This window comes from Sus scrofa, chromosome 1 (genome assembly GCF_054392235.1).
Source record: "Sus scrofa isolate SSC_HxYL_T2T_F1_AM1 chromosome 1, Sscrofa_HxYL_maternal_Yorkshire_Landrace_v2.0, whole genome shotgun sequence".
NCBI lineage: Eukaryota > Metazoa > Chordata > Mammalia > Artiodactyla > Suidae > Sus > Sus scrofa.
This window is the reverse complement of record NC_139383.1, coordinates 123,749,970-123,963,196: the sequence shown is the minus strand read 5'-3', so window position 1 is coordinate 123,963,196 and position 213,227 is coordinate 123,749,970. Positions and strand designations below refer to the sequence as shown.

The 213,227-nt window shown below is 44.5% G+C and overlaps 2 protein-coding genes and 1 long non-coding RNA gene across 15 annotated transcripts; all 3 read left to right on the top strand.

The window, feature by feature from the left end:
* The first annotated feature begins 8,332 nt into the window (after window positions 1-8,332).
* On the top strand, window positions 8,333-212,779 carry CGNL1 (cingulin like 1). Of its 12 annotated transcripts, none has more exons than XM_084969071.1 (19): window positions 8,333-8,540; window positions 102,545-104,137; window positions 104,910-105,004; window positions 106,520-106,622; window positions 111,609-111,710; window positions 112,238-112,386; window positions 114,108-114,243; window positions 126,299-126,511; window positions 179,002-179,208; window positions 180,117-180,221; window positions 186,025-186,177; window positions 187,057-187,227; window positions 192,067-192,228; window positions 195,374-195,463; window positions 205,876-205,959; window positions 206,650-206,774; window positions 207,738-207,846; window positions 208,165-208,328; window positions 209,738-212,779. In XM_084969071.1, exons 2-19 carry the CDS (start codon window positions 102,560-102,562, stop codon window positions 209,871-209,873), a joined length of 3,882 nt encoding a protein of 1,293 aa, XP_084825197.1. In that variant the 5' UTR covers window positions 8,333-8,540; window positions 102,545-102,559; the 3' UTR covers window positions 209,874-212,779. The 12 variants fall into 12 exon arrangements, with proteins under 12 accessions (XP_084825197.1, XP_020950326.2, XP_020950335.2 ...); XM_021094667.2 differs by having other exon boundaries at window positions 106,517-106,622; XM_021094676.2 differs by lacking the exon at window positions 8,333-8,540 and adding an exon at window positions 37,873-37,926.
* Window positions 37,519-44,256, top strand: LOC146406341 (uncharacterized). Of its 2 annotated transcripts, none has more exons than XM_084969108.1 (2): window positions 37,519-38,821; window positions 41,857-44,256. In XM_084969108.1, the coding sequence occupies exon 1, from the start codon at window positions 37,566-37,568 to the stop codon at window positions 37,932-37,934; it is 369 nt and encodes a 122-aa protein (XP_084825234.1). In that variant the 5' UTR covers window positions 37,519-37,565; the 3' UTR covers window positions 37,935-38,821; window positions 41,857-44,256. The 2 variants fall into 2 exon arrangements, with proteins under 2 accessions (XP_084825234.1, XP_084825238.1); XM_084969112.1 differs by having other exon boundaries at window positions 37,519-39,457; window positions 41,699-44,256.
* On the top strand, window positions 158,075-161,918 carry LOC146406340 (uncharacterized). Its single transcript, XR_014810793.1, has 2 exons — window positions 158,075-160,904; window positions 161,303-161,918. It is a non-coding gene; the product is annotated as an uncharacterized LOC146406340 (long non-coding RNA).
* Window positions 212,780-213,227: the final 448 nt, after the last annotated feature.

Genomic DNA, 213,227 nt, shown 5'->3' with positions numbered 1-213,227 from the left:
CCTTCCCCTTACTGGAGCCCACTTGGGGGTGGGGGAGGGGCTCTGTTCCTGCCAATAGAAGAGCTAGTTTACATCTCCTGAGCTGGCCCTTGAGAGCTGCCAGGGCAGATATTATGTCGCATTCAGCTTTCGTTCCCTGCAGCGCACCCTGCAGGAGCTGGGCAGGGAATGAGCCAGCGCAACCAGCCTGCCTTGAAAATCCGGTATGTTTGAGCTTTAAAGCCTGGGTAGGGAGTGACTCAAAACCCATGGGAACTTCACACCCACTGGGAGGGCTTTTATCTAAAAGGTGACAGTAACAAGTGTTGTCAAGGATGGGGAGAAATAGCAGCTGGTAGGAATGTAAAAGGGAGCAGCTGCTGAGGGAAACAGTCTGGCAGTTCCTCAAGACATTAAACATGGAGTCACCATGTGACCCAGCAAGTCCAATCCTAGGTCTGTACCCAGGAAAAATGAGAACATATGGCCACATAAAAACTTGTACATGGATGTGCATAGTCAAAAAATGGAAAAAACCCAAATATCCATCAGCTGATGAATATACACACACAGTGTGGTCTGTACAGTGGCTTAGTATGTGCGAATAAAAGGGAATGAAATATTGATACACACCACAATACAATGAACCTTGAAAGTGCTGTGCTAAGTGAATAAGTCAGTCACAAAACACCACAAATAATTCCGCTTATATGAAATGTCCAGAGTAGCAAAATCTATAGCAGTACAAAGTAGAGGAGGGGTTGCCAGGACCTGGGGGGAGGGGAGAATGAAGAGTGACTGCTAATGGGAATGGGTTTCTTTCAGGGGTGATGAAGATGTTCTGGAATTAGATCGTGATGATGGTTGTGCAACCTTGTGAATGTACTAGAAACCCACTGAATTGTACACTTTAAAATGGTGAGTTTCATAGTATGTGAATTATGTATCAATTTTAAAAAACCCATGGGCATCCCTAATGATGAAATATTGAAGCCCTAAGCAGCAGTGATGGCTAATATGTTAAAAAAAAAAAAAAAAAAAGAGGGACAAACAGACACATGAGCCTCCTTTGGAAGAAGGAGGCTCCATTACCTCTGAAGGAGATTTGCCCAAAAAAAGTGAACCTGAGTCCAGTCAAGCCTGTAGCTCCAACACAGACTTACAGGAAACAGAGAGGCAGAGAAATGTGTTAGATGACACCATGGGGAAGTAGTCCAGACTGCAGGAAACTGTATTGGACAAACAACTCAGTTACTTCAACAAATTCCAAAGGAAAAAAGAAAAAGAGACCATAGGGGAACTTACAGATTAAAAGAGACAAAGCAACCGATTTGTTGTATGTGGAACTTACTTGAGCCTGAGTCAAATAACCTGTTTTTTCTTGATTTTTTGTTTTTGTATTTGTTTGTTTTTTTAAGTAGGGCATTTGTTACTTTGGAAATTTGAACACTGACCAGATATTGGATAACATGGAGGCATTATTGTTCATCATTTTTAGATTTTCCCCCCAGCTTTATTGAGATATAACTGGCATACAGCCTTGTGTAAGTTTAAGGTGTACACAGCATTGATTTGATACACTTACATATTGTAGTCCGATTACCACCCTAGTGTTAGCTAACACCTCCATCAGGATGTATGGCTACTGTTTCTTTTTGTTTTGAGAACATTGGAGATCTACTCTCTTAGCAACTTTCAAGGATATAGTACAGTGTTGTTATATGTAGTCAAAATGCTGTGCATTAGTTCCCAGAATTTAGTCATCTTCTAACTGGAAGCTCAGACTCTTGGACCAACATCTCCCCATCTCCCCTGTCCCCAGCCCCTGGCAACCACCTTCTAACTCTGTTTCTACAAGTTTGGCCTTTTTAGATTCTACATATAGGTGAGATCATACAATATTTCTCTCTCTGACTTATTTCACTAAGCATAATGCCCTAATGCCCTCAGGATCCATCTCTATGTCCCAAATAGCAAGATTTCCTTATTTTTTATGGCTGAGTAATATTCCACTTTATAAATACGCATCTTCTTTATTCATTCATCAATAGACACTTAGGCTGTTGCCACGTCTTGGCTATTCTTTTTTTTTGTCTTTTTAGGGCTGCACCCAAGGCATATGGAGGTTCCTAGGCTAGGGGTCGAATTGGAGCTATAGATGGTGGCCTATGCCACAGCCACAGCAACATGAGATCTGAGCCTTGTCCTGATATGAGCAGCCCCCAGGCCAGCAGCTTACAGCAATGCCAGATCCTTAACCCACTGAACCAGGCCAGGGATCAAACCTGCATCCTCATGGATGCTAGTCAGATTCATCTCCACTGAGCCACTATGGGAACTCCTTGGCTATTCTGAGTAGTACTGTAATGAACATAGTATCTATGAGATCCTAACTTAATTCCCTTTTGATATATAGCCAGAAGTAGTAGTTCTATGTTTGTCTACTTTTTAATGGCTGCATCTGTGGCATATGGAAGTTCCCAGGCCAGGGATTGAATCCAACCCATGGCTGTGGCAATGCTGGATCCTTTAACCCACTACACTGGGCCAGGATCAAACCTGTATTGCTGCAGTGACCCAAGCCACTGCAGTCAGATTCTAGCCAACTGCGCCGCAGCAGGAACTCCAGCTGTTCAATTTTTAATCTTTTGAGGAACATATTGTTTTTCATAGTGGCTCATCAATTTACCTTCTCACCAACCGTGCACCACATCCTTGCTAACACTTACCTCCAGTTTTTTTGATAAAGGCCAACCTGACAGGTGTGAGGTGATATTTCATTGTGATTTTGATTTGCATTTCCCTAATGATTCATGACACTGAGCATCTTTTCATGTACCCGTTGACAATTGCATGTCTTCTTTGGAAAAATGTCTATTCAGTCCTCTGCCCTTTTTTTTTTTTTTTTCTTTTTAGGGCTGTACCTGCAGTATATGGAAGTTTCCAGGCTAGGGGTTAATCAGAGCTGCAGCTACTGGCCTACACCACAGCCACAGCAATGCGGGATCTGAGCCAGTCTGCGACCTGTACCACAGCTCATGGCAAAGACAGATCCTTAATCCAGTGAGTGAGACCAGGGATTAAACCCACATCTTCATGGATACTAGTCAGGTTTGTTATGCTGAGCCACAGTGGGAACTCCCCTCTGCCCATTTTAAAATCCTATTCTTTTGCTATTGAGTTGTATGAGTTCTTTGTATTTTTGGTTATTCACTTCTTACCCAATAAATGGTTTATAACTATTTTCTCCTATTCCATAGGTTGGCTTTCATTTTGTTGGTAGTTTCTGTTGCTAAAGCTTCCATTGCTGGTTAGAAGCTTTTTAGTTTGATGGAATCCCACTTATCTATGTTTGTTTTTGTTGTTTGTGCTTTTGGTGTATATCCTAAAAATCATTGCTAAGACACATGTCAAGGAGGTTTCTTCCCCTATGTTTTCTCCTAGGAGTGTCACAGTTTTAGGATTTACATTTAAGAATCTCTTCCATTTTGAGTTAATTTTTTTATGAGTGGTGTAAGATAGGGGTTCAACTGTATTTTCCGTGTGTGGTTATTTGGTTGTCCTAACACTGTTTATTGAAGAGACTGTCATTTCCTCATTGAGTATTCTTGGCTCTCTTGTCAAATATTAGTTGACTATATGTGCATGAGTTTATTTCTTGTCTCCTGATTCTTTTCTATCCATGTGTCTATTTTTGTGCTACTACCACATTGCTTTGATTACTATAGCTTTGTAATATATTCTGAAATCAGGAGGTGTGGTACCTCTAGCTTTGTTCTTGCTCAAGATTGTTTTGGCTATTCTGGGGTTTTTTTGGTCATTGAATGCAAATTTTAGGATTTTCTTTATTTCTGTGAAAAATGCCAAGCAGAATTTTGACAGAGATTGGAGTTCCCGCCATGGCGCAGTGGTTAACGAATCTGACTAGGAACCATGAGGTTGTGGGTTCGGTCCCTGGCCTTGCTCAGTGGGTTAAGGATCCGGCGTTGCCGTGAGCTGTGGTGTAGGTTGCAGACGTGGCTCGGATCCCGCGTTGCTGTGGCTCTGGTGTAGGCCGGTGGCTACAGCTCCAATTCGACCCCTAGCCTGGAAACCTCCATATGCCGCGGGAGCGGCCCAAAGAAATAGCAAAAAGACAAAAAAAAAAAAAAGAATTTTGACAGGGATTACACTAAATCTTTTCACATTTGATAATAGTATTTTTTTTTTTTTTTGTCTTTTGAAAAGGAGTCCATATCTTTTAGAATTACTGAGGTATTTACAGAAAAAAACAATGATATTATACCTGGGATTCATGTCCAAATGATTAGGAGGGAGGGGAATAGGTGGATGTATAGAGGAAATGAGATTGGCCATAAGTAGGCAATTATTGAAGCTGGGCGTTCATTATATGTTCCTAATTTTATAGGTTTGAAATTTTCCACATTTCCATGTTTACTTGTTATTTAAAAATAAGTGAGGAAATAATAATTGAAAGAGGAAAATCATGGCAAAGTAGTCGTTGAGGTGGGGTGTCAGGCCTGACATCTGTCAACCGTTGACCGCCAGGCCTACTTTGGCTGGTCTGCTGCCTGTCCCCCTAGTGTCTCCACCTCACTGCCCCCACGGGCCCTTCCCAGGAGGGAGCGCTCTCAGTGGCTGCACCCATCTGGTCCTGGCCACACAACTGTTTCCAGAGGAAAAAGTTGGCTCCTGTGGACCCAAGTGGGAAAAGCAGGTGATCTCATGTGGCCACCACAGCTGTGGAACAATGACTCTACACTCTGGCCCTCCCATAATCAGAGCACTTTGGCAAGCAAAGAGCTGAAGTGTGTGAGAGGGAGGAAAGAGAGGAAGCCTTCTTGACAGAACTTGCTGTAGTTTAGGGAAAGAAGTGATTGCTGGTTCAGGGGTTGGGGAGACTTCTGGTCAAAGAGGTGAATTGAACTAGAGTAACAGATAAATCATAGAAAATGTCTTTGAGGAGTTCCTCTAGTGGCTCAGTGGGTTAAGGATTCAGTGTTGTCACTGCAGGGATTTGGGTCTCTGCTGCGGCGTGGGTTTGATCCCTGGCCCTGGAAATTCCACATGCCGTGGGCATGGCAAAAAACAATTTTTTTAATTAAAAAAATGTTTTTGAAACCCCTTCTTAATGGAAATTTAAAAGCCCTGCAGGCAGATGTACTTCTCCTTTGCTTGAAGATGCGAAGGAAAAACGGCTGATGCCTCAGTTGCAGGCTGGCTGTTCCAGAACAGAACACACTTCCTACAGAAGCAATGTCCTATGTGGTGTTGGCTCCCCAGTTCTTCCTTCATCTTTAAAATTTTATATAATCTTTAAAAACTGTGAATCACTATATTGTACACTTGAAGCTTACATAATATTTGTAAATCAACTCTACCTCAATTCTTTTAAAAAAGGAGCCAAGAAATCTGAAAGACTAGACACTTATCAGTACAAAAGTTGATCTGTGTTCATTCCTCACTGCATGTTGAACCGGAGTTTGTAAGGAAAAGCAATTCAACTATTTAACAAAAAGAAATTACAACTATTTGATTACATGTGACTGGAATTTGTGAAACTTCAAAGAAATTGCTTATTTTACCAACTTCAGGAAAATGTAAAACTTCAATGGAAAAATAAAGTTTACTCAGCCTGTTTAAATGCTGCGCATTTGCACCTGAAGTAGCCTAGATTATTTTCAAGGTTGGGCAAGTCAGCAAATGCTTGTGTGACATGTGCATTTGTGTGCCTGGCGGCCCTCAGGTACTGTTGGTGGGATTCAGAGGAAGGAGAGAGTCCTTCCCATTAGGAGGCAGTGAGATGTGAGCTGGGCTTTGAATGGTGGATACATTTCAGGGGCAGAGCAATTCCTCTATCCTCCTTCCTCATTTTTGTTAAGAAAAATTCTGATGTGTGCTTTGGGGGAATTCCCAAATTAACTTTGACTCAGGCCCAGTGAGTTATGAGGGGATGTTAGGAGAAAGGCCAAATCCATTGCAGGCAGACGCAGATGTGCTCAGGATGTGCTGAATTGATCCACCCGTCCAGCCTTCAGGATGCCTCTAGCGGACTCCTGCCTCCCCACACTCCGCCAGACTCCAGGCCCGTGACTCCCCCCCTGCTCTCTCACTTCCACCTCTGTCCCATCGGCAGGGTCAGAATGGCTCTTATCTTTGTTTTTGTTATGATGTTCCAAACACAGCCTTCCTCAAGGATGTGATGAAGGTGCAGCCCTAAAAAGGAAAAAAAAAAAAGATGGATTTTTTGTCTCCCTCCTTTCCACTCCCACAACAGCCAAGAACTCAAGATTGCTTGTCAGCTATCAGGTGTCCTGTATTATCTTTTGTCATAAAAATGCTGTGTAACAAAACCTCCCAATTTTAGTAACAACAGCCATTATTGCTCATGTGTCTGTAGGTGGAGTGGGTGGTTCTGGTGATTTGAGCCAGGCTTGGCTGAACTCAGTTGGGCGTACTCTGGGGTCAGTTGGTGATGGAGCTGGGGGCTGGTGGGTGGAGCATAGCCTCAGGTACAATGAATCAGTTCTACTCTGCAGACTATTCCATGCTTGTTCTCTCTTCCTCCAGCAGGCATGCCCTCATGGCCAAGGCAGGAGTCCTAAAAGAAGAACAGAAGCATTCAAGACCCCTGGAGGCCTGGACTTGAAATGGCCCATCACCACCTCTGCTACATTCTGCTGCCCAAAGCCAGTCGCCAGGCCAGCTCTGATTCCAGGGCTGAGACATTACATTCTGCCTCTTTCTTTTTTCTTTTTTTTTTTTTTTTTGTCTTTTTGCCATTTCTTGGGTCACTCCCGCGGCATATGGAGGTTCCCAGGCTAGGGGTCAAATAGGAGCTGTAGCCACCAGCCTACACCAGAGCCACAGCAACTCGGGATCCGAGCCACGTCTGCAACCTACACCACAGCTCACGGCAACACCGGATTGTTAACCCACTGAGCAAGGGCAGGGACCGATCCCGCAACCTCATGGTTCCTAGTCAGATTCATTAACCACTGCACCATGACGGACACTCCACATTCTGCCTCTTAATGGGAGGAGTCGTGATGTCATGGAGGCAGCACAAGTGGCTATAGGGGCACCATTTACTGTGGCCATGACTGCCAGCAATCTATCAGAACTGCCAACATGATTTTTCTTTTAATTGCGGACTTAGTCTCATTTCATACATTAATGAAACCCATTCAGATTCTACTTCCAAATTCCTAATTCCTAGGGAACCGGGAGAGCAGAACACGCCAACCTTCTATAATCCCTCCTCATGTGACAAACATTTCCAGAGCACCCACCGTGCCTGGTCCCTTGCTCAGTAGGTCCTGGGGAAATATAAGAAAATGATACCCCTACCCTCCTCCTCAGCCCAGCAGGAAATAGCCGTGAAAGATGAGGGGAGGCATCAGTCAGCTCCTGTGGGAATCCCTGGGGGAGTGATAATTGGTCTTGAGTTTTCCAGAAAGAGAGGGAGTTGATTGATTCTAGAGGCCTTGAGGCTGCTAAGATGGTCGTGTTTTCAGGAAAGAGAGCTGCTTGCAGGCAGACCCAGGTTGGGTAGAGCCTACCCAGCCTTTCCTTATGGAGAAGGATGCATGCAGCACCTGCAGGGTTGAGCTCCACTCCAGGGCCTGGGTTTGCCTTGGGAAAGATCTTTGGGGCAGCAGGGAGGTGGAAGGAGAGCCAAAGTCAGGAGACCAGGCAGGAGCCTATTTCCATTCCAAATAGTCCTTTCAAGTTAAAGTTTGTATGAGGCCCACCTGCTGACATGGGGAGCGGCTCAGAATTACCCAGCCAGTGTGTAGTGGGGGCAGGGCTGCTTTGACCTTCTTTGCTCTTGGCTGACTTCTTAACAGGTTAGCTTTTAAACTTCTGGCTCATTCCAGATACTATGCCTCTGGCCCTGGGAGAGAACTTGGCTCCCCTGACTCTGCATAACGTTTCCGCTTTCTGGGAAACACACCAGTGCGTGATGAAGTGAGGGAGGCCCACAAAAATCTTTTGTCTCAAACCTCCCTTCTCTGTGTTTATTGCACAGAGGTTCCATCCCGGGAGAACCATAGGTGCTGTTTTCTTCTGCTGACACCTAGTTCAGCTCCTGAGCTTTCAGATGCCTAGCCCGTCTCCCCCCCGCCACAGCTGGGTTGTCACAAAACTCATGGGGAGTGTGGCAGGCAGAAGGTGGCTCCCCAGAGATGTCCATTTCTGATCCCCGGAACCTGTGATTGTGTTGTTACAGGCGAAGGGGAATTAAGGTTACTAATCAGCTGATTTTAAGATTGAGAATTTATCCTGGTTCATCCAGATGGACTCAATGTGGTCATTAGGGTCCTTAAAAGGAGAAGAGGGAGGGCAGGGTGAAGTCGGATGAGATCTTTGTCTGACTTTGCTGCCTTTCAAGAGGGAGGAAGAGGGCCGTGAGCTGGGGATGCAGTGGCCTCTAGAAGCTGGAAAGGGCGAGGAAAAGAATTCTTCCCTGGAGCTTCCAGAAAGGAGCCCAGCCCTGCCAACACCATGATCTTAGCTAGTGAGACCCATATCGGCCTTCTGAACCATGGAACTGTCAGGTAATAAATGTGTGTTGTTTGAGGTGGTGGTTATAGCAGCAATGGAAACCAGTACAGGACATGCGAGTTGGCAGTGACCTCCTTGACGACAGGGGTTTCTGGAGCATCCCTCAGACCTAGGACCTGATGTCAGAGGCCCAGTGCTCAGAAGGTGTTTTCAGACTGGGCAGGACAGACTGAGAGAGTGGTCATCTGGGCTCTCCAGGCCCTCAACTGGCTATGTGACCAGGCTGAGTCCCCTCACCTTCTAGTGACTCATTTCCCATGTCTCTTAAGTAAAGAAGTCAGGCCTCGTGACCTGCAACTTTTTGATGACTTTTGACTTGACTTACAGATACGTCCCTTTTTCTCTCCCACAGCCATCCCTGCTTGGTTTTCTCACCCCTACTGGTCTCATCTGCAGAGTTGAACACTCACTCTCAGATGCAGGGTCATTAAATGGTCAGCCCACTGGGGCTTTCCTCCGCTCTGATCACCACCCTCTCTGGGGTTCCCTGTGCTTCCTTGTCTCTCATGGGAGCCTTGCCTAAAGGCTTGATTTTGAGGTGATGGTAATCATTACTGCCCCATCTCCCCTTGTCTTCCAGACCCTGAGAAAGCGCCCTGCCCCTTCTCAGCCATGGGGTGTGGCAGGGACGCCTGCTTCACAGTCCTGCTTAAGGTCAGTGCCTGAGACGTTCCCCAACCTGTGATGCTTTGCGTTTGAACCCTGCATTTCCTCATAGTGGTTTGTGACTTTGGAGTCCATTTTCCATATTCAGTGATAGGGGACAATCACTGAACCAATGGGAAAAAAAAGAAAATTCTTTGTTCTTATTTACTGTGAGAGCCAAGTCACAAGTGTGGGACAATGCTCAGGGTGACATCTGTTTTTCTGACCCTCTTACCCCTGTTTACAGAGAGTGAAGATATGTCTGAGAGCAGATTCAACCTAGAGGAATTTTTTTCCCTCTAAGTTAGTTTAATAACTGAACAGAAGTTCCCATTGTGGCCCAGTGGGAACGAATCCAACTAGTGTCCATGAGGATGCAGGTTCGATCCCTGGCCTTGTTCAGCAGGGTAAATGTCCTGTGTTGCCGAAAACTGCAATGTACGTCACAGACATGGCTCAAATCCATTGTTGCTGTGCCTGTGGCATAGGCTTCAGCTGCAGCTCTGATTTGACCCCTAGCCTGGGAACTTCCAAATACCACAAGTGTGGCCAGAAAAGAAAGAACTGAACCAAGTTACGGCACACCACTACCTCCCGGTGACGGTCAGTTTGCGTTTTGTTGTTTGTTTGGGATTAGAGATGTTCTTAGGACAGGAGTGTTCTTCTCTGACCACCAGTTAGAATCCTTTAGGGAGTGTCTCAAAATCCAAGCCCAGCTACACCCTAGAGCCACTGAATCATTGGATTAAGTTCATTTGGTTTATAAATGACTCCACTTATCCACATGTTTCTGATGAGTAGTCATGGAGGAGAACCATTGCCTTAGATGACAGTGTTTACTCCTGCTCTTTGCTTAATGATGACTCTAAAGAGCCATGGCATCCAGAGCAAGGGAGGCTGAGACCTGCAGGAGTGGCTGCAAGGCTCACTGCACCCAGCCTTGGTGTCTTAGGGTTAGCAGGCCAGGCCTAGGGCTTATGGAAACCTGATGGTTGCAGGCCTCACCTGGACGAGCATTGCCATATAGGCTTCTGGGTCGCACCTGGAACATGGGAATTTGCTGGGTTCAGATTAGCTAATAAAGGCAACTCATCCAAAGTGACTGTTGATGGCTAAGAAGGCACCTGGGGATAAGCAGTGGGATTGCAGCCCAGGATGTAAAGGGGAAGGGTCAGAAATCTGTCCTGTGGTGCTGGCGCCAACAGAAACCATAGTACACACAGTGGTTCCTGCTAGCTAAAGCTCCTTCTTGCCCCCACGACAGTCATGTACCTTGCAGGCTCCACCTGGCTTCCCTGCCTCAGAGATGTTAGCCTTTGCCAGTGAAGGGCGGACTCAGCTGCTGCGTCCTCCTGATAGAGCAGGTCTGAGCCAGTTCCCGCCTGCGCCCCACCCTCCCCACCACCCCGACTCCTTCAGTGAGCAGGAATCCAGCCAGTGGCTTGTCTTATGTGAGTAAAATCCCCACTGGCTAATTGTTCACAGGCTGAAGAGAGAAATGTTCCACTTTCATAGGAAAGGGAAACATCCTTTCTTCCAAATAGCTGCTAACAGCCGGCTGCTAACTAGGTATCACTTGAAATTCACAGACACGGGTTCCCATAGCAACCCCAGGGAACTATGACAGCCTGCCCTTGATAAAGCTGGCTTTAGCAAGGAGTTTTGAAAGAATTGTATATGCTATTTATTTTTTGGCCCCATCTGTGGCATATGGATATTCTGGGGCCAGGGCTCGATCCTGTACCACAGCTGCAGCAATGCTGGATCCTTAACCTGCTGTACCACATTGGACTTTCCAAGCATAATGTATTTTATTTATTTTTATTTTTTATTTTTTAATGATTTTTATTTTTACCTTTATAGTGGGATTACAGTGTTCCGTCCTTTTTTTTTTTTTTTTTTTTTTGTCTTTTCAGGGCCACACCTGCTGCATGTGGAGGTTCCCAGGCTAGGGGTCTAATTGGAGCTGTAGCTGCCAGCTTACGCCACAGCCATGCCAGATCCGAGCCACATCTTCAACCTACACCACAGCTCTCGGCAACGCCAGATACTTAACCCGCTGAGCAAGGCCAGGGATCGAACCTGCAACCTCATGGTTCCTATCAGATTGATTAACCACTGAGCCACGATGGGAATTCCTGTCCATTTTCTATTGTACAGCAAAGTGGCCCAGTCACACACACATACACACATACATACATACATTCTTTTTCTTACAGCGTCATATGTTTTATTTTATTTATTTATTTATTTTTTTGTCTTTTTTTAGCTATTTCTTGGGCCGCTCCTGCGGCATATGGAGGTTCCTAGGCTAGGGGTCGAATAGGAGCTGTAGCCACCAGCCTATGCCAGAGCCACAGCAACGCGGGATCCGAGCTGCGTCTGCAAACTACACCACAGCTCACGGCAACGCCAGATCATTAACCCACTGAGCAAGGGCAGGGACCGAACCCACAACCTCATGGTTCCTAGTCGGATTCGTTAATCACTACGCCACGACGAGAACTCCTTCATATGTTTTAGATGTTAAGTTTTAAACACTGTCTTTAGGTAGACATGAAGGGGTTCCTCACCTGAGGTAATTTGAGGAGAAAACCACTGGTCATTTCAGTCAGTGAAAATACCTACTGTGATGTGATGATCAGTGGCTGGGAGCAGGAGGGCAGTTGGTATAAAGACAGTGAGACTGCATCTCAACATGAACGGGACATCCTAGGCTTAGTACCATATTTGAAAACCTTGAAGCGCCTTCCGTGTCCAGGACTGTCTGGAAATGTTGCCAGAGAAGCTGTAGCGACACAGTGTTGTCAGCATTGGTGTGAGCCCTGCATTACAGCCTGCATTACACAGTTAACCCACCTCTGCCCTTAGCCCCTTAATTCTACCGCCTCTGTGCCTTTTGATGCGAACAGCCCTTGCCTCTGTCTCTCCTGGGCACTGCAGGGGATAAACAAGAGACTTCTCTGAGGGCAGATTGTACCCTGGAGTGGATTCTTCAAGGTCCATAGGGCTTCCTGAAGAAATGGGATGGGATTCCAGGACTGAAAAAGAACAAAATAAGCCAGGACCAGCTGCGGTGCCAGAGAGTAGGGAAGTGCCAGAAACACGATGAGGATGTGTCCAAAGATTGCATGAGCCAGCTTGAAAGAGCTCTCAACAGCCATAACTGGGGAATCTGAGCAACAAAATGAATAAGGATAACATCGGGTCATGACCCCTAGAGTAAAATGAATGTATTTTGCTAAGTGAAAGAAGCCAAATCCTCAAAGCTACATATTGCATGAATCTGCTACATATTGCATGAATCCACTATGTGACATCCTAGAAAAGGCAAAATCAGAGATGGAAAAACATCTGAAATAGGGGTTGATCACAAAGGGGGCAGCCTGAGAGAATGCTGAAGGGGGATTAGACGGTGGCGGTGGATATATGGATCTATACCTCTGTCAAAACCCATAGATCTGCAAACCTCTGAGTGAATTTTACTGTATGTAAATTTTTAAAAAATTAATCAGGATGATGTATGTGAATAGGAGATAAACTGTTGCAAATGAAGCTAACCACAATACAGATGCATAACGTGACCACATTGAAAGGAGTGGGGAAGAAAAGAACTAATCTAAGTACCCTTCAGAAAACAGGATTTCTGACTTGACACTGTCAGGTATCTAGGGATAAAAATGATGTACACAGATACTGGACTCCTAGTACATTTGTTTCTCACAGGAGTATGGGGTAGCAATTCTGAACCCACTTTAGGTGTAGACTAGGGGTGGACAAATAAGTAAATAGATTGTAGATGTGGAGAATTGGATTTCTCACTGTCAGAGGAGGAAGTTACAAATAAAAGGAGGTGGCTAGAATGAGGCCTGGGGTGTTGGATTGGAATCTGAAATATCAGTATGAATATATGTTTACATATACATGTGTCATACACATCATATGTACAGAGACAGGTACGTAGATACAGAAATATGGATGTGTATGCCTGTGTGGGTTAATATATAATAAGTTACGTGTATGTGTTCTGGTCTCCGAGAGGACCTACATGCAATGACTCCAGTGACAACAAGCTCACCTAGGGCCCAGGTATTCATTTCCTTTTTTTTTTTTAAGTTTTTAGGGCCACACCTGTGGCATATGGAGGTTCCCAGGCTAGGGGTCTAATCAGAGCTATAGCTGCCAGCCTATGCCACAGCAATGCAGGATCTGAGCCACGTCTGCGACCTACACCGCAGCTCATGGCAATGCCAGATCCTTAAGCCAAGGAGCGAGGCCAGATATTGAACCCACAACCTCATGCTTCCTAGTTGGATTTGTTTCCACTGCGCCATGATGGGAACTCCATTTCTAAATAAAAGGAGCCAAGTGTTTTGTACAAGTGGTTGATTCCTAGTCTTGGGCATGAAAATACAAGAAGAGTCTAGAGTATGTTGAGGAGACAGAAAGCAAGGAAATGCTTAAAAAAGGATGAGAACATGTTAAAAGGAAGCAGAAACCAACCTGAAGGAGCCTCCCAATGGCCAAGGCTAGAAGAATTTGAGCAAAAAAATAAATAATGATAGCATTAGAGAATAACCCCTAGAATAAAATAAGTATATGACAGACTCTTAGAAGCAAACAAGTGAATGGATGAGAAAGGACAGCTCTTCCGTAGAGTTTGTTACTCATAATAATTAATAATGAGGGAATTTTACAATAGTAATCATAAAATTAATGAGGGAAATATAAAATCACCATCAGGAGTTCACGTTGTGGTGCAGTGGAAATGAATCTGACTAGTAACCATGAGGTTTCAGGTTCAATCCCTGGCCTTGCTCAGTGGGTTAAGGATTGAGCATTGCCATGACCTGCGGTGTAGATTGCAGATGCAGCTTGGATCCTGTGTTGCTGCAGCTGTGGCATAGGCTGGCAGCTGTAGCTCTGATTAGACCCCTAGCCTAGGAACCTCCATATGCTGTGGGTGCAGCCCTAAAAAGCAAAAATAAATAAATAAAATCACCGTCAGACATGAGAGCAAAAGTTATTGCAGGTGTGAGCCACTATTGAAAGTTAAAATTATTGGGTAAAATTTGAAGTGAGGAGTTCCCGTAGTGACTCAGTGGTTTAAGAACCCTACACTGCCACCGTGAGAATATGGGTTAGATCCCTGGCTTCACTTAGTGGGTTAAGGATCTGCCATCACCGCAAACTGCAGTGTAGGTTGCAGATGCAGCTTGGATCCAGTGTTGCCGTGGCTGTGGTGTTGCTGCAACTGCAGCTCTAATTTTACCCCTAGCCCAGGAATTTGCATATGGCACAAGCGTGGCTTTAAAAGAAAAAATTGAAGTGAAACAGGATATGTGTATAGCCTCAAAGTAGCTCCCTCAAGATATTTATTAACTACAAAAGGAAAAACAGTATCTTAACAGTGGAGAAACCCAGCAGACACCACCTTAACAAAATGATTAAGGCTAATGTTATCAGGAATAAGACATAGTGACAACATATGAGGCTCCTTCCTCCTTTGACATGGTGCACTGAGGGCTCATTTCCTTGGTGCTATTCTTGCTAAAAATAGATAATTTCAATCTGATCATGAGAAAACATCAGATAAACCCCAAATGGAGGGCATTCAACACAATAACTAGTACTCTTCAAAAGTGTCAAGATTGTGGAGTTGCCATTGTGGCTCAGCAGAAATGAATCCGGCTACGAACCAAGAGGTTGTGGGTTCAATCCCTGGCTTCGCTCAGTGGGTTAAGGATCCAACATTGCCATGAGCTGTGGTGTAAGTCACAGATGCGGCTTGGATCCTTGCTGTAGTGTAGGCTGGCAGCAACAGCTCTGATTGGACCCCTAGCCCGGGAACCTCCGTATGCCACGAGTGCAGCCCTAAAAAGCAAAAAAGAAAAAAAAAGTGTCACGACTGTGAGACAAGTAAAGACTAGGGAACCATTACAGATTGGAAGAGACCAAGGAGACACAGTAACTAACTGCAGTTTAGCATCTGGAAGGATCCTGGAGAGGAAAGGGACAGAAGAGGTAATTAGAGAGGCAATTAGAATTTAATAAGATCTGTAGATTATGGTAGTATTGTATCCATGGTAATTTTCTTACTTTCATAAGGTTCCATGGGTGAAGTAAGATGTTAACATTCAAGGGATTGAGGTGAAGGATTATGGGATTTCTTCCTTTCCCCCCAACCCCCACTCTAGCTTTATCAAGATTTAGTTGACTTACAACATTATGTAAGTTTAAGGTGTACACAGTTGAATTGATACACTTACTTATTACAAAATGATTACCACAATAGGGTTAGTTAACCCCTTTATCACCTCACATAATTTTTTGTTGTTGAGACATATACAATCTAATCGCATAGCAACTTTCAAGTGCGTACACAGTATTGCAGTGTTGATAACTATAGTCACTATGCTGTGCATTACTACTTCAGAACTTACTCATCTTTTAACTGGAAACTTGTAGCCTTCCACCAACATCTCCCCACTTCCCCCAACAGTCAGTCCCACAATGCTATCTTCTGTTTCTATGAGTTTGGCTTTTTTAGATTCTGATATAAGTGAGATCATATAGTATTTCTCTTTCTCTGTGTGACTGATTTTACTTAGCATAATGCTCTCACGGTCCATTCACGTTACCACAAATGGCAGGATTTCCTCCTTGCTCATGGCTGAACAAGATTTCATTGTGTGTGTACCACATCTTCTTTATTCATTCATCCATCAATACGCAGTTCAGTTGTTTCCATATCTTGGCTACTGGGAACAATACTACAATGAACGTGAGAGTGTAGATATCTCTTTGAGATCCTGACTTCATTTCCTTTGGATATATACTTAGAAGCAGGATTGCTGGATCATATAGTAGTTCTATTTTCAATTTTTTGAAGTTATATTTACATTCTCACCAACAGTGCACAGAGATTCTCTTTTCTCCACATCCTCTCCAACTCTTGTTATTTCTTATCTTTTTTATTATAGCCATTCTAATAGGCGTGAGGTGATTATCTCATAGTTTTTGACATGCATTTTTCTGATAATTAGTAATATTAAGCACTTTTTTGTCTACTTGGCCATTTTTATGTGTACTTTGGGAGAATGTCTATTCCATTCCTCTGCCCATTTTTTAATCAAATTGTTTGGTTTTTGTTACTGAGTTGTATGAGCTTGTTAAAAATATATTTTGGATATTAACTCTTGATTTATGATTTACAAATATTTGCTCTCATTCTGTAGGTCACCTTTTATTTTGTTGATAGTTTCTTTCTGGTTTGAAGTTTTTTAGTTTGATGTAGTCCCACTTACTGATTTTTGCCTTGTTACTGTGTCATATCCAAGAAGTTGTTGCTAAGACCCATGTCAATGAGCTTTTCCCCTGTTTTCTTCTACAAGTTTGACAGATTTAGGTCTTATATTTAAGTCTTTAATCCATTTTGAGTTAATTATTGTGAGTGGTGAAAGAGGTTCACTTTGATTATTAGGCATGTGATTATCCAGTTTTCATAACACCATTTATTATAGAGACTCTCCTTTCCCTATTGAGTATTCTTAGCTCCCTTGCCAAATATTAGTCGCTGTATATTTGAGAATTTTCAGGGCTCACATTTCTATTCTGTTGTTCTATGTGTTTTTTTTTTTTATTTTTTTAATGTCACTGTTTTGACTACTAAGCTTTGTAATATAGTATGAAATCAGGAAGTATGGTGCCTCTGGCTCTGTTCTTTCTCAGAATTTATTCAGGGTCTTTTGTGGTTCTACTAATTGTAGGATTGATTTTTCTGGTTTTTTTTTTTTTGGTTTTTGTTTTTTTGTTTTTTTTTTTTTTGTAAAAAATGCCATTGGTACAAATGACCCTTTCCACGGAAAAGAAAAGCATGGACTTGGAGAATAGACTTGTGGTTGCCGAGGGGGAGGGAATGGGATGGACTGGGAATCTGGGATTAACAGATACAAAGTATTGCATTTGGAGTGGATAAGCAATGAGATCCTGCTGTATAGCACAGGGAGCTATATCTAGTCAGCTGTGATGGAATATGATGGAGGATAATGTGAGAAAAAGGATGTATGTATATGTGTGTGATGGGGTCACTTTGCTCTACAGTAGAAAATTGACAGAAAACTAAACCAGCTATAATGGCAAAAATCATTTAAAAAATGCCACTGGGATTTCAATAGCGATTACATCGAATCTATAGATGGCTTGGGAAGTATGGACATTTTAACAATATTAATTCTTCTGATTCATGAACATGGGATATCTTTCTGTTTATGTGTTCTTAATTTCTTCCATAGTCTCACTGTTTTTAGTAAAAACATCTTTTACTTCCTTGGTTAAAATTATTCCCAAGCATTTTGTTCTTTTTGTTGCTATTGTAAATGGATTTTCTTTATTTCTTTTTCAGTTATTTTATTGTAAATGTATAGAAATACAACTGATTTCTGTATACTAGTTTTTTAAAAAGAAGTAAAATTATCTTTATTTGCATATGACATGATCCTATATAGAAGAAAATTCCAAGGAATCAACCAAAAAAGCTATTAGGACTTGTAAAGAAGTTTAGCAAGTTGACGAGATACAGGGTCAATTTACCAAAAAAAAAAAATATTTCTTACATATTGGCAAAAAAAAAAAAAAACCCAAAACCTGCAAACATTTATAGAATGAAATGTGAAAATTATGTATATTATAGAATCAAAAACATAGAATATGTAGGAGTGCATTTAATAATATATTTCAAGACCTACACATTGAAATTGTTAAATATTGCTGAGAACAGTTGTTAAAAGATCTAAATAAGTGAAGAGATACCATGTTCATGCATAGGGATAACTAATACTAAGACGTCAGTTCTTGCCACATTCATCTATAGGTTTATTACAACTTATATCAAATCCATAACAGTTTGAAAAGCTAAAATTGACAGATTCTAAATTGTACTCTATGTTGGTTTTTTTTTTAATCTTGAAACTTTACTGAATTCAATGATTAGTTCTAACAGTTTTTTGGTGGAGTCTTTAGGATTTTCTATATATACTTTCATAGTATCTGCGAACAGTTTTATTTTTTCCTTTCCAGTATGGTTACCTTTTATTTCTTTTTCTTGCCTGATTGTTCTCTAGGTCTTTCTATTCTGTTGAATAGGAGTAGTGAGAGTGGACACCTTTGTCTTCTTCCTAATCTTGGGGGAAAACTTTCAACCTTTTACCATTGAATATGATGTTAGCTATGGGCTTTTCACACATGAACTTATTATACTGAAGTGTGTTCCTTTTATATCCAGTTTGTTGAGAGTTTTTATCATGAAACAATGTGTTTTCATCAAAATGTTTTTCTGCATCTATTGAGATGATCATATGATTTTTATCTTTCATTCTATTAAGGTGGTATATCAATTTAGTGATATGCCATGTCAGATGATCTTTGCATCCTAGGGATAAATCCCACTTTGTCATGGTGTAATGATACTTTTAATGTGTTGAATATGGTTGAATATAATTTGAAAATTTTGAATCTATATTCATGAGAGAGATTGGTCTGTGTTTACTTTTCTGTAGTGTCCTTATCTGTCTTTGGTATCAGGATATAATATTGGCCTTGTAAAATGAGTTTGGGAATGTTCATTCCTTTTCAATTTTTGGGAAGAGTTTGAGAAGGATTGGTATTAATTCTTCTTTAAATGGTTGGTAAAATTCATCAATGAAACCATTTGGTCCTGGCTTTTCTTTGTTCAGAAGGTTTTAATTACTGATTCATTCTCATTACTCTTTATGGGTCTCTTCATATTTTCTGTGTCTTCATGATTTAGTCCTTGTAATTTGTATGGTCCTAGGAATTTATTTCTTCTAGGTTGTCCAATTTGATGGCATAATTATTAATTATTCATAATTATTCATTATTCATAGTAGTCTGATATGATCTTTTATGATTCTGTAGTATCAATTGTATTATCTCTTCTTTTGGTTCTGATTTTTAAAATTTTAGTCTACTCTTTTTTTTTCCTCTGTTAGTAGTCCAGCTAACATTTTGTCAATTTTCTTTTAAAAAAAAAAAATTAGCCCTTAGTTTTGTAGATCTGTTTTTGTTGTTTCTCTGATTTTCTTTTATTTTTTTTTTTTTTGCCACACCTGTGGCATGTAGAAGTTCCTAGGCTAGGGACTGCACCTGCTCCAAAGCAGTGACCTGAGCTGCTGCAATGACAACGCTGGATCCTTAACCTTCTGAAACACATGGGAACTCCCTGATTGCTTTTTTATTTTTGCCCTAGTCTTTGTTATTTCTTTCCTTGTGCTAACTTTGAGCTTCATTTGTTGTTCTTTTCTTATTCCTTAAGGTACAAAGTTAGGTAGTTTATTTGAGACCTCTTTTTCCTTAAGGTAGGCATTTTTTTGCTATAAGCTTTGCTCTTTAAACTACTTTTGTTATATTCCATAAGTTTTGGTATGTTGAACTTCCATTTTTGTTTGTTTCAAAATATTTTTAAAAATTTTCCTTTTGAGTTCTTCTTTGACCCATTGGTTATTCAGGAGTGTTGTTTAATTTCCACATAATTGTAAAGTTTGCCGTTTTCCTCCTGTTAGTGATTTCTAGTTTTATATCACTGTAGATAGAAAAGAAATTTAGTATGATTTCAGTCTCCTTAAGTTTTTTAAGTCTTGTTGTGTGACCTAATATATGGTCTCTCCCTGAGAATGTTCTCAGTGTGCTTGAGAAGAATGTGTATTGTGTTACTGTTAGATGGAATGATCTGTTATATTATACTCTGTTAGGGTAATTTGGTCTAAAGTATAGTTCATATCCAAAATATCCTAATTGGCTTTCTGTCTGGATAATCTATCCATTTTTGGAAATGGGATATTAAATTTCTCTACTATTTTTGTATTTTTGCCTATTTCTCCTTTCAGATCTGTTAGTATTTGCTTAATATATTTAGATGGTCTGATGTTGACTGATCACTTTATCATTATATGATGATCTTTACCTATTCATCCCTCCCCTTCCCCAAAGCTCCTGGAAAACCACTGATTTTTTAACTATCACCACAGTTTTGTCTTTTGCACGTACTACATTATTGGAATCATTAGAATGGAGTGATTTCAGAGTGGCTTCTTTAACTGAGTAATAAGCATCTAAGGTTCCTCTGTGTCTTTTCATGTATTGATAGCTTATTTATTTTTAACATAATATCTCATTTTATAGAGATAGCACAGTTTTTTTTTAAATTGACTTCACATATTGAAGGACATCTTGGTTGCTTTCTGTTTTTGATAATTATGAATAAATCTGCAATGTACATTTCCTTGCAAATTTTTGCTTAGATGTAAGTTTCCAATTCAGTTGAATGATTGCATGATTGCTGAATCATATAGTAAGACCATGTTCAGTTGTGTAAGAAACTGCCAACCTGTCTTCCAGAGTGACTGTACCCTTTTACATTCTACTAGCCATGACTGAGTATTTCTCTCTTTTTTAAATTATTTATTTAGTTTTATTTTATTTTCCCACTGTACAGCAAGGGGATCAAGTTATCCTTACATGTATACATTTTTTCCCCCACCCTTTATTCTGTTGCGACATGAGTATCTAGACATAGTTCTCAATGCTACTCGGCAGGATCTCTTTGTAAATCTATTCTAAGTTGTGTCTGATATGAATGAGTATTTCTAAGGCTCTTCATCCTTGTTAGTATTTGCTATTGTCAGTTTTCTGCATCTTAGCCATTCTAATAGGTATGTGGTTGTGTCTCATTGTTTTAATTTGAAACTTTCTAATAATAAAAGATACAGAGCATCTTTACATGTGCTTGTTTGCCATCTTGATGTTTTCTTTGTTGAGGTTTTTGTTCAGATCTCTAACTATTTTTTAATTGAGTTGTTTGCTTTCTTGTTAACTTTTAAGAGTTCTTGGATACAAGTACTTTAACAGTGTATTTTATGAATATTCTCTTAGTATATGGCTTATCTTTCCATTCTCTTAACAGTGTCTTTCACAGAACAAGTTTTTATTAGTTTTTTTTTTTTTTTTTTTTTTTTTTTAAACAACTGCACTTGTGGCTTATGGAAGTTCCCAGGCTAGGGGTCAAAACAGAGCTGTAGCCTCTGGCCTACACCACAGCCACACCAATGTGGGATCAGAGCCATGTCTGTGACCTACACCACAGCTCATGGCAACGCCAGATCCTTAACCCATGTCCTCATGGATTCTAGTCAGGTTTGTTAACTGCCAAGCCACAGGAACGCCACTGTGTAGATTGAGTTTGCTGCATATGGATGTCCAAGTTTTTGGCACCATTTGTTGAAAAGACTATCCTTTGTCCATGGAATTGCCCTTGCTCCTTTTTCAAGGATTAGTTGACTATATTTGAGTAGGTCTACTTCTGAGTTTTCAATTTTACTCTATTGATCAGTATGTCTATTCAATACCATACTATCTTGATCACTGTAGCTTTACAGTAAGTTTTTATTTGTTTTGTTTTTGCCTTTTGGGGCTGCACCTGTGGCATATATTCCCAGCCTTGGGGTCAAATCGGAGCTACAGCTACTGGCCTATGCCACAGCCACAGCAATGAAAGTTCTAAGCCATGTCTGCAGCCTGTATCACAGCTCATGGCAAAGCTGTATCCTTAACCCACTGAACGAGGCCAGGGATCAAACCCACACCCACATGGATACTAATCAGATTTGTTTCTGTTGTGCCACAGTGGGAACTCCTATAGTAAGTCTTGAAGTTGGGGAATGTAAGTCCTCCAAATGTGCTTTTCTTCTTCGGTATTGCGTTGGCTATTCTGAGGCATTCACTTTTCCATATAAACTTTGGGTTGTCAGTTTGTCAGTATCCACGAAGTAGCTTGCCAGCATTTTGATTGGAATTGCACTAAATCTATAAGTTGAGAAGAACTGACAGAAGAAAAATATCGAGTCTTCTGATTCTTAAATACAGAATATCTCTCCAGGAGTTCCCACTGTGGCTCAGTGGATTAAGAATCTGACAAGTATCCATGAAGATGTGGGCTCGATTCTGGCTTCTCTTAGTGGGTTAAAGGATCTGGCATTGATGTGAGCTGTGGTGTAGGTCACAGATGAGGTTTGGATCCATTGTTTCTGTGGCTGTAGTGCAGGAAGGTGGCTCCAATTTGACCCCTAGCCTGGGAACCTCCACATGCTGTGGGTGCAGCCCTAAAAAGAGAAATAAATAAATAAATAAATAAAGACTATCTCTCCATTTATTTAGACCTTTTTTGGGTTTTTTTGAAAATCAGTTTTTAGTTTTTTGCGCATAAATCCTGAAGATATTTTGTTAGATTTATATGTAAATATTTTCTTTTTAGGGTGAGGGGTGCTAATATAAGTGGCACTATGCTTTTAATTTCACATTCCAATTACTCACCAATGGCTTATGAGGAAAAACCTAACTTTTATAACATTAACCTTGTATCCAGTGACTTTGCTATAATTGCTTATATCTGAGAGTTTTGTTTGTAACTTCTTGGAAATCTCTACATAGACACCTTGTCCTCTGTGAACGAGGTCAATTTTTTTCCCTTCCCAATCTGTATGTCTTTTATTTCCTTTTCTTATGTTATTGTCTTAGTGAAACAATAGTACAATGTTGTATAAAATTAATTAGTTGACATTGTAGCCTTGTTCCTGATCTTAGGGAGAAAACCTTTGGTATTGAGACCATATACCTCAGATTGGGACTGGAACTTACTGGGTTTTTTTTAAATTAAAATCACACACCTGGTCTGAGGATTTAATGAAGTTCAGATTCTTTATGTCTCAGTGCAGAAGGAACTCAGCAAGAGGCAAAGTCATAGGCGAGAAGTAGATTTATTGAAAGATACACAAAATGTACCCATCTCAAAAGGCAAGAGAGCAGCCCTGGAAGAATCACACTTCACAGATTGTGGGCCATTTCAGAAGCTGAGAGGAAGAGACCCTAAGATATGGGGAGTGAGTTTTTAAAGGCTGGGCAATTGCATAGGCTAATGAGTAGGAGGATTATTCCAACTATATCTAGGAAGGCGTGGGGGTTTTCAGGAATTGGGCCACCATTCACTTTTTGACCTTTTATAGTCTCTCTTGGAACTGTCATGGCACTTGTGGGCATGTCATTCTGCATGGTAATGTGTTGCAATGAATGTATAATGAAACTCAAGGTACCCTGGAAGTCAAATCCTCTACCATCTTGGACCTAGTTGGTTCTAACCAGTTTTTATCATATCCGCAAGGACTATGTCATTCATTTAAGAGTTGTGCCCTGCCCGCTTCTCTCCTGTTTCAGTTTCTCACCATTAAGTATGGTGATGTTAGCTGCAGATTTTTGTGGCTGTTCTTTATCAAATTGAGGAAATTTCATTCTATTTCTAGTTTGCTGAGAGTTTTTTGTTTTGTTTTGTTTTGTTTTTGTCTTTTTGTTGTTGTTGTTGTTGTTGTTGCTATTTCTTGGGCCGCTCCCGCGGCATATGGAGGTTCCCAGGCTAGGGGTTGAATCGGAGCTGTAGCCACTGGCCTATGCCAGAGCCACAGCAACGCGGGATCCGAGCCGCGTCTGCAACCTACACCACAGCTCACGGCAACGCCGCATCGTTAACCCACTGAGCAAGGGCAGGGACCGAACCCGCAACCTCATGGTTCCTAGTCGGATTCGTTAACCACTGCGCCACGACGGGAACTCCTGCTGAGAGTTTTTAATTATGAATGGAAGTTGAATTTTATCAAATGCTTTTGTTCTGAATCAAATGGCATGGTTATATGATTTTTCTTTAGCTTGTTGATGTGATAGGTTAGATTAATTGATTTTTGAATGTTGAAAAAGTTTTGCATACCTGGAATAACTCTCACTTAGTCATGATGTATAATTTTCTTAATGAAGTGCTGACTTTGATTTGCTAATATTTCATTGAGGATTTTTGCACCTATATTCATGAAAGTTATTAGTGTATCATTTTCCTTTCTTGTAATATCACTATCAGGTTTGGGTATTAAAGTATGCTAGTCTCATGGAATGAGTTAGGTAGTAGAGCTGAGCCTGTACTTGACCCTTAAACATCATGGGGGTTGAGTTGCTGATTCTGTGCAGTGGAAAATCCACATATAATTTTTCACTTAGCTCTCTGTATCTGTGGTTCTGCATCCATGGATTCAATCAGCTAATTGTGTAGTACTGCAGTACGTATTTAGTGAAATAAATCCCATGTATAAATGGATCTTCACAAGTTAAACCTGTGTTGTTCAAGGGTAAATTGTATTCTGTCTGCTTCTGTTTTCTGGATCCCAGTTTCAAAAACTGTCATCAATGGTAGAGTCAACATTTATTTACTTTTTTTTTTTAAGGGCCACACCCATGGCTTATGGTGGTTCCCAGGTTAGGGAACCTACACCACAGCCACAGCAACGCCAGATCTGAGCCACATCTGTGACCTACACTACAGCCACAGCAACACCAGATCCTTAACTCACTGAGTGAGGTCATGGATCAAACCTGCAACCTCATGGTTCCTAGTTGGATTCATTTCCCCTGTGCCACAACAAGAACTCCAAGTCAACATTGATTAGATTTATAGCGTTTTTACCAGTTTCTTTGTTTTCTGTTTCATCTGGCATTCCATTTTTTCATTATATTTACATATTTCTCTTAAATACTAGAGAAAATATAATCTCCTAGTCCTCATAAGTCTGAAAATGTCTTCATGTCACCTTTGCTCTTGAGTAATAGCCTATTTGGGTATAGAATTCTCATTTACAAAATTTGCCATATTTTTCCCTCAGCCCATTTATGATTATTATTCCATTATCCTTTGGTATCTATTATTGCTGAGGAAAATCTGTTGTCAGTCTGAGCAGTCTTCTTTCTGATACCTTTTAATATTTTCTATTTGGGAGTTTCCATTGTGGCTCAGTGGGTTAAGAACCCAACTAGTATCCATGAGGTTGTGAGTTCCATCCCTGGCCTCACTCAGTGGGTTAAGGATCTGGCATTGCCACAATCTGCAGCATAGGTTACAGATGTGGCTCAGATCTGACATTGCTGTGGCTGTGGTGTAGGATGGCAGTTGCAGCTCCAACTCAACACCTAGCCCAGGAATTTCCATATGCCACAGATGAGGCCCTAAACAGAAAAAAATTTGGAATTCCTGTCGTGGCTCAGTGGTTAACGAATCTAACCAGGAACCATAAGGTTGTAGGTCTGATCCCTGGCCCTGCTCAGCAGGTTAAGTATCCAGTGTTGCCATGAGCTGTGGTGTAAGTCACAGATGAGGCTTGGATCCTGCATTGCTGTGGCTCTGGAGTATGCTGGTGGCTACAGCTCCAATTAGACCACTAGCCTGGGAACCTCCATATGCCTCGGGTGTGGCCCTAGAAAAGGCAAAAAGACAAAAAAGAAAAAGTTTTTTGTCTCTTTATCCTTAATATTCTCAATTATGGACTTATTTCAACCTGAGGACTCATGTCTTTCTTCAGTTCTGGGATAATCTCATAGGCATTTAAATCTTACATCGCCCTTATTTTCTTTGTTCTCCATTTCTGGAACTCTTACTCTTCCTGCCCCCACCTCCCCACTTTCAGCTGCACCCATGGCTTGCAGAAGTTCCTGGGCCAGGGACTGAACCTGGGCTTCAGCCATGAAAACACCAAATCCTAACCACTAGGCCACCAGGGAACTCCTAGAACTCTTATTCTTTACAATTGGAAGTCTCAATTTTCCATTTCTGTTTCTTTAGACTCAGTCTTGGATAATTACTTTAGTTATATTTTATAATTTATTAACTGTAAGTTTATCTATGTCCAAACTACTAAGTGTCTCTTCTATTCAATTAATTTTTCAGTATTTCCAGTTCTTTTTGATATCTGCTTAGTTTACCTTTTTTTTTTTTTTTTTTTTTTTGGTCATGGGGGGATGTGCCCATGGCACATGGAAGTTCCTGGTCCAGGGACTGAACCTGCACCACAGCCATGACCCAAGCCACTGCAGTGACAACCCCAGATCCTTAACTGCTAGGCTACCAGGGAACTCCCAATAACATATATTTTTATGTGTGTATTTTAATTCTTTGAAGGTGTTATCTGAATTTTTGCTAGCATAAATTATTGCATTTGTTCACTGTTTTTCATGGCACTAGATAGACTCATGCATTTTTGTCATTTGTCTGAGAGCTCTTTGTGCAGTTTTCTTCTTCACTGTTAGATGATTTCCTGGTTGCAGATTCTGTCTTTAAATTTGATTTTAGTTTAGTAGTCTGCTGTCCCTGCTCTGGGCAGAAACTATATTCTGGATATTGAGTGTGAGTCAGCTTCTAGTTATGTAAATACCCCTCTATCCATGTCCTGCTGTAGGCAAGAGACATATTTCTGGTTATAAATCTAAACAAGCTGTTTTAGTCTGTATCCTTTTTTTTTTTTTTTTTTTTTTTTTGAATGGCCACTCCCACAGCATGTTGGAGTTTCCCGGGCCAGGGATTGAATCTAAGCCACAGCTGTGAGCTATGCCAGATCTTTTAACCCACTGTGCCGAGATGGAGATTGAACCTGTGCCTCCACAGTGACTCAAGCTGCCATAGTTGGATTCTTAACCCATTGAGCCACAGTGGGAACTCCTTTTAGTCAGGATTCTTGAGCAGAGAGCATGGTGTCCAGCCCTGACTTCACACCCCTGTCTGACCTCAGCTCCTCATGAGTTCCCAGTAGCAGGCCCTGTAGCTAGAGGTTTACAGTCCACCCGGGGGCTTTCTCTATAATTCATTTGTATGTTTGTAGTAGAAGGGAATGTTTCAATATGTGCTCACTCAGTCATCTAGACCTGGAAGGTCTGAATTACTTTTATAATGGAAAAGAAATGCTTTCTAAAATATATATTATGTATGAGAGAGCTGGTTCCATAGACATGTGGTGTATCATAGTGAGTAAGCTCACAGGCTCTGGAGTCAGTTAGACCTGGTTTGGAATCTGAGCCTTTGCCACTTGCTAGCTGTGCTTTCTAAGACAAATTGTATAGTCCGTGGCCTCCACTGCTCCTTGCACAATGAGTATAACAATATTGTCTGGGTTATTGCTCAGGGCTAAATGAAATAATGCACATAAAGCCCCATGACAGTGCCTGGCACATGGACACTCCTTCCCCTTCCACTTTGCAGCTCTTCACCTGTTGAAACAGACATCAGAATCAGGCAGAGGAGATAAAAACTGGCATTTATGTTTTATTCCTGGTGTAGTTTTTGGAGGACAATAGGAATATTAAGGAATGAATATCTCCAAAAAATGGCACCTCGTGCCATACTTAATCCCATTTTAACAAATTGTGTTATAATATCCATGGAGTTTCCCTCATGGCTCAGCAGAAACAAATCTGACTAGTATCCATGAGGTTGCAGGCTCCATCCCTGGCCTCACTCAGTGGGTTAAGGATCTGGCGTTGCTGTGAGCTGTAGCGTAGGTCTCATAGTTGTCTCGGATCTCATGATGCTGTGGCGTGGGCCAGCGGCTATAGCTCTGATTTGACTCCTAGCCTGGGAACCTCCATATATGCCACAGGTGTGGCCCCAAAAAGCAAAAAACAAATTGTGTTAAAATATCCAGGTGTACGTAAAGAGTTTATTATGTATCTTACTGCTTTCTTGATGCCCCTCCAGTAGTTCAATTCAATAGCAAAAATTTTCAAAATGTTGATACCTTTTGGAAATTTTCTAAGTTTGTGTAGATTTTTTTCTCTTGGCTCTGGATGCTTAGAATGGCAGTGAGCAGGTAAGAGACTGGGTGGGGCTTGAACAAGATGCTAAATATCACAAGTGATTCTATGAATTCTTTATCTTAGCATAAGCTAATTAGCTTGTAATATTTTATAAAGGAAGATGCAGACTCAGATTTGCTCCATTTTTCAGGTGTTTTACTAACCCGCAATGTGCATTGATGCTCACATTTTACATTTCCATCAGCCAGACACAACCAGAACATTTTGGATTTTTTAGTAAATATAATCTCTTCTCTTCCTTTTTTCATACATGTGTACACACACACAATCAAAACCACAAAAATAATGTTTTTGTATTCCCCCTCATCCCCGCATTCTGGAGCCATAGGCTCTTTATTATTATTCTTTTTAAATTTAAATTGTGGTTAAATCTGCAAAACATAAAATTTATACCATGTACCCTACGTTAAAGTGTACAGACCGGTGGCATTATGTACATTCACATTGTTGTGTGACCATTACCACCATCCATCTGCAAAAAATTTTCTCCAAAAAACAAAGTTTTGAGAACTATCAATTTTATTAAGTATCCCTCCTTCAAATAGTAACAGCTGAAGAAAGAAATGTAGACTCAGCAGCATCAGCATGCTGGCTGCTGTATTTCAGGGGCAATAAAGTGTCCTTTCTTGAAAAATGTCTTCCCATTTTATGGTTCCTTGCAAATCCATAGTATTTGCAACGTAGCTTTATGAAAACAAAATTTAAAACAGAAAACAAACACTTTGTCCCTTGCTGGTATGTAACAACCAGAGTTTATAACAAGGTGACTATTTTATAGCCCTCCAAGCTAGTTAAAACTACATCCTTCCTGTGGTGTTCTATCTTTTGGACAGGGATGTAATTAAGATAGATGGTGTGTGATCCTAAGAGCTCCCTGACTGCAGAATGTTCTGGCCGCATTCAGTTTATTACATTATACTGTTTTTATATGTCCCTCAGTGTCATACTTAGCAAGCAGTCTACAAAACATCAAATGTGAATTACTTTCCTTCCTAAAATGTTTTCAACTTGTGTTATATCCTTTAAGGAAGTTATAATTCTGAGATGTCTGGAATGTAGAGCTGATGGACAGATTTCTTTCTGGTATTAAGTGTGAATATTAAGGCAATGAAACATTAACTGGGAGTTCCTGTCGTGGCGCAGTGGAAACAAATCCGACTAGGAACCATGAGGTTGCGGGTTCAATCCCTGGCCTCACTCAGTGGGTTGGGGATCTGGCTTTGCCGCGAGCTGTGGTGTAGGTCATGGATGTGGCTCGGATCCCGAGTTGCTATGGCTGTGGTGTAGGCCAGCAGCTGTAGCTCCAATTCGACCCCTAGCCTAGGAATCTCCATATGCTGTGGGTGCAGCCCTAAAAAGATTAAAAAAAAAATTAACTGAAGTATGTTTGTGGGTGTCATCTTTTACTGCTATATTTTCTAAGAGTTTTGTAATCCTGTGGAAATATCTGGGCCATCTTATTAGCATGTGGTATCCTGAGTTCCATCCTCTTTCTTGGGGCTTAAGAACTTTCTAGATTGTGGTAAACTGGGAATGGAGCACCCAGTATCTAGAGTAGGGGAGTGTGTCAAGTCGCTGGCACAAGTGGGCATCTTTCTCCTGGGTGGCCGCCAGGCAGAAGGCTGACTGCGGAGGCAGGGGAGCCTCACCCTCACTGGGGGATCAGCCAGTGAGTCTGGGGGCCAAGGCGGCTCCCACAGTGCTCGTCAAGTCCCTTGTGGTGGCCCTTATGTCCATTTTTTTTTCCTGTTTGGTTTCTTCGTCCTCCTACCTTTTAGGTTTTTATTTGTTTGTTTGTTTTTTAGGGCTGCACCTGTAGTATATGGAGGTTCCCAAGCTAAGGGTTGAATCAGAGCTGTAGCCACCAGCCTACACCACAGCCACAGCAACACCAGATCCGAGCCACGTCTGCAACCTACACCACAGCTCATGGCAATGCCGAATCCTTAACCCACTGATTGAGGCCAGGGATCGAACCCGCATCCTCATGGGTACTAGTCGGATTCATTACTGCTGAGCCACAATGGGAACTCCCCTTCCTACCTTGTAATTTCCTCTTCCTTCTACTCTAGATTAATATGTTCTAGTTCCCAGAGCAAATCCCATACATAAGCCTCACATTTCCCCAATTTTTAGTCTAGAGCAGGAGAGCTCTCAGGCCAAAGGCTTTTGAAAACTCCCACTCAGAGATTCCTTTTTCTGCCTTCCACCCTGTCCCCTCCCATCCTGAAGGTGACAGGCAAATGGGGTCTTGGAAAGGAGAGGTAGAGGGGAAGAGGGTGAGGAGTGGTTCGTATTTCAAAAACATTGTCTCACTGTGATGTAAAGTAGACTTTCATTGATGGAAATAAATTACAGATAAAATACAGTTAGGGTCTCTTGCCTGGAAAATTGATCTATAAAACAGTGGTCCATCTCCAGCCTCAAAAGGTAGTCTCTCTTAAAAAAAAAAAAAAAAGGTAATGAGAGAATTTGCTCTTGAGAAAGTCCTATGAGCAAAGTATTATCAGAGCCAGGATCATCATCCTGTCTGCATATTAGAATCACCTGGGAGAAGTTCCTGTTGTGACACGGCAGTTGGTGAACCTGACTAGCATCCATGAGGACTCAGGTTTGATCCCTGGCCTTGCTCAGTGGGTCGAGGATCCGGCATTGCCGTGAGCTGTGGTGTAGGTCGAAGATGTGGCTCGGATCCCGAGTTGCTGTGGCTGTGGCGTGGGCTGGTGGCTGCAGCTCCGATTCAACCCCTAGCCTGGGAACCTCCACAGGCCATGGTTGTAGCCCTAAAAAGACAAAAAGACAAAAAAAAAAAAAAAAAAAAAGGACAAAAAAAAATCACCTGGGAGAACTTTTTTTAAAAGATTTTTTTCCTGTTATAGTTGGTTTATAGTGTTCTATCAATTTCTATTATACAGCCAAGTGACCCAGTCACACATGCATATATACATTCTTTTTCCTCACATTATCCTCCCTCAGTCTATGGACCTGAACCTATTCTTGAGTAGACCAGTTCATAAACCCTAAGGTAATTCCTCACACTTACATTCTAGGGAAATAAATTGGGTCTACTTCTGCAAGATAAACTAAATTCTAGCCTTCTATTTCAAGGCTTAGCCATCAGATAGTCCCAGCTTGCTAATTTTGCTTTAGTCATGTCCAAGAAAAATGTGTTCTGGAAGGAGAAATCCACTATTACAAGGTGTTGGCCATTGTAAACGAACAAAAATGCAGCATTGGAAAACGTTTGATGTGGTATTTCAGATGTCATCCATTGGCCAGTTGGTCTGAGACTGTGGCCCTCAAGATGGCTTGGGTCATTTAGTACCAAGTAACTCAATCCCCCAAATGGTTGATTAATTTGCTACAGAGAAAACAGTCCACAGATTCAAAATTTAAAAAAAAATTTTTTTTAAAGGTTTTTATTTTTAATCTTGGAATGTAACCTGTCCTGACGTTGGCCAAAGCACAATAGAAAATGGAAAATGTTTTTATGCTGGAGTTGTTTTTAACAGAGCCAGGGATGCTTTGGGGATGATATTTAACAAATGCATCTTCATGGAATTAGTATCGGTTGGTAGTGTGGGGAAGACTAAGGAGATGGCGATTGTAAACATCTCCTATTTCTCGGGAAGTCCTCCCTCTGGGCTTTGACATTCCGACCCTGGTTCTTGCACCTCTAGGCAGACAGGCGAAGCTTCCAAAAGTCCAGACCTGCTTGGGTCCAACTGATTGACAAAATGTGTACAAATCGCTTTGCACTTACTTAATCCCTCTGAAGTTGATGTTCTCTCTCCCCCCCACCCCCCACCCCGCTTTTTAGGGCTGCAGCCTCAATATATGGAGGTTCCCAGGAGGCTGGGGTCAAAACTGAGCTGCAACTGCCAGCCTACACCACAGCCATAGCAACGCTGGATCCTTAACCCACTGAGTGAGGCCAGGGATCGAACCTGCATCCTCATGGATTCTAGTTGGGTTCGTTAACCACTGAGCCATGAAGGAAATTCCCCCACTTGATCTTTAAACAATTTATTGTGCAAGTTGAAACACCTGTGGGAAAAATCTGTGGGACCCTTAGAGTAATTAGGGTAAGAGCAGCATGGAGTCAAACTCAAGCCTTGCTTGATTTCCTTTCTTTCTTTTTTTCTCTTTCTTTTCCTACTATGAAACTTCTTTCAGCATTTTCACTTAAACGATAGGAATGTCCTACTCCAGAGAGCATAAAAAATAAAGGAATAATTTCTTGATCTGTCTCCCCCAGATGAAGAAAGTGTTAATGGCACCCTTATTACAGTCCTCCATACGATACATATATTTGTTTTTCCACAGTTACACTTGGGACCTTTAAGTAGTAATCAGACTCTACCTCTTCCCTGTTGGGTACGTGAATATCACCTCCCTTTACAAACTTGGGATCCAAGGTTTTGGTATTTTACAGGGTTACTAATCCAAGGCCAATGGCAAGTCTTCATTGGAATTCAGATTAGCTGGGCAATTCCCTGGTCTGGCCACAAGGTGTGAGCTCAAAACTTGTTTTCAGTGGCGTTTCTTCCTTTCTTCCTTTCCAGTGGCACATGAAGTTCTGAGCCGGGGATCCCAGCCACAGCTTTGACCTATGCTGGATCCTTGACCTGATAGCTCTTCCTGTGTGCACTGACCAGCATGTGTTCATTCATTCATCCAACATTTACTGAACAGCTGCTATGTGCTGGTGGACACATCCCCCAAGTTCTGACCCTCTCCCTAGGGTTCAGGTGCTCACGTGTATGGGAGGGTTGAATCACAAATAAATGGGTGCTATGATAAATCCCTCTATAAGGCAAAAGGGAGGGACGGAGGAGGAAGCACTTGAGCTACACCTTTAGGGGTTAGAGCAAGAGGGAAGAAACTTCTCAATGAAAGGGACCTTGAGAGCAGGCCCAGAGTGTGGGGGTTGAGTGGGCAGGGCGTGGCCCTCAACTTGAATTTCCTGTCAGTCTGGGCCAGAGCATCTTTCCACATCTTGCCAAGGAGTTAGTTTTTTTTCTGTAAACAGAAGGAAGACCTACCAAGTTTGCTTGCCCAAGGGACTCAAGAAGGTCAAACAGAAATTTAATGTAACTGGTATATTAAGTCTCTTCCCCAGCACCTATATAAATGAACTCTTTGAATTGTTTATTTATTCATTTATTTTACTTTTTAGGGCCACACATGTGGCATATGGAAGTTCCCAGGATAGAGTCTGAATCGGAGCTGTAGCTGCCGGCCTACACCACAGCCACAGCAACATTGGATCCTCGACCTACTGAGTGAGGCTAGGGATAGAACCCACATCCTCATGGATACTAGTTGGATTCGTTTCCGCTAGGCCACAATGGAAACCCTGAAAGTGACTCGTTTAAGACAGCGATTCTTAACTTTTGGTGGGAAGCATGAATGGTCTAAAAGTGAGATTGGGCACCCAAGGATCCACCTCCCCTGCACCTGGGCCCAGGGTGGGGCATCCTTGGAAAGGATAGCTGGGTTTCACTGGGTGGCAGAGAAGATGTGGTGCTAGGCCCAGAGGACCTTGCTAGAAGTCTGACCTCTGGGGTTCTGAGGAAAGCTGTTCAAGGGGAGGAAGTGTCTTGCTGGAGTCACACTGCTGTGAGACAGAGTGGGATGGATGGAGCAGAGGGATAGCTCTGGAGAAGCTGCCAGCTGCCATACACTATAGGAGGAGCGTGTGAGAGCTGGGCAGTGGACAACCTGAAGCTACCGGGACAGCTCCATGCAAACTTGGTGTCAACTTAGTCTGACTGCTTCCCACTTTAGGGAGCCCTCTCAGGATGGGAGCTGGGATGGTGAATGTAGCGCCCAGGGGCAGTCCTGGTTGGAGACATGGAAAAACATCTCCACACCCCTGACCTCCAGATTGTTAGTTCTGGGAGCCCTGCAGCCATTGTGCTTCTCAAGGGGCGCATTGCACACAGCACTGGTACATCTGCCTCAGATCCTATCTCAGATTCTATTTTTAGGCCAACCCAAACCAAGGCAGCCTCTTAAAGCCTCCATCCAAAGGACCTCTTTCCAGGAGTTTCCATCGTGGCTTAGCTGGTTAAGGACCTGACGTTGTCTCTGTGAGGATGTGGGTTCAATTCCCCACTCAGTGGGTTAAGGATCTGGTGCTGCTGCAAGCTGTGATGTGGGTCACAGAGGCGGCTTGGATCTGGTGTTGCCTCGACTGTGGTGTAGGCTTGCAGCTGCAGCTCTGATTTGACTCCTAATCCAGGAACTTCCACATGCTGGCAGGTGTGGCAGTAAAAAGAAAAAAGAAGAAAAAACAAAAAACAAAACGACCTTTCCAGGATCCCTTCCCAACCCCATCTTTCTTCCTGGCATAGCTTCTCCGTGTCAACCAAACAAACCACTTTACTATTTTCTTCTTTGTGCACTTCTTCCTGCTTCCTGTGTGTCTGATTGCATCTTCTGCGAATGCTCTTCCACTCTGTTACCCACATTCACTGCATCCTCACAGTTCGACCCTTAGGAAGCGCTTCATGGTGTTGCTTCCCTTCTGTGGCCCTTCCTGTGTTCTGTTTCTCTGCTTCTATGTTATTTACACTACAGCATTTCTCTGAGTATTTCTGCATCATGTTTCCCATGTACACAAAGTTGGTGGAGAAAAGAGGTGATTTTTCTCTATTCTTCCTCCTGAATATTTCTCTTCAGCAAGTTGCTGCAATTGACCAAAAATCAAAAAACATGTTTCTCTCCAGGCTTTATAACAACATCCACAGAAGCAATAGAAGTAAAGGAAGGAGGCATTTCACTTTTTCAGAAGTTTGCTCTGAGGGGAAAGGTTTATTTTCACTTGAAGGGGCTTGAGGTGCATCTTGACAGTAGCAGCATCCAAAGCACTTTCTCTAGTAATCTGATCTCTATCCTGCTTCTCTCCTTGCCTGGAATGGCTCCTTTTATTTTCACTATCAGCAAAATATCTGCCTGGGATGGGGGGTGTCACTTGCTGATTAAATGCTTTCTAGAGAGCTAACAAGTAAGTACTGAGTGCATGCTTTGTCCAGCTCCTTGTGTAAGGGTGTACAGGAGAAGTAGAATAGTGATGTTTGGCACCAGCCTCTCCTTCATGAACTGCCATACTTTGGTTCATCAACGACGTCCCTGGTTCTTCGTTATAGCTCTCAGGGACCTTCCCCCTTCCTTGGCTGGTGACCTGTGCTTGCTTAGCTCTAAGTAAGGGCCCTTCACTCTCTTCTCCTGGCACCTGGTCCAGCCGTGGCACCTCTTCTTTGCCCTCTACTTCCCAACCCCACCTCCTGCCTCTGTGGGGCATTTCCGCTGAAAAGTGCTACTGTTACCTCAAGTTCATGGAAACTTCAGTATATCTCATAACAAAATCAGCCCTGTTTAAGGTGCTCCAAGTCACAAGCCTTGAAACGTCAACTTTGTCTCAGCTTTGTTTTTGCCCTTCCCGCTCTGCCACTGTACACATCTGCTTCCCAAGTCCTAGGTGGTATCTTTGGAATTTTTTTCTTCCCTGTCCCTCCTTGCTGCAATCCTCTCTCATCGCTGTGGTGGTTCTTGGGCTGCAGGTTTCTGCTGTCCTAGGCCTCCAGTGTCATTTCAGTGCCCTCTGTTCTGTAGGATGCAAGTTCTACTCTAAGCTTTCGAGGTGTCCAAGTTGTTTTTTTAATTTAAGCGCACTTACTTTGGTATCAGATGCCTTTTCCACCATCTGACCCCATCTTCCTTTCTAGTGTGCATCCTGCGACACATAGGCAGCCTTCATTCTGGAAAGCTGGACCACCTCTGAATACTGTCCATATGCCCTGTCCACCTTGATTGTCTTCCTGGATGCACCTGCACCTGGATCCAGTATTTATAGAATAGCTCAACCCTACTTCCTCCAAAAAGACTCCTTTGACACTTGCTGTCCCCTTTGGATTCTTAAGTAGAATCCAGATCTTCCCACCACCCCCATCACTATTGCTTTAGAAATAAACTTATTTATTGAGGTATAATTAGTATGATGATATTAGTTTCAGGTATACAACATAATTTGATATTTGTATATATTGCAAAATGATCAACACAATAAGTCTAGTTAATAGCCAGTTACAAAGATATTTTTTCCTTATGATGAGAACTTTTAAGATCTACTGTCTTAGCAGCTTTCAAATATGTAAATCAGTATTAACTATGGTTACCATGCTGTACATTACAAATCCATGACTTATTTTATTACTAAAGTTTTTACCTCCTTGACCCATTTCAACCATTCCTTATCAGTAACCTCTCAGTAACCACCAATCTATTCTCTCTATATCTGAGCTTGTTTTTTTGTTTTGGTTTGGTTTTTTGTAGATTTCACATTTAAGTGAAATCATATGGTATTTGTCTTTCTCTTTTCCATAGTGGCTGCACCAATTTACATTCTCACATCTGCACTAACACTTATCTTTTTGATGATAGCCATTCTGACAGGTGTGAGGCAATAGCTCATTGTGTTTTGATTTGCATTTCCCTGATGATAGGTGATGTTGAGCACCTGTTGATGTCTCCATCTTTGGAAAAATGTTCAGATCCTTTGCCCATTTTAGAAAAAGATTATTTGTATTTTTGCTATTGAGTTAATGAGTTCTTTATTGTGGATACTAATCCCTCATCAGGTGCATGATTTGCAAATATTTTCTTGAATTCTCTTATTTTTAAAGTCTTTTTTTGGGGGGGGCCCTCATTCGCAGCATATTGAAGTTCCATGCTAGGGGTCCAATCAGAGCTGCAGTTGCTGGCCTACACCACAGCCACAGCAATGAGGGTTCCAAGCTGTGTTTGTGACCTATGCCACAGCTTGCAGCAATGCTAGATCTTAATCCAACGAGCGAGGCCAGGGATTGAACCCGCATCCTTCTAGATACTGGTTGGGTTCTTAACCTGCTGGGCCACAACCTGAACTCCTTAAATCTTTTTATATTCTTAAAAAATTATTGAATTTTAAGGTGTCTATTTGATTCATTTTGTCAGCAAACATTTACTAAGTACAGGTTGTGTGACATTTCCATATCTGTTTTCTTAGGCAGTCTTCGCAATCTGTTGGGGTGGGTATCCTCCTCATTTCCCAGATGAGGGAACGTTCTTTGCTCAAATTCCCACAGCTGGTCAGTGGCATTCTGCAGTTTCCCCCGGAATCTCAACTAGATACCTAAACTAAATAGCAAAATCTGACTTCTAATCCCCACAGCTCTTACTACAATCAGCAGTGTGAACTTGGGAACTCGCTTCCCTGTCTCCTTAAGACATTACTGTTTGATTTTAGGTGGCAACCGTAAGCTTAAACCTCCCCACCCGTATTTCTAGACTTAGTAGGTGCTCAATAAATACTCAGATTTGCTGTAGGAGAAAAGTTATGCCTTACAGTTTTTGACCAGGTGGGAAGGAAAAGGCTGCCTGGAAAGTAGGGAGAAAACTGGGCAAAGGGGCCGTAGGGAAGGGATAGAAGTCGAATGGGGGTGTATGAACCAGGCTCGGCTTCCAGCAGACCGGGCATTTGGAACAACCGCGGCTCTGGCTTAGAGGTGGAGGTGGAGGTGGAGAGGCGGTTGGGATACTTCTTGGGGAAGCAGGAGGACAAAGCGTTGCTGGAGGGGAGTATGAGGCCGGGTGGGGTGAAAGTGCTGGCGCGGGGCGGGCGCGGTCCCGGCCGTGCAGTTTACGGGCGGTGTCTGGGTGCGAGGAGACGCGTCCAGAGGGCCGGGCGGCGCCAGAGGACGCGGGAGTGCGGCGAGGGCCCGCGGCGCGGGTGGAGCGGGATGGGCGAGCGGGCCCGGGAGGGGGTGGGGGCGCCGAGTTCCCCGGCCCGGGCGGTGTTCGCTCGGCCCCGGCCCCTCCTCCTCGAGAGCGGGCGGGGCGGGGCCCCGGCTCGCCCGGCCTCCTGGCGGCGCCTTGGCCCCTGCACTCGGGCTGGACTCCGCTGGCTGCGGCGGGAGCTGGACCCGACAGGCGGCGGTGACGGTAAGTGAGCCGGGGGCGGCCGCGGAGATCCTGAGCCGGGGGACGCGGGCCGAAGTGTCTGCTTAGGCAGCGGGACCCAGAGGACTCGGACTCCACCAGGTGCGCGGCGTTCGCCGTCGGAGCCTGGTGCTGCGCAGCGCTCGCCGCCCAGCGCGCGGCTCCTGGGGCTGGAAGGTACCCTCCTAACTCCCGCCCGCGCGCTGCGGGAAGAAAGGCATATCTGGTGGTCGGGTGCCCCGGGGCCCGCGTCCAGGCCAGGGGCGAGGAAAGGGCTCCAGGAACGCCTTGTACTGAAGAGGAATTGGCAGCCTTTGCACCCCTGTCTCGACCCTCGGGCTCGAGTGACAGCTGAGAATGAGCCAGGGTTCCTCCTGGACCCAAAAGAGCACTTCAATTCCTGTCCGACCCTGTTTTACTTAATTTCTGGGCATGCTGGTCCCGACCACCCTTTGAAAAGAAAAGGCGGGTGGGCGTCCCTCTCTCCCTCTCCAGGCAGGTCGTCCTGAAAGCCCCTGCCTCACGTACAGCACATATCCTAGCTCTCCAAGGGACTTTTCCAAGTTGCATCACTGCTTGGCCTCTATGCAGGTGCTTGGCTGTCATGTAGGAGTTACATAGGGTTTTTTTGTTTTTTTAAACTTTGTGTATTTACTCGGTGTATACCCTTTCATCCTAAAGCAGCAGTGTTTTTCTAGCTTTGCTCACAACACCTTGGTAATTAATCATTGGGGTATTGGTTCTCAAACTTGGCTGCACATCTGGAGAGTTTTAACGATTATTGATGCCTGGGCCCCACATCTAGAGATCCTGATTCAGCTGGTCGGGGGCACAGCCTGGACAATGGACTTTTCAAAAGCCAGGTGATTCTAATGTGTGGTGATTTTTGCTTCCCACAGCCATTTTCTGAACTACTAGAGATTTGCCCTCTGTAATTCACCTCTTTACCTGAAGAACCTGTGGGTTGGTGCTTTCCAACTTTAAGCTGCAGATGGTGCCTTTTTCGGGAGTTTCCTTGGCTTCTGTTTTTCGGTTTACACAAAATATTGCTAGTGCACTTTCTGCCAAGGGTGTGGGAGTGTAGGAATTAGAATCAAGAAGTCACTGCAAGGTTCAAGGTTATAATACAGGGTTGCCCTGTTTAGGGAAAATTAAGCGACATTTTGTTTGTCCTCTTTGGAAAGGATTTCAGATTAAAAGGAGGAAAACTGGTTTAGGAATCCATCACTTTTTGGAGATCCTCTGGCACAAATAATTATTCTGCATAAATGTGTATTATTTTATTTTAAGAACTCAAGCTGGCAAGATCCTTAAGGTTTTGTGGTTGATGTGGTGTCACTATGTGTGTTAAGTTTCATTGTGTAGATTGGGCTTATTCCTGATGTGTGATTAAGCCCAGCAGATGTAACACAGTGTTTATTTCTTATTAAATAATAATAGAATAACATCTGGGGAATTGGTGCCTATAGCATGACACATCTGAGGTGAGACCTTTACCATTTACCAGATAATCTTAAAAAAGATAGGGAGGGGAGTTCCCGTCGTGGTTCAGTGGTTAACGAATCCGAATAGGAACCACGAGGTTTCAGGTTCGACCCCTGGCCTTGCTCAGTGGGTTAAGGATCCAGTGTTGCTGTGAGCTGTGGTGTAAGTTGCAGACACAGCTCGGATCCCTCATTGCTGTGGCTCTGGTGTAGGCTGGCGGCTGCAGCTCCAATTCGACCCCCGGCCTGGGAACCACCATATGCGTGGGAGCGGCCTAGAGAAGTCAAAAAGACAAAAAAAAAAAAAAAAAAAAGATAGGGAGGAGTTCTTGCTGTGGTGTGGTGTAGTGGATTAAGTATCTGACTGTACTGACTCAGGTCACTATACAGGTATGGGTTTGAACCCCTGCTGGTGCAGTGGATTAAAGAATCTAGCATTGGAGTTCCCATTGTGGCTTAGCGGAAATGAATTTGATTAGCTTCCATAAGGACTCAGGTTCCATCCCTGGCCTCACTCAGTGGATTAAGGATCCAGCATTGCCATGAGCTGTGGTGTAGGTTGCATACGTGGCTCTGATCTGATGTTGCTGTGGCATAGGCTGGTAGCTACAGCTCTGATTCAATCCCTAGCTTGGGAACTTTCATGTGCTGTGGGTGTGTCCCTAGAAAGCAAAAAAAAAAAAAAAAAAAAAAAAAGGGCAGTGTTGGGACAGCTGTGGCATAGGTTGCAGCTGTGGCTGGGATTTGATCCCTAACCTGGGAACTTCCATAAGCCGCAGGTGCAGCCATTTAAAAAAAAAAAAAAGGGAAATAGTACTAAGGAAAAATTGAACATATATGTACATTGACTGAATTTGATCACATGTCTTCTTAAAGTGCATTTTCAATGTGTCCTTGCTATTGTGACAATCTCCTGGGGTCTTGGTTAATTGACCATGGTACCTAAGAATGATGTTTGTATTAGATTCCCACCTGTATGCTGTCTGGCCACAAACTAGTAGATTTTGTTTTTTTCTTAGGTGTTGGTCCTCTGTATTGCATTTTTATTAGTAGTGGGGTGACATACTTTCAAGAGTGCCCTCCAGAGGTGGAGGAATGTTTGTGTTCATTTCTAGTTTCTAATGCGAATCAAAAGAACACTCATTTTGAAAAATATAAAATTGTAGAGTTTTTCCCCCGTTTGTTTTTCTTTTTTTGCCCTGCCCCTCTCACTGTATTCCGTTGCTGGAAGTGAGGCCACCAGGGCAGCAGTCTCAATTGCCTGGGCTGGAGAGTGGAGGTTATGTGGAGTGCATGGTCTCACAGGGTGGGCCCTGACCCCAATCCTCAACCTTTGGGGGGAAAAGACCATATGGAAAGTGTTTTCCTACGTTGAGTTTTTTTGGACCAGGCCAACAAAATGAAGCCATGCTGTTGACTGGTTTGTGAACTTGCTAATCTTGTCACCATTTGGGGGGAAAATGTTAATTTGAGGATGCTGTTGAACTTTTAGTGCCTGAAAAGTTGCACCTGAACAGCAGTAGTTAAACTGTCAACATAATGGTACATTCTGGGGGAAAAAAAGCCTATGTAAATATGGACTAAAATCGATTTATTTAAACATTTCTCTTCAGAGTAGCCGCTTTGATATTCTAAAGTGATTAGAAGAAAGTAAGTGAAGGAGGAGTTAGAGAGGGGCTTCTTCCTGTAGAGAAATGGTTCAGCGTTCAGAGGAGAGATCTTGGGTTTGTGTTTAGACTGCCCTGCTGGCTTCTCTTTCTTTTCCCCTTCGAGTGGGGACAGTTAATTTGCTTGTACTGATGGGGTGTGGGAGGAGTTAAAGAGTTTAATGGCCTCCTTAACGCCCTTTCCCTACCTGCAACATATTTATCCAAGAGATGCCATTGACCTTTTTAAAAACAACACGGCTGATTTTGTGCTTTTCCTTTCTTTCCCTCCTGTGATCCTGGCACTGAAGGGCAGTGAAATGGCTGAGAGGCATTAGAGGAGAAGAACAAAGTTCAAGGGGAATTGTAAAATTGGATAATTTTCCCTGAGTGACCGAGTGCTTACTTTATTCTATCACATGACATTGCTTTTATCAAGAAACAAGCTATGGCATGAAAGCCCTGAAAGTGGAAAAGAAAAAAAAAAAAGGGGTGGGTTGATGGGAATAGTTACCGGGGTTGACAGACTTTCCTGTAGGGGAAGCTTAGTGGAGCTTTCAGTCAAACACCCCAGTCCAACCCCACTTGCCCTTTCTTTTTTGGGCACTGTCCCTTGTCCCCCAAACCAGGATCCCTGGGAGGGAGAGTGCATCATCTTAAATTCATCCCAAAGTTTTGTTGTTTCATTTCTTTCTCTCTTTCTTTTTTTTTTTGCTTTTTAGAGCCACACCCGTGACATATGGAGGTTCCCAGGCTAGGGATCGAATCAGAACTACAGCTGTGGGCCTACACCAGAGCCACAGCAATGCCAGATCTGAGCCGCGTCTGCGACCTTCACCACAGCTCACGGTAATGCCAGATCCTTAACCCACTGAGCGAGGCTGGGGATCAAACCCACAACCTCATGGTTCCTAGTTGGATTTGTTAACCACTGTGTCCACGACGACGAGAACTCCTGGTGTTTCATTTCTTTATTCACTCATTTAACACATTCAGTTCTTGTAAAGACCCCACTCCTGGCAGAGCTCTGGATGGCTCACTGAGTTCTTGGTAAACAGGGTGCAGTCTCTGAGTTATGGAGCTTGAGATGTAAACTGGTGTTCTAGTAAGCTGGGAGCTCTTACACTCACAGTGAGCATGAAGAACTGGGGGTGGGGGGTCCCAGGTTGCACCTGGCACTTGTCACCTGGTTAGGTGGATAACTTGTCAATTCATGGGGCACTGCAGGCCCGGGGAAAGCATTACTCAGGTTTAAAATCTTTTATTGAATCCCTATGTCAAGTTTTGAATAACTGATTTCAGTTACTTTGCTGATGGAGGAGAGGAAAGAGTTTGCACACAGATCATATCTGGGGAAGGCGGAGAGTGAGGAAAGAAGAGACAGGATTCTGGCAAGAGTGATTTGCTTCAGGGGTACTTAAGCTAGCAGTGCAGGGAAATGACCTGCGGCCAGGCAGCTGGCAGAGAATGTGCCTGGATCTGTTTTTGGCATGTTGGCAACTGGCAGCAGAAGCTTCGTGAGTGGTGGCTACCTCTCCTGTGCAGCAGAGCTGGAAGGGGAGTACGGCCACTGTAGCACTTTTGAGAGCAAGTGGTTTGGTTTTGTCTGTGGCTCCAGTCAGTGTGTGGACTTCATTATTTATCATCCTATTGTCCCTTTAGCTCAGCTTTCCTTGAACGTACAGAAAACTGGACTTGACGCTGCTTTGGGAAGGCAGTTTCCAAATAGCTGGCCTGCAGAAGTAGTCACTGCAGTTCTGTTTGTTGATTGTCCACCTTGCATGTGTTGGGTGGCAAGCGGAGCCTTGTCCCCCATTGCTCAAAAACTCAAACATTCCTGAGAGGCAGGTGGCAGCGGCCTCATTTTACAGATTAGGAAACTGAAACCCAAAGAGGTGCTGGATCTTGGGCAGGTGATGGGAAGGAATGGCAGCCTGATGTTGCGAGTGCTTGGGAGGCCTGAATTCAAAGGTAAGGCCTTTCCACTGGTCCGTGCACCTCTGAAGCAGAGCTGATTGAGAAATTGTGTTTCCTGTGCCTTGTTTTTCTGACATCACAGTTCCCGTCGGTCTGGATTGATTTACTGTTTGCTTCTACTAGATGATGTGTAATATTAGACTGAAGATCACTGCAGGCTTGTCATCCCCAGGGAGATTTTATGAAATCCTATTTTTTCTGGCTTTTTTCATGGAGAGGATAGATTTGGCTGTTGAGGAAGGCTCCGAATGGATCCCAAATCCTAGGATAGAGAGAAGTTATCTCCACATTTCTTCAAGCCCTGCAAACCTCTGAATTTTTGGAGATAATTGGTTGTTGGGTAAGAGATGAAAAGCAAAATGCAGTGTTAAACATTCTGGAGCAAAACGAAGCCGTGCACGTTCAACTCCTATTTACGTGGTGCTCCTGACAAAAACAAAAGGTCGCTGCATTGTAATTACCACAAGCTCTTAAAATTGCACATAAGAAGGGTTTAGAGGGTTTAGAGTCGTGCGGACCTGTAATTAGTAAAGGTGAGTTGAAAACAGGGTTACTCCATGTGTGTCCATTAGTACAATGGGCTCTGGCTCTGCGTTTCACCCTAAGAAGGGTCAGCCCCGGGGAACGTTTCCAGGGGACTCGGTGGAGGGTCGTCATGGAGTTAGTGTTTGGGATTAGCACACAGGGCATTCGTCATGGGCGATTTCAGCAGCCTGCCTGGCAGCGTCTTGTTTCATAGGGTGGGTTTGGTCCCCTGCTGCCCAATCCCAAGGCTTTCTGCTTCCCTTAGGTAGGGGATGTGGAGGCCCACTACTTTAGTTTTCTTGTATCTAAAGCCCTTTTATTATTAATAATCTTTCCCTCTTGTTTATCTCTTTGCTATAGGATTGAGGCAAGATGATCTAGATTTTCTAGTCTTAGCTTCAATAATTCAAATTTTACCTCTCTCTCCCCCTGGCTCTCCAGCCCTGCATTTTATTGCATGTGAAACTGGCACTGTTTTCCCTTGCAAATTGGAGTCCAATCTGGGCAGGACACCCTGCGACTAAGACACCTCCCAGGGGTCCTGTGACGTCAGTGGTCAGTGCTGTTGGTCCCATTTGCCAGTTGAGGAACCTGGTGAGGTCTTGAAGTTGGTACTGAGTGGGAGTTTGGGGATTCCAGCCCAGAGTTTGAGCCGCTGTAACAGCTGCCCTCTTGTGATTTTGTCACAAAGGAAAAAGAAATGGCCGGTTTTCGAAGTCATGAAAAGGGCCTTATGTATATCCTAGGAACTAATCCATATCCTTGAGCTGTATTGTAGCTGTGTTACAGGTAGCTTAAAAAACAAACAAAAAAAAAGATTTGCTTCTCTACCATTTTTTTTTTCCTCTGAGATTTTTATCCTCCTTATTAAAAACAGTGACTTACTCAGAATTACACAGCAGCAGCTGAAAAGTTGATTAGCCTCTCTCCTTGCCCTAATCAAATATCAAAAACCTGGAAAGTTTACTGAGAGTGGTGATTACAGTGAAAGCTTTAGGAGTTGGAGAGGTACTGATAGAGAAAGAATGGAGGGAGAGATAAGAGAGAGGAGTTTGCTAAGGGACTGCTGGCTGAAGTTTACCAAATTTAAGATTTTTTTTTTCACTTGTGAGGTTCAGGTTTGGGGCTTGAGCACCTTTGTTCCACATGCAGTCAGCCCAGCTCAGCCCTAACTGTCTGCTCTGCCCCGAGTCACCTTTTTGAGGGGTGAGGTGGGGTGTAAGGTTAGAGGAACTAGGGAAGTGGGGGGCGGGGGATTAGAACCACTAGTAGCCTGGTGCCTCAGGTCTGGTCTGCTCAGGGCATGACCACCTCTCCCTATGGTTTGGGTACCTGCAGTGAGTCCAACTTCCTGGATGGGGTACAGAAGAGGCAGAGGGTCACCATATTTCCCAAGAGTCTTCCCCAAATCAGTGATTCTCGTCAAAATAGCAAATGTTCCTAGAGCACTTCGCTCCAGTCCTGTCTGAGAGAGTTTAGCATAGCAGCTCTGTGGAGTGGGTACTGTCTTAAACCCATTTTACAGGTGCAGGAAAGAAGGCTTTAAGAAAATATGTCACTTGTCACAGCTCTGTGGCTCCCAAGTGATCAGATCCAGGGTTCAAACTCATCTGGCCCTGAGCTGTGCCTCTCTGGGCCCTGAACCCTGGTTACTGCACGGGCTCTTCATTCATGCCTTTGATGCACCCACTCATTCATTTCTTCACAAATCATTGACTGCTTACATATGCCTTTATCTCAGCAATTAGATCCCCATCAGTGCCCTTTGCTAATGACAGAAGAACCCCCTGAAAACCAGTAAAGAGGAGGAATATTTTGACTAATCTCACGTCCTTGAGTCTAGCAGAAAATAGATACTCAGTAAAGTTTTCTGGGAGGAAGGGCAGAAGTCGGTCAGCCCTTTGAAAGGTGACATCTTTTTTTAAAAATCTTTTTAGGGCTGCAACTGAGACATATGGAAGTTCCCAGGCTAGGGGTTGGCTTGGAGCTGTCGCTGCCAGCCTGTGTCATAACAATAGCAACGCCAGATCTGAGCTGCATCTGTGACCTATACCACAGCTCACTGCTCATGGCAATGTCAGATCCTTAATCCACTGAGCAAGACTAGGGATCAAACCCATGTCCTCATGGATACTAGTAGGATTTGTTACTACTGAGCCACGACAGGAATTACAAAATGTGACCTCCTGAATTTCATGTCTGTCTTACTAGCAGCCACAGTGGTTTCTAAACAGAAAAGCATATGAACACTCAAAAGGGTGAGAGTGTAGGGGGAATCTCTCATCATCATAATCAGGAGGATTTTTTTTTTTTTTTTTTTTTTTTGTCGTTTTGGGGCTGCACCTGCAGCATATGGAAGTTCCCAGGCTAGAGGTCCAATCTTACCTGCATCTGCCAGCCTACACCACAGCCACAGCAAAACCGTATTCTTAACCCACCGAGAGGGGTCAAGGATCAAACCCTTGTCCTCATGCATACCAGTTGGGTGTGTTACTGCTGAGTCACAATGGGAATTCCAGTCAGGAGGAATTCTTGAAAAAAGCATGTTTGAAAACATGTATCTCAGACTTTCATGGTCAGTGATATGTGTTTGTGCTTCGAGCATTTATTATTCAAGGAGCATGCCTGCCCCCCGCTCACAGGTTATTTTGTAAGTCAAGGAGGCCCTTCAGATTTCCAGGCATTGTTGGGACTGTTCTTGCCAGCAGAGCACTGTTTTCCTTGGAGTTGAGGATCAAACCCCAGCAGGGTTCTAGCCCATTGGCCATCTGCCCTGGGCAGGCCCAGTTTAACATTTAAGTAAGTGAGCTGGTGGAAGGTAAATCAGTCTCTTGTTTTCTCATTCCATCTTGACGTTGTAGGGTGAGAGCATGGGGATCTCGCCTGTTTGAGTTAGAGGCCACATTTGCTCATCACAAGGAGTGTGGTGGTCTGGGCTGGTTCCTCATCCATTTGGGGATTGTTTCCTCATCGGGGAAATGGGCATGTCACTCTTACCTCATAGAGCTGTTAGGGCTACATCTCTTTGACATTATGGGGGCCTCCCTGCTTGCCAGTGTCTGAAGACCTCTTGGTTGTCACAACCAGGGGTGCTGGTGGTAGCTAGTGGGTAGAGCCCAAGGATGCTGCTAAACACCCTGCAAGACACAGGGCAGCCCCCCAAAGACAGTAATCTGAGGCTGAGAGCCCTGGCAAGGTGGCACCTCTAACAGTGGTTGTGGTTGTGTTTTTTAACAGGTCTCATGAAAGGGAGTTATTGGCCAGTGACAAAGAGCTCAGCTTTCTTAAGTGGGGTGGAGAGAATGGAATTTAACCTTTTATTGGTGCTTCTGGGTTACCCCACAGTGCCCCTGAAGTGTGGGAAGAGCTTCCTCTCCATTAAGTGCTCCTTCGTTTGTAATTGTGTGCACCTATTTACATATAAATAATACATATAGATTTACATATAAATAACATAAGATTTAAAAAAAAAAAAATCCCTTAACATCTCAGGGTTGTTAAACCTGGCTCTTCAAGAAAACAGCAGTGTGGGACCTTGGAGGAGAAGCCAGGCTCCTGCAGCCACCGTGTGGCCTGATGTCAGCTATCGACCTCAGGAGGCTTGCTTTTCCTCTCTGTGAAAGGGGAGATAGTGGTCACTCAGGAAATGCCACTAAAAAGGGATTAGGGCTCAACAAGCAAGGAATATCCACGTTGCAGGCAAAGTGGTAAAGTAGGCCCAGAAAACATTCCTGCAGCAGAGCATGATTCTGAGTGCCTGTGGCTGAGAGCCGCCTGGTCACCTCTGGGTTCATCCTTTGGTTCTTCTCCTGTTTGCTAAGTGACCCTGGGCAGGTTTCTTGACCTTCTTGTACTGTGGTTTCCTCACCAGTAAGCTGAGGCTAATGATAACAGCACCCACCTGAGGACAGGTGCAGGGAGAAGTGATCTGTCTTTAAGATGTACATAGTGCCCATGGGAAGCTTAGCGCCATAGATGAGGTGTTACTAGTAAGATGTGGTAAGACTGTGGTAAGATACACACCAGGTAAAATCGACCATTTTAGTCAATTTAAAGTGTAATTAAGTGCAGTGGCATTAAGTACATTCCCAGCATTGTGCAGACATCACCACCATCTAATTCCAGGACTTTTTCATCATCCCAGAGGAAACGCTTCATCCAGTAAGCTGTCATTTCACGTTCCTCCCTCCCCTCCAGGCCTGGACCACCTGTCTCCTTTCTGGCTCCCTGGATTTCCCTATCTGGTTCTTTTATATAAATGGCATCATACAACAGGTGGCCCCCCTTTTTTTTTTTTTTTTGGCTTTTTAGGGTTGCACCCTCAGCATGTGGAAATTCCCAGGCTAGGAGTTGAATTGAAGCTAATAGCTGCTGGCTGTAGCCACAGCCAATAGCTATAGCAATGCGGCATCCGAGCCGCATCTGGGACCTACACTGCAGCTCACAGTCACGCCGGAGCGATGCCAGGAATCGAACCCACATCCTCGTGGATACTAGTCGGATTCATTTCTGCTGTCTCACTTACAGGAACTCCCTCGTGGCCTTTTGGTCTGGCGTCTTTCACTTAGCATCATGTTTTCAAGGTCCATCCATGCATCGTGACACCCATCAGCCCTTCGTTCTTTTTACCTGGTGTCTTTGTAGTTTTGCCAGGTCTGTTCTCCCACGTCATGTCCTGTTTGCAAGTTCGAGAATGTCCTTTTTCATTTGTTTGGGTCCTTTTTGGCCAGCCTTAGTTTTTTCTACTTTTCTCATCTGTGACCCTTGCCAGGAGTGTTGGAATGAGGCTGTCACAATGGGTTCTTGGTGCCAGCAGGCGGTGGGGGGTAGTGGGTGGTGGGGGTTAGGTCTCATTAGATATTTCTGCTGAAGAGTTAGCAGAAGGAGCACACACACCGGCTTCATTTCCTCAGGACAGCATGGCAGGTTTAAAAAACAAGTGTCTGGAAAACACCCACCAGGCCCTTTTATTCCTCTGTTTGAAAGCTTTCCACAGGAGAAGTGGCCCTCAATTAAGTCGTTTAATAAAAACCTCCCTCTGTTTTAAAGCTTTCTTGGGAAGTGTTTACATTTAACGCCGCTGCGGGCTTCTAAATGAGGAGCTGTGGAGTGAGGGCTCCTTAACTTGTGCCTTTAATCATATCCTTTGCTTTAGATTTCCAGGTGGAAGCCTGGGCCAGATTTGTAGCTTGTCATTGACTCAGACAATCTGGACTCTATTCTCACCCAGCCGCCTCCCGCCCTTTGGCCACCCCTGGGGAGAAGATTCAGAGAAGCCTGAAGCTTCATAGAGATGTAAAGCTAGCTCCTGGAGAGAGACTAGACTGAAAGGAGACGGTGTGTCACCCCCACCCCCCACCCCTCAATTCTGAGCTTAGTAACAAAGTGGGGACTTCAGTAAGAAGAGACTTAAGAATTTAGGAGAGCAGCTCAGGGCCCTGAGATGCTCAGTCTTTCAGGAAAAGACAGAGCTCTCAGCAAGGATTCTGAGATTTCTTGGGTTAAGAGCCATGGGCCCTTAGAGCTGAGGAGGCTCTGCTTTTTGGTCCAGATCTAGAGGTGAGTAGGCCCTGCCAAGAGGAAGCAGGATATTGGCAGCTTTAGGGAGCTTACAAGGTTCTTTCATGGGAAATGCTAGGGTTTATCACAAGGAGTGTCCAGGGAAAAGCAGTGTCCTGAAATAAAGGCCACTTTAGCATGGCCCTCCCCTTGTGCAGCTTTCCTGGGGATCCTCATCAAGCTGGCCCAGGACAGGAAGGTGGGGAAGCCCAGAGTGTGGCACAGGCTGGGATTTGCAGAGAGCCTGTAGGGCCTGGTGGTGATGAGCCTGGACACTGGCCCTGGACTGCCTGGGTCCAAATCCTGCCTCTGGGTTTAAATGAATTAATCTATATGGCGTGCTTAGAATGGTGTCTGTGTGGGGAGGTGTATACATGTATGGTCTTATTATTCTGACGCTTCGCTTCTGTGAGCCCCCTGTTAGAATGGAGGAATGCTTCCTATTTTCAGAGCTAATTCAGTTCCCTGCCTGGCAGGTCTGTGCTGTCCATGGGAGAGGGTGAGATCACTGGACCCTTAAAGAAAACTTGTAGATGGGGAAATCATGCTTGATGAATCTATTAAGATCTCTGAGGGAGAAAATAAATGTGGGAAGAAAGGCAAGCCAGTGGATGTAATTTATTTAGATTTCCCAAAGACCTTTGAAAAGACTTCATGCCACAGGTCATTAAATGTCTAAGTCTGCCACAACTCTCTGTGTGTGGATGTGAGTGTAAGAAGGACCGTGCTTCAGGAGTTCCCGTTGTGGCTCAGTGGAAACGAATCTCACTAGCATCTCTGAGGATGCAGTTTCGATCCCTGGCCTTGCTCACTGGGTTAAGGATCTGGTGTTGCTGTGAGCTGAGGTGTAGGGCACAGACGTGGCTCGGATCTAGTGTGGTTGTGGCCAGTGGCCACAGGTCCGATTCGACCCCTAGCCTGGAAACCTCCATATACTGCAGGTGTGCCCCTAAAAAGACAAAAAAAAACAAAAAACAAAAACAAAAAAAAACATGCTTCAAACCATCTTCTCTCTTGTCCTTGATGAAAGGAGAGGGATGTGTAATTGTCACCTTTGCAAGTGAAATGTAAGTCTTTATAAAGTAAAATTAGAAGACGACATTGGAGTTTTTCCCAATATTCCTTGTGGCTATTGACTATATTTTTAAATAATTAATTTGTGGTCATTGGTGCACCTGCACAGCCAGGGTTTGGGACTAGGAGTTGTATGAGCTGTTTTCTAGCTCAGATCCCCATCAAAAGCCTAGAGTATCACAGGTGCTCAGTAAATGTATGTGAAGTGAATAAATGAAGATTAATAGGTCAAAGGGATTCATTAAAAAGAATTCAAATTCTTGGAGTTCCCGTCTTGGCGCAGTGGTTAACGAATCCGACTAGGAACCATGAGTTTGCAGGTTTGATCCCTGGCCTCGCTTGGTGGGTTAAGGATCTGGCATTGCTGTGAGCTGTGGTGTAGGTCGTAGATGCGGCTTGAATCCTGCGTTGCTGTGGTGTAGGCTGGCAGCTGTAGCTCCGATTGGACCCCTAGCCTGGGAACTGCCATATGCCACGGGTGTGGCCCTGAAAGCACAGGGCACAGATGCTGAATTTCATCCCTGCTGTGATTAAACCCAGGACAATAAATGAATGAATGAAGTGAATAGAAGCTTTGTCAACAGTGACCCCTCTCCCCCAGTAGAATTTAGGAAGCTTGGGGGTTTTGCTAGACCAAAAAGATACTTAGAGGAATTAGTATTTTTGTATTCATTGTGCTCTGGTTCCTATGGGCCTAATGTGTATCGGAGTTTATATGTATGAATGATGGATGAATTAAAATCTCCTTAAAATAAGCACAGATATTTTATTACTGCATGTCTACTATGTGCCAGGCAAACTTACCATTATATTGACCATTTATTTGTTGTATTAGGTTTTGCTACATAATGTTGCTGCATAACAAACAATCCCTTGATCTCAGTGTCTTACCACTGCAAAAATTACTATAAGCATTTATTTTTCTACCAGGTCATCTATTGGTTGAGTATTGATTGGTTGACCTAAGCTGGCCTTGGCTGGGCCGGGCTAGATTCCAGGTTTCTGTTTGGCTTCAGGTCCCCTCCACGTGTGCTTATTCTGGTCTGTAGGCTGAACGGGCAATGGTTACCTAGGACATCTCATCTGTGGCAGATTTCAGTAGCCTAACAGGGCATAACCATTGGTAACACAAATCCCGTGGCCAAGCCCAACATCCTTGTGGTGGGGAAGTATACTGTGGCCATTCTCGTTGGAGGTATTATTGCAAAGCCACATGGCAAAGAAGGGGACGGGACACAGAACCCCATCACAGGGGAGTAGAATGCAGGAAATGGTGATTGAATCCACCGTGGTGGTCCAGAATGAATGAGAGGGATGAGAAAAGTATAGGCCAAACCAGTCTTTTGGGGGCTCGCTAACTAGGCCAGCTGGATATCTTTTTTGTCCAGATACCAGCCCAGGCCTCGGTCTTTGCTGTAAATTCGCCTGGTACGTGCTGACTCCACTGAATATCACTTGATATTCATTTGCTGTGACAGTGCTCCTGGGAGGTCTGCTTTCTTGTGGTAGGAGCAGAAGTGATGCTCCTGGTCAGCAGTCCGACCTGAAAGGCTGCCCACTGTGGTGGCAAGAGTGACATGTAGAGCAGAGGGCCAGAGTATCCACGGAGGCCAGGTCTCAGCTTACCCTTGGCCTGGCCACCTCTCAGCATAGGTCTGCGGGAGTCAGCCAAACTCCCACCTCTAATAGTCTGACAGTTTATCCAAGGGCCTTCATGCATCCTGTCCTCATCTTTATAAGGATCCTGGACTTGTGTTTCAGGAGGCCTTCTTTGACATTAAAAGAAATAGGCTTCAGGAGTTCCTGTCGTGGTGCAGTGGTTAACGAATCTGACCAGGAACCATGAGGTTGCGGGATCAGTCCCTGCCCTTGCTCAGTGGGTTGACGATCCGGCGTTGCCGTGAGCTGTGGTGTAGGTTGCAGATGCGCCTCGGATCCTGCGTTGCTGTGGCTCTGGCGTAGGCCGGTGGCTACAACTCCGATTAGACCCCTAGCCTGGGAACCTCCATATGCCGCAGGAGCGGCCCAAGAAATAGCAAAAAGACAAAAAAAAAAAAAAAAAAAAAGAAAAAGGCTTCAGAAGGTTGGGTGACTTCACCAGCCAGCTCATAAGTTGCAGATTCGAACTAGGTTGTCCAGTTTCCAGTCTGGGCTGTCCTTCCACAACCTGGTGACTGTTGCAGCCCAGCAGAGAGTTGTGTCCGGCTCTAAGGCATTTTGGATAATGTCCTGGCCTTGCAGTGACAGTGTCTACTTTCCTAAGTAGCCAGGTGAACTTTGCACTGCCTCAGAGGGAGCAGAATGAAATATTGGTCTCCCTTTGTGTTACCTTTTTGCAGTGTGTCCTTTTTTGGGGGAAAGAGCTGCTAGGCTATCCAAGGAAGAAAAGACTCTGGCTATTAACAGAAGATGCACTAAAAATAGATGAGGACTAGAACCCTGTGAAGCCAAGGCTCTGAGGGGACACTCTCCTATTGGTCTTGGAGGTGGGGGGATTATAAATCCAGTAGACTTCTTTTTGGAGAACGGTTTGGCAGTAGGAATACTTTCACCAGCACCTAAGTAGACAAAACCCAAATAAAAGTGATTTAGATGGTAAGGACATTTACTATCTCACGTAAACAAGAAAGTTCAAAGTTAGGGCAGTTTGGGGTTAATTAATGGAAGACCCAGATATGTTCCCTCTTTGCCAGCATCAGTGTCTGACATTTGTTCTCAAGTTTGGCCCCTTATGGTCCCACTGTGGCTATAGCTGCTTCAACTACCACATCCTCATACACGGTGCTGTGGGCTGTCCAGAGGCAGGAAACGAGGAAAGCAGAGAAAACCTTTGCTGAAAGCCCCTTGCAGAACTTGTGTGCTACATTGGCAAAACTGGGTCAGATGCCCACCTCTCAGCCAATGACTGGCATGGAGAGATGGGGCTCCCATAGCTTGCTTAGACCAATCTTGGGCTCCATGTGGGCACTGGAGGAGAGGGGACAAAACTGGAGCTTTGCTGGCCCCAGGGAGAGGGGCAGTTGCTGTGAGTAGGAAGCCACTGGTACCAGACACAGCATTATCTTTCAAAACTTAAACTGTCCGTATTGTGACTCAGCCCTGTCACAGTTAGGAATTTATCTCATAAACATACCTGCGAAAGTGGGCTGGCAAACAACAAGAAAATTTATTGCAGCATTATAATAGCATAACACTAGAAATAGCCTAAATACTTTTCAAGGGGACTGGTTAAATAAACTAAGATATAAGTATTATGGCATTAGTCAAATTTGTAAGTACTGATAAAAACTCATAAAATAGACTTTTGCACCTTGCTTAAAATAAAAGTATACTAAGATCTCATTACTGTTTTTAAAAAGTCTTTTTTTTTTTTTTTTTTTTTTTTTGTCTTTTTAGGGCTGTACCCATGGCATATGAAGGTTTCCGGGCTAGGGGTCAAATTAGAGCTGTAGCTGCTGGCCTACACCACAGCCACAGCCACGCAACATCTGAGCCACGCCTGTGACCTACACTACAGCCATGCCTATGACCTATACCATGCCTGTGACCTACCCTACACTATGGCAACGCTGGATCCTTAACCCACTGACCAAGGCCAGGGATCAAACTTGTGTCCTCATGGATACTAGTCAGATTCATTTCCACTGAGCCACGATGGGAACTCCTTAAAAAAGTCTTAATTCTTGATTGGAAATGTGTATTTCTGGAAAAAGCCTCCTGAAACCTGCTTATTTCTGGGCTGTGGGATTCGTAGTGTGGTTGGGAGGGAAATTTTCTTTTTCATTTCAAGCCCTCCTTGATTGAATTTTATAAAAACCACTATGTATATTACCTTTATAATAATAAAATGATAGCTGTATTCTTGGTATGCACAGGGGCTTACTGAGAGGAAATAAGGCCCTAACAAAGGCATTATCAGAAATGTGATTGTGAGGTGAGTGCCATTTGTGTGTAATCCGTGTGAAGGGAACTTGTGGAAAGAAAAAAGTCCAGGAGTGAAAAAAGATCATTTTTTATCTCCCTTGGCACCTGAGGCAGTGTCTTACACATAGTAGAGTCAAATACACATTTGCAGAATGAATAAATGTTTCAATCAAGACCCAAAGCAATTTTATGAAGGACCAAGATTCAACCAAGCAGCTCAAATCAGCAAGAAAGTAGATTCTGCTGGAAATTTTATTCTGCAAATGAAATATGTCTGCTATTATCTACTTTTTCCTTGCACTTCCAGAATCTAATTCATTGCTAAGAACCTGAGTATGCAACTTTCTACTCATCATCCATCTCATACTGAAGACTGCTGTGCCAAGTTGTGGATAATAAAGCTGAATAAGGTGTTTACACCAAAGGATTGAGCAGACAGGAACTCCTGTCATATTTTGGCTGTGTTTATAGGTGTGGCTTCAGTGGAGAGGTATCTGGGTGTCTTAAAGTCTGTGAAGTACAGAATGAGCAGTTAACTTTTTACACAAAATAAGGTTTTTGATACCCTGGACTAATAAATCGGAAAATTGCTGTCTTAATTATGTCACTCTGATAATAGGGAAAAAACACAGATAGTAGTAGTGAGATAGGGATTTTGGATCTGACTGGCCAGTTGGTAGAAAAGTGTGAATGTGCCTCTTGGTGAAATGGAAGAATTATATGTAGTAATCATTTCGAGCACAGTTCTCTTCCACATAGAAAAGCAGAGGCTTATGGGTTTTGAAAAGCCTTTTTATTGGAGGGGGAGTGGAGTGCTACCATTCTGTTGTGCTGATATTCTCATTCCCTTGCTTGAGGGTTCTTTCTCGCTGAGTTTGATTCTTGTAAAACAAAGAGAAAATGTTATAACTGACATTTCCACTGAGTTGCTTTTAACTTTTATACCCTTGGGTTTTAGCTTTTAGCCCTTCTGTAATGGCCACCGGATGCCCACTCTATTCAGACAATGATGATATCGTTGAGCTATGGTAAGATCATTTCCTTTGGAACAAAATGAAAAGCTTTTTGTGCTCACAATTGAAGGAAAATGTAAAATTTTAGTGAGGCTGCAGGTTGAAAGGAGTCCATGTTTGAACACCATTCACTGTGCTGCTCAAATGTGCCATGGAAAGTTTCCAGCATGCTTTTGAAATACAGAAAGCAAATGTGCCTTTTCAGTGTGTACTTTTTATTTTATTTTATTTTATTTTATTTTATTTTTTTTTGTCTTTTGTCTTTTTTTTTTTGTTGTTGTTGTTATTTCTTGGGCCGCTCCCGCGGCATATGGAGGTTCCCAGGCTAGGGGTTGAATCGGAGCTGTAGCCACCGGCCTACGCCAGAGCCACAGCAACGCGGGATCCGAGCCGCGTCTGCGACCTACACCACAGCTCACGGCAACGCCGGATCGTTAACCCACTGAGCAAGGGCAGGGACCGAACCCGCAACCTCATGGTTCCTAGTCGGATTCGTTAACCACTGCGCCACGACGGGAACTCCCCGTACTTTTTATTTTAAATGTTTACTTATTTATTTATTTTTGGCTGTGCCAGGGATCGAACCCACACCACAGCAGCGACATGAGCCACTATAGGACAATGCCAGACCCTTAACCCGCTGCACCACAAGGGAACTCCCAATGCGTGTTTTTTAAATGGCTCCTTAGAAATATTTGGAAGAAGCATAATATTTGACACCTTGGTTGGGATTATGTTCCAGAGTGATTGACATTACTTATGAGAGAGGGGAGGGAAGAAGGGAGGGTTGGTTTGTGTGTGTGTGTGTGTATACATACAAACCACAAATATTCATGTTTACTTGACATAATCTTAGTACACAGCTTCCTCTGGTTTTTAGACCATCTATCATATATCTGCAAAATCTGATTACCTTTTATCATTTTAGGTGAATTCTGTATCTGTATCCGAAAATATAAAAATTAGTGATAGTCACCCTTTCATAGCACTCAATAGTGCTTGGTACTCCTTCATGCACTTAATGTTTAATTAACTCATTTAGGCCTTATAATAACCTTATTATATTATCCCATTTTGCAGTCGAGGAAACTGAGGCACAGAGAGATTAAATAACTTGTCCAAGGTGATACAGCTAGTAAGTGGTGGGACTGGGTTCAGACCCAGGCAGTCTGTCTTTCCTTAGTTGAAAGCAAATTGGAAATTAATTAAAGTAAAAAATTTGTGAGATATGAGTCATTCCTAATCTTGCTTCATCTTCTAAATTGGAGAGTATTCTCAGTGTTTATAGTGTTTCATTTAACTAAGACAGTCTGCTATAATCTGAGTCTCTTGCTTCATGACCCTCGTTTTAAGTTACTTTACACAGCAGGCATATACTTTAAAAATTGTTTTAGTTGTAAATCTGAAATATATTAAAGGACAGTAAATTTAGCCAGTCAACATGAAAATCTTCTAACAGAGTTACTTGTCTCCTCTCTTTCTTTAGGGAAGAAAGATGAGCTCTTTCAGTTCCCAAATGACTCTTCAATTTAAAATGAATTATTCCATTGGAATAAAATAGTCTTTCTCCTCTTGCAGAAAGCAGCTACAGCTTTCAGAAGCTAAAGCCATTTTTCTCTCCAATAGTCTGTGATCAATCCTGACTACTGCCAGTTTCCTTTCTTTGGAACTTCAGCAGCAGCATAACTAGTGATTCCTCCTTCTCTCTGGAATAAATGCTGTGATTGGTGTTTTACACAGACAACTTCTGAATGCCTAGGTCACAGCCTGTACATCTGGCCTTGAGTAGTAGATAAGAACAGGAACTGGGAGAGATGTCAGAGTGATTATGAATGTAGGGTTTAGAGCAATGCCTGGGAATAGTAGTAAAACCTCGGAGATGTTTGTCCTACCACTGTTGTTAGGTATTGTGCTAAAGCTTTGTGCTGGGCACTGTGTTTAACACACTGTATGCATCACCTAATTTAATTCTCATTTCTTCAGATGTAGAAACTGAAGCTTAGAGAGGTTAAGGAATTTGCCCAAGGCCACACAGCTAGTCAATAGAGCTATGGTGCGAACCCAGTTTTTGTTGTGGTTGATGTTAAAGTAGAAAAGCACAGAAATAAAAAATGTACACTATCTTCCAGAAGTTTTTTCACGCTTCCTCCCAGTCGTTGTTCTTCAACAAAGAACACTACTCTCTAATTTCTCTCACCAGTGGTAAATTTGGACTGTTCTTGAACTTCATTAAAATGGAATCATATATATTTTTATATATTATATATATATATATATATTTTTTTTTTTTTTTTGCTTTTCAGGGACGCACTCGAGGCATATGGAAGTTCCCAGGCTACAGCTGCCAGCCTACACCACAGCCACAGCAACATGGGATCCGAGCCTCGTCTGCAACCTACACCATAGCTCATGGCAATGCTGGATTCCCAACCCACTCAGTGAGGCCAGGGATCAAACCCACATCCCCACGGATACTAGTCGGGTTCATTTCTGCTGAGCCACAGCAAGAACTCCCTGGAATTGGATTCTTAAAGTGTGTACTCTTTAGTGTCAGTTTTTTATTCAACAGTATGTCTGAAATTCATTGATGGATTTGCATGTAGTAGGAATTTATTTTTTTCTCATTGCTAAATACATTGCTAAGTTTTCATTATCTGACTATGCTTCAATAATTGGTTTATCAGATATTGATGGCTTTTGAGTTGTTTGTAACTCTTGGCTGTTATTGCTAGTGTTACATTCCTGTATATGTATGTAGGTTCTTTGGGGGTATATCTAGGAGTGGAATTGCTGGGTCTTCATATATCAGTACTGTGAAACAACGTTAAAGTGGTTGTACCAGGTAACACTCCCATCTAGCAGAGAGTGAATGTCAGTGGCTCCAGTGTCAACATTTGGAATTCTGTGTCATCTTCATTTTAGTTATTCTGGTGAGTGTACCAGAATGATCAGTGGAACTTTGTTGTATCAAACTCAGTTTTTTGTTTGTTTGTTTGTTTTTTTGCTTTCTAGGGCTGTATGTGTGGCATATGGAAGTTCCCAGGCTAGGGGTCCAGTCATAGCTACAGCTGCCAGCCTACACCACAGCTACAGCAACGCTGGATCCTTAATCCACTGTATGAGGCCAGGGATCGAACCTGCATCCTCACGGATACTAGTTGGGGTCATTACTGCTGAGGCACAGCAAGAACTCCCAAACTCAGTTTTGACCAAGCAGATGCTTACTGTAAAACATGTGGAAAATATAGCAAAGTATATTGAAAATTCAAAACTATTTTCAGTTCTACCATCAAGATAGACAGCTGTAATAGGTGTATTTCCTGTTTGTTCCACTGCATATATGCATGTATGCTGAACACAAAATTGGAGTTGCAAGTAAGATCCTATTAAAGGGGGTGTTTGGGGTACCTATATAGTAAAATAGGAAAGCAATGAGTGGAAGGCCCAGGAATAGTCTTAGTGGTTTTGTAAGTGGGCATCATCATACTGCCATTTTTCTATTCTACTTGGAGGAAGAAGGAAAGGGGAAAGGAAGGCAGCATTTATTGTGCACTTGCCATGCCTGGAGCACTGTGGCGCTGGCAAGTGGGAAGTGCTCTTGGCTTCCAGATAGACTGAGCCCTGTGAGAAAGTGCAGCCCACCTGCCGGCCATGTATTGTACAGTGTGTTGGGAAATAAGTCTTATTTCACACCTGGTAACTGAGCACGCTGTAATACTGGGCTCGTGTTGTGGTGTAAATTGAAATTAATTAAACTGGCAGGTTGTTTGCCCAGTTTTGAAGGTACACAAACCTCTGTTGTTTCAACTCACTTGAACATTAGCCCACAGAGAACAACGCTTGGAATGGAGAATACTTATTTGGTGCATAGTCTTCATGTTTTTACCAATTTATCTGTTTTCTTCAAATGTACCAAATCCAACTGTTTGTTGCTGTTGAACATGGAATCTAATCTCAGAATCCTAATTATAGTCTATATTTCAATAATTTGCATGACTGGCTGAAATGCTGGTTGGATAGTTTTTTGAAAAGTAGAACCTCATTGGAGGTCCCGTCGTGGCTGAGCGGAAATGAGTCTGACTAGTGTCCATGAGGACAGAGGTTCAATCCCTAGCCTCACTCAGTGGGTTAAGGATCTGGCGTTGCTGTGAGCTGTGGTGTAGGTCGTGGATGTGGCTCGTATTCTGAATTGCTGTGGCTGTCATGTAGGCTGGCAACTATAGCTCCGATTCGACCCCTGGCCTGGCAACTTCCATATGCTGCAGGTGCAGCCCTAAAAAGACAAAATAAAACAAAACAAAACAAAAATTAAAAAGAAAAGTAGAACCTTGTTCCTTGAAGCTATGCTTAATCTCCTAAAGACCCAGGGCTGATTTTTGTTGCCAGTAAAAAATCCTTAAGTGGGAAAATAGAAAAAAATGACACAAGAAATTCCCAGTGCTACAATCCTGCATTTACTCTGTATGTTCAAGACAATCAATAGAGATCTCTTGGCTTTCTCTTAAGGGCAGAGAGTATCTTTGTATAGAGGATTGCTGCCCAAGGGTAAAGTTCTCTTAAGTTAGTTTTGGGTGTGTGTAGAACTTAGTTTTAAAAAATATTTTATTGGAGTATAGTTGACTTACAACATTGTATTAGTTTCATGTGTACAGAAGAGTTACTCAATTATACATATATATGTACAGCTTTTATTCCCATATAGGTTATTACAAACTATTGAGTAGATTTCCCTGAGCTATGTAATAGGTTCTTGTTAATCATCTATAAGATGATTATGCTGTCGTGTGTATATGTTATTCCCATTCTCCCAATTCCCTCCCTGACCCCCTATGGTTTCCCCTGTGGTAACCATCAGATTGCTTTTGAAATCTGTGAGTTTCTGTTTTATAAATAAATCCTTTTGTATCATTTTTATTAGATTCTACATGTAAATGATAGCATTTGGTATTTGTCTGACTTACGTCACTTAGTATGAGAATCTCTAGATCAATCCATGTTGCTGCAAATGGTAGTATTTAGTTTTTTTATGGCTAATATTCCATTGCACATGTGAACTACATATTTTTTATTCATTTCCTCTGTTGATGGACATTTAAGTTGCTTCCTCATCTATGGTAAATAATGCTGCAGTGAACACTGGGGTGAATATGTATCTTTTTGAATTATGGTTTTCCTGGATATATGCCTAGGTGTGGGATTGCTGGATCGTATGGAGTTCTATATTTAGTTGTTAAAGAAACCTTCATACTATTCTCCGTAGTGGTTACACCAACTTACATTCCTACCAACAGTGTAGGAGGGTTCCCTTTTTTCCATATCCTCTTCAGCATTTATTATTTATAGACTTTTTGATTATGGCCATTATAACTGGTGTGAGGTGATACCTCATTATAGTTTTTTTTTTTTTTTTTTTTTTTTTTTGTCTTTTTTGTCTTTTTGTCTGTTGTTGTTGTTGTTGCTGTTGTTGCTATTTCTTGGGCCGCTCCCGCGGCATATGGAGGCTCCCAGGCTAGGGGTTGAATCGGAGCTGTAGCCACCGGCCTACGCCAGAGCCACAGCAACGCGGGATCCGAGCCACGTCTGCGACCTACACCACAGCTCACGGCAACGCCGGATCGTCAACCCACTGAGCAAGGGCAGGGACCGAACCCGCAACCTCATGGTTCCTAGTCGGATTCGTTAACCACTGCGCCACGACGGGAACTCCCTCATTATAGTTTTTATTTGCATTTCTCTAATAGTGATGTTGAGCATCTTTTCATGTGTTTTTTGGCCATCTGTCTGTCTTCTTTGGAGAAATGTCTATTTCGATCTTCTGCCCATTTTTTTGCTTGGGTTGTTTGTTTTTTTGATATTAAGCTGCATGATATGTTTGTATATTTTGGTAATTAATCCCTTGTCGGTTGCTTCATTTGCAAAGATTTTTCTCCCATTCTGTAGGTTGTCTTCAGTTTTTTTAATGGTTTCCCATTTGTGTTATAAATACTTTGTATGCATAAATTTATACACTTAGAAGTATGTCTGTGTAATTGTTCTGTTTAGGGTTAATGACTAGAAGTGGAATTGCTAGATCAGATGGTGTATGCATTAAAATTTGCTCTTGTCCGCCATAAGTGTACCAGTGTGTACTTTTGTTTCTTCCCACCCTTAGGAAGGCTGTTTCTGCAAAGCACAGATTGGGAAGGTGCCGGATGAGAGATTTTTGAGTTTCAGATACATATTTTTTTTTCTCTTTTTAAGGCCGCGCCCACGGCATGTGGAAGTTCCTAGGCTAGGGGTCCAATTGGAGCTGTAGCTGCTGGCTACAGCCACAGCCACACCAGATCAGGCCCATGTCTATGACCTATACCACAGCTCCCAGGAACACTGGATCCTTAACCCACTGAGCAAGGCCAGGGATCGAGCCCACATCCTCATGGATACTAGTTGGGTTTGTTACTGCTGAGCCACAACGGGAACTCCTAAGTTTCAGTTTTTAGTCGAAAGAAAGACCTTTATTTCTGGGGTGTAAGAGGCAAGAAAGAGGAGAAGCAGATTCAGTTCTGTCAAGAGGCAAGGCAAACAAGGTCAGGAGGAGGAGAGGATTGAATGGGAGAGAGAGAAGGCACTGAGGGAAATGCTAGTCTTCACCAGAGGCAGAGAAGGGAGGCGAAGATCAAACCTGCCACAGGTTCGATCCTGGCCCAAGGGTCTTCTTTCAATATTCATATCCCTTCTCATGTCTCAGGTTATTCACTTATCCTGACATGGATGACTTCTGGAGAATGGAACCCTCCCTATTTGCATGAGGCCATCCATCATGGGTCTTAATTTTTAGCAGTAGAAACTAACCCTGGTAGATCCAAGCAGAGAGACTGTACTATGAGGATGTTGTAAGGCTCACAGAATTGCTGGGATCGGCATGGGAATGGGCAGGGACCAAGGGAAGCCAGGGAGGTAGGACCACAACCTGGTCCTGCCACAGGCACTCAGAACTCAGGCCCCTGCCCCCTTGCTGGTGGGGGGATAGGGGTGGAAGAGATGAGAGTTTGGCCGTCTCAATCCTACCAGTTGGTGGTGGACCCTGCTTCTCTACCTCAGCTTCTCCTGCTTATGGTCAGGAGATCTCAACACAGGAAGCACTAGCGTTCATATGCTGACCCAATTGTGGCTCGTTTCCAGCCTCTGTCCTTCATTCCCGGCTAATGCTGCTTGCCCCCCTCCCCAGTGTCCTTGAGATCTCAGAAAAGGGGGCTGTCAATGTAGATGTATAGGTGCAGGGAGTTCCCATCGTGGCTTAGTGGTAACAAACCCAACTAGTATCCTTGAGGACTCGGGTTCGATCCCTGGCCCTGCTCAGTGGGTTAAGGATCCATTGTGGCTAAGAGCAGTGTAGGTCACAGACACAGCTCAGACCTGGTGTGGCTGTGGCTGTGGTATAGGCTGGTAGCTGCAGCTCCAATTTGACCCTTAGTCTGGGAACTTCCCTATGCCATGGGTGCAGCCCTGAAAAAAAAAAAAAAAAAAAAGATGTGTAGGTACAGATTCATGCATGCATGTTGTACATAGGTATTCATTTTAAACCACTCCTTGATTTCTGCCCCCCCCACCCCCCTCGAGGAGGCATTGCAGCATCCAGAAGCATACTTTTTTGCTGGTGCTGGGTCTGATGCAGGGGTAAAGATCTGGCAGATGGTGGGACCATGTTCGCTGGTGGGTAGTTAACTATAATTCAGGTGGAGATTGGATCTAGCCTGAAAACGAAGACCTCTGTAGGATGATTGGACAGTCTCATTGTGTTCTGGAGTTCTGGAGGCCCAGATTCAAATTCCTCAGAGGAGTGATTGCAGGAAAAAGAGGACTGGATAAAGAGTGGAGAGACCTAGATTCTCGCCCTAGTTCTGCTAACAACTCATAGGGACCCTGGATAAGTCACATAACTGTTTTAAATTGTACCCTCATATTTTAAATGAGGGTTTGGAGGAAATCACTGTTTTTCAACCAGACTACCCGTCAGAGGAATTACCTGAACTGCTTGTGTGTGTATATGTATGTGTGTGTACAGAATTTTAGGCCTCAACTCTCAACCATCTATCAGAATTTCCAAAAGCAGATCTCAGGAATTTGTGTTTGAAAAAGGTTCCCAAGTGATTCTGATGGAGCCCCAGTTCTAGAATGTCTAAGACATTTCCTTACCAGCTGCAGAGTTTCATGAAATATGTTCAAATCAGAGGTGGATTGTTTTAGAAACTTGTTTTCTTTTCTTTCTTTTTTTTTCCACTTGTTCAAAACACCTTCAACTTAATAAAAGTTATTAGGTTCCTGGAAGTGTAATGTCACTTGAGTCTACATCCCTCAATGCCTTTTCTTTTTTTCTACTGTCTACTCTTGAAAACTTAGTAGAATTCCACATTGGCTCATTTTCAAATTCTCTTTTTATGCATTCTGCTAATTTTAAACCCAGTATATAGTCTACCCTTCTTCCTCAGTAACCAAAAGCCTGACTTCTTTTTAGGGTATAGTAATGTGCCAAGCTGAAAGACTCTATTTCCCAGCTCTTTTTCACCTCGATATGGGCTAGTGACTTAAGCTTTAGTCAGTGAAAGGTAAACTGTTACGTGTGGGGCTTATGGGAAGGTTCCAGGGACAATTTGTGCAGACAATGCATCCCTTTTGCTTTTTCTCTGTCTTACCTATTACTTGGAACATGGACACAATGGCTGAAATCCAGCAGCTACCTTGGATCATGAGGTAACTGTGATAATGGCAGCCATGCTCCAGGTAGGTGAAGCAAGAAGAAAGGAGGAGCCTGGATCCCTGATGACCATGGAGCCATGATACTAGCCATGGACAGCTTACCTCCATATTTCTTTCTTACTGTTTAAGCCAAAGTTACTTTGGATTTCCCATTTTAAGCAGCCAAACCCAAAGTACTGCTACCCTGTTGTTTGAAGGCCTCACAGTATGTCCTCCACACAATCTTGAAGGTGAATTGCACATAGTGGGTGCTCTGTTAAGTGTCTGACAAAGTTAAATGCCCAATGGCATTGAGGTGGAGCGTTTAAAGGCTCCAGCTCCTCTGACCTCTGCCCTTCCTGCCTAGATTAAATTACTCATAGAGGTCTTGGTTTTCCTATCCCAGCCACCAGGAAGGTATTTCGCAGTGTAGGGCTTTAGGGCTATAGGCTCAAATGTTTTGATAAGGGAGTGGGTCTTTGAGATTCTAACTGCATGCATCCATTATTTCAAATGAAAATTGAAGGGCTGGGCACTTTTCTGAATCTACTCAAGAAACTGGAAGTGGTGGTTTGAGTGATGTCAGAAAAGACCACCATGGAGTCTTGTGCTATCATTTGGAGGCAGTACTTTCCACAGTGCCTGCCAGGAATTTGATGTCAGGAGAGTCTTTTGAAAGCAAATGTTAGGGAGCCTTGATTGCCAGCTATTGACAAGGGGGTCTGCCTTCTCAGTGGCAGCCTCAGAGGTGGTCTTGGCCAGACCAACCTGCCCCTGACTCATGCTGAGCTCTGTCGGCCAGGCCGACACACCCCTCTTTGGGGCCCAGTACAACATGTTGGTTTCCTGGAAGAATTTAGGCCAAAACTTTGCTGCTAAGAAAATGATACATATATTTTTTTGCAAGTATGGCCTAATGAGAGTGTGTTTAAAAAAACTCTCTCTCCCTCAAAAGTGAAGTTCCTTTCAAAGAAATAGGTTAAAAAAAAAAAAAAAAAAAAAAAACAACAACCATAAAACAAAAAGCAGAACTTGGGAAGTGAATTAACTCTTAACTGAGGCCAAGGAGTTTTATTTCAAGACAGCTTTCATTGACCAAGGGGGACTTGGATGGCCCACCCCATTGTGCGCCCAGTGAGAGCAGGGCCAGAGGCAGACCCACACCCCTTTGTGGGAGATTGAATTCCATGGCAAACCCCAGTGGCTCAAGAGTGTTTGCTTCTCCTGGAAATAATTACAGAAATAGGCAATCCTTGAAAGGCACATCTGGCTGGATAGAGGCAAGCTGGCAAATACTCAGTCTAAATAGATGGGGGTGATGTTGTGCAGGAGAGAAGCAGCCTGAGAAACTGGCCAGGGAGTGGCAGTGCCCCTGTCCAGAGAGCTGCCCCAACCAGTCCCTGGGTTGACTTTATTTTCTGGAGCTGCGGGTTGCCACTGCCTTTCTAGGAGGCAGATGCATACAAGGCCCAGAACCCTGGTACCTGTCACCTCCCCTCCTGAGGCCCCCGTGGAGACAAGGGGGCCTCCCACAGCTTGACTGGAACCCGAGCCCAGATGTGTTTGCTGCCCAGGGAGCACCCGGGAGACCAGTACTCTGCAGTCAGCCTTGACTTTTCCGCAACTTCCAGGGCAATGTGAGGTGCTGATTTAGAAGACTAGAAAAGTCTCTTCCCCCTTCTGCTTTCTCCAGGCGGCCCATGTGCATCTTCTTATGAACAGTGTCCATGACCTGTTGGCTCTGTAGTGTTTCCAGGCAACGGGCTTAAATCTGTATTCCCTTCTCCCTGCCGAATTAGGAGGGCTCAGCTTTGGACCTCTCAAAACTCCAGGACAAATCTTCCTTTTTCACTCCCTCTTTCATTTTGCTTCTACCAGCTAGTGACAAAAGCAGAACAGCATCTTCTTGAATTTATGAATGTTGAGGGTTCTTTCTTTTTTTGCTTTCTTTCCTTTCTAGCTTGCTTGCTTTTTAGGGCCACACCCACAGCATATGGAGGTTCCTAGGCCAGGGGTCCAATTGGAGCTACAGCTGCTGGCCTACGCCACAGCCACAGCAACGCTGGATCCTTAACCCACTAAGCAAGGCCAGAAATTGAACCCACAACCTCATGGTTCCTAGTCAGATTCGTTTCCACTGTGCCATGATGGGAACTCTGAGGGTTTTTTCTTTTGTAATTGCATGTGGATCTTTTCAAGTAAAGAAAGAATGAAATTTTAATAAACTCAGTAGAGTTCCCATTGTGGCTCAGCAGCAACAAACCTGACTAGGATCCTTAAGGATGAGGGTTCGATCCCTGGCCTTGCTCAGTAGGTTAAGGATCCAGTATTGCCATGAGCTGCAGTGTAGGTCACAGACTGGCATTGCTGTGGCTGTGGTGTAGGCCGGCAGCTACTACTCCAATTCAACCCCTAGCCTGGGAACCTCTATGTGCCGTGGGTGCAGCCCTAAAAAGACAAATAAATAAATAAATTCAATGAGCCTGCCGAGGATTTTCTGAAACCAGGTTTCCATGAAAACTGTGCTGGTGACATTTTGAAGGAAGTTACTGAAAAATATGGGCCCCTTATAGCAAGTTTTTGCAGAGGGTGCATTTTTATGTAAAAATGCTTTCAGTAGCAGTTTTTGTTCTGTATTCTGCAGCCTCTCTCTGTGCTTTATAGAGCCCTGAGGCAACATTTAAAATAAAAGTTTCATTGACATATAGTTGATTTACAAGGTTGTGATAATTTCTGTTGTACAACAAAGTGATTCAGTAATACATGTACACACATCCATTCTCTTTCAGATTCTTTACCCAGGTAGATTATCACAGAATCCTGGGTAGAGTTCTTTGTGCTACACAGCAGGTCCCTTTTTGAGGACCATTTTTTAAAGGCCTGTGTTTGTCTTCTCCTGGCTTTTTACCTTTTAACCACTTTAGGAAGGCTTAGAGAGGACCAGGTCAAGAGGCTGTGGATTAAATCCCTGGAGGGATACAGGAGGGGTGTCCTGCTCTTGAATAAAATAGTTATTAGTATAACGTGGATAATGTCCTGTTCATCACTTGTGGAGGGGCCTTAAGAATCAAGTTCCTTTGGAATTGAGTTGTTAAAAGAGCTGAGCGTCCTTAGAGCCAAGGGACCCCAGGGAAGTTCCCTCTCCTGCCTGATGGCTGTGCCATCTTGAACTAGAAACCACTTGGCTTTTCTGAGCTCCAGTTTCCTTATCTTTAAAATTGTACTGCCAACCTCCCTGTCTTTTACATGAATCAAGAACGTCATGTTGTGTGGATGCTTTTTAAAGTGCCAAGTGCTATAGGAGTGTTGCTTTCCAGGATGATGGCTCCTTGACTTCCCCCTTCCCAGGGTTTCCATCGTCAGTGCTCCCGCAGGCTCTGGGCTGGGCCATGTCTCTCACAGTCAAACGCTGTATCTTGTTTCTCCTGTGCTACTGCCCATCTCAGTGCTGCTTCAGATTTGGAAGCTGTGACCTTTGCTTTTCCTGTCCTCAGGTGAGACTTTTCTCTTTCTGGATTCTGACTCTGTCTAGGTTCCCTGCTTGCTGCAACATTCTTTGCTGTGTCATTTGCTCTCAATTTTCAGCTCTTCCCTCTCTTTCACGGGTGTGTGGTGAGCTCAGTGCCTAGGGATGGGAGAGGGGCTGACTCCGCTCTCCTGCTCAAGAGTCTTCTCACCCTGAGAAGGTGGCCCGTTAATCTGATGTTTCCACAATGGTCCCCTCCCCCAGCTCAAACTCGGCATCTTTCCCCAGGGTTTTTCAAAGGCAGGAAAGCTCTTGGAAGGGGTGGGCCTTTTTTCAACCCTGTAGGAATGCACCTTACATTTAATACCAATGTTGTTTTTTCATTTGTTTAATACAAGTATTTACCAAGAGCCCACTGTGTGCCAGGCCTTGCATTGACCTTAATGATAGGATGGCATCCTCAGCAAAGGCTAGCAGAGCAAAGATCCCACTCCTGGCAGCTTGAATCCTAGCTATAGAGACCTCCCAGGGGGAGATACCAATAAACACAAACAAACAAAGGCATATCAGTGGTTGATAAGAGCCAGAAGAAAAAACCACCCAGATAAGGAGGTCTGTGAGGATGTGGGAGATGGTGGAGATGTTTTCTCTGAGATGGGTCTTTTCTATGAATGGATTAACCAGAAGTTGAGACCTGAAGGAAAGTCTGGAGCCTGGCTGCGTGGGGGGCAGGGCACTGGGAGAGGGGACAGGGACATTAATGACCGTCAGGCAGAAGGCACAAGGGCAGGAGGGTGTTTGGTATATTGCGGGGCCAGCAGGGAGGCCAGTGTAGCTGGAGGAGAGTGAGTGAGGAGGAGGGGGTGGGGCTAGAGGGGGATAGTGCTGGATTTTGCATGTCATTTTAAGGTTTTATTGTGATGGGAGCCAGAAGCCACTTAAGGGGTTTGAGAAGGAAGGAGACAGGCAGACAAGTTGGGAGCCTAGTACTGTAGTCCAGGACTTGCTGTGGAATTTGTTCTGCAGTCGAGGCAAGGTGGCCATGGTAGGGTGAAGGGAAGGGCGGGGTCAGTGATAGGGCAGGGCCCAGGGGCTGGAGCCAGTGAGTACTTGAGGAAATCAGATGCCTGCCTGGCCCAGAGGGTCCTCTTTGAAAAATAGTGTTTTAAGATGTCAGTTAGGCACATGAGAGCATAGTAATCAGACTCACATGAAAGTGTTTTGTAGATTCAAGTTTTGTAGATTCGAGTTTTCAAGATTCAAGTATGAAAGTGTTTTGTAGATTCAAGTTTTCAAGATTCAAGTATGTGTATTGAATTTATTGCTGGAGTTATCAGTAGTGTTGGGCTCTAAATACCTTCTGAAACAATTTTTTTTTTTTTTTTTTTTTTTTAGGGTTGCACTTGTGGCATATGGAGGGAGGTTCCCAGGCTTGGGGTCAAATCAGAGCTGTAGCTGCCAGCCTATGCCAGAGCCACAGCAATGCTAGATCTGAGCTGCGTCTGTGACCTACACCACAGCTCATGGCAACGCCAGATCCTTAACCCACTGAGTGAGGCCAGGGATCAAACCTGCACCCTCATGGTTCCTAGTCAGATTTGTTTCTGCTGTGCCACGACGGGAATTCATGAAACAATTTTTTTAATTGCATGCATTTATTTATCAAAATATTAAGTACTTGGCACATAGTAGTAACCTTGTGCTTATTGTACCAATTGAGTTGTCTTATTCCTGGTTGAGCACAGGCACTTGGAAGGTGGGCCATCTGTCTGTTTGACATGAAATTTCTAGTTATCCAGTGGGGGTAGAATTGGCTCATTTGATTATTGCCAGCAGAGTTCAGGCATTTGCCTCTGCCCTCAGGAGGTGGGCTTCCTGGGTGACTCTCTCTGTACAGTAGGAGTTTCAAGATACTCTGTTATGGCTGTAAGAGCATCTCATGTGACCTGAAATTGTCAGGGGGCTGGCCTTGTATGCTGGGTTAAGGAGCTTGTACTTTTATCTTGAGCTCAAGGGAAGAAACTGAATACTTTTTAAGCTGAAGTGCAGACAAGTGGACACATTTGAAAAGATCACACTGGTGTGTGGACAATGGGTTGGAGGAAAACAAGAGAGGAGGCCGTGGGACAGTCGAGGAGGCCATTGGTGACGCTGGGTGAGACACACATAACGGCCCAATTAGGATACCAGCACGGGGGACGTGCTGACATCCTAAGAGGGGGCAGGGTTGACCAGAAGTGCCACTCATGGGGTAGTGCATGAGGCAGAGGGAGAATCTAGGATGCTTCAGGTAGTTGGGGGTCCAGGATGGGGGTGCTGACCCTGATGCCATGGCTGTGGGAAGCCAGGAGTTTAGAGAGAAAGGATCAAATTGTCCTGGGACCATTAGTGCTATTAGATGATTGGAAGCAATAAGAGTAAGTGTGGTTCTGTATTGAGTCTACCCAGAAAGTTGTTTTTCTTATAAGAAAAATGTAGAGAAACAAGTCCAGCAAAACCTTGTTTGGTTCAGAAAACCAAAGTATGAGAGGAGAACTGGGGATGGAGAGTTCTCCACGGAGCATTGTTCCTGACGGGCTGCCTGGTGAGGGCCCCTTCTGAGCTTGATAGGTGGTGGCTGGTGACTGCATCTGTTTTGGAAGATTGAAGGCAGGAACCTTTGACCTAAGAGGCATTTTATTTAGCCAAGATGGTTTGGGGTCCTGAGCAGGGAGGGGTCACCACTTCATGGGGGTAAAATTGTGTCCTGGTTGGAGAGTTCCCTGTCGGCAGCATGAGAACAGCATACTTAAGAGGTAGCAGGGTCTGTAAAGTGGGCAAACGAGGACTTGGACTGGGATACAGGCACCCTCAGAATCCCAGCACTGTCACCTTGTAGCTTATAACCGTCTGAATTACTGAAACGTGTCCTTCTTCTGTTTTCCTGTTTTACAAGTCTGGTGGGGAGATTAAAGGTGAACCTAGGCAGGGTGCCCCAAACAGTGCCTGACCTCCTCCTTAGCTGATGTGGGAGATGCTTATGTTGCTAGCGAGCAGGAGCTCTGGCTTTCTGCTTATGACCAAAGTGATGCTTAGACCCGTGGGCAGAAAGCCAGCTCCTTTCTCTTCTGCTCTATGCAGCTGGTTTAGTCAGTAGAGGCAGGGTGCCTTTGGGAGCCTTCCCATCACTTCTTCTCTTTCTAGGCTGGCGTTTCTGACTGTACATCCATGGTGCCAATTTGTGTGTGTGTGTGTGTGTGTGTGTGTGTTTTGGGGTAGGTAGGGAAGTGAATATGAGGAGGCTCAGTAATAACGATGGAAAGAGCGGAAAAAATACCTCTAACCTAAATATATCTGTTGCTATATTATTTGCTAAAAACCTGTAAAAGTCTTGTTAATTATCAGAGAAACAAAATAGAAGCTAGCACCACTGCCTTCTCAAAATATTAAACCTCTGCTTCCTAAATTTATCATGGTGTGTGGGGATGCTCTTCAATTCTTGAATTAAACATGATGTACTTGGGTGGCTGTAGTTTCTTCTTGCTAAAAAGATAAACTGCAGTCCTTTGTTAGTAAGAGAGTGCTTGTGTCTTCTCAGATTCAGGGGAGAAAGTCAGATGTACTTAAAAAATAACATATTGGTGGATTTTGTATTTTAATACAGGAGTCTGAAAATAAGCCATAGCAGCTTAGAGAACACAAAGACCATGGTTAAAAATACCAACTTTTTTTTTTTTTTTTTTTTTGAGGACTACATCCATGGCATATGGATATTCCCAGGCTAGGGGTTGAAGTGGAATTGTAGCCACTGGCCTACGCCACAGCTACAGCCACAGCAATGCCAGATCCGAGCTGCATCTGCAACTTACACCACAGCTCATGGCAACACTGGACCCCAAATCCACTGAGTGAGGCCAGGGATTGAACCTGCGTCCTCATGGAAACTAGTTAGGTTCTTAACCCACTGAGCCGCAATGGGAATGCCCCCCAAAACCCAACTTTGGAAATTTACTAGAATTCATCAAATTTACACTCTGTTGGATGGTGCCAGTGTTTTTCTCTATATGAAAATATTGCAGAAGAGTGTCATGAGCAAGGATTCCATCCATAGATAGATTTTCTTACAAGAGCCAGTTTCTGAGTCTTGTTGAGAGTTTGAGCCTTTTCCCGAACCAAGAGTCAAGTGGGGCTGTCTGGAGGCTGTCTTCATCCTCTCAGGGGCTTGCTCACCTCTGGCTCAGCATTCATTCATGCATTCTCTGTTTCACCCACTGTGTTCCCACTGGGCAGCCCAAACCAGATGTGCTCATCCTTGCCCTCAGGGAGCTTCTGGCATGGCTATGCTGACATTTCTGTCATCTGCTGTTCAGCTCTCATTGGTTTTCTTCACTCTTCTTTGATATGGATAATCGCACTGGGCTTGGGCTCAGCTTCTATGTGGGGTTTCTTAATAGAGTACAGTACCTCCCTGAGAGCTTTCAGCTGCCTTTACACCTCTTTCCTAGTACTGAAAGGATAGACACTGTAAACTATGAGTTTCAAGTACTTGCAAAATTCCAAGGCTCACATTTTCTGTGTTCTCTGTCCACTGTCCAGAAGTGTTCATAGCCTTTTAATGTGACAACCCCAGGTTTCCTTGGGGGCAGGCTTGAGTTGACTTCCTTCCTCTGCCAGGAGGGCAACTAGCCAATACTGGTTTTGAGTTTGTGTTGGGATGAGCCTGATGTCAGGGCTGTGCCTGGAGTCACTCTCATTCACTGCTGGTCCAGGCCGAGTCCCTCAGGCAGTGGATGGCAGCGGGTGGGCCAGAACACCTCGCCCTGACTGTAGGCAGAGGGTGGCTTCACCCCGTCTACAGACTGTTTTTCTCAAGTCCTGCACCCAGGAAAACACAGGATAAGGAGAAAACTTTATTCTTGGGTTGTTCTGTTATCCTCTTGTCTCTTCCAGGCTGTGCCTGGCACACTCTATTCACCTCTGCACCTCTTGTCTCTGGGGTAGGTGTCTTGATGTTTTCTCTGATTATGTAAATGCATGATTGTTACTGAATAAAATGAGATGGAATCATTGACTCAGATTTGGAAGAACCTGCCCTTCTGGAGGGGCTAACACCAGAGTCCCCGCTCAAACCTGCCTGTGCACAGGCGGCCCTGCCCTGTTTACCCGCTTCCACTGAATTTCTCCATCTCCCGAAACAGCCCTGTTTACCTTCAGGCATCTCTGTTAGAAAACTTTGCCCTTCAATTGAATTGGAATCTGTATCCTTGGCACATCTGCTTCTTGTTCCTCGTTCTAACCTTTGGAGCCACATAGAGCAAGTTTAAGCCCCTCTTCACATGACAACTCTTCTGGTATTTACATCTGATGACAGTTTGTCCTTTTTAGCCCTCTTCCCCTCCTTCTGGACCTGGTGCCTTCTCTTAGCTGCTCAGTCCTAAAGTCATCCTGGCCACTCTTCTTTTAAACTAGGCTCTTGCTGATCAGCCCCAAGCAGAGGGAGCTCCTTAAACCATGGGGATGGGAGTGGGAAATCTGATGGCACTTGATGAGCTTGGGTCCATTTGGCTAAGGTGATGGCTGGGCTGGTGGCCCGTTTGTCCTCATCTTGCCTGTTCCCCTGGGCTATGCACTTGGATGAAGAGACACTTCTGGAAGAGCTGGGGGATGTTGTTCTTGATTTCAGCAGTCTCCAGTATGGTTAGCCGCCCTGCTCTCTTGAACCTGGATATATAATTTTCAGAGCTCATGGTGGTCTTTGACAGTCATATCACAGCGAATGTGTTCTCAACTATGATCCCCAAGTCTTTTTTTTTCTTCTAGCCAACAAGATTTGCTTCTGTGCCTCACCCAGCCTGTAGTTGGTTTCGTCACAGCCTTCAGTTCTCCCTATTAGATTATTAAGCTTGACCCAGGGGTCCAGTCTGCTCCTTAACTCTCCTGGACTCCTTAACTTTCCCGCAGTTCATTGTCTGTGGTTCAGCGCACAGACTTTAGGGTGAGATACCTCGGCCTAAATTGCATGTGTACCACCTTACTGGTTGCATAGCTTGGGGCAAAAGCATAATGAGGAATCTTCTGGGGCAGTTGACAGAGCAGATGAGCGGTGTCTCAAGGAATTTAAGGCAGAACGCAGCAGGTCAGGAAAGCAGAACTGGGGAAGCTGGGGGAAAAAAAATGTCCTCTCATCCCTGCTTTTCCCCTGAACATTATTATTTTCATTTCTGGGGCCTGACTTTCCTTGTCCATTTATGTGCTAAGTGAAACAATGCCCCTCCACTCTTCCCCAGCAGAAGGTGTCCACATCGTAATTCTGGAACTGTGAGCATGTCACCTGACATGGCCAAAATGTGATTAAATTAACGACCTTGAGACAGAGTTTCCTGGATTATCCAGGTGAGCCCAGTGACATCACAGGGTCCTTATTTATTTATTTAATTTTTAGAACCGCACCCGCGGCATATGGAAGTTCCCATGCTAGGGGTTGAATCAGGGCCGCTGCTGCTGGCCTACGTTGCAGCCACAGCAACACCAGATCCGAGACTCATTTGCAACCTACACCACAGCTCACGGCAATGCCGGATCCTTAACCCACTAAGTGAGACCAGGTCCTCATAGATACTGTCTGGTTCATTTCCACTGAGCCACGCTGGGATGATCTCAGGGTCCTTATAAGGGAAAGAGGGAAGCAGGAGGATGGGAATCAGAGAAGGGAGCAATGTTGGAAGATGCTACATTACTGGCTTGGAAGGTGCAGGCACTGGCTCAGAGAGCTAAGAAATTCAGGCAGCTTCCAGCTGGAAAAGGCAAGGGGATGGATTGTCCCTTAAAGCCTCAGAAGGAATGCAGCTTGTTGGTACCTTGATTTTAGCCTGGTGAGACTTAGCTCCATTATAATAAAAATGTGTTGTTTTAAGTGCCACTGCCTCTTGGACCTCTTCCCCAGACCACCTGTCCTCTTGCCTCCTGCTACCCCTTGAGCTCCACTGTGGAGACAGTGCAGGTTGTTCCTGCTTCCCATTCCCCTCATTGCTTGTGGGCCTCAGGGCATAGCACGGCCCCAGGCCCTCCGTGGAGTAGGATTTCAGGAATGTCTGTGGAACTGAAGACCCCAAGAGAAGCCTAATGGCACCTTTCAGAAATCCAGCTGTGTGACTGTGGTTCTTTGGCATCCCAGCTCAGCAACCCTGCCAGGGAAGGAATAAGGCCAGTCCTCCCTGTTTTTCTCCCAGTGGACCCTGGGCAACCTCAGAGGTGGTTTCCTCTGTCCTAAGCCTTCTTTTGCCGTTCTTGGAGTCTGCGCTAGAGCCTCTGTGTGGTGAACCACATGCTTTCAGAGACTGAACTATTGCTGTGTTTTTGTACTCTTCAGATTTTCAGAGGCTGGATTAAAAGGGAGCCCTACATGGAGTTCCTGTCATGGTGCAGCAGAAGTGAATCCAACTAGGAACCATGAGGTTGTGGGTTTGATCCCTGGCCTCACCCAGTGGGTTGAGGATCTCATGTTGCTATGAGCTGTGGTGTAGGCCGGCAGTTGTAGCTCCAGTTAGACCTTGTAGCCTCCATATGCCACAGGTTCAGCCCTAAAAACAAAAAAACCCAAAAAAAGCAAACAAAAGCAAACAAAAACAACCCCACAGGGATAAGGTTTTGGTGTCTTCTACTTCTTTAATGTACTACAGTTGAAAAAGTGTTTCTGTGTTCACAGTCTCAGTTAAGCTCCATGGTGGCCCCATGAAGTGGGCAACTTCTTTTAAGCTTTGTGTGAGGATGGGAGTGACGACATCCCAACTCTTGACATGTTGAGCTGGGAACCCACCATCCCTTCCTATGGGTCAGAGTTTAGGGCAGTGATATGCCTCATTTCCGTGTACGTGGGCAGATGCTACTTCTGGTTTCTTTTTCAAGGGCTGTTGGAACCACAGCTCACCACCTCTTCAGAGATGTCAAGAACATTGTCATTTTCCCCATAGAAGTCTGCTCTCTCTTCTCACTAAGCCAGCATCCTCACCTGACTTCCTGGATCCCTGCTCTTTACATGGCCTCCTTGCCACCTGGGCCTAGAGCTGTGGGCCAGCCATCTTGCTTCCATGTAGAATTGGGGATCAGTGCCTGTTCCTGGAGGCACCTGCTATGGGGTGTCAGGGACCGTGCCTCATGTCTGCTGTCGGCGCCCAGGGAAATGCTCCATCCTTGCCTGCTGGGTGCTATGCTGGCAGCCACTTCCTCGGACTTCTCTTCTCACAGTCCTCTGCAGGTGGTCTCCAACCTGTAAACTGTATAATTTGCAGAAGTTTATTTTGCAGTTAGTTGATTGTTTGAAGCTAGAATGTATCTTCCTGGGGATTCAGTGACATAAATGGTGGCTAGGTTCCAGGCTGCCACTAGCATCTGTTGCTCCTCTTATGTAGCAAAAGCCTGGAGTCAGGAAGAGAAGTGTCTTTGGAATTAGGCCTGAATGACTTCTGGCTCTGTCACAGCTTCTTGCGTAACCTTGGGCAGGTGACTTAACCCCTCTGAGCCTCAGTTGCCTCACCTGCAAAAGAGTGGTAAATAATACATACTTGGCAGAGTTGCTGAATACTGTAATGAGAAGGGTTTAGTGTAATACTTGGCACTTGGTAAATGCTCAGTGAATGGTTGGTATTATTTATTGTTGCACTGTTAATTATGTATCTGGTTTGTTTGGTAACACCAGATGCCTAATCATTATTTATACCGCCATTTCTATGGGTTAAACTCATTCCAAGATCAAACTCTGTACTGGTCACTTGGGATTGCAGTGACCTTTTTTCCTTCTGGAGATCAGATTGCTGGGGTGGGGAGAGCAGGGGAGGGAGGAGTCTATGTCCATTCATTCATTCATTATTTAATTGATAAACAATTGCACTATGTCAGGCATGCTCGGAGGCTCTAGGAGCAAAATGGTGAGAAAACTGATACAGTCTCTGTTCTTGTGGATCTCAGTCTGATGGGGGAGACAGACATGAAAAAGTTACAGAAATGTAGAAACATAGCTGCTGTGAATGAGTGGTGCGTGGGAGGGTCTGGGGGGGGGGTTGTTTCCCAGGTACTCGGTGGGTCTCTGGGTTGGATTTATGTCCTTGGGTGTTGCACTGTCTTTGGCTGGGTGGCTTGGGGCCTTGGCAGCACTGGATTCAGATCGAGGCAGGGTGGTGGTAGCCTGGGCTCCAACAACCTACAGTGCAAGGTGTCTGTGACATCAGGGTCACCAGCATCTGTAAGAAAGAAACAGCTGGGAAGAGTGTGGCTGGGGTGCAAAGGAGATGTCTGGCTTTCCGTTCAGGGAGTTGAGTTCTTAGGGGGTACATGTTAAGGAGTGTTTGCAGTGGAGCTTTCATTTCGTCTCTCCTTATGTTCAACCCAAGGAACACCCAGTCCACGCTTCCTGTCACTGTGGCTTCCCATGGCCAAGCAAGTTTAATTAACATCTTTCTCCCTCTAATTGCCTCCATCCCATCGTGCATTTTTCACCACTCCTCTCTTGCTCTCAAACCTTTTCTGTTTCTCTTTTTCTCTCTTGTTTTACTTCTCTGGTTCTGCTCTGTGACAAAATTAGCTCTTCTGTTTTTCATCCAATTCACATTTCTCTCTTGGAGAATGACGCTCTGAGAGGGAGGAGGAACAGGGGCAGAATTCGGGGTTACATCGGCAGCTTTGGGGTACACATTTTGTTTAATGCTCCTGTTTAAACTCTGCTCAGATATTACCTTCTCTGGGGAAGGTATATCTTCTATGCCCATCTTGCTAGTTCCTTCTCTCTCCTACGACAGGCAGTTTGCAAGTTTGTTAGTCATTTAGCTCTGCTCTTTGGCTTGTGGGAAACTGCCCACAGCTCATAAATTTTCACCACGAAGATCACATTCACACCCCACCTTGTGCGGGACTGTGAGCCCAGGCACTTGCTGGTGCCTCTTCGGGTATCTGGGACGGGATGCTCTGTGTTTAGCGGGTCCTGGAAGGTGCTCTGCCCTGTGCTTCCTGGCAGAAGGTGATCCAGAAGCAGTGCTTTGAGACCTAACCAGGATGGTGTGCCTGGTGACCTGTTGAAGAACATGGGTATCTTTTTACTGGCCACTCAACGTGCCAGAGCTGGTGGGCGAGTCAGGAATGGCAAGTGTTGGCTCTCAAGGGACCACTCTGACCACAGCCGCCTTGAGTTTGATTGCCTGGTGGTTTTATTTTAAAAGTTACTTTGAAAGAAACTTTTCCCCCTTTTTTCTTTTCTTTTTTTTGGCCCACCTGTGGCATATGGAGTTCCAGGGCCAGGGATCACATCCAAGCCATGGATGCAACCTATGCCGCAGGCAGTGCTGGATCCTTAACCCTTGATGCTGGGCTGGGGACCAAACCTGTGTCCCAGTGCTCTAGAGACATCACCGATCCTGTTGTGCCAAGCAGGAACTCTGAAAAAAACATTTTATTTTAGAGTAGTTTCAGATTTATGAGAAAATTGTGAAGATAGTACAGAGCGTTTCCATATATTCCCCCCCAGTTTTCTCTGTTAACATCATACTTTTGGTTTGTCGCAGTTAAGGACCCAGATGCTGATAAATGATTATTAGCTAAAGTTCATCCTTTATTCAGATTTGCTTAGTTTTTGTCTGATGTCCTTTTCTTGTCAGGATCGCATCCAAGATACCATGTTACTGACAGTTGTCCTATCTCCTTAGGCTGCGATAATTTTGAGACTTTCTTTGTTTTTGATGATTTTGGCAGTTTTGAGGAGTACTTGTCAGGTATTTTCTGAAAAAATACCTGGAATTTGTCGTCTGTTTTTCCTTACCATTACCCTGGGGTGAGTGGCTTTAAGAGGAAAACCACAGAGGTAAAGAGCTGTTTTAATCACAGTACATGTGATCAACATGACTTAGCACTGTTGATGTTGATCTTGATGATGTAGGGACCTGGCTGAGGTCATGCTAATGAGGTTTCTCCACTGTAAATTTAATCTTTTACCTCCTCTCCATGCTATTTTTCTGTGGAAGGAAGTTACTATGTGTAGGCTACACAGAGAGAGTGAGGAGCTCTGCTCCCCTTCATATACAGTAGAGTATTTAAATCATTTGGAATTCTGAATGGGAGATGTGTTACTTCTTCTCCATTTACCTATGTATTCCAGTCATTTTTTTATATCACTCTGCCCTCAAGGATATTAATTTTTATACTTTAATCCAGTACTCCTTTATTTTGTGGCTCAAGGCATTGCAGCTTTGTTCATTGGGAGCTCCATATCTCTTTGACATATCTCCATTATTGTGTTTATATATATATATATATATATATATATATATATTTTTTTTTTTTTTTTTTTTTTTTTTTTTTTTGGCTACATTTGGAGCATGTGAAAGTTCCCAGGCCGGGGACTGAATCAGAGTTGTAGCTACCAGCCTATGCCACAGACACAGCAATGTGGGATCCGAGCTATGTCTGCGACCTACACCACAGCTCATGCCGGATCCTTAACACACTGAGCGAGGCCAGGGATTGAACCTACATCCTCATGGATACTAGTTGGATTCAGTTCTATTGTGCCACAATGGGAACTCCTATCACTTCATTAATTTTTGACACCACAAAATATTCTAGCCTCATCTTAACGTATTTCTTGCCTCAGTCCTAGAATAAGCCATTTCTCTAAGGAGCTCTAGTTCATTTTGGGGGGGAGAATTTATTGGTATTAGAAACCAAGATTTGAGCCCTAGGTATGCTTATTGCTACTGGGATGTTACTGCTTCTAAGCCCTCTTGGCTGATAGAGTAAGAAATAACATGTGTATATTATATATCATCTTTCTCTTTATTGAGCTAAACGTGCGTTTATACTGATGTCACAGGTTCTGGTCTCTTAGCACATGGATCATTCTAGCCTTCTCCCCTTGCATATCTATAACCCCCGACTCCAAAAGCTGGCAACAAAGTTCTTGCCATTTGCCATCCATTTACTTGTTTAATTCCAATATTCGTGTTTAGTGGTTTCAGAATTCTTAACCCATCCCTCTCTGGGAAGCAACTTGGTCAACAACAGTAAAATACTAATGTACAGTTGCTTTTGCTTTTGGTCTTATAGATTCCATTCATTTCTAGAGTGTTTTCTCCTTACACTTTTTTATGAGGTGGTTTCATATATTTGTAATACAGTTAGATTTTTTGAATCTAATGGCTCTTTAAAAGAGAGAAATGGGAAGATGAAGACTCAGCCATTAGGGATTTGAGTTCACAAGAAAAAGCTTGTGAATAATTCATTTTCTTTCTTTTCTTTTCTTTTCTTTTTAGGGCCGCACCTGTGGCATATGGAGGTTCCCAGGCTGGGTGTCTAATTGAAGCTCAGCTGCCGGCCTACACCACAGCCACAGCAACACAGGATCCAAACTGCCTCTGTGACCTACACCACAGCTCACGGCAATGCCAGATCCTTAACCCACTGAGGGAGGCTAGGAATGGAACCTGCAACCTCATGGTTCCTAGTCGGACCTGTTTCCGCTGCGCCACAACGGGAACTCCCAATTCATTTCTTTAGAGCTACCAAATATTTGGTGGTTCCACGCCGCTAGATGACAGAGTTCTTTGTCTTCTTTCCTTCCTTGGCTTGTTCTGACCTACTCAGTATGGACTCAAGGTTTATAACAACCCACCCAATCAAATGATTTCTTAACTAACCCTCAATGGGATGGTATTTGGAGGTGAGGCCTCTGCGCTGTAATTAGGATTAGATGAGGTCAAGAGGGTGGGGTCATCATGATGGGATTAGTGGCTTTAAGAGAAGAGGGAGAGAGACCGCCCTTCCTAGGTCTGCTCTGAGGTTGGGCTGTGTGAGGAAATAAGTCTTCCATCCGCAAATCAGGAAGAGAGCTGGCACTGGGGACTGAATTGACCAGCACCTTGATTTTGAACTTCCCAGCCTCCAAAACCATGAGAAATTTCTGTGAAGCCCACTAGTCCATGGTATTTTGTTATGGCAGCCTGAGCAGACTGACACAGCATTGTATGTAGAAACATAATGGACACCCCTGGGCTGTTGAGGGGCACTTTCTTAAACCAAATTCCCCTTGTTCCCTTTCTACCTTTAAACAACAAAGGGACCCCCATCCTCCAGTCCATCTGGGGTAGGAGATGGTCCAGGTAACGTTCTTAGGGATGCATTAGGTGTGAAGGCTCTGGAGGAAGACCTCTATGTTGGAGTTGTGTGAGAATATCTGATGGGACGTTTTTGGCAAAAATAAGCATTAGGATTGAAGGAATGCTTCTCAGTGGAGAGATTATAGTCACCTACTCTGAGGAAAGCCTAACCCTTTTTCCTCCACCTGAGAGGAAGGCCTGTTTTTCTTTTTTTTTCCTTTTTTTTTGGTTACACTTACAGCATGCCAGCATTCCCAGGCCAGGACAAAACACTTGCCATGGCAGTAATCAGGGCCACAGCAGTGACAATGCCACATCCTTAACCTGCTGAGTCACCAGGAAACTCCAAAAGGCCTGCTTTTAAATGCAGGAAGCACGCTGAGGAGGGTCTAGGAGTGCGCTCGCGCATGGCTCAGAGCTGGAATCCGGTCCCAGCTGTTCACTGTACTTGGCTGGACAGCATCGTGGGCTCCTGCACAGACCGGGGCCAGTAGGAGGTCCTGCCTCAGGTGAATGTGGAGGCGCTCGTTAACCATAACATTGCAGTGTGGATGTGTCTAATTTAAAAAGCCTCATGAAGTTCCTGTCGTGGCTCAGCGGTAACAAAACCTGACTAGGATCCAGGAGGATGCAGGTTCAATCCCTGGCCTCGCTCAGTGGGTTCAGGATCCGTCGTTGCTGTGAGCTGTGGTGTAGGTCTCAGACAAGGCTCGGATCCTGCGTTGCTGTGGCTCTGGCGTAGGCTGTTGGCTAAGGCTCCAGTTCGACCCCTAGCCCGGGAACCTCCATGTGCCATGGGTGTGGCCCAAAAAAGACCAAAAAAAAAAAAAAAAAGAAAAAAAAAAGAAAAAGAAAAAGAAAAATTCAAAAGCCTCAGTTTCCTTGAGGCAGCTTTTTCCCTGGGGTGCTGAATATGGGTTTTTTTGTGTTTCTCCTTTTTTTTTTTTTTAAGGTTCTTTAGACAGGTTGTTGTGTATTTGCCCTACAACTATCTAATCACTTCACATAAATAGAGAAGTCCTAGGAACTGTCTCGGGGTAGGAAACCAAAAGAAACCAGAAGCTTGGGAGAAATGTGTGGCCCATGATTTTTTTCAAAAAGCCCTTAAATTCCAGGGAGGGACTTCCTTCCATTGTCTCCCAGTTTTGTTTCTTCCTCTTCCTCTTCATTTTTTTCTCTTTTCTTTGAAAAAAATTTTTTTTTTGTATCCAGACTTAAAAAAAAAAAAAGATGCTTTTATTGCCTGTTTTGTCTCACAACTTGGCACCTGTTTTGTTTGAGTGTCTGCTTCCTGCCACCCTGAGGACAGCTGAAGAGCACCGGGTAAATATATTGAGGTTTCGACACCATGATTTTCACTGCTGTGACCCAGAGAGGCTCCCTCTGGACAGATTTACCCAGAAAACAAATTGCATTTGGGTTTTTAAATACAGAACCTTTCTAAATTGAGCCCCTAGGGGAAAACTAAGACATGCAGGTACTTTGCCTTTTGGCCATTTTTTTTTCGATGTGGTCGTCAGTTAACCATCCCAATTAATGCGTATGTGTTAATGTTCAACATGAGGCTAATGTCTAGACGTTAGTTTCGGACTTGACTGTTCAGAGTAGGTTAATGTTCAATACACAAACATTTAGAAGGGTATTTGGGACATAGTCTGAGTATTTAACAACAGGTAATTACATCATCATCATCATCATCATTTGCACACTAAAGAACTGATCCCATGTTGCATACTGTGCGGCAGTAGGACAGAGTTGGGGCATAGGACCTAACATTAGTACTGAGTGGAGGTGGAGAAAGGTGAATTGGACGTGCTGCTGCCCGTTTCTGGCTGAAGAGAGGTGATGGGGAGAGAGGATGATCCACAAAACTTGGAACTAAGGAGCTTTGAAAGTGGCACATCTAATGGGAGTTGGCGGTGTGTTAGATGGTCTCTGAAAGCCTTTGTACCTTCAGAATGTGATTCTGCGTAGGTCCCCCTCCACCTGGAGTAGAAGAGAGATGGGCGTGGGGGTGAGCATTGATAGGTAAAGGGATTTTGTACAGAAGGAGGAAAGGAGTGACTTTTTTCTGGGTTGGATTCTTTTCTCAAAGTCTTTACGGGCATTCTCGGGGTAAGAGGAATTTCCATACACTTCTCTAGTTGCTGCTAATTGCATGCAGACCATACCTCTTGAGCTACTCTTGGCACACCCTTAGAGGTTCAGCTGCAACACGGGACAATAGGCGACTGCCAGAGGGAGGGAAAAAAGTAATATTCCATAAAATTAGGTAAGGTCTGGCTTGGAATTCTTTGAGCGTGAATACCAGGTTATGCATTTTTATTTGCATCCCACTGCAAACACCTCCTGCCTCGGCAGCCAGTACATCCTTGAGGAGGAAACAAAACACAGCAGATACTTTTTATTGGGGTGGAAGGGAGAGTTGGGGGTGAGCAAGGGAGGCATGTACATTTTCTATGATTACCTTCCTTTTATTTTTGTGTTTTAATTTCTGTGGTAGTTAACACTCCTTGAAAGAGATGTCTTTACTCCGTTACTCCTCATGGTTCCTAGTCGGATTTGTTTCTACTGCGTCACCATGGGAACTCCCAGGCCCTGGCTTTGAATAATGTGGAGTTAGCCCACTCTGGTGGGGCTTCCGTGCCTTCCACTGAAGTGACAAAGTTCTCGTCCAGGTCACCTTTGCTCTCCATCCCTTCTTTGTCTGCTGATTAGTAGCGTTTGGCTAATCTGAGTACCCCTTCCTTTCAGAAACACCAGCCTCTTGTGGCTTCCAGGCCACCACCCTCTCCCAGTTCCTCCTGTCCCCACTGGCTGCTCCTTTTCACTTGTCTTTGCCTGTGCCTTGTCTTCTCCTCCGTGTGGGGGTGCCGGGGCCTAGACCCTCCTGTGGCTCTTGTTAAATGCAGGTGATGATTCAGCGGGTCTGGGATGGGGCCCAGGGTTTTGCATTTCTTACAGGCTCCCCGTGATGCAGTTATTGCGGGTCCACAGGGCGCACTGCAGGGCTGCGCTGAGCTCTGGTTTCATCTTCTCTACCTGCGTTACTTCCTAGCTGAGCTCATCCAGGCTTTGTTTGTTGTTGTTGTTGTTGTTGTTTGTTTTTGCTCTTTAGGGCGGCACCCACGGCATATGGAGGTTCCCAGACTAGGGGTTGCATTGGAGCTGTAGGTGCCGGCCTACACTATAGCCACAGCAACACCAGAACCGAGCAGTCTTCAACCTACACCACAGCTCACGGCAACGCCAGATCCTTAACCCACTGAGTGAGGCCAGGGATGGAGCCTGCAACCTCATGGTTCCTAGTCGGATTTGTTTCCACTGCGCCATGAAGGGAACTCCCAGGCCCTGGCTTTGAAGAATGTCTTGACTCTTAGTGCTGACGTCCCACCCCACTTGGGTAAGACCCCGGGTCTTACTGAGGCCCACAGACCCCACAGTTTGGCTCCTGCTCACTGCTCTTCCCTCCCGTCCCTGCTGCCTCCATCTGTTTTCTGGCCACTTGCCTTTCCTGCTGATTGTCCAACTTGCCGTTGTCTCTGCCCAGTGAGCAATGATGGCAAAGATCTCATCTTCTCTTTGAAATCAGATGTGCCCTTCTCCGAGGGACCTCCTTTGCCCACCAGATCTCAGAGGAACCTTCACCACCACCTTGCTCTCTGCTCACCCTGCTCCATGTTATTCATGATGCCTGTCACTGAGTTCCTTGCTTCTCTCTCTCCCCATGGGGTGGGGGCGTAGGTCTTTGGGGAGAGGGATCACTATCTCTCCATGGAACAGCTGTAAGAGAGGGTCTAGCAAGGCAGTAGGCTCTCAGGAGAAACTCATTAGCGATTAAATAAAGCCCTTGGATCGGCATATCTGGATGAGCTGGAGGACCATTGGTCACTACCATTCAATCCAATGCCATGTTTATGACGATTTAGTTTCAGATTGTATGATAGTGTTTTAACTGTAGTAGTGAACTCTCAGGAAAGAACGGAGATGGACTGGACACGTGAGTGAGCCCATCACACCATGTGAAGATCCAGGGTTGTTAGGGCAGCCTGCTCAAATGAATGTTTCTGCCCTGTAGTGGTGGCCGTTTTCCCATTCACAGCATGTGTGGTGATGTAGTTTTAGCAAACTTTACATTATCCTGCTTATTAAATTCATGTTGGAAAGTTGAATTGTGTTGGTTTTAAAATTGTATTTAATGCACAGATTAGTTTTGGCTCTATGATGTCATAAAAACTATAGTAGGGTTTTTTTTGTTTTTTTTTGTTTTTGTCTTTTTGCCTTTTCTAGGGCCACTCCTGAGGCATATGGAGGTTCCCAGGCTAGGGGTCGAATCGGAGCTGTAGCCACTAGCCTACACCAGAGCCACAGCAACTCGGGATGTGAGCTGCGTCTGCGACCTACACCACAGCTCACGGCCACACCGGATCCTTAACCCACAGAGCAAGGCCAGGGATCAAACCCACAACCTCATGGTTCCTAGTTGGATTCGTTAACCACTGTGCCACAATGGGAACTCCTATAGTAGTTTTATATTTGAACATTAAGTGAACACAAGGGGTCTTTCAGAATTTTCTTTCTTTCTTTTTTCTTTTTTTTTTTTTAAAAACAATTTTTGGCCATGTGCATGGCATGCGGAAGTTCTGGGGCCAGGGATTGAACCTGAGCTACAGCAGTGACCTGAGCCACAGCCATGACAGTGCAGGTCGTTAACCCACTGAGCCACCAGGGAACTCCCAGGATTTTTTTCTTTAAAGGCGTCTGTATATTACACAAGCATGTGAAAGACTAAAATAGGAATTAATCACTGTTAAAGATTCAGCTGAAAACAGGGACCCCTAGAAACAGGTCTTTTAACTCCCCAAAGTGCTTATGAAAAGCTATGTTTGACAAAACAAGGATACTATAAGCCCTGAGTGGGCCATTAAAGTTTAGCATGCTTTCAAGAGAGAAATTTTAAAATATCTGTATTCATATGAATATGAAAGAATATACGTACTGACAAACCCTAAAAGGCTATTAATATTTGGTTTGTTTATATAACCAAAATTTCAATTTCTTATTGGTGATTTAGTTTCTGAGTATTGAAACACATCAAGAATTGTGAAACTTTCTTACTGGTGACATATGTATCAAAGACATTTAAATGTGAAATAATGGAGTAGGTGGCTTGCTCACCAATGCCATGGCCTGGGTTAGGAAGGTATGCAGGAGAAGCTCCCAATTCTAATTTTTTTCCCCAGGCCTTTCTGTTTTCCCATAGCTCCTGGAAACCAGAGAAGGGATTCTGCACTTGAGAAATGGGGCCCAAGAGGGAGACAGCAAATGGGGTTTCCTGGTGGCTTGGGTTAAGGATATGGCTTTGTCGTTGCTGTGGTCTGGGTTGCTGCTGTGGTGATGGTTAGATTCCCTGGCCCCGGAACCTATGCATACTGTGGGTGCAGCCAAAAAAAAAAAAAAAAAAAAAAATAGGTGAATGATTATCCCATGTATATTTCATTTGAGTCTGTATCTTTGTTTATATGTCTTGTTCACTTGTGTCTTATCTTCTGGTAAAATACCATAGACTGGGTGGCTTGTAAACAACAGAAATTTATTTTTCACCATTCTGGAGGCTGGGGATTCCAAGATCAAGGGGCCAGCAAGTGGTGGTCTCATGAGGCCCTCTTGCTGCATCATTGCTGGTTCCCTCTTGTTATGTCTTCATGTGGTAGAAGGGACTAGGGACTGCTGAGGGACAGGCGGTGTCTCTTTATAGGACCACTGGTCCCAATCATGAGGGCCCCATCTTCATGATCTAAACATCTTCCAAAGGCCCCACCTCCTCGTATCATCTGAGGGATGGGGTTAGGATTTCAACATAAGAATTTTGGGAGGACAGACATTCAGACCGTAGCAACTTGCAGATGGAATTTGAGGCTCTCATACTCATGAATGAGCCTAGCGATATGGAGTCGTCAAAGCATGGAGATGAGGGCAGAAGATGAAGAGGAGGTGTTCCTGTTGTGGCTCAGTGGTAGTGAACCCGATTGATATCCATGAAGACGTAGGTTCGATCCCTGGCCTCGCTCAGTGGGTTAAGGATCTGGCGTTACCATAAGCTGTGGTGTATGTAGGCTGCAGATGTGGCTTGGATCCCACGTTGCTGTGCCTGTGGCATAGGCCAGCAGCTGTAGCTCCAATTCGACCCCTAGCCTGGGAACTTGATATGCCCCAAGTATAACCCTAAAAAGATATTTAAAAAAAAAAAAGATGATGAGGAGACCACAGAGGCAGGGGTGGGGTGGGAGTGCTTTTAGGAAAGAGAAAGGGAACCAGGGACATTAGGAATGTTCGGAACGTTGGAGAGCACAGTCAGTGCTTCCTTTACCTGAATAGCTGGGGAGCACGCGATGCACTGTTTGGGGTGATTTCGGAGTCTGGTGTGGGGGTGCCTCTTCCCCTGCTGCCCACCCAGGGGAATTCAGGAGAGGAAGATCACACCAGGGAATACAATACCTGGTAGCGTCAAACTTTGGGATTATTGTTGTCTTGAACAACAGACAACCTGAATTGACATGTGTGGAGATTATGCTAGTTTTCCATTTTATTTTATTTTATTGTTTTTTATTGTTGTTGCTTTTTAGGGCTGCACGTGCAGTATAAGGAAGTCCCCAGGCTAGGGGTCGAATGAGAGTTGTAGCTACGGGCCTATGTCACAGCCACAGCAATGCAGGATCCGAGCCAGTCTGCGACCTACACCACAGCTCATGGCAACACCAGATCCTTAAACCACTGAGAGAGGCCAGGGATCGAACCCAGATCCTCATGAATACTTGTCAGTTCGTTGCTGCGAAGCTGCAACGGGAACTCCTAGGTTTCCATTTAAGAAGAAGACTTGTCTTCATTTTATTTTTTAATGTTTTAGGTGACTACACAGCATCATCTTTTCTGTTTTTAACAGTCACGCTGTATGATATTCAGTAGGTTTCTGTGGGTGTTCCAGGTGTCTGTTATTTAGAATGTAGTCTTTCGGGGTCCCTGTCAGACAGCTGGCAGACAAATTTATGAGACTGGGTGGTTTGTGAATTGAGGCCCGCAGGGATGCCTCCCACTCTGTTCAGGAGGCTCTAGATTTTGTAATCATTTGGCCAAGTTTTTTCATGATGCTGACTTCCTCAGTCTTTGCCCTGATGAGGACAAAAATGGACCAGTTTTCCTGGTTTGATCTTGTTTGGAGGGGCCAGGAGGAAATACTTTGCAGATGGCATAAGCTATCTTCCAGGGGAGGATATTTAGCTTTGGAATTCATTTTGCAGGAATCCTCTTTGAGGAGGTTCCAGGAATGGGGCTTGTTAGAGCTGGCATTGTTGGGATTCTGCAGTCTTCCTTAACTCCCCTTAGTAGATGCTTGATAACCCCAGGATCTGTGTTCTACTTTTGGAACACACGCATCTTGTGAAAGTGGCAGCTGAAGATGGGAAGAAAAGCCACAATGGTGCTGACAGTGAGAGTCTAGTGTTTTAAAACTGTGATACATCCTCCAGTTGGAGGTAGTGGGCATACTAGAAGGATGAGCGTCGGGATTTGTAAGGGAAGCTTTGATTTTTTTGGGGGGTATGATGATGACTTTTTATTTATTTGAAAAATTTTTTGATCTTTTTGTCTTTTTAGGGTCTTACTCATGGCATATGGAGGTTCCCAGGCTAGGGGTCCAGTCAGAGCTGTATCACTGGCCTACGCCATAGCCATAGCAACACAGGATCCGAGCTGAATCTGCGGCCTACACCACAGCTCACGGCAATGCCAGATCCTTAATCCACTAAGTGTGACCAGGGATTGAACCCACGTCCTCATGGATGCTAGTTGGGTTTGTTAACCGCTGAGCCAGGACGGGAACTCCTATTTAATTAAAAAAATTTTTTTTAGTAATAACATGCTTTTATTTTTTAGCCATTTCCAAAACTTTATTTTATGATATAGTGTTGTATAATTTTTAAAATTTTTACTTTTTATTGATGTATAGTTAATTTACAATGTGTTAGTTTCAGGTATATAACAAAGTGATTCAGTTGTACCTATATACATTCTTTTTCAGATTCTTCTCCCATTTAGGTTATCACAGAATATTGAGTAGAGTTTCTGTGCTATATCTATCATTCTATCTATCTAGTAGGTCCTTGTTGATGATCTGTTTTATATATTGTGGTGTGTATATGTTAATCCCAAACTCCTGATTTGTCCCCCCCCAACACCTTTCCCCTTTGGTGATCCTAAGTTTGTTTTTGAAGGCTGTGAGTCTATTTTATAGATAAGTTCACTTGTATCATTTTCTTAGATTCCATATAGAAGTGATATTGCGTGACATTGGTCTTTCTCTCTCTGACTTCACTTATTAGGATAATTTGTAGGTTCATCCATATTGTTGCAAATGGCATTATTTCATCCTTTTTTATGGCTGAATAATATTCCATCATATATATAATATAATATTCCATCAGATATATATATATATATGTATATCTCACCTTTTTTATCCATTCTTCTGTTGACAGACATTTAGGTTGAATTTTTTAAAAAGTTTTCAGATTTTTAAAGGGGATTCAGAGCTGTGTGCATCATACATGTTGTTACTTCATCCTTTCATTTACCTATCCAGTGCCTGCTACATGCAGGACACTGTTTGGGGTGCCAGGAGTATGGTGAGGAGGGGGGCCTCCCTGAAGAGTGACACATCTGATGAGATCTGACAGTCAGGAGGCTGCTTTGCTGGTGTGCCAGTGCAGTAGGACATGGTGATGTGTTTTGGTCCATAGCCATCTGATGGCCATGTCAGGATAACTACCAGATACTGGGGGTTGGGAGTGGGGGTGCAAAAAAAATGAAACTGTGGTCCTTGCTCAAGAAAGAGCTTAGGTCCTAGAGATGAAAGGTCTGGGTCTTAAGTCCTGGCACTGCCCCCAAGCCAGGTGGAGATCTTGGGTGCAGTCACTGCCCTTTGGAGCTCGCACACTCTAATGGGGAGAAAATGGAATGCCTCACACGTGGGACTGCAAGGATCTGAGCAGACAAGATGGAATAGTCAAGCACCCTGGCACCGTGCAGGAAGATGTGTATACCTGACTCAGTACTGGTTGAAAACACTTGGAGATACAGTTTTTGGGAAAAAACCCATCTGCTGAAGAGCTGGTACAGGAGAGCCTTGCTGAGCTGTGCAGAGCTGACCATGTGCCAGAGAAGTTAGAAACTGCTGGAGTGGGTCAGCCTGCAAAACAGACAGGATCTTCATATCTGATGGAACATACTTTTTTACGGGGAGGAAGAGGTTGAAAATAATGGTTGTGAACACAGTGTGAGGATAGAAGTTACTCTTGGCCAGTTACCTGCAAAAATGTTCCTTCCTCTTGGTGGCCCAATAGAATTTTTTTTTAATGTCGGTAAGGTGAACCTGAGCCTAATGTATGTGCTGAATTTGAGGAATTTTCCAGTGCTCAGAGTGAACTATTATGAGTGACAGACTGAGAGGTTAGAGGAGCCTCCCCTGGGATTTAGGAGGTGATTTAGTTCTGAGACATTTTGGTTTCAGAGTTGGTAGGTTTAGATGAGTATCAAAATATATGTCGGGGTGGCAAACAGACTTATATTGTGTTCACACTGATCAACTGGCAGTGACTGCAGTGGTTGTTGAGGAAGATTCTAAAGCTAGATTTGGGCTCAGAGAGAAAATGCAGTGACAACCCTGTTTTGCTGTGTTTGGGGCTCAGGCTCCGTTTGGAAATTGTAGCACACATGTCATGGATGTGTTTTGTCTGGTTAAGAACTTTTGTGTGGACTTGGCAACATAAAGACATTCATTTTATTCAGTCAACAACTATTTATTAAGTTTCCACTCTGGACCCAGCACTGTACTTTAGATTCTCAACCTTCTGGCTTCTTAATTAATACATTATTTCAGGATGCTGGTGGTTAACGCTGTTTGGTTAACCAGTGGGGTTTTTAGGCTCTGCCTCAGAAGTATTTAAAAACATTTTATGATCAAAGTCAGCCTTCTTGTGGCCATAAATGCCACATGGAATTTTTTTCATTATTTCCTATTTCATTTAGCCTACAGTCTGTGATTTAATTTCCCCAAGCGCCTTAAGAAGTCACCATTAAGAATTTGACTTCAGAGATAGGAAAACACCCAGAGAAGTTAAAGAACTTGTCCAAAGCTGGGATCTGATCCGAGTCCAGCAGTAGACACATTTCTCGCCCCTGTACCTTGCTGTTCTCTCCATGATTTGTCTTCTGTGTCTTAAATCTGCATTGGTGGGAAAATTTGCAGAAATAATTTTAGGGTCAGAAGGTGAAGGAGGATGAATAACTTTTCTGGACCATTTTTGGGGCATGAATTTTTTAGAGAATTTGTGGAATGTAAACTATCATCTATTGGATTTTTAAATTAAAGTGGGGAATATAAAAGATGAGTGGGATCAAAACCAGCAGAAGTGGAGCAGAGGATGATGTGGCTAGAGGCCATCCTCAGGGACAGGAGGGGGTGCATTTCAGGTGAGCATCCCAGGGAAGCTAGCCTGGCGCCCATGGTCCAGCCTGAGTGTGATTAGGGTCGTTAGACCTCCTGACCCCTGGTCTTCAAACCCCTGGTTGATTCTCTGAAGCCTCCAACCCTAGGATAAAAGGAACTTTCCCACAAGCTTTTCTTTGCCATCCTCCTTTTTGTGCAAGGTGAGTTTGGGAGGAAGCTATAGCACTCAGTATAAAAAATTTGTTTTGCCCCCAAAGAAAAGTTTTGACAGTTTCCCTCATGGCACAGCGGAAATGAATCTGACTAGGAACTATGAGGATGCAGATTCAATCCCTGGCCTCACTCAGTGGGTTAAGGATCTGGCATTGCCATGAGCTGTGGTGTAGCTTGCAGACATGGCTTGTATCCTGCATTGCTGTGGCTGTGGTGTAGGCTGGCAGCTGTAGCTCCGATTGGACCCCTAGCCTGGGAACTTCCATATGCTGTGGGTGGGGCCCTCAAAATAAAAAAAAAAGGTTTTGGTCATCATGCTGATTTAAAGAGATTCAAATCACACTGAACTTTGTAATGTAGACAGCAACTCTGATATAATTTTCAAACCTCAAAGTTTACTTTTTTTTTAGGGCCATACCCGCAGCATATGGAAGTTACCAGGCTAGAGGCCGAATCGGAGTTGTAGCCGCTGGCCTATGCCACAACCATGCCAGATCTGAGCCACATCTGTGACCTATACACAGCTTGCAGCAATGCTGGATCCTTAATGCACTGAGTGAGGCCAGGGATCAAACTTGTATCCTCATGGGTACTGGTCGGGTTCTTAACCTGCTGAGCCATAATGAGAACTCCCTCAAAGTTTACTTTTGAAACTGTTTTTCCAGGGAATTCTGAAGGCCTGACTGTGTGAGAGACATTTCCCTTTGAATCCTAAAAGTTGTGTCAGTCCCCCCGCCCCCACAGAATGGACAGATGGATAGATAGAAAGAAAAAGTGTAGTTTAGGTAAGGCTGCCTCTTTGTCTCATGTTTGGGAATACATTGAAAAATCAGGATGCAGTTTTCTAATCCTGGATGTTCTACACCGTCATTTTGGCTTTTGTCTTTTTTTTTTTTAAGGGCCACACCTGTGGCCTATGGAGGTTCCCAGGCCAGGGGTTGAATCAGAGCTGCAGCCGCTGGCCTACACCAGAGCCACAGCAATGCCAGATCCGAGCCACGTCTGCAACCTACACCACAGCTCAGGGCATCGCCGGATGCTTAACCCACTGAGCGAGGCCAGGGATCAAACCCGCCACCTCATGGTTCCTAGTCCGATTTGTTTTCACTGTGCCTTGGCGGGAACTCCCTACACTCTCATTTTTCACTTGCATGCAAATGAGGGTCTAATGAGGATATTCCCACACAAAATTCATGTCTTCCCACTAGTCCTGCAAGCTAGTCCCTTTTGTCCATTCTTTAGAAGTGTTAACTTGTGTGTATCTTCAGACAAGCAGTGGCTTCCCTTTGAACGAGGCGGTCGCCGAACCCCACTCTAGAGAAGTTCCTTTTTGGTTTGGGCTCGCTTCTTATTTCCTAGAATCAAGGTCACAGCTGTACCGAAGTTCATTAGTTCTTCGTCCCTGCTCTAGATGCTCTCTTAAATGATTTGTGTGATCAAATGGAATTACTTATTCCCAGCAAACACATAGAGTCCTGGCCTGTGCTGGGTGCTTGGGCCTGGCTGGTAGGATGCTGTCCTCAGGAGGGAGGGCTGACTATGGCTGGAAGCTTTCTCCTCGTCTGCATGTCTGCAGTAGCCGTGAGGGCCTCGGAATGGCTAGGGAATATGCTTCCAGGGCTTGGAGGTGCCCGTGGGAATTAGGGTGGTGAGGTGGGAGGTATGACCTGGCATTGTGACTAATCTCTGGGCTTAGCCGATAACATGTGATGGCCCGGAGAGAGGAAATGTCCCTATCTGGTGTATGTTCACCGTCTTCCAAGTGCTAAGCCCTTTGTTCTTACGCACAAACACACTCATTGATCTTGCTAACTAAAAGCAATTATCATCATTTAGTGGTCTTTCCCAAAAGCATTATTTCCACTCCAAAACCCCACTTTTATTTCCCCAGTGCCACAATGTTACATTCTGGCATTTGGTCAGCAGTTACTGCCAGATTATGTAAGCCCTCCATTGGGCTTAGTCCCTGACTGCACAAGTGTGCCCGTGGAGTGTGTTAGGATCCAGACGTGGCCTAGCGGCCAGAGACGAGACCAGCTGTCCTAAAATCCAATCATTAATTCAGTGTTTACACTGTGATTGGGAAGGAAATCCACACCTGCTTATGACACCAGTGCCCAGCTGAGAAATGTCATTCCCTGAAAATACTTAGTTGAGGTGTGTTGTCAAGGAAATGCAAATTGTGGACATTTCATGAAATTCACATACACAGCTTAATTTGCTGACAGGGAGCAAAGAATGCAGTAAACCAAGGCAGCCTTACTCAAAGGTTGAAATGTAATTAGTGTTGACTGTAGTAGCAGCAACTAATGAAAAGGACTGTAAAACCCTAGAAAGGAATTTTATGAGTAAATATTAGGGGAAATATTTTCATAGAAAAGTCAGAGTCAGCATAAGAGGAGATTATAGATGGGTAAAATGACCTCATTTAGTAAATACCGTTTTTAAAAAGCATCGCAGTGAATGAATTTGTACAGAAGCACTTCTGTTAAAACATGTTTATATAAACTTTAATAGGTATGAACTCTGTTAGAGATGCAGAATAAAATGTGCCAGCGCTGCTCGGAAACAGGGCTTAAGACCTAGCCGGTCATCTGGTCTTGACCTTCATGTGTTGTTTCATCTAAGGCATGTTTGCCATTCTTGTTCTAGGACTGAAGTGTTTTACAAATATTATTAGTCTCATTCAGCTAGATAAGCTATATATCCCCTTTTCAGAATTCCATTCAGTGGAGTTCCCTTCGTGGCTCAGTTCGGTTAAGGAACCCGACTAGCATCCATGCGGACGTGGGTTCAATCCCAGACCTCGCTCAGTGGGTTAAAGATCTGGCATTGCTGTAAGCTGTGGTGTATGTTGCAGACACGGCTCAGATCCCATGTGGCTGTGGCATAGGCTGGCAGCTGTAGCTCCGATTCGACCCTTAGCCTGGGAACCTCCATGCGCCGCGGGTGCGGCCCTGAAAAGACAAAACAAAACAAAAGACAAAAATACTCCCCAAAATTCCATTCAGAAGATTGTAAAGGGATAAAAATTAAACCTCCAAAGACAAAGAATGGCAGGGGAGCAGTGGAAGTGAGCTCTGAAGCAAACGATGGAGTGGTGATAACTGGGGTGAGAGTTACTTCCATGTAAGGTGCCTGCATCGTGGAGAGGAGGTTATGTGCCTGCAGAGCTGCTGAGCGGCTCAGGGGAGGAAGGCTTTGGTTACTGTGAAGTGGAGTGAGGGGCCAACACCTGGGGCATTATTTAGGCACCTTGAGAACTGGATCACTTATACCCCCAGGGCAACCTCTGTGCCCTGGATCTGTGGGCAGCCACCTGCTCCTGTCCCCTGCCCACCTCAGCGATAGACCGGAGGTCTCTTCTTGGGGAAAACTGTGTTGGAATAATGTTGGAAGCAAGTGTAGGTGATGGGAAATGGAGGTTAAGGAGTTCCCATTGTGGCGCAGTGGGAATGGATCTGACTAGGGACCATGAGGTGTGGGTTTGATCCCCGGCCTCGCTTCAGTGGGTTAAGGATCTGGCGTTGCCATGAACTGTGGTGTAGGTCTCAGATGCGGCTCCAATCCTGTGTTGCTGTGGTGTAGGCCGGCAGCTGTGGCCCCAATTGGACCCCTAGCCTGGGAACCTCCATATGCCTCTGGTGCGGCCCTGAAAAGCAAAAGAGAAAAAAAAAGAAAGAAAATGGAGGTTTAATTTGAGCTGGGATGTCCATGTGCATCCCCTGCCCTGTCTCATAGGCCAGCAGCCAGGCTTGTGCAGCTCCACAATGGGTTGTAGTATTCTTCCCCCACCCCACCCCAGTCTTTTTTTGTCCTTTTAGGGCTGCACCTACCACAGCATATGGAGGTTCCCAGGCTAGGAGTTGAATTGGAGCTACAGCTGCCCGCCTATGCCACTGCCACAGCAACACCAGATCTGAGCCATGTCTGTGACCTACACCACAGCTCATGGCAACACCGGATCCTTAATTGGCTGAGTGAGGCCAGGGATCAAACCTGTGTCCTCGTGGTTACTAGTTGGGTTGGTTAACCACTGAGCCACAACAGGAACTCTAGATTGGAGGATTCTTTTCTTGGGAAATTAAATAGCTCCAGAAAAAAAGTGCCCTCAGAGGAGTTCCCTTGTGGTACAGTGGGTTAAGGATCTGGTATTGTCATTGCAGCAGCCCAGATTCATCACTGACCTGGCAACTTTTGCATGCCACAGGTTTGGCCAAAAAAATATACCCCCAGATTCTGAAATGTGTGGGTCCCTCAGTGGAAAGCTTGGCATTCCTCTCATCCCTCTTATTTGAAGCTTACCAGCTAATAACCCCTTTCTATAAATACAGAGCTTACAATTTACTTTTACTACTTCTCTATTAAATAAGGTCTGGCAGTCAAAGATCTAAGTCATATTAGGAAGGTTTTCAATGTGAAAGACAGGGACTAAAACTAACCAGAAAAGAGATATCTTGCAGAAGACTGAGATGTTGTAGATGGCAGAAAAAAAGTATTTTTTGGAAAAAAAAATTGCAGTAATATCCTCAGAGAGAAGCTATTTTCATGCATAAAATGAGAACAGCACTTAAAAAAGAGAAATAAGGAGTTCCCTTTGTGGCTCAGCAGTTTAAGAACCCAGCATAGTCTTCACAAGGATATGAGTTCGACTTCTGACCTCACTTAATGGGTTAAAGATCTGGTGTTGCTGTGCTGTAGGCCAGCAGCTATGGCTCCAATTTGACCCTCAGCTTGGGAATGTCCGTGTACCACAGGTGTGGCTTTAAAAAGAGAAGAAACAAAAATAAAAACAACTAGAGAAGAATGGAACAGTAGAACAAAAAAATGAAATTTGGTCTAAAGGGTTCAGCACTACTAATATATTAGATGCAGACAGCAAGAACAAAAAGATCTATGAACATTATCATAGAAATAAATAAGGACACTTTATAAAGCTGGAGTGAATTTCTAAATGGAAGAAATATATTAAGTGCTCATGTTTTCTGAAAGTGCCCAATTTGCTAAAATCCTCACTGGGGAACATCATTGTGAAATTTTAGAACACCAAAGACAAAGAAAAGGTCCTAGAAACTTTCAGAGAAAAATAAACAGGGTATATACAGAGGAAAGGATATCATATCAACATCACAGTTCTTTTTTTTTTTTGGTCTTTTCTAGGGCCACACCCATGGCATATGGAGGTTCCCAGGCTAGGGGTCTAATTGGAGCTGTAGCCGCCGGCCTACAGCAGAGTCACAGCAACACGGGATCCGAGCCACTTCTGCGACCTACACCACAGCTCATGGCAACTCCAGATCCTTAACCCACTGAGCAAGGCAGGGATGGAACCTGCAACCTCATGGTTCCTAGTCGGATTCGTCAGCCACTGTGCCACGACGGGAACTCCAGTTCTTTTTTTTTTTTTTTTTTTTTTTTTTTTTGTGCTTTTTAGGGCTGCACTTATGGGATATGGAGGTTCCCAGGCTAGGAGTTGAGTCGGAGCTACAGCTGCCAGCCTACACCACAGATACTTCATATCTGAGCCACATCTGTGATCTACACTACAGCTCATGGCAGCACCATACCCTTAACCCACTGAGCGAGGCCAGGGATTGAACCCGAAATCTCATGGTTACCAGTCGGATTCATTTCTGCTGCACCATAGCAGGAACTCCAGCATTACAATTTTTAATACCACCCCTGGAAACTAGAAGATAACAGAGTAATACTTGAAAATCTGGGGGAAAATGATTTCTAACCTGGATTCTAAATCTAGGAAGGCTAGACTGTCGTTCAGAAATAAGCAAGAGTTCTCTTGTGGTGCAGCAGGTTAAGGATCTGGCGTTGTCACTGCAGTGACACTGCACTCCCCTCTGGTGCAGGTTCGATCCCTGGCCGGGGAACTTCTTCATGCTGCGGGCCTGGCCAAAAGGAAAAAAAGAAGGAAAGTAAGCATAGAATAAACACGGTTTTCAAAGTGCAAGAAGTTAAAAAAAAAAAATTTCCCTTGCACTTTTTCTTTAAAAGTTACTGTACCTGTGTTTCATCAGACTGATTGGGTAAACTGAGACAGAGGAAGACATGAAACTTAGGAAACAATATAACACAAAAGGAAGAGAGTCATTGAACCTTAATGTAGAGCTGGAGAATAGAAGTTTGCAGAAGGGAGGAGTTCCCGCCGTGGCGCAGTGGGTGACGAATACGACTAGGAACCATGAAGTTGCGGGTTCAATCCCTGGCCTTGCTCAGTGGGTTAAGGATCCGGCATTGCCATGAGCTGTGGTGTAGGTCACAGACGCGGCTCGGATTCCCGTGTTGCTGTGGCTCTGGCGTAGGCCAGTGGCTACAGGTCGTATTAGACCCCTAGCCTAGCCTGGGAACCTCCTCCATATGCTGCGGGAGAGACCCAAGAAATGGCAAAAAGACCAAAAAAAAAAAAAAAAAAAAAAAAAAAAGGTTGCAGAAGGGAAGTCACCATTGGAAAAAAATCACCAAAATATCTGATATTTTCATCATCTGGAAATTAAACTGGTAAGCATCTAACAGAATGTGATACAGCTGATGAAGAGATTTAAGCTTAGGTATATAGAAAACAAGACAAGTAAATACAGCAATTACTACCTCTAGGAAAGTTACAATTATGGAAGAAAGATGACCAGAGTTTACAATTTGGCTTTTTAGAGGATAATATTTATATAATCACAATAATGTAAACACAGTTGGCCCATAGTTTTACTATTGGAAAGCTAGCACAATGAGAACTTCACATGTATATGTGTGTCATCTACCATATATAAAAATCACAAATTAAGACATTGCAGCTAGGCATATTACTTAAAAACATGGGGATAAATACTAGAAGGAATGCCTACACTTTGTAGGTTTCTTCTGAGGAATGTGGTTGGAATTGGGGACAAGAGGTTGGAAGGTATAGGTTTTCATTGTATCTTGTAAATCTTGTTTTATTTTGATTAAAAATTTAAAAATGTTAGTATAACTGAAAATAAAAGTAGCTATTATGAAATAATTGGAATTGGTGGGATGATGAATCTTGCAGAAAATGGCCCTCTTCAAGTTGTTCCTATCTGTAAAATCAGAGGTGATAATGTCTAATTTCTTTTTTTTCCCCCTGCCTTTTCAGTGCTGTACCCACAGCATATGGAAGTTGTCAGGCTACAGGTCAAGTCAGAGCTGCATCCACTGGCCTACATTACAAACAGCAACACAGGATCCGAGCTGTGTCTGCAACCCATATCATAGCCCATGGCAATGCTGGATCCTTAACCTACTGGGCGAGGCCAAGGATCGAACCTGTGTCCTCATGGATACTAGTTGGGTTCATTACTGCTGAGCCATGATGGGAACTCCTAACATGTTTTATATTTAAAAGATAATCACCAAGAAAACTGATAGCACCTAAGCCAATAATAGGAAATGAATGTATCTAGGAAGGCCCAAGACAAATCAGACAGACAAATTCAGTAAGAGGAACTGGAGCTGAACTGAATAATTGGTAAGGTCATATTAATAGATCTATTTTGAATGCCATTCCTTAAAATAGAGACTACAAGCAGCACCCAGTTAAACTTTGACAAAAATTATCCATATATCTGCCCACAAAGGAAACCTCAATATATTTAAAAAGAAATAATAGTGACCTCATTTTCTGACTATAACACAATGCAAATAGAAAATAACAACATACAGAAGTAAAGAACCTCCAAACCAAAACAACAGAGCAAGCATACTGCACATGAAAATACTTTCTCAGGGAATTCCCTGGTGGCTCAGTGGGTTAAGGATCTGACAGTAGGTGGTTCGGGGTGCTGCTGTAGCCTGGGTTTGATCCCTGACCCTGTGACTTCTGCATGCTTCAGGTGTGGCCAAAAAAAACTTTCCCCTGAACAATCCTGAGTCAAGAATTCAAAACCACAGATTGAAACTAGAAAATAATAGAAACATTTCTGTGGTGGAGACTGTTGGCTGCCTTCCCAATGTCCATTTTCTTTTCTCTTTTTCCTAATAGAATATTGATTTTGAGGGAGTTCCCATGGTGGTGCAGCCGAAACAAACCTGACTAGTATCCATGAGGATTCGGTTTGATTCCTGGCCTTGCTCGCTGGGTCAAAGATGCAGCATTGCCATGAGCTCTGGTGTGGGTCACAGATAATGGCTTGGATCCAGCGTGGCTGTGGCTGTGGTGTAGCCTGGCTGCAGTAGCTCTGATTCGATCCCTAGCCTTGGAACTTCCATATGCTGCAGGTGGGGCCATAAAGAGCAAAAAAAACCCCAAAAAACAAAAACCAAAAAACCTTGATTTTGAGAGTGTCAGTGACCAGCTAAAACCCCCTTCTTTCCTAACCTTTTCTTTCAGCAAGGATGGCCATAAGTTTAAATTCATACCAGTAGGATGAAAGGGATTGGTGGGTCTGGGTGGGGCTTCCAAGAAAGCACCTTAAAAACGTTGGCCCAATCTGAAAAGGAATGGATGTAGGTATATGTATAACTGATTTACTTTGGTGTATACCTGAAATTAACACATCTTTGTAAGTCAGCTATATTCCAATAAAATTTTAAAAATATATGGAGGGAGTTCCCATTGGCTCAACAGGTTAAGAATCTGAGGATATGGTATGGTATCCATGAGGATACGGATCCAATCCCTGGCCTTGCTCAGTGGGTTGGAGGATTCAGTGTTGCTGTGAGCTGTGGTGTAGGTCACAGACACAGCTTGGATCTGGCGTTGCTATAGCTGTGGCATAGGCTAGCAGCTGCAGCTCCGATTGGACCCCTAGCCTGGGAACTTCCCTATGCCACAGATGTGACCTTAAAAAAGCTAAAAAAAAAAAACAAAAACAAACAAAACCAAAAAAACTGAAATGTACATTAAAAAAAAAGGTTGACCTATTAGGCCTAATAAACCTGATGTATGTCATGCTGGATCAGCTATCTTGTAATCATAAGGTGTCTAATACATGCTAAAGGTAGTAGAGTAGAAAGATAAAAGAGGTGTTCCTCAAAAATACCCTGGCATCTTTTCTAACTCTGGACTTCCTATCTCTGGGGGAATTTTTTTTTTTTCTTTATAGAGCCATACTGTGTCATAAGAAAGTTCCCGGGCTAGGGGTCAAATTGCAGCTGCTGGCCTACACCACTGCTCACAGCAACGCTGGATTCCCAACCCACTGAGTGAGGCCAGGGATCAAACCCACATCCTTATGGATACTAGTCAGATTCGTTTCCACTGCACCACAACAGGAACTCCCTAGTTGGGTTCTCAACCCAGTGAGCCACGATGGGACCTCCCTGGGGGAAAATTTTTGGGTCCGTTCATTAGTAGGAACCAACAAATTCCCGACACAGTCACATAGCACAATTTATGGACTAAAATTAAAGAATGAAAATAAACAAGTGAAGCATGAATGAAATTTGAAATGTAATAAAGGAAAGCAGAAGGAAATAATGATCAAACTAGAACTCAATAAGAATTTTAAAAATAGAAATGATTGATAAATTGTTGTTACCCTAAAGAACTAGCTCAATTAAAAAAGTATGTAGATGTATGTTTTACCTGCATAATCAAGAAATAGGTGAAGAGACAATAGCCAGGACATGGAAACAACCCAAATGTCCATCAACAGATGATTGGATTCAGAAGATGTGGTATATATACACAATGGAATACTACTCAGCCATAAAAAAGAATGACATAATGCCATTTGCAGCAACATGGATGGAACTAGAGACTCTCATACTGAGTGAAATGAGCCAGAAAGACAAAGACAAATACCATATGATAGCACTTATAACTGGAATCTAATATCCAGCACAAACGAACATCTCCTCAGAAAAGAAAATCATGGACTTGGAAAATAGACTTGTGGCTGCCTGATGGGAGAGGGAGGGAGTGGGAGGGATCGGGAGCTTGGGCTTATCAGACACAACTTAGAATAGATTTACAAGGAGATCCTGCTGAGTAGCATTGAGAACTTTGTCTAGATACTCATGTTGCAACAGAACAAAGGGTGGGGGAAAAAAATGTATATAACTTCATCCCCTTGCTGTACAGTGGGAAAAAAAAATAGGTGAAAAGAGCACAAATAAAACTAGATAATGAGAAATAGATGTAGAGGAGATGAAATGATTTATGCTTTGCAAAACTTTGTGTAAATAAATGTGAAAATATTTTCTTGGAAAATATGCTACCAGATTGATTCCAGAAGAGAAAGAACACTCAAAAAGGCCACTGACAGAGAAATGAGATAGCTGTTTTCTGTGACCAGTTGTGTCTTTGGTTCCTGCATCTCTATGGCTGTTGGAGTTTTTCTAAGTGACAGAAGTACGTTTTTGGTCAGAGTGTGGGTGGTTTGGGTGTCCTGCCTGGTGAGGTGCGTGCAGTTTCTGACAAGGATGACCACACACCAGAAAGGTGAAGGTAGTGATTCTTATCATTAGGCTCTGTCACAAAAAGCCCCAAGTCTTCAGTTTTTCAGTGGCATTTTCCAGATCCTTATGTTACTTGGACTTTTTTGGTTTAAAAAAGATTGAAAATTATTACATTATTTGCTTTTTAGGGCTGCACCTGCGGCATGTGGAGGTTCCCAGGCTAGGGGTCGAATAGGAGCTGTAGCTACCAGCCTACACCAGAGCCACAGCAACATGGGATCCGAGCCGCATCTTTGACCTGCACCATAGCTCACAGCAGCTCTGGATTCTTAACCCATTGAGTGAGGCCAGGGATCAAACCCGCAACCTCATGGTTCCTAGTCAGATTTGTTTCTGCTGCACCACGACAGGAACTCCGAAAATTATTTTTAATCGTTGACTCTCATTGTCACTCTCACAAACAACTGCTGCCTTAAAGTAAAAATTTTACACAGTGTATCCAAATAAATAATGATAAAAATTTCAAAACAGGGTTGCACATAAACAAGCCTGACAGAGTTGTTTTGACAGGAAATTTAACAGTATAGGAAAAAAGAAAAATGGTGAACATCAGAAAGCCTTAGCTCTTCATTAATTCATGGAAAAGTACCTTGTTCTCAAATGCTGGTAACTGGAACATCGTACTGGTTAAAAATAAATAGTATAAAGTGTGAGGAAACCAACTAAGGAAAAAACAAGGCAACCAGCACAGCCCGTCAGCTAGAAACAGAATAATTAAGCTCTGCAAAAGGTGTCAGGTCAGCTGCCAGTTATCTACCCTAAGGCCAGGGTTCAAGCCCAGTGTTGACAAACACCCTGGTCACGTGGACCCATGGGCATCCAGAAAGGCCTGTTTGGACGAGCAATTGGCTCTGAAGTGTCCTTGCTGTTTGAAGTGTTTTGTTTTTCTTGAACTTTGACACTTTCCCTCATAATCCTCATTTAAACAGATGTAATTCTAACTTAATGCCCTCTTTTTACCCCATCTTTCCTTGGTAGTGGGAACAGTGAACCATGGAGCTGTATTTTGGTGAATATCAACATGTGCAGCAGGAATACGGCGTCCATCTGAGACTTGCAAGTGATGAAAGCAAAAAACCAAGGAATTCCCAGCACGCTAAGACAGGCTCCTACGGGGTCAGTATTCGGGTACAGGGGATCGACGGCCACCCCTACATAGTCCTCAATAACACAGAGCGGTGTCTGGCAGGCGCATCTCTTTCCGAAAACGGGCCTTCATTTCCACCTCCAATGATAAACAACCTGCCTCTCCATTCCAACAACGGGTCTGTGCTGGAGGAGAACAGTGCAGAAGAACTGCAGCTCCCAGAAAACCCATACGCCCAACCCAGCCCAGTAAGAAACCTGAAACAATCCTCTCTCTTGGAGGGCAAGAATGGAGTTCTGGAACGCAAAGAGCAGCTAGTGAAGCCCTCTCCGGTGCTAAACTTTCAGAGGCATCCAGAGCTTTTACAGCCCTATGATCCTGAAAAGAATGAGTGGCACTTACAAAATCACCAGCCTCCTGAGAGTAGTTGGCTAAAAGCTTTAACGGAAGAAGGGACCAACAATAAAAAGGCTTGGACTTGCTTGTCCAAACCTAGCCGGCTGCAGCCGACCAGCCCTCCCTTGGAAGACCCAGCCAAATCCAGCGTGACGGCCATTCGACTGTGCAGCTCTGTGGTCATCGATGACCCCAAGAAGCAGACCTCGGTGTGCGTGAATGTGCAGAGCTGCAGCAAGGAGGTAGAGGAGGCCCTTTCCCCTGGCGGGAGGCCTCTACCCACCCACGGCCCGCACACCCACCCGGAAGCCAAGAAAACCAGGCCTGACGTGCTCCCCTTCCGGCGCCAGGACTCGGCAGGACCCGTCCTGGATGGAGCCCGGTCCCGGAGATCGTCCTCCTCATCCACAACTCCCACTTCGGCCAACTCTTTGTACAGATTTTTACTCGACGATCAGGAATGTGCCATCCATGCCGACAATGTGAATCGTCATGAAAACAGAAGGTATATCCCCTTCTTGCCCGGAACTGGGCGGGATATTGATACGGGGTCGATTCCTGGTGTCGATCAGTTGATTGAAAAATTTGACCAAAAATCTGGGCTGCAGAGAAGAGGCAGGTCTGGGAAGCGAAACAGGATCAACCCAGAAGACCGGAAGAGGTCCCGCAGCGTGGATAGTGCCTTTCCTTTCGGTCTCCAAGGGAACTCAGAGTACCTCAGTGAATTCAGCCGGAACCTGGGCAAGTCCACCGAGCACCTGTTGCGCCCTTCGCAAGTGTGTCCTCCCAGGGCGCAGGCGCAGGAGCAGCGGGGGAAGCAGGGTATGGGCCGCGCCTTCGCTCGGCTGCAGGGGGCCCAGCCCGGGCTGTCCCCACAGAACAAAGATGGACAAGTTCCAGAAAACAGAGGTGGTCCGGAAAGTCCGACTGTGCGCACATCCTCCCTCCCAGCACAGAATAAGAAGGAGGAGGAAATCAAAACAGCCACTGCCACGTTGATGTTACAGAATCGGCCGCTGGCAACTTCCCCTGATTCAGGTACCAAGAGGATTTCGGTGAAGACATTTACTTCTGCCTCAAATACTCAGGTAATACGAGTGGGAGTCTTTTTTATCCTTCTCAGAGATCTACATTCTGGCGGTAGAAATACCTCTTCTCCCTCTTGAATCAGTAATTGCCCCTCCAATATATTTTTTAGAGTTTTCCCCTTTAGATTATGACCCACACTGCCAATGCTTTGGTTTTCTAACTACCATTGGATTCCCACTGCGTTTTTGTTTGTAAAGTAACTTGTCGAACACTGTAAAGAGGCTTGATTTTTCTCTTTGTGTATGTGTGAAATCTGAATGTATGCAAAATTTGTTTCCAAAATGAAGAGGCTTCATGCTTAAGTTTGCTAGCTGTATTAATTTTTCTCTTGACATTGAGTGACTGGGTTAATTCCTGTTCTGAGAAATTAGGTTAATCCTAATTTAGGTTTATCCTGAAGTGATGGAATTTATTTAAGTGGTACGTTTAGTGTTTTGGTAGTAACAATAAAAAATAATGATGATGATAACCATGATAATAAGGCTGGTAAGTGCCAGGTGCTATTTGTTATATATTGTAGGATCGCACCAACCCTATGAAGGTAGGTGCTGTTAACCTCTATTTCTAGGCAAGCAAATTGAGGTGATGAAAAGTTAAGCAACTTGCCCAAGGTTGCAGAGGTACTAAGTGGTGGAACCAGTTGTAATGAGCATCCTTACCTGAGGAATGGTTTTTTGAAAGTAGAAATGTGTTTGGAAGCTTCTGCTGTAGAGTTTTGTCTTCTTGCTGAAAACATCATCCTGTGATCTAATAACAGACATTGTGTTCCAGGCCACACCGGATCTGTTAAAAGGTCAGCAAGAGCTCACTCAGCAAACCAATGAGGAGACGGCCAAGCAGATACTTTACAATTACCTCAAAGAAGGGTTAGTGATTTTCCTTCAAGGAACAAAGTATTGTCCTTTCTGGTGGGCCTCTGAATTTTCTTTGCTGAGACCTTGGGTTTTGCCCTTCCTTTTTGCCCTGTGTGAGCCACTTCAGGGTTCAGACTCCATGGCTGGAGTTTTCATAACAGCGTTTAAGTTTCAGGTGGAGGGAGGTGAAGAGCAGGGGAAGCAAGTATAGGAAAGGCCATCATTCTTGAAAAGTTAAAAATGGTATGTTTCTAAAATGACACTTTACTGTTGCAGAAACAAATTCAAAGATACGAAGAAGGTGGACTCTTCAGTTTTCAGTTGAGTCTGCCATCACCTTGAATGTGCCCATGTGCACACAGGCGTAATCCATCGCCTCTTGTTAGAAGTTAGAAATGAAACATCCTTCTCCCCTCCCCAGAGTTGACCTTGGCCAGGAGCCCCTGCTTCCATTATTTTTAAAGCTCGTATGAGTCATTTAAAAGCTGTAGTTTCCACTTACTTATCTGGGAGGTTTGAGTTTGAATAATCTGGTTTTCAGTCCCTTCTGAGATTGCAACTGAGCTGGAATTCTAGGCCAGGAATTTGAAGTTTCTGTTTCAGTTCTCTCATCAGATATGATTAAAAAGAAAAAAAGCTTTGTCGTTTGACATGACTGAAAGTCACTTGGCAAATACTCATTGGTATCAAAACACTTCATAGTTTTGTATTGTGCCTTAAGATAGTCTGTCAGTAATGCAGAGCTGACCAAATGGTTCAAAATATAAGATGGGGGCTCTTTTGGGAAAAAAATTCATAAAGAGATTCTTTCAACTAACAAGCCATTATTAGTGTCTTTCCATGAAGAGTAGAAGAACTTTTAGCATTTAAAATACTTTTTCTACCTTCTTTTATTTTTTTGGCTTACGATTTATTGAGAGATTGATAACACAGACTTTAGTGAGAGGCACTTATTTAAGGAAACTTATTTTAAATTTTTTTCCCTAAGTGCCAGGTATGTGTGATAGAAGGTATGGAAGACATTAATAGAACTTTATATGACCCTTGCTTGTGAAAGTTTAGGCAAAGGACTGCCTTGTTGACAACTTTGGCTTGAGGGATGTATTTTTTTAAACATAAACTAAAACAAGTTAACATCACTATGGATCACTCCTAATGTGACACACCTTCCGGAGAAGTTCCTTGTTGGAGTGAATTAATACAAGTCATTTGAATCAAGCAAACAGCGAATTACTTAATTGTCATTGGATGTCTTCTCCATGCTTATTTAGAATGTTCTTGGAACCCTTCTTCCAAATCAAATGGTAACATAGAACAATTAATTTGGAGAAAAATACATCATCCGTCCTGCTCTCCTTTCTCTGGTTGTGTCCACAGCCTTAATTAATTCATGCCTCTTGCAATTTATCCTTTTAAAGGGCTTGCTGTTTGTGCATCCTGGCATGTAAAATCGTCTGAGATCAATGGTCGTGCCATCATTGTTTTTTTTTTTTTTTTTTTTTTTTTTTGCTGCCTTTCTTCCAGAAGCACCGATAATGATGATGCTACTAAGAGGAAGGTCAACTTGGTCTTTGAGAAAATCCAGACTTTGAAGTCTCGAGCAGCAGGGAGTACACAAGGAAATAATCAAGTAAGTCAAAGCTCTGCATTTAGTACAAGGCATTTCACATGGACCATGGCAAACTGCTTTCCTTGGTTACGTTTGGTTACAGCAGTAAGTGGCAAGTTTCCTGAGTAGTGAGCTATATCAAAGATAGTAGAGCATGTTTTATATATTACTAATTTGCATCCTGCTTTTTTTCTGTAAAGGTTTTTAAGAAATTTTATTTTTTAATTTTTTATATGATTTTTGTCTTTTTAGGACCACACCCACGACATATGGAGGTTCCAGCTAGGTGTCCAATTGGAGCTATAGCTGCTGGGCTATAGCACAGCCACAGCAACGCCAGCTCTGAGCTGTGTCTGCGACCTTCACCATAGCTCATGGCAACACCAGATCCACTGAGTGAGTCCAGGGATTGAACCTGCAACCTCATGGTGCCTAGTTGGATTTGTTTCTGTTGTACCACGATGGGAACTTCAAGAAATTTTATTTTTAAAAATCTGTAAAATATAATGGGATGAAACAAATAGGTGGTGAAATTTAGGAAAGGAAAAGAAATGAAGCATTGGATGGAAAACCCTAGCATTATCATAGACTTTTTTTTTTTTTTTGTCGTTTTTTCTTTTTGTTCCCAGGTTAGGGGTTGAATCGGAGCTGTAGCTGCCAGCCTCTGCCACAGCCACAGCCATGCCAGATCTGAGTTGCATCTGCAACCTACACCACAGCTCATGGCAATGCCAGATTCTTAACCCACTGAGCAAGGTCAGGGATCAAGCCTTCATCCTCATGGATACTAGTTGGGTTCTTAACCTGCTGAGCCACAATGAAAACTCCTGTAGGCAGATTTAAAAGGTAGATATGAACCCAAGCTCTCAAACTTGAGAAAATAAGGAATAAGAAAACCAGAACAGAAAATACAGAAAAGAAACTGGTGGGGCAACCAGCATGGGCTGAAGAGAAAGGAAGGAGTGGAGTGGAGCCAAATTCTCTTTTAAAAAACTGCTGTGTAGTTTATTGTACTGAATTTGAGTTGGGGCTTAGAGATTGTTGTGTTAATGGGAGAGTTATCTCTTATTTGATTAACATCTACTATATGCTAGACATACCTTGTGCCCTGAATTTAAGAAAGATGACTGAAATCTTGTCTCCTAATTCTGCGCCACCTTGAACTGGGACCTGTTTCTTGCTTGGGCATCTCTTTTCTCTTCTGGGGGGAATTATGCACTGGAAGGAAGGAGAAGATACATAGAGGCAGGTAAACAGGGAGCTTGTCTATAGGTTGGTTTTCACCTTTGGAGACATAGAAATAAAGGATATTTTTGGGAATCACCCACTCTTTATTTTTTACTGTTCGGTTTTCTCACTTAGCTAATCCATGACTTCTGCTCTCAAATAAAAGCATTTATCTAATAAATATATTTTATTTTTATTTTACTTTTTGGCCACACACGCAGCATGCAGAAGTTCCTGGACCAGGGATCAAACCTGTGCCACAGCAGTGACAATGCCGGATCCTTAACCTGCTAAGCCACCAGCAAACTTCAAAAACTATATATATAAATATATTTTATTATATATTCGATATAGATTTAATTTATCCATTACACATTATGTATATTATATATTTATAAATATAAAATATATAGAATTACATAATATAATAATCAAAATATGTATGCACATACATACAATTCCCACTGGGGAACCTGTAAGTTATACACCTTGTTTATAGGCAGGCTTCACGAACTCTACACAGTTTTTAAAATTAGGTTAGGATTTTTTTTTTTTTTTTGCTAAAACTTTTAAATCCAAATGATCACCATGACTGTTGCTTTTCATTTGCCTGCGTATTCTTCTGAAAAATGCACCCTTCGGTCCTGATGTTAGGATTGTCATTGCAGTCCCAGACTAGGGGTATCCAGCCCAAACTAGGGAAGTTGGGTAGCCCTTCTCAAGTCGATAACACTTCATGATGTCTCAAAAGATCATAGAATTCTCCCAGAGAAGGAAAGGTGGGGCATTCAAGGTAGAGGGAAAGCACAAACAAACATAAAACATAAAGAGGTGTGTGTTTGCCATGTTTAGGGAACTGGAGGTAACTCATTGTAGCTGCAGCAGGGAGCCAGGATGTGGGGACCGGGCATCGGATAGGCAGGACCTTGTAAATCAAGTAAGTTTCCATTTCAGGCTGATGGTGATGGGCTGATGGACTTTAAACAACAATGAATAATGCTGTATTCATAAAAATTCATTCCTTTGTAGCTTTTGGAACCAGGTAAGATTAGAGGAGAGGAGTCCAGTTATGAAGCTGCTGCTTCTTAATCAGGCCCAGAGATAATGAGAAGATGCACTTAGGCTCTTAGACGTCTGGCTCTGATCACAATGCCGTGATTGCTTAATTGCCCACATTTTTCTACTCCCCTTCTCTCTCATTTTATAAATCTGATTATTTGCTGGCACAGGTTTTGGAGTTTTATATTTTGGTATCAGGGAAGTGATTTCTAGCAAGAGAACCCTCTCCCTTATGGACTAAGACGGTATTGGCAAGCAGCAAAGCAGGCAGTTTTTGTCTGGGAAAGAAAAATTATGATTTCCCTCACTGGGTCAGATTTATGTTTCTAAAATGGATTGTTCTTATTTTGCCTAATAAAATTGGAGGTCCTGTGTTTTTGTCGACTCTTAGTTTCTATCTAGTCTGTTTCATAGGAGTGGATGTGGAAATACCTGATTCTAAGTTCATGCATGACTCACACCTGGATTCAGGTGCATGAGAGCCAAAAAACTGCCTTTTTTGGTTTTAATTCCTGTTTTTATCTTTTCCCCTCCCCTATTTGTGGTTTTCTAACCACTTTGCTGTAGGATTTTAGCGACATCCTTTTGAGAGTGTTACCCTATTGTTAGATCCATTCAAGGCAGAAATGAGATCCCATTAATATTCAACTAGGCTCCTCTTCATTTTGAAAATGTAACATCTAAAAGAACGAAGTCCTGGAGTTCCCTGGTGGCTCAGTGGGTTGAGGATCCCACATTGGTGACACTGCTGTGGTTCAGGTTACTGCTGTGGTTGGGGTTCAATGCCTGGTGCAGGAACTTCTGCATGCCATGGGTGCAGCCAAAAAAAAAAAAAACAAACAAACAAAAAACACACAACAGTAAAAGAAGAATGCCAATTTAGTCAATATACATTTATTTACTGGTTGCATATAGCATATAGGTGTTTGTAGAGAACAAAGGATAAAAACTTCATTGGCAGTTATGGAGCCATAACCCCCAGTGCCATGAGAGTTCTGTAACAGGTATATGTACAAAGGGCCTTGAGAACACAGAGACATGGGCTTTGAGTATGACTTCTTGCAGATAAATCCTCAACAAATAAGGATTCTTTTTATGTTGTTTTATTGGGGATATAACTTACATACACTAAATTGCACAAATCTTAACTGTATAGTTCATTGAATTTTTTTAAAGGCATGCACTCATGCAAACACCCCCTACATCAATAAACAACACACCCATCACCCCGGAAGTTTTCCTTGTGCCCCTTCCCAATCATTTACACCACCTCCTTTTGGAGGTAATCATATTCTGGCTTCTATTACACAAATTAGTTTTGCTTTACTTGAGTTTTATATAAATAAAATTTTGCAATATAATTAATTAATTTATTTATCTTTTTAGGGCCAAACCTGTGGCATGTGGAGTTTCCCAGGCTAGGGGTCTAATTGGAGCTATTGCTTCTGGCCTACGCCACAGCCACAGCAGTGCCAGATCCAAGCTGAGTCTGCAATCTACACCACAGCTCACAACAACGCCGGATCATTAACCCACTGAGTGAGGTCAGGGATCGAACCTGCAACTTCATGGTTCCTAGTCAGATTTGTTTCCGAGGCACCACAACAGGAACTCCTATTTATTTATTTATTTATTTATTTATTTTTTGTCTTTTGTCTTTTTAGGGTCACACCTGTGGCATATAAAGGTTCCCAGGCTAGGGGTCAAATCAGAGCTGTAGCTGCCAGCCTACACCACAGCCACAGCAACATGGGATCCGAGCCATGTCTTTGATCTACACCACAGCTCATGGTAATGCTGCATCCTCAACCCCCGATCTAGGCCAGGGATCAAATTCGCATCTTCATGAATCCTGGTTGGGTTCGTTAACCACTGATCCATGATGGGAACTCCAGACTTCATTTCTTCAACATTATGTCAACAAGATTCATTAATGTTTCATAAATTAGAAGGTCCTTTTTATTGAAGTTTTCCATAGTATCAATCTACTTTTGATAGACATTTCTAGTATTTGGCTACTGTGAGTAAAGATTCTGTGAACCTTCTTCTGTGTATGTGTGTGTGTGTGTGTGTGTGTATGTTTGTATTCACTCATTTGGGTGCATACCTAGATGTAAAATTACTAGATCCTAAAGTAGGCATATGTTTAGCTTTTAAATATTGCCAAACGGTTTTATAGGGTGGTTGAAACAATCAGTGCTCCCACCAGATGTATGCCAGTTCTAATGAGTGTTTCCGATCACTCAGCCTTTCCATTCTGTTCCATTGGTCTACTTTTGTCCTCTTGGGCTAATAACCATACAGTTTTAATTACTGTGTCTGTAGAATAAGCTTTGAAATCTGATAATGTACATCCTCCAACTTCGTTCTTCAAGATTATTTTGGCTGCTGTGGGTCTTTCACCTTTCCATGTTGGCATTAGACTCACTTGTCAATTTCCACCAGAAAAAAAGTTTTAGTCATATTGGACTAGTGTTGAGAGAATGCTGATGAAATATTTCCTATGACTGGGATAAGTGCTATAAAATAAAGTTCATAGGGGTCCTAATGGAGCTGGCATGATTAATTCTGCCTGCAAAATTGGGGAAAGTTCTCTGTAGGGGTTTGCATTTGAATTGGGTCTTAAGATGTTTGGTGTTATTGCTTTAATTCTATTTTGGGGTAAAGAAAATGAAAGCATCTTGAACATTTAAATTAGGATATCTTTGCAATAAATTGTAGGCTTCTAATTCTTCATCTGAAGTCAAAGATCTCTTAGAACAGAAAAATAAGTTGACCTCAGAAGTGGCTGAACTTCAGAGACAGCTTCAACTAGAAGTCAAGGTAATCTGATTTTTCTTTTATGCTATTTTTTTCATTTGTCTTGATTGGCTAATGAAATTTTTAAGTACTTTGGGATGCTCAAGTGAAGTGGAAACAGGTTATTTTTCAAAAGAACCATTCTACCCATGGCTGAGTAAACTCCTGTGTTATTTCGCTCCTGCCGTCAAAAGAACTTTTTCTTAAGTAACCAAAGCATGGAGAGTCTTTTGGCTTTGACAGAGCAGTAGAAATGCTGTTGGATTCAGGCAGGTGAATCAGAAACTGAATGTATATAAAACATCTGGACTAAGAGAAATAGCAGAATGTGTTTTAGCTGCGTTTGTGTTTCTCTTTTAGAAGTATTACAGTTCATTAAGTGTTCAGCTTTCATTCTAGTTACGAACGCCTGTGCCTTAATTACATAGTTTTGTCAAATTGTTTAATAATATAAGTGCAGAGACATGGAGTCTATCAGAGATTAGAAGGAGACTTCAGTGGGATGACATTACTGTACAGTGGAGGTACTTCAGCAACACATATCTTATTAGAATCAACAGAACATCAGAGAAGAGAGAGAGAGAATGAAAGCAAACTTAGAAGCGCTCCAAAGCCAACACAAAGGCAAGGTGGAAGAGAATGCCGAGCTGCAGCGACGGCTGGAGGAAAGTGAAGGCGAGCTCCGGAGACAGCTGGAGGAGTAAGTTCTGGCCCAAAGCCTGAGTGCTGCCTGGATTCCTGCGCCCATGGAGCTGGGTCCTTTTTGACCATTTAATACTACCCAGCTTTCCACATACTTATAGGGCAACTGACCCTTCCTTTTCTCTTTCTTTGCCTCTTTTTTCTTTTCTTTTTTTCTTAAAATGATTTGTATTCCTTTCCCTCTTATTCTTGTGAAACTATAGAACTAGTGACATGTGTAGATGGCTAAGCAGAAAGGTTGGTAATTTAAACGTGCTTTGTGCACCTCAGATGATGTTTTGTCAAGTTTCAGCCCTGGATCCCACAGCAGTTAAGTGAGAAGCAGGAAATACCAAGTGGTAATACCTAAGGACAGAGTTAACGCAGCCTGGGCCCAGTCTCCAAAAAGCCCCTGTCACCCACAGCCTCCCAGGTTCTGAATTTCATCCTGGATGGTGCTTGTCTATGTGTGCGGTGCTTATACTTCTTTTGAGTCTTCAGAGAAGGAGAATCAAGCCCAAGATGACTTTGCCATTGTGCTGCAGTCAAATCTGTGACAAAAGTTGGAAACCAAGGTCTGAAAGTGAGCATGCTGTGAAGCCTGGTGGCTGTGACAGAAGCCTTAAGGAGAGGTTAAGCAGGAGTGAAATCTAGAGGGAAATTCAAGAAAAATATAAGGTGTAGTGTTTGATTTTTGCTGTTGTGATGGGGTAATGTTTGCTTTTAAAACATTCTTAGAGATTAAATTCAAAAAAAGAATTTGGTGAGGGAAAAAAATTGAGAATTAGAGTGCAGTAAAGACTTTACAGGATGAAAAAGGTAGAATAGTTGTGAGTTTGATTGAGAGCAGAGGTTGGCAAACTTTTTCTGTCAGATAGTAAATGTTTTAAGGTTTATGGGCCATATGGTCTTCATTGGAACTATTTAGCTCTGCCATTGTATGGTGCAAACGACCAGTAACAATGCATAAAGGAATGAGCATGGCTGTGTTCCAATAAAACTTTATTTACAAAAGCAGGCAGTGGGCCAGATTGGCCCATGGGCCATAATTTGTTGACTCTCCAGGTCTAGACTACTGGGTGTGGGATGGTGAGGTAGGGAGTGGAGTGGCTTTAGTGAAACATTCATCAAAAAAGTTGTACTCGTTTTGGTAATTCCTTATCTTCTGTGTCCAAATTCTAGTACTATATGGTATGGTCTCCTCTGGGGAGGAAATGTCACTGTATAACTTTTCCCATTACATTGGTTTGAATTCTCACTTGTCTTCTTGTTGGGCAAATTAGACTGTAGACATGGATTTTTTTCCAGTGCTTTTCTGGTTTGTGATTTTTTTGTTTGGTGCATAACAGAGAATAGGAGGCTCCTTAGGGATTTTTTTTTTTTCTTTTTTCTTTTTAGGGTCTCACCTGTGGCATATAGAATTTCCCAGGCTAGAGGTCAAATCAGAGCGGCAGCTGCCAGCCTACGCCACAGCCACAGCAACACCAGATCCGAGCTGCGCCTTCAACCTACACTGCAGCTCGTGGCAACTGCCAGCTCCTTAACCCACTGAGTGAGGCCAGGGATTGAACTCATATCCTCATGGATACTAGTCAGGTCCCTAACCTGCTGATCCACAACAGGAACTCCTCCTTGGGGACTTAGATGACTCTACTTGACCATCTGAAGATCTGAAAGCAGACAGGATGAAAATAAGTAGAGCCTAGGACCATCTCTCTCATGGGCTTCCTTTCTTGCCAGGCTCTTCCAGGTGAAGATGGAACGGGAACAGCACCAGACTGAGATCCGGGATCTCCAGGACCAGCTCTCAGAAATGCATGATGAATTGGACAGTGCTAAACGATCTGAGGACAGAGAGAAGGGGGCTCTGATTGAAGTAAGTGGGGCTAGGGAGTCAGGTGACAGGGGGATGGGATGGATGGGGGAACTGGGAGCCATAATCTGTTATGTGTATTTGTTCTTCCTATGCCTATGGCTCCATTCTGCAAGAGCATCCTATGCAATTGTTTGCTTTAGGAAAATTTTCAACCATACAGAAAAGTAGAAAGAATAATGCATTAACTCCCATAGAGTTCCAGTCCAAATTCAACAGTTATCAGTATGTTGCCCTGTTTACTCCATTGTTTTCTTCTATCCATCCATTCCTCTTTTTTTTTTTATTTTCGTGTATCTATTCATCTTGGCTGTAATTTATTTTGAAATGGTTCAGTAAATACCACCTCTCACCCCTAAAATCTTCCACTTGCATTTGAAAAATAAGGGAATTTTCTTGTTACCGCAATACTATTATCATATCTAAAAAATTAATTGCTATATTGTATAATATCTGGTCCTTACTCAAAATTTGTCCTGCAGGTGTATTTTATGGTGGTTGTTTTTCTGTCAAGCCAGAATTCAGTCAAGAATCCCATGTTGCTTTTGTTATTAACACTTTCAGAGTTCATTTATCTTAGTATAGCCTCCCTTGTTCCCCCCATCTTCTACGCCCTGACGTTTTTCTCTCCTCCTACTGATCTTATGAAGAGACCAGACTGATGCCCCACATTCTGGATTTTCCTTTTTTCTTTCTTTTTCTTTTTTTCTTTCTTTCTTTTTTTTTCTTTTTTTTTTTTTTTTTGTCTTTTGTCTTTTTAGAGACATACTGGTGGCACATGGAGGTTCCCAGGCTAGGGGTCAAATCAGAGCCCACGCCACAGCCACAGCAACGTCAGATCCGAGCTACATCTGCAACCTACACCACATCTCATGGCAGCACTGGATCCTTAACCCACTGAGCGAGGCCAGGGATCGAACCTCATGGTTCCTAATCGAATTTGTTTCTGCTGTGCCGTGATGGGAACTCCGACATTCTGGATTTTCTGATTGCTTCCTTATGATGTCCATTAATTTGCTCTGCTCTCCTGTGTATTTCTAGTAAATTTGAGTTTAGCTCTAAATGCTAATATATTCAGATTAAACTTTGAGTAAAAATACTTGTAAGTAATGCAATTTATGGAAAAACATTTAAAAGATGTTAATATTATATTAATGATCACACTGCACTTGTTACAGGTAGGTTTTATTTGTTTAAAGCTCCCATAAGACACTTAGGTTGCAAGAGGGCAGAGTTGGTGATAGTTGGCTCAGGACTATATCCTCAGCAGCTACTCTAGTGCCTGGGACATACAGCACTCAGAAAATATTTGTTGGCTGGCTGGATGCATTTTGAATGAATAAATCTGCTTGCTCTGTACACAGGCTTTTGCCCATATCAGTCTGTCCCCTATCGAGTACTCAACTGTTACCAATCTCTGAGTCAGTAGATAGGGTTGACTCCTTCTTGCTCTCATTTGTTAATTATATATAATGGGTTTTTTTTATCATCTTGTTGAGATATTAGATACACACGTGTGAAATGTCTGGAGAGTAAGAAAAGGTTTTGAACATCTCCATTTTTTTTCCCCCTTGGGAATGGGTCTAACTGAAGATCAGAATATGATATCACATATATATATCTGCGATATATATGTGGCACAAATGAACCTCTCCAAAGGAAAGAAAATCATGGACTTGGAGAATAGACTTGTGGTTGCCAAGGTGGAGGAGGAGAGAGGGGTGGATTGGGAGCTTGGGGTTAATAGATGCAAACTATTGCTTTTGGAATGGATTAACAATGAGATCCTGCTGTGTAGCACTGGAAACTTTGTCTAGTCACTTATGATGGAGCATGATAATATGAGAAAAAAGAATATATACATGTATGTGTAACCGGGTCACCATGCTGTATGGTAGAAAAAAAATAATGTATTGGGGAGATTAAAAAAAAAAAAAAACCAAAAAACAGAACTTCACCTGTTTAGATTTTTGATATTTGCTGTAACATGGCATCATCTGTATTTTTGGCATAGCTTAGAAATTGAGTGCCCTATAAGCTTTGGTTTGTAGCAACAGCCCAACAAATAAATGATACACAGTTTAGAACAAAGCCAAAACAAATGAAAAAACCATGAGAAAATCAAGGTAACTTGTTAAACTCACTTTCTACTGCTTTTCCCCTAAGGGCTTGGATCTTGTCTTTGTCCCTTTCTTGGGGCCAAAAGCTGCTGTCTCCTAAGTTCCTGCATTTCTCTGTGTCTCCACTGACAGCTGATTTCTCACCCTCTTCCATGTTTGGTTTTGGAGTCGTTTCCCAGGAGGGACTCTTCCTGGTCTTTAGGACTTAACGTCTCTCTTCCCCATGACTTGGTGGCTGGAGAGGAGAGTGGAGTTTTGGCCACTGGCAGAGGCCTTGTTGTGAATCCATTTTCCCATGGGCAGAAGGGGTCATTTTCTCTTCTCCCCACAACACCATCTCTCTGTCTCTGCTGAAACCCCTTTTCTCCTGAGAAAGCCTCGGGCCTGCTCCTTACCACCTGGTTTTTCTCTTTTTATCCAGTGATTGCTTAAAAACCGCTGCACTTCTGGTATATTCTTCTGCTTCTCTTGGTTCTGTCTTTGCAGGCCCCAAGGTTACAATGACAAGGTACATTAGGATGGGGCTTTGAAAATGTCTTTATCACTGAAGTGTTAGGAAAATCACATAAAATGAAATTTTAAGATGGGGTGGTGGTAAAAAAACAAACATTTTCTTAACACCTTAAACTGTTTTTATTTCCACATTTTTTAATTCCCTTTTCATTGATAGATTTCATCTATACTGTGGAGACAATTACAGTGTCTCTACAGTTATGATACCTGATTTTATTTTTATTTTTATTTTTTTGGTTTTTAGGGCCACACCCTTGGCATTTGGAAGTTCCCAGGCTAGGGGTTGAATCAGAGCTACAGGTGCTGGCCTACTCCTCAGCCATAGCAATGCCAGACCCAAGCCACATCTGTGACTTACACCACAGCTCATGGCAATGCCAGATCTCCGACCCACTGAGTGAGGTCAGGGATCGAACCCACATCCTCATAGATACTGTTTGAATTTGTTTTCACTGTGCCACAATGGGAACTCCAGATACCCAACTTTAAAAGTTAGTAAGTCAGAAATATTTTTCTTTATTATACTTTATAGCCTTCGTATTTCATTTTTAAGGATATAATAGACAGTATATACTTAATCATCCTCCTACATTTGTTCTTTTTATGAAAAAATGTGAATGCTTTTTACATGTATTTTTTTACATATTAAAATTTTTTCTAATGATAGAAATGATATCACTGGTTATATCTATCAATAAAAATGTAGCTTCATTAGAGTTACTGTAGTTGCACAGTGGAAAGCAATCTGACTAGGAACCAGAGGGTTGCGGGTTCATTCCCTGGCTTTGCTCAGTGGGATGGGGATCTGGTGTTGCCATGGACTGTGGTGTAGGTCGCAGATGCAGCTTGGATCTGGCATGGTTGTGGCATAGGCCAGTGGTTACAGCTCCAATTCAACCCCTGGCCTGGGCACCTCCATGAGCTGTGGGTACAGTACTTAAAGGGGGGGGGCAAAAAAAATGTAGCTTCATAAATATATTTACGTAAAAGGTGAGACTCTATCACAGTCTCTTATTCCTTGTGTAGAAACTTCACTGATTCTAAAAGGGAAGCCTATTATTTTTGCTACTGGGAAGTCTCTTAAGTTGCTGAATTTTCTCAGTAACCAAAACCTTTGTTACTTGTCCTTTCCCCAGATATTTTCTGTCCTTTGAGATTCTCTATAGCACATTAAATTTTGCTCTGATTTTTATCTTAAAAAATTTTTTTATTTTTCTTTTTTGGCCGCCCTGTGGCATATGAAGCTCCCAGGACAGGGATCAGATCCGAGCTGTAGTTGCAACCTGAGCTGCAGCTGCAGCAATGCTGGATCCTTAACCCACTGTGCTGAGAGATCGAACCTGTACCCCAGGGCTCCCAAGAGAATACTGATCCCATTGCACCACAGCAGGAACTCCTGCTCTTATTTTATGCCAGTCTTTCTTCTACTCGGCAGCTCATTCAAGAGCATATCATCTTTGTTTGCTTCTTCCCACATTTAATGCCTAGCACAGTGCCAAGCAACAGAGGAAATGAATAAATTTCAATATTTAATTTAATTTAAAAATATCACCATTAAAAAGGGGGAATAATTCTAGGAAGTTCCCTGGTGGCTTAGCACGTTAAGGATCCAGCATTGTCACTGCTGTGACACAGGTTTAATACCTGGCCTGGGAATATCCAAACGCCAAGGGGGCAACCCAGAAAAAAGAGAGAGAAGGGAAAGAATTTTAAAAAGGAAGTAACTTTGAAAAGAACAGTAACTTCTTTGCCTCTTTAAACACAGTATACTGGGCATATATTAACTGAGCATAGTTAAATTAGTTAGCTTTTTGACTTATTTATAGTGGTAACTGGGATATGAGCTTCAGTTTTGGCAATTGTGTTTTCATGCAGAGACTGATAATGTGAGACTCAGGAAAAGAAAACAGAGCACCTCTTTGCTTAACAATGTTCCTGATGTTGCTGGTTTTCTAGTTATTTGCCTCTTTCCTGTAATAGGAACTATATCATCTACTGCTGGCTTTCTGCAAGATAAGTTAGGACATTGTTAGCTTCTCTATGCCAAAGTGGATTTCTCTCTCTCTGGAAAATTGTCCTCACTCTTTTAATCAGTTTCCTTTGACGTGTCAGTAACATTTAAAAATAATCTATGGTTTCTGTATCAGTAATAAAATAGACCCCATCTCCCTGTCACTTGCAGTTTATTCCTCATATCTTAATAAAAAGTGACCCGAGGGAATCTGATAACAGATTATAGTTGTGGCCAAGTATTCCATAGTATTTGGCTTAGAGCAGACTGGTAAACACGGTGAACATTAAACACTTCTGCTTTTGAATGTTTGAAAAAGCTTGAAGGCCCTATATTTTGAGAGGCCTGCATAATGCATAAGATTTCTTATGAAATATCTTTTACTACTTCACATTCTGCTAAATAATATTGGGTCTCTATATGGAGGCAATAAAGTAACATTAAGAGAATAAAATTTGTAAAGGAAAGAAGGAAGAAGAAAAGAAATAGTAGAAAATACCCTGTTTTCTTAGGTGAAGCCAAATAATTGACCAAGAATAGGATGACTTTGTTACTTTTAATTAAACAACTAATGGTTCTAAATTTCTTTTTTAACTCAAGATATGAAAATAATCCGAACTCGAGTTTTTTAGTCACTCCTTTGTCCATGAGTGTATTTCTGGGAGTGATGGGTGAACATGTCTCTAAGTCCCATGACTGGGTTTTTCTAGTTATCAGAGATTGTCTTTGATGGGGGCCTATAGTGCGGACAGAGGCGCCAACAGAATCTTGTGGTCTTTTATCCCTGACAATGACCAAGACACAAGTACTTAGATATCAGTAAAATATTCTGGTTATGTAATAGTATTGGTCTGGTGATAGGCTATGCCTCTGAAATAGTTTAGGTTTATTTCGTCATAATGTTACTCAACATTATACACATTTTAATAGAAAAACAACTGAAAAAAATCATAGTTCTCACCAGCTGTGTTACACTTTCCAGGCCATCCTTCTGGGGGGAAAATGACAGTTTTTGTCAGCTATAGGTTTTTTGTTTTTTTTTTTTTTCTTTTTAAAAAAAAAGATTTTATTGAAGTACAGTTGATTCACAATGTCGTGATAATTTCTGTTGTACAACAAAGTGATCCAGTTATGTGTATACACATGTCCATTCCTTTACAGATTCTTTTCCCACACAGGTTATTGCAGAATATTGGGTAGCGTTCCCTGTGCTACACACAGCAGGTCCCCATTGACCATCCATTCCATGTACAGTAATGCTGTCAGCTGTAGGTTTTTTTTTTTTCTTCTTTCTTTTTTGACTGCACCCTCAGCATATGGAAGTTCCCGGGCGAGGGATTGAATCTAAGCTGCAGCTGCCTACTTAGACCACAGCTGCGGCAACACGAGATCCTTAACCCACTGCACCGAGCTGGGGGTGGAACCCGAGACTCCATAGCGACCTGAGCCATTGCAGATGGATCCTTAACCCACTATGCCATGGCAAGAGCTCCTGTAGTTTTGATTTAAGAACTTTACTTGTCTTTTGAATGAGTGTAAGCCAGACATAGAGACTCTGTAAAACTTCTGGGAAGCAGTCATGCAAAAGACCATCTAGCTCAGCTTTTATCCCTCATTTTGACATGGATCACCTGTGAGTAGGTGGTGTGTGAAGTTTGTCTTTGTGTGGGCAAATGAATTGCTACTCTGAACCTTCTGGTGTGTGTGTCTCAGTGCCCCTGCTGTCAGGACAGGCACTTGCTGCTGCTCATGACAGCCGGGTCCCAGTGTGTGCTTCCTTTCCTTCTCAGCTTTCCTTCTTATCTCTTCAGATTCCTGGTGGTTTCTTTGCTTTAGTTTAGAAAGAGAGCAGGCCCTTCTAGCCAAACACAGTCCTCTGTTCACTTGTGTCTGAGAGACCTAAGCTCAGCCCCTGCTGAGCAGGTAGTTTTGTTGTCAGGCCTGCAGAGGCTGTGAAGTGAGGAGAATGGGCATCATAGCCAACCTGGTTCCAGTCTTGGCTTTACCACTTACATGCTGTGTGGTCTTAGGCATGTTAGCATCTTAGAGCTCCAGGATTTTTTTTTTTCTTTCATTTATGAATGACAATAGTAATTTTCATCTCCTAGGGTTTTTAGAAATGCTTAGCCTAATTCTTACCATGTAGTAAGTACCAATCACAGTTAATTTTTTAGCTTTCCCCCCAGCTACGCATATACATCCACAGAAGGTCTTTATCTCTTATATTTTCTTTTTGTTATTTTTTGTTTTTTTCCTTTTTTGCTTTTTAGGGCATATGGAGGTTCCCAGGCTAGGGGTTGAATCAGAGCTATAGCTGCCAGCCTACACCACAGCCACAGCAACATCAGATCTGAGCCGCATCTTTGACCTACTCCACAGCTCTTGGCAATGCTGGACCTTTAACCCACTGAGCTAGGCCAGGGATTGAACCCACAACCTCATGATTCCTAGTCAGATTTGTTTCCGCTGCACCACGGCGGGAACTCCCCATTTCTTATACTTTCATGTGTGCAGCCAGCCTGGAGGCATATAGGTTTTGAAAGTGCGGATTCTGAGTGGCTGGTGTTTTCCTTTGGTGAGGCACGTGCATCTCTAATGGATGTTTATTATATTCTGAGGTTTATATATTTTCTCTTACTTCTTTGACTTTACCACCAGGGTGATGAAGTTTTTAAAATCTCCTGTATGTGCCTATTGGTTTCTACTCTGGAAAGCTTCAAGTGCTACTCAGTGATAGGGTGAGGTGTAATCTGATTGGATTTGTGCAAGAGAGTCCACTTAAACCACAGCCTCAGATAACAGTATGTCGGTGTAGAATGGATCCTAAAAACTTCGGTTCTTGACGTGCATTGGTGGTGGTACACAAAAGGCAACAAAAAACACAGATTTATCCTGGAAAAAATAAGTGTAGAAAGAGGAACTGCCTTATCATCCAAAACAATTGAGAAATCTGTGAGAGTAAGAGCAGGAAATGGCGGGGAGTGGGGGGTGGTGAGGGGGCACGGGAGTGCTCACAAGGGTTGTTGGGAAGAAGCTGGCAGGAGGCTCCAGGAAGACCTAGACGGATAGCCAGTGGCACTGGGACACTGGCGGTGGGGGTGGGGGTAGGTGTCTCTAATACTCTCTAAGGAGGGCTGGACAGCGGCAGCAGCAGGGCATCTCCTTTAATAAATATCAGGATGGGGGGTATATTTTCATAAAATTGGCTTGTGTGTTCTGTGTTTGGCACTTTGGAGAAGCCAGAGTGGCTCTAGTTGCCTGGATGATTTCCTGGAAGTTGTATCTGAGCTTAGTATGCCTGCTAGCTAGATTCTCGAAGGACTAATTCTTAGTCTCTGCAGTGCAGCTCCACTCTGGGATTGCAGAGGTTCCCCTGGCTCAATGGATGTGCATATCCAAGAGCAAAGAAAAGCGATTCCATTGTCAGTTATTCTGAAATGGATATAAGTAGTTTCATCCCCTCATCGGTGACGTACATCTTGAATGGAAAGGTCTTAGATCCCAGGTGGCAAACATCCCTCCAGTTCCCCAGGAGCTCTGAGAGGACAAGATATTTACTTACTCAGAAGCCTAGAGTGGAAGGATGGATGAGTTTAGAATTCTGACATCTCCAGACTCCTGCTGTGCTATCCAGCTATCCATGTTTATTTATGTCTAGGACAGGCCCGCTCCCAATGTCATTGATCCAGGCATCAAAATATAATAAATTTGGAGTTCCCGTGTGGCTCAGTGGGTTAAGAACCCAATATAATGTTTGCGAGGATGTGGGTTCGATCCTGGCCTCACCAGGCATGGCCACGAGCTGCCGTGTAGGTCAAGCTGCAGCGTAGGTTGAAGATGTGGCTTGGATCCAGTGTTGCTGTGGCTGCGGCATAGGCCAGCACCTGTGGCTCTGATTTAGCCCTTGGCCTGGGAACTTCCATGTGCTGCAGGTGCAGTTGTGAAAAAAAAGAAAGAAAAAAAATCCGATCTGGAGTTCCTGCTGTGGTGCAATGGGATTGGCAGCATCTTGGGAGCGCTAGGATACAGATTGGATCCCTGGCATGGTGCACAGTGGATTAAAGGATCTGGCATTGCTGCAGTTGCGGCCTACGTGGCAACTGTAGCACAGATCTGATCCCTGGCCTGGGAACCCCATATGCAGCCAAAAAAGAAAAAAAAATCAGGTCAGTGTCCTTCTTTCAAGGGGCTGATAGACCATTAGGGGAGATGAGAACATCAAAGCTATATATAAGGACTGCAGTGTAAGAGTATCAAGTGCTGTGAGAAGTACAGCTCAGGAGTTATCGTCATGGTTCAGTGGTAAGTGAACCTGACTAGTATCCACCAGGCAACAGGTTCGAATCCTGGTCTTGCTCAGTGGGTTAAGGATCTGGCGTTGCTGTGAGCTGTGGTGTAGGTTGCAGATGTGGCTCGTATCCCATGTTGCTGTGGTGTGGGCCAGCAGCTACAGCTCCAATTAGACCCCTTACCTGGAAACCTCCATATGCTGCCCTAAAAAGCCAAAAAAAAAAAAAAAAAAAAAAAAGGTGCAGCTCAAGTGAGGTGGACGTTCAGGAAAAGGATTCAAGGAAGACTTCTTGGAGGAGGTCATATAGAACCTGTCTTGAGAGGTTTTCTGAAAGATAAGGAGAGATGGGATTGAGAGGGACGAAGGGCACCCCAGAAAGAGGATGTCGTGTGGGTGATGGGATAGAGGTCACAGGTGAGAGACTGGAGGTGGATAACCCTTACCAACCACCTGGGCTGGATGGGATGAGAGTCTAAACCAGGGAGGTGTGGGAAAGGTACTAAGATGTTACAGAACTAAGCTCTTGGTTGTGAGGGGTAGGGACAAGAGAGACCAAGGTTGTTGCTAAGAGCCTGAGGTTGTGAGCTGCTGAGAAGCTTCTGCTGTTCCCAAGAACAATGAAAAAAGGCAAAGGGAGAGGAAAGGCCACAATGAATTGTAACAAGAAATGTAAACCTCCTGAATCAGAGGTGCTAGAAGGACCTCCAAGTGGAGCTGTCTTGCAGGTCTGATGTCAGATAAGGGTTGGAGGTAAAGGTTTGGGAGTTATTTATGTAGAATTAATAGTTGGGGAGAAAAAGTTGATGAGCTTGCCAAAAAAGAATGAAGCATGGAAAGTCATATTCCTGGGGGTCTTCTTAGCTTGGGGGAAGAGGGAAGAGAAAAGCCAGAGAAGATTGTCACAGAAAGGGTGGCCTGAGGGAAGCAAACAGTGCCATGTCTTTCAACTGCAAGGCAGAGGAGAATTTGAAGGAGGTAGGTGGACTGAGAAAAGGCCATTGGAAGCGGAGATGAAGAGGTCAGTATGACCTTCGAGGGGGTAGTCTTTAAAGAGTAGGAACATTTGGGTTGTTTCCATGTCCTGGCTATTGTGAATGGTGCTGCAATGAACATGCGGGTGCATGTATCTCTTTTAAGTAGAGTTTTGTCCAGATATATGCCCAAGAGTGGGATTGCGGGGTCATATGGAAGTTCTATGTATAGATTTCTAAGGTATCTCCAAACTGTTCTCCATAGTGGCTGTACCAGTTTGCATTCCCACCAACAGTGCAGGAGGGTTCCCTTTTCTCCACAGCCCCTCCAGCACTTGTTATTTGTGTATTTATTAATGATGGCCATTCTGACTGGTGTGAGGTGGTATCTCATGGTAGTTTTGATTTGCATTTCTCTTATAATCAGCAATGTTGAGCAAACCCAAATGTCCATCAACAGATGATTGGGTTCGGAAGATGTGGTATATATACACAATGGAATACTACTCAGCCATAAAAAAGAATGACATAATGCCATTTTCAGCAACATGGATGGAACTAGAGACTCTCATACTGAGTGAAATGAGCCAGAAAGACAAAGACAAATACCATATGATATCACTTATAACTGGAATCTAATATCCAGCACAAATGAACATCTCCTCAGAAAAGAAAATCATGGACTTGGAGAAAAGACTTGTGGCTGCCTGATGGGAGAGGGAGGGAATGGGAGGGATCGGGAGCTTGGGCTTATCAGACACAACTTAGAATAGATTTACAAGGAGATCCTGCTGAGTAGCATTGAGAACTTTGTCTAGATACTCATGTTGCAACAGAACAAAGGGTGGGGGGAAAAATGTAATGTATACATGTAAGGATAACTGACCCCCTTGCTGTACAGTGGGAAAATAAAAAAAATAAAGAGTAGGAACAGAAGTCTGCCATTTGTAGGAGACTAAAGAGTAGACAAGGCAGTCAAGAATTATAGGCAGTGAATAGAAATTACCCTTTTAAAAGTCTGGTGGTAAAGCTTGTTTGTTTTTGCCCTTAACTCAGAGGATTCTTGTGCTCCAAGGGAAAGAATATAGATTCAAGGAAACAAAAAAGAACAAAATGAAAGAAAAGATAACTGATTAGTAAAAAGTTGGAGCAGGCTGGCAAGGGACAGAAAGCTTGTCTCTGAAGTGGCTTCAGGTTGGGGGGACGGCTGGTGTGCAGACATGAGCCAGGCAGTCAAGCTGAAGTCCCAGCTGAGTGCTGAGGGCATCTGCTGGGATGGGGAGCCCAAGCTTGAGGGGAGCTGAGCAGTTCTGATGGGGGCGGTGATGTGAAAGGAACCCCGAGCCTTGACAGGACACACTTGGGTGTAGGTGATGCTATTTATGGTGGAACTTGTTGCCCCAGTTCTGTGACTTAGCTCTTGACCAGTGAGGTTCATGAGGCAGTGGGGCGGGAGAATGTGAAGGTCCTGGATTAAGGGTTTGACCTCATACAGGGTTCCGGGGGTGAAGTAAATGAGGCCAGCAGGGCAGCACGTCCCTCACAGAGCAGTGGGTCATGAAGGCCATTGGCAAGGGCTTCAGACCATTGCATGTAGTGAAGAGATGCAAATAATTGCCTGGCCCCTCAGAGCCCTGAAACTTAAGTCAGTTCCTTTGTCTGGGAGTGCCCCTCATGGATACGACTGGTATCCATGAGGACACGGGTTTGATCCCTGCCCTCGCTCAGTGGGTTAAGGATCTGGCATTGCTGTGAGCTATGGTGTAGGTCGCAGACGCGGCTCAGATCTGGCATTGCTGTGGCTGTTTCTGTGGCTGTGTCTGGCAGCTACAGCTCTAATTCGACCCCTAGCCTGGGAATCTCCACATGCCTTGGGTGCTGCCCTATAAAGCAAAAAAAAAAAAAAAAAAAAAAAAAAAAAATCAGTTCCCTTGTGCCCCTCGAATTAAATCACATCTCAGAAAGGCTAAGCTAGTCAAATCAGGGGGAACGTTGGCCTCTGAAGAGGGAATGGGGAGAGGGAGCGAGGGGCTCAGCCTTTGCTCAGAGTGAGGAGAGAGAGCAGGAGGACAGGGGAGGGTGCAGCTGTTTGTGCGGGTGGCCGAGGTAAGCTGCTGCGTCCTCACCTCCCTTTGTGTTGCCTCTTCTCTAGGAGCTGTTACAGGCAAAGCAGGACCTGCAGGATCTGCTCATTGCCAAGGAGGAGCAGGAAGACCTCTTGAGAAAGCGGGAGCGTGAACTCACCGCCCTGAAGGGGGCCCTGAAGGAAGAAGTTTCCAGCCACGACCTGGAGATGGACAAGCTGAAGGAGCAGTATGACGCCGAGCTGCAAGCCCTGCGGGAGAGCGTGGAGGAGGCCACCAAGGTGGGTGGCGGCCAGAGCGCAGGGGTGCCAAGGAGGGCAGGCCCACCTCTCCCACCAGGCCCATTGTTTGCCTTCCTTTCTGAGACAGATCATGGATCTAGACCGTGTTCACGAAGAATAAACTCAGCGGTTCTACTGTTGACCATTTTAAGTCTATAAACTTAAAAATTGTTAAGGGCACTGGCGAAAAGTTCTCGCACTTGGTGAGATTTAAGGGCTCAGCAGGAAACCTCACCAGGGTTCCTAAAGGTCGGAGGCCTAGGGCATTGCGTGACTTTGCTGATGGGGGCGGGATTGCAGACAGGACCCAGATTTCTGGAGTCCTTCACCCTTGCCCTGGCAGCATGTTCCTTCTGACAGGTGAAGCCTTTTGCGAGATAATTTAGGTTCTTTTCTCAGCAAAGTTACGAGAGGGTTAATGGGCTGAATTGCTCAAACCCCTGCAAGATGATTTTTCTCTCACTTGAATTCTTGGCTCCTACAATAGATTCTAAATTATGTTGAAGTCCTTGGTGTGGGACCTCTCGTTGCAGAGACAAGGAGTGTTTTGAAGGGGAAAATGTTTTGAAATATCATGCCATCTTTAGAGAAAGGTAGGAATTACAGAGTGTAAATATTTTAGCTTCTCTGCAAAATACAGCTTAAAGATGGTGAAGAAAGAGCTCTTGATATTTGTTTATTCTGTGATGATTACAGTGACAGCTCAGAGCCCGTAGGCTGTCTTTCCCCTGCGCTCCGCAGTGATACACTGATTTTCAGTGATGACGTGGTAATTGCAAATGACAGGAAGTGAAAGATGGGTTTGTTTGTTGTAACAATAAAATGTCTGGGAAATAGTCTGTTTGCGGGTATTATAACTAAGACGGTTAGAAAAAAAAAAAGCCTGTTGTTGATTTGCCTATCATAGCTTTTTTGAGATTTGGTTTTGTTTGAGGGAGAAGATGAAAGACTTGATTTTCATGGCTTTGCAGGGACATGTTTGTTTTTTCCATCTCCTTCCTTTCGTGCAGCAGCCCGTTGTCCTTGCTCTTGGCTCTATATGCTCTTGCTTTGTGGGGCACATGCCAACAGGCTACTGAGTAAAATGATTCTCTTTCGGACCCGTCATGTCTTTACCGCCTTCAGACCTTAGGTCAAAGCTTGAGTTGATGTGCTTTATTCATTGAAGGGTAGTTAAGGATGGTGTTGGGCACATTCATAGTGGATTGGCTGAAAGGAAATCCCACGCGCCACTGATGGGGGTAAGATATTTCGTTAGAAGTTTCAAGGTCCTCTGTTGTCATGTGTTACAAGCAGGGAAGGGAACCAGGGCAGGTCAAAGAGGATCTTGGTGGTATGGAAATAATCTGTACAGACGTAGGCCGTTGCATTATTGGATCTCCTGACTTTCAGGTATTGCTTCAAATTAGGAAAAAATCCAAAAAGAATTGTATAGACCAAACACAAGCCATCTGCAGGTTGACCGTGTGTAACCTTTGTCTCTTTGGGCCTGTCCCTGGCACAGTGGCTAGTACACAGTCCCATCTGTGCAATCTGATGAGCAAAAGGAAGTGAAAATCAGTTCTTCTCTTAACTGGGCATTCAGACCCTGGTATTTGGCTCCTGTTGGATTTTCTCCGATGAGGATGTGGGTGATCTTTGAGGACTCTGTTGCTTTATGAATTTCTCTGTCTCGCTTTTGAGTTTCCGTGCAGTTTCTTAAAGAGGATCATGATTGTGTTTTTATACCTTGTTAGCTTTCACTTCTGAAGGTGTTTGCTGAACACGTGTGGCAGAATCATATTTAGTGGGAAAAAATTGCCAGTGTAGTGACTAGATGCTGCCTTTTTGTGACAGTATTTACATCAGGGTACTCTATAATGGAATTTTAATAGTATTAACTACTTGGAGGAGCATGAATTAAATATATGTTTTTAGTTTACTAGTCTTTCTTCAATTTGTGCACTGGCCTTTAGCCTTTCCCTGCCCCAGGGGAAAAGCTCACCTAACTGTGACTAAAAGCTGACATTTCTTTAAAGAACTGCATTATGTTAAAAGGTTTATTTACTTGTTAAGTCTTAGGAGACAGCCCAGCCTCCTGGCATCAGTTTTTCTAATTTTTGCCCCTGCCCCAGGGCCAAAAATCCCTAAAGTGCTATTTTATCATTGTCAACTAGCAAATACTTCATCCTGGCCTAAGCTTGAGCACTAAAAGTTTTAAATTTCTAGAACATTTGGTGAGAACTGTCACATTCTATTAAGAATATTTTACAGGTATTCCAAACAGATATTGTGTAAAAGTGGTTTCTGTAGACCCAGCCAGCCACCCCTTTCCAAGAACCGACTGATTGCTCAGCAGAGGAGAAGTCCTGAGTGCCCTGATGACGCGGGTGTCCTCGTGCAGTGGGAAGCACGTGCCTTCCCATCAGAGCAGTGGTTTGGGACATTAGGTGAGCTGCTTCAGTTCCTTCCCCACAGGTGCACAGAGCTTCATGTTCTGTTACAAAGACGACTCTGTCACACAATCTTTGAAAGGACTGCTGAGGACTTTTGCCCCTTGTTTTTCATAACATACTTTTTCCTATGTTACATTCTTTTATACTCTTCCCAGTTTGAAAGGGAAGAAATGTCCCCTTTCTCCTTGGGTTTGTGGCAGTGGCTGGAATCCATGTGCAGACATGGATAGTCAGCATGACTGTCGTCTGGGAGTGACGTGAAGTCCGTCCACAGCTGTTAGCTACTGCTTTTCATCTCTGCCCCTTTCTGTCCCCAACTCCTCTTGTCCTCGTCGTGCAAAAGAGAAGCACGGATGGTGATCATTATTTTCAGATTTCTCAGAAAGTAGGCTCAGCTCAAATTCCAGCTCCTCCAAAAACTTGCTGGTTGCTTCTTGGACCTTACAGTTTCCAAGGACTGGCAATTGCTGAAGATTTTGTACTTGCGTTTATCTTCCCTGTCATACTAAGAACTTCGAGTCATCATTTCCCACTCAGCATCCCCAATGTGCTTGTCATTTACTAGGTGTTTGGTAAACGTTTGTGGACCAGAGAGGTGAGTAGAGGAAAGAGGAGATGCTTTTGAGTCCCAGAAACCCCATGGCCAGGCATTAGAATGTTTCAGGGACTCACTTATGAGTTAAAATTGTTTCTGTAAAAATTCACAAATCTTGTTTGTTGGAAATAATATCAGAATGTTAATGTTGATCTTGGAAGCACTAATTTTGCTTCTAAAAGCTGCAGGTATTTTGAAGATGTTAAAAGAGCTGTTTTTGGTTATGTGTTAGTAGTATCCCTTCTGGACCATCCGGCACTTTGAGAGTGCCAGCTTACAGCAGTTAAACATCAACCAGCTCTTAAATGCATGGGTGAAGGAGAAGAGGAGGGAGGGTGAAGATAGGTGAGATATCCTTACCATCCTTCAGTTCTCCATTTGTATTATTTTTATTTTTAAATTTATTTTTTAAAAAGTTTTATTGGGGTTTAGTCGATTTACAGTGTTGTGATAACAAAGTGATTCCATTACACATGTACACACATCCATTCCTTTTCAGATTCTTTACCCACATAGATTATCACAAAATATTGAATAGAGTTCGCTGTGCTAGATAACAGGTCCCCCATTGGCCAATCATTCCATATACCTCACTGTGCATATGCCAGTCCTAAACCCCTAATCCATTGCTCTCCCCATCCCCACATGTCCCCTCTGGTAACCGTAAGTTTGTTTTCAAAGTGAATTTGTTTCTGTTCTGCATATAAGTTCACTTGTATGGTTTTTTTTTTAGATTCCACATATAAGTGATATCATATGATGTTTGTCTTTATCTGATTTACTTCACTTAGCGTGATAATCTCTAGGTCCATCTGTGTTGCAGTAAATAGCATTATTTCATTCTTTTTTTTTTTTATCACTGAGTGATGTTCCATTGTATATATATGTATATATACACCACATCTTCTTTATCCAGTCCTCGTTGATAGACATTTAGGTTGCTTCCATGTCTTGGCTATTGTAAATTGTGCTACAGTGAACATCGGGGTGTATATATCTTTGCAAATAACAGTTTTCTCCAGATAGAGGCCAGGAGTTGGATTGTTGGATCAAATGGTAGTTCTAGTTTTAGTTTTTTAAGGAAGCTCCATGCTGTTTTCCATAGTGGCTGCACCAATCTACATTCCCACCAACAGTGTAGGAGGGTTCCCTTTTCTCCACACCCTCTTCAGCATTTACTGTTTGTAGACTTTTTTTTTTTTTTGCTTTTTAGTGTTGCACCCTTAGCATATGGAAGTTCCCAGGCTGGGGTTGAATCGGAGCTACAGCTGCTGGCCTATGCCACAGCCACAGCCACACCAGATCCAAGCCACATTTGCGACCGATGCCACAGCTCATGACAACGTCGGATCCCTAACCCACTGAGCGAGTCCAGGGATCGAATCCAGATCCTCATGGAAACTAGTTGGGTTCATTCCTGCTGAGCCACAGTGGGAACTCCTCAGACTTTTTGATGATGGCCATTCTGACTGGTGTGAAGGGATACCTCATCATAGTTACATTTACATTTATAGATTTTTTTTTTTTTTTTTTTTACTTAACAGTTGCCATGTGCCAGGTACTGTGCTCAATTCTTCAAAGTTAATGAAGATAAATCAGATAAATCTACCTTACAGAAGATTGAAGGAAGAGAAGGAAAGGAAGGAATGATTGAAGGAAGAGAAGGATTAAGTGCAGAGTAGGAACAAGTAAATGCCCCAAGGGAAGTAGAGACAGAGTGCTGTAGGAGATGGCTTGTGCTTGGATGGGCTGACGGCAATCAGGAAAGATTTCATGCAGTGGCAGTGTTCAGGTCAGGCTGGGAAAGGGGAGTGGTATTTGGACATGAGAGCGTGGAGGCTGAGGACACTTAGGGTTCTGAGGACAGTGTGAGCAACGCCTTGCTGGGGAATGTGTGATGTGTGTTTGGGCTGGCGCCTGGTGGAGAATAGACAATGAAGGTGGTTACAGAGGAAAAGAACTTTGAAGAGTCAGAGACCCTGATCCAAAGCCTGAACCTGGTTGGATCTCAGTTTAAACAAATCAAGAGATTACTTGAAATCATTGAGGACCTTTAAACACTGTCTCTGTATTTAATGATATTAAGAAATAATATAAACAAAAATTTTTGGGGTGATAATAGTGTTATTGTTTTGAAGAGGCTTTATCTTTTAAGGAAACTTCCTGAAGTACTTAGGGCTGAAATGACAGGCTATGTGGGATTGGCTCCTTGGTTTATTTTTTATTAAACTGTAGTTGAGTAACACTATTAGTTTCAAGTGTACAATAGTGATTTAGGGTTTTGATTGATTTACTCCATTTAAAATTATTACAATTATTCCCTATACTGTGCAGTATACCCTTGTGGCTTAGTTATTTTACAGTAGTAGTTTGTACCTCTTAATAGCCTCTTGCTCCTCCCCTCTTCCCTCTCACCGCTGGTAACTACTAGTTTGTTTTCTATATCAGTAAGTCTGCTTCTGTTTTGTTTTACGGAGTTTGCTTTAAAATAATTCACTGGGGGAGTTCCCATCGTGGAGCTGTGGAAACGAATCTAACTAGCATCCATGAGGTTGTGGGTTCTATCCCTGGCCTTGATCAGTGGGTTAAGGATCTGCCGTTGCTGTGAGCTATGGTGTAGATCACAAATGCAGCTCAGATCTGGCGTTGCTGTGGCATAAGCCAGCAGCTGTAGCTCCAATTAGACCCCTAGCCTGGGACCCTCCATATGCTGTGGGTATGTCCCTACAAAGCAAAAAATAAAAAAATTTAAAAAAATAATAATAATTCACTGGGGAGAGAAAGTGAGGGTTGTGGTTGAAACAAGATTGAGAAAGTGGGCGTGTGGTTGAAACAAGATTAGCTATGTGATGAGTGTCGACCCTGGGTGATAGGTAAGGAAGAATTAATTGTACTCTTCTTTCTACTTTTGCTAATGTTTGAAATTTTTTATAATAAAACGTATGTTATTGTTTCTTTTGAAAAGAACACAAAAAGATTTCTGATTGAAAGAGTGAGGTGAGTTGAGATTGTGAAGGCTGTTTGACTACCCTCAGGCCGTGACCCTTGAGTGGTTTCTAAGTGGTGAGGGACCACTTTATGGTTTGTTTTTTTTTAAATCAGGGGCCTAACAGGGAGATGATGCCGTAGGGGTGTGACCTGGAGGTAGGAGAGGTGAGACGTTGGAAGAACAGGAGGAGGAATGAGCCGCAGGTAGGGGCTGAGGAGATGTGGGACTGACAGGAGAGACACGCTGAGTTGGGTGAGGGGCAGGGAGAGTTGAAGGCAGAAGTTGGTCCCAGGAGCCTAGAAGGAGGCCTTGCCGGGAACAGGGAGGTTCCAGTGGGGCCTCTGGGGGATACTGGGCAGTAAGAGATGGGACGGCCCTGTCATGGGGTAGGATGGTGAGGAATCCCCGAAGGAGGGGGTCGCTGATGGGGGCTGGCGATGGGGCAGAGAGAAGGTGGGCTTAGGACAGGGGGAGGCCGAGGAGGACACAGAGGCAGAGACCTGAAAAGAAGCAGCCGCATCTGGTAAAGAGATGCAAGGGGAAGAGCGCTGTCATTGGCTTCTTTAATGATACATTTGAGAAACATAAAAGCAGCCTTTTTTTTATATTACATACCTAATATATATTGAGTCTCCATACTGTTAGGTTGTTCTGCTCTTTATAATGTAAATTCTTTCTAACTTTATGTTGCATTTTACATTCTGTGGTCCTTAGAGAAATTTTATTCAAATTCAGGAATGTTGAAACTCCCCACCCTCCAAAAAAGAAACTGTTCTAAAATTAGGGTCTTGTGTTTGTGCTTCACCCATTAACTTGGAAATGTCACGCAGTCTTACAGAAATGAACTGTGTTTCCTTGCTCCTTTCTCAGAGCACATCGAGATGGTTTCCTTCCATCTTCACTACCAGTCTGTGAACAATTTCTTTTCAAAGCATAAGGTCAACACAGGGTCAGATGGTTAAAACCAGGGCTAATCTTGGGATCAATGGAATGGAATTGCCTCCCTTAAGACAAGGCTAATTCAGTGTGAAATCTCATTTTTGTCTTCTCCAGGGGAGCCAGGTTAGCAGAGGAAACTGTAAAAAAGCCTTATTTCCTCAGCTCTTTGATTATTATTATTATTAGTCTTTTTAGGGCCGCACCTGCGGCATATGGAAGTTCCCAGGCTAGGGGTCGAATCGGAGCTGTAAGCTGCCAGCCTACACCACAGCTCACCACAGGCAACACTGGATCCTTAACCCACTGGGTAAGGCCAGGGGTCGAACCCTCCTCCTTATGGATACTAGTCAGCTTTGTTACTGCTGAGCCACAAAGGGAACTCCCTCAGTTCTTTAACTTCACATAATCAACTTACTATGCCAGACAGCTGTTGAGAGCAGGGGAAGCAGAGGGTTTATAATCAGGTGCCAGGTCATGGAAAATATCTCTCTTCTGCAGATTCAAGGGTGTCTAGAGTGGCCCACAACTTTGCTTTGGCAAAGGTTAGGATGAAAAAGATTCAAGGTTAAAAAGTTCTTTTCATTTTTTCCTCTCTTGTTCCCTCCTGGTCCCTGAAATCCCTCTTAATTACATCTCTCTTCTGCATTCTGCATTGGTTAAAAAGTAGCTAAATAAGAGGCCTAGTATTGTGTCTTAGGATGTTCCATCAAAGCTCCAGACATCCCCCCTCCCTGCTGTGCCTGGTGCATGTGTTCCAGGTGCGTGGGTCCTGATAAGCCTCTTACGGGCCTTGGCGAACAGTAAACAGGACATGCCAGCACTCCACTCCTGGTGTTTCACTGAGATGCCAGAGTCCCTTGCTGTGGGTATAACAGACAGAGGAGGAGTCTTCGACGTGGCCATTCATTTCCCATCACGTTTTTTATTGTGTTTTACCCCTGCTGGTCACTGAGGCTACAAGTCCAGCCAACCATGATTTCTAGCTTTGGGGATCTTTTGCAGGTTTGTTGGGAGGAATGTGCAGATATGATGACAAGGAAGTTACAGGTGCTATGGTGGAGGCTCATGCCAGGTAGGACATCAGGGAAGGCTAACTGCTACAGAGCAGCACCCAGGAGAGAACCAGCACATCCCTTCTGTAACTTGATACCCTAAGTGTCTTTTACTCAAGCATTAGAAATGAAAACAGTACTCCCCTTTCCCAGCCTCTCTCTGAGAGTTGCTGAACCTCAGCACATCTTGAGGCTTCTGTCTTTGTATTCAACTCCTTTTAGCAAACTTAGAGTTAATAGAATTGCCAGAACAGATGCTGACTCACAGATAATAAAAAACTTATGCTCTCCAGAGGAGACAGTTTGAGGGGTGGGGGATGTGCTTGGGTTGTGGGATGGAAATCCTATGAAATTGGACTGCGATGATCATTATACAACTATAGATGTGATACATTCATTTGAGTAATAAAAAAAATTGCCAGAACATTTAAACGGTCCACATGCAAGACCCAGAGTGTTGGCCTGAGGGATGAGTTAAAATATACTTCATTTATTTAAGAAAATCATTTAGGTTCCAGTTCTTGGTGAGGTTTCTGCAGGGAAGGACCTCATCAGGTGAAATGCTCATGAGGGCTCAGCTTTCTGCAGTAGGATGACAGCCTCCAAGGGGGTCTTGCAACTTGAGGGGAGTAGATTTGGCCACTGCCCTTCTGTGAAGAGTGTCCCAGTTCCTTACAACAGGGACAAGAGGACGGTTCCTCACAACAGGGACAGGCTGACCTTGGGCAGGTTTCAATGACGGTTCCTTGAGGCCTCATGAGTGTCTTTAAGCAGGAGGGTGTTTTTCTGCAGCACCAGGGAGAGGGGAGGTGGAGACAGGCCTTGTAGGTCATCCAGAAAAATCACAGCGAATTCACATGAAGTGTGTGAAGAGAAAGTGTGGAAACTTAATTGGGTGGAGAAGGAGTCAAAGCCTTGTTCTGGCCATAGGAAGTGCAACAGAACAGCCTGGTCTGTGAGTCATGGTGTCTGTGCCACGTTGGACATAGGCTTTGAGCTCCCCCGGAGGAGGCAGGATGCCACCGGCTTATTTCCCACCTGTAGGAAGAGTAACCAGATATGATGGTCAGTAGTCAACAGCAGCTCCTAACTGGTTGTTGTTACTGTTTTGGGACTCTCTATCTATAAGTAGTCCATTCATAGTCATTCGTTCATTAGGTAGATATTGATCAAGCATTTCCTTTATGCCGGGCACCATACTGGACTGTGGGGATCAAGTGGACAAGAGGAGCAAGACAGATACAGTTCAGTCAATCACACGTATAGATATGTCTTTCAGTTGTGATCAGTGCTTTGAAATGGAGTGGGAAGAGGAGGAAGCTTCCTTGAGCACAATAAGGATGGAGAGCTGAAGGATGAGTAGGAATTCACTAGGTTTAAAAAACTTGCAGAATGTTCCAGGCAGAGGAAACAGCATGTGCAAAGGGCTTGGGGCCAGGAGGGAGTGTGGTTGGTTCAGGGTGTTGCATGAAGGCCAGTGAGGCTGAACTGTGAGGGACAACAGGAGGTGTGGGGTGAGAGGAGAGGAGAGCAGAATAGGGTCCAGCTCATGCAGCCTTGGGTGCATCTTAAGGACTTAGATCTTTTTCCCTAAGAGCAGTGGAAGTCATGGAAGACTTTTTTAAAGGATGCTCCGAGTGCACACATGAGTGTGTGTGTGTATGTGGGACAGGATCAGAGTCCTTCTGTGGAAAAAAGTCTGCTCTGGTCTTTACAAGTATGCTAGAATGCCCTGCAATGGTGTGTTCATGCTGCCTGTTAGCTGAAGGAGGAAAGTTTGGTATCTCATCTGATAAGGCTATTATAATGTCTTCGTGCTAGAAATACCTTTTAGACATTTATATGAGTAGAGAAATAACCTAGTAAGGTGCTTGTCTGTCTCCCCAAATGGAATGAATGTTCTGAGATCTCTGAACCATCCATGGACACCATCCAGAGGCTGAAAGTGTGAGCAAGGCTGGAGTGGTGGCCACTCACTGAGGGCCAGTAACCACGTGCATTTCCAGGTGTGGGTATGGTCAACCCACAGACCTGGGCAGAGTGAGGAGAAGGGGCTATTTTAAATATCCAAGGACAATTGCAGCCACTTTATTGCAAATAGTTGAATCTCTAACATCTGAAGGGAAAACTGCATTCATTGTATTATCAGAAATCCTACTTAGTCTGTGTTACACTTTTTCTGATATTCTGCCTCTAAATTCTGTCTGACGAATATTTTTCTAAAGACTTGCCAAGATCATTAAGTAGATTTCTACTTGGTGGAAAAACTTGGCACTATTGTTTGATCATTCTAAGCAGAAAAGGGAGCCTGTCATAAGCTCTAAATCCATTACGATAAGAAGCAGTGTGAAAACAGAAGTATCTACAATGTCAAAGCAAATGACGGTATATGGGGCATTTATGATTGCCAGCCTCTGAGATGACCCCCACCCCAGTGATCTGTGCTTTCCTGGTACTCCTGGTCCTTTTGTAGTCCTTTCCCACGTTAAATAGGGCTGCTCTGTGTGACCAGTAGGGAATGGTAGGGTGTGACTCCCAAAGCTAGGTCACGAAAGAAAGACATTCTGGCTTCCACCCGGCTTCCTCCTGAATTCCTTGCTCTGGGGAAAGCCAACTACCATGTTGTGAGGGCCCTGAAGCAGCCTTTGGGACATCCCACGTGGTGAAGGAGTTAGGGCTCCTGTCAATAGCCATTTGAGTGTGCCATCTTGGAAGTGGACCCTCCAGCTCCACTCAAGCCTTCAGATGCCTGCAGCTTTGGCCGCATCTTGTGGACCAATCTCATCAGAGACCCTGAAACAGAACTACCAGAGTCACTTCTAGATTCCTTGCCTTCAGAAACCCTGTGAGATAATAAATGTGTACTATTATTTTAGGCTGCTGAGTTTTGGGGGTGATCTATTATGCAGTCATAGATAACAAATGCAGCATTTTGACAAAACCGTCTCTTTGAGCCACATTGCCTTGTAGCCACTGACTCGAGCAAGGCTGTAGCTAGTCCTTGTTTTGCTGAACTCTACCTGTTAGGTGATGTTCTCCCCATTTTGAAGGAGGGACCAGCTTATCTTTTGTATCCTCAGCACTTAGCAGCATGCTGCACAGTATTCTTTGTATGAATGAATCCGAATGTGTAAAGAAGAACACTGACATGGTTTAAGGAGAGGTCAGGGTTCTAAATCTGGCAATGCTTTTATTGATCTTATGGAAGACTCCTAGTCCTTCCCTGTTTCCTTTTCCATCTGTTGTAAGTGGATACTATGATTGTTATCAAAAACAAACCCCAAATGCAGGCATATGTGTATGTTTGTGCGTATATAGACTATCTCAGGAAGGACACAAAGGGATAGTGATTGATTTGGGGGACAAATAGGAGGAAAGAGAGCAAAACTTTTGAAAAACAGTACGTAAAACCTGTTATACTCTCAGAACCCATCCCATGTACAATGAAAGGGGGTGGGGTGCTGATCTGTACCTCCCTTAGGCTCAGAGAAAGCCCTGCATGTAGTTGCCTATGCTTACTCTTTGTCCTTGGGGGTCCCTGTCTCAGTTTTGGCCTTCACTTTCCATCTGCTGCCCAGGTCTGTGTCCACAGCCACTGTTTGGGCTCAGCCCTTGTTACCTTCAGCCTGGATGGTTTCAGCAGCCCTCTCCCTGTGTCCTCTCCTGGTTTGGCCCTTCTACCTGTTGCAGGTTGGCCAGCCGCTAGTTGCCCACCCCCCGCCCCCAACAACTCCAGCTGCAGGGTCTGGCACAGGCTGCCTCCCACCCACCTTTGTGACTATGGCCCTCACTCTTGTCCATGATGAGCCTAGTTCTGGCCACACAGAGCAATTCCTGGTTCCCTGGTAGAAATATGTGCCCTGTCCTCCCATACTTGCCACCTCTGGGCCTCTGATTTGCGATCTCGTTCCATCTGAAGTCCAGTGTGGTATGGTAGACAGAATAGAGATCCTTTCGGGAGTAGTGGGTGGGACGTATTTTTTTTTTTTTTCTTTTTAGGGCCGCTCCCGTGGCATATGGAGGTTCCCAGGCTAGGGGTCGAATCAGAGCTACAGCTGCTGACCTATGCCTCAGCCCCAGCAATGCAGGATCCTTAACCCACTGAGCCAGGCCAGGGATTGAACCTGCATCCTCATGGATACTAGTTGGGTTCTTAACCCACTGAGCCACAATGGGAACTCCTGGGGGGACTGTATTTTATTTCATTTTATGGAGTAATATTGCACAGAATCTTTTCAAAAACTGAATTTCTATGTAGCAGTTGCCAAAATACCAATCCTCTCTCTTCCTCTCAGTTCCCGCAGCCCCCTCTGTGTTCTTGGGAGACGATCTATGTTGATGGTTCTCAGTGACTCTGCTTGCTGACCCTGGGAGACATTGACAGTGTCTGGAGACATTTTTGGTTGTCATAACTGGGGATGTGCTACTGGCACCTACTTGGTGGCAGCCAAGGGTGCTGCTAAACATTCTGCAGTGCACAGGGCAGCACACACCCCTGCCACACACATGTGTTTCTATAGAGAAACTGGAATCTGTATATACAAGTGTGTGTATATATTTATGTGAGTATGTGTATACACACAGTGTGACTGCTGTGTGACCTTAAGCATCATTGGTGAGCAGTAGACTGAATGGCTGAGTTTTTTTTTTGTTTTTTTTTTTTTTGTTTTTGCTTTTTTAGGGTCGTACCTATAGCACATGGAAGTTCCCAGGCTCGGGGTCCAATCGGAGCTACAGCTGCCGGCCTGTGCCACGGCCACAGCAATGCCAGATCTAAGCCAAGTCTGCGACCTACACTGCAGCTCATGGCAATGCTGGATCCTTAACCCACTGAGTGAGGCCAGGGATCGAACTTGCGACTTCATGGTTCCTAGTCAGATTAATTTCCACTGCTCCACGACGGGAACTCTAATGGCTGAGTACTTTTGGCACCTTCACCTGTTATCCCCAGAATCCTCTTCTCTCAGTTGGGAAAACACCACCAACAGCCCCTGTCTCTCAGGGTTGAACGTACTCTGGCCTCAGTCTGTATTTTCTGACTTGCCCTCCTGCGTCCTTCTCCCAGACTCCCCCTGTATTCCCTGGGCAGTCCCCCTGCCTTCTTTCCTCTGTCACTCTTGCTCGGATGAGCTCTGTAGTCTCTAACATCCTTCACCACCCCTGTGCTTTGGTCTCCACACTTAACACCCTGGCTGTCCGGCAGGGCTGAGCTCAGATGCCTTCTTCATGTGGTCTAGCAGCTGCCGCCCTTACACTTTGCGATCCCCAGAGCCTTTGTTTCTCCCCTAGCATTTATTGGGGTTTGCTTTGCCTATGTTTTATTCACTCAGCTCATGAAGATCATGCCAAAGCCAGGGGCCCAGAGATGAGCAGAATGGTCTCTGCTCTCTGCTGTTCCATCAATGCTGCCAGTTTGGCACATGGAACAATGGCATCCAGGTTTGGAGAGGCTTTTATACAGCATTAAAGAAAAAAAAAGAAAAAAAAAAGGTGTGTGTGTATATATATATATATATATATATATTTTTTTTTTTTTTTTCCTCCATGTAGTCAGGCCAGGAAAACTTGCTAAGAGGGAGTGAGGCTTGGACTGAGCCTTGGGAGCAGTGAGAGGAGTGAGGTGGCTTAGGGGTGGGAAGGGCATTTAAATGGAATGTCAGAGCATTAGGCTTTTGGGATTGTTCTCTCCTGAGACTTCAGGGGTGGCCGTTTTCCTTGCTTATTTTTGTACCATCCATACTCTTACCCTAGGCAGTTAAAAAACTTGCTTGTTAATTCATTCAACAAATGTTTTTGAGTGCTTTCCATATTTGAGGTACTGAACGGACACAAATGGGTTTAGCCTGTTAGTGGATTGCAGGCTAAATCCATCTGGATTGCAGTGGAAACCATTAGAATAGTAGGTGGCCTCTGCAGTGAACAGATGCGGTTTAGTGAGGTTGGAGTGACAGATGTAAGCGATGTGTTCATTGTGACCACACGTTAGGATTCTGGAAATGTGTGTAAGGCAAATGTAATGGAAAGCTCCTTCTGCCCCAGGGTCCACTAGGGAACAGAGCTTGTGTGAGGCAGCATTAGAGCTTGGTGTCATGAAACACAAAATAAAAAGCAAGGTGTTTGTTCCATAGGGTGATTGCAGCAGATTTCACGGTAATGAATAAGGTAGTGTTGTTTTGTCAGTTGTAAGTAGGAGTTGGGTCGGGTAGGGGGCAGGGGAGAGGATATTCCTCCCCTTGGAAATTCCAAAGTGGTGGATGGGTCTTATCCTTGGGGACTTAGACAAAGGGGAGCACATGGCCAAGTGCACATATTTCTCATTTTGACACTTCCCTTCATTTTCTTTCTCTGTGTTAAATGTCTGCACATGTTTCTCAAGTGTGTGGTCCAGAGAGAGGAAATACTGGCTGTGTTTGGATTTAGGGACCCTCTGAATCCACTTCTAGTGAGAAAAAAGGGCTGCCCGTGCTTCAGAGACTTGTTGGAATAAGACTGGGAATAAAGTCAAGCAGATAAATGACAGAGCCCAGAAGAGGTGGTGGTACAGGTGAACGTGATCATATTTGGGGACGATGTGGCCTAGGAGGATATTGTCTTTTCCATCCCTGAATTGTTTAAGAGCCTAAAGATGTCTGTTCTGCACCAGGGAAATGGCTAGATGACAGCGCGGGGAAGACTTAGATGTCGGCAGATTTAGTTGGAAAACACTGAGTTCTTCATGGCTTTGGAGCAAGAGCCAAGACACTAATAAGCTCTGGAAAATGGGCAGTGGGTTGTCCTGTAGCGTGCATATGAGGAGGCTTTGAGTCAGTTGGGTTTATAAATAGGACCCTGAACTTGAGTCCAGCATGTATGAAGCCCAAGGAGCACGTGCTGTTTGAATTCCACATGCTTTCTGATCTATGGGGTGTCCCCTGCCTGGTTAGGCATTTTTTCTTCCATGTCTCTAAGCCTGTGACCTTGTGTGAGAAAGTTCCCACTGCTGCTCCCGTATTCGGTTTCTGAGACCTCAGGATGCCAGGCAGCTACCCTGCCCGCTGGGTTTCCTTTCACTTTTCCTGTTATGGGCAGCCCCTTGCAGCCCCAACTCGCCGCTCTTTCCCATGTTTGCCTTAGTGACCCTTCAAGGCAGAAGCAGACCCTGTGCTGTGTACCGTAAACTTCTTGCTGCTGCCCTGGGGAGAAAACGTGGCTGGCAGGCAGTGAGCTCTGCAGCTGATTCAGGTCCAGAGGAGAACCAGGGTTAATAATTTATAGTTCCTCGGTGCAGCCACCGATGTTGACCTTGACAAAAGTCTGGTGGAAATTAGTCAGAGCCTGGCCTGGCATTTAACTAACAGGATAATATGACAGAGAAAGAACTCCTTGCTGAGCAGTTAATCCTGTCTCCGAGTTTACAGTTGGCATTCACACACATCCGGTCCTGTTTGCATCCAGAGTGGAGAACTGTTTGCTCACCGAATTTATAAGTGTTCATGAGACAGAGATGTCACACAAGGTCACGGGGCCTGCTTTGTGTGGAGCTGCTCATCGTGGCAGAAGAACAAAAGCCTCATTGATGGAGAAGCCCTGCAGGAGAGGCAGGCGCCCAAATCTGGGCTTAGTGGGAGTGGCAGGTGAAGAGGCTCCCCACCCCACACCTTTTATTTTAAATCCACAGCCCCTTTTCTTGAGCTGTTCTGAGTCTTTTGCCTCTGGTGCTGGGAGAAGGTTAAACTGATTAAACTTCCTAGTGTAAAGTCAACAGCACTGCTGCTGCTAGAAGGTACTTGATTTGGGGAAGTAGAATTTGTTCTCTCCCTTCCCTGGAATGAAACCAGGCTCAGGGAAATAGCGAAATTAAGAGTTGTAGTTAACTATTGAATCAGCCTAGGCTGCTAACAAACACAGGGAGATTCAAAGTGGACTCTTCCTTGCTAGAGAGTTAACTAAATGCCGTGTTAGGTGTGCTATGGGATTGTGCTGCTCCTCTCACCCTCCTATTGAGAGCTTCAAGGTGCTGGGGACATCTTGAACCCATCTCCTCCCTGAGCCCTCTAGGAAAGTACAATGATTTGGTTTGAGATAGGTCTAGAAGATAGTTTCTGGGTTCCTGGTCACTGCTTTTTCCGATACACCGTCTGTCCGGCACTTGGATGTAGCCAACAAATACATGCTAAGTAGACGTGTCCTTTTGGGGAAGGCAGCTGGCCGGGGATGGGAGTGTGTGGAGAATGGACCTGAAAAACAGAGCAAGCCAGCAAAAGGAGAGAGAGAGAGAGAGAAGAGTAAGGCTAGGAGCTAGAAAGGAGAGTGCTGAGGCTGAAGCCCAGTGCCTAGCTACAGAGGAAATCAGCATTAGAAACAGGCAGGAGGACACTTGTAACTGGAAGTGTGATGAGTGTGGCGCGGTGCATTGGGCGCAGGAGAGAGAAAAGATGTGCAGGGGGAGGATGAGAGGGTTGGGCGGTGGTGTGATAGGGAGCGGGGAAGCTGGAAGCATCAGGAAGTGAAAGACAGAGCCTGGAGTATGAGCCATAGCTCTGGAGGGCAAAGAGGGCAAAGAGAGGAAGGATGGTTCTGAGGCACTAGAGGGGGACAGCAGAGGGTGGAGGATAAGCCTTGAGCTATGTGTTAGGCCAGGTGGGAGCTCTGCTCCACAGGTGCTGGTCCTCAGTTACCCTAGATAAAGAGAAGTCGGTGTTGGTTTAATTGCAATATTAGACATACATGGTTAGTAAATAAATGACTTTTTAAATAAAATGTGAAGTGTGAAAAATTAAAAGGATAAACTAAAAGAAGATGAACTTTGCCCCCCTGGCTCCCCCCCCCCCATGGATAATCTCTTTGCCTCTTGTTTCTAGGGACTTGCTGTTGATAGCATTGAGTATGGGTATGAAAATATGTGTTGAATTTAATGTTTAAATGAGTTACAAATGTCATTTATTTGTCTGTGGAAAGTAGGGCTATGGTCCAGTGAGATGTAGTGGCTTCTTTTGGTCTTTGGGTAGGAGTTTGAAGAGACTCTTGGAAAGACATCAAAAGAAGAATTTAAATGACTCAGGTCCCATCCATGAGAGTGAAACTAATACTCATTAAAAGAGAATTTTAGCCTCTAGCTAAGAATTTATACAGCCTTTTAAAAAGTAGATGACACAGTCTGTGATCCCAGTGATCCATCTGTGAGCCAGTGGCATTGCTTGTTGGGTCTAGGATCTTGGTGCTCCTACCAGCTGGCTTGGGGCCATCTTCCAACTTTGAAACCACTTTCTGTGATATGTCTTCAGAGGTTTCCTATTATTCCCTCCAAATCATTCCTTGATGAACAGCACTTGAAAAGCCTTCCATTTGTATCTAGACATTATCAGATCAACCAGTAGTGTACTGGTAGTTCCAATTTTTTCTTTTTTTTGGTAGATTCCTTGGGATTTTCTACATAGACAGCCATGCCATTTGCAAATAGAGATTGTTTTACCTTTTCTTTGGATCTGTATGTTTTTTGCCTGCTTTCTCTGCTAGGTATAACTTCTAGTACTGTGTTGAATAAGAGTGGTGAGGGTGGGCATCTTTGCATTGTTCCCAGTGTTAAGGGGAAGGCATTCAGTTTTTTACCATTAAATATAATGTTAGTCGTAGATCTTTTGTGGATGCTCTTTTGTCAGGTTGAGGATGTTTCCCTGTAGGTCATAGTTTTCTGGGAGGTGTTTTTTTTGAATCATAAACAGGTGTTGAGTTTTGGTAAATTCTTCTTTTTCTGCATCACTGATATGATCATATTGATTTTTCTTGTGATTTTCAAATATTAAACCAGCCATGCACCCCTGAGACTATCTCCACTTGACCCTATTGTATAATTCTTTTTATATATTGTTGAATTCTCTTTGCTAATACTTTAAGCATTTTTTGTCTGTGTTCATGAGAGATATTTGTTCATAATTCTTTTCTCTCTCTCTCTCTTTTTTTTTGGTAGTATCTTATCTGGTTTTGGTTTCAGGGTAGTATTGACTTTATCAAATGAATTGAGAAGTACTTCTTCCTCTTCTGTTTTCTAAAAGAGATTGTATAGCATTCATTTTTGTTTCTTCTTCAAATGAAGTGAAACCATCTAGGCCTGGAGATTTCATTTTGAGAGTTTTAAAATTTTGAATTCAATTTCCTTAGTAGTTATGGGACTAATAATTATCAAATTATATTTTTCCTTTTGGGTAAATTGTGGTAGTTTGTGCTTTTTGAAGAGTTGGTCCGTTTCATTCAAGTTGTCAAATTGATGTATGCAACGTTGTTGATATATTCCTTTGTTATCCTATAGATGCTTACAGGGGATGGAGTGACATAATCTGTTTCGTTCCTGATATAGATAATTTCTATTTTATCTTCCTTCTTTGTTAGTTTTGCCAGTGGTTTGTCAGTCTTACTGTTCTTTTTAAATAACTAGTTTTTTATTTCAGTTTTTCCCCTATTGTTCCTATGTTTTCAATTTCATTGATTTCTGATTTTATCTTTATTTATTTATGTATTTATTTTGCTTTTTAGGGTTGCACTCAGAGCATATAGAAGTTCCTAGGCTAGGGGTCCAATTGGAGCTACAGCTGCCAGCCTACAGCACAGCCACAGCAGTGCCAGATCCAAGCTGTGTCTATGACCTGCACCACATCTCATGGCAAACCTGGATCCTTAACCCACTGAGCGAGGCCAGGGATCAAACCTGCGTCCTCATTAATACTAGTCGGGTTCGTTACCTCTGAGCCATGGTAGGTGCTCGTCTTTTCCAGGTTCTTAATGTGGCAGCTTATATTATTGAATTCAGACTTTTCCTCTTTTCTGCTATAAATATTTAGTGCTATAAATTTCCCTGGGAGTACTGATTTAGCTGTGTTCCACAAATTTGATATGTTGTATTTTAATTTTCATTTGAGTCAGTATATTCTTTTTTATTTTCCTTGAGGCCTTGTCTTTGATCCATAGATTACTTAGAAGTGTATTGTTTGATTTCTAAGTGTTTGGATATACTCCCATTACCCTTCTTCTATTAATTTTTGATTGGATCCCACTGCGGTCAGTGAACACATTCCATATGATTTCAGTTCTTTTACATTTGTGCAGGTTTGTGTTATGGCCCAGTATTATATTCCATGAGTTCTTAAAAAGAATGTATATCTTACTAGAAAAGCATTTTAAAATGGCATAAGAGCCCAAGGTAGGAAAATATAAATAGATGTTTCGGATCATAGTTTTGACAGCACATGTTTCTCCTCTTTCATGATATATTTGGAACATCTTGTGCTGGACGTGTATAGAGCATGCTGCTGTGAATGAACCCATAGTCTTTCATGGCATAGCACAGCCCCCTGGACAATGATCCAATAGGGATTCAGCCACCTGCTGTCTCTTTTGGTGCCCCAGCCTCACTGCACTCTCCTGATAGCCTGGTATTCTCCTTCTAGAGAAATCAAAGAACCTGCCAAGATAAGTTGGTAGACCAGGCCGGACTCAGGGGAGGCAGGAATTCAAATTCATGAGCATCTGAGTCAGGAGACTAGAATCAGAAGGAGAGTGAGTCAGGCCCAGGGCCCAGGCTTCTTGGGCTAAGGTGATGACCTTGTTGAATCAGCTGTCTTCCTGATACCCTGGGGTTGGGTTGGGCTGAAGTCTGAAACTTTGTCTTCCACAGGGCTTGGCTGCCAGACAGAGCCAAGAAATTTGGCCCAGGTCAAGTTTCCCCACCTTTCCTATACTAAGTGCCTGTCAGAAAAATATAAACCAGACATTTTAGGGGTCCATGACTCTGTTTGTCTCTGTGGAAGCTGGAATGATATCGTTGCACAAGGTTGGGGAGAAGGTAGTGAAGGGAGAGGAGAGGAAGGAAAATAACTAACAGGATAGTGGGAGTGGGATACCCTGAGCTGGAAAACAAGGCAGACATTGGGCTTTTCTGGAAGAAGTTAACTATGCTTATGACCAAATCCGGATGATTCTCCCTCTTAAGTCAGTCAGCTCACTCCTCTTCTTCCCCATTTCTACCATCTAAGCCCTTAAACTGGAGTCTCTGCTCATGCCATGGTTGATGGAATGGCTGACCCTCAGATATTTACACCAAGTGATGGGATGAACATTGCGGGCATTGAGGGATCCAGAGGAGGTCCAGGCCTGGGCAGAGTGGTGAATGGGATGAGGACTGCCGTTGTGTTCACCTTGAGTCTGACTGTGTTATATTTGAGGGGTGTTGTAGACATCCAGGAGAGAGGTCTCTGACACAAGAGAGAGGCTGGGCTGGAGCTCCCAATTTTAATTGGCCCCAGTGGACACTTACAGTGTTAAATGATCCTAAGGAAGAGGCTGTTTGAATTCTGTCCTAATGTTGTAATCCCATTGGGAGGATATGTTCTAGAACTTTGTACTGAGGTCACAGCATTTGTAGGCCTTGCCCTGCCATCTGTGCTTGAGGTTACTGTGGAATTAATTCACTTATTGGGTGTTGTTTTTCCCAACCCAGTTCAACTTGCATTTCTGATACAATGGAAGCTTTTAATGGAAGGAAGCTTTTTAGTTGACAAATAGTCCTAAAAGTCTTTCTGCCAGCACAATCACCTACTAAACTCTGATTGCACAGCAGGTAGAAGAGGCCAAGATTAGATCCTCTGGTATGTGTGTATGTGTGTGTGTGTTTGGGGGAAAAGGGGTTGACTTGGCAAATTCATATTTATTGTAAAGATCAAGACCACTTCTTCCTGGCAAATGAGTTTTTCCAAGATGGGAAGTGGGTTCCAAAAAACAACTTTTTCTTTCTCTTCTTGTGTTTATCACCTTCTTGGCTTATTTTACCTTGAGCCAGCATTACTTGGTTTCAGGTATACAAAGCCAAAAATAAATTATTAAAGAGGAGAGTTGGTTTCTTTTTGTTTTTCTGGGCAAAAATGATACCGGAAACATTTGGAATACTGGGTTAGAATGCATTTTTTCCCCCCAGTGATTTTAGGCAGTCTAAGTGTTTGGAGTTCTCTCTTATTGGTGATGGTGTGTCCCTGGATGTTACCAAATAAATCTGTTTACTTGAATTTTCTTTGTGTTTACATTGCTGTACTTTTTAAGAAAGGCCCAAGATTGAGGCCAGTATCTCGGGGGATGGGATGATTAGAATCGTGTTTAGTTGCTAGCTTTGTAGATGATGCTGTTATTAAGAACCTTACCCTTCCTGGCTCTTCTCATAAAATGTGCAGGTCTAGAATTAGAGGTTAGAGGTCATGTCTTCTGCCCAGATGAATGAGAGTTGGGTACAAGCTCAGAAACTGCCAGGTATGCTGGCGGGGGGAGGGAGTTTGAAGATGGCCTTTTTTTTTTTTTTTTTTTTTTGGAAAATGTCTCCAGTATTCTCTAATCTTTGGATATAGTTTCAGAGTATATGACTTGTACAAGTTCATTGTGGACAGATGTTTTCCTTCAGGGTAGAGTCTCTGGGTCATATGGTAACTCTATATTTAATCGTTTGAAGGATTGACAAACAGATGTTGAAGGTGGTTGCACCATCTTACAGTCCCATCAGCAGTGTTTGAGGATTCCAGTTTCTGGATATCCTCCCCGACAACTTGTCATTACTTATCTTTTTGGGTATAGTCAGCTGGTCAGTGTGAAATGGTATTTCATTGTGGTTTTGATCTGCATTTCCCTGATGGCTAATGGTGCTAAACACCTTTTCATGTGCTTGTTGGTCCTTTGCTTATCTTCTTTGGAGAACTGTCTATTCAGATCCTTTGCCCATTTTTAAATTGGATCATCTTTTTATAATTGAGTTATAGCAATTCTTCATATAGTTTAGTTACCAGTCTCTTAATATATCCATAATTTGCTAAATGTTCTGTGGCTTGCCTTTTCACTTCCTTGATGCCTTCTTTTGAAGCACCCATATTTTTAATTTTCATGATGTCCAGTTTATATATTTTTTCTTTTGTTACTTGTGTCATATCTAAGCAACCATTGCCCAAACCAGCATCATGAAGACTTACTCTTTTTCTAAGAATTCAATAGTTTTAGTTTTATAGTTTTATCAGTTACATTTAAATCTATGATCCGTTTTGAGTTCCTTCTTAAGTGTGGTGTGAGGTAGAGGTCTAACATCACTCTTTTGCATGTAGATGCCAGTTTTCTCAGCACCACTGCTTTTTTTTTCTTTCTTTTCTAAAGGGCCACTTCAGTAGCATATGGACGTCACCAGGCTAGAGGTCAAATTGGAGCTACAGCTGCCAGCCTACACCACAGCCACAGCCACTTGGAATCCAAGCTGTGTCTGGGACCTCCACCACACATCATGGCAATGCCAGATCCTTAACCCACTGAGTGAGGCCAGGGATCGAACCCACGTCCTCATGGATACTAGTTGGGTTTGTTACCGCTGAGCCACGATGGGAACTCCCCCCAGCACCATATCTTGAAGAGACTTTTCTTGCCCCTTGGAATGGTCTGAACACCATTGTTCAGGTGTTCTTTCAAAGCCCCTTACCATCCAAGTGTAGTAGTGAGGCCTGGCCACTTACCCTAAAGAGAAAGACTGTTCAAACCAAAGGAGTTTGAGATACTGCTACCTGCTAAGTTGCAAGTGAGGATTACCGCTATCCCAAGTAGGAAAATGAAATTGGTTACTGAAAATAAAAAGGGTGCCATCTTCCCTGAATGTCTGAAGATAGCATAAAACATTCGGACCTTGCTTGGTATGCAACCTTACTGAGGTCACTGGGTCACCTGGAGAGATTTGGAGTCTGGGCTATCACACATGGGCAACAGCAGATCCTTGGATTAGTGAGAAAAAGGAAATGAGTATAAGCAATAGGAAGCAGGGATTCCTCATAATGGCTTTGTTCCAAAAAAGCTGTATGGCCTCAGGCATGCTACTTCATCTTCACCCTGCACTTTCTCCTCTGTCAAAGGAGGGCACTGGATTAACAACCCCTAGAGTCTGCTTTTATTTTTTATTTATTTATTTTTTAGTTCTAATGATTTTCATTTTTTCCCATTATAGCTGGTTTACAGTGTTCTGTCAATTTTCTACTGTATAGCAAGGTGACTCAGTCACACATACATAATATACATTCTTTTTTCTCACATTATCCTCCATCATGCTTCATGTAAGTGACTAGATCTAGTCATCATAAGTGACTAGATCCCAGGGCTATACAGTAGGACCTCATTGCTAATCCATTCCAATGGCAATAGTTTGCATCTATTAACCCCAAATTCCCAGTCCATTCCACTCCCTCCCCCTCTCCCTTGGCAACCACAAGTCCATTCTCCATGTCCACGATTTTCTTTTCTGTGGAAAGGTTCATTTGTGCCGTATATTAGATTCCAGATATAAGTGGTATCATATGGTATTTGTCTTTCTCTTTCTGACTTATTTTACTTAGTATGAGAGTCTCTAGTTCCATCCATGTTGTTGCAAATGTCATTTTGTTCTTTTTTATGAATGAGTAGTATTCCATTGTGTATATATACCACAGCTTCTGTCAGTGGACATTTAGGTTGTTTCCATGTTGCAATGAGCATATGGGTGAGTGTGTCTTTTTCAAGGAAAATTTTGTCCAGCTATATGCCCAAGAGTGGAATTGCTGGGTCATATGGTAGTTTTGTAGCTTTCTGAAGTATCTCCATGCTGTTTTACATACTGGTTGTGTCAATTTACATTCCCACTAACAGTGCAGGAGGGTTCCCTTTTCTCCATACCCTCTCCAGCATTTGTTATTGGAGGACTTATTCTGACTGGTGTGAGATGGTACCTCATAGAAGTTCTGATTTGCATTTCTCTAATGATCAGTGATGTCATAACATCCACTTTTACATTAAAGTTCCATGATGCTGGCATGTTTGAAGATGTTGTTAACATGGTCAGGCTTTGGAATTCCCGTTGTGGCTCAGCAGAATCTGACTAGTAGCCATGAGGATGAAGGTTTGATCCCTGGCCTTGCTCAGTGGGTTAAGGATCCAGCATTGCCATGAGATGTGGTGTAGGTCGAAGACGCCACTCAGATCCCGAGGTGCTGTGGTGTGTAGGCCAGTGGCTACAGCTCCAATTCAACCCCTAGCCTCGGAACCTCCATATGCTGGTGGGTGCAGCCCTAAAAAGCCAAAAAAAAAAAAAAAAAGAAAAAAAAGAAAAACAAACAAATAAAACATGGTCAGGCCTTGTTGTTAGAACCATGTTATAAAAGCCTACCTGGAAGTGCCAGAGAGTAAAGAAACATTCAGAAGGAGTATTCTCATGTACACACAGTGCTGCAGATGTCTCAAAGGGACACAGCCTGAAAGAACTCCCAGTGGCCAAAGCTGGAACAATCTGAGCAATAAAATAAAAGAGTATTGGCTTATAACTCAGAATATTGGGTTCATACTGATATAAACAAATGAGTAAATACATAGGGGAAGCATAGACAAATCTTTCTTACAGAAGAATTCCAAATTATAAAGGTACTTTGCTTTCAGGAAGGTAGAGTTTATTTATTTATTTAGGCATATGGAGGTCTCCGGACTAGGGGTCTAATCGGACCTATAGCTGCCGGCCCACGCCACAGCCATGAAGGATATTAGCCACATCTGTGACCTACGTCACAGCTCACGACAACACCAGATCCTTAACCTACTGAGCGAGGGAGGCCAGGGGTAGAAGCCGCCACCTCATGGCTCCTAGTTAGATTCGTTTCCGCTGCGCCACAACGGGAACTCCCTCAGGAATATAGAGTTTACCTCCCACTTTTTAAGTGTGGGCTGCACATAATGACTTCCTTCCACAGAGTACAGTTTGGAAAGAGCAGGGGAAAGGAGTGACTTCTGGGGGGAGTGGGAGTGGGGTCAGTGGAGAACCCTGACAAACACTCCCTCAGCCAGGTGATCAAGGTCAGCATCGTCAGTGACTAATACCAGGGACCGCATAGACCCTTGCTCGATACGTGATGAGAATGGCACCCGACCTCCGTGGTCTTCTTCCCTAAAACCTTGAGGAAAAGAAGCAGGAAAATCCCAATGGAGGGACAGTCCGCAGAACACCTGACCAGTACTTCTGTTTTCAGGGTCTTCAAAACCAAGGAAGACATGGAGACATGATGACGAAATATAGTGGGGATAGCCATGTTGAGATTCTGGAACAGAAAGAGGGCATGAAAAACTAGGGAAAACTAAATGAAGTATGGACTTGCATTAATGATAATGTGTCAGTATTGACGCAATAATTATGACACATGTACCTAAAGTCAGACACAAGAACAGAGGAAACTGAGTGTGGAGTATATGGGAACTTTGTATTAGCTCAGCAACTTTTCTATAAAACTGTTCTAAACTTTTCTTTAAAAAAAAAAAAAAAAAAAGAATCTACCTGGTGAGATCGTCTGACACCCAATTCGATGAAGTCGTCTCTGAATGGCCTCCTTCCAACCCTACCACTTTCTACCCTGTGCCCCGTACACACCTCTGGTATCACTTGCACACTGCAGTGCAATTAGTTTAGGTCTTATTTGCTCTACTAGACTGTGAGCTCCTTGGTCATCTTTATGTCCAGCCTCTGGCGCATAGGAGGCACTGGCATGTTTGTTGACTGATGCAGTGAAAGAATGAACAAATATTTCAAGCATACTCCTCCGTGCATGACCTTTTGTTGTTATGGTCACTATACTCAAAGATGCCCACATTGCTATTCAGAGGCAGAATAGTAACTGGATGATGAGGCCATGATGCAGGAAGAGAAAGAAAAGCCTTTTCTTTCCATTTTGGAGAACAGAATGACATTCACAAGGAGATTGCCAGTAGAAGTGCTCTAAACATGTGTTCATCCCAACTGGGATTCACATGATACTGGTGGGACCAACTCCCCTTACTCCCTAACCCAGCAGCTTCACACCCAAGTATTTCTAGTTAAGAGACTTTCATTCTCCTTTTTTGGGGGGGAGGGGGGCCTCACTTAGGGCTTAGGGAAGTTCCCAGGCTAGGGGTCAAATCAGAACTGCAGCTGCAGGCTTTCACCACAGCCACCGCAATGCCAGATCTGAGCCATATCTGTGACCTACACAGCTTGTGGCAATACTGGATCCTTAACCCACTGAGCAAGACCAGGGATCAAACCCACATCCTCATGAATACTAGTCAGGTTCTTAACCTGCTGAGCCACAGTGGGAACTCCCATGTCCTCTGTATCTTTGAGTCTGCTTTTTTTTTATGTACACTAGTTTATATATTTTTTGGATTCCATATATAAGTGATATCATAGCATTTGTTTCTCTGACTTCACTTAGCATAATGCCCTCTAAGTCTATGTTGCTATAAGTGGAAAATTTCTTTTTTTAATGGCTAAGTAGTATTCCATTGCATCTCTTAAGGTGGAAGTTGGAGGATCTGATCCTCTCAGTGGGCACAGAAAATGAAGCTTGACTTCATTCTTCAGAGGTATCAAGTTCATTTCAGAATTACACTCCATTCCTACCTACTAGCACTGGGCAAAAATGAAGGGCTGCCAGGCTTTAATTTGCAGGGGATATTTCTGGGAGCAATAGGGTTTGCAACTTTGTGTACATCTTGACGTATTTTGCAGGATGAATCTGAGGATGCTTACAAAAGCACATTCAGCAAAAAAAAATAATATAAAAGAACATGGGAAATGAAAAATAGAGTTAATACTGAGGGTAGTGGAGACAAAAGACAGCCCAACCATGTAGTCCAAAGCTCCTGAAAGTGAATTAACACTGTGGTCCTGAGATTTCTGGCAGTCAAAGTGAAAAAAGAAACTTGATCTCTGCCATGATATTTGCTGTCCATGAGGGGGAAAGCACCCATTTCCTCAGGGTAGGTAAAGGCTTTTTTGCTGTATGATTTTGAAAATTATACCCATGTTTCTTTCCTAGCCTGGGAGTTACAGGGACTCTGTGAGCAGAGAAAGGAGGTGGATGCTGGGATCCAGACGGGCCCACATCTGTACTTAACTCAGGCTCATAGAGCACTGTTAGAGCAGCCAGTCATTGCCCTGGAGTCGTGAATGGCCCCTTGGGTGGCTATGGCATTTTGTTTCCAGATTTTACTTCCTTATTGAGGATTATGGGAGCACATCAGTCTTCCTGCATTAGTGAGAAAAAGGGACTAGTAAAGCAGCCCTATAAGGACGTATGAATGTTTACGATTTCTGAGATCTGGCTTGGCTTCAGGAATAAACAAGGTGAGGAAAGTACCTTAATCTGGAACTAACTCTTTTAATGATGAATTCATAGTTTTAAATTTGCAATGAATAAAATTTGCAGGTGATAAAGTTCAATCACATTGATTCTCGTGTCCTTCTTTAGAAAATATTAAAAGTTCATGGAGTTTCCGTCGTGGCTCAGTGGAAACGAATCTGACTAGCAGCCATGAGGATGCAGGTTCGATCCCTGGCCTCGCTCAGTGGGTTAAGCATCTGGTGTTGCCGTGTGCTGTGGTGTAAGTCACAGGCTTGGCTCGGATCCCATGTTGCTCTGGCTGTGGTGTAGGCTGGCAGCAGCAGCTCTGATTAGACCCCTAGCCTGGGAACTTCCATATGCCACAGGTAGGGCCCTAAAAAGGCAAAAAGAAAAAAAAAATAAATAAAAGTTCAAATAAGAGTTGATGTAGGAGAGGATCCCTAGAAGTCAGAAAAAAAGTCATTCCAGATCATCAGATTATGTTTTCTTCCTTTTGGCAGTGTTACTAGGCGAGGAGATTGGGGTTACAGACAGATTTGGAAAGTTTTCCAGTGATGGGTGGAAGACTCTTGGCCTAGTCCTGTTAACTTGTTTTCCATGAAAAAGACACAAAAAGCACACTTAACCAAATCTGTTAGGTGACCCAAGCCAGCAGAGAGAGCCCAGCTGCTAGATGATAGACCCAAGGTTCAGAATAGTCTGAACAGGCAGTAGCACTGGTTTAAAAGTCAACTCTATTAAACTGAAAAGAGATAAATGACATCTCTTGTTTCTTGTTCTTTCGTATGTGTGGAATGCAGGATCCAAGGCTTAGTGGGACTTTTGGATGACTCTAAGCTCCACAGATGTATTCATGTGTATAAGTCAACATGCTGTCAAACTTTGTTTAAAAAAATTTTTTTTAAATTGAAGTACAGTTGATTTACAATGTTGTGTTAATTTCTGGGGTACAGCAAAGTGATTCATTTATAATACAATTATATATGTGTGTGTGTTATTTTCTTATATGCTCTTGGTGTGTGTATTCTTTTTCACATTCTTTTCCATTATGGCTTATTACAAGATATTGAATATAACTCCCCATGCTATACAGTTGGACCTTGTTGTTTATTTAATGTATAGTAGTTTGTGTCTGCGAATCCCAAACTCCTAATTTATCCCTCCCTCACCCCCGTTCCCTTTTGGCAACCATAAATTTGTTTTATGTGTCTGTGTCTTGTTTCTGTTTTGTGAATAAGTTCATTTGTATCATATATTTATATATATATATATTTTTTGCTTTTTAGGGCCACACCTGGGGCATATGGAAGTTCCCACGCTGGGGGTGTATCATTTTTAGATTCCACATATAAGTGATATCATGGTATTTGTCTTTCTCTGACTGACTTTTCTTAGTATTATAATCTGTATATCCATTGATGCTGTTACAAATGGCATCATTTCATTCTTTTTTATGGCTGAGTAATATTATATTGTATTTATGTACCACATCTTTATCCCATTCCTCTGTTGATATTTGGATTGCTTCCATGTCTTGGTTATTGCAAATAGTGCTGCTATGAATACTGAGGTAACATGATGTCAAACTTGAGAATCCTTTAAGGGACTGTTTAGTGGATTCAGGGAGATTGCAGATTCTTAAATTGCATTCTTTTCATCTGCTATGGTTATAATAGATACTTGGTAGCTTTCTCCACTCGGGTTTTCAGCAAACTGAATATTTATGGAGTTCCAATTGTATATGTGACATTGGTCAAGGTACTGTAGCTAAGAAGAAAAACAAGACATGATCTTGATCCCAGTAAGCTCAGGTTTCTCTCCTTATCATGTGCAGGTGATGGATGATGTCATATGCCACTGTTGTACCCCACAGTATTCATAAGAATGAGACAAACAGTAATCACCCAGAGAGATATGCCAGAACACTGACTGGGGGTATCAACTTGAAAACCACTTAGATCAGTTTCGCAAGGCAAGAAAACTTAGGGTCCAAAAACCATCACTTTTATATGCCTGTGCTCTTGCCATTTTAAAATGTTACATTTATAGGCACACCTAGTGACTCGTTTTAAAGGCATAGCCATTCCATGTTTTTTTGTAACTGGATACTGTGCGAGTGAGAAGGAGGGGTTGGGAAGGATCTGTGTTCCGAAATGGAGGCCAGAAAGCTTTATTGATGATGGGAATACAGAGGGTTCTCTTTCTTCTATCATCTCTAGCTCTCTGCTGCAGCTCTGTTGAAGTCTCTGGTTTGAAAGAGCCCACCTCTGCCACTGCTCTTTCTCCTGGTCCTTTTTTCCCCTCTGCGCCTGGATGCAGCACTTAACACCCTTCCCTTGTCAGCAGCTTATAATAAACTGCTCATATACGGTTAGGCCATTAAAAATAGAGGTAGAAAATTTAAAAGCATTAGTTAGGAGTTCCCATAGTGGCTCATCGGAAACGAATCCTACTAGGAACTCTGAGGTTTCAGGCTGGATCCCTGGCCTCCCTCAGTGGGTTAAAGATCCAGCGTTGCCATGAGCTGTGGTGTAGGTCGCAGACGCAGCTTGGATCCTGCATTGCTGTGGCTCTGCCGTGGGCTGGTGTCTACAGCTCCAATTAGACCCCTAGCCTGGGAACCTCCACATGCCGCGGGTGCAGCCCTGAAAAGACAAAAGACAAATAAAAGCATTAGTTGGGATGAATGGATTGTATTTTGGGAAAGGACCCAATCCCATGAGCTGTCTGTTCTTTCTGTTTCAGGCTAAATAAGCCTGATTCTTCATTTTAGAATGATTGCAAACTGGTGCGTGTTACATTTTCCATCCAGGACAACTGGACTATGTCTTTTTCTGTTCATTCCCAGCCCCCATCCACTTGGGAGTCACGGCACTCAGCTGGCATCCCATCCAGGAGATTTCGGCCAAGGGTGTTCCCTGGAAACTTGAGCGTCTAGGCATGAGCTCAGGCACTGGCAAGTCTGCCATCCCTCCAAATATCCCCATGTGCTTCTTGTATAATACTGACTGTCCAGCCAGGAGGTAGCGCCTCTCCTCTGGAAGCAAGCACTCTCTCTCTGCTCTATTCTTTGGGATTCATTGCCCATCCCTTGTACAGCAGGGGTTGTGAAGGTGGTTGTCATCACCTCTTACAGTTCTTCCTTACATTTACCCAGGGGCTTTGTAGGCTGGAGGATCTGTTCTTGTAACTCGGTGATACCCTGTGGGTCGCTCCTTAGAGATCCCTGAAATAGCTTGCTTATGTGACCCTCGAACCACCTGTCAGCAGGTGCTTGGCACGATGTCATCAGTATTCTTGCTTTCTCAGTCAGCTTGTTAACCACCGAGACGTCCTTGTCGTGGTCTCATTACCAGCTTCCTCGTAGCTTGTCAGATGCAGGGACTCTGAAACCTCTGCCGCTATTCATACCTCAGGGATGCTTTGACCTGTCTTGCTAGAAAGCCTCCCTGCATGTCAAGGATTCCTCATACCTAACCCTGCTGATTTCTTTCAAATCAAACATGGTGAAGCCTGAATTTCTGGTTTTATACCTGTGGTGACTCTGAAAAAAACAGCATTACTCCGCCCTTTTGACCTGGGAACACCACCAAGGAGAGAAGGAAAGGATGATGGTGAACACGATCGCTGGGGACTGTCAGTTTGTCTAGGAAAAAACAGAGGTGTAGCTGCCCTCCTACTTTGAGGTTCTGTATATATAATAAAGTATTGATAAACAATTTTGGGGAGTTGCTGATAAACACCAAGAAAGAGAGTTAGATGAAGCCATATTGTCCTGGGAAGTGTTTAATGTGGTTTAGATGATGACTAGCATTATGTTCCCTGGTATAGATTGACGTTAATAATGCATTCGTGTCTCAGTTTATTGCAGCTTGCATTAATGCCGCGAGACGGGTGAGGATATTAAGAGGGCAGCTGTTATCATGGGGAGGCCTCGCTTGGGAAGCGTATAAAGTGACTAGTTGACAAGAAAAATGAAAGCATGTTTCTGGAAAGCCAAGAATGTCTCAGAAATCCAGATAAGTGTTGCTCGTAAAAGCAAAACTGATAACCAGGGATGATGTGGAATGGAGCCTCATGAACTCTGGGGGAGTGGAGATAAGATAAATGCGTGAAAGGCAAGGGGAGGGAGGCGTGTGTGTTTTCAGGGAAAATATCCACAGCGTTGTTCTGAAGTGCAGCTGGATGTGCTCAGGAAGACAACAAATATGTTGAAGAAAAACAAAACCCAAATCACCACGTTCCTTTGGTGTAGGGTCTTAAACCCCAAATGTGACTATTTCCAATAAGGCTGTTGTAATTATCAAGAGAACTGTCTAACTGTCTCCTGAACAGATTGAGAGTCGTGCTTGACGTGATGCCCAGGTTGAGTGTGGCCTTCCACTCCTTATCAAGTTTTTTTTTTTTTTTTTTTTTTTTTTTTGGTTTTTTTAGGGCCGTACCCTCGGCATGTGGAAGTTCCCAGGCTAGGGTTGGAATTGGAGCTACAGCTGCAGCCTACACCACAGTCACAGCAACGCTGGCTCTGGGTTATGTCTGTGACCTACACCACAGCTCATGACAATGCTGGATCCTTAACCCACTGAGCAAGGCCAGAGATCAAACCCGAGTGTTCATGGATTCTAGTTGGTTTCATTACCTCTGAGCCATGACAGGAACTCACCTATCAAGTCTTTTGTGAAGGAATTAATTATCAGGATCTTTGAGAAAGATGTTGGTGGCCTGTGCCTTGGAGCTGGCTAGAGCCCCCTAGAACCCGGCCAGATGACTGGGGCATGGCACTTAGGAGCCTGAGCTCCGATCTCCCCATCAGTAAAGTGGGGGTGATGATGGAGACGAGGGGAAGGTGAAACAAGGTTGTTGGCAGCACCGTCTTGGTGCAGTGTAGACGTGCTGGGTGGACGTTCTTAGGCCAGGGAGGAGAGAAGAGTGAGGGGCCAGGCTAAAGGGCCGATTTGTGGGGAGAAGGATGCATTTTCTCCGCGAGTAGCCTGTGGGTGGTTAGAACAGAACTGTGCCCCACCGGGTCAGGTGTAGTGAGGCTGACTGTGCAGTAGAAGGTCAGTGAGTGACATTCCCAGCCGCTGCAGGTCCCTCAGGGACCTGGCACATCTGGTGACTTCAAACAAAGGGCCCCGTGACAGCGTCAGGCCAACAGGAAAGAAAGTCTTGGGCAAGAGGCCTTTTTGTTTGCTTCCGTGTGTGTGTGTGTGCACCTCATCTGGCCTGGCAGGAACTAGCTGTTTGTTTTGTGGAACAAAGAACAGGCCTGGTTAGATTAGGGGTTGGAGGGTGGGGGTGGGCAGGGTGGTTCCCGGCAGGATTCCTCTTGCTTAGAACAAACTCTCTTGGAGGAGCGTCTGGCATGTGTCTCCCTGTTGCAGATGCAGGGTAAAGACACAGACACACGTGCTGCAGCTTTGATCCAGCGGAGTCAAAGCCCCAGCAAAGGGTTCTGAGCACCCCGACCCTCTTCATCTAAGCTGCTTATTCAGCATCCCTAGGAATGTTGCTGGGGATAGCTCTTAACCAGAGTGAGGCTAAAGAGAGGCTTCCAGTTTCCAGAAATGGGGCACTTCCACAGGGGCGGAGGGTTAGGGTAGGCTGGCCACAAGGGCAGGCACTGCGGGATCTGCAAAGAGTGGCTGTAATCTCAAGGCCATGGCAAGCTGAGCGTGCGGGCTGTGCAGCAGTGCTGTGGGCAGGCGCACACTGGGAGGGCAGCCTGAGGCTCCCCGGCAGGAAGGGAACACAACTGATGCGTAGGGAGGTGCTCACTTCTCACATTGGCAGACAATTCTGTGCCCAGGGCACCCCTCTCATGCTCGAGAGGAGAGCTTAAAGGACATGCTCTCTCCCCTTGAGGATGGCAGATGGAGGTGGTCTAGATGTATGGCAGAATCTATGAGGAAGCAGCCAGCCCTTGCAAGCTTCCATACCCTGGCAGGTGCTGTTTTTTCTGTCTGCACTGCCTTCCCCTTCCCTTCTCTGCCTGGCACCCAGCACGTCTTGGCTTTGCCTGTCTCACCAGGTGGCGCTAAGGTTCCCTTGCCTCCTCTCCCAGAGCAGTTGGTTTATATCTCTGTTAGAGAATGTATTGTATTGTACTTTATTTTCTCACAGAGGTTGCTCATACTTAAGGTTTATTGTTTCAACAATTTGTGTGTGTGTGTGTGTGTGTGTGTGTGTGTGTATTCACCTTGGGCCAGGCACTGTGTTAAACTGAGTGAGCGAAAATGGACACATACTCACCTTCAGAAAGCTTACAATCTGATGGAAGGGGGTGTAAGGAGAAAGTCATATAAATAAACGCAAATTGCAACAAGGCTCATGGAATAGAGAGGCTGGGATATGATGAGTCTGAAGGGCAGGGACCATTAAAGAGGTGATGATTGGGCTGAGCAGGAGCTAATGATGTGGAAGAGGCAGGGCAGAGTCTTCTAGGCAGATGTGTAGAGGCCCTGGGGTAGAAGGAAATAGGATCCAGGAGAAAGGTAAAAAAGGAAAGAAAGAAAAGGCCAGTGGAAGGCTGGTTGAGTGAGGAGGAGAAGCGTGTATACGACGGGAGGTAGGTAGAATCCATAAACCCCAAGGACAGAGGTCATTGCCTTTATCCTCAAGGGCATGGGAAAACCATTGAAACATTTAAGCAAGGGATGACATGAACTCATTTGGTGTTCAGAATCTTCCCTTTTGCCCCGGTGTGTGGGGAATGGATTGGAGAGGCCAGAAGCGGGGAAGTGAGTGAACCAGCCAGGAGGCTTTTGCTGTTGTCCAGGAAGAATGGTGGCATCCTCGACTGGTGTAGCGACAGTGAAGATGGAGAACAGAGGGTAAATGGGAGATTATTTGGGGGCTCTTGGGATAAAGTTGAATGTCTTTTCCTGTTATGAGACTTCTCTGAGCCTTTAACATGTGAGCTGAATGTGAATTATAATGTTCCAAGAAAGGACTCAGTCATAAGAATTTCTCAGAATTAAATGACCACAAAAATTTTTTCAAATGATATCCCACAATGCTTTTGTTTTATAAAACACTTTTGGGGAAAATACTGTGTTAGATAATTCTTTTTTGGAGGGTACTTTCCACAGAGGGTTCTGGATGCTGTACAAAGGCCTGTAATTGGGAATGAACTTGACACACAGTATAAAAACGAATCTCTTGGATGCAGAGTTTGAAGGTTTGGGCAAAATCAGGTGGACTAGGTAGACTGAAGTCAATTTAGAAAGGTTTTGGAGTCTGGGCTAGGAGTTTAACTCACTTTGTTACATAATAGGCGTCATTCTGGACTCTGAGCTGTGGTGGGTCTCGGTGGAAGCATCATCTTGGCAAGGGCGGTCTGGAAGACATGCTGTGAATGAGTGGAGGAGTGAGCTGTATATTAGAACCAAGTCCCCTACTTTTCTAGAGCTGAGTAGATGAGACCCTGGGTTTGGGTGGTGGGGTAGGAAGGTGAAAATGCATCTTTCAGGTTGAGAAGGAAATGTCAGATGTTTTTCTTCACACCCTTTCCCTTTGGCAAGCAGCCACTCTCAGCAGCCAAAGGTAAAAATAGAGACTCTTTTGTGTTTTTCTTTTCTCTTTCTTTCTGTCTTTCTTTTTAGGGCCAAACCTGTGGCATATGGAGGTTCCCAGGCTAGGGGTGGAATTGGAGCTGTAGCTGCTGGCCCACACCACAGCTCACAGCAACACCAGATCCTTAACCCACTGAGCAAGGATAGGGATCAAACCTGCGTCCTCATGGATACTAGTCAGGTTCGTTAACCATTGAGCCATGACAGGATCTCCTCTTCTGTGTTTTTCTGAGGCCAGATAAGCACAAGGACTCCCTTGAAGCCCTTGGGTTCCCAGGCAGAGCTGTAAGAGTAGGTGTGTGTTGAGTTGCATTGTCATTATTAGGGAGCAGGAGAGGTATTACTTGGGTTAATAGATAATGTCTGATAGAGTGGTTAAATTTAAGTCCGTCAAGGCCCTGCTGTGGCTGAGGTTCCACTGTGTGACTTTGAACAAGTCATTTAACCTCGCCAGCCTCTGGTTTGCTTATCTGGAAAATGAGTCGCTAGAACACGTCTTGGGCTTGACCTGAGCTAGGCATCCCAGCCATTTCAGGGAATTAAAAATTCATTAATTAGGTTATTCATTTATCAGGTTACACAAGACCCTTTGCCTTCAGTGAACTAGAATATTGTGAAAATTTTGGATTGAGAATGGGGCCTTTATTAAAAAAAAAAAAGCAAAGAAAATGTGAGGGGTGTCCAATTCACACATTCCTTTGAGATTTAGGCATCTTTTCTGAGGCAGACTAAAGGCAGGACAGACTTCTTAGTAATGTAAAACTCAGCAGCACCCTAATGAAGGAATCTGCTAATTGCAGGCTCAATTTAGGAAAGGAGGGTGCTAAAAGTTTATTTTTAGGTAGGATGTTTGAAAGTTGAAAGAATGTTCTCTTGGAGACATTGTTATAAATTGGGGTTAGGTTCTCAGGCCAGATAACAGAAGTTGATCTAGCTCATGACATGGTGGAAATCATGTGTGTTGATAAAATAATATCAAATCAATGTGCAGTGGGGAGTATGTGCATTTGGTGACTCTCATTGGTATAGTCAAATACACCTAGATGCTTAAAAACATATAGAGCTAATTAAACTTGAATTGCGAGTGCACTGTGTGCCAGGTATGGGCAGGCCTGGGGTGCAGGAGTGAGATGCAGGCCCCGCCTGTGAAGAGCTCACCGGCTGGTGGTCAGTCTGCTAGGTTTTCAAGTGAGACCACCTGGGATTGTACCTGGCTTTGCCACTTACTAGCCCCGAGACCTTAGCAAGTTAACCTCTTAGTGTCTCCATTTTCCCATTTCTAAGCAAATAATTTAATAATACCTCTCTTGGGAGGGGCGGGTGGGTAACTAAGAACAAAGTGGGATGCCCAACAGGTGGGCCCAATGCCTGGCATAGACAGAGGACTCAGAGATGTTGTGTCACCTGCCTGATCCAGAGCCTTGTCCTGGGGAATGTAACTAACAGCGTACTTGGGGCCAGTTCCCCAGGTGTAGCCCCTGGGATGGGATGGGGTGGAGAGTGTTGGCCATAAAGGAAGAGAAGCATGGGAGGGAAAAAGACATTGTCTAATTTTTCTCCCCAGAAGGGTTAAGGTACAACTTAGCGAAGAAAATGGGGTTGTGCCAACAAGATGAGCTCCATGCATGAGAGCCAGCAGGGTGTTGGGGTACCCAGGTGGGGAGAGGCAGAAAGGGGCTGGCAGCAGAAGAAGGGATGGGAACCAGAGGACCGCAGCAGTCATGCCTCGACCATCACCACACTATCAGTTGCAGGGCGGGTCTTGGGAAGGGTCTCCCAGACATCTGTCTTGAGGAGTCCAAAGCTTTCTTCAGCTTGTGGACTTGAGTTGTGGCATGAGGCTTTCTATCTTACCGCTATGCAGACACGTACCTATGAGGGATCTGAAGATTTTCTTTACTGGGAGACTTTGCGTTGAGTGTCCTGAGGGTACTTGGTCATCAGCAGAGTGGGTGGGCAGCAAGTCTTCAGGAAGTATTGTTTTGGTTTGGGGCCCCACACTTTGAAACAGCACTGGATACTGCACCCCAGTGGTTGAAGATGGACCTTTGACAGTTTAGCCTAAGGAAGAAAAGGCCAGGTAAGATGGTATTATGGAGGTTTGAGGGCTTCAGATGTTTGATAGGCTTCATTTGGAGGAAGGACTGTACCTTCCTTGGTCCCAGTGATGATGTAGGAATGCAGATAGCTCAGCATTAAGGAGCTATTTCCATGGCTGAGAGCTCTGAGAAAATGGAAAGGCTTGTTTGGAGAGGTAGTGGCTTCTAGCCCCAGGAAGCAGAACCTGTAGGTCTGCTTATTTACCAAAGTTATGGTGGGGGCTGGAGAGAGATGGGGGATATTGGAAATGCTGATTGGGATTTGAACCGGAGAAACTTGGTGTCCTAAATACTGCTGACATGCTATCACTTTACAAGTGAGTAAGATGGGAATGAATGAATGAATTTCTAGGTCTGTTGGAACTTCACCTGGCAAAACAGAAACTTGGGTAGGCCAGAGAGAGAAAATAACCATTTGCTGTGCAGGTGCCATGTTCTTAAGCAGAGATGGACATGATCTCAGAGGCCGTTAGACTGTTGGACTCTTTTTTTTTTTTTTTTTTAAGTTTTATTGTAGTTAATTTACAAGGTTGTGGTAATTTCTGCTGTACAACAAAGTGACCCAGTCGTACATATACACATATCTATTCTCTCTCAGATTCTTTTCCACATAGATTATCACACAATACAGGGTAGAGTTCCCTCTGCTATATAGTAGGTCCCCATTGGCCAATCATTCCACATACTGCAGTGTACATGTGCCAACCCCAAACCCCCAGGCCATCCCTTCCACCCTCCCACCTGTCCCCTTTGGTAACCTTAAGTTTTTCAAAGTCTGTGAGTCTGAGTCTGCCTCTGTTCTGCACATACATCCTGAGTTGCTGTGGCTGTGGTGTAGGACAGCAGCTACAGCTCTGATTCAACCCCTGGCCTGGGAACTTCCACATGCTGCAGGTGTGACCCTAAAAAGACAAAAAAAAAAAAAAAAAAGACCCCAAGTCTGCCTGACTCTGGAAGCCATGCTGTTTCCTTGTTATAGCCTCACTGGCTCTTTGGGATGAAGCCTGTGATATACTCAAGGTTTTGTGCTCAGTGAACAGGAGATGGGTGGGCTGGGCCTCTAAGCACAGGTCTTAGCATGATGTCATGCTGCAATAACAAGAGCTCTGTAGCTTTGTAGCTTAACTAAGACAAGCTTTTTTCTTGCCCACATTTCATTTCACAAGGGTCATGGTGGCCACATGCAGGTGGAGGTTGCTCTGCTCGTCAGGGCCCCTGGTTCACCCAGGCATCTTTGAAGGCTGCAGCAGTGGAAGGCATGGAGGTGAATCCCTAACTGTCTCTTAGAGCTTGTACCTGTTTATGATGCATGTTGCTTACACTCATGTTTTATTGACCAAAGCTAGTCATATGGCCACACCTGACTTCAAGGAGACAGGCAGGCACAATCATACTTGTACCTGGAGGGCAGAAGCACCAGTGACTATGATGGTGGTATATGGGGCCTCAAGGGTAGGTCCTCAAAATGGCCTTTTTAAAAAAGCCCATGGGACCTGGCACTTGAGCAGTCCTGGGGTAGATCTGTGAGCAGACTTGATGGTGCTATCCACTCCCTCTGTCTCCCCCACCTCTTCTGAGAGGAAAGGTGACATTTGTTTCTCCCTTTATTCAGAAACAGAGGGACTGAATGAGAGTCGAGCCAGCATCCATGGCTGGGAAACAATTAGTCCAAGGGGATGGAGGCCAGAGGGTCACCTTGCCTCCTTCAGGGCCTCTGTCTAGAAGGAAACCTGTGCTTTATGTTCTCTGACTCCTGAGCGGTGCACACTAATTCCTTCCTGGACACTGTTTGCCATTTATATAGTGACTAGTGTTTTGACGCTTGGCACTATCTTTCATTCTTCTTGATCCATGCAATGAATGGATCCATAACCCCACCTTTTTTTTTTTTTTTTTTTTTTTTTTAAACAAAACTGTGATTCAGAGAAGTGGTGACTTGGACAAAACCTCCGAGTGAGCAGGTGACCATCCCTGCATTAGGCCACTCCTATTTCTGGCTCTGCTCCTCCTGCCCAGCAGTTAGAGCTAGCTGTTGACCCCAGCAGGCTGGCCTACAAGGAGAGAGCTGGAGACCATGCATGCATTGGGCTTTACAGGAGACAGTCTGCTCAACTCAGTCTCAAGGAGCATCTTGGAAGAAAGAAATAAATAATGGTCACCCTTGTTGTGTGTCCTAACCCTGGGGATTATGGGAACCAGCCTCAAAGCTTGGTGAGGGTTTTGGCCCAGCCTCTTCCCTTCCAAACATGAAGTCAGTCCTGATTTCCTTTCTTCAGCTCCTGTTATTGTTCCTGCAGCCTTGGAGGTAGGGGATGAAGGGAGAAGTTGACAACTTTCTGCCTGGAAATTAGTCTAATTTGGGAGTGTAAAGAGGTACTAATGGGAATGGTTGTCAGAATGAGAGTTCTTGGTCTGAAAATTTCTGTTTAAATTTTTGAAACGGCATGATTTCTACAACTTAGGGCTTATCTTCCCAGTGTTTATGGAAGTCTAGTAGCAGCCAAGTGGGGAAGTTGAAGGATCAACTTTCACAAATAACAAGATTTCTGGGAAGGGAACTGTATAGAACTGGGGACTTGATTAGGGCCGGTTGGCGTCCAGATTGAGATTTGGTTTATCTTGGAGGGGTCCCCTCAGTTCTCCAGTAGGCAGGGCTCTGGGAACTTGCTTATTTATCTTCTGTCTTGAGAAATCCTGTTGAACCTGTTAGACGTGTGTGTGCTGACAGCAAGCTGATTTTAACCATTTGGGAAACTGCTAGGTCTATCGGTGATGAAGGCTGTCTAACTGGGTGTCTAACCCCTGCTTTTTTCCTGCCTCCCCCCAACCCTGTATTTTCCTTGTGACGCAGAGCCTCTGGACTCATGGCATTGCCTGGGTGGAGTCTTCTCCGCCAGCTGGCAGCACCCCGAAGGACTGACTGTACCATGGTGGGAAGTGGGGTTCTATAAAGAGAACTTTGATATGCTGGTCACAAGATTAGCAAAGACTGTGGCCCTCATGGTGAGGGAAATGGTGCCTTACAGGTATGATATAAGGCTCTTGTCATCTCTTGGACAATGAGATGACCCAGGGACACTGGGCAGATTTTTGTGAGGATTTTTTTTTTTTTTTTTTTTTTTAAGGAGTGGTGTTTTTTTTAAAAAAAGGCAAAAGCATAATTAAAAGTCTGCAACCCAGAGCTCTGTTTCAGAGAAAGCTCCAGAAACAGTTTTCATGATCCAATTGCATATTCCATTTCCCTTGCCTTAAATCTGGATATGTCCAGATTTAAGCCCACAGTTGGCAGGTGTCAATCTTCCTTTTCTCTTCTCTGGCTGACTGGGGAGTTTCCCCTGAAGCCGCTGCCATTGTCACACTTGGAGGTAGCCAGCAGCAGAGATCACAGACAGGAATTGGAGAACTAGGTGCAAGTCCTGGTTTGTGACTTTGGGCTGCATGACCTTATGTGTAGCCATCAAAGGTTGTCATCATCTTACCGTGTGCCTGAAACATTGCTATGTGCTTAGCATAATGTGTCCATTCATTCTTAGAACAATGGGGAAAACCAAGGTGTAGAGACCAACAAGCAGAACCAGTTCAGGTCTGCCAACTCCAAGGTCTGAACTCTTGTTTTCTTTTTCGAGATAACATTCACATAATGTAAAATTCACTCTTTTCACCATTTGAAGTGTACAATTCACTGGTGTTAATATATTCACAGGATTGGGCAACCATCACTATTGTCCTAGTTTAAAGCATGTCCATCACTCCAAAATGAAGCCCCTTACATCTCAGCTCCCCCTCCCAAGGCCCCTGACAACCACAGGTCTACTTTCTTTCTCAGTTGTAGATATTTCGTGTCAGTGGAGTTGCACAATATGTAAAAGCCTGAACTATTATTGAGCATGTTGCCTCTTGGGGAAATCACTTGATCTTGACCTATTTGTGTGAAGAGCATTTTTTTTCTTTTTTTTTTTTTTTTTTTTTTTGTCTTTTGTCTTTTTAGTGCCATACCCATGGCATATGGAGGTTCCCAGGCTAGGTCCAGTCAGAACTGTGGCAACCAGCCTACACCACAGCCACAGCAATGCCAGATCCGAAATGCATCTGCGACCTACACCACAGCAACACAGGACCTTTAACCCACTGAGCAAGGCCAGGGGTTGAACCTGTGTCCTCATGGATGCCAGCCGGATTCGTTACCACTGTGCCACAACAGAACTCCCGTGTGCAGAGTATTTTTATCATAGTTGTTTTTATCCCCATGTTGGGTGTCTCTTTAACTCTGTCATATGGCTTAAATGAGAGCCTTTGTCAGATGGATTCTCAGAGCAAACTTGATGTATTTTATTAGCACAGCTTTTGTCTTAGACCTATATCTGAATTACACTCTGAGAGTAAATATTGCTGGTTTCTTAGTTATTGACTTCCCAAGGACATTGTGAAGAAAACAAATGATATTTTTAGCCTATATAATCACCAAGTTACTATAGGAAAAACTGGGTAATTGAGTATGATTAAAAAGGAGTATCTTTTAGGTGGTTTTGTAAACAGAAAAATCACCACCAGGGCAATGGAAAAAAAGGATGTAAACAAAAATCTTCATTAAACATGATACATTCCAACTCAGTTCTGGCAAGTTGGGGACTGTAGAGAGAAAATGAGCTAGTAATGCTTTGCTCCGTGGCAGAAAGTTGGTCTTCAGATGTGGTCCTTAGCTCTAGATGCCATGGTGGGGACGATGGCAAAGACTATCTGAGTTTAACAGACAGCATATGAAGATAAAATTTAAGTGTGATGTTACAGGAGTAAAACCTCTGGAATCTTAGTTTAATGATTGTGTAATATGGCCTGATTTCTTCAAGTTCATTCTAGAATCCCGGAATTGAGAGCTGGCAGGGACATTGAAATTTGCTTGACTGACTATTTCATGTTACAAAGGAGGAGACTGAAGGCAGATGGAAGTTAAATGACTTGTCTGAAGTCATCATAGAGTTAATTATTAGCAGTGTCTAGTGTGGCATTCACATCTTCTAACAAAAGGAAAAGACTACTGACGTCTACCTTTTTCGGCTTTGGAATCAACTTTGCCTTGAAAATATTTAGGGTTTGGTAATGAGTATTGTCTACTTTATTATTTCCTTTGCAACATGTATTTCCATCTTCCTAATGGCACTGCTCTGTTGCTGCAGAGTTTATCAATGAGATAACTCTGCAACCAGTTCAGTTCTGAACCACAAATATGTTGAGAAGGAATAGTGTTGGCATTTGGAAAATACAGTGAGAGAATTTTTGGAGGGTAGGGGTTTTAAAATGATGTTTTGCAATGGTTCAACCCCACTTTCACCAAAAAATGGCAAATGGGTGGTCAGAAGGAAGAAGAAAAATCCGTCACTTTACATTAGCGCAGGGATCTCAGTTTTCTTAGCTCTTATATCTCATTTTGGGGAATTTTCTGCCCCATTTAGAGCACACATTACCTACTATGCTTTCTATAAGGATGCGAATTGAGTTTAGAGGGCTCATGAGTTTGTGTAGGTCACTGTGTGAGCTGGCTGCACAGCCTGCAGTGGTACTCAAGCTGCCTGTACCCCTCCCAGCACTGGAGTCGGACCAAGAAGCATAGAGGACTTGAGGAGAGAGTTGGGGCCTAAGCTGTGAACCATATGCATGAGGTTAGAGCAGCCTCTCAGTCTAGACCTCACTGCTCACAATGGTACCCAGAGACCAGCATCGCTGGCACCACTTGGGAGCTTGTTAGTCAGACAGAGCCCCTGCCCTGCTCCAGGCTGCCTGAGCCAGAACAATCGTTTCAGGAGGTCCCCCAGTGAGTCCCATGCTCATTAAAATGTGAGAAGCCCTGGCTTAGAAGTTTCATGCTAGTGAAATTCGCAGGTGACTGGGGGAGGAGATAAAGTGACTGGCTTATGACTAAAATAGATGCTATTTCTTTCCTCAGTAGTTGACTGTTGTGCAGGTGGAGGGGGAGGCTGAAGGCATAATGCAGGGGACCTAACTGTCCACGAATCCCGAGTGAGAAAGGGACACATCACTTGTGACCCAGGTCCTCACCGTGGACTGAAAGTGACGTCCACAGCTGTGACATGGAAAGGGATGACTCCCAGCAGAAAACCTGGCCTCAGGAGCCCCCTTGGGTACCCATCAGCTGAGCTCCTGAGCCTCACTCATCGAGGGTGGGGGCAGCCAGTGACGTGGAACTGACGAGCCAGCATTGCATTCCCTGGACTCCCGGCCTCCACGCCTCAGCTGTTTTCCCTCATTCAGCAAAAAAGTGAGACGGAAAAGAAACAAAAGCTGGCTGTGCCAGTGGCCTTGTTAATTAGTAAAACCTGATGTGTCTATGTGTTGGATCTGCACTAGGACAAGCCAGGAGGGGCTCGTTCTGGGCGGTTACCTTTTATCCATTGGGAGCAAGCCTTTCCGAGGCGTGTGGTTTGTTGCTCTGGCAAGGAAAGTGCATCAGTGCCTTTGGGTCAGGAGAAACACTCAGACGTGGCCATTTGTGGCGCTCTTGGGGGAGTTTTGTGCTTCTCATGAATAAAAGTTTGTCCTGGTCCCATTTCCAAATGTGGGCGTTAACACATGAAAATGTGCCAGCTTGTAAGCAGGTCATTATTTGCCATGAATGGTGGTACCAGGCAGAGACTGGGTTTTTACTTTGTGTGTGTGTGTGATAATAATTATGTAGTCCAACCCCAGCCCCTTTTAGTTTTTTTTTTTTTTTTTTTTAATTATTTTTATAGCTGCACTGGCGGTATGTGGAGGTTCCCAGCTAGGGGCTGAATCAGAGCTGCAGGCATACACTGCAGGCACAGCAATGCTGGTTCTAAGCCTCATCTGCAATCTGTGCCATAGCTTATGGCAACGTTGGATCTTTAACCCACTGAGCGAAGCCACATCATCACAGGCACATCCGGTTCTTAACCTGCCAAGCCACAACAGGAATGCCCCCAACCTCTTTTCATTTATATTATTTTTAATTACAGTTGATTTACAATGTTCTGTTAATTTCTGCTGTACAGCAAAGTGACCTGCTTTTATTTTATATATATATATATATATATATATATATACACACACACACATTTTTTCTCTTTCATCATGTTCTATCACAAGTGATTGGTTATAGTTCCCTGTGCTATAAAGCAGGACCCCATTGCTTATCCATTCTAAATGTAATAGTTGGCATCTACTAACCCCAAACTCCCAGTCCATCCCACTCCCTCCCCCTGGGCAACTACAAGTCTGTTCTCCACATTTGTGAGTCTCTTTCTGTTCTGTGCCATATCTTAGATTCCACCTGTAAGTGATAAGGTATTTGTCTTTCTCTTTCTGACTTCACACTTAGTATGAGACTCTCTAGTTCCATCCATGTTGCTACAAATGGCATTATTTTGTTCATTTTATGGCTGAGTAGTATTCCATTGTGTATATTGACCACATCTTAATCCATTCATCTCTTAGGTAGTTTCCATATCTTGGCTGTTGTGACATAGCCAAGTTTTGTCCAGATATAAGCCCAGGAGTGGGATTGCCGGATCATGTGGTAATTCTATATTTAGTTTTCTGAGGTACCCCCACACTGTTTTCACCAATTTACATTCCTGCCAACAGTGTAGGAGGGTAACCTTTTCTCCATGCCCTCTCCAGCATTTCTTATTTGTAGACATGTATTAACGACAGCCATTCTGACTGGTGTGTGGTGGTGCCTCACTGCAGTTTTGATTTGCATTTCTGTAATAGTAAGTGATGTTGAGCATTTCCCAACCTGCTTTTAAATCAGTAATTGGAGCATATGGTTAAAAGTCAACTATTTTAGTAGTGGAAACTTAGCAGTTCAACAGGTCGAAACATGCTGTTTGTCTGTTTTGGAAGAATTTTCTTAGTTGCCCTCAGTTTGCCAAACCATTTGCGATTGGGAAATGGGACTAAATTTTTAATGAATTAGTCAACCAAGAAACCTGACTTGCCCCTATAATTAATGAGAAGGAGTCTTGTGATTTTTAGTGGTACAGTTTTCCTCTGGAAAGACTGTTAAAAGATCTCAGTTTTCTCTTTTGCAAAAGCTAGGCTTGATATTGGGGTGGTAAAAATGTGCAGAGTATAGTCTGAAGCCAGGTTTGAGGATTTATAACCACAGTAGGTAAGCTGGGCAAAGTCCTGACCTTTTGGGAAATACATGTATGTTTCGTGGCCTTGGTCATAACAGCAATGGAAGCTGTAGAGGCATCACCTTGTTTAAACTGAACATTTAAGATGGTGTAGGTAGGTAACTTCTGTCCTTTACAAATAGGTAAATTAAGGCTCTGTGAGACCCAGCCCACTGAAAGGCCACAGAAAGAGGCACAGCCTGGATTTGAGTCTCATCTGGTTGACCTGACTGCAGAACGCTTTGCCTCTTTCTCTGTACTTTTAGATGCACATTTATTTTATATTATTTTTTAATTTTTTCTAAATGATTTTTATTTTTTCCATTGTAGCTGGTTTTCAGTGTTCTGTCAATTTTCTACTATACAGCAACGTGGCCCAGTCACATCTACATGTATGCATTCTTTTTCTCACATTGTCCTCCGTCATGCTCCATCACAAGTGACTAGATATAGTTCCCAGTGCTCTACAGCCAGATCTCATTGCTTATGCATTCCAAATGCAATAGTTTGAAGGGGCGCATTTTTTAAATTAAATCTGAATTCCATTCTTAAGATGGTTTATGTCTGTGTCAGTCATGCTGAGATGGGTGTACGTATTCCGGGTGGGTGGGGAAGAGTGTGGTTGCTAAAGCCACAGGGTAGCCCATCTTCCTGGAACACTAAGGACATGGTATCTTGATATAATAAGAGATGTGGAGTAGAAGGAAGGTTGTAGTGTAGATCACAAAGTGTATGTGCTCTTTTTTGTTTGTTTGTTTGTTTGTTTGTTTGGCTACACCCACAGCATGTGGAAGTTCTCAGGCTAGGGTTCAAATCTGCACCACAGCTGTGACCCGAGCTGTAGCAGTGACAGCATTGGATCCTTAACCAGCTGAGCCACAAGGGAACACCTGCACATGCCTCTTTGATGGAGAAACCCAAGCTTTGGGAGCAGTTCTCTGCAAGTCTCTCATCACCCTGCCTTGGACTTGTCTGCCTTAGGGTTGCTTGGGTGGAAATTTTGGAGAATCACTCGTGTAAATGAAAGTCCTGAGCCATCTGGGTCTTTTCCATTCTCCCAGCTATATGTGGTGAAAAGGAATTTCTTAACTATGTAAACCAGCGTGGGAGAGTTGGCCCTCTGCTCTGTTTGTACAGCTGCTCCCCTGCTCCCGCTCCACTATCTTTCATGGCCCAGGAGCTTTCATGAATGTGTTGGGGAAGAGTTTCTGGAGGCTGGAAGAGGGGAGAACTGGGCTGGGGAGATGATTGTCCTCCAAGTGCCTATGGCTATTGGTAGTCAATCTTTTCAAAGAAAATGTGTATTTGTTCAAGCATTTTAAGTATTCCTTGAATGTCCATAGTTCACAATTTAAAACTTATAAGAGGGTTTTGCAATGGAATACGTCTCTCTGCTTCTTTCCATAGCCCCACTTCCCTTCCTCTCAGCCAATTTGTGTAGCCAAGTAAATACAGATTTATCCCCTCTTACTTTCATTTCATACAAACAGAAGCACACCATTTTCCTCACTTAATCTGGTTGCTTTTTCCTGCCCTCAGAGGCAGGGGATATCATTGAACTGATTTAACTTAAACAGCAAGGGCCTGATGAATTGGCATTTAGTTTTCAACCTTTTGCCATTATAGGGCTGCAGTTAATAATATATTGTTTACATATCACTTTTAACACATGTAGGATAAGTGCTAGAAGAGGCGTTGCTGGTCAGAGGGAAGGTACATTGTCATCCTAATCCATACGACCGTGTAGCGCTCTGGAAGCTCATGTTAGCCCTGCCACAGCGGACGAGAGAAACTTACACCACCCCCACATTGTGTTCTCCATTCTTTTGACCTTGGCTGCCTGATGGGTCAAGGAATCATTTCAGGGTGATTTTAAGGGATGGTCCAGTCTTACAAAACAAGAGAACATAGCACATCCGCTACTTTTGCCATTGTGGTAATGACCTAGTGTGTAAGTTTTCAGCCTTCTGGAGTGGAATTTGGAGTGACTTTTGTTAACTCTTTCTGACTGCTTGTAGGAATGGGTAATAGCTGATATTAAAAAGCAAGTCCAGGCATTCCCATTGTGGCTCAGTGGTAATGAACCCAACTAGTTACCATGAGGATACAGGTTCGATGGAGTTCCCGTTGTGGCTCAGTGCTTAACGAATCCAACTAGGAACCATGAGGTTGCGGGTTCAGTCCACTGGCCTTGCTCAGTGCGTTAAGGATCCAGCATTGCCGTGAGCTGTGATGTGGGTTGCAGATGTGGCTCGGATCCCGAGTCGCTGTGGCTCTGGCATAGGCTGGTGGCTACAGCTCCGATTAGACCCCTAGCCTGAACCTCCACATGCTGCGGGTGTGGCCCTAGAAAAGACAAAAAGACCCCCCCCAAAAAAAAGTTATAAGGAGAATACAGGTTCGATCCCTGGCCTTGCTCAGTGGGTTAGGGATCTGGCGTTGTTGTGGCTGTGGTGCAGGCCAGCAGCTGCAGCTCCGCTTCAAGCCCTAGCCTGGGAACTTCCATATGCCGTGGTTGTGGCCCTAAAAAGACAAAAAAGAAAAAATAATAATAAAAGGTAAGTCCATGTGGTCTTTTTTTACAGATAGATACTACATGGGAGGTATGATGTGGCTAAATAAATTGTTAGAAACTTTCGTGTGCTTTTTGGTTTTCTTTATAATGAAGCACCCTCCCCAGTCTTTTTGTGACACAGGAGACTAAGATGAAAGAATTACAGAAGTGAAGTACCAGCAACTTAAATGAGGTTGGCAGTGTTTGTCCCTAGTGATCTCCTGTCTGAGTACATCTTTACTGGCTCCGGTGCTGGTGGTTCTGCTGCCTTTGCCACAGTCAGGAAATAAATACAAACTTAAGCATTTGGGAAAGATGATGCATAGATCAAAGGTCAGAGTTGGAAGAGCTTTTGAGTTGCACTAAACCAATTTTCTTCACTTAGGAGAAACTTGCATATAGGACTTGCCTTGAACAAAGAGATATGATTTTTATTCTTTCAGATTCTAGCCCTGTGGCAGGTGAGTTAGGTAAGGTTTCTGGAAAAGCACGTTTGCCCTATGGGCTTTATATGAAACAGTGAACTGTGAGTGTTTTGCAGGGGGCGGCAGGCACAGGGCAGGGGGCTCTGGAAAGAAAAGTTTGCCAATGGAGGCCTAAACTAAATTTATTTGTAAACATAATGTGGTTTACCACACTGTGAAGACATAAAGCAAAACAGTTGATGATTTTACAGATGGTCAAAACAAGACAATGTATCTTAGTGCGTAGAGGCTCCCCTGGGGTCACACTCAGTCTGAAACCGAGAGCTGAGGTTGGAGCTGATGGAGCCCTGGAAGCTGAGTGATAGATAATCTGCTGGTCCATCCTTCCAAGATGATGGACTCAGACTGTGCCCCACCACTTTGAGAGAAAACACCAAGTTCTAAAGAGAGAAGCACAGCACTCTCTTTATCTAGCATGTTAGGGTGCCAGGTGGGCCCCAATCCAGCTTAAACCAGATCTGGTTTTCAGGTTACTTGTTCTTCTTCCTGAGACTTCTGAGTGAAGGAAAGATCACTGACTGCACATGGAAATGTTCTTTGCTTTCCCAGAAGATTTAGGCAGATATCTTGAGTCTCTACCTCTCCATGGGGCCTCGGCAGACCTCACTTCGTCCATCCCCTCCGTCCCACTCAGCCTCCGGGTTTCCTTGGTGCTTTCCCCCTGTTTAAAAAAAAAAAAAAACAGCCGTATCGAGGTAGATAACATGAGAGTTCAGCTATTTTACAAACCACAGGTTTTTAGTTTGTTCAGAGTTCTGCAACTGTCCCTGCAGTTAGTTAATTTTAGAACATTTTCATCACCCTTGAAAGAAATCCTGTACCCTTTAGGTGTCATTTCTCAATCTTCCCATCCCCTCAGCCCTAGGCAACCACGAATCTACTTACCATCTCTATATATTTGCCTATTCTGGACATTTTATATAAGTGTCAATATGTGGCCTTTTATGAATGGTTTCTTTCACTCAGTGTAAAGTTTTCAAGCTTCATCCACGTTGTAGCATGTACTCCTTTTAAGGGTCAAATAATATTCCATGGTATGGATAGACCATATTTTGTTTACTCTGTCACCAGTTGATGAGCATTTGGGCTATTTCTGCTTTTTGGCTACCATGAGTAATGTGGCTGTGGAGATTGGGGGCAAGTTTTTGTGTGGTCATGTGTTTTCATTTCTCTTAGGTATATATACACCTAGGAGTGGAATTGCTGGGTCTTAGGATAACTCTGTTTAAAATTTCGAGGAGGAATTCTCGTTGTGGCCCAGTGGAAATGAATCTGACTAGTAACCATGAGGACACAGGTTTGATCCCTGGCCTTGCTCAGTGGATTAAGGATCTGGTGTTGCCATGAGCTGTGGTGTAGGTCACAGACGTGGCTCAGATCTGGTGTTGCTGTGGCTGTGGTGTAGGCTGGTGGTTACAGCTGCAGCTCTGATTTGACCCCTAGCCTGGGAACCTCCATATGCTGCAGGTACAGCCCTAAAAAGACAAATTAATAAGTAAATAAGTAAATACATAACATTTTTAGCAACTTTGACTGTTTCCAAAGTAGCTGCACCATTCTGCATTCTCATTAACAATGTATGAGGGTTCCAATGTCTTTCTACGCTCCCTAACACTAGCTATTATCTGTCTTTTTGATCATAGCCATCCTAGTATGTATGAAGTGGCTGATTATGGTTTTGATTTGCATTTCCCTAGTAGCTAATGATGCTGAGCATCTTCTCATGTGCTTCTTGGACTTCTGTATATCTTCTTTAAAAGCTGTCTATTCAGATCCTTTGGCCATTTAAAAAATTGAGCTATTGTTTCGTTATTGAATTGAAGAATTGCTTATATGTTCTAGATACAGGTCCTTTATCAGATACATGATTTGTAAATATTTTCTCTCATTCTGTGGTTGTCTTTTCATCTTACTGGTATCATTACAACAATTTTTTTTTTTTTTAATCTTTTGTCACTTGTGCTCTTGGTGTTGTATCTAAGAAGACTTGCATGACTCAAGCTCACACCATTTACTCCTATGTTTTCTTTTAGAAGAGTTTTATAGTTTTATATCTTACATTTAGGTCTGTGATCCATTTTGAGTTAATTTTTGTGTATGATGTGATCTAATTTCATTTTTTGGCCTGTGGCTATCCAGTTCTGCATTGTTTGTTGAAGACTCTTCTTTTCACTTGAATTGTCTTGGCTCCCTTGTTAAAAATCAGTTGACTCTAAGTGTTGGGTTTATTTTTATACTCCCAGTTCTATGCTATTGAACTATATGGGTGCCCTTATGCGAGAACCACACTGTCTCGATAACCGTAGCTTTGTAGTTTTATCTCTTAATGGGAAAGTTAGGGAAGGAATGGACAATCTGGACTTTGCTCTTTCTTTTCCCTGGTCTGACCAGTTACTGCATTCTTTAGATCCCTCCTCGGGCTTTTAACCACACTTTATTTCTCCTCCTCATTCATCTTGCTGGTTTTGATGGGAGATGATATATCCAGGTAGTCCTAAGAAACCCCAGCTGTTGGGTACCACCTTAGTGCCCTCCTAGCAATGCCAGCTAATAACCTTGTTCTGACTCAGTAGCTTGACTCTGCTGAGCTTTCCTAGATGTATAGAACTAAACATTGGGTTTGTGACAAGATGCTCTGGTTTCTGAAACTCTCTAATTGGCGAAGTTCAGGATAATACAACTTATTGTATTGTTACATGATTTAAAGATCTTTCTCAAAAGCTGTGTAAGTGAGCAATTCTTGCAGCCAGCTCTCCCAAGTGGGCTGAGACATAGCCTTCAAAGCCAGATCTTGCCTTCCCTCGGCCTTCTTTCCTTGAAGGTGTCTGCAGCATTGTTTGGGGGACATTGGGTTTACTGGTATTGGCATCTTTGTAGTGGTGGAAAAATGGAAGACAGGAGATGTGCTGAGAGAGGTGAAATTCTGGACAGCACCACTCACCGTCACTTTATTTATTTATTAATTTTTTTGCTTTTAGATCCACACCCGCGGCATATGGAGGTTCGCAGGCTGGAAGTCTAATTGGAGCTGTAGCTGCTGGCCTACCCCAGAGTCACAGCAACGCCAGATCTGAGCCATGTCTGCAACCTACACCACAGCTCATGGCAACGCCAGACCCTTAACCCACTGAGCGAGGCCAGGGATTGAACCTGCAATCTCATTGTTCCTAGTTGGATTTGTTTCCATTGTGCCATGATAGGAACTCCTCACTGTCACTTTAAGCTGCTGAGCCAAAAAAATAAAAAGCCCATGTGATACCTGGAATTAACAGTAATCATCCTATAATTGTTGCCATTCCTTTCCATTATGGGTTGTATGTAACACATGCTCATTTTCAGATGACAGTGCCTAGAGTTTGCACTATGAACTGTATCATAATTTAAGCAAACTTTAATTCCTATTTTGTATTGGACATTCATTCATATATATATATATATATATGTATGTATGTATCTATGTATGTATATGTATATATAGAGAGAAATTCCCCTCATCAAGAGCTTCTACTAAGGGGCGCTGCAAGTGATGAGGGTCAGGTAAGTAAACTCATCAACAGGCAGTGGTGGAATTCCCACTGTGGCACAGTGGGTTAAAGATCTGGCATTGCTGCAGCTCGGAGTCAATCCCTGGCCTGGGAATTTGCTTATCCCTTGGGTGCATCCAAAAAAGTGCGGGGGGGTGGGGGGGGAGGCAGTGGTTCTATGAATAGATTCTAGATTTTGTCTGCTTGAATACATTTCCTCCTAGATGACCTTGGACAAGTCCCTCAGTCTACCCAAGTCTCAGTTTCTTTGTCTTTAAAATGGCGATAAGAATAATACCCACCTCCTAAAGTTATTAAAAGGTTGAAATTTCACATCAAGGGTTTGACAGGCAAAGCTCGGCAAACTTTTTCTGTAAAGAGGCAGATAGTAAATGTTTAGGTCTTGGCCAGAGGTCTTGACCCTGCTGTTGTAGCATGAACATGACCACAGAAAGTGTGACCACAAATGGATATGGTGGTGTTCCAGTGACACTTCGGGTTTTTTGGTTTTCTTTTTCTTTTTCTTTCTTTTTTTTTTTTTCAGGGCCATACCTGTGCCATGTTTAAGTTCCCAGGCCAGGGGTCGAATTAGAGCTGCAGCTTCTGGCCTATGCCACAGCCATAGCAATGCGGGGTCCAAGTGCGTCTGTGACCTATGCTGCAGCTCACAGCAACACGGGATCCTTAACCCATTGAGTGAGACCAGGGATCAAACCTGCATCCTCATGGATACTAGTCAGGTTCATTACCACAATGGGAACTCTGTATGATTAATAGCAGACAGCAGCAGGTGGGCCTGCAGGCTGTGCTGTGCCACTGCTTGGCCTAGCACAGTGCCCAGCACGTAGTGGGTTTTAATAACTGTCAGCCTTCCTCAAAGCTGGGGGATGCGCCCTGACCCTGGTTCCTGTGTTCCCCTGTTCCATGTCTTTAACAGAACGTTGAGGTCCTGGCCAGTCGGAGCAGTACCGCTGAGCAAACCCAGGTGGGGGCCGAGATGCATGTGAAGGCTCTGCAGGAGGAGAACGAGAAGCTTCGGGCAAGCATTGAAGAGCTGGAGTGCACCGTAGCTCGGCTTCAGAGGCAGGTAGCTGACCTGCAAGGCGATGAGGCTAAAGCAAAGGAAATGCTCAAGAAATTCGAGGTGAGGCTGTCTGGGCTCTGAGTCTGGGCTCGGCAACAGTGGTTCCTCCTTTCTTGTGTGAGTGGCTTGAGAAGTGGGGAGGATTTTTAATCGTAATTGAGTAGGAAAGGTCAAGGTAATCATGAACATCTCCTCTCTACAAGCCATTTCTTGTGTTCCTCTGTGGGTGGTACTACTGGGAGATGGGCTTCTAGAAAGGCCTGGGAACAACAGGGCTGATGGAGTTGAGGTGGGAAGCCCAGCCACAGGAGTCCAAACACCACGCATGCTCAACCTTTTGACACTGCAGAGGCCTCGAAACACCCAAAAAGACTGTCTTCACACTGCCATCAGGCCCATTCTCACTCTTGACTGTTTATTCTTTTTTTTTAACAGTTGGTTGATGGTTTTTGAAATCTCTCAAGTTTTAACAAACTCATTATCTGGTTTTCCAGATCTCTAGAAAAAGGAGGCTATTAGCAAGAGATGGGTATTGATGGCCATGAGAAATAGCCTCTGATGGTAAAAGGGGACAAAAGAAACATAAAGGAAGGTGTGTTCTAACAGCGATCCCCCAAGTGGTCATCCATCAGAATCACTTGGAAGCTTTTTCTAAAACTGTATGCTTGAGTCTGTTCAATACCTGTTGTTTCTGAAGCTCCAGCACAGAGACTACACATCTGTATGTTCCAAAAATTATCCCAGATGACTGATTTGGGTGTTCACCTCCGGCTCAGTGTGGAACTGCAGACAGGCACGCACATCTGCACGGCTGTTGTGTGCCACTCTGGGCCCATGACAGGCATGTTGTGACCTCAGTCACTGCTGGCCATGTCTGGGCATGTCCCCTGGGGGCTTTCATGGCACAGAATCCACTTTGTAGGCACAGCACATGTCTGTGTGAACACTGACCTGGTGTTTCCTTGTAGGGAGAAAATCGGCAATTAGAGGAGGCCCTTGTGCGTGCAAGAAAGGAAGAAAAAGAAGCCACATCAGCCAGAAGGACCCTGGAGAGTGAGCTGGAAGATGCCCAGGTAAACACTGGGGGCTGTTGTCCCGATCCCCCATAGAGGAAGCTGAGGAGCAAGTCTGAGGGAGGCTCAGACTGCCATGGGCGCTCTCCTTCCACGTTGCTCCTCACATGATAACAACCATCCTGGCCTTCAGACCATCCATCTAGACCGATGGTTCTTAACTGAGGGACATTTGGCAGTGTCTGGAGACACTTTTGGTTGTCACAGCCAGGGAGAGGCTACCGGCTTCTAGTGAACTGAGGCCAGGGATTCTGCTTCACACCCTGCCCAGCACAGGGCGCCCCCATCGCCGTGCATCACCTGCATGTCAGTAGTGCCAAGGGTGAGAAATCCTGCTCTAGACATGAAAGATCCTGACAGCTCTCCAAAGATAAAATTTGAATGGTGTGCGCTGGCCGCCAGAACTGGTCCCCAGGGCAGTGTGGAGACGGCTCTGTGGCAGAAGCCAATTTCCTTTCTCCTCTGGGCAAATAGACTCCTCAGTGCAGTCCTTCAAGATGGCTATTCCCAGGAGCAGGAGGAAGTCATTTCCTTGAAACTAGATCGCTATCTCTATTCAAAATCAGTAGAGTCTTAGAAAATTAGATTTTCCTATTTGAAGGCTGGAAAGATTGTTTGAAATGCATTCTTTAACAAAAAAAAAAAGGTTGTAAATTGACTTTGCACAGTGACCTCAGGGTGATCCAGGTATGTCCTTCCTTCTGCCTGCTCTTGGGTTTTAAAGAACCAGCATCCCTCAGGCTAGTTTCTGAGGCAGTGAAAGCCAGTGTTTTTGAACAATTGTCTAAGAGGAGGCTGTTAAAGTTTTCCCTTAGGACATGCTTGTGAGGGTGGGTGGGGGAGGAGCAAGTGAAAAGTGTCAGGAGCTGACTCGGGATTCAGATTTGTAAATGTCTAAATGCAGCTCGCCTTGCATAAACAACTTCAGCTCCTGGAGCTGGAGGAGGGGAACCTGCTTGACTAGGGTTCACTCAGGTCAGCCTTGACTCAAGAGCCCTCACATCCAGATCACTGATCTCCACCTTGTCTCTGGCTTTGGACAGAGGCCTTTTTTTTTTTTTAATTACTCGATCAATTAACACATCTGTAGTTGTATAATGATCATTAAGAGACCTTGTTTTTGCATGCTGTAAAGCCCTGTTTTTTTCCTTATTTTGGTGTCTTTTCTTTGGGTTTCTTCTTCTGTCTCTCACCATTTCCTTCCTTCCTCCCTGCCTCCTTGTTTGGTTAATTTTGTGTGGATGGCAGCTTCACTGTGCTGCTGTTTAAGGCTTGTGATGGCTACAACCCAGCACTCAAAGCACAGGTTTTAAATCTGAGTTTGTTGGGGACAGAGAGAGAGGACAAACACGTGTCCTCTACAGGGACAAACATCTGCATGCACCTTTGTGTCATGTCCACACCAAGCACTGGGAGCAGCTATTACAGGCTCTGTCTTTATCATTCTTTGGTCAAAACGAGAAAGTTTCACAGAGAAGGAAGTAGTTCACCAGCTGTGAATCTGCAGCTCATAGCTAATTCAGCAGAGAGAACAGATGACGGCCTCAAGGTACAAAGATCTTAATGTAATCCCCACCCGCCCCCACCTCCGGATCTCCATCCTTGCCTTGGAAATGATCCTTGACGTGTTACTTTTGCTCAGGCCTGTTTTCCCAGCCGTGCTGAGATGGTGAGAATGCTTTGTGCAGCGTGTGCCCATGTGAACCACTGGCAACATAATCCGGCAAGAATTTTTGAAGAGCCTCACAATCTCACCGTCATTATCTGAATTATCTGACCCCCAAAGTAGTGCTATAAAAAGTGTACCATCACTCGAAAATACTTTGCTTTCTCTCAAATGGGGAACTAGGTAGTTGTTCCCCTAGTTTCTCAACTCTGCGTGCCTTTCCCAAAGCTGGCAACCGAAAGGGAGCTTAACCCTTAGAGGAAGAAGAGAAGGTGACCTTTTTTTCCCCCACATAAGCATTTTACATCGCAAAATCTTTGTGCCTTGAGTGATCCATTGCATCTCCATGTATGATAAATATATTTCTTCACATGCTGGCTGAAGAGCGTTTGATCCCAGATCTGATTTATTATGGTTCAGTCAGAGTGGCAGGGGTTCCTAAAAGAGGTGCCATTCTTGATTTGCTTCAGCCCTGCCACTGGTTGAGGATCGTACTGCCGTGTACATTCACTTGAACTGCATTCACGGCTGAGTTGTCTCTGATTGCCTTGAGAAATGGCTTCTGCAGATGGGGAAGCAGTAGTTCTTGCCTTCAGAGAGGGATAACAATACCGATGCTGTGCCTGCGCCTCCCACCCTAGTGGACTTGAGTGAATTGAGACCATGGGAGAGGAAAGCCCCAGGACTTATCACAGCCTTCTTACCAAGCCTCTCGCCTTCCTTAAAGCCTGTAGGCTCACCTGCCACTTGGTTGTTGTTAATACAGACCAGTCGGGGCCTTGCTCAGCCGTAGAGGAAGAGGCTCTGCATCCATTGAGGTAATGGTTCCCAAGCTCAAGGGCACTCATTAGACAACCATCAACCTTATTTTTTGGATTCTCCAACCTGATAAATGTTCCTTAAACTTTTGTCCCAGTATTAATCAATGGGCTTATACTGCTAGTCACTGAAACTGACAGCACTAATGGCCTGAACCCAGCCAGAACACAGATTGGGACTTGAACCCATGTGTCAGAACTCGAACCCAGCCAAAACCTAGATTGGGACTTGAGCCCACCACGTGCTGGGACTCAAACCCAATCTAAAGCCAGATTGGGACTTAAACCCACGGTTTTAAATTCAAGTTATTCACCCTGTGTCTGGACTCACTAAGATTGAGGTTCTTTATGCCTGCCCACAGAAGGAAGTCAGCGAGGGACAAAGTGATAGGTAAGAAACAGATTTATTAGGATAGCATGCTTGTAAAAGATGCAAGTGGACAGGCAAGGAAGCTCTGCCTGAGGATCTGGTGGGCCCCAGTTTTATCATCCAAGGGGAGTGGGGGTTGGAAAGGCCTGCCTCTTCCTTGCAGGGAGTGGTGGTTCCTCCTTAGTATCCAGAACTGTGTGTATTCAGTCAGCTGAAGGGTGGTCTTCAAACTCTTGCCCTTGGGCTGAATCTGAATGCAGGCCTCATCCCATCCCCCACCCAGTGACCTGAGGCAGTTCTCACACCTCCACTAGTCAAGCAAGGCTGCCTTATTCTGATGGCTTTCTTGAATTTACGGTGGTCTCCCAACATCCCCCAGGTTTCTGTCTTTATCTATGATGACCTATTGGGACCTCCTCAACCACCTGTGCCTACTCCGTCCCTATTGTAACTACAGAGCTAAATGCAAAGTTGCCACATTTGCTGCTTTTCTTTTCTTGTGAATTTAGTACATATTTTCTTAGCCACTGCTGAGACATGTCGGAACATATTTCTTGAACAACCAAAGAGGCAGATCACTGTTTTAACAGCATTTCTAAAGTTTAGAGTCTATTAGAATTGTCTGGGTAACTTGCAAATGCAAACGCTTGGGCTCCATTCTAAGAAGAAATGGTGATTCTGCCAGAGAGGGCTAGAGTCTATATTTTACATTAAAAAGTCCAGCACCTTTGCTTGGTTGAGTCTGATGGAAGAAATTTTTAGATTACTTTTGTGGATAGGTATTCAGATAGAAAATCTATGAGAGTTCCTATTGTGGCTCAGTGAATTAAGAACCCAGCACTGTCTGTGAAGAGTCATAGATCCTGTGGCTTGGATCCCACGTTGCTGTGACTATGGCATAGGCTGGCAGCTGCAGCTCCAATTGGACCCCTAGCCTGGAACTTCCATGTATCACAGGTGCAGCCCTAAAAAGAGAAAAAATATATATATTCCTTGCCTTTTCAGGTCTTAATAACCCTGCAATAGGGGGCGAGCATGCAAGAAATATTTTAAAAATAATTTGGCAAAATTAATCTTGTAGGCAAGTGTTTGTGTGTATATGTGTGTTAAGGTTGGGGTGAGGGTATTGGCTGGGCCCCAGGCCCAGAGCGGGTCAGTCTGGGGTGTCTCCAGTGGCATAGGAGAGCAGAGCCATGGGTGGGGGTAGGGGAGCCGTCTCTGAGCCAATGGCGAACAGAAATGCACTCCCAATTGAAGGTTTAGTAGAGCTGAGTGAGGCTGGCTTGTCTGCTCGCCTGGAGCCCCTGGGAAAGAAGAAAAAGAGAGGCTGCGGACCTCAGAACAGGGGTTGAGTTGGACCCTGATGATTCTACGGGAAGGCATTGGTGGCCCCTGTATTTGTTATTTTTCAAGGATTGACATTTTGAGATACTTGTTCATGGGAGTTTTCTCCCAAACAGCAGAACCATACCTGGCTTACCTTACCATGTGTGCTGCCCTGTGTCCCCAACACTATTAAATCAACCACAGACCCAAGTCCTGGGGGCTGACCTTCTCTCTGGTGTGTGCCCGGCTGGACATCGGACACTCCTGCTAATTGCCCGACATGGAATTCCTGACTACCTTTCTTTTACCACCCTCCTTCCTCCAGCTGCCTTTGTTGACCTTGGGTCTCTGCAGCATTTAACTTAAGCAGCCCGGCTGTGTTGGCCATTTCTCTGAGTGCAGCCCTCCACAGGTGGCCTTTTGGCCCCAGGTCATGAGCTTGGCCAGCAGAGCTATGCCAGAGCTTTTCAAACCAGTAGTGCCTGAAGTGATGTGTGAGTGTTTTCAAGGTGCCTGAGTTACTGCACGTGACAGCAGTGTGTAAACTGTTTGGTAGTGTGCAAACATAAACCATTGTCCTTTTACAGCCTCTGCAGGGGCACAAGACTGCATAGGGCCTCAGCAGTACCTGTGCTAACCCACATTCAGCCCTCAGTGCCTAGTAACATTTTTATGTATGATCTCGCTTGTGTTGGGGTCATGCTCCCCCATTCTGAGCTGTGCTCCTTTGTGATATCCTTATACCAAAGGCCTTAACACTCAGCCATTTAAGGAAGCCACTGTAATCTTCCTAAGGTATTAAAGAACTTTTTTTTTTCTAAGCATTGCATGTTTTTTACATAAAGAACATCAGTCTGTGTGATGTTCTGAAATGAGGACCTCAGAGAAGCCCAGGGGACCATTGTGCCACGATGGTAGATCTTGTAAGTACGTATTTGGTGCCGATTCACCAAACAACCCCTCATTTGCAGTTTTCCCGACTCATGTCTCTTCCATTTAATACCTTCCATCTGTCAGGTTCATCAGCCCATGGAGTGCCAAGTTCCTTTTCTTCTAGGTATGAGTCCAGCCCATGGATTCTGTTGCTTACAACTCTTTCTGCCAAGTGGATTCTTGTCCCCTAGGACAATATTCTTTTTTCTTATAGATTCATTTTTTAGCAATTTTAACTGTAAGAATCATCTGTATAGCAGAGAAGATTCTAGAACATTAAGTGCAAGGCTGTGCATCACAGGATGTAAATTGTCACATAGGTTTAAGTTAGTTTATCATAGAACTTCATCTCAGTTTCAAGCGTGAGCCCTGTCAGATTTTTGGACACTATCCTGAATGGCCACCCCCAACAGCCTTGGCCATTTTCTGTATCTCTGTAGTGTATCCTCTCTCTGCCCATTCATTCCTGCATATATTTTTGGTTCAGTCATTTTTGCATTTTGATCCTGAATTTCAGAGCTAATGAGGTGCTGGTGTCTCTTTGATGGCTTTATTGTGATTGTTTTCCTGATCACTGATGTAGTAGGTCTGATTGCTTTGCGGTATGGCTGTGAAATTCCCTCTGCCACCTCTTCCTGTGGCTGACCTGGTAGGTAGGTGACAGCACTGTCCTCTCCCTGCCATCTGCAGAGAAATCTGAGTCGGGCTACCCAGGAGCAGAAGCAGATGTCTGAGAAGCTCAAAGACGAGGCTGAGCAGAAGGAACAGTTAAGAAGACTGAAGAATGAAATGGAGAATGAGAGATGGCACCTTGACAAGACCATTGAGAAACTGCAGAAGGAGGTGAGGGAGCAGGAGAGGCGAGGGAGAGGGTGTGGGAACCCAGCCTGCCACCCCCAGGGGCCTGCCGAGGAGACCTGCACTATGTCTCAGCACAGATGTGTCAGGGATTTGCAGATCTCCTGAAGCAGCTCTTTGGACTTGTTGATAATCCAGTTACAGGGAATCTGGTTTAGAAAATGCCAGTTACCCGCTCTGGATTCTGGACCCAGCTCCTCTCACTAATGACTCAGAGAAGCCTGGCATGTCAGTGCAGACTTTACGGATGTTACCTGAATCAGAAGCTCTGCCCTTTGTGTAATCTGTGCATTTGTGCCTATTTTTCATGTCCAGGAGTATGAAATGCAGTTTTTTAAAGCCCCGTCATTTCTGCCTCTGCTCACCTCTGCCCTAAAACATGCAGAAGGGGAAAGGCCCAGAACTGATGGGCTCCCCACCTTCTAGGAGCCGTCCTGAGTACCTGCCCTTTGCTGACAACTGCTGTGTGCCAGTCACTTTACCAGCTATTTTGTCTGACTGGAATTCTGTCTCTGTATTGTTGTAATACTGACAACAATCCTGCCAGGTATAGAGTCTGGCTTCAGTGCTTTTAAGGAGTACACTGCAAGGGCCCAGAGAAGGTAGGTACTGCCTCAGTCTAACAGCTAGGCAGTGGCAGAGCAAGGATATGGCCTAGGACTGTGGATCCAGATCCAGAGGATGTGCTTGTCTACACCTGCAGCCTGCTTCCAGGTTAGAGGTGACTAACCCAGGGAAGACCGTGACCAGGTGCTGTGAACTCTTTGGAGGGGGTGGGGTAGTGTTGAGATGGGACCCAAACCTAGCTCCCTGGCCCCAGGTAGAGCATCACAGGGTGGGCTCCCCCTGTGTCACTTCTTCCAGATGGCTGATATTGTCGAGGTGTCCCGCACATCAACACTGGAGCTCCAGAACCAGCTGGATGAGTACAAAGAGAAAAATCGCAGGGAGCTTGCAGAAATGCAAAGGCAGTTGAAAGAGAAAACTCTGGAGGCTGAAAAGTCCCGTCTGAATGCCGTGAAAATGCAGGATGAGGTAATGCCTGGCCAGCTCATTCCTGGTTTCCCTCTGTTCAAAATATCCTTCAAGACTGCCTTGAAACTCCTCAGGAGAGGCTTAGGGTAGATTTTTAGGATAGAGTTGGTGCTTAGTTCTCAGGATGGTTACGTGGGGGCAGATGGCATTCTAAGACACAAAGGACCTGGGACCTCTGAGATGAAATTAACACAACTTTAGCTTGACCGTTTTCATGATTAATCCAAGATTTTCTGCCTAAAAAGTCCAGCTGCATTTATGAGCACCAGTGGTGTGCCTAGCTGTGTCGAAATAACTTATATGTGTTAGTGTTTTAATTTAATCCTAGAACTGGGATTATAGTAGCCAGGTGTTTTTTGGCCATTCATTTAAAATTGTACAAGCTTTTGTTGGAATAGGAGTGGTGGTTAAGAGTTTCAAGACAACAATAATGGAGACAAAAAGAAATCTTCAGGAATTTATGAGTATCAAAATGATTAAAACAGTAACTTTGGACTGTATTTAAGAATGCAAGAGCCAAGTAACCCCAATGTTCACTCCCTTTAGTCTTGATTTCTAAAGCACTGAGAAAAATAAAGGGAATGTTTTTGATTATTTTAACGAAAAGTTGAAGGCTCTAAAATGCAAGTACAGTGTGTTCTGATTTCTAGCTGTGACTCTTAGCAGCTGGATGATCTTGAGCCAGTTACTCCAAATCTCTGAACATCTGTTTCTACCTCTTTAAAAGTATACAGAATAATAACAATGTAATAGTTAAATGAGGTAACACGTGAGACTATGGCAGAGGGTCTGTATATCCTGGACACTAATAGTAGGGGGTTTGTTTGTTTTGTTGTAAAGCTTGCTTTTTTTTTTTTTTTTTTTTTTTTTGGTAAGTAGTGCCCAAAGCACCAAAATTCCACAGGAAAACAAATTTTGCTTTAAAAACAAACTTTTAATATCTTTGATGATCAAAGAAAAGTCGCCCATGAGTCAGCGCTGAAACTGTGTGAAAGAACAATGGATGTTTATTACAGGCTTGTAGAACCCTTGTGAAAGGACCCTGAGAACAGATCCTTTGCGGTTCAGGGTCTTAGGATACAGGACTCCAAGTAAGAACTGAAATTAGCATATGGACATCACGGTTATCTTCGTCATTGAAAAAAATGATCATTTTCATTTCGGTGGCAACTGGGCAGAAGGATCCAGGAATTGGCCAGAACACCAACAAAGACCTGGGATGCAGTTTTTTTTGTTTTGTTTTGTTTGTTTGTTTGTTTTTGTTTTTTTTTTGTTTTTTTTTTGTTTTTGTTTGTCTTTTTGCTATTTCTTGGGCCGCTCCCACGGCATATGGAGATTCCCAGGCTAGGGGTCGAATTGGAGCTGTAGCCACTGGCCTACGCCAGAGCCACAGCAACGCAGGATCCGAGCTGAGTCTGCAACCTACACCACAGCTCAAGACAACACCGGATCGTTAACCCACTGAGCAAGGGCAGGGACCGAACCCGCAACCTCATGGTTTGTAGTCGGATTCGTTAACCACTGCGCCACGACGGGAACTCCTGGGATGCAGTTTTGATTCCAGAAAATCAGTGTCATGGTAACCTCTGTAAAGTGTTCCCCCTGGTTTGTGTATAATGGCTACTCTGCTAAAATCTTTGGATTGGAAGGGACCTTGGTGATCCTCTACTTCGGCAAAGAGACTGAGATCCAGAGAGATTAGTTAAGGCCAGATAGAGACCAGTGTTGTTTATAAAAGGGCAATAATTCCAATAACAGGGTTCCTTATGATGACAACAAAGATGGTGCTTCCTAGATTTTTCTCAGTGGCATGGCCCTGTGAGATACTTCCTCTATTTGAATGTCAGAAACAGGCACCTCATCATTCTAAAAAGGAAAGTGCAGTCAGATACTACCCTGAATCAGGGTGTTGTAGTCATGGAGGCATTTGAAATAAACATGAATGAATAAGCTGAGCTCACTCTGGATTCTTGAGAAACTTAAGTTCAACTCTGTTCACCACCCTCCACCCTATTTTGGTTGAGCTGAGACAATGCTCTCAGTTTAAAAAAAAAAAAAGTTCCCAGATGGCACAGCAATTTAAGGTTCCAGTGTTGGCACTGCAGCGGCTTGGATCAGTGCTGTGGCATGGGTTTGATCCCTGGCCACAGAACTTCTGCATGCCACAAGAATGGCAAAAAAAAAAAAAAAAAAAAAAAAAAGCAAAAACAAACACTCTAGGGGTCCATTTTCCCTACCCTAAGAGCTGTGGTACTGCCTTCTTTAGTTTAAGAGAAATGGGCATTTTACCTCCTTTGCCTTTGGTGTAGAACTCAAAAAGTTCTGATGAAGATAATCTTTAGAGAATTAAGAATTTGAGTTCACTGTTCAGTTTATTTTCTAAGTCCCACTTAGCAAGGGGCACTTTTAACTGCTTAAGGGTAGCACTAGTAGGTTCAGAAGGTTTTTTTTGTTTTCTGTCTTTTCTAGGACCTCACCGGTAGCATATGGAGGTTCCCAGGCTAGGGGTCTAATCGGAGCTGTTGCTGCCAGCCTATGCCACAGCCGAGCTACCTCTGCGACCTACACCACAGCTCACGGCAATGCCAGATCCTTAACCCACTGAGCAAGGCCAGGGATCGAACCCACAACCTCATGGTTCCTAGTCAGATTCGTTAACCACTGAGCCACAGCAGGAACTCCTGAAGGTATATGCTTACTTGTGATTCCAGACACTACACTAGGTATTCTCGTGGGCATATCCTCATCAAGTGCCCTTGGCATGACAGAGCCCTTGCTAGGTGTTAGGAGGGGCTATCTGGGCTGTGGAAGGTAGGAATGTGCTGTGGGTTGGGAAGAATACTGAGAAGAAAGTTTGAGCTGTCCATTTACCTGTCAGTCTTTCTGACTCTAAACCCCACGTTCTTTTGGGGGGTGTGATCTCATTTGAGTCTCATAAGGTCAGTTTTATAATTATTGCAATATTACAAATCAGGATGTGGAAACACAAAGAATTTTTTTTTAAAGACACTTTTTTTGGAGAGTTTTTTTTGTTTGTTTTTGTTTTTTTAATGCTCTGGAGTATGCTGCACTCCCTGGATCCAAAGAATGTCCCATCCTCCTTTTTCCATGGGATGATTTTCACTTTGTACCTTTACTCAGTCATCACCAAAGACCAGACGAGGCTCTTTATCTGGAGATGTCCTCCTCAAGGCTCTGCTCATAGAAATGTCTGGTGTTTCAGAGTTCCTATCATGGCTCAGCAGAAACGAATCTGCCTAGCATCCATGAGGACACAGATTCAATCTCTGGCCTTGCTCAGTGGGTTAAGGGTCTGGTGTTGCCATGAGCTGTGGTGTAGGTCACAGACGTGGCTCAGGTCTGATGTGGCTGTGGCATAGGCAAGCGGCTACAGCTCCAGTTTGACCCCTAGCCTGGGAACCTCCATATGCTGTGGGTGTGGCCCTAAAAAGGCCAAAAAAAAAAAAAAGAAAGAAAGAAAGAAAAGAAATGTCAGGTGTTTCTATCAGCCTCCAGGAGAGGAACGCATTTCTTAATATTCCCACTGGGCTTCCTAAACTAGCCTAATCTGTTGGGTCCCCCAAAAGACTATCTTTGAGGCTTTCCCAATTTCTCTGTGCAAACCACCCCCAAAGGCAGGTACTTTAATGGAGTTTGCCACTCACTATGGTATATGCTCCCTGAAGGGAATTAACCCTTGGTGTATTCTACTCCCAAGACCACTTTCACCTTCCACTCTATCCCACCTCCAGGAGGGAAGGAAGAGGACACAGCAGACAGCCCTGAGCTTCACTGAATCAGCCCACACAGTTATTTAAGGAGTACCTTCTGTGTGTTGTGGTGGCTAGTCCCCTTGAGGAGATTCCAGAGACTCGGAAAACACAGACAACCTCTTGTGAATCAGGATCTCTGTGGTACTTTCTTCACAGCTATTAGTTCAGTGCCATCTTGTGGAGGAACAAAACACTGTAAATTATGACAGCCTGTAACATGATATTCTTCTGGAAAGCAGTGGTTTTCACCTAATTTGCATGGTTATATTAATAGCTTTTGTGCCTGCAGGTTGCTTTGGGGTCATTATTTTACCTTTTATTTTCTCCTAACTTTAAACCTTTGTTGAGAATAGGCTGATAGAAGCTGGCAATAGATTACACTCTAGGAACCACTTACTTAGTTCAGGGGTATTCTGGTGTTTTTGGCCATGACCTACAGTAAGAAGGACGTCTTGCCTTGTAACCCAGTAATACATGCATTTGTACAAATATATGAATACCTAGTAGAAAAAGTTTCATAGGAGTTCCCATCATGGCTCAGCAGTAACCATGGCTCAGCAGTAACCAACCTGACTAGTATCCATGAGGACACGGGTTCAATTCCTGGCTTCACTCAGTGGGTTAAGGATCTGGTGTTGCCATGAGCTGTGGTGTAGGTTGCAGACGTGGCTCGGATCTGGCATTGCTGTGGCAGTGATGTAGGCGGGCAACTACAGCTCCGATTCAGCCCTAGCCTGGGAACTTCCATATGCTGCAGGTGAGGCCCTAAAAAAGACCAAAAAAGGAAAAGTTTCACAAAACAGTATTTCCTTGTACTCCTCTGATTTTTTTTTCTGTTATATCTAACACTGATCAGCATCTACTATGTTGAATTTATAACCCAGCGGGTTGCTATCTATAACTGGAAAATGGCTTCTTTTTCTAAAAGAAGAAACTGGAGTCCAGAGGGAGATGGCTCTGGCTCGCGGTCTTCTGATCGTCTTCCAGGTCAGCTTGTGCACTGTCTAGTGAGACCTCTGTGTGCCTAATGTGCCCAGATAACCCGCCCAGTTCCTCCTCATTCTAGATGCGCCTGCTGGAGGAAGAGTTACGGGACTACCAGAGAGCTCAGGAGGAGGCACTCACGAAAAGGCAGCTTTTGGAGCAGACCCTGAAGGACCTGGAGTATGAGCTGGAGGCCAAGAGTCACCTCAAGGATGACCGAGGCAGACTCGTCAAGCAGATGGAGGTCTCTGAGCAGCACGGGCGTGAGCTGGGGCCTGGGGAGAGTGGGCTTGTGGCACAAGGGAAGTAGCCTTTCTGTGCACACCTCAGCCTTTATTTATTTATTTATTTTTTAATTAATTTCATGGCCGCACCTGTGGCATATGGAAGTTCCTGGTCTAGGGGTCACATTGGAGCTGCAGCTGCCAATGCTATGGCAGAGCCATAGCAATACCATATCTAAGCCACATCTTCGACCTACACTGCAGCTTGTGACTGACTGAGGCTTAACCCACTGACCGAGGCCAGGGATGGAACCCACATCTTCGCAGACACTATCTCAGGATCCTAACCTACTGAGCCACAACGGGAACTCCAGGAAGTCTTTGGCTTTTATTCCCTTGAACAGCCAGACATTAGTAAAGTCTTTTTTTTTTTTTTTTTTTTTTTTTTTTTGCTTTTTAGGACCACACCCACGGCATATGAGATTCCTAGGCTAGGGGTCTAATCAGACCTTCAGCTGCCGGCCTATGCCACAGCAACATCAGATCTGAGCCCCTTCTGCAACCTACACTGGAGCTCACAGCAATGCTGGACCCTTAACCCATTGAGCCAAGCCAGGTATCAAACCCGAGTCCTCATGGATGCTAGTCAGATTCGTTTCTGCTGAGCCACTACGGGAACTCCTTTTTTTTTTTTTTTTGGCGAGTTTATTTTTTTATTTTTATCTTTTGATAAAAAGAAATAAATTTATTAAGATAGGACACTTGTGAGAGATGCAAGCAGGCAGGCAAGGAGGCTCTCCCAGTGGAGTTAATAGAGAGGAAAAGAGAGACTTAAAAATTAGCCTCGGGTCTTTGGGAGATGTTAACTTTGTCAAGGTTTCGATAAAAGTCAGAGAGTGCTCAAGGCCAGGGGGAGATAGCTGGAATTTAAACTCAGTGGAATTCCCAATTCAACTTGACAAATAAATAGAAATAACTTTTAAAACCTCTAGGGGACTTAGTATCAGTTTATATCTAGGAAGTGATATTTCAGCCCTTAAAGATTTTATTAGATGGGCCCTTTTTAGAGGCTAGAATTACCTGGTTACAGTTTTATCTTTTTTTTTTTTTTTTTTTTTTTTTTTGGCAAGATTGCTGTATATTTTGCTAATGTCCTGTTTCTGATCTCATTGGGGGGGTCGTTTTAAGGCAAGCTAAGGTTAACCCAGGTAACTAGAAAATGGTTATTCTAGGACCCAAAAAACTGGTTAAAATCAAGCTAAAGCCTCGTCAGTCAGTGACATGAGAACCATTGGTGAAGTGACCCTTGGCCTGACCCCGTGAATGCTCCTGTTGGGTTCTGCACAGTCCAGACTGTAGGCAAGAAGAGAGCCCTGTGCAGAGGTGCTCATAGTCAAACACTGGGCTGTCAGTTCATCTTCCAGAATATTCTGAACTAAAAAGAACATCTCCTTTTGCCAGCTCATGGTCTAGTAGCAGCGGTGTAGCTAAGCTTCACCTGCCCCTGTGCTATATTTTAGCTATTTCTCCATTAAAAAGGAACAAAATGAACAAAAAGGAACAGCTCTCCAGACCCTACCACTGTGTGTGTGTGTGTGTGTTTGTGTGTGGCCGGGGGGGGGGGGACTTCTTCCCCTAAGAGGCAGCTGGAAGGACTGTCTTGTGGTGACTAATACCTTGCTTGGTCCTTCAGTAGCACTTAACAAATTAATTGTCAGACTCAAGAGCTCTCTCAGTAATGAGGATTGTCTGTAAACTGAGAGACTCAGTGGCTGTTTTAGGTAAATGGAGCACTTGTGGATCCTTGGCAATGCCGAGTGACACTGGCCTTGGAGAAGTCAGGAAGCACTGAACAAATAGGAGGTTTGGTGCCGGACCTGGCTTCCTCTTCTGAGTTGGTCTTTGTGACTTTTGGCTCCTGGGAGAGAGCTTTCTGGATAGATTTCATTAATAGGGAGGGCACTTAGAGACACTAAGTCATTTGCGTGTTCTGTGAGTTTTATTTTTGGTGCATATGTAGGCTAGACAGCCAACTTTGACAATTGCAGAGACAATATTTATTTATGTACAGATGCTGCAGGCTCACATAAAAACTCACAACGCTCATTGCTTTTTAGTGTGCCTGGCTCGTGGTTGTGACTAAATCCAGGCATAGGGCACATGGTTGGTGACAGGAGAAACACATGTGCAAACCCCGTAACCCTCCAGTGGGGTGGTTTGTGAAGTAGCTTTCTCTTAACACCCAGTGATGTTAAATGAGGAGCCTGCAAGGAAGCTAGAGATGATGCTTCTTCTGTGATGGCTGGTTTAGAGGAATGGGCCAGCCCTGTCTGTATGTTATTCTGATGTGGATTTGGGGCTGCATGGTGCTGAGTATACGAGATTTCCTAGAAGAAAAAGGCAGATGCAAAAGGCTGTTATACACTCTGTGCTTTTGAGGGTCTTGGAAACCCTGAGCAGGAAAGACACTTCCGAGGTTAGAGTATTTCAAGAAATGTGCTGGGCTGTGTCTTGGTTTCCACACTGTCTTTTAACTTACATACCTCCTAGGCTTCGGTAGATCTTTGTAAAATTACTGATTCATAAGGGGAGGATAAAGTCTGAAGGAAAGATGTTAAAATAGCCTCAGTGCTTCTATCAGCATTTGGGGTAATATTTTTTTCCTTTATGTATTTTATAGGTGCACAATTATATTTTACACTATAAAAACAATAAGAAGTTGCCATCGTGGCTCAGTGGAAATGACTTCAACTAGTATCCATGAGGATGTGGGTTCAATCCCTGGCCTTGCTCAGTGGATTAAGCCATGAGCTGTGGTGTAGGTGGCAGATGTGGCTTGGATCCTGTGTTGCTGTGGCTGTGGTGTAGACCAGCTGCTATAGCTCTGATTCAACCCCTAGCCTGGGAACTTCCATATATCACAGGTGTAGCCCTAAAAAAAAAAAAAAGAAAAATGGCAATAAAACACAGTTTTACAATGTGTTCAAATTATGTGTGGACTTAATGTGTTGTGGACAGTAAGAGAAAAAGACACTTCCTTTTCCCAAACTCTAATTCACAGTATACAGCTCTCATCTGCCCTGGGGGTTGTCCTCCATGGGGCAGTCCTTCTAAAAACTTGGTCAGTGCAAGTTAAGTTACCGGTGTTTGTGACTTCTTTCTTAGGACAAGATGTCTCAACTTGAGTTAGAGCTGGATGAAGAAAGGAACAACTCAGATTTGCTGTCTGAGAGGATCGCTCGCAGCAGGGAACAGGTACTGTACTGTAATTGAATGGTGAGTGGATCATCCTGCATGAAAAAGAAAATGTGAGAGGTTAAACATGAGGATTCAGCTAGAGGAGGGAGGGAGGGTTCATGGCTTATGGAAATGATGGAGGGTGGGGTGAGCCACTAAGAAAGAGGGGTGATACATAACAAGTGTGTGTAGAGGGGGAGTTTCCAGGTAATGGATAACAGTCTGTTAGTCACGAGGGGCAAAGGGCTTTTAGAGCCGGGGCTTTGAGAATCACAAGTTCAACAAGCAGTTGCGTGGAGTTTGGTAGCTGTGTTAGTCCATGGGGAGTACATGATAAGACTCCGTCTCCTTTAAGAACTTTGCCAGTGAATTAGCAATACATCCACCTATGAGGCATTCACAGTACAATAACCGTACCTTCCAAGGGAATGCTTTTTGCAGTTTTTAAGTGAAAGGAGTTTCACTTATATTTGATCCTTAGAGCAACACTCGGAGGTGGTCAGGGACAGTTCACACTATCCTCATATTGTACATAATGGGAATGATTTCCCAAACTACACTTGGTATAGTCCCAAGGTTTTGGAATTTTGTTTCCATTTTTTAATTAAAAAAAAGGTCAAGAGTTCCTGTCGAGGCTCAGTGGAAACGAATCTGACTAGGAACTGTGAGGTTGCGGGTTCGATCCCTGGCCTTGCTCAGTGGGTTAAGGATCTGGCATTGCCGTGAGCTGTGGTATAGGTCGCAGAGGTGGCTCGGCTGTGGCATAGGCTGGCAGCAACAGCTCTGATTAGACCCCTAGCCTGGGAACCTCCATATGCCGCACATGTGGCCCTGAAAGACAAAAGACAAAAAAAAAAAAAAAAAAAAAAAGTTCAGAGTACCTAAGTCATATCCTGGAGATGGGGTATCATATCACTAGATAGCAGTGACATTAGTGACATTAACTGGGTAGCATGTCCCCATTGCAGGCCCAAACCCTTTGGCAGTGACCCCATGTAGCTCCTGAAGATTTCTGGACGCTTTTCTAAATTCTAACACTGAAATGCTAGGAGAAGCTTTTATAAAATTAAGGGTCTGAGTCACCTTTTAACGCCCCCACTCTCTTCCTGTGTCTGAGTTAGTGTGCCTGAAAAGATGGCTTCCACAAATGTCTAGCCTCTTTGCCATTTTCATTCTTTTTTCCTCGTCTTTTTGTTGTTGTTGTTCTCACTGTATTCTCTAGGTTTGGGGCTGTAAAGTCTGGTGCCTGTTAAAAGTGGAGAAATTGACCATCATGTTCAGACAGATACAGGGATTACTAAAACAGCAATGAAATAAAACAAACCCTTGAAATAAAACGAGGTCTCCTGGTGGAGCTCTTGGGGCCTCTCTTTTGGCCAGTGCTGCCTCCAGGTTTGTCAGGAAGGGTAGAGAAACAGGTCAACCAAATACCTATTTTACTTCTCGTTTAAAGTCAAGGTCAGTCTGAGATGGATTTCTTGCTAAAGGCTCCAGGGAAGGGCTCTGGGTGTAGACAGGTGGACCTTGATTCTGAAACTGTGCAATTCACTTAGCTCAACTTCAAGGGATATATATTCCTGCTGCCTTCGTGCCAGAATCAAAGAAATAGGAAACCTTTATACCTGAGATCTCTTTTTCTCCACCCCCTCAAATGCTGCCCTGTAACACCTCCTTTGCAGGAGATGTCTCCTAAAGAATAGGAAAACAGTGCCTGTAATCTCCAGCCAGATGTGTATCATTGGCTCTGGATGCTTGGCTCACTGTACTGAGTGGGGAAGACACGGGGAATGTTGTTTTGGACCATGGTCTCTCTAAATTAAAAAGTGAAAGGGTACAGTGCTTTTCTGTATTTAATCTCTCCATTCTCACAAGCTCCTCTTCTGAATCCTTGCTTCCTCCAAACAGCTCCATTTTTCTCCTAGTCTTAGTGATAGGGCTTAGGTTAAAAAGCTTAAAAAAAAAAAAAAAAGGTTTTCTGACAATTTTAGCAAATGGCCTACCCCATTTACAGCATCTGAGATCTGGCAAGGACCTCCGGGTTCATTTCCCCAGACTTTTCATGCAGTGGATGAAAGAACCAAGGCCTGAAGTCCCCCTTGTAGCAGCCAGGGTGCTCGGGTGTCTCCCAAGGCAGTGTCCTGTCTAGCAGTGTTTGCACAGCATGGTGGGCGCCGGCTGTGTGCATAGCCCTGGGGTCAGGCTGTGCAGTTAAACAAAGTAGCCTCCATCCTTGAGGTGCCGTGGTTTGTGTGAGAAGCAGAGGCATACCTAAACAGCGGACGAGTCTCAAGGAAGAGCAGCAGGTCCTAAACACCAAGTGAAGGAGTCAGGCCGCTAAGGGGGGGAAGGGTGACTGTGGGAGTTCTCAGGGGCAGGGTGGTCCAGAGCTGGCTTTGAAGAAAGGGTAAGATTTAGACTAAGGAATGGAAAAGGAGTCCTAGATGGAGTGGAAGGAGTGAACAAGGATTGGGAGGTAGGATCTATTTAATATTCTGAGGAGCAGTGAATGGACTCCTGTGTTTCCATAAGATAGAAATAGGAGAGGCGTATTGAGGGTTTTGAAAGGACCATTCTGAAGGTAGTGGGGAGCCATGGAGGTTGTGGAGCAGAAGAGTGAAGCAGAGTTCCAGAATTGGGTGGGAGTAAGAGCAAGAGAAGGTGAGCCTGAATGAAGCCTTAGCTGGGCTATTCCCAGGGACAAAGGACAGATGATACAAAATCATGAAAATCAGGTGTGGCCCTAAAAAAGGCAAAAAAAAAAAAAAAAAAAAAAAAAGATACCGGTGGGAGTTCCTGTTGTGGCTTAGCAGTTAGCAAACCCAACTAGCATCCATCAGGAGATGGGTTCAATCCCTGGCCTCGCTCAGTGGGTTAAGGATCCGGCGTTACGGTGAGCCGTGGTATAGGTCACATACACAGCTCGGATCCTCTGTTGCTGTGGCATAGGCTGGCGGCTACAGTTTTGATTGGACCCCTAGCCTTGGAACCTCCATATGCTGTGGACCTAAAAGATAAAAAGACCAAAAAAAAAAAAAAACAGCAACATTGTTTTTAAGTTCCCAGGCCTTCTCAGGCCTTCCTTTTGCATACATGCTCAGGATATTCTTTTTTTTTTTTTCCGGTCTTTTGTCTTTTTAGGGCCCCACCTTCTGCATATAGAAGTTCCCAGGCTAGGAGTCGAATCAGAGCTGTAGCCACCGGCCTACACCACAGCCACAGCAACTTGGGATCTGAGCGTCTGCAACCTACACCACAGCTCACGGCAACGTGCTCAAGATATTCTTGAAGCTGAAGGAAACTTGAATAAAATCATGGGTGCTTTACTGGCTTTTGGTTTGTTTAAATCCAAAGAAATCCTTTTTCCTCTCCTTCCTCCAAAACTGTGTTTGCATTTAGGACAATTTGCATTCTTACTGCGGGATCTCCAGGTGCTAGGCATTGGGCCTGTGTCTTGCATGCTTTCTCTCATTGTTTTTGGGGCTTATGAGGCTACGTGGCCACCCGAGGTGGAGAGGTTTGTAAGAGGTGGAGCCACGGCCTGACTCTGAAACCCACTCCCTTCTATCTGTTTCTATCATCCCATTGTCAAACTGAGGGTGGTCAGGACCCCCAGATGTTTGGGTCTCTGTTCTTAAGGTAGAGCTAATGCCATGGTGTGTCTTAATATGAATGAGGATTAATGTTGCCTAGTCCTCTCCTGATTCTCCTCAGGAGTCCAGGATGCAGATGGCCCAGCTTGGTATTTTAAATGTGTCCCACAGGCTGATGTTCTTGGGCACTGCGTGTGGTTACTAGTGGCTGAGTGCATGCAGTTACCAGGAGAGTTCCGTCTAGATGGAGATGGGTTCTTTTGCCTGGGGAGGCCAAAATAACCCCACCCAGTGGAAAGACCGTTCATGCATCCCAGGCAGCCAGGAGGCTGGAGGAAAAGTACCAGCTCAAGGAGTTCCCATTGTGGCTCAGCGATAACCCAACTAGTATCCATGAGGACACAGGTTCCATCCCTGGCCCTGCTCAGTGGGTTAAGGATCCAGCGTTGCTATGAGCTGTAGGTTGCTGACATGGCTTGAATCCCGAGTTTCTGTGTCTGTGGTGTAGGCCAGCAGCTGCAGCTTCAGTTTGACCCCTAGCCTGGGAACTTCTATATGCTGCAGGTGTGGCCCTAAAAAGACCAAAAAGAAAAAAAAAAGAAAAAGACAAGTACAAACTCAGAAGCTTCGGGTGGCTTCATGTTCTTTCCAGGGCCTGAAGTGAGGTTGCCCTGTTGCCTTTGCAATTGCAGGATAAATCCAAGTGGATAAAGTTGTGGGCTTCTATGGTTACTTTCAGTAACTGCCCCTTAGTGGCCTGCATCATACCTATTCCTCAGTCTGCATGGGGCCAGGGGGAGGATGCAGCTACCAGACTATACACCTGGGCAGTAAGGCTCCTTTGCCGTCAGTGAGTACAAGAGCAGAATGGGATTTCTTTCTATCTTTCTTTCATTTTTTCCCCCCTTTAATTAAAATGATTCTGGTCTCAGAATTGCCCCTTCTTGTAAAGGCTGCTCAAGAACCCATTGTGTACAGTTGGTTAATAATAATTTTTCTTCCTTGTGGTTGAGTATCACTTTTAGTACTAGCCAGAAGTGTGAGCTCACCAACCCTTTTACAGCCCAATGGTAAACACAGGTGATGGGGTTAAATATTGTTGTTAGCAATCACAAATATCTCTGGCTTTTCATTAACCCAGAAGGCAGCTGCTTCTAATCCCGAGAGCTGGCTCAGGTCACCAGTGTCTCTGACATAAAGCCACTGGAATCTAATACAGTTATTTCCGATCATCGTGCTCAGGGTTTAGCATTCTTTCAGTCCAGCTGTGATACACTGTTGCCTTTAGCTCCTGTTCTGGTTTTAATTTGACTGGAAAGTTTTGGTTTGGTCTATTTAATGTAGTTGAAGGGTAAATAGCACATAAAGTGCTAAGCTTATATAAAGAAGTATTTTCCCAACCTCAGATTTAGCTCCCTGGTCCAGAGAAGCCAGAGGCTATTTTCTCTTTCTCTCCCCCTCTCCATCTCCCTCCTGGTCCCCTCCTCTCCCCCGCTTCCCCTCTTCCCCTCTCCTCCTCTCTCTCTCTCTCTCTCTCTCTCTCTCTCTCTCTCTCTCTTTTTTTTTTTTTTTTTTTTTTTTTTTTTTGCCACTGTGGGCACAGGATAAGAAGGATCTCCTTTGGAATATTTGGGCCAATGCTGGGGATGGCTGTATTGAGGAGCATGGCTGAAACACATGTGGTTTATGGTGAAACCTTCCTTGAAGGCATTGTGCATAACACCACATGGTATTCCTTGTGGTGGATTTATTTTAGAATTGAGTGTCAGGCTATTCTTTTAGAAGAATTAAAGGCAGCCTATCACATTTGCCAAAAGCCTTGGTTTCCAAAAGACTGAAGAAAAATTGACTGCTCAGTGACAGTAACTGTGAAGTTTTATGGCCACGCATTTGTTCCTTCCTGTTCTCCACTCTGATTTATTTTACACTTCCACTTTAATAGCCATCTCTGGTGGGGAGGCGGTGGGGTATAAATAATTATTGTTTTGTGTTTCCTTTGGAGAGTCACATTTGCCTGGGGCACGCTGGGGAGGTCTCGAACCCACGGAGGCCTCTGGAATGCTGCTTTCCCGAGGGCCTCTGCAAAGGGGTTGGGGGGGGGGGCAGGGTGGAGAGGGGCATTTCCTGGCAGGATCCAGAATTTCCAGGCAGTGGCGCTAAGGAAGCAAGACTTTGGCCAGTGGCTGCTGCTTTACGTTGAGGGGTTTGTCCTGAACCTCAGCCTGGGCCCAGGGCGGAGAACCCCTTGGGTCCTTCAATCCCTCCACAGAACCTCCGCCTCTCACCTCCTGCTGCTTCCCTTTAGGCTCCGTGGTCTCCCCCGCCCCCGCAATGAGCTCTTGCCTGTCCTGCATTTTGCCCTTCATTGAGGAACCTGGGTCCTACAGGTTTGCAGCCCAAAGCTGCTTCCCCTCTTCCTGAGCCTCCCACCTGGAAAGCAAGGGTGCTGACTTCTGCCCCTGCGAGTTCCAGGAGGATTAATGGGCTCAGACGCAGACACGTAGTTGCTCCGCCCCTGTCACCAGAGGCTCTTGCTTCTTTGTGTTTCCCTCCTCTTTCCTCAGCCTGGAGCACAGCTGTGGGAAGTCACCACCCGGGCCCCCAGACAGCAGGTGCTGTCCAGCTGCGAGGAGACTCTGGCCTCTGCCCTGTCCACCTTTTACTGCCTCTTGCTGGATTTGGACCTCACACCCTGTAACAACTGAATTTCTTTCTCTACAAGCCTCCAGTTTTTCCTTATCCTTTCACTTTGGGGGAAATAATCTCACTTCTCTTCTTTCTCTCTCCCTTCCTGCTCCCTCCCAGGCCTCCGAGCTCCAGGATCCTGCTTCCCCCAGCCTGGCTGGGTCTTCTGTGCTCTAGGTCTCCCAGGGAGAGGTTCTCTCCATGCTGCCCCCCCCCCGCCCCCGGGGTGGGGGGAAGCTGGATCCTGCCTGTCCCTCCCTGGATGGCCTGTCTCCCGTCATACTCCCATCCTGTTACAGTCCATCACCCACTGCGTCTTCCTCTTCTGTGATTCTCGCCCTTGGTCTGGGAACAGTGTGGGCAGATGGCTTGCAAACTCCTCCCTCAAGCTCTGCAGCTGACCGCCTGGAGCCTTGTCTCCCAGTCTCTGCAGTCCGGTTCTGCCTGCCCAGCCTCCCAGACCAAACTCCCTGCATCCGACATGCCTTTTCCTCAGTCCTCCTTCCGCCCACCTTCCTCAGGGCCTCCCTTCTTTTGCTCTGGGGACGGGTCAGCATCCTGGTTTCCTCCCTGCCTCCCCTCATAACGTGGAGCAGGAGGCCTTCCCAGACTCAGTTCCTCCTCCTCCTTCATTCCTTTCTCCTTAGTGAGCTCTTCCATCCTGTGGCTTCACCTGGCATCATGCAGCCTCCACACCTGTGTGTGCAAACACCCCTGGACTCCGGGGTGGGCAGGCATATTAACAGTACCCACCTCATTGGGGGATGGTGGGAGGGAATAACACTCTAAAAAAGCAATGCAGGGCTTCTGTCCTTTCTGTCCTGGTCACAGTACTATTGTGGGCCCCGTGTGACTGCACCCTGTCTATCACTCCACCTGTCCCCTTGGCTCCCCACCTGTGCTGCCTCTCTCTTACTTCCGCCCTGTCTCATCGGCTGCACGTTCTCTTCTGCCCCCTCCCATCTCTTCCTGACTCTGTCCTCCCCCACCCTGTGTTCCTTTATCTGGAGGGTTTCCCTGGCCCTCCAAGTCTGGGTGGGGTGTGACTCCCCCCCGATGTGTTCCACCCCTACTCCCTCCTTCCCTATCTCGGTGACACTGACTGCATGTACCAGGCCAGTTTGTCCCCTACAAGCCTGTGATGAGATCGGATACTGTGTTGGTCTTTTTGTCACGATGTCCAGCCTAGGCTGATGATAGGTATAGTCTGAGGAATGAATGCACCCACCCCATCATTCCAAGACCACCCCTCCCCCCAGCACACAAGCCTGTAAGTTCACAAACACACTCTACCTCTGAGCTTGACAGAGGGGGGTCTTTTCTGGGGACGGTCCTAAAGGTCTGGAGGGAAGAGATGGTCACTGTAGCTAAGGATGGAGCAGGGGCCTGCAGCTGCCTTCAGGGAGAGCCACACACACAGCACCCCAGGGCGCTTTTGCTGTGTCACAGGCTGCCTTGTTCTAAAATGAGTCTGCATCCCAGAGGTGAGCTGACCAAGGTCATATGCAGAGCCAGGAAGAAAGCGGGGCCCCTGCTGCCAGCCTGTGTAATTGCTTCCCATTGCAGTGAAAGTTTAACTGTGTCCTCAGTGAGGCCTGGCCTCTGCCCAGCAGGCGTGAACAGAACAATTTCCCCCGAGAGGCATGTCGAGGCCCCGTGGCCCAGCTGTGCTGACAACCTCTGTGGGTCACAGCTGCGTTCGGAGTGGGGCTGTGAGGCTGCATTCATTACCCCTGGACTTTGTGCTTATAGAGCGTTACAGAAATCATTCCAGGCCCTCTTTGCAGCATGTGATTCTCCAGGCAGGGGGCACAGGAGGAGTTTTAAATGCTCTGCCTGCTGACCCTATGCAAGGCTGGCATTTTTTACCCTGCTGCGTATAAGGATGCCCCAAGGAGACTGACTGCCTCCCAGGTTTGGTTTTTACGTGACAGCTGTCTTAACCCTAAGTCCATTTGAAGTTTTTTCCACTGAGTTGGTCTAGGGAGCCAGAGCACATGGGGCTGTGAGCTCTGAGTTGGCTTGGCTCCCTCCAGGTACATGGATAACTGCCCTGGACCTCAGTGTCCTCTGCTGTAAAATTCAGAACCCCGGTGCCTTAGAAGCCTGCCGGTCAGAAAGGCAAACTTTATTTTTTATTTTTTGGACACACAGATTCACCCTCACCTGTGGGCAGGGTCCCAGCTTCCTCCTGTGGTGCCAAGGCCTCCATGTACCAGCCCTGACAGTGGCCAGCCTCATTTCTTACCACTCCGTGTCACCCACTCTGGACCAGCCACACCACTCCACTTGTCACCCCGTGCAACACTGTGGTTGGGACAGTGGGAGATGCAAGCCTAGCCTGTTGTGGTGACACCTCTCATTATTCATAGAACTGTCAGCTCTTGCACGTGGGGTGGATGGCAGGGAAGGAATGACCTAATCTTTTACTCAGGGGAGCTTGTATAGCCTGTGAAAATCCAGGCCAAGAACAGATAAGGTGAGAGTGTTACAGGTCTCCCCAGGCCTCAAGGGACTGCTATGTGCACACCTCTTAGCTATGTTGGTCGCTGACCTTAAGGAGCAGGCAGCTTGATTTTCCTGGTTCTCTGAGTGTCTTCAGGGCGCCCTCTATTGGACGGTTCTGGAAACAGCATCTGGGGCCTCTGCCTTTGAAGTTCCTTTCACCTGTGCTAAAGGGGATGGGAGATGGAGATGCTGACAGGCAGGTGATGGGATCTCTTTCCAGATGCTGCCCAGCCAGGCTCATTTCCTATTACTATAGAAGAAATCCACAGTAGCACTTGGCCTTTGCCAGGACACCTGGAGCATTCTTGCTGACTTCTGTTTCTGGCATAAGAAGGGAGAGATCTAGTAGCATCTGAGATATGCTGACTGCGGAAGCCTTCTCTGAAGCTTGAACTTGAATGCAGCAGTCAGGAACTCAGGGAAATCTCAGCCCCTCTGTTGTTAGTTGTGTAGCTCTCCAGCAGGTTGAGTGACTGACTTGTCCCAGTTTGCCCGGGACTCCTGCAGATTGAGCAGAAATCCTATGTCCCAAGTCCATCCTTGGTCTTGGGCAATCTGGGAGGGCTGGTCACCATCCAGGGTGATTAGATTCTCGGAGCTGTGATGTCCTCAGCAGAGATGATATTACCTACGTCATCGTTGTCGCCGTGGGGTTGTTGTGGGGCTGTCGTGGGATACTGCCTATGAAATGCTGTGCAGGTGTTCAGTTCTCTAGGGCTTCATCCCAGAGCACTGTAAAGTAGATGGCCTAGAACAGCTAAGATGTATTGTCTCAGGCTCTGGAGGCCAAAACTCTGAATTCAAAGCATTGGCAGGGCCATCCATCCTCCAGTCCTGTGCAAGAATCCTTCCTTCCTTCTTCCTGGCTTCTGGCAATGTGCTGGCAATCTTGGTATTCCTTGACTTGGAGCTGCCTCCGTCCAATCCTCTGTCTTCACGTGGCATTCTCCCTGTGTCTCTGTCTTGCCTCTGTCCATGACTGTCTGCATCAAAATGTCCCTTTTGGAGTTCCTGTTGGAGCTCAGTGAGTTAAGAACCTGACTAGTATCTGTGAGGATGCAGCTTTGATCCCTGGCCTCGCTCAGTGGGTCGGGATCCTGCGTTGCTCTGAGCTGTGGTGTTGGTCACGGATGTGGCTTGGATCTGGCGTTGCTGTGGCTGTGGTGTAGGCCAGCAGCTGCAGCTCTGATTCGACCCCTAGCCTGGGAACCTCCATATGCTACAGGTGTGGCCCTAACCCTAAAAAGAAAGAAACTTCTTCCTTTTTACAAGGACATTGGTCATATTGGGCTAGAGCCCACTCTAATGACATCAGTTTAACTTGATTGCCTCTATCAAGAGCCTGTTTCAAAATAAGGTGATGTCTGAGGTTCTCATGGTTAGGACTTTAGTGTATCTTTCTGAGGGGACACGATTCAACCCATCATGACAGGGTTAGCTATGAGTTATTGTTATTTGTATTATTATCCATACAATCATTGAGAAGTCAAGAGTAAGAAACAGCTTCTATTTAAGAGAAGGCAGGAAGCCCCTGTCAGGAAGAGGAGCTGACTTGGAGGTTGGAATTCAGTACCTGGGAAGCATTTCAGCACAAAGGCTCCAGGAACAACCTCTCTAACCTCTGGGCTTTGGTTCTGTTTGGTGTAGATGGAGCAGATGCGGAACGAGCTGCTTCAGGAGAGAGCTGCGCGTCAGGACTTGGAATGTGACAAGATTTCCCTGGAGAGACAGGTGAGGGCAGCTGAACCAACCCCTCCATTGGCCCTTCCTTGTAGCTTTGGACTGGAGCCCCTTGGTTGAGTCTTCTTTGCACAGCACTCCATGAAATCCCCTCAGGGGTAGATGTGTTTCTGAGGCCTTTTCCAGAACAGGTATTCCCAGTGTCAGATGTGCTTGGAGGTTTAGCAGCTGGGGAGAAGTGGAATTATAGTGCTGTGTTTAAGATCTAAGAGGGCTCAAGTCCAATGAGAAGAGAATAATAAAAGACCAGCATCCTCAAATGCAGGTGTTGCTAACAGATCCTACTTGAATCACTCTTTCTTTCACATGCTATTCATATAAGTCCTTCAATGGGCAGGTGATATTACTGAAGGAGCCTGATTCTCCCGTCCCACCCCAATAGGGTTATAAAAAGCCAAGGCCATGCTTGTTTGTCTGACATGCAGACTTCTTAGGACATACCAAAGCTTTCACTTAGGCCCATTGGGGTGTGTGATAGAACCTCTTCTTTTGGCCTGTCAGGACTGGAGTGCAAAGCTTTGCCCAGAAAACATCCCCAGGTCTCCTGGGGCCACATATCTTAATGTGGAAACTAGGCTTATCACAGTCACTGACCAAACATCCACCCACCTGGGGCTCTGCTCCTGCTCTGCACAGAGTGTGGCAGACACAGCACCTCACAGTCTCCCTGTCTTATTCCAGACCAAGGACTTAAAAAGCCGGATTATCCACCTAGAAGGTTCCTACAGGTCCAGCAAAGAGGGGCTGGTGGTGCAGATGGAGGCCAGGATTGCAGAGCTGGAGGACCGTCTGGAGAGCGAGGAGAGGTGAGCCCAGCCCAGCCATGGTGCAGGGGCCCTGGTGGGCAGCGGGCATTGCATTACAGAGTGTTTTGCTCTTGTGCTTCTTCCTGTCCTCCTAAGCCTGTTGAGGAAGGCAGAGCAAGTATAGCCTTGCTGAAAAATTGTTCCCATTTTAGAGGTAGGGGAACGGAGACCCACCAAAGTAAGTGACTTGAGGAAGGTAGCTTGGCTGAAATATTGATGTAGCAAGGCTGAAACTTAAGATTCACCCTCTACCCTAACTGCTTAGTTCATAGCTGCTCCTTTCCCCACCTTCAGTAGGACAGGTGGCCTCTTAAGCTACTGAGTTGGAGCTGGAATGGAGGAAAGGGGGCTGATGTGCCCTGGGAACCAGGTGTCTTCAGCAGAGGCCAAGTGGCCATCTGTTAGAGATGGGCGTGTGGCTGTGAGGGACAGAGGATCAGATGACCGCCCCCTTTCTGCACCGTGATTCCCTGTAGCTAGCACTCAGCCCGCAGCCCCAGGGCCAGCACCAGGTTGCACTTGGCCAGCCTCAGGTCTTACGGCCCTTCACCTTCCTGGTGGCGGTGTGGGTGTTTGGTGCGTGCCTAGAGCACTGTACATTATCCATTTTCAGTAGGACTTTAGGACTGAGCCAGAGCAGCCTAGCGTCAGCCCCAAACATTAACAGTCTGGCAGCCTGTGACCCTCTGCCTTACCAAGTAAAGCAGTGGGATGGGGGCGCTCAGGGCAGGCCCCAGCTCAGCCCCTGTCTGGCTCTCTGGGCTCAGGCACAGCCATGCCCCTTCTCAGAGCCCTGTGTCCTCATCTGTCCAGTGGGCAGTGCTTCCCTCCTGTTTGGGTGTGAGTCTCTCTGACTCTAAGCCTGAGTAGACCAGGCAGGTGTGGGCTGGGCCTCCTGGGGTAAGGGTGCTGGGGGGCACTGAGGTGAGAGGGTCCTCTGTTCTGCTTCCCTTGCCCTTGCAGGGACCGGGCCAGCCTCCAGCTCAGCAACCGCCGGCTGGAGCGGAAGGTGAAGGAGCTGGTAATGCAGGTGGATGATGAGCACCTGTCACTGACAGATCAGAAGGACCAGGTGTGGGCCCCTCTGCGAGTTCATTCCCAGCTGAGATTGAACGTTGCGGGCTGGGGGCGTGGGTGGGCAGTGAGGTTGCAGTGGACCGAGTCCTCCCTTTACTCCCCACCCCTTCTGTCATGGAATGGCGCCTTTGGAGTCCACTCAGTAGGGGGTTTCTGCAAACTTCAATCCTGAACTTGGCTTTTGAAAAGTAGACATGTCTTTCTTAGTCTTCTGTCCCCTTTGCTATGTCTTGGTTGCCTGGATGGACCGCTGGTCTCTCCATGCTGGGCCAGGTGACCTGCCAGCTCACAGCCTGCTTTCTCTCCCCTGCAGCTGAGCTTGCGCTTGAAGGCAATGAAGCGCCAGGTGGAGGAGGCTGAGGAGGAAATCGACAGGCTGGAAAGTTCTAAAAAGAAGCTGCAGAGGGAGCTGGAGGAGCAGATGGACGTGAATGAGCAGCTGCAGGGGCAGCTCAATTCCATGAAGAAGGACTTAAGGTGGGCAAGTGTGGTAACCCCACAGGGACCGTGATGCCCATGGCATTTGAGGAGGGTGCAGTGCTTTCAGGGCACTCCCACTCCTTATGTCTCATGCTGATCCCTTGTCACCATTTGGGGTCATCCCATCCTAGAGAAGAGAGTGGCGCTGTCTACTCCACTTGCCCCACATGCTCAAAAGAATGTCACGTGTGTCATCCTCCTACCATTGCTCCAGTGTCAGCAGGGCAGGTATTATCCGTGTCTCTAGAAGGGGAAACTGAGGCTCGGAGCAGGTACGAGTGGCTCCCACCACCATGGGGGGAGCAGCTCCTAGGCCAGCCCCTAGTACTCCTGGGTTAGGGAGAAATGAGGTGAAGTTCTGTTTCATGTTCTCTGGAGCACCAGCATATCCCAGACCTGGTTTCCAGAGAGAGCTGCTCTTTCAAGCTTCCCAGCCATGGACCTGAGGATGGAGGATTAGGTGGGGGTTGTTTTTCCTGCCTCAGGACCACTGCCTGGGTCTTTGCAATGAAGGCGTGAGTTTAAGTTCATGCCTCATTCATAGAACTGGGCCTTTCTTCGAGGCTGACTGTGACCTAGGGCTTTTTGCTGGCTGCCAAGGTAGTTTTTTTAGAAATGTGTAAAAGACTGGAGCCTGTTGAGAATCATATAAACAGAGCCTGTCGAGAACCTAGCTCCTGGCTGGCATTAAGGGGAAACATTTAAAGAGCACCAAAAATCTCAATAATTGGGAGTTCCATTTTTGGCTCAGTGGTTAACAAACCCAACTAGGATCCATGAGGACACGGGTTCGATCCCTGGCCTCCCTTGGTGGGTTGGGGATCTGGCCTGGCCATGAGCTATGGTGTGGGTCGCAGACATGGTGCTGATCCTGAGTTTCTGTGGCTGTGGTGTGGGCTGGCAGCTGTAGCTCCAATTCGACCCCTGGCCTGAGAACCTCCATATGTGGCTCTAAAAAGCAGGTGTGGCCCTAAAAAGCAAAAAAAAAAAAAAAAAAAAAAAAAACCCTCAGTAATCAAGATGGAGAATTTATACTACATGCAATACTAATGCAAATGACCCATGATGAACAAGACGATAAAGTTTTTAGTTAAGATGGGATTTATAGCGGCACCCTGCTGAGCCACTTGGGAAGCAAAAGGAAAAATGAGTACTGCTGATTTTGGTCCAGCCCTGCCCAGCCCACCTTATCTGTAGCCTACCCTGTCTATAGCAGCTTCCCATGCTAACAGGTGAGCAGTTTGCTCCCTGTTGCTGTAGGAACTGTCAGGGGCAGACCAGTCAAGTTCACAGGCTTATATGCCACTCACTGGGGTGGAGAGACAGGAACCTCCAACCCCTTCAGCTGCAGATCAGAGGTGAGCCCCAGTCCAGGACCAGGAAACATGTCCGCTGTTGTTCCGCAGACTTAAGAAGCTGCCAAGCAAAGTGCTGGATGACGTGGACGATGATGACGACCTCAGCACAGACGGGGGCAGCCTCTACGAGGCACCGCTGAGCTACACTTACCCCAAGGACAGCACTCTTGCCAGCCAGATCTGAGCCCACTTCCTGGATCCACAGCGGGAGGCCGGAAAGGAGCCCTGTCACCTCCTCTCACAGAGCAGGCAATTCCTTCCTCCCCTTGCATCGTGGCCTCCTCTCTGTGGCAGCACAGCTCTGGTAGCTTAGACTTAGCCATTGCAGTGTATGCGCTGAGCCGCCTGCGGCCTGGGAGCCATCCCCCGGCAGCCTGGTAGAGGGTGCTCCTGTCCTGCCCAGCTGTCCACCAGCACCATTGGCGCTGCTGCTCATCCCCCCGCCGCCCTCCCCCTGTTGAGAAAAAGGGTCCAAATCTAGTTCCTTTTTAACAGCCATTGTGCGGGGGAGGGGGGAATGGTGTATAGGCTGTACATATTTTAAATCAGACCTTCTCATGGACTGCTGCTGTTCCATTTGGGAATGTTCCAAAGGCTTCTTGGGGTAGCTTGTTTGTAAAGTTCGCACATCTCTACTGAGTATTATTTTTCAAAATATGAAGTTATACTAGATTTTTAAGTATTGCAGAGCAGAGGCAAGAGGAAGAGGGAGATGCTAGACTAAAGGCCCCTCAGGATATCAGAGTTGGAAAAAAGGAATCCTTGTGGTGATAAGGAAGAGTTAATCCCGAGAAGAGAAATTCAAGTGGTCTTTGTCCCAGCTTGCTGATGAAGAGAGGGAAAGTTGTCAGAGATCACTTGAACCTGCGGCCTTGGTGGCTTATTTCACTTAGATTTTTGGTAAAGTATCTAAGCTACACTGAGACCAATTCCAGTCACCAGTTGCGATTTCTTTTACACCAGTGGTGTTGGGAGACATGCATGTAGGGGTTTTGACAGAGGATGTGTTTTTTGGGAGGATGGCACCCTCCCGTCAGGTGTTACTGGTCCCTTCCTCCTGCCCCCCGCCCCCAGCAGGCCTCTGAACTGTGCCCTCTCAGCCCCTGGATGGGGTGCTTGCTGGGTGGGAAATGGGAGGGTTTGGGGACAAGGTTCATGGACTTGGGCTTGAGGAAGAGGCGGGTCCGCATGATAAGGTCGTGGGAACTGGAAGAGAGGAGATGGGATAAGCATGTGGGTGTGGGTGTGGGTGGATGAGGGAGGCGGAAGAGAAGTTCTCGAAAGCTGGGGAAGGTGTGGACAGGAGGGGGAGGAGCAGGATCTCAGGTGTATGTCGGAAAGGGGAAGGGAGAAGTACAAGACAGAGGCATGTCTGTACCAACTGGAAGAATCCTTTCTACTTCCCCAGACAGGGGACAGTGGGTGGGACCGGGCAGGAAGTGACTGGGACTGGGTGATATCCGGGCAAGGCCCCGCCCCCGGGATGGCATTTCAGGAGGGCATTGGGAGGATGCAGGGTATCCTGGCACATCCAGCCTTCCTGGTGTCCCTGTCACTGTAAGGGTCCCCAGGCAGGTCCAGAGGCCAGGTCTGGTCACCTGGACGAGGGTGTGCAGTGGGCAGTTGAGAGGGCTCACCATGGCCCAGGAGAGAGAGAACCCTGTGAGCCGAGTGTGTGTGTCCAGCAGCCTCAGCAGGGTCCCCATACATCCTGGTAGATGAGAGGCCTGTGACCCAAGTGCTCTGTGACAGCTGTCATGGGGAGTGGGGAATCTCAGCGCCCTGCTTCACCAGGTCACAGAGCCTACCCAGCAGGTTCAGGGTGAAGAGGCCCATTTAAGGGTGGGTGTCATCGCCCCCTGTGGGGGAGGCATCTGAGCCAGGCCCTTCTCTCCCTCCGCTGGGTGGAGGGCTTCTTGCCTCTGCGTACTTCCTTGGACTGTGGAGATTCCTCCCTTTAGCCATTCATTCATTTAGCAAGTATTTATTGGACCTTCGACGATGTCCCAGTCTTTGGCACTGGGAACACAGCCGTGAATAAAGTGGATCAAAGTCCCTCCCTTCCTGGAGCACTGTTGGGGGCAACCATGTGATAGACAACAGTCCCACAGACGGATGTAGAGGCTGAGCCCCTCCGGACCCAGCCCTGGAGCCCCTCTGTCCTCTCGGGGACACGGCGAGCCTCACTGGAACTCCCAGGGGTTCTCTGACCCTCATAGGTTCTTGAGTTCGCCACTACTTCCACCACCGTGAGATATTTGCCAAGATGCCCGCCTAGCCATGCCTCTGCTGGCTCAGAACTGTGGATCCGAGAGGGGAAAGCAGGTGCCCAACAACTTTGGAGTGAGGAAGAGTCTGTCTGGGTTGATGAGAAGTTCACTGCCTCTCGTTCTGGCTGATTGCTTCTGGTAGCCATGAAGCAAGCTGCAAGAAACAAACTGCCACTACAGAGGGAACGGCGCTCATCGTTCAGAAGACCTGCATCCTTGCCCTAAAGCCGTTGTTTCACATGTTAGCAAATGCACCCTCTTTTGTGGTAACGGCGCTGGTGGTGAGCTGGATGCATGTAGTGTAATGGGGCGGGAGGAACAGTGGACTGGGAGTTAAGAGACATTTTCCCAGCTCATCTTACCCCAGGACCTTGAGAGGCATGCCCTCCGAGTAGCAGATTATATGGAATGATTCAAGACCAGGGCCCATGGTCCTTGCCAGCTCTGACAATCTGTCCTTCTTTGATTTTATTATGTACACATATTTTTTTTCTGTTTATTGTTTTAAGAACTAACCCTACTTGAGAGTATTTTCTTTAGCTAGCTTAAAAAGAAAAAAAAAAAGTACTTTATTTAATAAACAAGTATACGGCCAAATGCAGTGCTTTGGAGACAATCATCATAATAGCTTTGTAATTTTTTTTCTGAATGTCATCTGACAGCGCCAATAGGCTTATTCTGTTGGGTTTGTGCTTTCAAGTATGGTTTGATTGCCTTGGTTTGTCATGGGGGAGAGACATTGTTGGGCAGCTACCTCCGTGTAAGTGAACTCTGGAGAAAGCGAGCTTGCCTTTCAATAAACTTGATCACCCAACAGGAATCTCAACTCTCGTGTTATTTTGACTCCTTTGTTTTCTCCAGAGTTTGGCTCAGTGTCTGCCAAGAAGCAGTCCAGGTCAGTGGCTGGATGCTGCTCGAGGAAGGGGAACTTGGGGCATCCAGCTGGACCCGTTTGCGAAATGGGCAGGTGGGGAGGGGGTCAGTGGTGAACACTGGATGGTTGTGATGTTCTGAGAAACCCAAACTGCCCATTTCCAGAAAATGCCAGGAGGGGGAGTGTGTTGATAACAGAATACATAGGCACTCCCTGTTTCTTCCTTGTTCCTAAACTGAGATGGATTCTCCTGCAATCATGGTTGGCTTATCATCTCACTCGATCTCCAGTGGGTACCATGGCCTCCCCTCTATAGGATAAAAAAGTCGCTTCTGCATGGAAGGGGACCTACGCTGCTCATCCTCTGTCCTCAGAGCCGTTCTCTGTCCTGTCC

Bases quoted from the DNA above. Each gene is read 5' to 3' on its own strand.
- LOC146406341 (XM_084969108.1), top strand. From the start codon at position 37,566: ATGAGGCCGGGTGGGGTGAAAGTGCTGGCGCGGGGCGGGCGCGGTCCC.
- CGNL1 (XM_021094667.2), top strand. From the start codon at position 102,560: ATGGAGCTGTATTTTGGTGAATATCAACATGTGCAGCAGGAATACGGC. The intron at 112,387-114,107 runs GTAAGTTCTGGC...CTTTCTTGCCAG, and splicing joins CTCCGGAGACAGCTGGAGGA to GCTCTTCCAGGTGAAGATGG. The intron at 207,847-208,164 runs GTGTGGGCCCCT...TCTCCCCTGCAG, and splicing joins TGACAGATCAGAAGGACCAG to CTGAGCTTGCGCTTGAAGGC.